General features: G+C 43.3%; 3 protein-coding genes across 6 annotated transcripts; 2 read left to right on the top strand and 1 right to left on the bottom strand.

The window, feature by feature from the left end:
- Positions 1 to 37,302: 37,302 nt before the first annotated feature.
- Positions 37,303 to 144,555, bottom strand: LOC138750008 (CAP-Gly domain-containing linker protein 2-like). Its single transcript, XM_069912159.1, has 6 exons — positions 144,132 to 144,555; positions 143,774 to 143,988; positions 77,287 to 77,834; positions 45,411 to 45,535; positions 44,210 to 44,423; positions 37,303 to 37,865 (listed from the first exon to the last, which is right to left on the bottom strand). Exons 2-6 carry the CDS (start codon positions 143,874 to 143,876, stop codon positions 37,611 to 37,613), a joined length of 1,245 nt encoding a protein of 414 aa, XP_069768260.1. The 5' UTR covers positions 143,877 to 143,988; positions 144,132 to 144,555; the 3' UTR covers positions 37,303 to 37,610.
- A 13,449-nt stretch (positions 144,556 to 158,004) lies between these two features.
- rad51d (RAD51 paralog D) lies at positions 158,005 to 196,275 on the top strand. Of its 3 annotated transcripts, none has more exons than XR_011348937.1 (11): positions 158,005 to 158,185; positions 170,497 to 170,558; positions 171,620 to 171,738; positions 180,492 to 180,573; positions 182,338 to 182,472; positions 184,567 to 184,662; positions 185,403 to 185,493; positions 187,859 to 187,929; positions 189,655 to 189,813; positions 190,477 to 190,591; positions 191,472 to 196,275. XR_011348937.1 is itself a non-coding variant. In XM_069911946.1 (10 exons), the coding sequence occupies exons 1-10, from the start codon at positions 158,020 to 158,022 to the stop codon at positions 190,531 to 190,533; spliced, it is 1,038 nt and encodes a 345-aa protein (XP_069768047.1). In that variant the 5' UTR covers positions 158,005 to 158,019; the 3' UTR covers positions 190,534 to 196,275. The 3 variants fall into 3 exon arrangements, 1 of the variants encoding a protein (XP_069768047.1); XR_011348938.1 differs by having other exon boundaries at positions 190,477 to 190,747; XM_069911946.1 differs by having other exon boundaries at positions 190,477 to 196,275.
- A 7,143-nt stretch (positions 196,276 to 203,418) lies between these two features.
- Positions 203,419 to 282,973, top strand: LOC138749681 (complement factor B-like). 2 transcript variants are annotated; one of them, XM_069911413.1, is made up of 18 exons: positions 203,432 to 203,691; positions 205,196 to 205,405; positions 208,809 to 208,994; positions 212,297 to 212,467; positions 219,799 to 219,873; positions 224,439 to 224,563; positions 229,512 to 229,644; positions 230,187 to 230,321; positions 237,147 to 237,227; positions 239,776 to 239,928; positions 247,036 to 247,166; positions 247,839 to 247,941; positions 265,948 to 266,092; positions 267,197 to 267,282; positions 268,534 to 268,664; positions 274,035 to 274,116; positions 278,493 to 278,542; positions 280,086 to 282,973. In XM_069911413.1, the coding sequence occupies exons 1-18, from the start codon at positions 203,589 to 203,591 to the stop codon at positions 280,206 to 280,208; spliced, it is 2,223 nt and encodes a 740-aa protein (XP_069767514.1). In that variant the 5' UTR covers positions 203,432 to 203,588; the 3' UTR covers positions 280,209 to 282,973. The 2 variants fall into 2 exon arrangements, with proteins under 2 accessions (XP_069767515.1, XP_069767514.1); XM_069911414.1 differs by lacking the exon at positions 278,493 to 278,542 and having other exon boundaries at positions 203,419 to 203,691.
- The last annotated feature ends 5,385 nt before the right edge of the window (positions 282,974 to 288,358 follow it).

Below are 288,358 nucleotides of genomic sequence, written 5' to 3'. Positions count from 1 at the left end.
ACATATGAATGCGGATACCACATGAGCAGTTTCACTGGAGATCTACATGTAAATGTGGATACCACATGAGCAGTTTCAGTGGAGATCTGTATATAAATGTGGATTTCAAATGAGTAGTTTCACGGGAGATCTACATATAAATGCGGATTCCACTTGAGCTGTTTCACTGGAGATCTACATGTAAATGCGAATTCCATGTGAGCAGTTTCACTGGAGATGTACATATAAATGTGTATTCCACATGAACAGTTTAACTGGACATCTATATATAAATGTTGATTCCACGTGAGCAGTTTCACTGGAGATCTTCATATAAATGCGGATTCCACATGAGCAGTTCCACTGGAGATCTACATATAAATGAGGATTCCACATGTGCAGTTCCACTGGAGATTGCATATAAATGTGGATTCCACATGAGCAGTTTCACTGGAGATCTACATATAAATGCGGATTCCACATGAGCAAATTCACTGGCGATCTACATATAAATGTGGATTCCCCACGAGAAGTATCACTGGAGATACTTCATATAAATGCAGATTCCACATGAGCAGTTTCACTGGAGATCTATATATAAATGCCGATTCCACATGAGCAGTTTCACTGGAGATCCACATATAAATGTGGATTATACATGAGCAGTTTCACTGGAGATTGCATATAAATGTAGATTCCACGTGAGCAGTTTCACTGGAGATCTATCTAAATGTGGATTCCTCAAGAGCAGTGTCACTGGAGATCTACATATAAATGAGGATTCCACATGAGCAGTTTCACGAGATATCGACATATAAATGAGGATTCCACATGAGCAGTTTCACTGGAGATTGCATATAAATGTGGATAGCACATGAGCAGTTTCACTGGAGATCGATAAAAATCTTGATTCCACATGAGCAGTTTCACTGGAGATCTACATATAAATGCGGATTTCACATGAGCAATTTCACTGGAGATCTATATAAATGTGGAATCCTCATGAGCAGTATCAATGGAGATTTACATATAAGTGCGGATTCCTCATGAGCAGTTTAACTGGAGATCTACATATAAATGCGGATTCCGCATGAGCAGTTTCACTGGAGACCTACATATAAATGCGGATTCCGCATGAGCAGTTTCTCTGGAGAGCTACATATAAATGAGGATTCCACATGAGCAGTTTCACAAGATATCGACATATAAATGAGGATTCCACATGAGCAGTTTCACTGGAGATTGCATATAAATGTGGATTCCACATGAGCAGTTTCACTGGAGATCTACAAATTAATGTGGATTCCACATGAGCAATTTCACTGGAGATCTACAAATAAATGTGGATTAGATATGAGCAGTTTCACTGGAGATCTACATATAAATGCGGATTTCACATGAGCAATTTCACTGGAGATCTATATAAATGTGGAATCCTCATGAGCAGTATCAATGGAAATTTACATATAAATGAGGATTCCACATGAGCAGTTTCACTGGAGATTGCATATAAATGTGGATTCCACATGAACAGTTTCACTGGAGATCTACATATAAATGCGGATTCCACATGAGCAATTTCACTGCCGATCTACATATAAATGTGGATTCCCCATGAGCAGTATCACTGGATATTCTTCATATAAATGCAGATTCCACGTGAGCAGTTTCACTGGAGATCTATATATAAATGCGGATTCCGCATGAGCAGTTTCACTGGAGATCTACATATAAATGAGGATTCCACATGCACAGTTTCACGAGATATCGACATATAAATGAGGATTCCACATGAGCAGTTTCACTGGAGATTGCATATAAATGTGGATTCCACATGAGCAGTTTCAATGGAGATCTACAAATTAATGTGGATTCCACATGAGCAATTTCACTGGAGACGTACATATAAATGTTTATTCCACATGAACAGTTTCACTGGACATCTATATATAAATGTGGATTCCACGTGAGCAGTTTCACTGGAGATCTACAAGTAAATGCGGATTCCACGAGAGCAGTTTCATTGGAGATCTTCATATAAATGCGGATTCCACATGAGCAGTTCCACTTGAGATCTACATATAAATGAGGATTCCACATGAGCAGTTTCACTGGAGAACTACAAAAAAATGTCGATTCCACATGATCAGTTTCACTGCAGATTGCATACAAATGTGGATTCCATATGATCAGTTTAACTGGAGACCTAAATAAATGTGGATTCCACATGTGTAGTTTCACTGGAGATCTACATGTAAATTTGGATTCCACATGAGAAGTTTCACTGGAGACCTACATATAAATGCGACTTCCACATAGCAGTTTCACTGGAGATCAACATAAAAATGCGGATTCCACATTAGCAGTTTCACTGGAGATCTATATATAAATGTGGATTCCACATGGGCACTTTCACTGGAGAAGAACATTAGAATGCGGATTCAACATGAGCAGTTTCACTGGAGATCTACATGTAAATGTGGATACCACATGAGCAGTTTCAGTGGAGATTGCATATAAATGTGGATTCCACATGAGCAGTTTCACTGGAGATCTACAAATTAATGTGGATTCCACATGAGCAATTTCACTGGAGATCTACAAATAAATGTGGATTAGATATGAGCAGTTTCACTGGAGATCTACATATAAATGCGGATTTCACATGAGCAATTTCACTGGAGATCTATATAAATGTGGAATCCTCATGAGCAGTATCAATGGAAATTTACATATAAATGAGGATTCCACATGAGCAGTTTCACTGGAGATTGCATATAAATGTGGATTCCACATGAACAGTTTCACTGGAGATCTACATATAAATGCGGATTCCACATGAGCAATTTCACTGCCGATCTACATATAAATGTGGATTCCCCATGAGCAGTATCACTGGATATTCTTCATATAAATGCAGATTCCACGTGAGCAGTTTCACTGGAGATCTATATATAAATGCGGATTCCGCATGAGCAGTTTCACTGGAGATCTACATATAAATGAGGATTCCACATGCACAGTTTCACGAGATATCGACATATAAATGAGGATTCCACATGAGCAGTTTCACTGGAGATTGCATATAAATGTGGATTCCACATGAGCAGTTTCAATGGAGATCTACAAATTAATGTGGATTCCACATGAGCAATTTCACTGGAGACGTACATATAAATGTTTATTCCACATCAACAGTTTCACTGGACATCTATATATAAATGTGGATTCCACGTGAGCAGTTTCACTGGAGATCTACAAGTAAATGCGGATTCCACGAGAGCAGTTTCATTGGAGATCTTCATATAAATGCGGATTCCACATGAGCAGTTCCACTTGAGATCTACATATAAATGAGGATTCCACATGAGCAGTTTCACTGGAGAACTACAAAAAAATGTCGATTCCACATGATCAGTTTCACTGCAGATTGCATACAAATGTGGATTCCATATGATCAGTTTAACTGGAGACCTAAATAAATGTGGATTCCACATGTGTAGTTTCACTGGAGATCTACATGTAAATTTGGATTCCACATGAGAAGTTTCACTGGAGACCTACATATAAATGCGACTTCCACATAGCAGTTTCACTGGAGATCAACATAAAAATGCGGATTCCACATTAGCAGTTTCACTGGAGATCTATATATAAATGTGGATTCCACATGGGCACTTTCACTGGAGAAGAACATTAGAATGCGGATTCGACATGAGCAGTTTCACTGGAGATCTACATGTAAATGTGGATACCACATGAGCAGTTTCAGTGGAGATCTGTATATAAATGTGGATTTCAAATGAGTAGTTTCACGGGAGATCTACATATAAATGCGGATTCCACTTGAGCTGTTTCACTGGAGATCTATATATAAATGCCGATTCCACATGAGCAGTTTCACTGGAGATCCACATATAAATGTGGATTACACATGAGCAGTATCACTGGAGATTGCATATAAATGTAGATTCCACGTGAGCAGTTTCACTGGAGATCTATCTAAATGTGGATTCCTCAAGAGCAGTGTCACTGGAGATCTACATATAAATGAGGATTCCACATGAGCAGTTTCACGAGATATCGACATATAAATGAGGATTCCACATGAGCAGTTTCACTGGAGATTGCATATAAATGTGGATAGCACATGAGCAGTTTCACTGGAGATCTACAAATTAATGTGGATTCCACATGAGCAAATTCACTGGAGATCTACAAATAAATGTTGATTACACATGAGCAGTTTCACTGGAGATCTGCAGATAAATGCGGATTCCACATGCGCAGTTTCACAGGAGATCTACATAAAAATGCGGATTCCACATGAGCAGTTTCACTGGAGATCTATATATAAAAGCGGATTCCACATGAGCAGTTTCACTGGAGATCTGTACATAAATGTGGATTCCAAATTAGTAGTTTCACGGGTGATCTACATATAAATGCGGATTCCACATGAGCTATTTCACTGGAGATCTACACATAAATGTTGTTTCCACATGAGCACTTTCACTGGAGATCTTCATATAAATGCGGATTCCACATGAGCATTTTCACTGGAGATCTATATATAAATGCAGAATCCACATGAGCAGTTTAACTGGAGATCTACATATAAATGTGGATTCCACGTGAACAGTTTCACTTCAGATCTACAAGTAAATGCGGATTCCACGTGAGCAGTTTCACTGGAGATCTTCATATAAATGCAGATTCCACATGAGCAGTTCCACTGGAGATCTACATATAAATGCGGATTCCACATGAGATATTTCACTGGAGATCTACACATAAATGTTGTTTCCACATGAGTATTTTCACTGGAGATCTTCATATAAATGCGGATTCCACATGAGCAGTTTCACTGGAGATCTACATATAAATGCGGATTCCGCATGAGCAGTTTCACTGGAGATCTACATATAAATGAGGATTCCACATGCGCAGTTTCACGAGATATCGACATATAATTGAGGATTCCACATGAGCAGTTTCACTGGAGATTGCATATAAATGTGGATTCCACATGAGCAGTTTCAATGGAGATCTACAAATTAATGTGGATTCCACATGAGCAATTTCACTGGAGACGTACATATAAATGTGTATTCCACATGAACAGTTTCACTGGACATCTATATATAAATGTGGATTCCACGTGAGCAGTTTCACTGGAGATCTACAAGTAAAAGCGGATTCCACGTGAGCAGTTTCATTGGAGATCTTCATATAAATGCGGATTCAACATGAGCAGTTCCACTGGAGATCTACATATAAATGAGGATTCCACATGAGCAGTTTCACTGGAGAACTACAAAAAATTTCAATTCCACATGATCAGTTTCACTGCATATTGCATATAAATGTGGATTCCACATGATCAGTTTAACTGGAGACCTAAATAAATGTGGATTCCACATGTGTAGTTTCACTGGAGATCTACATGTAAATTTGGATTCCACATGAGAAGTTTCACTGGAGACCTACATATAAATGCGACTTCCACATAGCAGTTTCACTGGCGATCTACATAAATATGTGGATTCCACATGAGCAGTTCCACTGGAGATCTACATATAAATGAGGATTCCACATGAGCAGTTTCACTGGAGAACTACAAAAAAATGTCGATTCCACTTGATCAGTTTCACTGGAGATTGCATATAAATGAGGATTCCACATGAACAGTTTAACGGGAGTTCTACAAAGAAATGTGGATTCTACATGAGCAGTTTCACTGTAGATTGCATATAAATGTGGATTCCACATGAGGAGTTTCACTGGAGATCGATAAAAATCTTGATTCCACATGAGCAGTTCCACTGGAGATCTACATATAAATGAGGATTCCACATGAGCAGTTTCACTGGAGATTGCATATAAATGTGGATTCCACATGAGCAGTTTCACTGGAGATCGAAATATAAATGTGGATTCCACATGAGCAATTTCACTGCCGATCTACATATAAATGTCGATTCCCCATGAGCAGTATCACTGGATATTCTTCATATAAATGCAGATTCCACATGAGCAGTTTCACTGGAGATCTATATATAAATGCGGATTCCGCATGAGCAGTTTCACTGGAGATCTACATATAAATGAGGATTCCACATGCGCAGTTTCACGAGATATCGACATATAAATGAGGATTCCACATGAGCAGTTTCACTGGAGATTGCATATAAATGTGGATTCTACATGAGCAGTTTCAATGGAGATCTACAAATTAATGTGGATTCCACATGAGCAATTTCACTGGAGACGTACATATAAATGTGTATTCCACATGAACAGTTTCACTGGACATCTATATATAAATGTGGATTCCACGTGAGCAGTTTCACTGGAGATCTACAAGTAAATGCGGATTCCACGAGAGCAGTTTCACTGGAGATCTTCATATAAATGCGGATTCCACATGAGCAGTTCCACTGGAGATCTACATATAAATGAGGATTCCACATGAGCAGTTTCACTGGAGATTGCATATAAATGTGGATTCCACATGAGCAGTTTCACTGGAGATCTACATATAAATGTGGATTCCACATGAGCAATTTCACTGCCGATCTACATATAAATGTCGATTCCCCATGAGCAGTATCACTGTATATTCTTCATATAAATGCAGATTCCACATGAGCAGTTTCACTGGAGATCTATATATAAATGCGGATTCCGCATGAGCAGTTTCACTGGAGATCTACATATAAATGTGGATTCCACATGAGCAGTTTCACTGGACTTTCTACATATAATTGTGGATTCCACATGAGCAGTTCCACTGGAGATTGCATATAAATGTGGATTCCACATGAGCAGTTTCACTGGAGATCTACATATAAATGCGGATTCCACATGAGCAAATTCACTGGCGATCTACATATAAATGTGGATTCCCCACGAGCAGTATCACTGGAGATACTTCATATAAATGCAGATTCCACATGAGCAGTTTCACTGGAGATCTATATATAAATGCCGTTTCCACATGAGCAGTTTCACTGGAGATCCACATATAAATGTGGATTACACATGAGCAGTATCACTGGAGATTGCATATAAATGTAGATTCCACGTGAGCAGTTTCACTGGAGATCTATCTAAATGTGGATTCCTCAAGAGCAGTGTCACTGGAGATCTACATATAAATGAGGATTCCACATGAGCAGTTTCACGAGATATCGACATATAAATGAGGATTCCACATGAGCAGTTTCACTGGAGATTGCATATAAATGTGGATAGCACATGAGCAGTTTCACTGGAGATCTACAAATTAATGTGGATTCCACATGAGCAAATTCACTGGAGATCTACAAATAAATCTTGATTACACATGAGCAGTTTCACTGGAGATCTGCAGATAAATGCGGATTCCACATGCGCAGTTTCACAGGAGATCTACATAAAAATGCGGATTCCACATGAGCAGTTTCACTGGAGATCTATATATAAAAGCGGATTCCACATGAGCAGTTTCACTGGAGATCTGTACATAAATGTGGATTCCAAATTAGTAGTTTCACGGGTGATCTACATATAAATGCGGATTCCACATGAGCTATTTCACTGGAGATCTACACATAAATGTTGTTTCCACATGAGCATTTTCACTGGAGATCTCCATATAAATGCGGATTCCACATGAGCATTTTCACTGGAGATCTATATATAAATGCAGAATCCACATGAGCAGTTTAACTGGAGATCTACATATAAATGTGGATTCCACGTGAACAGTTTCACTTCAGATCTACAAGTAAATGCGGATTCCACGTGAGCAGTTTCACTGGAGATCTTCATATAAATGCGGATTCCACATGAGCAGTTCCACTGGAGATCTACATATAAATGCGGATTCCTCATGAGATATTTCAATGGAGATCTACACATAAATGTTGTTTCCACATGAGTATTTTCACTGGAGATCTTCATATAAATGCGGATTCCACATGAGCAGTTTCACTGGAGATCTACATATAAATGCGGATTCTGCATGAGCAGTTTCACTGGAGATCTACATATAAATGAGGATTCCACATGCGCAGTTTCACGAGATATCGACATATAATTGAGGAATCCACATGAGCAGTTTCACTGGAGATTGCATATAAATGTGGATTCCACATGAGCAGTTTCAATGGAGATCTACAAATTAATGTGGATTCCACATGAACAGTTTCACTGGACATCTATATATAAATGAGGATTCCACGTGAGCAGTTTCACTGGAGATCTACAAGTAAAAGCGGATTCCACGTGAGCAGTTTGATTGGAGATCTTCATATAAATGCGGATTCAACATGAGCAGTTCCACTGGAGATCTACATATAAATGAGGATTCCACATGAGCAGTTTCACTGGAGAACTACAAAAAAATGTCGATTCCACATGATCAGTTTCACTGGAGATTGCATATAAATGAGGATTCCACATGAACAGTTTAACGGGAGTTCTACAAAGAAATGTGGATTCTACATGAGCAGTTTCACTGTAGATTGCATATAAATGTGGATTCCACATGAGGAGTTTCACTGGAGATCGATAAAAATCTTGATTCCACATGAGCAGTTTCACTGGAGATCTACATATAAATGCGGATTTCACATGAGCAATTTCACTGGAGATCTATATAAATGTGGAATCCTCATGAGCAGTATCAATGGAGATTTACATATAAGTGCGGATTCCTCATGAGCAGTTTAACTGGAGATCTACATATAAATGCGGATTCCACATGAGCAGTTTCACTGGAGAGCTACATATAAATGAGGATTCCACATGAGCAGTTTCACAAGATATCGACATATAAATGAGGATACCACATGAGCAGTTTCACTGGAGATTGCATATAAATGTGGATTCCACATGAGCAGTTTCACTGGAGATCTACAAATTAATGTGCATTCCACATGAGCAATTTCACTGGAGATCTACAAATAAATGTGGATTACATATGAGCAGTTTCACTGGAGATCTACATATAAATGCGGATTCCACATGAGCTATTTCACTGGAGATCTACACATAAATGTTGTTTCCACATGAGCATTTTCACTGGAGATCTTCATATAAATGCGGATTCCACATGAGCATTTTCACTGGAGATCTATATATAAATGCAGAATCCACATGAGCAGTTTAACTGGAGATCTACATATAAATGTGGATTCCACGTGAACAGTTTCACTTCAGATCTACAAGTAAATGCGGATTCCACGTGAGCAGTTTCACTGGAGATCTTCATATAAATGCGGATTCCACATGAGCAGTTCCACTGGAGATCTACATATAAATGCGGATTCCACATGAGATATTTCACTGGAGATCTACACATAAATGTTGTTTCCACATGAGTATTTTCACTGGAGATCTTCATATAAATGCGGATTCCACATGAGCAGTTTCACTGGAGATCTACATATAAATGCAGATTCCGCATGAGCAGTTTCACTGGAGATCTACATATAAATGAGGATTCCACATGCGCAGTTTCACGAGATATCGACATATAATTGAGGATTCCACATGAGCAGTTTCACTGGAGATTGCATATAAATGTGGATTCCACATGAGCAGTTTCAATGGAGATATACAAATTAATGTGGATTCCACATGAGCAATTTCACTGGAGACGTACATATAAATGTGTATTCCACATGAACAGTTTCACTGGACATCTATATATAAATGTGGATTCCACGTGAGCAGTTTCACTGGAGATCTACAAGTAAAAGCGGATTCCACGTGAGCAGTTTCATTGGAGATCTTCATATAAATGCGGATTCAACATGAGCAGTTCCACTGGAGATCTACATATAAATGAGGATTCCACATGAGCAGTTTCACTGGAGAACTACAAAAAATGTCGATTCCACATGATCAGTTTCACTGCAGATTGCATATAAATGTGGATTCCACATGATCAGTTTAACTGGAGACCTAAATAAATGTGGATTCCACATGTGTAGTTTCACTGGAGATCTACATGTAAATTTGGATTCCACATGAGAAGTTTCACTGGAGACCTACATATAAATGCGACTTCCACATAGCAGTTTCACTGGCGATCTACATAAATATGTGGATTCCACATGAGCAGTTCCACTGGAGATCTACATATAAATGAGGATTCCACATGAGCAGTTTCACTGGAGAACTACAAAAAAATGTCGATTCCACTTGATCAGTTTCACTGGAGATTGCATATAAATGAGGATTCCACATGAACAGTTTAACGGGAATTCTACAAAGAAATGTGGATTCTACATGAGCAGTTTCATTGTAGATTGCATATAAATGTGGATTCCACATGAGGAGTTTCACTGGAGATCGATAAAAATCTTGATTCCACATGAGCAGTTTCACTGGAGATCTACATATAAATGCGGATTTCACATGAGCAATTTCACTGGAGATCTATATAAATGTGGAATCCTCATGAGCAGTATCAATGGAGATTTACATATAAGTGCGGATTCCTCATGAGCAGTTTAACTGGAGATCTACATATAAATGCGGATTCCACATGAGCAGTTTCACTGGAGATCTACATATAAATGCGGATTCCGCATGAGCAGTTTCTCTGGAGAGCTACATATAAATGAGGATTCCACATGAGCAGTTTCACAAGATGTCGACATATAAATGAGGATACCACATGAGCAGTTTCACTGGACATTGCATATAAATGTGGATTCCACATGAGCAGTTTCACTGGAGATCTACAAATTAATGTGGATACCACATGAGCAATTTCACTGGAGATCTACAAATAAATGTGGATTACATATGAGCAGTTTCACTGGAGATCTACATATAAATGCGGATTCCACATGAGCTATTTCACTGGAGATCTACACATAAATGTTGTTTCCACATGAGCATTTTTACTGGAGATCTTCATATAAATGCGGATTCCACATGAGCATTTTCACTGGAGATCTATATATAAATGCAGAATCCACATGAGCAGTTTAACTGGAGATCTACATATAAATGTGGATTCCACGTGAACAGTTTCACTTCAGATCTACAAGTAAATGCGGATTCCACGTGAGCGGTATCACTGGAGATCTTCATATAAATGCGGATTCCACATGAGCAGTTCCACTGGAGATCTACATATAAATGCGGATTCCACATGAGATATTTCACTGGAGATCTACACATAAATGTTGTTTCCACATGAGTATTTTCACTGGAGATCTTCATATAAATGCGGATTCCACATGAGCAGTTTCACTGGAGATCTACATATAAATGCGGATTCCGCATGAGCAGTTTCACTGCAGATCTACATATAAATGAGGATTCCACATGCGCAGTTTCACGAGATATCGACATATAATTGAGGATTCCACATGAGCAGTTCCACTGGAGATTGCATATAAATGTGGATTCCACATGAGCAGTTTCAATGGAGATCTACAAATTAATGTGGATTCCACATGAGCAATTTCACTGGAGATCTACAAGTAAAAGCGGATTCCACGTGAGCAGTTTCATTGGAGATCTTCATATAAATGCGGATTCAACATGAGCAGTTCCACTGGAGATCTACATATAAATGAGGATTCCACATGAGCAGTTTCACTGGAGAACTACAAAAAATGTTGATTCCACATGATCAGTTTCACTGCAGATTGCATATAAATGTGGATTCCACATGATCAGTTTAACTGGAGACCTAAATAAATGTGGATTCCACATGTGTAGTTTCACTGGAGATCTACATGTAAATTTGGATTCCACATGAGAAGTTTCACTGGAGACCTACATATAAATGCGACTTCCACATAGCAGTTTCACTGGCGATCTACATAAATATGTGGATTCCACATGAGCAGTTCCACTGGAGATCTACATATAAATGAGGATTCCACATGAGCAGTTTCACTGGAGAACTACAAAAAAATGTCGATTCCACATGATCAGTTTCACTGGAGATCTATATATAAATGTGGATTCCACATGAGCACTTACACTGGAGAAGTACATATGAATGCGGATTCCACATGAGCAGTTTCACTGAAGATCTACAGGTAAATGTGGATACCACATGAGCAGTTTCAGTGGAGATCTGTATATAAATGTGGATTTCAAATGAGTAGTTTAACGGGAGATCTACATATAAATGCGGATTCCACTTGAGCTGTTTCACTGGAGATCTACATGTAAATGCGAATTCCACGTGAGCAGTTATACTGGAGACGTACATATAATTGTGTATTCCACATGAACAGTTTAACTGGACATCTATATGTAAATAAAGATTCCACGTAAACAGTTTCACTGGAGATCGACAAGAGAATGCGGATTCCACGTCAGCAGTTTCACTGGAGATCTTCATATAAATGCGGATTCCACATGAGCAGTTCCACTGGAGATCTACATATAAATGAGGATTCCACATGAGCAGTTTCACTGGAGATTGCATATAAATGTGGATTCCACATGAGCAGTTTCACAGGAGATCTACATAAAAATGCGGATTCCACATGAGCAGTTTCACTGGAGAAATATATATTAATGTGGATCCACATGAGCAGTTTTATTGGAGATGTAGATATAAATGTGTATCACACATGATCAGTTTCACTGGAGATCTACATATAAATGTGGATTCCACATCAGCAGTTTCAGTGGAGATCTGTATATAACTGCACATTCCACATGAGCAATTTCACTGGAGATCTACATATAAATGCAGATTACACATAGCAGATTCACTGGAGATCTACATATAAATGTGGATTCCACATGAGCAGTTTCACTGGACATCTATATATAAATGTGGAGTCCACATGAGCAGTTTCACTGGAGATCTACATATAAATGTGGATTCCACATGAGCACTTTCACTGGACTTTCTACATATAATTGTGGATTCCACATTAGCAGTTTCACTTGAGATATACATATAAATGCTGATTCCACATGAGCAGTTTCACGAGAGATCTACATATAAATGTGGATTCCACATCAGCAGTTTCAGTGGAGATATACATATAAATGCTGATTCCACATGAGCAGTTTCACTGGAGATCTACATATCAATGCAGATTCCACATGAGCAATTTCACTGGCGATCTACATATAAATGTGGATTCCCCATGAGCAGTATCACTGGAGATTCTTCATATAAATGCAGATTCCACATGAGCAGTTTCACTGGAGATCTATATATAAATGCGGATTCCGCATGAGCAGTTTCACTGGAGATCTACATATAAATGAGGATTCCACATGCGCAGTTTCACGAGATATCGACATATAAATGAGGATTCCACATGAGCAGTTTCACTGGAGATTGCATATAAATGTGGATTCCACATGAGCAGTTTCACTGGAGATCTACAAATAAATGTTGATTACACAAAAGCAGTTTCACTGGAGATCTGCAGATAAATGCGGATTCCACATGAGCAGTTTCACAGGAGATCTACATAAAAATGCGGATTCCACATGAGCAGTTTCACTGGAGATCTGCACATAAATGTGGATTCCAAATTAGTAGTTTCACGGGTGATCTACATATAAATGCGGATTCCACATGAGCAGTTTGACTGGAGATCTACATATAAATGTGGATTCCACATGATCACTTTCACTGGAGAAGTAGATATGAATGCGGATTCAACATGAGCAGTTTCACTGGACATCTATATATAAATGTGGACTCCACGTGAGCAGTTTCACTAGAGATCTACATGTAAATGCGGATTCCACATGAGCAGTTTCACTTGAGATATACATATAAATGCGGATTCCACATAGCAGATTCACTGGAGATCTACATAAATATGGGGATTCCACATGAACAGTTTCACTGGAGATCTATATATAAATGTGGAGTCCACGTGAGCAGATTCATGCGGATTCCACATGATCAGTTTCACTGGAGATCTATATAAATGTGGATTCCACGTGAGGAGTTTCACTGGAGATTTATATTAATGTGGATTCCTCATGAGCAGTGTCACTCGAGATGTACATATAAGTGCGGATTCCTCATGAGCAGTTTCAATGCAGCTCTACATATAAATGTGGAGTTCACATGAGCAGTTTCACAGGAATTCTACATATAAATTTGGATTCCACATGAGCAATTTCACTGGAAATCTACATATAAATGTGGAGTCCACGTGAGCAGTTTCACTAGAGATCTACATATAAATGTGGATTCCACATGAGCAGATTCACTGGAGATCTACATATAAATGTGGATACCACATGAGCAGTTTCAGTGGAGTTCTGTATATAAATGTGGATTTCAAATGAGTAGTTTCACGGGAGATCTACATATAAATGCGGATTCCACTTGAGCAGTTTCACTGGAGATCTACATGTAAATGCAGATTCCATGTGAGCAGTTTCACTGGAGATGTACATATAAATGTGTATTCCACATGATCAGTTTAACTGGAGGCCTAAATAAATGTGGATTCCACATGAGTAGTTTCACTGGAGATCTAAATGTAAATTTGGATTCCACATGAGCAGTTTTACTGGAGATCTACATATAAATGCGGATTACACATGAGCAGAATCACGGGAGATCTACATATAAATGTGGATTCGCCATGAGCATTTTAGCTGGACATTCCACAAATAAATGTGGATTCCACATGAGCAGTTTCACAGGAGATCTACATAAAAATGCGGATTCCACATGAGCAGTTTCACTGGAGAAATATATATTAATGTGGATCCACATGCACAGTTTTATTGGAGATGTAGATATAAATGTGTATCACACATGATCAGTTTCACTGGAGATCTACATATAAATGTGGATTCCACATCAGCAGTTTCAGTGGAGATCTGTATATAACTGCAGATTCCACATAAGCAATTTCACTGGAGATCTACATATAAATGCAGATTACACATAGCAGATTCACTGGAGATCAACATATAAATGTGGATTCCTCAAGAGCAGTGTCACTGGAGATCTACATATAAATGTGGAGTCCACGTGAGCAGTTTCACTAGAGATCTACATGTAAATGCGGATTCCAAATGAGCAGTTTCACTTGAGATCTACATATAAATGCGGATTCCACATAGCAGATTCACTGGAGATCTACATAAATATGGGGATTCCACATGAAAAGTTTCACTGGATATCTATATATAAATGTGGAGTCCACGTGAGCAGATTCACTGGAGATCTACATGTAAATGCGGATTCCACGTGAGCAGTTTCACTGGAGATCTAGAGATAAATGGAGATTCCACATGAGCAGTTTCACTGGAGATCTATAGATAAATGCGGATTCCACATGAACAATTTCACTGGAGAAGTACATATAAATGCAGATTCCACATGAGCAGTTTCACTGGAGATCTACATAAAAATGCGGATTCGACATTAGCAGTTTCACTGGAGATCTATATATAAATGTGGATTCCACATGAGCACTTTCACTGGAGAAGTACATATGAATGCGGATTCCACATGAGCAGTTTCACTGAAGATCTACAGGTAAATGTGGATACCACATGAGCAGTTTCAGTGGAGATCTGTATATAAATGTGGATTTCAAATGAGTAGTTTCACGGGAGATCTACATATAAATGCGGATTCCACTTGAGCTGTTTCACTGGAGATCTATATGTAAATGCGAATTCCACAGAGCAGTTACACTGGAGAAGTACATATAATTGTGTATTCCACATGAACAGTTTAACTGGACATCTATATATAAATGTGGATTCCACGTGAACAGTTTCACTGGAGATCGACAAGAAAATGCGGATTCCACGTGAGCAGTTTCACTGGAGATCTTCATATAAATGCGGATTCCACATGAGCAGTTTCACTGGAGATTGCCTATAAATGTGGATTCCACATGAGCAGTTTCACTGGCGATCTACATATAAATGTGGATTCCCCATGAGCAGTATCACTGGAGATTCTTCATATAAATGCAGATTCCACATGAGCAGTTTCACTGGAGATCTATATATAAATGCGGATTCCGCATGAGCAGTTTCACTGGAGATCTACATATAAATGAGGATTCCACATGCGCAGTTTCACGAGATATCGACATATAAATGAGGATTCCACATGAGCAGTTTCACTGGAGATTGCATATAAATGTGGATTCCACATGAGCAGTTTCACTGGAGATCTACAAATAAATGTTGATTACACAAAAGCAGTTTCACTGGAGATCTGCAGATAAATGCGGATTCCACATGAGCAGTTTCACAGGAGATCTACATAAAAATGCGGATTCCACATGAGCAGTTTCACTGGAGATCTGTACATGAATGTGGATTCCAAATTAGTAGTTTCACGGGTGATCTACATATAAATGCGGATTCCACATGAGCAGTTTGACTGGAGATCTACATATAAATGTGGATTCCACATGAGCACTTTCACTGGAGAAGTAGATATGAATGCGGATTCAACATGAGCAGTTTCACTGGACATCTATATATAAATGTGGACTCCACGTGAGCAGTTTCACTAGAGATCTACATGTAAATGCGGATTCCACATGAGCAGTTTCACTTGAGATATACATATAAATGCGGATTCCACATAGCAGATTCACTGGAGATCTACATAAATATGGGGATTCCACATGAACAGTTTCACTGGAGATCTATATATAAATGTGGAGTCCACGTGAGCAGATTCATGCGGATTCCACATGATCAGTTTCACTGGAGATCTATATAAATGTGGATTCCACGTGAGGAGTTTCACTGGAGATTTATATTAATGTGGATTCCTCATGAGCAGTGTCACTCGAGATGTACATATAAGTGCGGATTCCTCATGAGCAGTTTCACTGCAGCTCTACATATAAATGTGGAGTCCACATGAGCAGTTTCACAGGAATTCTACTTATAAATTTGGATTCCACATGAGCAATTTCACTGGAAATCTACATATAAATGTGGATTCCACATGAGCAGATTCACTGGAGATCTACATATAAATGTGGAGTCCACGTGAGCAGTTTCACTAGAGATCTACATGTAAATGCGCATTCCACATGAGCAGTTTCACTTGAGATCTACATATAAATGCAGATTCCACATAGCAGATTCACTGGAGATCTACATAAATATGGGGATTCCACATGAAAAGTTTCACTGGATATCTATATATAAATGTGGAGTCCACGTGAGCAGATTCACCGGAGATCTACATGTAAATGCGGATTCCACGTGAGCAGTTTCACTGGAGATCTAGAGATAAATGCAGATTCCACATGAGCAGTTTCACTGGAGATCTATAGATAAATGCGGATTCCACATGAACAATTTCACTGGAGAAGTACATATAAATGCAGATTCCACATGAGCAGTTTCACTGGAGATCTACATAAAAATGCGGATTCCACATTAGCAGTTTCACTGGAGATCTATATATAAATGTGGATTCCACATGAGCACTTTCACTGGAGAAGTACATATGAATGCGGATTCCACATGAGCAGTTTCACTGAAGATCTACAGGTAAATGTGGATACCACATGAGCAGTTTCAGTGGAGATCTGTATATAAATGTGGATTTCAAATGAGTAGTTTAACGGGAGATCTACATATAAATGCGGATTTAACTTGAGCTGTTTCACTGGAGATCTACATGTAAATGCGAATTCCACGTGAGCAGTTATACTGGAGACGTACATATAATTGTGTATTCCACATGAACAGTTTAACTGGACATCTATATGTAAATAAAGATTCCACGTGAACAGTTTCACTGGAGATCGACAAGAAAATGCGGATTCCACGTGAGAAGTTTCACTGGAGATCTTCATATAAATGCGGATTCCACATGAGCAGTTCCACTGGAGATCTACATATAAATGAGGATTCCACATGAGCAGTTTCACTGGAGATTGCATATAAATGTGGATTCCACATGAGCAGTTTCACAGGAGATCTACATAAAAATGCGGATTCCACATGAGCAGTTTCACTGGAGAAATATATATTAATGTGGATCCACATGAGCAGTTTTATTGGAGATGTAGATATAAATGTGTATCACACATGATCAGTTTCACTGGAGATCTACATATAAATGTGGATTCCACATCAGCAGTTTCAGTGGAGATCTGTATATAACTGCACATTCCACATGAGCAATTTCACTGGAGATCTACATATAAATGCAGATTACACATAGCAGATTCACTGGAGATCTACATATAAATGTGGATTCCACATGAGCAGTTTCACTGGACATCTATATATAAATGTGGAGTCCACGTGAGCAGTTTCACTAGAGATCCACATGTAAATGCGGATTCCACATGAGCAGTTTCACTGGAGATCTACATATAAATGTGGATTCCACATGAGCAGTTTCACTGGACTTTCTACATATAATTGTGAATTCCACATTAGCAGTTTCACTTGAGATATACATATAAATGCTGATTCCACATGAGCAGTTTCACTAGAGATCTACATGTAAATGCGGATTCCACATGAGCAGTTTCACTGGAGATCTACATATAAATGTGGATTCCCCATGAGCAGTATCACTGGAGATTCTTCATATAAATGCAGATTCCACATGAGCAGTTTCACTGGAGATCTATATATAAATGCGGATTCCGCATGAGCAGTTTCACTGGAGATCTACATATAAATGAGGATTCCACATGCGCAGTTTCAGTGGAGATCTGTATATAACTGCAGATTCCACATGAGCAGTTTCACTGGAGATTGCATATAAATGTGGATTCCACATGAGCAGTTTCACTGGAGATCTACAAATAAATGTTGATTACACAAAAGCAGTTTCACTGGAGATCTGCAGATAAATGCGGATTCCACATGAGCAGTTTCACAGGAGATCTACATAAAAATGCGGATTCCACATGAGCAGTTTCACTGGAGATCTGTACATAAATGTGGATTCCAAATTAGTAGTTTCACGGGTGATCTACATATAAATGCGGATTCCACATGAGCAGTTTGACTGGAGATCTACATATAAATGTGGATTCCACATGAGCACTTTCACTGGAGAAGTAGATATGAATGCGGATTCAACATGAGCAGTTTCACTGGACATCTATATATAAATGTGGACTCCACGTGAGCAGTTTCACTAGAGATCTACATGTAAATGCGGATTCCACATGAGCAGTTTCACTTGTGATATACATATAAATGCGGATTCCACATAGCAGATTCACTGGAGATCTACATAAATATGGGGATTCCACATGAACAGTTTCACTGGAGATCGACAAGAAAATGCGGATTCCACGTGAGCAGTTTCACTGGAGATCTGTACATAAATGTGGATTCCAAATTAGTAGTTTCACGGGTGATCTACATATAAATGCGGATTCCACATGAGCAGTTTGACTGGAGATCTACATATAAATGTGGATTCCACATGAGCACTTTCACTGGAGAAGTAGATATGAATGCGGATTCAACATGAGCAGTTTCACTGGACATCTATATATAAATGTGGACTCCACGTGAGCAGTTTCACTAGAGATCTACATGTAAATGCGGATTCCACATGAGCAGTTTCACTTGAGATATACATATAAATGCGGATTCCACATAGCAGATTCACTGGAGATCTACATAAATATGGGGATTCCACATGAACAGTTTCACTGGAGATCTATATATAAATGTGGAGTCCACGTGAGCAGATTCATGCGGATTCCACATGATCAGTTTCACTGGAGATCTATATAAATGTGGATTCCACGTGAGGAGTTTCACTGGAGATTTATATTAATGTGGATTCCTCATGAGCAGTGTCACTCGAGATGTACATATAAGTGCGGATTCCTCATGAGCAGTTTCACTGCAGCTCTACATATAAATGTGGAGTCCACATGAGCAGTTTCACAGGAATTCTACTTATAAATTTGGATTCCACATGAGCAATTTCACTGGAAATCTACATATAAATGTGGAGTCCACGTGAGCAGTTTCACTAGAGATCTACATATAAATGTGGATTCCACATGAGCAGATTCACTGGAGATCTACATATAAATGTGGAGTCCACGTGAGCAGTTTCACTAGAGATCTACATGTAAATGCGCATTCCACATGAGCAGTTTCACTTGAGATCTACATATAAATGCAGATTCCACATAGCAGATTCACTGGAGATCTACATAAATATGGGGATTCCACATGAAAAGTTTCACTGGATATCTATATATAAATGTGGAGTCCACGTGAGCAGATTCACCGGAGATCTACATGTAAATGCGGATTCCACGTGAGCAGTTTCACTGGAGATCTAGAGATAAATGCAGATTCCACATGAGCAGTTTCACTGGAGATCTATAGATAAATGCGGATTCCACATGAACAATTTCACTGGAGAAGTACATATAAATGCAGATTCCACATGAGCAGTTTCACTGGAGATCTACATAAAAATGCGGATTCCACATTAGCAGTTTCACTGGAGATCTATATATAAATGTGGATTCCACATGAGCACTTTCACTGGAGAAGTACATATGAATGCGGATTCCACATGAGCAGTTTCACTGAAGATCTACAGGTAAATGTGGATACCACATGAGCAGTTTCAGTGGAGATCTGTATATAAATGTGGATTTCAAATGAGTAGTTTAACGGGAGATCTACATATAAATGCGGATTTAACTTGAGCTGTTTCACTGGAGATCTACATGTAAATGCGAATTCCACGTGAGCAGTTATACTGGAGACGTACATATAATTGTGTATTCCACATGAACAGTTTAACTGGACATCTATATGTAAATAAAGATTCCACGTGAACAGTTCCACTGGAGATCGACAAGAAAATGCGGATTCCACGTGAGAAGTTTCACTGGAGATCTTCATATAAATGCTGATTCCACATGAGCAGTTCCACTGGAGATCTACATATAAATGAGGATTCCACATGAGCAGTTTCACTGGAGATTGCATATAAATGTGGATTCCACATGAGCAGTTTCACAGGAGATCTACATAAAAATGCGGATTCCACATGAGCAGTTTCACTGGGGAAATATATATTAATGTGGATCCACATGAGCAGTTTTATTGGAGATGTAGATATAAATGTGTATCACACATGATCAGTTTCACTGGAGATCTACATATAAATGTGGATTCCACATCAGCAGTTTCAGTGGAGATCTGTATATAACTGCACATTCCACATGAGCAATTTCACTGGAGATCTACATATAAATGCAGATTACACATAGCAGATTCACTGGAGATCTACATATAAATGTGGATTCCACATGAGCAGTTTCACTGGACATCTATATATAAATGTGGAGTCCACGTGAGCAGTTTCACTAGAGATCTACATGTAAATGCGGATTCCACATGAGCAGTTTCACTGGAGATCTACATATAAATGTGGATTCCACATGAGCAGTTTCACTGGACTTTCTACATATAATTGTGGATTCCACATTAGCAGTTTCACTTGAGATATACATATAAATGCTGATTCCACATGAGCAGTTTCACTAGAGATCTACATGTAAATGCGGATTCCACATGAGCAGTTTCACTGGAGATCTACATATAAATGTGGATTCCCCATGAGCAGTATCACTGGAGATTCTTCATATAAATGCAGATTCCACATGAGCAGTTTCACTGGAGATCTATATATAAATGCGGATTCCGCATGAGCAGTTTCACTGGAGATCTACATATAAATGAGGATTCCACATGCGCAGTTTCAGTGGAGATCTGTATATAACTGCAGATTCCACATGAGCAGTTTCACTGGAGATTGCATATAAATGTGGATTCCACATGAGCAGTTTCACTGGAGATCTACAAATAAATGTTGATTACACAAAAGCAGTTTCACTGGAGATCTGCAGATAAATGCGGATTCCACATGAGCAGTTTCACAGGAGATCTACATAAAAATGCGGATTCCACATGAGCAGTTTCACTGGAGATCTGTACATAAATGTGGATTCCAAATTAGTAGTTTCACGGGTGATCTACATATAAATGCGGATTCCACATGAGCAGTTTGACTGGAGATCTACATATAAATGTGGATTCCACATGAGCACTTTCACTGGAGAAGTAGATATGAATGCGGATTCAACATGAGCAGTTTCACTGGACATCTATATATAAATGTGGACTCCACGTGAGCAGTTTCACTAGAGATCTACATGTAAATGCGGATTCCACATGAGCAGTTTCACTTGAGATATACATATAAATGCGGATTCCACATAGCAGATTCACTGGAGATCTACATAAATATGGGGATTCCACATGAACAGTTTCACTGGAGATCTACATATAAATGTGGAGTCCACGTGAGCAGATTCATGCGGATTCCACATGATCAGTTTCACTGGAGATCTATATAAATGTGGATTCCACGTGAGGAGTTTCACTGGAGATTTATATTAATGTGGATTCCTCATGAGCAGTGTCACTCGAGATGTACATATAAGTGCGGATTCCACATGAGCAGTTTCACTGCAGCTCTACATATAAATGTGGAGTCCACATGAGCAGTTTCACAGGAATTCTACATATAAATTTGGATTCCACATGAGCAATTTCACTGGAAATCTACATATAAATGTGGAGTCCACGTGAGCAGTTTCACTAGAGATCTACATATAAATGTGGATTCCACATGAGCTGATTCACTGGAGATCTACATATAAATGTGGAGTCCCCGTGAGCAGTTTCACTAGAGATCTACATGTAAATGCGCATTCCACATGAGCAGTTTCACTTGAGATCTACATATAAATGCAGATTCCACATAGCAGATTCACTGGAGATCTACATAAATATGGGGATTCCACATGAAAAGTTTCACTGGATATCTATATATAAATGTGGAGTCCACGTGAGCAGTTTCACTAGAGATCTACATATAAATGTGGATTCCACATGAGCAGATTCACTGGAGATCTACATATAAATGTGGATACCACATGAGCAGTTTCAGTGGAGTTCTGTATATAAATGTGGATTTCAAATGAGTAGTTTCACGGGAGATCTACATATAAATGCGGATTCCACTTGAGCAGTTTCACTGGAGATCTACATGTAAATGCAGATTCCATGTGAGCAGTTTCACTGGAGATGTACATATAAATGTGTATTCCACATGATCAGTTTAACTGGAGGCCTAAATAAATGTGGATTCCACATGAGTAGTTTCACTGGAGATCTAAATGTAAATTTGGATTCCACATGAGCAGTTTTACTGGAGATCTACATATAAATGCGGATTACACATGAGCAGAATCACGGGAGATCTACATATAAATGTGGATTCGCCATGAGCATTTTAGCTGGACATTCCACAAATAAATGTGGATTCCACATGAGCAGTTTCACAGGAGATCTACATAAAAATGCGGATTCCACATGAGCAGTTTCACTGGAGAAATATATATTAATGTGGATCCACATGCACAGTTTTATTGGAGATGTAGATATAAATGTGTATCACACATGATCAGTTTCACTGGAGATCTACATATAAATGTGGATTCCACATCAGCAGTTTCAGTGGAGATCTGTATATAACTGCAGATTCCACATAAGCAATTTCACTGGAGATCTACATATAAATGCAGATTACACATAGCAGATTCACTGGAGATCAACATATAAATGTGGATTCCTCAAGAGCAGTGTCACTGGAGATCTACATATAAATGTGGAGTCCACGTGAGCAGTTTCACTAGAGATCTACATGTAAATGCGGATTCCAAATGAGCAGTTTCACTTGAGATCTACATATAAATGCGGATTCCACATAGCAGATTCACTGGAGATCTACATAAATATGGGGATTCCACATGAAAAGTTTCACTGGATATCTATATATAAATGTGGAGTCCACGTGAGCAGATTCACTGGAGATCTACATGTAAATGCGGATTCCACGTGAGCAGTTTCACTGGAGATCTAGAGATAAATGGAGATTCCACATGAGCAGTTTCACTGGAGATCTATAGATAAATGCGGATTCCACATGAACAATTTTACTGGAGAAGTACATATAAATGCAGATTCCACATGAGCAGTTTCACTGGAGATCTACATAAAAATGCGGATTCGACATTAGCAGTTTCACTGGAGATCTATATATAAATGTGGATTCCACATGAGCACTTTCACTGGAGAAGTACATATGAATGCGGATTCCACATGAGCAGTTTCACTGAAGATCTACAGGTAAATGTGGATACCACATGAGCAGTTTCAGTGGAGATCTGTATATAAATGTGGATTTCAAATGAGTAGTTTCACGGGAGATCTACATATAAATGCGGATTCCACTTGAGCTGTTTCACTGGAGATCTACATGTAAATGCGAATTCCACAGAGCAGTTACACTGGAGAAGTACATATAATTGTGTATTCCACATGAACAGTTTAACTGGACATCTATATATAAATGTGGATTCCACGTGAACAGTTTCACTGGAGATCGACAAGAAAATGCGGATTCCACGTGAGCAGTTTCACTGGAGATCTTCATATAAATGCGGATTCCACATGAGCAGTTTCACTGGAGATTGCCTATAAATGTGGATTCCACATGAGCAGTTTCACTGGCGATCTACATATAAATGTGGATTCCCCATGAGCAGTATCACTGGAGATTCTTCATATAAATGCAGATTCCACATGAGCAGTTTCACTGGAGATCTATATATAAATGCGGATTCCGCATGAGCAGTTTCACTGGAGATCTACATATAAATGAGGATTCCACATGCGCAGTTTCACGAGATATCGACATATAAATGAGGATTCCACATGAGCAGTTTCACTGGAGATTGCATATAAATGTGGATTCCACATGAGCAGTTTCACTGGAGATCTACAAATAAATGTTGATTACACAAAAGCAGTTTCACTGGAGATCTGCAGATAAATGCGGATTCCACATGAGCAGTTTCACAGGAGATCTACATAAAAATGCGGATTCCACATGAGCAGTTTCACTGGAGATCTGTACATAAATGTGGATTCCAAATTAGTAGTTTCACGGGTGATCTACATATAAATGCGGATTCCACATGAGCAGTTTGACTGGAGATCTACATATAAATGTGGATTCCACATGAGCACTTTCACTGGAGAAGTAGATATGAATGCGGATTCAACATGAGCAGTTTCACTGGACATCTATATATAAATGTGGACTCCACGTGAGCAGTTTCACTAGAGATCTACATGTAAATGCGGATTCCACATGAGCAGTTTCACTTGAGATATACATATAAATGCGGATTCCACATAGCAGATTCACTGGAGATCTACATAAATATGGGGATTCCACATGAACAGTTTCACTGGAGATCTATATATAAATGTGGAGTCCACGTGAGCAGATTCATGCGGATTCCACATGATCAGTTTCACTGGAGATCTATATAAATGTGGATTCCACGTGAGGAGTTTCACTGGAGATTTATATTAATGTGGATTCCTCATGAGCAGTGTCACTCGAGATGTACATATAAGTGCGGATTCCTCATGAGCAGTTTCACTGCAGCTCTACATATAAATGTGGAGTCCACATGAGCAGTTTCACAGGAATTCTACATATAAATTTGGATTCCACATGAGCAATTTCACTGGAAATCTACATATAAATGTGGAGTCCACGTGAGCAGTTTCACTAGAGATCTACATATAAATGTGGATTCCACATGAGCAGATTCACTGGAGATCTACATATAAATGTGGAGTCCACGTGAGCAGTTTCACTAGAGATCTACATGTAAATGCGCATTCCACATGAGCAGTTTCACTGGAGATCTGTACATAAATGTGGATTCCAAATTAGTAGTTTCACGGGTGATCTACATATAAATGCGGATTCCACATGAGCAGTTTGACTGGAGATCTACATATAAATGTGGATTCCACATGAGCACTTTCACTGGAGAAGTAGATATGAATGCGGATTCAACATGAGCAGTTTCACTGGACATCTATATATAAATGTAGATTCCCCATGAGCAGTATCACTGGAGATTCTTCATATAAATGCAGATTCCACATGAGCAGTTTCACTGGAGATCTATATATAAATGCGGATTCCGCATGAGCAGTTTCACTGGAGATCTACATATAAATGAGGATTCCACATGCGCAGTTTGACGAGATATCGACATATAAATGTGGATTCCACATGAGCAGTTTCACTGGAGATTGCATATAAATGTGGATTCCACATGAGCAGTTTCACTGGAGATCTACAAATAAATGTTGATTACACAAAAGCAGTTTCACTGGAGATCTGCAGATAAATGCAGATTCCACATAGCAGATTCACTGGAGATCTACATAAATATGGGGATTCCACATGAAAAGTTTCACTGGATATCTATATATAAATGTGGAGTCCACGTGAGCAGATTCACCGGAGATCTACATGTAAATGCGGATTCCACGTGAGCAGTTTCACTGGAGTTCTAGAGATAAATGCAGATTCCACATGAGCAGTTTCACTGGAGATCTATAGATAAATGTGGATTCCACATGAACAATTTCACTGGAGAAGTACATATAAATGCAGATTCCACATGAACAGTTTCACTGGAGATCTACATAAAAATGCGGATTCCACATTAGCAGTTTCACTGGAGATCTATATATAAATGTGGATTCCACATGAGCACTTTCACTGGAGAAGTACATATGAATGCGGATTCCACATGAGCAGTTTCACTGAAGATCTACAGGTAAATGTGGATACCACATGAGCAGTTTCAGTGGAGATCTGTATATAAATGTGGATTTCAAATGAGTAGTTTAACGGGAGATCTACATATAAATGCGGATTTAACTTGAGCTGTTTCACTGGAGATCTACATGTAAATGCGAATTCCACGTGAGCAGTTATACTGGAGACGTACATATAATTGTGTATTCCACATGAACAGTTTAACTGGACATCTATATGTAAATAAAGATTCCACGTGAACAGTTTCACTGGAGATCGACAAGAAAATGCGGATTCCACGTGAGAAGTTTCACTGGAGATCTTCATATAAATGCAGATTCCACATGAGCAGTTCCACTGGAGATCTACATATAAATGAGGATTCCACATGAGCAGTTTCACTGGAGATTGCATATAAATGTGGATTCCACATGAGCAGTTTCACAGGAGATCTACATAAAAATGCGGATTCCACATGAGCAGTTTCACTGGAGAAATATATATTAATGTGGATCCACATGAGCAGTTTTATTGGAGATGTAGATATAAATGTGTATCACACATGATCAGTTTCACTGGAGATCTACATATAAATGTGGATTCCACATCAGCAGTTTCAGTGGAGATCTGTATATAACTGCACATTCCACATGAGCAATTTCACTGGAGATCTACATATAAATGCAGATTACACATAGCAGATTCACTGGAGATCTACATATAAATGTGGATTCCACATGAGCAGTTTCACTGGACATCTATATATAAATGTGGAGTCCACGTGAGCAGTTTCACTAGAGATCTACATGTAAATGCGGATTCCACATGAGCAGTTTCACTGGAGATCTACATATAAATGTGGATTCCACATGAGCAGTTTCACTGGACTTTCTACATATAATTGTGGATTCCACATTAGCAGTTTCACTTGAGATATACATATAAATGCTGATTCCACATGAGCAGTTTCACTAGAGATCTACATGTAAATGCGGATTCCACATGAGCAGTTTCACTGGAGATCTACATATAAATGTGGATTCCCCATGAGCAGTATCACTGGAGATTCTTCATATAAATGCAGATTCCACATGAGCAGTTTCACTGGAGATCTATATATAAATGCGGATTCCGCATGAGCAGTTTCACTGGAGATCTACATATAAATGAGGATTCCACATGCGCAGTTTCAGTGGAGATCTGTATATAACTGCAGATTCCACATGAGCAGTTTCACTGGAGATTGCATATAAATGTGGATTCCACATGAGCAGTTTCACTGGAGATCTACAAATAAATGTTGATTACACAAAAGCAGTTTCACTGGAGATCTGCAGATAAATGCGGATTCCACATGAGCAGTTTCACAGGAGATCTACATAAAAATGCGGATTCCACATGAGCAGTTTCACTGGAGATCTGTACATAAATGTGGATTCCAAATTAGTAGTTTCACGGGTGATCTACATATAAATGCGGATTCCACATGAGCAGTTTGACTGGAGATCTACATATAAATGTGGATTCCACATGAGCACTTTCACTGGAGAAGTAGATATGAATGCGGATTCAACATGAGCAGTTTCACTGGACATCTATATATAAATGTGGACTCCACGTGAGCAGTTTCACTAGAGATCTACATGTAAATGCGGATTCCACATGAGCAGTTTCACTTGAGATATACATATAAATGCGGATTCCACATAGCAGATTCACTGGAGATCTACATAAATATGGGGATTCCACATGAACAGTTTCACTGGAGATCTATATATAAATGTGGAGTCCACGTGAGCAGATTCATGCGGATTCCACATGATCAGTTTCACTGGAGATCTATATAAATGTGGATTCCACGTGAGGAGTTTCACTGGAGATTTATATTAATGTGGATTCCTCATGAGCAGTGTCACTCGAGATGTACATATAAGTGCGGATTCCTCATGAGCGGTTTCACTGCAGCTCTACATATAAATGTGGAGTCCACATGAGCAGTTTCACAGGAATTCTACATATAAATTTGGATTCCACATGAGCAATTTCACTGGAAATCTACATATAAATGTGGAGTCCACGTGAGCAGTTTCACTAGAGATCTACATATAAATGTGGATTCCACATGAGCAGATTCACTGGAGATCTACATATAAATGTGGAGTCCACGTGAGCAGTTTCACTAGAGATCTACATGTAAATGCGCATTCCACATGAGCAGTTTCACTTGAGATCTACATATAAATGCAGATTCCACATAGCAGATTCACTGGAGATCTACATAAATATGGGGATTCCACATGAAAAGTTTCACTGGATATCTATATATAAATGTGGAGTCCACGTGAGCAGATTCACCGGAGATCTACATGTAAATGCGGATTCCACATGAGCAGTTTCACTGGAGATCTATATATAAATGCGGATTCCGCATGAGCAGTTTCACTGGAGATCTACATATAAATGAGGATTCCACATGCGCAGTTTCAGTGGAGATCTGTATATAACTGCAGATTCCACATGAGCAGTTTCACTGGAGATTGCATATAAATGTGGATTCCACATGAGCAGTTTCACTGGAGATCTACAAATAAATGTTGATTACACAAAAGCAGTTTCACTGGAGATCTGCAGATAAATGCGGATTCCACATGAGCAGTTTCACAGGAGATCTACATAAAAATGCGGATTCCACATGAGCAGTTTCACTGGAGATCTGTACATAAATGTGGATTCCAAATTAGTAGTTTCACGGGTGATCTACATATAAATGCGGATTCCACATGAGCAGTTTGACTGGAGATCTACATATAAATGTGGATTCCACATGAGCACTTTCACTGGAGAAGTAGATATGAATGCGGATTCAACATGAGCAGTTTCACTGGACATCTATATATAAATGTGGACTCCACGTGAGCAGTTTCACTAGAGATCTACATGTAAATGCGGATTCCACATGAGCAGTTTCACTTGAGATATACATATAAATGCGGATTCCACATAGCAGATTCACTGGATATCTACATAAATATGGGGATTCCACATGAACAGTTTCACTGGAGATCTATATATAAATGTGGAGTCCACGTGAGCAGATTCATGCGGATTCCACATGATCAGTTTCACTGGAGATCTATATAAATGTGGATTCCACGTGAGGAGTTTCACTGGAGATTTATATTAATGTGGATTCCTCATGAGCAGTGTCACTCGAGATGTACATATAAGTGCGGATTCCTCATGAGCAGTTTCACTACAGCTCTACATATAAATGTGGAGTCCACATGAGCAGTTTCACAGGAATTCTACATATAAATTTGGATTCCACATGAGCAATTTCACTGGAAATCTACATATAAATGTGGAGTCCACGTGAGCAGTTTCACTAGAGATCTACATATAAATGTGGATTCCACATGAGCAGATTCACTGGAGATCTACATATAAATGTGGATACCACATGAGCAGTTTCAGTGGAGTTCTGTATATAAATGTGGATTTCAAATGACTAGTTTCACGGGAGATCTACATATAAATGCGGATTCCACTTGAGCAGTTTCACTGGAGATCTACATGTAAATGCAGATTCCATGTGAGCAGTTTCACTGGAGATGTACATATAAATGTGTATTCCACATGATCAGTTTAACTGGAGGCCTAAATAAATGTGGATTCCACATGAGTAGTTTCACTGGAGATCTAAATGTAAATTTGGATTCCACATGAGCAGTTTTACTGGAGATCTACATATAAATGCGGATTACACATGAGCAGAATCACGGGAGATCTACATATAAATGTGGATTCGCCATGAGCATTTTCACTGGACATTCCACAAATAAATGTGGATTCCACATGAGCAGTTTCACAGGAGATCTACATAAAAATGCGGATTCCACATGAGCAGTTTCACTGGAGAAATATATATTAATGTGGATCCACATGCGCAGTTTTATTGGAGATGTAGATATAAATGTGTATCACACATGATCAGTTTCACTGGAGATCTACATATAAATGTGGATTCCACATCAGCAGTTTCAGTGGAGATCTGTATATAACTGCAGAATCCACATGAGCAATTTCACTGGAGATCTACATATAAATGCAGATTACACATAGCAGATTCACTGGAGATCAACATATAAATGTGGATTCCTCAAGAGCAGTGTCACTGGAGATCTACATATAAATGTGGAGTCCACGTGAGCAGTTTCACTAGAGATCTACATGTAAATGCAGATTCCAAATGAGCAGTTTCACTTGAGATCTACATATAAATGCGGATTCCACATAGTAGATTCACTGGAGATCTACATAAATATGGGGATTCCACATGAAAAGTTTCACTGGATATCTATATATAACTGTGGAGTCCACGTGAGCAGATTCACTGGAGATCTACATGTAAATGCGGATTCCACGTGAGCAGTTTCACTGGAGATCTATAGATAAATGGAGATTCCACATGAGCAGTTTCACTGGAGATCTATAGATAAATGCGGATTCCACATGAACAATTTTACTGGAGAAGTACATATAAATGCAGATTCCACATGAGCAGTTTCACTGGAGATCTACATAAAAATGCGGATTCGACATTAGCAGTTTCACTGGAGATCTATATATAAATGTGGATTCCACATGAGCACTTTCACTGGAGAAGTACATATGAATGCGGATTCCACATGAGCAGTTTCACTGAAGATCTACAGGTAAATGTGGATACCACATGAGCAGTTTCAGTGGAGATCTGTATATAAATGTGGATTTCAAATGAGTAGTTTCACGGGAGATCTACATATAAATGCAGATTCCACTTGAGCTGTTTCACTGGAGATCTACATGTAAATGCGAATTCCACAGAGCAGTTACACTGGAGAAGTACATATAATTGTGCATTCCACATGAACAGTTTAACTGGACATCTATATATAAATGTGGATTCCACGTGAACAGTTTCACTGGAGATCGACAAGAAAATGCGGATTCCACGTGAGCAGTTTCACTGGAGATCTTCATATAAATGCGGATTCCACATGAGCAGTTTCACTGGAGATTGCCTATAAATGTGGATTCCACATGAGCAGTTTCACAGGAGATCTACATAAAAATGCGGATTCCACATGAGAAGTTTCACTGGAGAAATATATATTAATGTGGATCCACATGAGCAGTTTTATTGGAGATGTAGATATAAATGTGTATCACACATGATCAGTTTCACTGGAGATCTACATATAAATGTGGATTCCACATCAGCAGTTTCAGTGGAGATCTGTATATAACTGCAGATTCCACATGAGCAATTTCACTGGAGATCTACATATAAATGCAGATTACACATAGCAGATTCACTGGAGATCTACATATAAATGTGGAGTCCACGTGAGCAGTTTCACTAGAGATCTACATGTAAATGCGGATTCCACATGAGCAGCTTCACTTGAGATCTACATATAAATGCAGATTCCACATAGCAGATTCACTGGAGATCTACATAAATATGGGGATTCCACATGAAAAGTTTCACTGGATATCTATATATAAATGTGGAGTCCACGTGAGCAGATTCACTGGAGATCTACATGTAAATGCGGATTCCACGTGAGCAGTTTCACTGGAGATCTAGAGATAAATGCAGATTCCACATGAGCAGTTTCACTGGAGATCTATAGATAAATGCGGATTCCACATGAACAATTTCACTGGAGAAGTACATATAAATGCAGATTCCACATGAGCAGTTTCACTGGAGATCTGTACATAAATGTGGATTCCCAATTAGTAGTTTGACGGGTGATCTACATATAAATGCGGATTCCACATGAGCAATTTCACTGGAGATCTTCATATAAATGCGGATTCCACATGAGCAGTTTGACTGGAGATCTACATATAAATGTGGATTCCACATGAGCACTTTCACTGGAGATGTAGATATGAATGCGGATTCAACATGAGCAGTTTCACTGGAGATCTACATATAAATGTGGATTCCACATCAGCAGTTTCAGTGGAGATCTGTATTTAACTGCAGATTCCACATGAGCAATTTCACTGGAGATCTACATATAAATGCAGATTACATATAGCAGATTCACTGGAGATCTACATATAACTGTGGATTCCACATGAGCAGTTTCACTGGACATCTATATATAAATGTGGACTCCACGTGAGCAGTTTAACTAGAGATCTACATGTAAATGCGGATTCCACATGAGCAGTTTCACTTGAGATATACATATTATTGCGGATTCCACATTGCAGATTCACTGGAGATCTACATAAATATGGGGATTCCACATGAACAGTTTCACTGGATATCTATATATAAATGTGGAGTCCACGTGAGCAGATTCTTGCGGATTCCACATGATCAGTTTCACTGTAGATCTATATAAATGTGGATTCGACGTGAGGAGTTTCACTGGAGATCTATATTAATGTGGATTCCTCATGAGCAGTGTCACTCGAGATGTACATATAAGTGCGGATTCCTCATGAGCAGTTTCACTGCAGCTCTACATATAAATGTGGAGTCCACATGAGCAGTTTCACAGGAATTCTACATATAAATTTGGATTCCACATGAGCAATTTCACTGGAAATCTACATATAAATGTGGAGTCCACGTGAGCAGTTTCACTAGAGATCTACATATAAATGTGGATTCCACATGAGCACATTCACTGGAGATCTACATATAAATGTGGATACCACATGAGCAGTTTCAGTGGAGTTCTGTATATAAATGTGGATTTCAAATGAGTAGTTTCACGGGAGATCTACATATAAATGCGGATTCCACTTGAGCAGTTTCACTGGAGATCTACATGTAAATGCAGATTCCATGTGAGCAGTTTCACTGGAGATGTACATATAAATGTGTATTCCACATGATCAGTTTAACTGGAGGCCTAAATAAATGTGGATTCCACATCAGTAGTTTCACTGGAGATCTACATATAAATGCGGATTACACATGAGCAGAATCACGGGAGATCTACATATAAATGTGGATTCGCAATGAGCATTTTCACTGGACATTCCACAAATAAATGTGGATTCCACATGAGCAGTTTCACAGAAGATCTACATAAAAATGCGGATTCCACATGAGCAGTTTTACTGGAGAAATATATATTAATGTGGATCCACATGAGCAGTTTTATTGGAGATGTAGATATAAATGTGTATCACACATGATCAGTTTCACTGGAGATCTACATATAAATGTGTATTCCACATCAGCAGTTTCAGTGGAGATCTGTATATAACTGCAGATTCCACATGAGCAATTTCACTGGAGATCTACATATAAATGCAGATTACACATAGCAGATTCACTGGAGATCTACATATAAATGTGGAGTCCACGTGAGCAGTTTCACTAGAGATCTACATGTAAATGCGGATTCCACATGAGCAGCTTCACTTGAGATCTACATATAAATGCAGATTCCACATAGCAGATTCACTGGAGATCTACATAAATATGGGGATTCCACATGAAAAGTTTCACTGGATATCTATATATAAATGTGGAGTCCACGTGAGCAGATTCACTGGAGATCTACATGTAAATGCGGATTCCACGTGAGCAGTTTCACTGGAGATCTAGAGATAAATGCAGATTCCACATGAGCAGTTTCACTGGAGATCTATAGATAAATGCGGATTCCACATGAACAATTTCACTGGAGAAGTACATATAAATGCAGATTCCACATGAGCAGTTTCACTGGAGATCTACATAAAAATGCGGATTTCACATTAGCAGTTTCACTGGAGATCTATATATAAATGTGGATTCCACATGAGCAGTTTCACTGGAGAAGTACATATGAATGCGGATTCCACATGAGCAGTTTCACTGAAGATCTACAGGTAAATGTGGATACCACATGAGCAGTTTCAGTGGAGATCTGTATATAAATGTGGATTTCAAATGAGTAGTTTAATGGGCGATCTACATATAAATGCGGATTCCACTTGAGCTGTTTCACTGGAGATCTACATGTAAATGCGAATTCCACGTGAGCAGTTACACTGGAGACGTACATATAATTGTGTATTCCACATGAACAGTTTAACTGGACATCTATATGTAAATATAGATTCCACGTGAACAGTTTCACTGGAGATCGACAAGAAAATGCGGATTCCACGTGAGCAGTTTCACTGGAGATCTTCATATAAATGCGGATTCCACATGAGCAGTTCCACTGGAGATCTACATATAAATGAGGATTCCACATGAGCAGTTTCACTGGAGATTGCATATAAATGTGGATTCCACATGAGCAGTTTCACAGGAGATCTACATAAAAATGCGGATTCCACATGAGAAGTTTCACTGGAGAAATATATATTAATGTGGATCCACATGAGCAGTTTTATTGGAGATGTAGATATAAATGTGTATCACACATGATCAGTTTCACTGGAGATCTACATATAAATGTGGATTCCACATCAGCAGTTTCAGTGGAGATCTGTATATAACTGCACATTCCACATGAGCAATTTCACTGGAGATCTACATATAAATGCAGATTACACATAGCAGATTCACTGGAGATCTACATATAAATGTGGATTCCACATGAGCAGTTTCACTGGACATCTATATATAAATGTGGAGTCCACGTGAGCAGTTTCACTAGAGATCTACATGTAAATGCGGATTCCACATGAGCAGTTTCACTGGAGATCTACATATAAATGCGGATTCCACATAGCAGATTCACTGGAGATCTACATAAATATGTGGATTCCACATGAACAGTTTCACAGGATATCTATATATAAATGTGGAGTCCACGTGAGCAGATTCACTAGAGATCTATATGTAAATGCGGATTCCACGTGAGCAGTTTCACTGGAGATCTAGAGATAAATGCAGATTCCACATGAGCAGTTTCACTGGAGATCTATAGATAAATGCGTATTCCACATGAACAATTTCACTGGAGAAGTACATATAAATGCAGATTCCACATGAGCAGTTTTACTGGAGATCAACATAAAAATGCGGATTCCACATTAGCAGTTTCACTGGAGATCTATATATAAATGTGGATTCCACATGAGCACTTTCACTGGAGATCTACATGTAAATGCGAATTCCACGTGAGCAGTTACACTGGAGACGTACATATAAATGTGTATTCCACATGAACATTTTAACTGGACATCTATATATAAATGTGGATTCCACGTGAACAGTTTCACTGGAGATCTTCATATAAATGCGGATTCCACATGAGCAGTTCCACTGGAGATCTACATATAAATGAGGATTCCACATGAGCAGTTTCACTGGAGATTGCATATAAATGTGGATTCCACATGAGCAGTTTCACTGGAGATCTACATATAAATGCGGATTCCACATGAGCAATTTCACTGGCGATCCACATATAAATGTGGATTCCCCATGAGCAGTATCGCTGGAAATTCTTCATATAAATGCAAATTCCACATGAGCAGTTTCACTGGAGATCTACATATAAATGCCGATTCCACATGAGCAGTTTCACTGCAGATCTACATATAAATGCGAATTCCACATGAGCAGATTCACTGCAAATGTACATATAAATGTGTATTCCACATGAGCAGTTTCACTGGACATCTATATATAAATGTGAATTCCACATGAGCAGTTTCACTGGAGATCTACATATAAATGCGGATTCCACATGAGCAGTTGCACTGGAGATCTATTTAAATGTGGATTCCTCATGAGCAGTGTCACCTGAGATGTATATGTAAATGCGGATTCCACATGAGCAGTTTCACAGATCTACATATAAATGCGGATTCCACATGAGCAGTTTCACTGGAGATCTACATATAAATGCGGATTCCACATGAGCAGTTTCACTGGAGATCTACATATAAATGTGGATTCCACATCAGCAGTTTCGCTGAAGATCTACATATAAATGTGCATTCCACATGAGCATTTTCACTGGAGATCTACATATAAATGTGGATTCCACATGAGCAGTTTCACTGGAGGTCTATTTAAATGTGGATTCCACGAGCAGTTTCACTGGAGATCTACATATAAATGCAGATTCCACATGAGCAGTTTCACTGGAGATCTACGTATAAATGCGCATTCCACATGAGCAGTTTCACTTGAGATTCTACATATAAATTGGAAGTAAATCTCAAGGTCGAAACTAATTCTCTTCACGTTTGGCGACACAGAAAAAAAAAGTACTTCTAAACATAACTTTGAAGAACCTCAATGTTTAATTCACGAAAGGATGGTTCCCTACACGTTGAGGGCTTATTTAGCTAAATTTTCCTCATTAATTGCACGTTGAGAACCAATTTAACATAAAAAGTTCAACTCCATTAAAAAACCATGGAACAGAATTTCTGAGGGACAACTCAATCAAATGGTCAGACCCAGAATATTTAATTTCAATATAATTTTATTAAAAAAAGGAAATGTTACCTGAAATAAAAAATTGCTCCAAAATTAATTGTAATTCAACGAAAAACTATGCCGCTTTCAGGTGGCCAAAATACCCTGACTGTAAAGCCGCCTATTCTACCCCAATGCGGCTGTTGGGTGGCCACCTGAAAGTGGAGAACCCGGCCAAGAGGAGCACTTACCTAACCCTCTTCCTGTAAGTATATTCTCTGGCTTGGAGAATCCCCCATTTCTCCTGAAAGCAGCAGTGGGACTACGGCCACAGACCACAAGATCCGGTGTTCGCTTGGACGCGGCTCTCCTTCAGCCAGCAGGTGACAGAAGGGAGTCTTCTCAGCGGCCCCTGAACATCCCAGCTGCACTCCCCCAGCCGCGCCTGCCGGCACATTATCTACATCCGAGCACCTGAAAGTGGCGACTTATTCCACCTTTGCTTTCTGCCACTGACTGTCATTTCTCTAAACCCACACCACAATTTAATCGAGGGCTTGGAAACCAGTTTTGTACCTGTGCATGAGTAGCCTTCAGGATTGCCAGCTCCTTCTCCACTTCACAAATGTGGCTGGTTGCCTTGGCAACCTCAGCTCGCTCCAGGTCCCGTTCTGCCAGCAGCTGCTCGATGTGCTGCTGTTTCTCCTTGAGAGCTTCCTGCAAGGCTGTCGTCCCAGAGATCTTGCGGGCGTAACGAGAGGACGTCTCAGTCAGCTGAAGACAAAGAGAGATGGGTGGTGAGAGTAGCGGGAGGGAAGAGGATATTCGACAACATGTTGTCCATTCCTAGCCCTAGTTATTAACCAAGTCCACAACCAGCCTTGCATGGTGAATCAACTCTGATTCAGTGTCGATTCATGAACACAAGATGCCAAAGGACAACATTTTCACCATTATTATCACCACAAATTCTGGACCTGAGGAACAAAGAGTGAACTTGGCTGAGATGACTGTGTTGTCACAAATCAATGGCCATTATGATTGCATGACAGCGAGAGTGCTGTCCTGGAGCAAAGTTTATTGTTTAAACTACTGATGAAATGGGATCAATCTGTCTATTCACAGTGTTGGGAAGACTGCCCACATCTGCCTGAAGGGCCAGGAGATCTTCTAATGTTCCGGACAACACTGCCAAAAAAAACCCCTCGATTAGCTGCTGTTTCCAGTATGGCTAACTGCGTATTTTCCTGCTTCCTTACTGCACAGGAGACCATTTGGCCCATCAAGTCATGCTGGCTCCCAGTAATTCTCCCTGTGGCTTAGTCAAGTCATAAATTCAAAGAGGGATACAGGAAGGAAAGGCCCTTCAGCCCATCGAGTCTGCACCAACATCAACCACCCATTTATTCTAATCCTGTAGTCATCCAATTTTTTTTCATTGCACATTCTTGTCACCTCTCCCCGACTCTATCTCTCACCTAACATACAAGGATCAATGCCAATGAACGCACCACCATGCCACACTCCCGTGGGGTACAGGAGCACATGGAGAATGTGAAAAGTCCACAGAGTCAGCACCAGAGATCAGGCTTGAACCCTGGTCCCTGAAGTCATCAAGGGTTATTGTGCCCGCACGCAATTACAGCAAAACAAAAAAGGACAACAACTCAAACCACCTCGATAATAGCAAATACCTAAGGATATTGGATTTAGGTGACTGAAGGAAAGTTTAATGGAGATGTCACAGTTAAGTATTTTAACACCGAAGGGCCTTACTGTGTCCTGTAATTTTATGAAACACAAGTGCTGGGATCTTGAACCAAAAAAAAGTCATGTTCTGGATGAGGTTCTTTACGAAGGCCAAGGGAAGGGGAGCTGGCAAGCGTGACAGGCAAGGGAGAGGCTGGAAAGGACAAGAGGTATTAGGGTACCGGACGAGAGAAGAGAACACGGGAGAATGTGGGTAGGGGATTGAGAGAACTTTGGGATCTTTCTCAGTGAGTGGAATTTTGATAGCGTGAACCCATCCCAGAGAATTATGAGGATAAGATTACAGTAGACCTGTTATGTTGTGAAGTGCAGTGCACCAAAGTGTTGGAGAAAGCCACACAGTGTCCATGGAAAGCAATAGGTAGTCAACATTTCAGGCCTAGGGGTTCCTCAGGGTGAGCCGAAAATTAGGCAGATGCTCCAATAAGAAGGTGAGAGGGTGATGTCGGAGCACAAGCTAGCAGGTGATAGATGGATACTATTTGGAAGGAGAAGGAGGAGGAGCACAAGCTAGGAGGTGATAGGTGAATACCGTTGGGAGGGGGAAGGAGGAGGAGCAAGATAGCATGTGATAGGTGGGAGGGGGAAGGAGGAGGGGCACAAGCTAGCAGGTGATAGATGGATACCATTTGGAAGGAGAAGGAGGAGGAGCACAAGCTAGTAGGTGATAGGTGGATACTGTTGGGAGGGGGAAGGAGGAAGAGCACAAGATAGCAGGTGATAGGTGGGAGGGAGAAGGAGGAGGGGCACAAGCTAGCAGGTGATAGGTGGATACTGTTGGGAGGGGGAAAGAGGAGGAGCACAAACTATCAGGTGATAGGTGGATACCGTTGGGAGGGGGAAGGAAGAGGAGCACAAACTATCAGGTGATAGGTGGATACCGTTGGGAGGGGGAAGGAAGAGGAGCACAAACTAGCAGGTGATAGGTGGGAGGGAGAAGGAGAAGGGGCACAAGCTAGCAGGTGATAGGTGGATACTGTTGGGAGGGAGAAGGAGGTGGAGCACAAGCTAGCAGGTGATAGGTGGATACTGTTGGGAGGGAGAAGGAGGAGGAGCACAAGCTAGGAGGTGATAGGTGAATACCGTGGGGAGGGGAAAGGAGGAGGAGCAAGATAGCAGGTGATAGGTGGATACCCGTTGGGAGGGAGAAGGAGGAGGAACACAAGCTAGCAAGTGATAGGTGGGTACCCGTTGGGAGGGGGAAGGAGGAGGAGCACAAGCTAGCAAGTGATAGGTGGATACCCATTGGGAGGGGGAAGGAGGAGGAACACAAGCTAGCAAGTGATAGGTGGATACTGTTGGGAGGGGGAAGGAGGAGGAGCACAAGCTAGCAAGTGATAGGTGGATACCCGTTGGGAGGGAGAAGGAGGAGGAGCACAAGCTAGCAGGTGATAGGTGGATACTGTTGGGAGGGGGAAGGAGGAAGAGCACAAGATAGCAGGTGATAGGTGGGAGGGAGAAGGAGGAGGGGCACAAGCTAGCAGGTGATAGGTGGATACTGTTGGGAGGGGGAAAGAGGAGGAGCACAAACTATCAGGTGATAGGTGGATACCGTTGGGAGGGGGAAGGAAGAGGAGCACAAGCTAGCAAATGATAGGTGGATACCCGTTGGGAGGGAGAAGGAGGAGGAACACAAGCTAGCAAGTGATAGGTGGATACCCGTTGGGAGGGAGAAGGAGGAGGAGCACAAGCTAGCAAGTGATAGGTGGATACCCGATGGGAGGGAGAAGGAGGTGGAGCACAAGCTAGTAGGTGATAGGTGGATACTGTTGGGAGGGGGAAGGAGGAAGAGCACAAGATAGCAGGTGATAGGTGGGAGGGAGAAGGAGGAGGGGCACAAGCTAGCAGGTGATAGGTGGATACTGTTGGGAGGGGGAAAGAGGAGGAGCACAAACTATCAGGTGATAGGTGGATACCGTTGGGAGGGGAAGGAAGAGGAGCACAAACTAGCAGGTGATAGGTGGGAGGGAGAAGGAGAAGGGGCACAAGCTAGCAGGTGATAGGTGGATACTGTTGGGAGGGAGAAGGAGGTGGAGCACAAGCTAGCAGGTGATAGGTGGATACTGTTGGGAGGGAGAAGGAGGAGGAGCACAAGCTAGGAGGTGATAGGTGAATACCGTTGGGAGGGGAAAGGAGGAGGAGCAAGATAGCAGGTGATAGGTGGATACCCGTTGGGAGGGAATAGGAGGAGGAGCACAAGCTAGCAAGTGATAGGTGGATACCCGTTGGGAGGGAGAAGGAGGAGGAGCACAAGCTAGCAGGTGATAGGTGGATACTGTTGGGAGGGGGAAGGAGGAGGAGCACAAGCTAGCAAGTGATAGGTGGATACCCGTTGGGAGGGAGAAGGAGGAGGAGCACAAGCTAGCAGGTGATAGGTGGATACTGTTGGGAGGGGGAAGGAGGAGGAGCACAAGCTAGCAAATGATAGGTGGATACCCGTTGGGAGGGAGAAGGAGGAGGAACACAAGCTAGCAAGTGATAGGTGGATACCCGTTGGGAGGGGGAAGGAGGAGGAGCACAAGCTAGCAAGTGATAGGTGGATACCCGTTGGGAGGGGGAAGGAGGAGGAACACAAGCTAGCAAGTGATAGGTGGGAGGGGGAAGGAGGAGGAACACAAGCTAGCAGGTGATAGGTGGATACTGTTGGGAGGGGGAAGGAGTTGGAGCACAAGCTAGCAAGTGATAGGTGGGAGGGGGAAGGAGGAGGAACACAAGCTAGCAGGTGATAGGTGGATACTGTTGGGAGGGGGAAGGAGGAGGAGCACAAGCTAGCAAGTGATAGGTGGATACTGTTGGGAGGGGGAAGGAGGAGGAGCACAAGCTAGCAAGTGATAGGTGGATACCCGTTGGGAGGGGGAAGGAGGAGGAGCACAAGCTAGCAGGTGATAGGTGGATACCCGTTGGGAGGGGGAAGGAGGAGGAGCACAAGCTAGCAGGTGATAGGTGGATACTGTTGGGAGGGGGAAAGAGGAGGAGCACAAACTATCAGGTGATAGGTGGATACCGTTGGGAGGGGGAAGGAAGAGGAGCACAAGCTAGCAGGTGATAGGTGAATACCGTGGGGAGGGGAAAGGAGGAGGAGCAAGATAGCAGGTGATAGGTGGATACCCGTTGGCAGGGAATAGGAGGAGGAGCACAAGCTAGCAAGTGATAGGTGGATACCCGTTGGGAGGGAGAAGGAGGAGGAGCACAAGCTAGCAGGTGATAGGTGGATACTGTTGGGAGGGGGAAGGAGGAGGAGCACAAGCTAGCAAGTGATAGGTGGATACCCATTGGGAGGGAGAAGGAGGAGGAGCACAAGCTAGCAGGTGATAGGTGGATACTGTTGGGAGGGGGAAGGAGGAGGAGCACAAGCTAGCAAATGATAGGTGGATACCCATTGGGAGGGAGAAGGAGGAGGAACACAAGCTAGCAAGTGATAGGTGGGTACCCGTTGGGAGGGGGAAGGAGGAGGAGCACAAGCTAGCAAGTGATAGGTGGATACCCATTGGGAGGGGGAAGGAGGAGGAACACAAGCTAGCAGGTGATAGGTGAATACCGTTGGGAGGGGAAAGGAGGAGGAGCAAGCTAGCAGGTGATAGGTGGATACTGTTGGGAGGGGGAAGGACGAGGAGAACAAGCTAGCAAGTGATAGGTGGATATCCGTTGGGAGGGAGAAGGAGGAGGAGCACAAGCTAGCAGGTGATAGGTGGATACTGTTGGGAGGGGGAAGGAGGAGGAGCACAAGCTAGCAAATGATAGGTGGATACCTGTTGGGAGGGAGAAGGAGGAGGAACACAAGCTAGCAAGTGATAGGTGGATACCCGTTGGGAGGGGGAAGGAGGAAGAGCACAAGCTAGCAAGTGATAGGTGGATACCCGTTGGGAGGGGGAAGGAGGAGGAACACAAGCTAGCAGGTGATAGGTGGATACTGTTGGGAGGGGGAAGGAGTTGGAGCACAAGCTAGCAAGTGATAGGTGGGAGGGAGAAGGAGGAGGAGCACAAGCTAGCAAGTGATAGGTGGATACCCGTTGGGAGGGAGAAGGAGGAGGAGCACAAGCTTGCAAGTGATAGGTGGATACTGTTGGGAGGGGGAAGGAGGAGGAGCACAAGCTAGCAAGTGATAGGTGAATACCCATTGGGAGGGGGAAGGAGGAGGAGCACAAGCTAGCAAGTGATGGGTGGATACCCGTTGGGAGGGGGAAGGAGGAGGAGCACAAGCTAGCAGGTGATAGGTGGATACCCGTTGGGAGGGGGAAGGAGGAGGAGCACAAGCTAGCAGGTGATAGGTGGATACCTGTTGGGAGGAGGAAGGAGGAGGAGCACAAGCTAGCAGGTGATAGGTGGATACCCATTGGGAGGGGGAAGGAGGAGGAGCACAAGCTAGCAGGTGATAGGTGGATACCCATTGGGAGGGGGAAGGAGGAGGAGCACAAGCTAGCAGGTGATAGGTGGATACCTGTTGGGAGGAGGAAGGACGAGGAGCACAAGATAGCAAGTGATAGGTTGATACCCGTTGGGAGGGGGAACTAGCTGAGAGGTGATAGGAGGAAAAGGCAGAGGGCTGAGAGAGATGCTCTGATAGAAGAAAGGAACAAAGGGGGTAGGGAGCTGGGAGTTAGGGGCAATGAGGGAAAGCAAGAAAACAGTGGGGGGGGCTACTGGAGAAGTAAATATTGAGGCAGTCTGGTTAGAGATGGAATACAATGTGTTGTTCTTTCAAAACACACGCAGTCTCAGCCTGGCAGTACAGACAGACCCCGACTTACAATGTTCTGACTTGTGATATTTTGAAGTTATGATCACAATCTGGTACTTTTGGTTTCAAGTTACGATGTTTCCCTGCACTTGCAATACGCTGTGCAGTTACGAGTGCATTATACAGTAATTTACAGCAAACCAGCCATCATGGAAAATTTATGACACATCAGAGTCACGTTGCGTAAAAATTCATGTCGTATTGCATCAAATTTGCGTTGCATCAAATTGTGTTATTATAAAGGTTTTTAGCTTCTAAATAACATTTAAATAAAAAATGGTAGAATGCAGTACTGTTTCAACTTATGATGCGAGTCCCAACAGTACCCTATTGTAAGTTGGGGTCTATCTGTACATGAGGCTGTGGGTGGACAGGTCAATGAGGCAATTAGGTTGTGCCCTTTTGTGTACTGCCCTAGACTCCAACACCTGCAGACCTCTTTACCTCCAAGTTGTGAAGGTGCACGAAGACACAGACTTGCATAAAAAGGACGCTGGAAACAAAAGGAGTCATTTTATATTAGAGAGCTTCAACGTTGACACTAGATCATGGGCACTTGCAGACCAAATGGCTCTGCGTCTGGAGATGAGAGATGCTAGTAGATACGTACCAGTCCCGTCCTACTGGGTCTGCCTCCAACCGAAGATGCTACAGAGCTGACAGAACTGATCGAGGAGCTGCTGGGGCTCTGTGTCAAGGATGAGACTCCCATGGCCATCCTCTTACTCTTCTTGGTCTTGGCAGGAGTAGTGGAAGGGAATCCAATCCGCATTACCTTGTGAATGGGAGCAAATAGTCCAAACTTGGGTGGGCATTGGAAGTACCTGTGGGGCACAGAAGGAAAACATCAGATCCAAGAGGGCAGAATTATCCACACCTGAATAATGAAAAGGTAATGAAATCTCCACAATGAAACACATGGTTGCATGGGTCAGTGGGTGGGGTTTATGAAGTTTCCATTTGGGATGTTATTACAATCGGAGAACAAACATAGTTCAAAATGGAACAAATCTCAAAATTCAGCTCTTTTGAGTTGTCCCATTGAATGCCAGATTCACGGTTAGCGTGACATTGTTATAGTGCCAGCGATCAGGACTGGGGTTTGAATCTACCCTGTCTATAAGGAGTTTGTACGTTCTTCCCATGCCTGTGTGGGTTTTACTCAGGGGCTCTCCCACCCTTCTAAAATGCACCAGGGGTGTAGGTCAATTGGGTGTAATTGGATGGGACAGGCTCATGGACCAAAAGGGTCTGTCACCATGCTGCATGCCTAAATTCCACAGGCAGAGTGGGGCTTGGGGAGAACTCTATCAGCTCTGATTGGATCAATAGAGTGTGGGAAGTCAGTCAGGTCACTCTCAGTGGAAGCAATGTTTGTGTTTCCAACTAAATAGAACAATGAGCCTTTTACACAATCAAACCCACAGTTAGCCCAATTTAATAGCTGGGGACAAGGCCCCAGGGTGAATGCAGCGGTACTTTTTAAATGTATCGATTTGGAACATGATAGAACAGGGTATAGAAATGAGCAGTACTTCCCTTCCCCCCAGCCCAGGCTGACATGTAACTTCAGTGTTGGTAGACTTCTGTGAATCTGCAATTCCTGAATGGAGAGTCTGAGAATTCATGAGTGCGTACTGGATAAATCAAAGGGCCATCTCACCCTATGGTGTATGACAGGTAACTGCCTGGCAAGGGCATTCCAAGGTTGATCATTTTATTATGAAACCTCTACACACACATTGCGATGGATGGATCGGTGAGCGAGGAAACTAAGCCAACTGAGTGTGGACTCGGCAAGTGCCCTTTACCTTGTGCCCGCAACAGCGCCATCATTTTTTCCCAGAGGTTCATCCAGCTCAACTCCACACCACTCGCCCTTTGCGAAGTCCGTCTCTCCCACATACTTCACCACTCCTGTTTTGGTGCCCCCCACCTGCAAAAATGATGAAAAGAGTCAATATCGCCTCTTGATGACCAAATCTAACCAGTTCAATTCGGAAACTGAGCCGTCACGTTGTGATATCATGATCCATGAAGCAAGACACTATCCCATCAAAAGTTGTTGAATTTGATAACTGCTGGACTGCATTGCACATCCAGAGTTGAGTCCCAGAATCCAATACCCCACCTCAACTTGGGTGCAATGCATAGTCACACAGCACGGAACTAGGTCCTTTGGTTCAACCATCCACAGCGATCAAGTTGCCCATCTAAGTTAGTCCTATTTGCCTGTTCTCACCCTTTCCTTTACACATATTGGTCCAAATGCCTCCTCCTTTGGCAGCTCTTTCCATCCATGCCCCACCACCATCACTTAAAACAACTTCGAGTTCCATTTATAACCCTCTTGGAAAGGGAGGAGAGAGAAGTAAAGGAGTGAGAAAGAAACTTCAGATTAAATCTGCTGGCAATGCAGCTTCATACCCCTTATCCTAATTTAAGGGTTAGAGGATGTGTCTCTACACCAAAAACATACCTAATGTAAAAGCTAGTAAAGATCTCTGAACACTTGACTGCTTCTTGGATGCCATCCAGTTCATTTACCTTTTATGACAAAGTTTACCTCATTAATACTGCACGCTGCAGTCTCACCAAAGACCAGTTGTTCTCAACCTTTTCCACTCACATACCACCTTAAGCAATTTATTACTAACCATAGAGCGTAGGATGTTGTGGTTACTAACCTCTGTGGTTAGTAAGAAATTACTTAAGGTGGCATGTGAGTGGAAAGAAAAAGGTTGAGGATCTTCTGCATTAAGCTAGCACCTCTGCTGCTGCTCAATATGGGTTACTCCCAACTAGCTCAACAAGAAGACAAGACCATGGGGTTCAGGACCACTGACAATAATATGCAGCAGATCTCATGCCAAACTCCATCCTCTAAAACAAATTTAAATGCTGCCTTTGAGCAATGAAGCTGGATTTTTTGAATATTTTATTGAAAAAAAGTTAAACCACAATTACATCTCAATTAATGATGAATTATATATTTAAAAAAAACAATATATGTGGTGTTTATAACCCTAATCCCTCCTCCCTCCTATACTATCTCTAACCCCTAAAAGAAAGGAAGAAAAAGAGATTATCAAAAATACATACACAAGTTTAAGTCGACTGCCGTGAAGCCGAAAATCACTACCAGGACGAGTTCTAATTCTTATTGAGAGTTTTAAATCTTCAAACCAACATTTTGTAAATATGGGTTCCATATTTTCAAAAAGAAATTATAGTTATCACATAAACTATAGTTATTTTTTTCAAGAGGAATACAAGATCTCAATTCAGTATGCCATTTTTGCATTCCTAAATCTACATCCAATTTTCAAGTAATAGCTACACATTTCCTAGAAATAGCTAAAACAATAGCAAGATTACTAGGCTGAACCTTGGCTGGAACAGCCTTTGACATTCACTTTCCTACAATGGGTCAGTTAAACATTGCAGAATGCAGAGGTACGATTTGTGAATGCATCAGCGAGCCAGTCGGCACCCTCTTGTGAAACTCTGCAGAAGCTTGCAACTTAAATAACTCTGTCCTTCAAAAAGAGCAATAAAGCAACAGTAATCCAGAAATGACTTGGGAAAATACATGGGAAAATGTGCTTTAACCCCCATCGTGAACATAAACATTATAAATGGGAATTCTCACGATTCCAAATTTCAGTTCTCTGCACTGCAGTGCTAATGGAGATGAGCATTGATTTTCTGATCTAGAATTACACCACATCACAGAGGCAGCTGGGTCATGGGAGATGGTACAGACATTTGTGCTGGCACTGACCTTCATCAGGAGTAACATCAGAATGGCACCGTCTACTTGGGAAGAAGACGGCTCCCACCAGCATGATTTATCAAGAGCAAAAACAAACAGAGGGGGAAAGCGGCTTGAACCATCACCAACACACCATAAATAGATCAAAAGTAGCAAGCACATCTCATTGGTGCTATGTTGTTCCCATTCTACTGCCAAGAGTCAAAACCAAAACTTTGGAAAGTTTCTCGTGCCTTTTTATTTTCATTTCTACATCAATTGCTCAGTAGTCGAGAATTACCAGAGAATAAAAGTGACATGAGGTTAAGACCAAGAAATTATTACAGCACACATCACAAATTCAATGATTTTGCAAAATATACACCGTCAACATGCTTTTACATATTTCTACCACAAAGAATGCAGCAGGTAGCTATTTCTGGCACTGGAGTAGCAACAGGGAACTTGTAAATTCTAAGTGCACTCAAGCAAATTGTGAAACCGCATTTAATAAATGTATGGAACGAGTAACTGCACTGATTGTGGTGACAACCCAGGGTCCACCCGTCCTTTAGCGACCCACACTTCTTCTGGTGGAGGCATGTCCTCAGAATCTCATTCTGGATCAGGATTCCTGGCAGTGTGGCACCCATCAAATTCCACTTTTATTTCTACTTTCAATTGCACCCTCCGATTTCAAACATGCTTGCTCAACAAAGTACTGAAAGTATGAGCTTAAACGGCATTCTGAAGACAACACAGTATGGAGGGCCTTAAGTGATCAGAATAACCAATCTCCTCGACCAATGAGATCCAAAATGGAGGACTATCTGAGGAAACAGGTGCATGATGGGAATTGATGATATCACTTCTCTCCTTATTCAGTTTATACCGGGGTGCTCATAACCCACAAGCGGCTCTTCAGCGTGTAATGCGCAGCTTGCGGAAATACATTGGTTGAGACAGGAATCGTACGAGCTGGTGCTCACATCAGTTTTAATTGCGATCGCGTGATTGTGGCTCTCAAACATCTGAAGTTTATTGTGCGTGGCTTTACATTAAGCACGTTTGGCCACTCCTGTTCTTTCAGGTTGGAAAAAGTGGATGGATAAAAAAGGAAATGCAAGGAAAAAGTTGCAAATTCCTCCTGAAAATCTAAACAATGCAAACTTAATTTTGGGACCAAAAAGTTTGTTTTATACCATTCAAAAGGGTTATTGGCTTGTAATGACTAAATATAACTCTGGTAAATAAAACAATTTCATGGGACAAATCAGAAAATGACAGTTTCCCGAATTAACTCTGCATCTGTTCTTTATCCAAATTGTTCTGTCATTCGTGCTATGGACCTATCATTATTTTTGAGAGTGGATGTTGCTCCAAAGTAACTGACTTCAAACCCTCAACCAATAGGCAAAGAAATGCTACACCCCAAGAAGATTTTTTAAAAATGATCTGAAATTTATTCAGGCCACAAAACAAAGTTGGACAGCTGGATAACCTAGAGGTCAGAGCCTTTGCCCTCTACTCTGGGAACCAAATGGCTATTGGGAAATTCAACCTTTCAATATTGTCAACATGAGTTTCAGTCTCCCTAACATTACTATTCAAACCCCACCCCTACCCTATCTGAGGTAAATTCCTCCAAATGATATGAACAATAGTTTAAAGCAGGGGTGTCAAACTCAAATTCACAGAGGGCCAAAATTAAAAACTTGGACCAAGTCGAGGGCCGAACTAAATATTTATTGAAAATTTTCAACAACATCTGCATGTTTTCTCTTCTTTCAACATATGTAATGTTAAACTTTTTCTTATTAAAATAAATGTTTAATAATAGTTTTGGATAAACTCTTTCCAGAAGCATTAACAAATGAGAAATAAAATATTCAATAAATAATATTTCTCTATAGAGGATTTGTCAAATGTTGCTAGTGTGCTGTCGAATAGTAAAATCTGAGGGCTATTGAGAATGTGGGAGAATAACATGATTCCTGAAACAATCCAATGGGTGACTGATTGTGGGCATGAACTCTAGCAGGGTTATTTGCCATGCCCTTTTTCCATTGGTACAGATATCCTTTGATTTACACACTTTTCAAGTTTTATGCCTAATGAGCTTGTATCCAGGTGCAGGACCATTTTTAACCAGGAATATATTCATCACTGTGACATGAAACGATTGGAAGATCGTTTTATCCTGAGATTAAAGTTCATAATCCTTACTCAGGCCTGTGTGCGGGAGGGCGGGGTTTGCGGGCGATCGGGTTGAACGACGACAGTGCGGGGGCATCGGCTCTCGCTGCAGGGCGGCATCTCGGCGGATCAGCGGCCCCGTCACCGTGAGTCGCGGGTCGGCCTGCGGCAGGGGGGGAAGTGGGCAACGGTCCTGGCGAGGTCAGACCCGAGGCCTCCGGTTCCGGGTGCTGGGAAGCGGCCTTGGCTTCCTCTGACACCGGACAGGCCCAAAAATCAGAGTCCACGGTGAGACCCTGCAACGTAAACAGAGGACGTGGGGGCGATTAGCAGGCTGACGCCGATGCATTCTGGGATTTGTTGTATTACTGTGCATGCGCTATACTGGCGCGGCAGCCAGCGGGCCACCTCTAATACATTTTTGAAATGATCTTGCGGGCCAAATATAATTATATCGCGGGCCAAATTTGGCCCGGGGGCCAGAGTTTGACATGTGTGGTTTAAAGTGTCCATGATGCTGGTCGGAAATTAACAGTTCCTATCCAATCAAAAAGTATACTTCTGACTTCCTATCCAATCACAGAAATACTGATTTACTAAACCAGTTTCTTCAGAATTTTCTTTTAAACCAAAATCTCTCGAGACCTATGACCTCAAATACAGCCTTGCATCAGTCTTGAGGTCAGGACTGGGATCTTTTTCAGCTTGCTGGCTTCAGGTCCACTCCTGGCTGCTGCAGCTGAGGCCTGGCATCAGTCAGTTCGCTGCTCAGTGTAGCATTAGGGAGGTCATCAACTCCATACTTAAGGAGACGATATCTTGTATCCATCAGCTCACAAGAGTAGACACAGTGCATTTATGGGCTGCTGGCTGATCCAAGGAACAGGCCTCAACAGTCTGCACCTTAATTTCTGCAGTGATCTCCCCGCCAGGAGTACCTGCCTGTACCAATGAAAATAAAAATCACAGGGACCTACTTCACAAGAACCTTCCTCCAACAGGCTTTGTCCCTGACCAGCCTCTCCTCCCTAGAGCATTCATACATCCATTAATGACACTCCTTTCACAAATTTCCTTGTAGTATAGTGTACACCTTTAAGAGCCAACTCAAAAGTCTTAGTTGCAGTGTTATTATTACACTGTTAATATTGCAATTAAACTGTCACACAAGACAACTTTATCCTGTGAACCTCCCAAATGAAGCTTGTCTTTAAGTGATATCCACAAATATCACGAAACACTTTGGCCTAGAAATGGCTGTACCGAGTCTTTAACATGACCACTGTGTGGTGGGAATTAGGCCGGCCCACCATGTTAAAGACCTGGCAATTTCTAGGCCAATGTGTTTCGTGATAAAAGTAAAAACACACAATGCTGGAGAAACTCAGCAGGTTCAAGAGTGTTCTTTGCGTAGCAAAGGTAAAAATACATCACCGACATTTCAGGCTTGAGCCCTTCATCAAGGTGTGGAAAAATGTCAGTAGGTGTCCAAGCAAAGGGTGGGGGGGGGGGGTGGTGGGTGTAGTCACAAAGGCAGGGGGAGATAAGTGGAGAAGAAAGGGAGGGGATACCAGTGGAACTATCCCTCGCCCTGCCACTTCTCCGGACCTCACTGGCCATGGCCTGCAGCAGACCCCTCCTCTGCTACATCCACACATTCAACCGTCAACTCTACACCCATCTGGCGTCCATCAAGGATCGCAAGCTCGCCTCCCTCGAGACTCCAGCCTCTGCAACCCTCAATGTGGGTCCCCATCTCGGCCCTGGCAGCCTGCCCTCCAGAGCTCCCAACACTTCCCCCGCTGACACCAGCTGGTGCCCCGTTTGCCTGCCAGTCAGATCCTCAGCATCGATCGCCAACTCCAGCCCTGACCACTGGAATTCCCAGAGCCATGGCCACCGACCCAACCCTGGCCCTACTGGAGCTCCTGATGCCTTGGCCTCAAACTCCCAGACTCCAACCACACCACCAGAGCTCCTGACAGTTTGACTGCCGACTCCGGCATTGACGCAGTCTGCCTACCTGCAGGAGGTCCCAATGCTGATGCCTCTGACTCTCACCCGAGCACCAACTACCCTCAGGCCAGAGCTTCCCTCACTGACTTCAACCACATGGCTCCCGACTTAGACTTCAACTGTAGTCCTTATCTCGCTGCTGGATGCCACTTGCTCATCCCCTTACTAGTATAACTACCCTTCCCTATCCCCTACACCTCCCTATCCCCTACACCTCCCTATTCCACTCCCATCGCCCACTCTCTTCTCCCCAAACCCATAGACCTCATCTCCCCGCTCTCTCTGGTTCCCTAACCTTCCTCTCCCCACTGACCTCTCCATTCTGACCTCCCCAAACTTCCCCCTCCCCCAACCCCCTTCCTCCTCATCCTTCCAACCTCCCCCACCTTCCATCTCCACCCTCTGCCTCCCCAACCCTCCAAATCCCCCAACACTGATCCCCTCTCTAACCCCTGCTTGGAGTTTTCTATCCCCGCTGACCTTCCCCTCATCTTTGTCCCCCTCCACCCATATCTCAATAAGCTCCACGCACGCCGCAATACCGAGCTCTTCTTTGGTCGTCTCTGGCTCTGGGCCCACTTCCATGACTTTGACTCTCAACCTGCCCCCACCCAAGATCCTTTCTCCCACTTCAAACTTTCTTCCTCCCCTGGACTCCTCGTCCTGGCCAGTTGCCCACTCTGGACCTTTTTATTTCCAACTACTGCCAAGACATCAACCTCCTCAACTTCACCGCCCCCCTCTCGTATTCCATTCTTACTTCCTCCGAACACTCTGCCCTCCACCCTCTCTGCAATAATCCCAACCTCACCATCAAACCCGCAGACAAGGGTGGTGCTGTTTTGGTCTGGCACACTGACCTCTACCTTGCTGAGGCTAGGCAACAGATCTCAGACACCTCCTCCTATCAACCCCTCCCACAGGACCCCACCTCAGCACATCAAGCCACACCATCTCCAACCTCATCACCTCTGGTGATTTCCCCTCCATTCTCTTCCACCCCTGCACCATTTCTACCACTGCCCAAGATACACAAACCCAACCATCTGGGTAGACCCATTGTTTCTGCCTGCTCCTGCCCCACCAAACTAGTTTCATCCTACCTAAACTCTATCCTTTCTCCCTTGGTCCAATCCCTACCCACCTATATCCATGACACCTCACATGCCCTCCATCTTCTCAATGACTTCAGATTCCCTGAACTGGACCACTTCATTTTAATGATGGGTGTCCAATCCCTTTATACCTCCATTCCCCACAACAAAGGTCTGAAATCACTGCTTCTTTCTGGACCAGAGACCCGACCAGTCACCATCTACCACCATCTGGCAGAAATTGTCCTAACTTTAAACAACTTTTCCTTTAACTCATTCCACTTCGTCCAAATCAAAGGATGTAGCCATGGGTACCTGCATGGGTCCCAGCTAAGCCTGTCTGTTTGTGGGCTTTGTGGAGCAATCCATGCTGCAAGCTACACAGGCAAGAACCCTCAACTCTTCCTCTAGTATATCGATGACTACATCGGGGCTGCCTCGTATATCCATGTCAGCTTGTCAACTTCATCCACCACATCCAACATCCATCCAGATCTCAAACTCACCTGGTCCATCTCTGATTACACTCTCCCCTTCCTGGATGTCTCTGTCTCCATTTTGGGAGACCAGCTTTCCACTGACATATATTACAAACCCTCCAACTCTCCCATAACTACCTTGACTACACTTTCTCACATCATGTCCCCTGCAAGGATTCTATCCCTTTCTCTCAATTTCTTTGTCTCCGCCACATCTGTTCCCAAGATTAGGTCTTCCAGTCAAGATCTTCCGAAATGTCTGTCTTTTTCCACAAATGTGCCTTCCTCTCCACCACTATCAACTCAGCCCTTATCTCCTCCATTTCCCACTTATCTGCCCTGCCCTCCTCTGCCCCCAGATGCAACAAACAGAGCCTCCCTTATCCCCACCAGCTTCTGCATCATGTAAGTTATCCTCGGGAATTTCGGGCACTTACAACAGGATCTCACCACCAGAAACATCTTCCCCTCTCCTCCCCTCTCCGTTCCCTCCGTGACTCCCTCATGTACTCATCCCTCCTCACGCATCTCCCCCACAGCACCTTCCCCTGTGTCTGCAGGAGGTGTCACACTTGCACCCACACCTCCCTCCTCACCACTGTCTGGGGCCCCACAGGAGTGATTTACTGCATCTGGTGCTCACTTTGTGGCCTTCTCTACATCAGAGATACTGAGCGCTGATTGGGAGATTGCATCTCTGAGTACCTCCACTCCTCCAGTGACAGAGACCTCCCTGTAATAAACCATTTCAGTTCTGTGTCACACTCCCACACTCACATGTCTGTCCATGACCTGATGTACTATCCCACCAAGGTCACCCGCAAATTGGAAGAACAACTCCTCATTTTCTGTCCAGACACCCTCCAGCCAGATGGACTTTTCTGGTTTTGGATAACCTGCTCTCTTCCCCTCCCTCCTTCCCTGTTCTCTTCCTTCCCCCTCCCTTCATCTATTCATCCCTCCTCCTCTTGATCACTGCTGTCCCCTCCCTCCTTCTCACCTCCTGCCTTTGCAACCACATCCCCTCACCTTTACTCTTTTGTTCGAACGCCTGCCAACATTTTTCATACCTTGATGAAGGGCTCAAGCCTGAAACGTTGCTTATGTATTTTTAACCTTTACTGTTGCGGTGATATGTTTCCTCCATTGTATATAGTTATTATCAGTTGTATATATGGAGCTGGCCCGCCCACGGATGACTCATATCCTATGACTCCTCCCCCGTGGTCCTGGGCCATAAAGGTTGAGCCATCTTTCCCTTGCCACCATTCCTATGCTGGGATTTGGGCCAGCAAGGTTCTTCTGTGTATTAAAGCCTATCATTCCCTCAGCTAGTCTCTGTGGTTACTGGTAGTGCCCTACAGCTATGAAGGACACTTTCTGACCTGCTGAGTTTCTCCAACATTGTGTGTTTTTACTCCAACCACAATGTCTATAGATTTTCATGTTTTACTCTTGTTCAGCCCATGGGTGGAAAACAGGTTAAAAAAAAGAAAGTTAGAATCGATTGTCAAGAGCATGTCACGAAATTTGTTATGCACCAGCATCACAGTCCAAACATTTATATAACAAAACAAAAATAGTGCAAGAAAAAGGCAAAGTCAGGCAGTGCCTGTGGTTCATTGATTATTCAGGAATCTGATGGCAGAGGGGAAGAGGCTGTCCTTGTGCTGCTGAGTGCATGTCTTCAGACTGCAGACACTGTGATTATACTAAAAGCAGAGATGCTGGAAGAACTCAGCCAGTCTCACAGCTGCCATAGGAAGTAAATATATATTACTGACTAATTACAGGCTAAACACATGTAGGCAGATAATGTCAAACTCAGAACAGTCCATTCAAGGAGCAGAACCAGGAGTTCAGCTAACAGCCCCAGGTAAAAAAACAAAGGAATTTCTCTCCCCCAAAAAAATGAAGTAGAGGATTGTTATGTGCATAAAATCAATCGCTGTCACGGGAATGGGCTCAGCAAGATGGGTTAACATTGGAATGCCTGTCTCGGAGCTTTAAAATTATAGGACACTTAAAACTAAAGAGGCGGCCATTTGGCTCATCTTGCAGATGCCAATTTTTTTAAAAATTCATTTAATTCCCACCCATCACTAGGTCTGTGACCAAGCAGGGCACGTTATACAAAACAGTTCCACTCCCAATTAAAGGAGGTTATTTCTCCAAGACAGAACGAGGATAATTATGTGCAAGTTTTGTGGATGAAGCCATTTTCAGTCACATAGGCTCAGATGTGGTGAAGGGTAACTGCTTCCATCTCCATTTGTGGTTTGGGTGAGGAACGATTTATTACGTCCCTTTGTAAGCTCTGAAGAAATTAATTTATATCCTTCTTGAAATCAGTCTTTACTTTTGACTCCTAGGCACAAACCTCTCCCATGATTTTATACACCTCAATAAATCTGATATTTATCAAGAAAAACAATTCTTATTTACCCATTTTCCCTCCATGCTGCAATTCCCCATTTCCAGCCATGTCTTTGTAAATCTCTGCACCGTCTCCAGTGCAGTCAAATCCTTCCCATAATGTCGTAACCATACTGTATGCAGTTCTCAAGCTGTGGCCCCATTGTGTATAGTCCCAGCATAATCTCCTGCTGGTGCCCTATGCCTTGGCAAAAGCTTCCTGTGTGGATTTTAACCACCTTATTGATCTCATTAAGATTTGTGGAATTAAATTCCATTGCCATTTTCTGCTTAACTGACCATAATCACCAACATCTTCCTGCAGACTGAAGTTTTTCTCTCCATTGTGACAACACATGGCAAATTCAAACCACCCCATTTTTTATTTTTTTTTTATTTTTCACACTATGAACCATACTGACCAAAATACACACAAACATTTCCCTCTTGAATATACACAGTGTCATTTTCTTCCCTTTTCCCCCCCTCCCTTCCCTCCCTCCTTCACCCCCCCTCCCCACTCACTCAACGATCAATACATCAAACCCATTAAACAATGACATCACACAATGAAAATAAACAAGAAATTTGTGTCTTCTACTTTTACACACTGGGTCAGTTCATTTCGTCTTCTTGATGCCAAAGGTATTGATAAGGGATGGGAAGGTGAAGGGTTGCCACAGAGGGTCAGGAATGCAGAATTCATGCTATTTTATTACACAGAGAATCGTGTATGGGGACCAAGTAGCTGAATCTTGCTACCAGTTCATGTTTAATGTGGAAAAACGGGCAGTTACAAAGTTAAAGACAACTCTTTAAACATTGCTGACAAAGGGCTCAGGCCCAAAATGTCGACTGCCTTTTTTCTCCTACAGATGCTGTGTGACCTACTAAGTTTCTCCAGTGCTTTTGTATGTTGCCGCTGCAGATTTTCATACCACTTCATTAGGAAGCAGTTTTGCTCTGGTACTTGGTGTTCACATGCACGATAGCTCCTTGGGGAATTCACAGAATGGGTAACAGTTTACCCCCATAACAGATACATTCAATTGATGGAATTAGACATGCAGCCTAATGATCACAAGCTCAAGGTTCATTGTTGTAAAGTGCATCCAATTACAAGGTAATGGAAAGTGAGAAAGGCGAAGCTGAAGGGGACTCAGTGGTTCAGACAGTATTCATGGGGAGAAATGGTTTCAGGTCAGAATCTTTTACTGAGAGTCAGGTTATCCAATTTTTTTAAAAAGTAGGCAATTGGAACATCACCAATCACCCTCACTGAGGAGCAATTCCAGATCTGTGCAGACACCCAAAGCCCATTTTTAGCATGAAAGAGGGTGGCCAGTGTGGTCTGCTGGCTCTAGGCCTGCCTGTCCCAGGCTGCAGGCGTACCTTCCTACAGATGTCACACACCACCACTTAAGCAGGTGTCCTGACTCTCAAGCAGCCAGCAGTCATGATGCTTCAATGCACTGGATAAGTTAGGCCATTAGCTCGTGGGGAATCCAAACAGAATGACTACAGCTGCTGACCAGCTGTGCATTTACAGAGTGAAATAGCTCTGCGGTGACATGGGGCAGCTACGTGTTATCAGTCAATGATTTTTCTTTCTTTTTAAAATATTTTTATTGCATTTAACACACAAATCCTACACACAGTCTTCTAATAAAACAAATAACAGGTCATACATATCATGTACATATCATAAATTAACAAATTCTGTCAATATAGTAATTAACCATCTATCTCTTTCTCCTAATAGATTCCAAAATAATTCTGGATAGAAAAATAAGTAAAACTACTTTGATCAAAACAAAGGGCAAGTTCTGTCTAATGTAATGATGTGATCTATAACAACCATAATTAAACCCATATTTAACAGGTTAATATAAAAAAAATTTAAAAAGGAAGAAAACAGAAAAACCTAAAACTAGATCTAATCGCCCCCCCCCCCCCTCTAATCAAGGTTACCGTGTAGAAAAGGATGTAAAGATATGGATCAAATAGCGACCTTCAGCCACCGGACAGAGAATCATCGGAACATCCAATCACAATAGAAATCTAGGAATCTTGTCAAATTGAAACTTTCTATCTTTAATTTGTATCTAATTTTCTCCAAGCTTAAATCGGACATTACATCAGGTAGCCACTGTGTACAAGTAGGTGAAGAGTCATCTTTCCATTTCATTAAAATTGCTCATCTGGCTATCAACATGATAAAAGCTAAAACTGTCAATTACTTTTCACACCTGCTGTAAACACACCAGGATTGTAAACCTGACTAACTGCCTGAGTGGCCTCACCCATGCCTTCATTGTTAGAACTAGCAACCCTGGCAGCCACCTGCCCCTGTACATGGATTTTCCCAACTATAGCTCCCAAAACAACTCAGGCAAAACCCTCCCCACTATTGAGAACATCTACAAGGAATGCTGCAGCAATTATCGAGGACCCACACCACACAGCATATGCTCTGTTTTCACTGATATCATCAGGAAAGAGGAAGACTCGTACCACCATGTTCAGGAACAGCTGCTCCCCCTCCACCATCAGAATCCTCAACGAGAAACTCAGTTCAAGACTCTTACTTGTGCACTTTGTTGATTTTCCTTTTTATTCTCTGTGTGGCAGTTTGTTTACATTTGTTATTTGTTAACAGTTCTTTACATATATATGCTATGTACAGTTTATTTTTTGCACGACCAATTAGTGGTAATTTGGGCGTGCTCGCAGGACAAAGGAATCTCAGGGTTGTATGTGATGTCATGTATGTACAGAAAGATCATGAGGCAACTCTGAGAGCAAAGCCTTTTTTAAAAAAAAAACTGCTGTGGTGGAAGTGCTGGCTCCTTCAAGTTGCAATGGTCTAGTGTTTACAGTGTCATGCGATGCAGAAACTGGCCTGTACACAAAAGTGTACGTGGGAGTCATCAGTTCACAGTGTTCTCAGGATGTGTAGTCACTGTTGCACCTTCCTGATAAGTGAGGAGATGTTGCATGTCCACGATAGGTCACTATCTAATGAACTTGGTGCTCTCCACTACAGCATTTAAACACCTCATTTAACCACCCCACCTGCTCTGAGATCACAACTTCCCCCTTAATTAGAATGTCAGCATATGAGAGGATGCCTTGTTCTTCATTGTGGTAAATGAGTTGAATTCCCAGGAAATGGGGATGCTGATCCTCTTTTAAGAACTATGACACCAGAAGACACTTCTGGGATATCTCCTCAGTCCAAACTTCCAATGCAGCTCAAGGACAGCTGGGGAGGGCTGGGTGGGTGGATGCGTTTCCTCAATAGAAGCCGAGACATCAAATTCTGCCTCACTATTTAGATTCACACGCCTTTACCCCTGCAGCGACTCACCACTCCCACCTTGGACAGGATGAGCTCCCAAGTCTTTTTGTTTAGTGTACCTGAAAGGTTGGTGCTGGACTCGTCCACAGTCACTGTGGCCGCTGACAAATTTTCTGTCATGATTGTTATACCAGCGAGTGTCAATGTGTCTTCCCATCAAAATCCTCATCCTGTCTCTTCCCTGCAGCAGATGACGTAAAGCCTCACCCACCTGGGAGCTGGCAGCCAATTATGTCCCCTTTCCTGGCCACTCATAGCTCATCCTCTGGAGACCCCAACTTTAACATAACCTCCAGACAAGAGTGTCAGTACACAGGCTTGAAGTGTGGAAATGAGCAAGACTGTGGGCACATCTTCATGCTCTTCCTCAGGCTGGGCCTTTGGTGACCTAAAATGTGATAGAACCCTGCGAGAGGGGCAATGAGTAGAATAAGTGCACATACTATTGGGAAGGGAATAATTATCTCTGGTTTCAACCCAGTTCTGAGTCAGTCATTCTAATGATAGGACATTGCTCCTTTGAGGCAGAGATGAGGTGATGTGCCTGTTCCAGTGTGAGCTGCTGTTGCCTCTGGTTGAGGTCCATTTGTCCCGCAAGAGGGAGGGTGGTTGTTGTGCATGTGTGGATGTCATGCTGTTTGTGGTAGCATCGTGCATGCAAATCGTGAGGTGTGGGATTGAAGTTTGCAGCAGACCAAAGTCAGAGTTCTACAGCATGAAAGCAGGTCCTTTGGCCCAGCACATCCATGCTGACTGAGCTGCCTCCTTGAGCTTTTGCCAGTTTTTGGTCCCATATCTTGCTGAGTGCTCGTCTTCAGGCACCTGTACCTTTTCACCAATGATAGCTGAGTGAAAAGAGTATGGCCTGGGCAGTGCGGGTGCTTTCTTCAGATACTGTCTCTTGAAGATGTCCTTGAAGGAGTGCCTGTGATGTTGCAGGGAAAGTTAACAACCCTCTGGATTTGCTTCCTGTCCTGAGTGTTGGCGGCTCTGTACCAGACAGAATGTTCTCCACTGTAGAAGTAGATGCTGATTCGAATGGAAATCTCCCAATTTACCATCTGTGTAGCTCAATCCCCGGGCACCACTTTTACCATTATCTCTCAGACAGTCGAGCTGGTGAAGTATTCCATTATTTCACACTCCCAACTTTTCTATTTCCCTGCAAATTTGCGCTTGTTTGATTCTCAGTACCTGACCATTTCCAACAAGACTGTTGCTTTCTGATGATCTTAATCTGTCCTGGCAAAGTGGAACAAAACCAAGTTAGCAAACTACACCGTGAAGGATGCACTTACATTTTGAATGCATTCCAAGTCATTCAAAATGGAAAGAAACTTTAATGGAGTCTAAGAGAATGGTCTTCCTCACTATGAGAAAGTAAATGGAATGGTTTGAGACCAATTAAAATATTAAAGGTCCAATAAAGGATAACTAGCATAAGCTGAAACTGATAAGGTAGAACTATCTAAGCTCTAAGCAGAGGATACCAAAGTTATTCAACACACAAAAGTGCTGGTCATGCAACATTCTTTGTGGCAAAGATACAAACCCACCATTTTGGGCCTGAGACCTTCCTCAAGAAATGAGCGAAAAGCAGGCGGGTGCCTGAGTAAAATGGTGGGGGCATGGGAGTTGCAAGAGGTCAATGGTGGATATGGGTAGGAAAGCAGAAGAGAGAAAAAAGCTAGGAAGTGATAGGGGAGGGATGGCTCTCCGAATGGAGAGAGAAGGGGGTTGTGGGCTGGAGGAAAGGAGGCAGAGGGGTAAAGAAAGATGAAGGGCCAACAGAAACCAGATAAGTCAATATTAATTGCTGTCTGGTTGGAGAATGCCCAGAGGGAATATCAGGTGTTGCCCCTCCGATTTGTAGGTGACCTCGGTTTGGCAGTGCATGAGGCCACGGACAGACATGCAGGGGTGGATGGGGTGTGGCAGGTCACTGCTAGCAGCAGACAGAGCAAGAGGTTCTAAACAAAATGATTACCCAGTCTGTGTGCCGTCCCTCTGATGTAGAGGGGTCCACACAGGAGCACTGGATGCAGTAGCTGACCCCTGCAGATTCACTAGTGGAACATTGCTTCGCTTGGAAGGGCAGTTTGGAGCCCTGAAGAATGGTGAGGGAGGAGGTGTGGATGCAAGTGTAGCATCTCCTGCAATAATAGGTAACAAGTGGGTGATTAGTGGGAAGGGAGGAGTGAATTAGTGAGTCATTGATGGAGCATTCTCTGTGGAGGGCAGAAAGGGGAGGAGAGGAGAAGATTTATCTGGTGGTGGGATCATGTTGATGGTGGCAGAAATTACAGAGGGTAATGTGTTGGATGCAGGAGCTGGTGCAGTGGTAGGTGAGGACAAGGGTAATCTTATCCTTGTTGCATCTTGGGGAGGAGATGTGTGGGAAATAGGAGATGTAGGTAAGAGCGGAGTTGATGGCAGTAGAACGTAAACCACGTTTTTTTGAAGGAGGATGAGGATATCCTGGATAATCTGGCATGGTAGACCTCATTCAGGGTGCAGATGCAATGGAAATGGAGGAATTGAAAGAAAGGAATAAAACCTGCTCGGGGCACACGGTGTGAAGAGATGTAGTCGAGGCAACAGTGGAAGTTGGAGGGGTTAGTAGATAATATCTGTAGAGAGTTTTTCTCCTAAGATGGAGACAGAGATCAAGATAGACAGCACTCGTTGCCAGAGATGGATCAAGTGAATTTGAGGTCAGTGTGAAAGTCAACAACAAAGTGGATGAAGTTGACGAGCACCATTGCAGTCACCACTTTGGCAAAGGACAAGTTGAATAGTCATGTAAATAAAGAATGTCCAGTGATAATGAAGTTTTGTAATGAGACATTCTGAGTTGAGATATTTTTTTTTTAAATCACCCTTGACTTAATTGCAGAAAAATCTCTTCTTGTGCAATGTGCTGCGAAAGCTGGGATTGATGGCTCCAACCATGTAAGATGACAAGGCTAGTTGCAGAATCAGCCCTGTTATTACTGGCCTCTTACCATCTGTACCCCCACTGGAAAAATAGTCCCAAACCATTTTCCTTTTTCCTTGCAGTATGGCCATCTGTGAATATTTAATCTATCTTTTGCATTAGCTCTTTTAATTTAATATATACTAGAGTAAGAAAGATTCCAGTGCATTTGCATAATGTGTTTGACAATAAACTCATCATCTGTGGATTGTGCAGAAATCAGAGAAAGGATGGATTCGCTGGGCTGTCTGATTTTTGAGTTTTCAGGTCCTCGAAGCAGCAGGGCAATGTCTTAAGGAAGAGCTTTTTAAATAAGAGGATTCAATGCAGGAAAGGAGGATTATAATGTTTGAGCATGGGATGTTTACTGCACACTGACTGACAAGCGGGCAAATTCTTCATTCATGGACAAGGAAATCCAAGAGGATTGGAGACAGAGTTCTGCTGTGTAGATTTAACACCAGCATGACTCAACATGACCATGGGATAACTTGGCTTTTGAAGATGCTGAGCAAGGAATGAAATAGAAAATAATTTATTTCAAGGAGAATAGAAGGTAGTAACATAGCTCCATGCTTCAGTGCCTGTAAAACCAGGGTTAGACTACTGAAAATTTTCTAAAAAGCTCAGATATTAGAAACACAGAATATGTTGGAAGCACTCAGGTAGTCTGCCAGCATCTGTGGAGAGGGAACAACAGTTAACATTTCAGATTAAAGATCCTTTGTCTTCCACCTGTATCATTAACACTGCATCTTTCCACAGATGTTGCTGAACCTGATGTGCATTTCCAATATTTAGGGTTTTATTATTAATATTATGGTAAAGGGATCATAATTATGGTAGAGACCATAATCTCAGATTAGATTTAATGCACCAACTGGTACTCGGAGCTCGAGATGCAGCCTTAGGACAGGGGACAAGATGGCACTAAAATCAGCTGGGGGTGAACTCTCCCGCGCAATCCAGAAGGCAATGCATGGATACGCATAGAAGATCCATCAACACCGGTGACGTGAGGAGCATGTGGCAAGGGTTATAAACAATAACAGACCACAAGAGGGCCTTGCGAGTCAATGACAATGACACCTGCCATCTAAATTATAAACTGAACATCTGCTCTGAAGAACAGGTTGACATCAAAGAAAGCTCCTTGTCCCCTGATGAACATACCCATTGTGTAGCTGCAGCTAAGGTGAAGAGAATCCTAAGCAAGTCGAACCCAAAAAAAGTGGCTGGATCAGGCAACACATGTGGTTGGGTTCCGAAGGACGGTGCAGACTAACTGACGGAGGTCCTTACGGACATCTTCAACACCTCGCTGCAGCAGTCCATCATCCTCACAGGTTTCAAGTCAACCACCATCATCTGAGTACAAAAGAGGGCGACAGTAACAGGCCTCAATGATTACCACTCTGTGGCACTGACCTCCACCATCATGAAATGCTTCAAGTGTCTGGTGATGGAATGTATCAAAGTGAACATTGATTGGGATACCCATACGGTTAGAGGGCTGGATGGGCTGGAGTTCGTTAAATGTGTTCAGGATTGTTTTCTAAATCAGTTAGTAGAAGAACCGACTCGGGATGGTGTAATACTGGATCTCCTGTTAGGGAACGAGCTAGGTCAGGTAGCGCACATTAATGTTGGAGAACCAATTGGGACTAGTGATCATAATTCTGTTAGTTTTAGGGTAGTTTTAAGGAAGAGCAAGGAGAGGCCTAAAGTTGAGGTTCTGGATTGGAAAAGAGCAAATTTCGTAGGAATAAGAAGGGATTTGGGGAGTATTGAGTGGGACAGGATATTTTCAGGTAAGGATGTTAATGAAAAATGGAGGATATTCAAAAAAGAAATTTTGAGGGTAGAGAGTAGTTATGTCCCAGTCTGGATCAAAGGAAAGGCTGGAAGTCATAAAGAGGCTTGGTTTTCGAGGAATATTGGAAATTTGGTTAGGAGAAAAAGAGAGGTGTACAAGAGGTATAAAGAGCAGGGAGCTGAGAAATTGAAGGAGGACTACAAGGAGTGTAGAAGGAATCTTAAGAAAGAAATTAGAAAGGCCAAAAAAAGGCATGAAGAAGCTTTGGCTGACAGAGTAGAAATAAATCCAAAGGGTTTCTATAAGTACATTAAAAGTAAAAGATTAGTGAGAGATAAAATTGGACCCCTTGTAGATAGCGAGGGTAGGCTGAGTGAGAAGTCTGAGGAAATGGGGGAAATTTTGAATGATTTCTTTGCCTCGGTATTCACTAGGGAAAAAAATGTTGAACCAGTTGAAGTAAAGAAAAATAGTGGGGAAGTCATGAAGCATATAAGGATAACCGAGGAGGTAGTGATGGCTGTGTTAAAAAAGATAAAGGTGGATAAATCTCCTGGACCGGACAAAATATTCCCTAGGACACTCAGGGAGGCTAGTGGACAGTTAGTGGGGCCATTAACAGAGATATTTAGGATGTCACTGGTCACGGGGATGGTATCAAAGGATTGGAGGGTGGCGCATGTGGTTCCTCTGTTTAAGAAAGGGTCCAAATGCAAACCTGGGAATTATAGGCCTGTAAGTCTGACGTCTGTGGTGGGCAAGTTGATGGAAAGTGTTCTGAGGGATGCTATTTACAAATTTTTGGAGGTACAAGGATTGATAGGGAGTAATCAGCATGGTTTTGTCAGGGGTAGATCATGCTTGACAAACCTGATTGAGTTCTTCGAGGGGGTTACAAAAAAGGTTGATGAAGGGAAAGCTGTGGATGTTGTCTATTTGGACTTTAGTAAAGCTTTTGACAAAGCTTAGGAGGTTAGGAAAAAAGGTGGAGGCATTAGGTATAAATAAGGAGGTAGTGAAATGGATTCAGCAGTGGTTGGATGGAAGGTGTCAGAGAGTAGTGGTAGAAAATTGTTTGTCCAATTGGAGGCCGATGACTAGTGGAGTTCCTCAGGGTTCGGTCCTGGGTCCACTATTATTTGTTATATATATTAACGATCTGGATGTAGGGGTAGAGAATTGGATAAGCAAGTTTGCGGATGACACAAAGATTGGTGGTGTTGTGGACAGTGAGGTAGATTACCGTAGATTAAAAGGTGATTTAGGAAGGCTGGAGGTGTGGGCTGAGAAATGGCTGATGGAATTTAATACAGATAAATGTGAGGTGCTGCATTTTGGAAAGGCAAATTTAAATAGGTCATATACATTGAATGGTAGACAATTGAGGAGTGCAGAGCAACAAAAGGATTTAGGAGTGAAGGTAAATAGTACCCTCAAGGCTGATACTCAGGTAGATGGTGTGGTGAAGAAGGCATTTGGAATGTTGGCCTTCATAAATCGGAGAATTCAAGAGTAGGGAGGTTATGATGAAATTGTACAAGGCATTGGTGAGGCCAAATTTGGAGTACTGTGTACAGTTTTGGTCACCAAATTATAGGAAAGATATCAACAAAATAGAGAGAGTGCAGAGAAGGTTCACGAGAATGTTGACAGGATTTAAGGGTCTGAGTTACAGGGAAAGGTTGTGCAGACTGGGGCTTTTTTCTCTGGAGTGTAGAAGATTGAGAGGGGACTTGATAGAGGTGTTTAAGATTTTAAAAGGGACAGACAGTAAATGTGGATAGGCTTTTTCAATTAAGAAAGGGGGAGATTCAAACTAGAGGACATGGTTTAAGATTGAAGGGGGAAAATTATAAGGGGAACATGAGGGGAAATTTCTTTACGCAGAGGGTGGTGGGGATGTGGAATGAGCTTCCGGCAGACATGGTCGAGGCGGGATCATTGGTTACATTTAAGGAAAGACTGGATCGTTACATGGATAGGAGGGGACTAGAGGAGTATGGACCGGGTGCTGGTCAGTGGGACTAGGAGGGTGGGGATTTGCTACGGCATGGACTAGTAGGGCTGAACTGGCCTGTTCAGTGCTGTAAGTGGTTATATGGTTATATGGTTATATGAACCTCCCAGACACCGGACTAATTTCAATTTGCCTACTGATGTAACCATTCCAATGACAATACCATAGCCTTGTCCCCCTACTCTGTTCTGACCCACCTGGAGAACACCACCTCATACGACAGGCTGCTGTTCATTGACATCAGCTGGTGGAGAATCTGTCCTCACTGGGACTCGACATCCCTCTGTAACTGGATTCTGGACTTTCTCATGGATAAGAGATCGGTAGCAGAATGTCGAGCACAATCACGCTGAGCACCTGCGCACCTCAGGGCTGTTTGCTCAGTGCACTCCTGTTCGCGCTACTGACCCACGATTGCAATGCCATATTCAGCTCCAACAGTGTCATCAAGCTTGTATATGACATGACAGTAATTGGACTTAGCAACGATGATGAGTCGCACTGCAAACAGGAGGTGGAAAAAGCTCATGAATTAGGTGAGAATAACAACTTGAGTCTCAACGTGGACAAGATAAAGTAAAGGATTGTGGACTTCAGGAGGACCATAGTAGTGGAGAGAGTGGAGTGACCGAGTTCCTCTGGCCGGTCAGGGTACTGCTACCACTTTCTACTGGAGCTCTATCAAGAGTGTCCTGGCCGGCTGCATCACAGTACGGTACAGTTGCTGTGGAGCATCAGATCAGAGGTCAATCCACAGGACCATAAAATTGGCAGAGATGATCACTGGGGTTACCATCCCCTTCCCCCACCCCTCCCACCAATGGGTTTTACCGGAATTATTGTTTAAAAAGGGCTTGGAAAATTAGGGAGGACTCCTACCATCCCAAATGCAGCATCTCCCAGCTACTCCCTCCGGGAAAAAGATACAGATGTATCAGAGCCAAAACCACCAGGCTGAGGAACAGCTTCTTCCCATGGGCAGTGAGATAGCTGAAATAACTGCTAAAACAACTCTCTGTGACTCTACTATTGTATTGTTTGTATGTGTGTTATGTCTGTACTGGAGTATTGCACTGTTCTGCACGGTTGTAAATGTTAAATGAACTTGCACTTGAGTACATAACATCATTGAGTTGTGGAGTAGTAAAACAGGCCCTTCATCCAGTTGCATCATGCTGGTTTCTATCAATTCCACTGGTCTGCATTCATTTCTTAACCCTCTGTATCTTGCTTATTCAAATACCTGTCATGTTTCCGGTTGTTCCTCTTCCTACCTCCATCAACTCCCCTGGGAGGTCACTCCAGACACCAACTACTTTGTGTGAAAGGCTCTCCCTCAGATCTCCTCTATCTCACCTGAGACCTTTGCCATCTGGACACCCCTTAATTTCCCATTGACACTAGCCATCTATGCCCCTCAGAGTCTGATGAAACATCTTTGATCTGAAATATATACTCCATTTCTCTGCCCAGTGATACAGCCTAACCTGCTCAGTTCTTCCAGTATTTTAGGCTTATATTTCAGATTTCCAACATCTGCAGTCTTTTCGATTTTCACGCAACAAATTTGCCGTCTGTACTGGAACATGCCCAATGATCCCTGTTTGATTCAGAAGAGCAATATCATATTGTACAACACAGGATATATTCTGCACAGATGGACTTTACCAGCAGACATGAGAGTTAGAGGCCAATTTTCCTTAGAGGAGTTTGAATATAGAGAATAGAACGATTCATGCAGATCTCACATAACCTTGTGTCCATTCATTGCGATAACTATTTTATGCTGGCTTCTCAATAACAATTTTGAGTAGTGCTGGTCACAGAAAGTGTTCTTATTCCTCTCTTAATCAGAAAAGGATTTAAGAGAGCAAAATAACGAGGGATGTTGCAAAGCAATTTTCACAGGAACTTTCTACAAATTCATTTTTTTTAAAATAAAACAAGCTGCTGGCATTAAAAACAAACAGTGAAACACACAGGAGGAACTCAGCTGGTCACGTAGTGTCACGATATATCACTGATGTTTCGGACCTGAGCCCTTCTTCAAGGTATGAGCAAAAAGCAGGCAGGTGTCTCAATAAAGACAGAGAAAGATGGAAGAATGGGATGGTCCCAGAACAACAGACAAAAAGTGTTAGATATAAAACATGAACATATGTAAACTCAGTGGTTGAAGTAAAAACGCAATGCTGGTAAACTCAGCAAGTCAAACAATGTCCTTTATATAGCAAAGGTAAAAATACAGATAAAAGGTTCAAGCCCAAAACTTCCATTATGTATTTATGCTACAGATGGACCAAGTGAATTTGAGGTCAGGATGGGAATTGGTAGCAAAGTGGATAAAGTCAAAAAGCTTCTCATGGGTGCATGAGATAGCACCAAAGTAGTCGACGATGTAGCAGAGGACGAGTTGAGGCGTATTTCCTGAGTAGGCCTGTAGCATGGATTGCTCCACACAGCCAACAAAAAGACAGGCATAGCAGGTACCCATGGCAATCCCTTTGATTTGAAGTGGGATGAGTCAAAGGAGAAGTTACTGAGGGCGAGGACAAGTTTTGCCAGACAAAGTAGGGTAGTGGTGGAGCGGGACTTATTGGGTCTATTGTCGAGAAAGAAACAAAGGGCTTTGAGGCCTTCATTATGGGAGATGGAGGTACACAACGACTGGATGTCCATGGTGGTCGAGTTCAGGGAACAGGAAGTTGTTGAAGAAGAGATGGAGGGAAGGTGGGGGGGATGAGGAGGACTGTATCGGGGGTCAAGGCAAGCAGATACCAGTTTGGTGGAGCAGAAGGACGTGGAAACGATCGGTCTGCCTGGACAATTGGGCATGAGGGTCATAAAAAGGAGGTAGAAACAGGCAATGTGGGATAGGAAACAATGAGGTTGGAGGCCATGCTAGGGAAAGGACCAGAACTGATGACTTCAGAGGTGGTGCCCTGTTGGAGGGGAAAGTAAGAGGTGTCTGAGAGTTATCGTCTGGTTTGGCCAGATAGAGGCCAGTGCGCCAGACATAACTGCACCACTCTTGTGGAGAGGGCAAGATTGGAATGAGAGAGGAAAGTAGTGAAGACGATACAGTTGACGTCTCAGTGGCAGTTGGAAAAATAAAGGTCCAAAACAGGCAGAAGACAGCAACAAGGTGTCCAGAAGGAAGAAGAAGGCTTAAAGCGGGAGAGGGATCTGTAGTGGGGGTGAGGGTGGAGCCATCGGAGGAAGAGTTCATGGTGTGGCAAGCACTCTAAGGTGTGGGCAAAGGTGAAGGCCTCTACTGAGGACAGAGAATTTGGTCTCTGAGAGGGAGGGGAAGTCAGAGGGAGAGAGGATGATGGAGGCTTAGTTACGTGGGCTGCGGGGGCCAGGGTGAGACTCTCAGCTATGGTAAATCCACATTATATAATAAACCCAAAAGGAAATTAAGATGTATATTTGGACAGCACGGCTGGCATAGCATTTAGCATAACGCTATGTTACAGTACCAGTGACAGAATTTAAATCCTACACTGTCTGTAAGGAGTTTATATATTCTCCTCATGTCTGCATGGGTTTTCCCCGGGAGCTCCGGTCTCCTCCCACCATTCAAAATATGCCGGGGGTGTAGGTTAATTGGTGTAAATTGGGTGGCAGACTCGTGGGCCGGAAAGGCCTGTTACCGTGCTGAATGTCTAAAATGTAATCTTGTGAGAGGAGAGCAGCAAAATATTCACATAGCAGGGCCAAACAGAAATAAATCAATCAATCTGCTAACCGCCCCACTTGATGAAAGGAAAATGTAGTGCAACCTTGCTATAATGCAGGTGTCGGTGGTGTCTTTTCTGTAGCTACCTGCACTATAAGTGAAGCCAATATTGAACTAACTTTTGTCTTGAGGGACATAATAATATCCACAGTGCATCTGAATCCCTGATGTTACAGTTGTGTTATATTGAGTTTGCTTGTAATTAACCTTTCTGGGAGCTTGTGAAAAATTCATTTAACCCTCCTATATTTTGCAACCGGCACAAAAAAACAAACTTGCAGATTAACAACTTGTAGACATGGTTAATGAATGAACCTCCCAAAGGTGAGAACATGCACAATGACAATTATTTTCATGGTGATCCAAACCATGCAATAACACAAACTGTTTTAAATGGAACCGATCTCAGTGAGAACTGCTGTCAGACAAAACTGCTTCATTGCCCCAATACTTTTCTTGCTACAATGGTGCACCTCTCCTTCCGAATAGAAAACTGTTCAACCTACAGTGACTCGAGTCCATACCAAGGACACCCAAACCTCAGATATTAAGCTGTAAAATGAAGACTGTGTTTGAGTACAATTGGAAGTTGAGCTCAAAGACTCAATTCATTCAGTAGTTTTCAAGAAGGTAGGCCATACAAACAACATCCACTGGGCCTTACAGACAAGTCTGTAAGACCAAGGTCTACTCATCCATCTCTCCTGTGCCACAGTGCTCCACAACAATAAAAGTTCACAATGAAATCTCAGAAAACATGGACCACTTCCCTCATCCTGGCGAAGGCAGACATTAATGGCAAGGGTAAATTTTACCATCAATTGTCCAGAAGAGCCCTTCATCGAGATCAACACAATATTCAGGTTGCAGCAGAACTCCAGGAGCAGGACTAGTCGAGGATTTGTGCCTGACAATGTCTAAAAGCGTATCATTATATAAATATATGCATGTAAAGAGAGTAAAAGTCCAAAATTCCAGGGGCCGTCTGAGAATCTGGGGGCAGGGGGGGGTGAAAAAGAGTGAGAGAGTGAGAGCATGTCAGATGCAGAGGTAATTTCATTGCAAAGAAATTCATTTGTAAACTATTTTTCTTTTACAATATTCATTTTAAAACAAATTTCAAGTATTATATGTTCTATTTTTTGTCGTAAAAATGTTTACATTTTTTCAAGTGTTGAATTTATTTTTATTTAAAACTACTCACTTTGATAAATGAAGCTATATTTGCTAATGAATAAAACTGTCAAAATTTACCTGTTCATCTCTTCTTTATTCCTGCTTTGAATTTGAATTTTAAAAGTACTACCTGAAAATTTGGAAAATCCGGACTGAACAATCCCCAGCAGTCCAGATTTTAAGATTTTTACTGTATAGTCACAAGAAACTATCCCCTAACAGAGAAGCCAAACCTCATGATGCTGGTCACTCACGTCAATTATCAATGTCAAGGTGCCCAGATACAAGATGGCAAAGTTATTGCAGTGGTTCATGTAATGATGGTGATCATGGTTGCATTTGTTAATAGCAAGGTCTTAAGGATATAGTTCCTGTTTGATTATACTTGGCTGCCAGCAGGGTCTGACACAGAGCCTCATGGCATGTCTCATGGGCTGCTTACAACAACTTTAAAGTAAAGAACCTTTTCCTTCATCCATGTGTTGTCTAAGAACTCACACATACAAACACAAGATGTCAGAAATGGGATGAAGAAAATTAAAATGTTTTAAAAGGAAAATCTAAAGTCAGCAATTGATCAATGAAGAGAAGCTAACGAAGTGAAAAATGGAAAGGATAACACCCCCAGTGAAACTTCAGCTGACAGGTAATGTGGCTGAAAATTGGAATAGATTCAAATAATGTTTTGGATTGTATTTAGTGGCAGTCTGAGCTGACAAGAAAAGTGATAAAGTGAAAGTGTAGTTTTCTTACATGTCGTGGGTGATGAAGCCCTGGTGGTGCAAACTTCACGTTTGCTGCTGAAGGAGACAAAATGAAATTGGAAAAAAAATAATGGAACAGTTTGAGGCATACTGCATACCTAAAAGTAATGTGACGTTTGAGAGGCACAGATTTTTCACATGTGTACAGAAAACAGAATAAAGTATTGATGAGTATATGACTAAATTGAGAAACAGAAGCAAAACGTGTAAATTTGGTGGACTGACCGACTTGCTGATAGAAGACAGACTTGTGTGTGATATTCCAGGTAATAGTCTAAGGAAATAACTGCTAAAAGAGCAAAATCTAGTCCTGGAAAAAGCCATAGCACTCTGTAGGGCTACAGAAACTGTAAAAACTCAGGCAAAAGATCTGTTCAGTGAAACTAGCGGCAACATGGATGCAGTGAGCAAGAATGGACAAAAACCATTTAACAAAAAGAGTGGCAAAGTGGAAAGAGAGGCGTGGCCAGCGAACAGAAATTAAAGGGACAATCGAAAGCCATGTTGTCGATGTGGTGCACAACAACTACCAAAAAAAGTGTCCAGCATATGGTAAAACATGCTAAATGTGCAACAAAAGCAACCATTATGCCTGTTGCTGTAGGAACCAAGTGCATCAAAGCAAGGTTCATGCAGTAGATGAAAGGGAGATATAGGAATTCTATGTAGAAGTTGTGACTGAAAACAAGAAGGAAAAAAAGACTGGATGTTGAGATTAAAAGTGAATGACATATACATTTCAGTTAAATTGGATACTGGAGCACAAATTAACGTAATATCAGAGATTAAGAAGATTAGACCCAGACCAAAGATGTATGGAACAAAAGTGAAGGTGACAGGAATATTCATGTACCAATATAGCAGTGCAAGGAGAATGCATGGTCAAAGTGAAACACTAGGAAAAACAGCACATGTTAACATTCATCATGGTACCAAAGGATATACAGGCCATACTAGGTTTAACAGCCTGCGAGAAACTGAACCTGGTAAAAAGAGTCCTCATTGTGGAAAGCGAAGGAGAGACAGTCTACGATGAACTCATGAAAGAGTACAATGACTTATTTCAGGGTCTAGGCTGCCTTCCAGGAGAACGGACGATCAGAGTGGATAAACATGTGCCACCGATAATACATGCAGAAAAGTTTCATTTGCGCTTCAAAAGCAACTAATGGCAGAGTTGGACAGGATGAAAAGCCTGAACGGATTCAGAAGATAGATAAGCCAACGAAGTGGGTGAGTTCACTCATTGTTGTGGACAAAAAGAATGGAAAACTTAGAATTTGCCTGGATCCCAAAGATCTAAATAGAGCAATAGAGAGAACACTTTAAGCTTCCGACATATGAAGAAAACATGTCGCATTGGATGAAGTTCAAGACTGTGCACATTCAACAGTCCATTTGGTAGATACAGATTCTTAAGGTGACCATTCAGGATTGTTTCTGCTCCTGAAGTGGATCACAAGACTATCCATGTGGTCTATGAGCACCTGGAAGGAGTTGATACCTCAATGGATGACATCATAGTCTGGGGAACCACAAGAATGGAGCATCTACAGTGGTGGTGTTCAGTTTACACATCTCTGGATACAGGGAGTAATAGTCTGTGACGACAGGATAGTTCTTCCCTTGACATTTGAATAGGTCAGCACCTAGCTTCTGGTAAGATCTGTGGGGTGCTGAGTGTGGCTTTAGAGGTTCTGCAGGATTGCTTGCTTGACATTTCCAGCATATTGCACAGTTTGACACTTCATTTGTTATTGTTGATTCTTGGCCAGTGCATCACCTCTCGTGCTCTTACACATTTTGATTCTGAGATGTCCTCGACTAAGGAAAGTGCTGGAAGCAACAAGGAAACTAAACCTGGACCTGAATAGAGAGAAATGCCAGCTTGGGGTGACAGAACTAACATTTGTAGGAGATATTATTGGCAGTGAAGCCAATCTCAGCCAATTCTGACCAGATCTCAGAAAGGTGTCCATCATTGGAAACATGCCAAGGCCACGATACAAAAAGGATGTATAGAGGTTTAATGGAATGGTCAGCTATATGGGTAAATTCATATCCAACCTCTCAGAAAAGATGGTTCCAACAGAAAAGAACATTGAATGGGAGTGGAATTATGAGCATGAAAAGTCATGGAGCGAACTACAGAAACTGTTCACAGAGGAACCAGTTCTGAGTTTTACGACCCAGTGAGACCCATCAAGATATAATTAGATGCATCAAATAGTGGGCTCGGTGCAGTTCTTCATCAAAAATATGATGACTGGCAACACAATGAGTATGCATCAAGCTTAATGACAGACACGGAGACGCGATACGCTCAAATTGAAAAGGAGCTGCTCAGCATCACATACGTCTGTGAAAGATTTAATCAGTTTGTGTCAGGACAAGTGATCAGTGGAGAGACTGACCATAAGCCCTTGATTGTGTTGTTCCAAAAGCCATTAAATGAATGTCCACTGAGAATACAAAGAATGATTAGGCTGCAACACTATACACTGAATGTAACGTACACTCCAGGTAAGCTAATTTACACAGCAGACACTTTGTCTGGAGCTGTTGATACAAGAGAGCCCGCAAACACCAAAATGGATGAAGACGTGAACACCTTCGTGGACATAAGTGCACTGTCCATATCAGATGCAAAAATGTAGATCATAAAGTCAGAGACAAACAAAGATGAAACACTGAGACACTGAGAAAACTTGGATGGATAGCCCAACGTGAAGCAGGACTGCTCACCTGACGATGCAGAGTACAGGAACTGCAGGGCGGAACTATCAGTGGTTGAAGACATCATCTACAAAGGAAGTATAATCCTTATCCCAAAGTGTCTGAGAAAAGAGATGCTAAAAAGGATTCATAGAGGACATCTCAGAATCAAAATATGTAAGAACACGAGAGGTGATGCACTGGCCAAGAATCAACAACAACAAATGAAGTGTCAAACTGTGCAATATGCTGGAAATGTCAAGTAAGCAATCCTGCAGAACCTCTAAAGCCACACTCAGCACCCCACAGATCTTACCAGAAGCTAGGTGCTGACCTATTCAAATGTCAAGGGAAGAACTATCCTGTCGTCACAGACTATTACTCCCTGTATCCAGAGATGTGTAAACTGAACACCACCACTGTAGATGCTGTAATAACAGTTATGAAAGCCATATTCTCCAGACATGGCGTGGCAAGCAAGGTCTTCACAAATAATGGACCCCAGTTTTGCAATTCAAAGTTCCAACAGTTTTCCAAAGAGTGAGACTTTGTACACACCACATCAATTCTCATTTTTCACAGTCCAATGGTCTAATGGAAATATTGGTACAGACAGTGAAAAGACTAATGTTAAATGCAAAAGACAGTGGAACAGAGTTCTACCAGAGCATGCTAATATACCGCACAATGCCACTTGAGTGTGGTATGTCACCAGCCCAACTCCTTATGGGACATAGGTGAAGATCAAACCTACTCATTCAAGAGAACCTCCTAAAAACAAAAGAGGGGGAGAAGTGAGGAAATTCAAAGAAAAGCAAAAGTACTACTTTGACAGAGGAACAAAAAACCTACTGGAACTCAACACTGAGTAAGGCTAAAAGGGAAGTCTAGCCAAGATCATACACCATTCAGACAGAGGAAGGTGCTGTTCTGCGCAGAAATCGTCGAGATCTTCAATGGGACCAGCCACAGTAGATGGAAAGACAGATACAGTTGAACAACCTGAATATACAGCTGAGAAGTCATTGTCTGAGGCAACAACTCAGATTCAAGGACAATCAATCAGGACATCATCAAGACACGTGAATCCTCCTAAGAGACTCATTGAGCAAATTTCAAGACTCCTGTTATAGAATGAAGTAATGCTATCTTATTCACTCTTCAAGTTTGAGTGTATGTAAATGTGAACACACAAAAGTTTAGAAATGTTAACAATGTTGATAATAATGAAAATGTAAGTTCCTGGTGTTAAAGTTAAAATTTCAGAGTTATACAACAAAAAACATGTTAGCTAAAATAAGCTACGTTTGTTTTAAGAAAGGGAGATGTAATGATAGTGATCATGTTTGCATTTGCTACTTGCAATGTCTTAAGGATCATAGTTCCTGTTTGATTATACTTGGCTGCCAGTAGAGGCTGACAGAGTAAGAGACTGCTGCATGAGAGATCTGCAATGGAGGCCTGCAGCCTCATGGCATGCCTCATGGGCTGTTCACATCAACTTCAAAGTAAAGAACAGTTTCCTTCATCCATGTGTTGTCTAAGAACTCAAACATACAAATAGAAGATGAAACAGTTCGCACAATGCTCTTACTCTGGATTCAAGTCCGTAACGAGTTTGTACATTCTTGCCTCTGCATGGGTTTCCTCTGGGGGACCCAATTTCCTCCCACGTTCCAAAGATGTACAGGGATGGTAGATTAATTAGTCATGGGTGCATTTGGGTGGGGTGGGCTGGTGGGCTGGAAGAGGCTGTTACCATGCTAAATTACAAAAAAAATCTTGATGGGTGTCAAGAATCCTACAGAGTGCTGCCAGATACTAAACAATTATTGATGGTGTCTTCATAGAGATACAGCATGGAAACAGGCCTTTTGGACCCAATTAACGTACAGCCGAATTGCACCCATGTGACCAATCAGCTGACTCAGCCTCTGTCTTTGGAGTCAATTAAAGCTGGCTCAGAGAACAGCCATGTAGAGATCTTGTCTGAAACAGGGAGACTTTTGGCTCAACCCATAACACTGAAACAAGACTCCCAACAGGAGGGGCACCTGTGAAACAAGACAGCATTGTTTTATGACTAAATCGTGTCCTGCAGCATCTCTCGCTGAAGTGACTTGGTGACCACCACATGATGTTGCCACAGGATTTAGTAAAGGAGGATAATTTTTTTTAAAATTTTGTTTAAAGCGTGTTAGAAGTCGATTCTGGTCATTTAAACCCACATTTCCCAATTACACCCAAATTAATCTACAACCCTCCACATTTTGGAGAATGGGAAGAAACTGGGGCACTTGGGGGAAAATCCAGGCAGATCACGGGGAGAATGTACAAACTCCTTACGGACAATGCCGGACTTGAACCCTGGTCGCTGGCACAGTAACAGCCTCGTACTAACAGTAATGCTCTCCACAGCTATCGTGTCCAGGTTGGACATTGACAATGATTCGGACCCCAGATGCAACAAAAATATTCAACTTCCCCTGCAACAGGTGATGAAAATTAAACAGTACTTGTGGGAAAGTAACAGAAAGTTAAGGGGATGGCTTGTTGGTCTGGGTAGACATCAGCCTGCATAATGCCCACAGAAATGCTCAATTCAAAGTCAATGAATAATAAACAATTCCCAGCCAAGATTACTGCCAAAGAGAGCCCAGAAATTAAAACAAGACAAACGAAGTGAACCGGTACGGACTTGAAGGGTTGACATGGCCTGTTTCCGTGCTGTAAACGGTTATATGGTTATATGGAATCTCTGCGCTGCACCACAGAACAAGCAAAGGGATCCTTCTGCTGGGGTCTTGGTGGGGGGGGGGGGGGGGTGGTGGTGGTGGGGGAAAGTAAACTGCCAGACTATGATGAAGAGAAGCACAAAAACAGCAGCTGCTGGAGGAGCTCAGCAGTTCAGAACCACCCACGTTGGGTAGAAATGGCCAGTCAACATTTCAGGCCAGGAGCCTTTATCGAGACTGACCGTCTCTATCCACGGAGGCTGCTTGACCTGTTAAGTTGACCCAGCCATTCATTGCTAAACCATGATGTAGTACCATACTACATTAGTCTAAATCTCTCTGATGGTGAGCCCACTGGCTGAAGGTGTTACCCAAAATTCTGCCAATTTACCCTTTCAAAGATTGAACATGGAATTACAAAAAAACTTACCAGAACTCTGTCTCCACACCTTAACTCTTTATCCCCTTTCTTTACAGATCCGCTGTCGGAGAGGTTCGATCCCGACTCATTCCCAGTCTTCATGGAGCTGTTCAAAATACTTTCCCTCAGAGGAATCGTACAGTTGATGCGCTGAGTGGACAGTGGAGGGGTGGAAGTGCCATGATGAGAGGCTGGAATTGGAAATGTTATGGATTCTCCAGAATGAGCATCACTTCCAGCCCCATCAGTTGAAGGGTGCAGGGCCAGCTTCGAGGGTCTTGTGAAAATACCTTGCAAAGGTTCGCATTCGAAGTACCTCACACCGCCAACTGATCCATCGTTCTTTCCTACAGGTTCGTCAAGGACCACACCAGCCCATTTACCTGGGGCAAATTGGGTTTCCCCAAGGAACTGTATGATTCCAGGCTTCACACCATTCACCCAGATACGGTCTCCAATGGCAAAATCCCCAATGCAGTCATCTCCCATTTCAGTGCTCTTTGATGCAAATCTGTCAATTGATGTGGGGGCAGAAACCTGCTTATGCAAAGGCGAACCTAGAAAGAAACGGAGAAAATAAGATAAATCAACAGTTTTCAAGAGACTAAACCAATCAGCACATAAGCCAACATTTCATAGGCTTGATTAGCAGGAATGAAGAGCCAACAGAAGGAGCTTGGGGTGGGCATACACAAGAAAATCGCCACACGTACAAAGCAACAACGTGCAATTATTTATCGTTTTAATTTAGAAGGTCATTCTAGTCCATGAAATTTGTGCACTCAATTAACCTACTAACTCTAGACAGGTTGGGAGGAACCGGAGCATCCGGAGGAAACCCATGCAGACAGGAGGAGAACGTCCAAACTCCTTGCAGATAGGGTGGGATTCGAACCCTGGTCACCTGCACAGTAATAGCATTATGCTAACCGGTAGCCCAAACTGTGCCACCCCATTTGTAGCTGTCTGTCAAACATGGTGGATTGCAGGTATGGAGGACTAGATCCCCAGGGGCTCCCTCATACAATGGAAAGGCGAAGAATCACACGCAGATTTAGAAACTTTCATTTTTAAATTTCTCAATGTTTCAGATCTATTTTAGAACTTATTGTTTGCATTTAAAAATATCCTTTCTATATTCAGGAACAACAAAAAGGTGGAGTTTTTTTATTATTACTGAAAATATATATCTAATAAAAATAGATAGGGCTATCATCTGTGAGTATATTTAAATTGTAAAATGATCAAAAGCTTTAAAGAACATCATGATGACATTCTGAGGGGAGTCTGCTAACTTTTGACGGTGTCAATTAATGAGAATAATTGCCAGAGGTAAAATGCAGTGCATGAGCAAGAGCTAATATTTACAAGTTACTGGAATATAAAGAAGTATATATCTCAGCATTATTGGGCATTGCTAATTTGTAGCTGAATATACTTTAATGAATCTAATGTATTTAATAATGTGATCTTATCTTTTAGAATTAGAGAACTGCGTGTTAAAATTATTTGCAGAAGGAATTCTGACTTCGAAGCCACATCACAAAACAAGCAAAGGGAAAAGCTTGTGCTGAAACTTTAAAAAGCAGATAAGGAATCCCAAAGTTCCTGTTAATCGAAGGGCTTCTAGTGCCAACATCTAGGAGTGTCCACAGCTCCAGTTTTTATGATGCAATGTTGAGACATTCTTGGTAAAGTGATAACCAGAACATGAGAGAGTGCTTAATCATTGCCTTGCACATCCTGAACTTATCCACACACACTGATTTTCACTAACATCCTCTCCCACGTCCAATGATAAGCTGCCGAACTACTGATCTGTCATTGCCACCCACCCCAAAGCTCCAATCAACTTTCCCTGTCCAGCAATGCTATTGATCTCCTCACTCTAACCCATCCTTGTTGCCATGTTGGCACGACTTTTCACCTCTTGCACCTGATGGTTATCCCTCCATGACTCAAACCATCCATCCACGTCTTGATCCAGTTCTCAATGGAGAGAGTCAAGAACTTCACATTCCATTATTGAACATAATACATTTGGCACAGTCTAGAGAGGATCTTAGTGTGACAATATATCTGGATGCAGAGAAGGCCTTTCATAGATTGGAATGGCCAAACTTGTTTAAAATAATGGAAAAATTTGGACTGGGACAAATATATATTAAGTGGGTGAAAACATTATACTCTAAACCACAGGCAAGGATTAATACAAATGGCTAAATTTCGTCTACGTTCCCCTTAAGTAGATCTAGCAGACAGGATTGCCCGCTGTCTCCAGAGTTGTTTGTACTGGCTGTTGAATTATTAGTGGAATATTTTAGAAAAGACCCAAATATAAAGAGATTCAGGGTGGGCCAAGTCAAGCATGAAATAAACTTATTTATCGACAATGTGTTATATATGTGACAGGTCACAAATTACAGGCCACCCTGGAAGAATATAGCACAATCTCCAGATACAAAATAAATTGGGGAAAAAAGTGAGATTATGCCCTTAGCTAATGTGGATTATAAGAAATATAAACAGGGGGACAGTTTTAAGTGGCAGCCAGGTAGTAGTAAATACCTAGGGATAGCAACAGATAGAGATCTGGGGAATTATTATAAATTTAATTATTATATCTTTGAAAAAAATTGAAGATCATTTAAATAGATGGAAAAATGAAGGTGTTGCCAAGACTACTGTATCTTTTTCAGTCCATTCCTATTTATTTGCTACCAAACATTTTTAAAGCATTGACTGGAACCATAAGAAACTTTCTTTGGAATAGTAAAGTCTCCAGGATCTCCATGGAAAAATTGATGTGGGATTATAAATCAGGGGAGCTACGATTGCCAAATGTCAAGAAATATTACTTGGCAGCCCAGTCGAAATTCCCCACATCTCTATTTGAAGAAGATGAACCACCAAAATGGGTCAACATGGGATGACATAGTATTGGGGGAGGGAAAGTTGAAAGAATTCATTTACAAAACAAATAAGAAAACAGACAACCCCATCCTAAAACATCTTATAAGAATAGGAAGGAAAGGTATTGGTAAAGAGATTGTAATATCGCCAAAAGCACCATTGATATGCATCAAGTTGATGCCTATGAATTCAGGTAACAAAATTCTGGATAGTTGGCATCGAAAGGGGATCTGTATCATTGAGGACTGCTATGAAAATAAGAAGCTCATGTCCTTTTAACAACTGAAAGATAAATACGATTTGCCTAATCGAACCTTTCACTATTTTCTCCAGTTAAGATCCTTCCTTTTTTTTAAAACTTTATTTAAAATTTTATGACATGAATAAAATAAAAATTACATTTAAAGAAATAATAAAAAATAAGATAATAAAAATTAGAATACTATATTAAACTACACAAATTAACCCCCCCCAATAATTATAACACAACTTTAATCATCTAATTTAAAATTAGTCCAACCCTCCCCCCCAAAATAAAGAGTGAAGAATTAATTAACAATATTGTAAATAAAATAGAAAAAACCCCACTTACAAAAAAAGGATAAAACTTAACAACAAAAAAAATTACTAACAACAAAAAAAATATCAATACTAAAATAATACCCTTAAACATATATTTAAATCAAACATAATACATGTATTTAACAAATGAAATCCACTTTAAAACTAAGTTCAAATATTAAAATCATATATCAACCACATATCTGTTATTCAAAAAAATCATAATTAATAAAACAAATACAGAATTTCCATTCATACCAAGTTTCCTTTATAATTCATCGAGAGAACAAAAACATCCCTTAGAAAAACAATCAGATAAACTTTTTATTCCCTTCCCCTCCCCTTATATAAAAAAAGAAAAAAAAGAAAAAAAGTTCAAACTCTTATAAAATTCTCCATATTCTTCATTTATAACATCTTCAAAATTCTCTATCGAAATTAACTTAATTTTATTAAACTCTTCTCCCTCAATGTATTTGTACTTAATTTTCTTCTTTTTCTTCTTATCACCTTTCCCCTCATCTTCCTCTTCATCTAATTCAACATCCTCAATTTTTGACTTATTATCTTCTGTGACATCATCCTCTTAAAAAAGAAAGAAAAAAGAGAAAAAAAACCCCAAAAAAGAGAAAAAAAGGAGAGAAAAAAACCTCCTAATTCCCTCTCAATTACAATCAGAAAACAAAAAGAGTTTAAAAAAAATTATTTATTTTTAAAAAAAATAATAATAAAAAAACCTTCACTTCTTAACCCAAAAATTAAAAAGAAAAAAAAACAGGTCGGAGGTCACAACTACCTCCACCTGTTTAAACCGCCCAAAGCGGTAACTCCCCCAAAATATTGGGTGTGAGATAACTCACAGGTAGCTGATGACTTCTGGAAACTAGTGCCCACCCAGTTCCCTCTCCCAACTCCCATTTCATTAAACTATCATCATTATTTAAACTATTTAAACTCTTCTCAAAAAAAAATAAAAGATTTATTTTTTTTAAATCAACGTTACCACTTCGGTCACCATTGCTTCCATTTCTTTTAAAAAACTGGATCCCACCTTATATCTCAACTCTCTTTGGAGACCTTGAAGGACTACATCGTTCCTGAAACTGCATGATTGGTAGAGACTGAGCAAAGTCCATAACCTCTTTAGGATTGTCAAAGAACTTTGGCTAATTTCCATCCTAAAAAATCTTCAGTACTGCAGAATACCTGAATATTCCCTTATGTCTTTTTTTCCACAACCGTTCTTTCACAGAATTAAATTCGCATCGTTGAAACATAATTTCTTGACTCAAATCTTGATAGAAGAAAACAGGATTATTCTGAACCATCAAAGGAAATCTATTTTGCTGGGCATTTCTAATAGCCGTACGTAAAATTGTCTCTCTGTCACAATAGTTTAAACAACAGATCAAAACAGATCTTGGATTCTGTCCTGAAAAAGATTTTCTTCTTAAAACTCTATAAGCACGTTCCAGTATTAAACCTTCAGGGAATTTATCCTGTCCTAACACTCGTGGAATCCATTCAGTAAAAAATTTTCTTGGATCTGGTCCTTCTATGCCTTCTGGCAAACCAACAATTTTCACGTTGTTCCGTCTAGATTGATTCTCCAAATAATCAACCTTTTTTGCTAAATTTTTATTTTGGATCTGCAATGTTTCAATTATTCTATTTTCATCTTGCAGTTGATCCTGTGCATCGACTAAACCTTGATCACACATTTCAAATCTTTCAATCATTTCAAGCTTAAAAGCTCCATTAATGACTTCCGCCATCGCATTAATCTTGGAAATAAACAGGTTCACAAAATTAGCTAAGTGACTCGATACAGAATATATCTTATCTTCAAGATCCTTAACAGACATTTCAACAGAAGTAGATTCAGGCATAATGGGGTCTTGCTGTTCCTTAGAGACCACGGGATCTTCTGTCCCTTCCTTTAATTTAGTATCTTTTCTAGCAGTTTGACTTCGTATAAAAATCCCTCTCAAAGTCCCCCCAGCCATGCCAGGAGACTGAAGATCAGGATTATCTTTAAGCCAAATCTCTTTAATCATCTTCTCTGAATCGATGTCTGGAAAAACCGTTGTAATTGAAGATGCATTTTGCAGCGCCACCACTATAGCAGTCGAATGACAACTCTTTAACTCTCCAGCTGGTGGCGCCCCAGCTGATTCAACTGTCAAAGCCTCAGCAACAACACCTGCAGTGGCCACCATGCGAAACACTGGCACCCGTCCAGCCCCTTGTTCTGAAAGCTGTTGAGTGCGACCTTCAGAGAGCCTCACCGGCTTAAAACGAAGCTTCAATGCCGAACTCTGCACGTCCTCCTCTGGATCCATTCTACGTTGAGACCTGGCTTCTTGTAAACAAGTAGGCTCAGACAATTTCGGAAAATGTAGTTTTTTAACAGTCTGTTGATATTTTCTTTTACCTTTTTTTTTGCATATAAACCATTAGGCACTAATCCAATACCTCTTATTATTTATAAACTTTTAAAAGAACTTTAACGGGCACTTAAAGACAAAACAATAAATCAGAGTCAGGAGAGGTCTGGAAGGCACGTCTGTTCCCTACGCCATCTTGCCACGCCCCCCAGTTAAGAACCTCCTTCGTGAGGAATTTGAGGAGATTCGGTGTGTCACACTAGACTCTGGAAAATTTCTACAGGTGCATATGATGAGCATTCTGTCTGGTTGCATTACTGCCTGGTATGGAGGTGTCAATGCACAGGACAGTAAAAAATACTCTTCAGAGTTGTTAACCTGGCCAGCGACATCACGGACACCAGTCTTCACTCCATCGAGGACATCTACAAGAGTCAGTGCATTATGAAAGCAGCCTCGATTCTCAAGGACCCCCACCACCTAGGCCATGTCCTCTTCACACTGCTACCTTCAGGAAAGAGGTACAGGAACCTAAAAATGAGCATTCAATGGCACAAGGACAGCTTCTTCCCCTCTGCCATCAGATTTCTGAATGGATAATGAACTACAGACACTAACTCTCTTTCTCCTTGTTTTTTTATGTACAATTTATAGCAGGTATTTTGCACTGTGATTCCACAGCAGAACAATGAATTTTGTGACATGTTCATGACAATCAATTCTGATTTTCCATTGTCCCAACTAATAACCTCCAACATTCCCATATCCCAGTAAGGTCCCTCCTTCACCTCACTGCAATCCTCTGTGCACCTTCAATCCTGGTGGGTGCAAAGGGACAACACATCTCTGTGGAAGGCCTGGTGGCTGTCAATCAAAACACTTGTTGCACAACTACATTTACCTTTGCTGTGCCAATCAATTCCTAGCTGTACATCGCAGGTAACTAAGGTAGAATTAAATCTTTAATGCCCCAATGTGCAATTGTTCTCCTTTACTTGAACAACTTCAAGCTAGGTGTTTGCTAGACGTTCAATGAACCAAAGAAACATACCGTTGTTTTTCTTCAGAAGGTCCTGAGAAAGTGACTCCTCCCCATGGATTATTTATTAACTAACAGTAGGGGGTTTCTTGCTGTAAAGCTACGTGGACCTCTGCATCCAACCAAACCAACAGTTAACAGATGTGTCTCTTTACATCTCTTCACCCTATACCAACCAGTCTCCAGAGCTGCAAGCTAGTGACTGAAACAAATGCTTTCAGGCCCAGGGGAACTATTTCATATATCATTAACTACAATCACCGTTCTGCTTTAACATTGGAGAATTTACTGCTTCTGAAATGTGTTGATTAAATGAAAAGTGCAAAAAAAAATTCAAACAGAAAAATTTAAAGGACACTTGAGGAAGGAAAATCTACCAACATTCTTATCATAGCCTGACCAAGAAGTCCAACGACATTTGACATATTTTGAATTTCATTTGTACATGCGCACAGGTTGTCCGGGAGGTAGGACAATCACTTTCTGGCCCATTACACCAACCATTCGCTGTAACACTTGGTCTGTAACTCCCCAGTTTACTGGTTACTTTCTGGAAACAGGTAATGCAAACCGAACTGTAAAAGGAACTGCTGTTTGAGGAAACAGATATTTGAGAGCGAGGGAGATTGAACACTGGCAGTTCCTCGTGGTGCTTTGCGGGAAATTCCAGAGCTGCGCCAGTGTGCCTTCAACGACAGTAGGATGGGAAGCACCACTTCACATACTACGTCTCTGCAGAAGGAACACTAGTGGAGCTGGAGTAGATCAGAGTCACTTCATCGGCCAAAACTAAAGCAGCACAGCGTACGACACAGTCCACTGGGTTTCCCCAAGCAGTGAAATGCCATAGAAACAGGTACAACAGCCCACCACATCCAGACCAACTTCTCTGCTATTTAAATCAACCCCATTTACCTGCATTAGGTCCATATCATTCTAAGCTTGTTTAAATGGCTGTCTAAATATAGTGATTGTACCTGGTTCCACCATCCCTGTGGCAGCGCATTTCAGATGTCAACATATGGGGTTCAAAGTTCAGATTTATTGTCAGAGTACATACATGACATCACATACAACCCAGAGTCTTTTACCTGCAGGTGAGACAGAATTACCACTCATCACTAGTGCAAAACAAAACTGTACTCAAGATATGTATACCAAAGAGAAATGTAAACAACAAGGAGGTGCAAACCAACTGTGCATTAAATAATAAACAATGTGTAAAGTAAGGAGTCTGATGGTGGACGGGTAGCAACTGTTGCTGAGTCTTGTGACACCTATATGTCTTACTTGATGGCAGCAGCAAGAACACAGCATGTCCTGGATGGAGTAGATCTTTGACGATTGGTGCTGTTCTCATATAGATTTTCTTGAAGGTGGGAGATATTTGCTTGTGATATATGGGACTGTGTCCACTGCCTTTTGCAAGGTTTTCCATTGATGGCCCCATACCAGGCTGTGATGCAGCCAGTCAGCACACTTTCTGTAAAAGTTTGCCAAGGTTTTTAATGTCATACCAAACTTCTGCAAACTTCCGAGGAAGTAGAGGCACTTACGTACTTTCTTTGTGACGGCATTCATGTGTTGGATTTATGAAATGTTCTCCAATAGAGTGACTCCCAGGAATTTAAGTTAGCTCACCCTCTCCACCTCTGATTCCCCAATGATCACTGGATCGTACACCTTTGGTTTTTCCCTCCGAAAGCCCACAATCAGCTCCCTGGTTTGATGACATTGAATGAGGGGTTGTTGTTGGTACACCATTCAGCCAGGCTTTGAATCCTCCTCCTGCATGCTGACTTATCACCCCCTTTTATACAGCCCATTACCTATTATTGTCGTAGCGAGCCACACAGTTGTAGGTGTAAAGCTGGTAGACCAGCGGGCCAAGTACACAGCTCTGTGGTGCTCCAGTGCTGGTGGAGATTGTGGAGGAGATGCTCTTGTCAATCCACACTGATCAGAGTCTGGAATTTGACGATCAATTTTGAGAAGATGATGGTGTTGAATGCCAGGGAAAATAAGCCAGATCAATCCAATCTCTTGTCATCAGGATGCTCTTTATCAACTACAGTTCGGCATTCAACACCATCATCCCCTCAAAACTGAATAGCAAACTCCCAATTGTATGATTGGATCCTAGATTTCTTCACATCCAGACCACAATTAGTCAGCATTGGGAAGAACATTTCCCCCCCAATCTCCATCAGTACCGGAGCACCACAGGGCCGCATACTTATCCTTTGCTGTACTCGCTTTACACCTACAGCTGCGCGGCTCTGTATGACAATAACACCATTTATAAATTTGCTGACGATGCCACACTAGTGGGTTGTATAAAATGGGACAATGAGTCAGCATACAGGAGGAAGGCTGAAAACTTGGCTGAATGGGGCACTAACAACAACCTCTCGTTGAATGTCACCAAAACCAAGGAGCTGATTGTGGACTTTTAAAGGGGAAAACCAGAGGTGTGTGATCTAGTTATCATTGGGAGATCAGACGTGGAGAGATTTAAATTTCTGGGAGTCACTATCTGGGACAACCTTTCCTGGACCCAACACACTAATGTCACCATGAAGAAAGCACGTCAGCGCCTCTACTTCCTTGGGAGTTTGTGGAGGTTCTGTAGATCATCAAAAACCTTGGCAAACGTGTACAGATGTGTAGTGGAAAGTATGCTGACCAATTGCTTCACGGTCTGGTATAGGGGCACCAATACTTCTGAGCAGAAAGTCCTGCAAAAAGCAGTTGGCACAACCCAGTATATCACAGACAAAATTCTCCCCACTATCGAGGAAATCTACGTGGAACTCTGCCATCAGAGAGAAGCAGCGATCATCAAGTACTACCCAGGTATTGCTCTGTTCTTGCTACTACCATGAGAAAGAGGTATAGGAGCCACAAGACTCATACCACCAGGCTCAGGAACAATGTGTTCATGGATATCTTCAACACCTCACTCCAGTAGGGTGTGGTACCCACCTTCTTCAAATAGGTGTCAATCGTACCAGTGCCCAAGAAGATCATGGTAACTGCCTTAATAACTATTGGGCAGAGGCACTTACATCAATAGTGATGAAGTGCATTGAAAGATTGGTGATGAAGCACATCAGCTCCTGTCTGAGCGGTGAAGTGGATCTGTTCCATTCAACGATCGTAGAAACAGGTCTTTGACGGATGCCATCTCTCTGGCTCGACACAAAGCCCTGGAACACCTGGACAGCAAAGTGCATTCATCAAGATGCTCTTTAATCATCTACAGTTCAGCATTTAACACCATCATCCCCTCAAAACTGATCAGCAAACTAAGTCCTGGAACCCAACACCCTACTGTGTAATTGGATCATGGATATCCTCCCCTCCAGGCCACAATCAATGAAGATTGGGAAGAAAATCTCCTCCACAATTTCCATCAGTACTGGAGCACCACAGGGCTGTGTTCTTAGCCCCCTGCTCTACTCACTTTACACCTAGTGACTGTGTGGCTCAGTACAACAGTAACACCACTTACAAATTTGCCAGTAGTGGGCTGTATGAAGGATGGGGATGCGTCAGCATACAGGATGGAGTGTGAAAACTTGGCTGAATGGTCACCAACAACAACCTTGCACTCAATGTCACCAAAACTATGAATCTGATTGTTGACTTCAGGGAGGGAAAGCCAGATGCAGTCCAGTGATCATTGGGGGATCAGAGGTGGAGAGGTTGAGAAAATTCAAGTTCTTGGGAGTCACTATCTCGGAGGATCTTTCCTGGACCCAACACACCTCGTGAAAAAGCACGTCATCGCCCCTACTTCCTCAGGAGTTTGTGGAGGTTTGGTATGACACCAGAAACCCTAGAAAATTTCTACAGAGGTGTGGTAGAAAGCATGCTGATGAGCTGCATAACGATCTGGTGTGGAGACACCCTTGAGCATAAAGCCCTCCAAAAGGTAGTAGACACAGCCCAAGATATGATAGCAAAACCCTCCCCATTATCTACAGGCTGCAGCAGCAATCATTCAGGACCCACACCACCCAGCACACACACTGTTCTCGCTGTCACAAGACTCGCACCCCCAGGTTCAGGAATGGCTGTTCCCCCTCCACCATCAGACTCTTCAACAACAAACTCAATCAGGGACACTTGTGCACTTTGTTGATTTTTAAAAATTCTCTCTGTGCTGCAGTTTGTTTACATTCATTACCTATTTACAGTTCTTTACTTGTTCACATGTATATGCTGTTTATAGTTTTTTTTTGCACTACCAATAAGTGGTAATTCTGCTGTGCCGGCAGAAAAAAGAATCTCAGAGTTGTATGTGTTGTCATGTGTGTACTCTGACAAAAGAAAATGAACTTGAATCTAATCCGGCCAACACCCAGGTGAATCTCTTCTGCACTCTCCAGTGCAATACATCCTTCCTATAGTGTGGTAACCAGAAGTGAACCAGCCAATATTTGGTGTATTTGCAAGATAACTTCCCAAGATTTATATATCAAGTCCTGATCCAGGATCACTTGCCTTCTTCAGCTCTATTAACCAGTGATGCACCTTTCAGAGAAACATGGATCTCTCAGTTTATCAAAATTCCTTAGTGCCCTATCACTTATTGTACATGTCCAACTCCTGACTTTCCAAAATACATCACCTCATGCAATTAAATTCAATCTTTCCTTCTGATCTATTTTCTCCTGCAGCTTTAGACAACCCTCCTTGCTATCCACAATACACCTGATTTCTGTGCCATCTGCAGATTTACTAATCATTCATATCCAATTGTTCAAGTTAATATCTGCCTTCTATCACCAGCTGATTTTGGATTCAATTAGCTACTCACTTTGGATACCATGTGGCTTGACTTTCTGGGCTAGCCAACTCTGTGGGACCTTGTCAAATGCCATATAGTCAACATCTACCACCTTGCCTACAACAATCACCCTAGATACCTCCTCAAAACATTTTAATCAAATTAGACAGAATTCCCCTCACATAAATACCATCATGATGATCCCCTGCCTTTCCAGAAGTACATAAATACTGTGGCGGCTCACCACTAGGCAGGCGAACCGGCCCCGCTTGGAAGCCATGTGGCGGGGCAGCTGGCCAAAATGGCGCTGTCGGGGGTTTTTCCTTCTTCCCAGCACGAGGCTCAGAAGCCCATGCTGGGGGAACCACGTGACGCCTGGATGACGTAAGCGCCCTCCAGCGCGGTTCTCAGTCAGGTCTGGGCTGGGAGTATAAGTGCAGCCCAGCAGCCTGCAATAAACTAGTCTGCTCACTGAGCTCAACCCGTCTAGTTGTGTGTGTGTGTTCTTTCTGGAGCAGAGTAGCTGCCGCTACAATACTACCAAAGAAATTAACTCTAAGACGGAAACTTCAAGGTTTGCTCCAAGAGTTTATTTATTTGACATCACGGAGAGCCTGCAGTAGTCCAAACCACCATCAGAACACGACATTTCACCAATTACAATATTTAGACAACAGAAAGCAGACAAGGTGGCCTGATTGTCTTTACATTTCTCATAAAGTATCTGACGAATAGTTTAATAGGAAATTTCTGATGAATCTTTCAACAGGAGGTGTCCGATGAATTTTTCAATAAGCTAACTCAGGGGTGTCAAACTCAAATTCACGGAGGACCAAAATTAAAAACTTGGACTAAGTCGAGGGCCGAACTAAATATTTATTGAAAATTTTCAACAACATCTGCATGTTTTCTCTTCTTTCAACATATGTAATGTTAAACTTTAGGATATAACTTTAGGAGGATAATGTTACAGGTCAGGAGTAGGTAGCTCAAGTTCACCCTTTGCTTGACCTGAGGGAAACCTATTTGGTCCCTGTGGAGATGTAGTCAGCATTCACAGGCTGTGTCCATTTTGGCCTGCATCAGGACTCAGCATTTCCTGCTCACTGCTCATGCTCTAGGCCTCTATTCACCCTCGACCCACCATCCCTCTACCTGACCAGTCCTTTACCCAACCTCTACTCACCCCTCACTCCACTCGCTCTGCCTCTACCCACCCCATCCTATACACGCCCCTCTACTGCCTCTCCCCTCAACCTGTTCCTCCCTCTACCCGTCTCTCACCCTCTAATCACCCCTCCCCTACTCGCCCTGCCCCTCCCCTTTTACCTCTTTCCTATCCACCCCTCCTTCTACTCATCCCTCCCTCTAACTGCCCCTCGCACCACCATAACTTCCCCTGCCCATTACTCCTCACCTACACCCTCTGCCCACCCCTGCTTACCCACCCACTCAGGCCCAGCGCGCTGCCGATCAGCCTTTGCGGACAGCCACCATCTCTCTCTTCACGTGCTGGGCCGAACCAGCTGTCCCTGGGGTCCGCGCGGGTGCAAGCGCTGAAGGCCGTGGCGACCGGGAGAAGTGTGCTCGCGCTGTGGAAGGGCCATCTGGTGCCAGTCGCGCGGGGCTCGCGCTGCCCGGGGGCCGTGCGCAGCCTGCCATGCGCGCCGACAGGAAATCACAGGTGCTCGCCAATCCGCCGCACCGCTCGACAGGTGGGAGAAGTGACTGGTTGTGCGGGGAGCCTTCCAACTGGCTTGCCGGCTGATGACATCGACAGACTTCTCGTGTTACAATTTCTCGTGTTACAATGGGGAAGGATGTGCAATGAAGTGGGAGGATGGTGGGGGTGACATTACCAAAAAACAGCATTGGCTCTCGCTGCAGGACGGGTCACCTCTAATACATTTTTGAAATGATCTTGCTTGGCCCGCGGGCCAGAGTTTGACATGTGTGAGTTAACTCAATACGTCTTTTACCGTACTTAGTGTTTTAAAAAGTTTAACTCAATCAGTCTTATCAGGACCCAGGATCAATCAGTTGTTTAATATGCTGAACAGTCTTTTGAAGTTACTGCAGACACTTCCTCCTCAAAGACTTTGTGCCTTGTTTATTGGAAGCTCTCGGCACCTTGCTTATTCTGGAGGTTGCTCTCAGCAAACATCAGCAGTTTCAAATTTAGCTTGGTTGTAAAAGTCAAGGATCTCATCCTGCACCAGGCAGCTTTAAACCTTTCTACCATATATACCGTACGATTTTCTCCAACAAGTTCCCTTCCACTGGGACAAGGTTCACCAGCCTAAAGTTACCTCATGTATCCTTGTCGCCCTTTAAGAATTGGTTACATGAGGTTACTCAACCTATGCCTTCCAAGACATACAGCTCCAACTTAAAGCTGACATGCCCCAGATCACCAATTCAACTCCCCTCCTCTTGCACTCATTATTTTCTCCATCCCTTCCCTTGATAAAATACAGATGAAAAGTTATCATATAGAAATTTCACCACATCCCCCGACTCCACACATGGATTTCCCCCTTGGTGCATAAAAAAAACCTACATTATCACTACTACCCCTTGCTCCCAACGAACACATGGGATGCATTGGGATTCTCACTGGAAGTTTTCACTAGCAGTCAATACGGATCATCAATCCAATCCCACACTACCCCTGTCCAAAGCTTCCAAACAATTAGTATATACTATTCATGAAAAAGAACACAACTCAAGGAAATAGGAGCAGGAGGAGGCCTCGAGACCTTGAAAACCTGACTCAGCATTCCATGTAATCCTGGCTGATCGGCACTGATCTTGATTTAATTTCTGTGCCTTGACAGCTAATTCCCTTGTCTTTCAAAATTTGATCTGCCTCCACCTTAAATAATACCCCCAATGATCGAGCCTCCACCGTCCTCTGTGATAAAGAATTTCAGAGATTCGCCACCCTCTACAAAAGAGCAAATTCTGTGCAACATTTAAATGTCCAGTCTGAAACGACACCCCTTGTTCAAACTTCTCCCAGTGAAAACTTTCAGTCAGTGAGTGCATTCACAAATTTCCTCCTTGTTCCTCAGGATATCACTGTCTTGATCCACTCAAGAATTTCATAGCCTCCCCCTTTGTCCTATCCAACCTTCCCAACCTTCTCTGCAACTCAAAACGAACTTCTCTACCAAAATGTCAACTCTGCTTCTCTTTCTACAGAGGTTTCCAATGTTTTCTGACTTCCGCATTCCAAAGTCTGCTTATCACTACCAGTAGAGATAAAACAGACATTGGGATGCAGAATAACTCATTCGAGTTTCTCTCCCCTCAGATGCTGCCCGTACTGGTGAGAAATTCCAGATGTTCAGGATTCTACAAAGCTATTTGTTCAGCTATTTTTAAACAGATGACTGCTAATTTAAATGAGAGATGAGGAGTCTGGGTTTTATTGTGGAATGAGGAGGTGCTGCAGGGGAACTCACAAGCAATGAAGTATTAGCCTCAACCAAGAGTGGATCACTTGTTCACCAACATTTTAATTTAGACATACAGCACAGTCACAGGCCATTTTTGCCCACGTCCCCATGCCGCCCATAAACCTACACCCCTGGTATATACTCATGGGCTGAAATGGCCTGTAACCATGCTGAATTACTAAATAAAAGATTAAAAGTTAGCTTCCCCTGCCTAGAGTCTAGACAATTTCACCCAATAAAAAAAATGGCAGTGCTGTCCAAGTTGCTGTAACAGCAGCAGTCCTGATTCAGGAGAACAGAGAGCAGAGACATAGCCCTGCTCCAAAGGATTCAACTGCCCGGTCCTAATGCTGGAGGCTCCATACAGGCATTAAGTGGCCAGTCAGAGGAACCGGCGGTACTTTTAAACTAAAATCCTGCAGCCACTGGTCTGTTCCAAGATGGTGGAGCCTGTGCTCGGCAGCGGACATGAGGGGGCTGCAGGCTCCAGGGAATAGGGCACCAGAAATGGGGAGGATGCCCACCCCACCCCCACCCCACCCCCCCACTGAGAAGCAGAAGGAGAGATGGCTCTGAAGGATGATGACCACAGCAGCAGACCAGTGAGGGGCTCAGCAGCGGAGGGACCCATTAGAGCTGCAGGCAACTTGCGGTTGGGAGGGTCCCGCACACGCTACTGGCTCACGGGAACCAGGTGTTGAAGTCTGGATTTAAAAGGGTGCTAATGTCAAGAAGGGTTACTGAAGGGCCTCGGACACTGAAGGCTTCCAGATTGTATCAGAAGATTGGATCTGGAGCTTGGGTTGCCAACGGTTTGAACAGGAATCTGTGAGGCCACAGAGGCTGTGAGATACTCCGTGACTCTGAAGGGACTCCCTTTTGCTTCTTTCTTTTATACTGTAAGGGGCGCCGAGTGACACTAATAGCGATGCTTTGCCTTATGGCAGGTAGAAGGCAATTTCGTGTAACGTTACGTTCTGTACAGGACAATAAAGAAATCTTGAAACTCAGCATTTCCACTGTTATTATATCAGCTGAGATTTATTCTCAAGAATGTGTCAGCACATCCGGAAGTCCCAGAGCATGTCCTGGTGTCGAACCACTGTGAAGTATTGATTTTCAGCTCAGCCAGGCATGTCAGCGCACACCACATGGCCATTCCCCATCTTCTCCTTCCTCTTGCAAGCAAAGTCTGAAAACTTGCACTAGTTGACACATACTGTTTACGTCGAGACCAGATGCCTGGTAACAATTCCTCAACTGCAGCAGCAGTGCTGTGAACATGGGTAGCTTCAGAAAATACAAGTCCAGCTGTGCTTAAAAACAAACAAACGAACAGAGCACACCCAGCGCATCAGCCAAGCTGTCCGGGACGCTGAACGAGCCTCTAAAAATAACATCGTATGGCAAGAAGCTCCAGCTTAGATCTAAACTACCCCATTCAGTAACCAAGGCAACCTTGTGCAGATCATCAGAATCACTGAACTGGTTCTTATTTTGGGACTGAGTAACGCAAGAGAACCAGTGCATTCAGTAAACACTTCTACTGCCATGCGAGATCTGACTCAAATCTTCCAAAGGCTAGGCCATGCCTCACTAATTCTAAATAGCTCAGCCATTTCCTGCATCGTAACACATGGTGACAATAAAAATGGCATATGCCAGTCAACTCCCCCACTTGGTACTTCAATGGAAAATATCCCATTAAAACCAAGCAACAGAGACCAAGGCAAACTCAAGAAATGACTACTCAGAAACAAAGGTTCTGTTCCACAAGAGCTCAAGGTAACGATAAAAGGCAGCCTCCATCCCATCAATTCCGATTATAATCCCATTTCATTTAACAGCAGCATTTCTGCATGCTCTGCTGCGCCATTCAGGAAGGAACGTAGGCTCAAATACAGAGCTTTTACACATCTTTTATTGTCAATCACTGGAAAACAATCAGTGGGTGAATTCACGTGGATCTCCTGCTTAGGAATGTCAGAATTCTCATCGCAGGCCCAATCAGCACGTGCAGAAGACTCCGAGCCACTGTGTATTTATCCATTTCCACACATCTGACTCTTCAATCTCTTGCCCCCCTCTCCAAACCCGCTGCCTGCTCTCACTGAATAAGCCCAATGGGCAGAGCCAAGACCAACAACTTACCTTTCAGAAAGTGCATGTTGATAAATCTTTGCATCGTGCGCCAAGATTACGGTTTCCGATGTTTTCAACAATTCCAAAAAGGATGCATTTAGGGGCAAGAGTTAATTTCAACACCCACACTCAAGCTCCACGTGCAGCCCATTCAATGCTCTGCCGTAATTTTATATCAGAGCTCAAAATTCCATAAGAGTAAACCATTTCCTTTTTAGATTCTTCTGCCTTGCGTCATTTTGGAACTAGTTCAATATTTACTCACAAAGTATGTGGGGGAAGGGAGCAATCAGACAATCACTTCCTTTTGCTTGCCTGACAAATAGTACAATGCCAACACACAACCTTAAACCAGGAATGAAGATTCACGTCATGCTCCTACACTGCCATCTCCCCAAACCATACCTACATAACCTCCGCAGTTCCTTCGGTCCCATCAGTACCTCACCTGTTTACACATTTCAGCCAACTGCACCTCATCTCCTTCCTCCCCTGCCTCATTCCTTCCGTTCCTTCCACCACCAACCACCTCATTTCATCCTCCACCCCTTTAGATCTTGACTCCCTTTCCTCTGCCATCACCTTCCCTCAACCCCTTCCTACTTTCCACTCTCTCCCCACCATTCCTTCCACGTCATCTCTCTCACCTCATCACCCCTCACCCTATTCTCTCCCTTCCTACCCCTATGCTCCATCTCCCCAACATCCCCTCCCGCCTCGTCTCCCCAATGTCTCCGCTCCCACCTCATCCACACCCTCTCCCCAATGCCGCCTCCTGCCTCGTCCCCCAAAGCCACCCGCCTCACCCCCACCCTCTCATCAATGACCCCTCCCTCTCCCCCAAAGCCACCCACCTCACCCCCACCCTCTCACCAACAACCCCTCCCTCTCCCCAATGCACCCCCTCCCCAACACCCCCACTCGCCTCGTCCCCCTCTCCCCAATCCCCCAGCCTCATCCCACCACCTCACCTCCTCCCTCTCACCTCCTTACTCAATATCCCCTTCCCCATATATCTTCCCTTTCACCATCCTCCCCTCCTACTTCATTCCTCCGCTTACATACTCTTTCCACCTCACCCACTATCTCTCAGTCACCTCAATCTTTTTCTCTCACCCTCTCAACTCCTCCTGTCCCACCACCCCATTCCTCCCTCTCCTCCACTCAAATCCTTCTGCCAATACCACCGCATCCCCTCCCTCTTTCTCACCTCAACCCTGCTCCTCCTTCTCCCCTCCCCATCTCCCTTTCCCCAACTTCCCTCCCCTATTTTTCTCTCTCCCACCTTCACAAACACAGTTCATCTCTTTCCTAACTCACACACAGACATCCCTAGCCCTCATCCATGCACACACCATTCATTTATCCTCTCTCCTCATTCCAGTCCTTAACTCACTAACAGGGGGCTGATTGGCCAAACTGAGAGTGGAATGTTGGACTAATTCAGCACAGCTCTAAAATTTTTCAGCCTCATTACCCACCAATCTTTACCGTTGGTTGAATCTGCAGCATTTATCATTTCAAACTTAGATGGAATCAGTTGCATTTGTCTGAGAAAGTAATTTAATTGCTTTCACTCATGATCTTACCCTGACCACTCTCTGAGCCTATGGAACTGAACAATGTATAATTGCCCTTAACTGGGTAATTTAAGGTTGTTTTATAAAATTCATTAGCTGGTTGTGGGAATCGTGAATTCATAGCAACGATCAGCTCATTGAATTCAGTAACAGCTGTGCTCCTCACACAGTGGAAAGATCAGGATAATCTAAACTTATGTTTGCTCTCTCCTCTAGGGAAAACTTTAACCTTCCATCAATCACACTGTTTATTGTAGAGTTAGGCAAAGGTATGAGGACTGGGGGAAGGGAAATATTTTAAATTTAGACATATGGCCCGGTAACAGGTCCTTCCAGCACACAAGCCTGTGCCGCTCAAATACTCCAATTAACCGACAACCCCCCTTAGGTTAATTGTAGGGTTGGAGGAAACCAGAGCACCCGGAGGAAACCCACGCTGACACGGGGAGAATGTACTGGTGCTGTGGTAGCGTGGCGCTAATTTGCTACATTAACCATGCTGCCTGTATACGTATATATGTTAAACCTTCACACTGATTCATCAGGAATGGTCCTTTGTGGATAAGAAAGAGTAAATCAAATTATTGAGTACAGGAGTTTGGATGTTGTATTAAAGTTGTATAAGACATTGGTGAAGCCAAATTTAGAGTATTGTGTGTAGTTTTGGTCAACTAATTACAGGAAAGATATCAATAAGACAGAAAGAGTGCAGAGAAGATTTACTAAGATGTTGCCTGGACTTCAGGAACTGAGTTAGAGGGAAAGGTTAAACAAGTTAGGACTGGAGCGTAAAAGAATGAGGGGAGATTTGATAGAGGTATTTAAAATTATGAGGGGGATAGACAGAGTAAAGGTAGGTCGCCTTTTTCCACTGAGGGTAGGTGAGATACAAACCAGAGGACATGAGTTAAGAGTGAAAGGGGAAAAGTTTAGGGGGAACATGAGGGTGGGAGTGTGGAACGAGCTGCCAGCTGAAGTGGTAAATGCAAACTCAATTTTAACATAGAGGAAGAAGTTGGACATGTACATGGATGGGAGAGGTATGGAGGGCTATGGACCAGATGCAGGTCTGTGGGTCGAGTCAAAAAATATGGTTTGGCCTGGGCTAGAGGGGCCGAAGAGGCCTGTTTCTGTGCTGTAATATTCTGTTATTCTAATGTCAAATTAGCCTGGACACCACCCTGGAAAAGGGGTCCTAAATTGTGGGCAAGACATTTATTTTAGTGCTGCTGCACGGTTGGCGTAGCAGATAGCGCAATGCCTTTACAGCGCCAATGGTTGGGACGGACCGGGGTTCGAGTCCTGCGCTCTCTGTAAGGAGTTTGTACATTCTCCCCTGTCTGCATGGGTTTTCACCGGGGGTTCCAGTTTCATCCACCTTTCAAAATGAACCAGGGGTGTAAATTGAGCGGCACGGACTCGTGGGCCGAAATGGCCTGTTATTGTGCTGTATGTCTAAAAAAAATGGCACCACCAATAAAGGTCAGAAACATCACAAAGTATAAGCAAGGTAAATTATGTAAATACTCTGACCATAAATCTGAAATCTGAGATGAGATGGATGGCATTTAGAAACACAATAGGGGCAGGAATAATGGTGGAAGTTGCATGTACTGCTATTTGGAGGGATACAACTAAACAGGAAATTAGAGATGTGAGGGTCCAACTATCATCACAGGTCTCCTTAATCAGCATAGAGATTGGTCAAACTAAAGTAGCAAAAATACAGTGAAACCTCGTTAGAACGTGATTTGTTAATCTGCGGAATCGCTTATAGCCCGGGTGTCTATGGACCCCAAACTTTGCAAATAAGTTGATTAAAATTCAGAATCCCAATATTAAAAGAATTCTTTCATTGAAATTGTTAGTTATTGTTAGCGGATCCTTCGAAAACTGGTAATATTTGGGTTTGATTATCCGTGGGCACTCTGACATATATGCATCTGTTCCACGACTCGGCTACAAAGCAGTATGAAGTCTTGGACCCCAACTACCGCGTTCTAACGAGGTTTTACTGTACTTTGCAGAAGAGTTTCCTGGAATGTGTTTTTACACCAATATCAAGAGGAACAGGCTGGTTAGTGGATGCTACCCTAGAATGAGCATCGTGCAATAAGAAAGGAACATTGAACTATCTTGTTGTGTGCGTTCCCTTATGATATGATTCTTCATTAAGATTGACTGAAGTAGTTGAGTCGAGGGTCGAGAATCTGAATAAGAGAAACTACAAAGGCATAAGCTGTGAGGTGGCTATGATGGACAGGGTAATTTATTTAACGAGTTCAATGATGGATCAGCAGGTGAAGAATATTTGAATAATGCATACAGGAATAACCTCAATGATTCCTTCCTATATTGCACACAAATAAGTCAAAAAAGGGGTCTCACCCATGGCTTATGAAGGAAATGAAAGACAATATTAGATCCAGAAATGACCATAAAAAGGCAGTAGCCTCAATGATTGGGAGCAAAGGAGGGGAAAAGATCAATGGAGAGAGAGGATGGGTTGGTCTGAGAAGATCGTAGGTTTGCAGGAAACATAAAAACTGAGTGTAAAAGCTTCTATAAATATAGAGAGGAAAAAGTATATGAAGACAAATTAGCTCCCCAACAGCTTGAAACGAGAAATTAATAGTAGACTGCTGTAAATTACCCTTTAGATATGGGGCAAAAGGATCAAAAGAGAAGTTGGGTATGTGAGCAAGACTATTTGTAATGTGACAGGAAGAGACAAATCAATGGGATTACTCAATTGGGAGCTAGTATCAACCCTGTGGGCCAAATAGTTCCCATCTACAGTATGCTGCAAAGAGTTTAAGCACATAAAACCTTTGTTCTATATACTCAATGGATTCTGTTAGAGGTTAAAACCCCAATGAGCACACTGACATTACACTGGAGACGAGGTTGGGTGAGAAAGAATCAGAGCCATCAAAATTGCTGAGGTCATCGAGTATATATAAGAGAGAGAGAGAGAGAGACCATGTAACTGAAAAGCTCGTGATCAAGACGAGACAGAGTTGCGGATGTGGACATGAGGAGATGCAAATAGAAAGCACGCCTGGGGCCACGTGACAGTACAAAATGGCTGCAGTCTGAGGCCAGGGTTCCCATGTGAATTAAGATTTAGAAATAGAGCAGTTCGGGTAAGATTAGCCAGAATGAAGCCAAATGGATTTGTCAAAAAGTGACCCTCCTAAGAGAAATAGAGCAGGATATTGCGCGAGGTTTGCAAAACTTACTTTCGAGTGCAACTGATGTCCATTTAACAAAATAAAAGCAAAACCTCAAAATGATTTCAACCAATACTACAGGAGATTGCAGAGAGTTCTAAGTTTGGAACCTGTAATCAGAAGGGCAGGAGAGACAATTAGCGAGTCCTGCAGCTGTCCTAAATATCTGTGGCAGCTGTGCAGGTTTACTGTGTGCTTGGATCACATGCAGTGAGACATATCTGTGTGCTGGTGTCCAGTCCACGTCACTGTGATTGTATGGGATTCTATCACCTCTGTATAATTTTGTGTATAGCGCTAATGATTGGCTGAGAGCTGTAGCCACACCTACTGGCCAGATCATAAGGTGCTGCACCTAACCAGACCCAGGTCAGTCTGGACTGCTCGACCTTGACGTACTACGTTCCAGTCTTTTGGTAATAAAAGCCTTGATTTGAATTTACAAGTCTTTGAGTCATTCGACGCACTACAGTCACAAAAGACCCTCAATTGGACATTCAAAAGAAGTACAGGATGACTAGATCCACAGGACAGCAACAGAACTTCGGTGTGTGCTAGGGTAAATGCTTCATGCAGACCATCAGCAGGGGCTCCTTTATCAAATCGTGTGTAAAGGTTTAGCAAGAATCCCTGCTATTGTTGCATTGGGAAGTAGTCAGTTCAAGTGTATTTGTTCAGAACAGTAAGATGTTTGCAGTATTGGAAACAAAACACAGAGCCTGTGCAAGCAGGGATGAACAGTGTACAGGAACGCAAAAGTATTCAAATACAGTAAAATCCCCAGAATTTAATAACCGGCAACCCAACCAACCTGCCAAAAAATCTAGGAAATAAATACATTTTTAAAAATTTAAATAAATAAGAATACATAAAAATTTACATAAAAGTTTAAAATTTTAAATGTTCTCTGAAGCCACACATAACCCCTTGGTGAAGATGGGAGCAAACACTCAGCCAGCATAGAGACTGGTCAAACTAATTGGTCGTGCCCCTACGGCAACAGCAGCTGTTTGAATTAAGTTTCAATAAAGTTGCGTTTGAATCCAATGGCGGCGCCTAGCCGATCGAAGCTGCTGGGGTGATTCTCCTAAATTGTCTCCCTATCTCTGTCTCGTAAGAGTTTTTATTAGTATTAAGCATCTTAATAAGGCTCTATCTGTAAACTTGCAGGAGGGAGGGTTAATTATGATGGCGGCGGGGTTAACATAGTCATCAGCGCAATGCTGTCACAGCACCAGCGACAGGGGTTCTAACTTTAATTTACATTTTGTAAATTACAGGAATGACCTGATTAAAATGAACTTTACATAGTTAAGGACTGGAATACTGATTTTTTCTAAAATTACTTTGCATTTTGCTCTGTTTTTTGACTTACCAACTGTTTATTCTTAATTGTAGTTAGGCATTGTATGAGTGTGTCTCAGTCAACTGGAAAATTCACATATCTGGCAACTGCAATCCCCATAGGTGCTGGATACCGGGGATTTTACTGTATTACAGAAACAATTAAAAACGTCAGAAGGACAGTTTACCCAACATTGAGGATGAACGCTGCAAGGAGTGCATTTTCAATGGAACACAAGCTACTAGTGATGCTTTTTTTTCAAAACTGTGGTTTAAAAATTAAACATTAATAATGAAGACGAATTTAAATGCAGACACAATCCCTGACTGCTACATAGTAGGAGGGAACAACCTAATCAGAAGATTAGTCCGGCGGGTTTGGCAAGAATCACAGTCAATTTGGGAACATGTTCTGATTAGACCCTGAGCAGTGAAGGGCTTCAACCACTTAAATATCAATTCGATGTGACTGACATTAAATTTGTAAATATCATAAAAGTTGTCAGACATCTCACGCTTGTCGGTGAATAAACTGGAGTGGGAAAGGACAACACATCATGGTGGTACCAAGACCATCAAACTCTGTGGCGATCATAAAGCGGCACTTAACAGATCTATGGATGAGGAAACAATATCTTCTAACTCTATCTCAAGATATATACACCAAACTGGCAGGGAAGAAGGTCTTCAGGTTAGAGCCGTCTCTCACCCATGTCCAGCTTAACAATGATGAAGAAGGCTAACAAGACACTCAAAAGGGCTGTCCACCATTGTGCTACAGCGTGGAGTCACTAAGAACATACCAGGCAACTCTGCATCAGGTGTTGCATTGTCTCTGTAATCAGGATGCAAATGTTACAGAGAAGGTAAACGTTTACATTCTTGATGTCTTCATCTATCTAATATCAAACTTTTAAAAAACTGTTCTCTCACACACATGCTGTGATTTATTTAGGACTACGTGTGGGTGGAAATGTACAGCCAGTAGTTTAAAAGAAAGTGGAGCCTGTCATCGTACAGTAAACCCCAGGACACGATTGAGCTCCTGAGGTCCTTAGGTGTGATCCAGGCTTGTATGGAGTTCCACTAAATTTCCTCCCCAAACCCATTGTTGATTCCACTTCATCAGTTATTAAAGGCAGAGAGGGTGTGGAAGAGATCAATAAGGGAGACATATTTGGCATAGCGGTTAGCGCAGCGCCTTTACAGCACCAGCGATCGGGAACAGACCTGGGTTTGAATCCCATGCTGTTTTTAAGTTTGTACATTCTCCCGTGACTGCGTGGGATTTCTCTGGGAGCTTTGGTTTCTTCCTACCCTTCAAAAATGTACCAGGGAGTAGGTTAATGGGGTATAAATTGGGCGGACGGACTTGTAAGGCCTGTTACACTGCTTTATGTCTAAATTTTTTTTTAAAGGCAGATGATCTATGTATGAAAAGCCCAAATTGTGAATCCTTTTTAATGAATTACAACACCACCCACAGTGAAACCTTTTTCCAATACTTTTAACTCCAGGACTGGGGCACTGATTAGCCATGTCACAGAGAAGCCTGTGCCTACATCACACATTCTGTCCAAAAGCACACTCAGATAGGGGCATTGATAGTTGTACTTGGAGAAACATTTCACTAACTTGTGCAGGGAAGATGGTTCACAATAGTTCAAAAGCACAAGCCTCTGTGGCACATTTCAAGGCCGAAGTATGAAATTCCCACAACCAAAGCATCAAAGACACAGAGATGGGCCATCTTACTGTCTCAGTACAACATTTTGCTTTTCTTATAAAGAAGCCACAACAAACACAGAAACTGAAATTCACACTAGGAGGCAAATTTCCTGTTGCACCTATGAACATATGGGCTGATGGACTGATTGAGGTGCCAATCTCAAAGCAGTTCAAAACCTACATTGAAGCGGTTGCCCTGAACTGTTTCCGAATCAAGGTTACAATAAACAGGGGGGTGTCACCGAAAATTTGCAAAGCAACAGTATGGAGGATCTCCAATTCCAGTTCTGACATAGATAACTTGAAGGAGGTGGCTAGAAGGTCTGCATAGATCCTGCATTAGGTGCATAGACAAAGAACTGGCAAACTAAGTTAGTAGACGTACAGTATAAACAGCTTTGTTAAAGCTGTGTATGTTACCTGTGAGACCATTCTAGTTGTTTCAGATGGATTATGATGAAGACACATGGTTTGTCTTAATCAACAGCCATTCAAAAAGATTAGAGTCAAGAATTAAAATCCTTCATTTGCACACCTAATCTTCCAGGAACAACCATTTCAGTTAATGGTCCACAGTTCAGGTCTTTTCACTTTGGGCAGCACAGTTGGTATAGCGGTTAGTGCCACACTGTTACAGGGTCAGTGCTTGGGACCGGGTTTAAATCCCACGCTGTCTGTAAGGAGTTTGTATGATCTCCCCGTGTCTGTGTGGGTTTTCCCCGGAGGCTCTAGTTTCCTCCCACTATTCAAAATGTAGGTTAACTGGGTATAATTGGGTTGCACAGGCTCGTGGGCCAAATGCCTGTTACCGTGCTGTATGCCTAAAAATATATTTGAATTGCTTTGGATCAACAATGCAATCGCTCACCTAATGGACAGGAGAGTGTGCACAGTCAAGGAAGAAATTAAGAAAAGATTGTTTGAACATTCAATGAAACTCCAACCGGCAGCATTTTGCCTCAGCTATGGAGTAACCCATGACAGATTGCATTCCTGTGAAAATACTCATGTCCAGGGGACCAGGATATGGTTGAGTCTCTGTCAGTCCAAATAAACAGAAATGGAGGTGAGGCAGCTGAAGCAGTGAAGGCATCAAAGTATAAATTGCATGAAGTAGTTTCGTCTGCACAAGAGACTTTCTGCTCTGAGAACTCCCGATGATTTGGAACTGAGAGGATCAGATTTTAGGGAATTAGAGGTTGTTCAGAAATCTACGAAACATTCTGAAAGTTGGTGGGAAATTCATCAAAGTCAAAACGGACCAATTTCTCTCAGCACAAGAAATCAATGAAGAATCTGTAATTGAAGATGGTCCTGGAGTGCATTTTACCATTGTTCCTTGACAAATGCAGAGTGTTTGTAATATGAGATAACATCAACGATGGCTAGATGGTCCCATAAACAACTGATCAAACTATGAAGTTGACCAGAGTAGCACCAGCGACACTGCAAAGAGAGTCACAATAGTTCACAGAGAGTCTGACAGCTCAGGGCTGCAGGTTAAATCTGCAACATTTGTAAATTTGTCAAATAACCACATAACCATATAACCACTTACAGCACAGAACAGGCCAGTTCAGCCCTACTAGTCCATGCCGTAACAAATCCCCACCCTCCTAGTCCCAGTGACCAGCACCCGGTCCATACCCCTCCAGTCCTCTCCTCTCCATGTAACGATCCAGTCTTTCCTTAAATGTAACCAATGATCCCGCCTCAACCACGTCTGCCGGAAGCTCATTCCACATCCCTACCACCCTTTGCGTAAAGAAATTTCCCCTCATGTTCCCCTTATAATTTTCCCCCTTCAATCTTAAACCATGCCCTCTAGTTTGAATCTCCCCCACTCTTAATTGAAAAAGCCTATGCACATTTACTCTGTCTGTCCCTTTTAAAATCTTAAACACCTCTATCAAGTCCCCCCTCAATCTTCTACGCTCCAGAGAAAAAAGCCCCAGTCTGCACAACCTTTCCCTGTAACTCAAACCTTGAAATCCTGTCAACATTCTCGTGAACCTTCTCTGCACTCTCTCTATTTTGTTTACATCTTTCCTATAATTTGGTGACCAAAAAACTGTACACAGTACTCCAAATTTGGCCTCACCAATGCCTTGTACAATTTCATCATAACCTCCCTACTCTTGAATTCAATACTCCGATTTATGAAGGCCAACATTCCAAATGCCTTCTTCACCACACCATCTACCTGAGTATCAGCCTTGAGGGTACTATTTACCATCACTCCTAAATCCCTTTGTTGCTCTGCACATCTCAATAGCCTACCATTTAATGCATATGACCTATTTAAATTTGCCTTTTCAAAATGTAATACCTCACACTTATCTGTATTAAATTCCATCAGCCATTTCTCAGCCCACACCTCCAGCCTTCCTAAATCACCTTTTAATCTACGGTAATCTTCCTCACTGTCCACAACACCACCAATCTTTGTATCATCCGCAAACTTGCTTATCCAATTCTCCACCCCTACTTCCAGATCGTTAATAAATATAACAAACAATAGTGGACCCAGGACCGATCCCTGAGGAACTCCTCTAGTCACCGGCCTACAATTGGACAAACAATTTTCTACCACTACTCTCTGACACCTCCCATCCAACCATTGCTGAATCCATTTCACTACCTCCTTATTTATACCTAATGCCTCCACCTTTTTTCCTAACCTCCTGTGGGGAACTTTGTCAAAAGTTCATTTATTCTAATTTTATTTTAAAGAGAGAAACAGTTGTTTCTATAATATTGGCTTTGAACAATAATTGTTGATTTAAGATTAACATCACCATCCCTAAAGGACAGCTGTTGACCGTGAAATCGACTAATGTGACTTGAGCACTGGTTGCTAACGAAATCAAATTAAGCAGGAAAGTCTTGTATAGCTGTTCACTGTTCACGGGGCACCAAAATAGCTTCAATTTTACTTTGGGTTAGAGTACAGTGAGAGGACACCATTTAAGGCTTTGGGACACCAAGGCAACAGAGTACACACAATGAAAGCTCAGTACCTTTGAATTAAAAAGGGGCAATACAAAAAAAAAGTTGAAAATAAACATTCGCAGCGCAAAACACAATTGCAGACATTCCTTTTGTGGCATCAGAGCAGTCCATGATGAATGTTACAAGGGGAGGTTCAAGAGCCTGGAAAGAAATAGTTGGAAAGTTTATTGCTCCTAGAGTGTACATGAATGGTAAGATGTGGTGGGGGGAGGGGGGGTGCTGATGGGAGTATGTGGAGGATATGGATTAGTGCAGGATTAGTGAAGAATGCAAATGTATTAATCAGCCCAGAATCACTGAGCCAAAGGGTCCTTGTCTGCCTGTCCCGCATCGGACTTGTCAGCCACAATCGAGCCTGCAGCTGACGTGGACCTTTTACCCCCTCCATAAATCTTCGTCCGCGAAGCCAAGCCAAAGAAGCTCTGACTCGTCAAGAGTTAATGCAAATTTCCTTCAGTGCTCCACTGATGTACTGGGCAAAGCTCTGCTGCTTTTAAAGCTTCCACTGGAACTACAACTGAACAGCCACGTGTTCGAAGCTGATTATTCAGATAGCTTTATAATGGAGATGTAGACTTCTGATTTATTGTCAGAGTACAGACATGACATTGCATACAACCCTGAAATTCCTTTTTCCTGCGGGTGTGGTAGAATTACCACTAATTGGTAGTGCAAAAATGAAATTGTACACAGCAAGAAACATGTAAGCAAACAAAGAATTGTAAACAGATAATGAATATAAACAAAATGACTGCAATACAAAAAGAAAATCAATAAAATGCACAAGTCCAAGTCCTTAAATGAGTCCCTGATTGAGTTTGTTGTTGAGGAATCTGATGGTGGAGGGGGAGAAGCTGTTCCTGAACCTGGTGGTGCCAGAATGGTACAAACAAGGGGGCTTACAGCTAGCAAACTTTAAGAATTATTATAGAGCAGCACAATTAAGATATCTATCAGATTTTTATCAAACAAGGGAAAAACCAAATTGGACCAGATTAGAGCTAGATAAAATAGGGGAGAAGGTACCAGAACATATACTATATAAATGGGATGAAAAGCTGGAGCAACATAGGAATTCACCAGTACTGCACCATCTGCTCAACATTTGGAAGAAGATTCATGTAGAAAGGAAAAAAACAAATTACCAACTACCAAAATTATTATTGACACAAAATCAGCTAATCCCTTTCACAATAGATAACCTTTCCTTTAGAGAATGGGAGAGAAAAGGGATCAAAAGAATAGAAAATTGTTTTTTGGGAAATAATTTATTATCTTTTGAACAAATGAAGTACAAATATTGCATAACTCACGGTACAATGTTTGCATACCACCAACTGTAAACCTACTTGAAGGACAAATTGGGAAGCAGGCTGAGGTTACCAGAAAGAAGCAGCTTTGAATATGTGATTACAGAAACAACGATAATAAAAAGATTTATAACAAACATATACATCAAACTGCAAGAGAAAGAGAACGATGAAATAAGCTGTAAACACAAACAAAAGTGGGAATAAGATCTAAACATAAAAAAATGAAAAATGGGAAAAGCAGTGCTCCAGAACTATGAGAAATACAATAAACACGAGGTTACGCATGATACAATATAATTGGTTTACACAGGTTATATATCACGCCCCAAAAGTTAAATAAATGGGACCCAAAAGTATCAGATAGATGTTTTCGCTGTAAGAAGGAAACGGGAACAACAGTACATGCAATTTGGGCATGTGAGAAAGTGGAAAAGTTTTGGGAAGATCTAAATCAGGTATTAAATAAAATCACAAAAAGCAACATACCAAAAAATCCAGAGATCTTTCTTCTAAGTAATATAAGAAGTAAAAAAACTAGGCCTCAATTTGGATGAAGCACAAAAAAGATTTATTATGATAGCCTTAGCTGTACCAAAAAAATGTATAAAGTCAACCTGGAAATCAGAAGAGAGCCTGAGAATACAGCAATGGTACATAGAAATGAATAAATATATTCCATTGGAAAAAATAACATATAATTTAAGAAATAACATCACAGTATTCGAACAAATTTGGGAACCGTACATGGAAAAAAACAGAGAGGGCCTACCGCGGACCTCCATCCCCTAAAATGACAATGAGAAGACGACAAAATGAACTGACCCAGTGTGTAAAAGCAGATGACACAATTTTCTTGTTTATTTTCATTGTGTGATGACATTGTTTAATGTATTGTATATGTTGTATATGTATGAGTGGGTGGGGAGGGGGGTGGGAAGGAGGGAGGGAAGGACAATAGACAATAGACAATAGGAGCTGGAGTAGGCCATTTGGCCCGTCGGGCCAGCACCGCCATTTTAGATCATGGCTGATCATTACCATCAGTACCCCTTTCCAGCCTTATCCCCATAACCCTTAACTCCGTTACCCACAAGAGTCTTATCTAACTCTCTTTTGAACATAGTCAGCGAATCCGCCTCTACCACCCTCTGTGGCAGAGCATTCCAGATTCACACTTCTCTGGGTAAAAAAATGCTTTCTCATCTCCGTCCTAAAGGGCCTACCCTGTATTCTTAAACTATGCCCTCTAGTCCTCGTCTCCCCCATCATTGGGAACAAGTAATCAGACTTCACCTTGTCTATCCCCCTGATGATTTTATATACCTCAATCATGTCCCCCCTCATCCTTCTAAACTCCAATGGATACGTCCAGTTTTTCTAGCCTTGCTGCATATGACAACCCTGCCATCCCTGGAACTAACCTTGTAACTCTGCGCTGCACACCCTCTATAGCTAGTATGTCCTTCCTCAAGTTTGGAGACCAGAACTGGACGCAATACTCCAGGTGGGGTCTCACCAGGGCCCTGTATAACTGCAGAAGGGCGTCTCTGTTCCTATACTCCAATCCCCTCTTTATGAAAGCCAACATTCCATTTGCCTTCTTCACAGCTTTCTGAACCTGCATGCTAGCCTTCAGTGACCGGTGAAGGGAGAGGGAAAAAGGGGATATTGTAATATCAGTATAATAATATAATAATGTAACAGTATAATAATATATTGTGTATATTCAAGAGGGAAATTGTGTGTATTTTGGTTAATATGGTTCATAGTGTGAAAAATAAAAAAAATTTAAAAAACCTGGTGGTGTGAGTCTTGTGGCACCAAGATCTCTTTCCTGATGGCAGCAGCGAGAACAGAGCGTGTGCTGGGTGATGTGGATCTTTGATGATTACTGCTGCTGCTTTCCTGTAGATGTACTCAATAGAGGGGAGGGTTTTGCCTGTGATGTCCTGGGCTGTGTCCACTACATTTTGGAGGGCTTTACACTCAGGGGTATTGGTGTCTCCAAACCAGATCATGATACAGCCAGTCAACACACTTTCCATTACACCTCTGTGGAAATTTGCCAGGGTTTCTGATGTCATACCAAACCACTGCAAACTCCTGAGGAAGTAGAGGCGATGATGTGCTTTCTTCACGATGCCATTGGTGTGTTGGGTCCAGGAAAGATTCTCCGAAATAGTGTCTCCCAAGAACTTAAATGTGCTCACCCTCTCCACCTCTGATCCCCAATGATCACTGGATTGTAAACCTCTGGCTTTCCTTTCCTGAAGTCAGCAATCAGCTCCTTGGTTTTGGTGACATTGAGTGGAAGGTTGTTTTTGGTGCATCATTCAGCCAAGTTTTCAATCTCCCTCCTGTATGCTCACTCATCCCCTCCCTTTAACAACCCACTACCATAGTATTGTCAGCGAATTGTAGATGGTGTTAAAAGACTAAAGGAATAACGATGCTGCCTAATCATAGAAGAGGAATATAATGCAGATGGGTTATATGGGTTCAATCCTGTTGTTAAATTATTTTGGGGAATTTAAGCTTCATTCACGATGTTATCATTTGCCAGGCCAACAAACTGGCTGCATTAGCTTGATGAATTGTTAACAATAGACTGCAATCATTTGTAACACTGAATTGATAAAGCAAGCCACTGGCCAAATGAGAGTTTTTGTTTCTGGAAAATACACTGCAATCTTTTCTGTGGAAGCCTGAGTGGCCACTGATTGGCAGGACAAGAATACAACCACAGCTGAAAGCACTTTTACTGTCAATGCTCCTGCCAAGTTGCCATGGCGACGGAACAAGGAGGTGTCGAACTCCACACACACAATCTCCATTCAGCAAATGCATGGATTCAGTGCAAAAGACTGGAGTCAGCAAAACAGCGACTGTTTAAATCCAGACACAGAGCTCGGTTCCTCAGCAACCCCCAGCCAATTACATCTTTGGGCCTATTCTCTGAGTTTAATCCTTCAAATGCACCCAACACCATAAATACGTTGTTTCCTGTCCCGAAAGAACTCCTGTCAACTTGGGGAAGAAACCTGCCCTGCAAGTGATGATTAATGGGCCTGGTTGAGTGGCGATCCCCAAGGTTTCATTGCTGAGCTAGTGCAGTCTGTCTCACTCAGAACATCTGCTCATACACGCTTCACGTTCAAGGAGAGAGCTCCCATGGTCCTGGGGGCAAAGCCACCTACACTTTCCTGTCATTGCACATTTAAACTCTCGCTACAAGTGATCCATCCATCGAGGCAGCCTCATCCATTAGAGCTGGGGGGACAGATGAAGTGGTCGAAAATCTGTCAGGAAAAAAGGAGGGAAACAGAACCTATTTGAGCTCCTCTGATAAAATAAATTTGGATCCATCCCATCAATGCCTAAATCAGTGAAACTGTTCGACGAAAGATTTGCGTCAATGTGTTATCGGGGCAGTCAAATAGCCCACAAGGACAGTTGGGTGCTTTATGTTCTAATCCACTCAACCAACCGTGATGTTACGTCTCAGACAGCAGCAATAGAAAATCGCCAAGACAGTGTTATTTTTAAATAATTCTTTTATTATTAATTACCAATTGCATAACACCTTATCTAACTTATCTAAACTTAACCCCCACTATGCACAAATCTACTTATAGGTGTGTGTGTGTGTGTGTGTGTGTGTGTGTGTGTGTGTGTGTGTGTGTGTGTGTGTGTGTGTGTGTGTGTGTGTGTGTGTGTGTGTGTGTGTGTGAATACCTAAACCCATTACAGTTTAGGCACAATTCTGCGAAGCTATTCCAAAGCCAGTCTTAGAAACTCCAGTATTGACATGAAGACTTTTAAACTGATGCAAAGAAGTGATTACGAATGAGGTGGGAGAGGCTAAGAGACAAGCCGCCGCAAACTTACTTCCAGAGCGAATGTCCTTTCAAACGAGTGGTATCACAACTCCCCTTTTCCTTTTCCAGGGGAACCAAAACAAGTGACTTTCACAACACTTCCAGACCCAGATGTGGGTCAGTCCCAAGTGGCCCTTCTTTTGGTCACAGTGTAGTATTCTAATTTCCCTACAAAATGACCCTTCCTTTGGATAGGGTGGGTATTAAAACTTCACCCGACAGGGAGAAACAAACAAATTGGTTATTACCACACAAAGCCACTCCAGCACAATGTTCCTTCAAACAACTACTGTTCAAAGTGCTGATCACAAAATATGCTGTTCCTTTCAGCCTATCTCTCACATGAATCTCCACACCTGTGCCCGGATAAAAGCAACACATTTCCTCTCTTGTCTTCAAAAGTAGCGAAGTGGGTACACGCTGTCCTAGTTTCTGCCAAACATAGTTCTCTCTACATTGTGAATGGTCACAGCTCATACTAGCCCTCAATTTCTTATCCCTTAAAGTCACAGGCCCACTTAAGTGAAATGCCTCATAATAGTGACAAGTATTTCAGATTGAAGGTTGGGTTTTGAGACAGATTTAAGACACAATGTTAGCTGGTCCTTTCCCATTGATCATCAGTGTCAGACACAGAGGCTTTTGGGAAAGGGAACAAGCAGTAGCATCATGTAATGTCCACAATCTGCTGCAGGAACTCGAGCAGCGTTGGCAGGAGAAGAGTTATGGCCATGTTTTGGGCCGAAACCCTTCATCGTCTCAATGAAGGGCTCCAGCCTGAAATTTTGGCCATTCCTCTTCTCAACTGATGGTGTTTGACCTGCTGAGTTCCTCTGGCAGACTGCATTGAGCTTCAGATTCCAGCACCTGTGGTCTCCTGTGTGTCTACAATTTAATGGGCACTGGTGCTTGACCGTGAGTATCTTAAGTTGGTAGATAAAGAACCTTCAAAGGGAATAGAGGCAGGTTAAACAACAGGGAGGCAGAGGGAATATAATGGAGGAAATGAATAAAATGGCGGCACTGTCAGAGCTGCTGTAATGGCAGTGCTGCCGCTGGTGTAGACCCGCACAAAGCAGGGACCGGAGACCAGAGACACAGCGCTGCCCCGCAGGGTCCAACTGCTCAGTCTGACTGTCATTGGCCCTGTACAGGCTTTAAAGAGCTTGTTAAAGGAGCTGACAGTGGCTTTATTTAAAATCCTGCAACTGTTGGGGCTGGACCCAAGGTGGTGGCGCCTATGATCAGTGGCAGCCACAAGACATTGCAGACTCCAGGGAAGCAGATGGCTGGCGCAGGACACCAGAAAACAGGGAGACACCCCCCCTCCCCCACCATCTCCCTGTTTGAGAAGGATAAACAGAGGAGACAACCCACAGGGCAGTGACCACGGCAGGTGGGGGGAGGGTTGGTGGCTGAGGAGCACACAGGCGGTGGGGTGTTGGTGTCTCAAGGTGAGGAACCCAAGCAGGCTGCGGGCTGCTGGAGACTGGCTGAAGTGGTATCAGGTATTGAAATGGAGATGAGAGAGGCTTCCTCATCGTGTCGGAGGTTGGGATCTAGAGCTTGAGGACTCTGTGTGGCTGTGGGGGCTGCGGAAGCACTGGAGGCGAATCCACAGACACTCGGTGACTCTTTTGCTTCTTTCTCTGATTGTAAGAGGCGCTTCAGGCAATTTCTACCGATGGTGAATTGTCTGCCTCATGGCAGGCAAAAGGCAATATTACATTGTTTTTGTTAAATGACAATAAAGGAATCTTGAATATTGGAAAATGTGAGGTTACTGGCATTGTTAGGAAGAATAAACGAGTACTTTTAAAATTTTGGGAAATAAATATCTGTTGGTTAACAGAGGAATTTTGGTAAAGCAAAACGTCATTAAAGATGAAATAGTGAAACTTTTGGAACGTAAGGGTTCAATCAGGCAGACGCAGCATGGTTTTAGAAAGGGAAGATCTTGTTTGACAAACTTGTTAGGATTCTTTGAGGATATAATGGGTGCGGTGGATAGAGGGGAACAGGTTGATGTTGTATATTTGGATTTCCAGAAAGCATTTAATAAGGTGCCGCACAAGAGACTTATCAGTAAGTTACAGGGAAGTGGAGTCCGGGGAAGTATATTGGCCTGGATTGAAAATTGGTTGTCTGACAGGAGGCAGAGAGTCGGGATAAATGGAGTTTTTCAGGCTGGCAGAGAGTGGTAAGTGGGGTGCCGCAGGGGTCAGTGTTAGGCCCATAACTGTTCATCATTTACATTGATGACTTGGAGGAGGGAACAAAATGTGGTGTAGCCAAGTTTGCGGATGATACCAAATTCAGTGGAAGAGCAAATTGTAATGAGGATGTGGAGAGTCTGCAGAGGGATATAGTTAAGGTGGATGAGTGGGCAAAGGTCTGGCAGATGGAGTACAATGTTAGTAAGTGTGAGGTTATCCACTTTGGCAAGAAAAATAAAAGAGCTGAATATTATTTAAAGGGTGAAAAACTACAGCATGCTGTTGTTCAGAGGGACTTGGGAGGGTTTGTGCATGAATCGCAAAAAGTTAGGTTGCAGGTGCAGCAGGTTATTAAGAAGGCAAATGGAATGTTGCCCTTCATCGCTAGAAGAATTGAATTCAGGAGTATTCGCTCAAGTTCAGAAGAATGAGAGGAGATCTTATAGAAACATATAGGATTATGAAGGGTATGGATAGGATAGATGTAGGAAGGTTTTTTGAGCTGGCTGGGGAAACTAAAACGAGAGGACACAGTCTCAAGATTCGGGGGATGAGGAAAAATAGTTTTTCCCAGAGAGTAGTGAATGTTTGGAATTCTCTAACCAGGGAAGTGGTTGAGGCTGCCTCATTAAACATATTTAAAATTCGGTTAGATACATTTTTACATGATAGAGGAATTAGGGGATAAGGCAGGTAGGTGGAGTTAGGTCATAAATTAGATCAGCCATGATCGTATTGAATGGCGGAGCAGGCTCAATGGGCCATTTTTGGCCTACTCCTGTTCCTACTTCCTATGTTCCTATGTAAACACTGAGACATGACTACAAATTAGGAAGGCGAATGTGTAGGCATCTATTATCAGTGGGAGTGCAAGTATTGGAGTGCACAAGTAAGAAACTCTGGCAGAGAATGTTTACAGCGTTGGAAGCTAGTGAGCAACGTTGGACACGTGACACAAGGAAAGAATCTCAAACAATTTACAACTCGGGGCCGTTCAGTCCATCACTTTGATGCCAACCCACAATGAGCTTATCAGCCTAATCCCACCTTCCAGCAGGAGGATATGGAGCCCTGCAAGTAACGTTTCTTCAAGTACATATTTAAGTACTGTTTCAATGTGATGACAGTTTTTACCCTCACCATTCCTCCAGGCAGTGAGTTCCACCATCTTCCATCCAATACTTCTTACAGTCTATGCTTGGATTGGCTGGAGATTTGAATGCATTCAAGTGGATGCACGAGATGCTTGCAGCCACAGTGGCTGATGTGACTGGAGACTGTTTTGAGTACTTATTCCACTATTGCCAATTTCAGGCATGTCAAAGGCCTAAGCTTCTCTGAAAACCTGCTGTCTGGGTCACCAAGTTCAGGGAGGTGGGCTGGGAGTAGGAGGGATCAGGGAAGAAAGGGCCAGTGGCAACAAGTTACAGGCCAAGGCCTGGAATCAGAGAGCAAGGTCAATGATGGCAGTAAGGTGGAGGAGGTACAGCAGTATCCTGCAGATACATTGAAGCTAAAAGTGGATCAGAGAGTGGGGTCTGTCATGAAGATCAGGCTTAGGAGGTGGGGTTTATAGGCTGGTCACATAGATTGCTAAATTACGGAAGATCAGGGTCGAGGTCTAGTGTTATGTTGTAGATTAGCATCAATAGAAATTCACCAAGACAATGCTATATTTAAACATTTTTTATTAATAATTACTAATAATAACAGATTACTAAATCTAAACTTACCCTCAACTCTGCGCAAATATGTGTGTGTGTGTGTGTGTAATCACGTGAGTGTTTGTGGATTACCCAAACCATTACAGCTTTGGCACAAATTCTGGAAAGTCAATTCAAAGTTCAATCTTAGAAATCCTGTGTTGAAACCCAACATTTTTAAACTGATATTCAGAAGTAATTATTTGGTAGATGAAACACTGAGTGATCAGACTCCTCAAACTTACAAATTCTTGTTGAGTTGCTTCCAGAAAATGTTCTTTCATATAAATGATTTTCACAACTCCCCTCTTCCTTGCTTAGGGGAATCAAAACTTCTAACTTCCATGATGCTTCCAAGAATCCAGGCACGGGTCAGATGGAATGGCCATCAGAATGCTCATGATGCAATTAAGCAATTCTCCTGCTTCTTTTACCCAGATATGGGTCAATCAAAAATGACCATTACAATGGTCACAGTAGATCACTGTTTTCCCCTGACAAGGAGAAACAGCAGAAGTGTCCATTTCACACAAAGTAACTTCATTTCCGTCTCTTGCAGATCTCCAGCTACTTATTAATCAATCTTACTTCTTCAAGTCTAAACCACATGACTTACTTGATCAATACTAAAATCTGTTTGTTTCAATTTCCCAAAAACATGACTCATAAGCATATGACTTCTTTCTCACCAGACATCTTTCTTTGAATAAACATCCATTGTGTTGGCTTTTTCGTTGAAAGCATTAACTCTGTTTATGGTTTTGGAATCATGGTCACTTAAAGGTGCCAGGCTATCTGGAAATGTTATGAACTCTGTATGCATTTTGCACCCTGTTCCAACCCTCTAAGTAACACTCACTAAAAAAATAACAGAAGTTTGCAACAGCTAGATACAAGTGTGGGTTGATGACACTGAGGGAATCAAGAAGCAAGGATTTAGTCTCTCAAGGAATTCCAGAGCCTATCCTCAGTGGACTTTGGAGCAAGATCGGTTTGGGACATCTGGGAGAAGAGACTGGTTCTGCATCGGCATCCACCATGAAGGTAGTACAACACAACTCTCCTGAGAGTGGTCAACTATTGTGCCATTTGGCCCATCCTGTCTATGATGGGCAAAAATGAGTTCACCAACTTAATTCTATCTTACAGCAATGGATCTATAGACCTTTGTGAAACAGTGACTTATGTACACTATAGTTTAAACATGATGAGGTGTTCAGCCTTGACCACATTCTAAGTGAGTTCCAGACCTCAATCATCCTTTGGTAAAAAAAATTTTCATTCCCTTCTCATCTGGGCCTTTTTCTGTGCTGTCATGTTCTATGGTTCTAATCATTTTTCCAGGTACTTTGGAATTATTTTCTTCAGTTTCCCCCCCACCCCAAACATTTTAAGGACAAGAGATCCTTCCTATTTACTTCATCTGGGCCCTCATGCACTACAGTCAGGTCTCAATTCGGTTTCCTCTGTTCCAAAGAAAACAATCTTAGCTACAATTTTCAAATCCTGGCAAAATTTGCACAAACCCCAATATCAGGATGATGCACTGAGAATAAAGCTTTCCTTGCGTGGTTGGCACAGAAATCTCTCCAGACATGCTCAACAAATCTCTTGAGGAACGTCAAGTCGAATTTCCAGAATGACATGAAACAGTCTGGAAACATTTCACAGCCAATTTCTCAATCACATTGATGCTGGAAACATAAATTAGGGTTACATAATTGAATAATAGATTGGCCCTGGATTCAAGGCAGTGCAGGATAATTGGATAAGTCTTCACTGAATGGAGTTTATAAAAATAAGAGCCTGTCTCCTCAGCTTGTGCAGGGGTATGATCTCAGGATAAGGGGTCAGATATTTAGATCTGAGATAGGGGGGGAGTGGGGAGTTATTTGTACCAGAAGGCTGTTTAGAATTATCTCTATTATGAAATTATGCAAAGCATAGATTAGATAAAGAGGTAGACACTGATGGGGGAGACCAGAACTAAGGGGCATAACGTCAAGATTCTTAGAAAATTAGATAAAACATTAAAGATAGAAAGTTTCAATTTGACAAGATGTGGGGCCCATTCATAGAATCCTATCATGATTGGAAGATTTAAGAAGTTTGGATTCTCCAGTAATTCTTTGTCTGGTGTCTGAAGGTCGCTATTTGATCCATATCTTTACATCCTTTTCTATAAGGTAACCTTGATTAGGGGGGGGGGGGGGGTGCGATTAGATCTAGTTTTAGGTTTTTTTGTTTTCTTCTTTTTTATTTTTTTTAGATTAATAGGTTAAAAATGGGTTTAAATATGGTTGTCTTAGATCATATTGTAACGGATTTGTGTTAACCTTTAATTTAAAGTTAAACTATATTTCTTTTATAAAAATGTTTTAGTAAAGTAAATTATAGTTAAAATATTGAATCTGTATTCTTAGCAAGTTAGCTGTGGGTTGGAACAGCATCACACACAGATCACAGCACATTTATAGAGAATTATTGTTTTCAGAGAGTGTTCATTCTCATAGTCAGAGTGTCTTGGACAGATAAAGTTAATGGATTTCAAGTGGGTCTTAATTATTCAAGAACTGCTGAAGGAATCCATCTGTTTTTAATTAAAACCACTTAAGCCTCTTGAACAGAGATGAGGTCAAAGGTTGTTATGAACATGGAATGGTTGTGAGAAAGGAATAGAATTTTGGTAGAAATAAAATTGATGGTCATATGATTTCCAAGAATTGGGACTCACCTTGGTGATGATGTGACGGTCACGTGATTTGGAGAAATATATTACCAAATTCAGGCATTATGAGTCTCAGTTTTGGAAGACTTCAGCTTGGAGAGTACAGAAATCAAAACCCCTGTAACACAGGGTTGAAACCTTAAAAGATAGGGTAGAGTTTCAGTAACCAGAATTGGTGCTGCTGTTGTGTATTACTCCTGGGGGAAAGGGAACACAGAATCAGTGGCTTTTGAAATAAGGAAGGCCATTTCGTTGTCTCTTTGGAAAAGAGGAGAGATTTCTACTGGTTCTATTTTTGTATGCCCACTTCATTTAACCCTTGTCTGGATACGTGGCTTCTTCATTGAAGAGGATAACCACATTAGTTTAACTCTTGTCTGGGTTTTTGAATTCACCATGGAAGAAAATAGCCACATTGTAAGTAAAAAGAGCCTGAAGATATGATGTTTAAAAGTACTTTATAATTATTTCTGAACTGAAAATGTAAGATCTTTACATAAGACTAAAATGATGCTGAACTTTTAAAGATTGACTTTTCAGTGTGGACTTTAATTATAGACACACACATACATTTACATTTGCGCATAGTGGGGTGAAATTTAGAGTTAAGTTTAGATAAATGTTACAAGCTTTCGTTTTAGTAAAATGAGATTATCACTGTAAGGGACAGTATAGAAAGGAAAGACTGAATGATCTCAGTTAACACTTAACATTTCACGCAAGCACAACACGTCACAGCCCAAAGATAATTCGATATATTTGAAAAACTGAGGGAAGGTTTGTCACAATCTGTTCCAGATTTGATACATTTGCAAAAACATTGTGACTTTGCAAAGAGGAACCATTCTGACTGCTGGAGAGAAAACAGCTTTTTTAAAAATTTTTTATTTTTCACACTATGAACCATACTAACCAAAATACACACAAACATTTCCCTCTTGAATATACACAGTGTCATTTTCTCCCCTTTTTTCCCCCTCCCTTCCCTCCCTCCTGAGGCAGCTCTTGTACCCAGCCATTTTTGTGGAATTCAGAGCAAAGCATGCTCTGTGAATGACTGGGCCTTTTCGGTGGATTGACCTCTGCCAGGAAGGTCTTTTTGGTAAGCGAAGTGCTTCATTTTGATTGTGACTAACAGTGAAGGTCACTTCATTTTAAGTGTGACTAGCAGTGAAGTTACTTGGAGAGACCAGTGCCAGGGTCCTGGAAACTTCGTGGAGGCTGCCCAGTTTGAGTCTTGCCTACAAAGGACCAGGAGTGCTGTGACTACAGGTCATGTTGATGGACATTTCTTCAAAGGCCACGCAAAGAGAATTAGTGAGCCACAACTCCAGTCTACCCATCAGTTCAACATTAATTCTGGGCATCAAATTTCAAAGGCCTATGCTTCAACACTGAATTTAAAAGGATGAACTTTGAAGTAACTTTCTGCAAGGATAGTTTAAAAGTTAAGACTATAGTTTAAGAGTTAGAAATAAAATTAGTGTTTTAAAATTAAACACTGGTTCATTGTCTATTGCTGCTCGTTAAGTGCAGTAACAGAAATGTTATATTATTGATAGTTTAACTTTAAAAAACTATCATTTTGAATTTACCATTGTCTGGTGTATTTTCCATTGCTGTGCCTGTCTTAATGCTAACAAAGTCCCTTTAGTCCCAAAAATAATTAAAAGGGTTGTTAGTTTGTAACAATATCATTAGACAAAATTTACCCTTCGTTTAGACCAAGAGATTTTTTTAATATAGTTTACTTGGTTTCTAACCAGAATTATTTTTAAGAAATATCGTTAAATAAACAAATATGGATAGGTTTTCAATTTACATTTATATTTAATTAGTGGTATGTATACGATATGACCTGTATCTGTTTTATTAGAGAACTCAATAAAAATATTTTTAAAAGAAAAGGATTCAAGGTAGTAAATTTAGGACAGAGATGAGGAGGAACTGCTTTTTCCAGATGCTGGTGAATCCATGGAATTGGCTGCCCATTGAGGCAGTGGAGGTGACTCAGTAAATATGTTTAAGACAAGGTGGGAAAAATTTTTACATAGCAGAGGAATTAGGGATATGGGGAAAAGGCAGGTAGGTGGAGATCACCCATGATTTCATTTAATGGCAAAGAAGGATCGATGGGGTGAATGACCTACCCCTGCTCCTATTTATGTTCTTAAGCTCTTAAGGTGTTGTGTTTGATTTTTGAACATTTTTTTTTAAATCAGAAAAATTAGGACCAGACAAGAAAGTGAACAGGACTCATGTCAGGACTCCTATATGTGTACTCTATTGATTTTCTGTTTGTTCTCTCTGTATTGCACAGTCAGTTTGTTTACATTTCTTTATTTGTTTATACATTCACACTGTGTTCAGTTGCACAGTCAGTTTGTTTACATTTCTTTATTTATTTATACATTCACACTGTGTTCAGTTTATATTTTGCACTACCTTTCTCACAACCATTCCATATTCATAACAACCTCTGACCTCATCTCTGTTCAAGAGGCTTAAGTGGCTTTGATTAAAAACAGATGGATTCCTTCAGCAGTTCTTGAATAATTAATTCTGCTGCGCCCGCAGGAAAAACGAATCTCAGGGTTGTATGTGATGTCATATACGTACTCCGACAATAATCTGAAATCTGAATCTGAGGATCAACCAGGACTGTACCAAATGGCTCAAAGTACCCAATTGCCCTCTCTTGCTACTACTATTTGCTGGAGTTGGATCCTTGGTTTGAGTTAACTGGTAATTAGCGAGAGAGCAGAAATGACAGAATTGGTTTCCCCAACACCACCCATCCCAATCAACCAAAACCTTGACCCAAGCAGGAAATTTAGAACAAAATCAGGCTCAATCTTATTGCTTTAGTTGCTTAATTCCTGGATTTATGGATATACTGTATGTGAAGATCTGGTGAAGCAGAGAGGGGAACATGACAATATTTCTGTAGAAGTATTCCCACACCATTCAAAAACATTATCATGAATGGATTGAGGGAAAAACGAGAAAAGAGTAACATCCAGAAACATTTGGCACGGCTGGCATAGCGGTTAGCGCCACACTGATCCAGCACCAGCAATCAGGTCGTGGTTCGGATCCCGTAAGGAGTTCGAACGTTCTCCCCGTGGGTTTTGCCTGGGGGCTCCAGTTTCCTCCCACCATTCAAAATGTACCAGGGATACTTTGGGCACCACGGACTCATGGGCCAAAAGGACCCGTTACCGTGCTGAATGTCTAAATTTAAATATATAATTAATTAATACGTTTTAAAGGCTCAGTGAATAGAGGCTTCAACCACAATTAGGCAAGCTGATGAAAGGTTGTGCCACATGATGAGAATTAACTCAATTCTCCTCTCTGCAGTGTTGGTGAAAGCAGCTGCAGAAAATACGAGTTAGGCTGTATTATGGTAGAATTTGACAATGCACACGAGAAGTTTTTATTTATGATTGGATAGGTAGGTTTATTCTCACAGGAACGTAGAAGGGTGAGGAGTGACCTTGTGGATTTTTCTTAAAATCACAAGTCTTTCTTCAAGGGTGTAAGAACTTCGAAAACTAGGGGCCATGGAGGTGAGAGAGGGAAGGAATACAAAGAAGATCTGAGGGGTACGTAGTTCACACCGAATGTGTGGAGTAGATGGAACATGCTACCAAAAGATGTGGTAGAGGCAGAAATAACATTCAAAAGGTATTTGGACAGGTGTATAGATGGAAAAGTACAGAGTGGATATGGGCCTAATGCAGGCAAATGGGAAGAGAGGCCTCACAGACAGCAAGCACGAGTTGGGCCAAATGGCCTGTTTCTATGCTCTACAGCTCAATGACAATGACATTTCAAATCTTGACAAACATTTCAGAAGCTCTCTACACATTTTCCTGCAGTGGAATTCCTGAAAGTCTTGAGGATAACAGGGCCCATTGACACCCTGATTTATTACGATTGTGTGTGATCACCATGCTCTGTCAACGGTAACTGGAGTGGAAAATTTATGAATTCCAGCATATCCTTCATTGAGGACCCAAGTCAGGGGAACATAAAAAGTGGGAAATCAGTCCAAGATGTAGAAAATACAGATGCAGCATTTTAAAAACAAAAGTACACTGACAGTCTCGGGCTGGGACACTATCACGAGGTAATCAGCGGAGAAAATTGCTGCAAGGGCCTTTTTTGAACAGTAAGCACTCAAATGCACTGCAAGTGGAGGTGGCTGAAGCAGACGGGAGAGCAGCATCCAAGAGGCATTATGACTCATGGTCAGACAGGGATCAAGAGGGGTCCAGACCAGGTGCAGGCAGGGATCAGAGGGGTAGAGACCAGGTGCAGGTAGATGGGAAGAGGTTAGATTGCCTTACAATCATGCGGGCACGATTCCCGTGCCTTACAATTCCCTCTCTGACGGAACAACTTCCTTTTCATTTTCCATCTTTTTATCTGGTCTTATTCACATTTTCATACTCCATTTCCTGCTTTTTCTTTCTCCCTTCACATCCCTCTTTCATTTTCTTCTCCTCACCGTTTTGCAATAATTTCCACCTCTCCCCTGGAGGGGAGTTCTGGTGCATATGCTGTGCTGGCCCTACTAACTGATGCTTGCAAAGAGCAGACAGAACAGGCAGCTGCACCCGTGGTAAAATTTCTTGCCTTTCAATAAATACTGACTGAATGAGGCAGACCCTTTACAACAACAACCTTGATGCATGCCTCAGACAAGTACCTTCCCAAACAGGCCTTTCGGGGAAGAGAGTGGTAGATCTAGAGTTGTTCCAATCATATAGTACCATCTAAATGGACTATTTTAAGTGACAGTCAACTCTAAAATTGTACAAGATATTTGATCTTGGAGACACAAGCTGGAATCTGGAACAAAAAAACTAACTCCTGCAGACATGTAGCCAGTCAGGTGTCATCTGTGGTGATGGAGAGAAGGTCAACGTTCCAGGTCACGACTGTGAATTTGATCTTGGGGTAAGGTGGGGATGTAGGGTGGTGGGGCTGGGGAATGTGGGTGAAGGCAGGTATCACAGGCAAGTCTGAATCTGTGGGGCTTCGACTCACAGCACCAAATCTGGACACACAGAGTGTGATGACCAACTGTTTCCCTCAGCTACTGTGAGCTTTTTCTCAGAAAGAAGAACAGGGCAGCAAGGCACAAACTACTGCCTCATGATGCAGAATGTGGGAACGTTCTGAGAGTTGATCAGGGCCACTCTGTTGTTTTGGACAACAGATTTGGAGGAGTTATGATTCATTAGAGCTTCTTGGCTGAAATTATGAATAGAAAGTGCATGTTCCAGCTTACTTCAGCCACTGTTGGTATGTTGTAAGATTGGGTAAAAGTCAATATCTACAATGCCAGGTTGGTATGACAATCAATTAAGGTAGAAAGGGAAGAGGTCATGAACACCAGCATCATCCTGTTAAGCCAAATGGCCTGAGGTGTGTTATAAACTACATTGCTCCAAGGTAACTCATCTGTCAAGGGCCAGTACATTTCAGAAGAGTTTTAATCACTGGTCTGCAGGTACTCTGAAGAAGACATACAGAAACTGCAGATGGGTTAAGTGATGGGCAAATGTCTGCCAAATGAAGTATCGTCTGGGATAATGGTGTCTGTTCTGGCAGGAAAAATGTGGCACAGATAGCATTGTGGTTCGGGCAACGCTGTTACAGCACCAGCCATCCGGGTCTGAATTTCGCGCTGTCTGTAAAAGAGTTTGTACGTTCTCCCAGTCTCTGTGTGGATTTCCTCCGGGAACTCCAGTTTCCTCCAATGGCTCAAAACGTACCGGGGATTCTAGATCAATTGGGTGTAATTGGGTGGGAAGGGCTCATGGCCCAATATGTCTAATCTTTTTTAAAATTAAAAAAATGAAAAAGAAGCATTTTATGTGAGAGATTGTAGAGCTGAGAGGTATACACAGTTCCAGGAATCCTGATGCATGAGTCGCAAAAGGCTAATTAGCAAGGTTAATAAAAATGTTATTGTTTATTGCAAGGAGAATTGAATAAAAAACTAAAGAGACAATGGTTCAACAATATAAAGTCTTGGTGAGAAGTCAGTTTTGTGTTCACCACTGATTGCTTCATTAAAGGAAAGTTGTCAATATTTTCAAACTAGATGTGAAAATGTCTGTTAGACATACAGGGAACAGTAGAAAGATCAGGGAAACGTTTGTAAGACGATGATTATTTCCACTTGAGGTTAGAAGAGTGAGAATTGAAACAAATAAGATTGAAAGGGGGATGTGGAGAGAATGCTTCCTCATCTGATGGAATTTAAAACTGGGCTCACTGCTACAAATATGGATCACCTGTTTTAAAACAGTGAAGGGACCATTTTTTTTCTCTCCGATCATCATGAATCTTTGCAACTTGCTTCAGAAGTGCAGCAGAAGTATTTTTAAGGCTCGTGAGGACAAGGGTTGGAGACCAACAGTAGCACTGCCAGAGCTGCTCCTCAGGGTCCTACTGCCCACTTCATCAGATTTTTAAATGGCCTGTTCAGCATTTTATTTCAAATGCTGCAAGCTTAGAGATCTATGCCCAAGATGGTGGTGCCTGTGCAGGACAGCGTACCAGGGGAGCAGTGGATTGGAGCAGGGCACTGGAATCAGGGAGAATACCTCTCGTTGAGAAGGATAAGACCCTACAGGGAAAGTGACCACAGCTACAGACCAGCGAAAGGCTAAGGGAACCACACAGGCTGTGGGCAACTTGCAATTGTGGGGTGTCCCACACAGGCTGTGGGCAACTTGTGGTTGGGGTAACCCACACAGGCTGCGGTCTGCTGGAGACTGGCTCATGGGAACCAGGATTTGAGATGGTACTGAGGGCAAGAAGGGTTCCTGAAGAGCCATGGCCTGATGGCGAAGGAAGAAAAAGTGTAATTCCATCTTCCCCCAGTTGGATTAATAAATACCCAAATTAAAATACTTTAAAAAGTCTTAAAAGTTTGCTCTGAAGTGGTCTGAATATTAAAAGACTTTTCTTCTTTGGCTTGGCTTCACGGACGAAGATTTATGGAGGGGTATGTCCACGTCTGCTGCAGGCTCGTTGGTGACTGACAAGTCCAATGAGGGACAGGCAGGCACGGTTGCAGCGGTTGCAAGGGAAAATTGGTTGGTTGGGCTTGGGTGTTGGGTTTTTCTTCCTTTGTCTTTTGTCAGTGAGGTGGGCTCTGCGGTCTTCTTCAAAGGAGGTTGCTGCCCGCCGAACTGTGAGGCACCAAGATGCACGGTTGGAGGCGATATCAGCCCACTGGCAGTGGTCAATGTGGCAGGCACCAAGAGATTTCTTTAGGCAGTCCTTGTACCTCTTCTTTGGTGCACCTCTGTCTCGGTGGCCAGTGGAGAGATCGCCATATAACACGATCTTGGGGAGGCGATGGTCCTCCATTCTGGAGACGTGACCCACCCAGTGCAGTTGGGTCTTCAGCAGCATGGATTCAATGCTTGCAGACTCTGCCAGCTCGAGTACTTCGACCTTGGTGATTAAGTCATTCCAATGAATGTTGAGGATGGAGCAGAGACAGCGCTGATGGAAGTGTTCTAGGAGCCGTAGGTAATGCCGGTAGAGGACCCATGATTCGGAGCCGAAAAGGTTCGTGGGTATGACAATGGCTCTGCACACGCTGATCTTTGTGTGTTTCTTCAGGTGGTTGCTTTTCCAGACTCTTTTGTGTAGTCTTCCAAAGGCGCTATTTGCCTTGGGGAGTCTGTTGCCTATCTCTTTGTCAATCCTTGCATCAGATGAAATGGTGCAGCCGAGGTAGGTAAACTGGTTGACCGTTTTGAGTTCTATGTGCCCGATGGAGATGTGGGGGGGGGGGGGGAGAATGGTAGTCATGGTGAGGAGCTGGCTGATGGAGGACCTCAGTTTTCTTCAGGCTGACTTCCAGGCCAAACATTTTGGCAGTTTCCGCAAAACAGGACGTCATGCGCTGAAGAGCTGGCTCTGAATGGGCAACTAAAGCGGCATCATCTGCAAAGAGTAGTTCACGTACAAGTTGCTCTTGTGTCTTGGTGTGAGCTTGCAGGCGCCTCAGATTGAAGAGACTGCCATCCGTGCGGTACCGGATGTAAACAGCGTCTTCATTGTTGAGGTCTTTCAAGACTACAATGGCTGCTAATACCAAAAAATCAAAAGCACAGATTCAGTAGAAACTTCCTTTTAAAAGTACAGAAGAAATGAGGCCTACTTACCAAGTGAAATCCACGGAATCGATTGGACAACCACCTAGGCAGCAATGCACCCCAGCTGCTAAAGTATTACCTTGCGAGGGTGCCGGACTTCCATTTTCTTCTTCTTATCTTGATCAGCGTGCCTGCGATGTTGGGTGCGCTGTAGAATTGCCAGAGTCACCGCTACGGGTCCCGGCAGCCCGATGCAGCACGATGGAAGGCGCGCATACGCAGGCCCCGGCACTGTTGGGCATGTGTGGTGCGTCGCGAGTACGCGATCTTTTGGACAGGGTCTGGGCTGTCTGTAAAGTCGGCCGGCAGTGGCCAGAACATGTCGGGTCTGGGTCTGTAGGCTTGCAGACCAGAAGGTGATGAAATCGATGGCAGAATCAAAGGAACAACATGGAAAAGATTTTTGCCAAACTGAAGAAATGGAAGAGTCATTGACTGTTACTGAAGGGAAAGAAGGTAGGCCTCAAAGAGAGACTAGTGATACTACTTTTGATGCAGTTTTTACAATTTTGAAATCTATAGCTCATCAAATGGGTAATATGTCAACACAAATGTCTACTCAGATTGATCATGGATTTATGAATATGACTGAAAAAATGAATAATATTTGTGAAAAGAAGTTTCTTCTGTTAAGAAAGATATTTCTGACATTAAAGCGGATGTCAATAGATGCATGAATATGGTGGATACATTTCAAGAAAATTTTAAGAAGATGGAAGGTGCCTTTCAAGTTTGTAAAGAACAAGTGGATCGTAATAAGGAAAAAATAGAAAAAGTGGAAGATTTTTTTTGTTGGATGGGAAATTCAGAAGAAAGACATTGAAGAAAATAGACTCTTTGGAAAATCAAAGCTGTCAGAATAATGTTAAAATAGTAGGAATTCCTGAAGGAATTGAGGGTTTGAATTCAATAAAAATATTTTAAAAGTGGATTCCTGAAGCACTGGGATTGGAATTTTTTCCAGAAGGTTTGGAATTAGATAGAGCACATGGAGCTTTATGAAGTAAACCATATCCGGGTCAACCTCCACGAGCTGTTTTGATTTGTTGTTTACGGTACCAAGATAGGGAAACTATTTTGAGAGTAGCAGTCCAAAATGCATGTAGATATCAGTCCCCATTGATGGTACAAGGAAATAAGGTTTTTTTCTATCCGAATTTAAGTCAAGAAATTATTAAAAGGCGTAAAGAATTTAATTCTCCTAAAGCGGTGCTTTGGAGGAAGGGTTATAAATTTTCTTTTCGATACCTTGCAGTTTTGAAGATCTTTTATGGGAACTTCCCGAATGATCATGATGCTCTAATTTCTGCCAATTCTTTGCCAGACAGGGCTACTGAAAGGCACTCTTCACCTAAGAGGAAGACGTTAGATAAGAAGAATGGAAATTAGAAAGGGAAGACAAATATGTCAAAGAGCTTGATTGATATTGAAGAACAAGCCTTGGGATTGAATTCATTGGGGTTGTGAGCTGATTTAGACATAATTTTATAAGTCCGGTTGGGAGGATGGAGGTCACTGAAGCTTTCAGAAGTCATCCGCCCCCTGTGGGAGGGAGTTTATTTCTTTCCACAACCAGTTAAGTGGGGAGTTACTACTTTTGCAAGAAGGGTTCCTGAAGAGCCACGGGTACTGAAGGATTCCTGATTATACCAGAGGCTTGGGCCTGGAGCTTGGGCTGCCAATGGTTTGAAGAAGACTCTGTGCAGCTACTGGAGGCAAATTCACAGACACTGTGTCTCTGAAGGGACTCTCTTTCTTTTATTGTTTGGGCAATGCTCCTGGCAACTCTTTTTTTGGTGTTAGGGCAGGAAAAGATTGAAGTACATCACATTTTTAATGTGTTAGGTGCAGAGTAGCCTACTCCTATATCTTCATACAAGGTAGATGAAAATACTCTCAGTGAGATGGAAGGGATGAGAATGAAATAAAACTAGGACCCTGGAAGGTGCAAGTTCAGGGCAGAATAACCTCACTTCCCTTTCAATCCATTAAAATAGAGTGCAAAATCTTGAGATGTTACAGGAACGAGGTTGGATACGGTCTTCTGGATTCCTGATAAAATGTATTATTTTGGCACATGATGCCTGCTAAGGTGGCAGTAATTGGCACCGACTTTAAAAGGTTAAGACCCAGTGAGCACAACTGGCTGGCCACATCAGCCTCTGTAGGTCACTGGAAAGTATACCGTTCACTGGCTCACAAAGAAAAAAACGCTCCCGATGAAGCATGCTGTTTGGAAATGTCATGAAAACCAGCAGTAAATAACACTTTTGTTTTTAGCTTGCCACAAGCAGTGAGAATGCTGAATGATCAAAGGAACTGCTCACACTGACCATCCAAGACTCTCATATGTACGAAACAAAATTTACTTATTTATTTACAAAATCTATTTACATCAAATACTTGTCCTGCATATATATTGTCGGTCTGGTTGTCTGTGATGCAACCTTCACCCCAATGCGCCCATCTCACTGCAACCTCCATCCCCAATGTGCCCATCTCACTGCAACCTCCATCCCCAATGAGCCCATCTCACTGCAACCTCCATCCCCAATGAGCCCATCTCACTGCAACCACCATCACAAATGTGTCCAGCTCCCTGCAACCTCCAACCCCAATAAGCCCACCTCACTGCAACCAACATCCCCAATGAGTCCACCTCACTGCTACATCCATCCCCAATGAGCCCACCTCACTTCAAGCTCCATCTCTAACGAGACCACCTCACTACAACAGCCATCCCCAATGAGCCCAACTCACTGCAACCTTCAACTCCAATATGTCCATCTCATTGCAGCCTCCATCCGCAATGAGCCCATGTTTTTCATTGAGGATGGGAGAACGCTGTTTCCTCAGGTGGTACATGTGCAATCAGATGAAAACGAACTTGACTCTTCTTTGGATTAATCCCGAAATGAGCAAACCTCACTGCAAACTCAATCCCGAATTAGACCACCGCACCGCAAACTTATTCCCCAATAACCCGACCTCACTGCAACCTCCATCCCCAATGAGTCCACCTCACTACAACCTCCATCACAAATGTGCACACCTCACTGCAAGTTCCATGAACAATAAGCACATTTCACTCTGAACTCCATCCCCAATGAGTCCACCTCACTGCAATCTCCATCCTGAATGAGTCCACCTCACTGTAACCTCCATCCCCAATAGGTCAAACTCACTGCAATTTCCTTCCCCTATGAATCCACCTCACGGCAACTTCTTTCCCCAATGAGTCCAACTCACTTCAAACATCATCCCCAATGAGGCACCTCACTGCAAACTCCATCTCGAAAGAGCTGTCCTCACTGCATTCTCCACCCCAAATAAGCCCACCTCACTGAAACTCCATCCCCAATGAGCCCACTTCTCTGCAACCTCCATACCCAATAAGCCCAACTCTCTAAAACCTCCATCCACAATGAAACCACCTTACAGCAATCTCCATCACGAATGAGCCCACCTCACTGCAACCTCCATCCCTAATGAGCCCACCTCACTGAAACTCCATCCCCAATGAGCCCACCTCACTGCAACCTCCATCCCCAATGAATCAACCTCAAAGCAAACTGCTTCCCCAATGAGCCCACCTCACTTAACTCCATCCCCAATGAACCCACCTCACTGCATCCTCCATCCCAAATGAGCCCTCCTCACTGCAACCTCCATCCCTAATAAGTCACACTCACTGCAACCTCCTTGCCCAATGAATCCACCTCATGGTAAACTCCTTCCCCAATGAGTCCAACTCACTTCAAACTTCATCCCCATTGAGCCACTTCACTGCAAACTCCATCTCAAAAGAGCTGACCTCACTGTATTCTCCACCCCCAATGAGATCACCTCACTGAAACTCTATCCCCAATGAGCCGACTTCTCTGCAACTTCCATCCCCAATAAGCTCAGCACACTACAACTTCAATTCACAAAGAGCCCACCTCACTGCAACCTCCATCCCCAATAAGCCCACATCACTGCAACCTATATTCCCCATGAGCCCACCTCATTGCAACCTCCATTCCCAATGAGCCCACATCACTGAAACACCCATCCCCCATGAGCCCACCTGAATTCAACCTCCATCCTGAATGAACAGACCTCAATGCAACCTCCATGCGCAATAAGTCCACCTCACTGCAAACTCCATCCCCAATCAGCCTACCTCTGTGCAACCTCCATCACCAATGAGCCCATCTCACTGCAAAGTCCATCCCCAATAAGTCAACCTCATTGCAACCTCCACTGCCAATGAGACCACTTCACTGCAACCACCAACCCTAATGAGCACACATCAGAGCAACCTTCATTCCCAATGAGTCGACAAGACAACAAGCTCCATCCCCAAAGAGCCTACCTCACTGTAACCTCCATCACTAATGAGCCCACCAAATGGCAACCTCCATCCCCAATGAGTCCTCCTCACTGTAACCTCTATCCCAAATAATCCATTTCAGTGTAATCTCTATCCCCAAAGAGCACACCTCACTGCATCCTGCGTCTCCAATGAATCTACCTCACTGCTACCTCCTTCCCCAATGAGTCCAACTCACTGCAAACTACATCCGCAATGAGCATACTCATTGCAAACTGCATCAAAAATCGCTGACCTCAGTGAATCCTCCATCCCCAATGAGCCCACCTCATTGAAACTTCCATCCCCAATGAACCCACCTCACTGCAAACTCCATCCCCAATGAGTCCACCTCACTGCAACCTCCATCCCCAATGATCCCACCTCATTGCAACTTCCTTCCCCAATGAACCCACCTCACTGCAAACTCCATCCCCAATGAGTCCACCTCACTGCAACCTCCATCCCAAATGAGACCACCTCACTGTAATCTCCATCCCCAATAAATCCAACTCACTGCAACCTCCTTCCCCAATGAGTACAACTCACTTCAAACTTCATCCCCAATAGGCCAGCTCACTGCAAACACCATATCAAAAGAGCTGAATTCACTGCATTCTCCATCCCCAATGAGCCCACTTCACTGAAACTCCATTCCCAATGAGCCCATCTCACTGCAACCTTCACCAATAAGTCCACCTCACTGCAACCTCCATCTGAAATAAGCCCACCTCATTGCAACCTTCATCCCCAATGAGCCCACCTCACTAAAACCTCTATCCCCAATGACCCAACCTCACTACAACCTTCATTTTCAATGAGCCTACCCCACAGCAAGCCCCAATCTCAATTAGCCTACCTCACTGCAAACTCCATCCCCAATGAGTCCACCTCACTGCAAACTTCATCCCAAATGTGACCACCTCACATCAAACTCCATCCCCAATGAGCCCTCCACGCTGCAACCTCCATCACCAATGAGCCCACCTCACTGAAACCTGCATCCCCAATAAATCCACCTCACTGCAACCTCCAACCACAATGAGTCCAGCTCACCGCAACCTCCAAACCAAAAACGCCACCTCACTGCAAACTCAATCACAAATCGGCTGACCTCACTGCATCCTCCATCCACAAAGAGCCCACCTCACTGAAACTCCATCCCCAATGAGCCCATCTCAATGCAACATCCATCCACAATGATCCCACCTCACTGCATCCTGCATCCCCAATGAATCTACATCACTGCAACCTGCTTCCCCAATGAGTCCAATTCACTGCAAACTAGGTCCCCAATGAGTCACGTCACTGCAAACTCCATCCACAATGAGCCCACCTCACTACAACATCCATTCCCAGTGAGTCCTCCTCACTGTAACCTCCATCCCAAATAGTCCACTTCACTGCAACCTCAATCCCCAATGAGCGCATCTCATTGCAACCTCCATCCAAAAATGAGCCCACCTCACTGCATCCTCCATCCTCAATGAGCCTACCTCACTGAAACTCCTTCCCCAATGAGCCCATCTCACTACAAACTCCATCACCAATGAGCCAACCTCACGGCAACATCCATCCTCAATGAGCCTACCTCACTGCAACCAACATCCCAAATGAGCCCATCTCAGTACAAACTCCATCCCCAATTAGCCCACCTCATGGCAACATCCTACCCCAATGAGCTCACCTCACTGCAACCAACATCCCCAATGAGCACACCTCACTGCAAACTCCATCCCAAATGAGCCCACCTCACTGAAACGTTCATTCCCAAAGAGCCCACCTCAGTGCTACCTCCATTCCCAATGAGCATACCTCACTGCAACCTCCTTCCCCAATGAGCCCACCTCAATGCAACCTCATTCCCCAATCAGCCACCATCACTGCAACCTCCATTCCCAATGAGCCTAGCTCACTGTATCCTCCATCCCCAATGAGCCCACCTCACTCCAAACTTCATCCCAAAAGAGCTCACCTCACTCCAACCTCCATCCTCAATGAGCACACGTAACCTCCATCCCCAATGACCCAATTCACTGCAGGCTCCATTCCGAAGGAGCCCACCTCACTGCAACTTCCATCCCCAATGAGCCCACCTCACTGCAAATTCCATCCCAAATGAGCCCACCTCATTAAAACCTTCATTCCCAATGAGCCCACCTTAGTGATACCTGCATTCCCAATGAGCTTAGCTCACTGCAAACTCAATCCCCAATGAGCCCACCTCAGACCTACCTCCATTCCCAATGAGCCCACCTCACTGCAACCCCCATCCACAATGAGCACACTCACTGTAACCACCATCCCCAATTAGCCCACCTCATTGCAACCTCCATCCCCAATGAGTCCATCACACTCCAAACTCCATCGCCAATGAACCTACCTCACTGAAACCTCCATCACCAATGAGTCCACCTCGCTGCAACCTCCATCCCCAATGAGCCCACCTCACTGCAACTTCCATCCCCAATGAGCCCACCTCACTGCAACCTCCATCCCCAATGAGCCCACCTCACTGGAACATCCATCCCAAATGAGCCCACCTTACTGCAAGTTCGATCCCTAAAGAGCCCTCCATATTGCTTTCATCCCCAATGTGCCATCTCACTACAACCTCCATCCCGAATGAGCCCACCTCACTGCAACCTCCATCCCCAATGAGCCCACCTCACTGCATCTCTATCCCCAATGAGTCCACCTAACTTCAACCTCCTTCCCCAATGAATCCACCTCACTGCAACCTTCATCCCCAATGAGCCACCTCACTGCAAACACCATCCCAAATGAGCCCACCTCACTGCAACCTACATACTGAATGAGTCCACCATACTGCAACGTCCATCCCAAATGAGTCCACCTCACTCCACCTTCCATCCCCAATGAGCCACCATCACTACAACCTCAATTTCCAATGAGCCCAGCTCACTGCAACCTCCATTACCAATGAGCACACCTCACTGCAACGTCCATCCCCAATGAGCCCACCTCACTGCAAACGACACCCTAAATAAGCCCACCTCACTGAAACATTCATTTCAAATGAGCCCACCTCAGTGCTACCTCCTTTCCCAATGAGCTTAACTCACTGCAACCTCCATCCCCAATGAGCCCACCTCAATGCAACTTCCATCGCTAATGAGCCCACCTCACTGCAACCCCAATCCACAATGAGCCCACTTCACTGTAACCCATCCCCAGTGAGCCCACATCACGGCAACCTCCATCCCCAATGAGCACACCTCACTGCAACGTCCATCCCCAATGAGCCCACCTCACTGCAAACGACACCCTAAATAAGCCCACCTCACAGAAACATTCATTTCAAATGAGCCCACCTCAGTGCTACCTCCTTTCCCAATGAGCTTAACTCACTGCAACCTCCATCCCCAATGAGCCCACCTCAATGCAACTTCCATCGCTAATGAGCCCACCTCACTGCAACCCCAATCCACAATGAGCCCACTTCACTGTAACCCATCCCCAGTGAGCCCACATCACGGCAACCTCCATCCCCAATGAGCACACCTCACTGCAACGTCCATCCCCAATGAGCCCACCTCACTGCAAACGACACCCTAAATAAGCCCACCTCACTGAAACATTCATTTCAAATGAGCCCACCTCAGTGCTACCTCCTTTCCCAATGAGCTTACCTCACTGCAACCTCCATCCCAAATGAGCCCAGTTCACTGCCACCTCCAACCCCAATGAGCCCACCTCACTGCAACATGATTCCCTATTTAGCCCTCCTCACTGCAACCTCCATCGCTAATAAGCCCACCTCACTGCAACCTCCATCCACAATGAGCCCACCTCACTGTAACCTCCATCCCCAGTGAGCCCACATCACGGCAACCTCCATCCCCAATGAGCCCACCTAACTGCAACCTCCAGCCTCAATGAGCCCGTCACTACAAGCTCCACCCCCATTGCGCCCATGTCACTGCAACTTCCATCCCCAAAGAGCCCACCTAAATGCAAACACCATCGCAAATGAGCCCAGTTTACTGCCACCTCCAACCCCAATGAGCCCACCTCACTGCAACATCCATCGCCAATGAGCCTACCTCACTGCAACCTCCATCCCCAATGAGCCCACCTCACTGGAACATCCATCCCAAATGAGCCAACCTCACTGCAACTTCCATTCCTAAAAATCCCTCCACACTGCAACTTTCATCCCCAATGAGCTCACCTCACTCCAACCTCCGTCCTCAATGAGCACACGTCAATGTAACCTTCATCTCCAATGAGCCAATTCAATGTAGGCTCAATCCCGAAAGAGCCCACCTCACTCCAACCTTCATCCCCAATGAGCTCACCTCACTCCAACCTCCGTCCTCAATGAGCACATGTCAATGTAACCTCCATCTCCAATGAGCCAATTCACTGCAGGCTCCATTCCGAAAGAGCCCACCTCACTGCAACTTCCAACCCTAATGAGTCCATCTCACTGCAAACTCCATCCCAAATGAGCCCACCTCACTGAAACCTTCATTTCCGATGAGCCCACCTCAGTCCTACCTCCATTCCCAATGAGCTTACCTCACTTCAACCTCCATCCCCAATGAGCCCACTTCACTGCAACTTCCATAGCTAATGAGCCCACCTCACTGCAACCCCCATCAACAATGAGCCCACCTCACTGCAACCTCCATCCCCAATAAGCCCACCTCACTGTAACCTCCATCCCCAATTATCCCAGCTGACTGCATCCTCCATCTGCAATTAGTCCACGTCACTGGCACGTTCATCCCCAATTACACCACCTCACTGCAACCTCCATCCCCAATGAGCCCACCTCACTGGCACATCCATCCCCAATGAGCCCACCTCACTGCAACCTCCATCGCCAATGAGCCTACCTCACTGCAACCTCCATCCCCAATGAGCCCACCTCACTGTAACTTCCATCCCCAATGAGCCCACCTCACTGCAACCTCCATACCTAATGTCCTCCTCACTGCAACTTTTCACAATGAGTCCACCTCCCTGCAACCTCCATCCCCAATGAGACCACCAGACTACTACCTCCATCCCCAATGAGCCCACCTGACTGCAACCTTCATCCCCAATGAGCCCACCTGACTGCAACCTTCATCCCCAATGAGCCACCTCACTGCAAACTCCACCCCGAATATGTCTACCTCACTGCAACCTCCATCCCCAATGAGTCCACCTCACTGCAACCTTGAAGCCATACCAGTTTCTCTAGTTTGAATTTTTGAAGATTTCTTATTTCATTCCTGCTCCTTTTGCAGCTGTCCAGCTGAGAAGACTCTTTCAAAAATTTTTGTCTCTAAATCACTCTACCTCTCTGATCACCTTAATTTAGCCAAAGTTTTAGTTCTCTGCCCCAAATGTTCCTCTTGTCACTATGTGAAAACACAAAAGTGCAAGAGTAAGAACTCAGCCTCTTTTTTATAACATTCCTCTGAAGCACCCTCGGACATTACATATTAAAGATGCTACATAAAGTCAAGTTGTTGTTTCTCTCAACACTAAATTATGGTGTTTCTCTTAATAACCTATTTGAGACAAGTCATGTAAATGACAGTGCATTTCCATTCCCCAGACTTCTTCACTGCAATGTCATTCTGTGCTCTTGAGCATAATGAAGTATTTTAGAAGGACAAAGGATCATATTTGTGTTCTTCCTTTCCAAAAGTGTTAGGATTTTTTTGTACTCCACCAAATCATAGAGTATATTGAAATCTACTTTTCTTTTCCTTTTGGTGAAATATGGCTTGATATCCACAAGATGATTGTCTTTTGTTTTGACTATTTCAATGCATCATAGGTTATTTGTAGCCACATGTATATCTACATTGTTGAAAATTTATTCTTATTATTATTATCACCTATTTACGTATAAAACTAAAAAAAAATTGAAAAAGCAAGATTTGTGTTTGGTTGATTATTTGTCCAAGACATGGACGAAGGGCTCCGATTCACTGATTCATTCAGAGTCTTCGAAACCCATAATGGAACAGACAACATGAATCAAAAAACAAGTGTAGCAGAAATTGCTGTTGCCCTTCCTGACTCTGAATAATGGGAGCAGTCATCTCAAAGCCCTTCCTCCATCAATTTGCTGGAGGTCATAACCCTCTTACTTCCAGAATGACAAATTTTTAAAAAAATAAACTGGAAGAATTACTCCCTTCACTCGATCCTGGAATTCTGATGCTCTACCAAATACTTTTGACATAGAAAAAATAATCTCCAGGACCTCAGATTCTGTATTTGTTCATTGGTCTGTGTTAATTTAGTTACAAACTTATTTGTTCTCCATTTCAACAGCTGCACATTCAATCCCAAACCAGAACTAACAGCTGCTTACTAGATAAGATATCACAAGGATCTCGCCAATATTGTTCATGGTTAAGCCTACAAGTGTAAGTCTACAAGCCTACAACTCAGCCTGCTAAAGGGGCAACTATTTTGAAAAGTTGAAATCTAACTCTTGAAAGGACTGTTTGCTCCAAGTTTTACTTAATGTTCATTAAATTACACAACCAAATCAATCAACTCTGGACAAAGGTACAGCAAAATGTTTGTAGGGTATTTCCTATCAAAATGGCAATAATTGAAAAAAAAATTAAATGTAGATATACAGCACGGTAACGGGCCCTTTCGACCCACAAGCCCATGTCATCCAATTACACCCTAGTATGTTTTGAACAGTGGGAGGAAACCAGAGCCCCCAGACACAGGAAGAACGTACAAACTCCTTACAGACAGAGCGGGATTCGAACCCCAGTCCTGATCACTGGCACTGTAAAGGCATTCCGCTAACCGCTACGTCTACTGTGCCACTTTAAAAAGTGATCACGCCTAAATTGCATGCAAATATTAAATCATAAAACAAAAGATTTGCAGAATGTTGAACATTAAAACAGTGCTTTTCAACGTTGATGTGAAACTTCCATAATTTATACACCCGGTTGAAACATGTAATAATGTCACCAGATTAAATAAGAGGATTGAGAAAGAGGGAGGATTAGATTGAGGATATGACTGCTCTCAAATTGCTGTGATCCTGGGTAACAGGCCAAGAGTTTCTGATCTTGGAGATTCCCCAAGATTATGAAGCAATCCTTCCTAAAATAGGTGGATGACCCAGCGAGACCTGGTGGTGTGCTGGAAATTTGTATTACTTTTGTGTCAAAATACAGTTTCCAAGACAAAAAGGCAGTATCAGCCGCTTCGCAAAATTCACTGTAACTCAATTCTATTTATCTGCTGCATCTCCATTTCCCTTGATACTTGTGACATAACTGACCTATTGATGTTGGCCTTATCGAACAACCTTCACTTTTTAGAGGAAGAATTTAATCGTTTAAAATCTACTTTTCCACTTCCCTTCTGAATGGCCTATATAAAATTTAAGATTGTATCCTTTTGATTTCCCCCATCAGAAAAGATTATTTCTTGGTATTTATCCTTCAAAATGCTTTGAGCATTTTAACATCTTGTTCAGACCAGTTTTCAATATTATTATTATTCACTATGGTTTTGTCCGATTGTGACAACATGAAACACACCAGTACATTCAATGATTGGCCTAATTTTAATTTTAAATTTAGACATACAGCACGATAACAGGTAATTTTGGCCCACGTATCCATGCCGCCCAATTTACACCCATTAACCTTCATCCCCAGTACGGTGGGAGGAAACCAGAGCCCCCAGAGAAATTCCATGCAGACATGCGGAGAACGTACAAACCCCTTAATGACAGCACGGACTCAAACCCCGTCCAGTCCCAACTGGTGTCGCTGTAAAGGCATTGCAGTAACTGCTGTGCCAAACGTGCTGCCCCTTTTATTATTGTAACACACGAGGGAGAAAGGAACCAAAAGATTCATTGAAAAATGTTTAATTACGTTTAAAAAGAGAGGAGAGAAAATAAATAATAAATACTTTATAATAAATTTTACAATGAAAAGGTTTATGATAATATTTTTGAAATAAAACACACCACATGTGGTTCTCAGGATTTCATACAGCCATTGCACCTCTAAAAAGAGTTGTTATTCTGCTCCGAAAGATGGGGAGGGAGGTGATGTGGGTGCAGGTGTGGCACTTACTGCAGCCACAGGGGAAAGTGCTGGGGGGAGTGGGGGTGGGCAGTGCTGCGGAGAGATGAGTGGACGAGGGACTCACTAAGGGAACAGTCCCTACAGAAGGTGGAGAGGTGGAGGAGAGGGAAGATGTGTCTTGTGGTGGGATCCTGTTGTCGGTGGCAGAAATTATGGAGGATAATGTGTTGGATAACAACGACCAGGTTCTTCTGGGAAGAGTGGAGGCAGCAGATCAGAGCTGCAAGTCGGGAGATTGTGGAGCTAGGGGAGCAGGCTGGAGAAACTCTGCAGATCAAACAGCGTACTTTGCTTTTTTTAAATTTAGACATACAGCACGTTAACAGGTCTTTGTGTCCAATTATACCCAATTGACCTACAACTTCCAGCACATTTTTGAATGATGGGAGGAAACCAGAGCCCCCCCGGGGAAAACTCATGGCAAGAGTTCCAGTCGGGTCCAGAATTGGCAAAACCACTGACACAGGATGCCTATGACATCCAGTCCAAGAAATGCATGGTCCAAGAGAACTCAGAACACTTGAATGGGAACGTATCACTGGGAAGTCATCAATCTGTGCCCCAACCTGGAAACCAAGTCCGGCCGAAATGGTGATTCATGGTCACAGGAGTGATGTGGAAAAGATTATCACATCTTAATGCAGAGATTTTTTAAAATCTTCAGTCGCATATCAGGGAAAAAGGGAATTTTACAATTGAATTTCTTGGCAAGGTTCATTCAAGATTCATTAAAACTGATTTTATATTCCTGGAGAGCTCCTTTGTTATTTATGTGGGGCTGAGAATCAGGAGTGCAAAGGACAGGGAAGGGGGAGGCAGATTTAATCTACTTAAAATATTATATAAACTGATGAATGTTAAAGTGTGATTGCATTGGCCCCTTTTTTTCTCACAACTCTCGTGCTCAACTTGCAATTGTGCCAACTTTGCTTCAGGAATTATAGTAACTCTATAACATCTCCTTCTCACTGACTATCAACACAGGTGCACCTCAAGGATGCTGCTTAGCCAACTGCTCTACTCTACACCCATGACTGCATGGCTCGGCACACTTACAATGCTATCTACAAATTTGTTGATGACACCACGGTTGTTGGCAGGATCACAGTTGGCAATGAGAAAGCGTACAGGAGGGAGATAGATCAGCTGGTTGAGTGGTGTCACACCAACAATCTTGCACTCAACGTTAGCAAAACCAAGGAGATGATCGTTGACTTCAGGCGGAAATCAGGAGAATACGAGTCAGTCCTCATCGAGGGGTCAGCAGTGGAAAGGGTCAAGAACTTCAAATTCCTGGGTATCAACATCTCTGAGGACCTGTCCTGGAGCCTCCATGTTGATGCAATCTTGAAGAAGGCTCGCCAGCAGCTACACTTTGTGAGGAGTTTGAGGAGATGTCACCAAAGACTCTCGGCAACTTCTACAGGTGGGCTGTGGAGAGCATTCCGGCTGGTTGCATCACTGCCTGGTATGGAGTCACCAATTCTCAGCACAAGAAAAAACTCCAGAGGCTTGTTAACGTGGCCTGTGACATCACCAGACTTCACCCCATCGAGGACAGCTAATAGGGGCTTTCTTCCGAAAGCAGTCTTTATCCTCAAGGACCCCCACCACTCAGGCCATGCCCTCTTCACTCTGCTACCATCAGGAAAAGGCGCAGGAGCCTGAAGGCGAGCATTTAGTGGCATAAAGAAAGCTTGTTCCCCTCTGCCATCAGATTTCTGAAATGAACAATGAACCACAGACACTGCCTTACTTGGTCTTTTTCTTTTTCTTGCACTATTTTTTTGGTTATTTGTTGCAAAACAAATTTTGTGGTATGTTCATGACAATAAATTCTGAGTTTCCACTGGGGAAACTCACTTTATGATATTATACTGTTCAAGTTCACGCCGTTGAATTTCAGAAGTGTTAACATTGTCAGATCCAATCATGGAACAATCTCCCACTCATCATTCATAAAAATAAGAAAATTTCTGGAGACTTCCGCACTGAAACGGACAAGAAAGGCAACAGCAGATGGTGGGCATTAAGCAAAAGAAGGAACCTGCTGGAGGAACTCAGCGCATCAGTGGAGGGGAAAGGATCCCCAACACTCCACCAGAGACCACTGGAATCTGGAGCAAACTGGAAAGGCGTTCCATCTTGTGCTTCACAGACACTACAGTTGTGGTCTGAGATACCAGTAGGATGGCACCCCTCTTTCCTCTCTTAACACATCTTAATTCTCATACTCTCCATTGGAACCCCAATTGATCAGCTTCCAAAACCACCCAATGCTTGCGGTACAATGGTGGGCAAAGAAGTCTCTCCCTTCAATATGCCACCCATCACCTTCTATGTTATTCTGAGTATAACCTGAAATATAGGCACAGTGCATATGGTAATGGTATCTGGTTCCTAACCCCAGGCAGATGTTAAGTGACAGCACTGGCAATAGAGAAATATCAGGGAATCAGAGAAAACTACTGCACAGGTTTCCATGCTGATTAAAGGAGATCTATTTGGGATACTACTATCTCCTAACTTGTGACACTGTAACTTACAAAGAAACAGGGTCTTTTTAATGAAGGCGGCTGCCTCAGTCGCCCTCTCTGACAGCAAGTTCCAAATTCCAAATACTTTCTTAAAAAAGTCCCTCAGCTGCCCTCTAATCCTTCCACTCATTCCCAGAAGTCGATATCCATTCAATATTAATCCTCCTGCTGAGGGGAACAGGTTTCCTGTAATTTTACACTGCACAATTAAATTTCTCTCGCCCTCCAGTGTAAAGAGAACAAGATTAACCTAGCTAATTTTTCTTCAAAGCCATAATAATCCAACTCTGGTAACACCCCATAAATTTGCCCTGGCCTCGCTCTTGTTCTGCCACATCTTTCATATCCCAAACCAATTTATGGTCAGAATGTACTTTTATTACAATCATTGTTGTCAAATGGCAACCAATTTCCACCAAGAAAGTTCCCAAAATCTGCCTTAATGACAGGAGTTGAAGGATACATACTGACTGGAACACAAGGGACAAATCTCCTCCTTCGCCATCTCTCTGAATAATCACATCTCTTTGTGGGAACAGATAGAGCCTCAATTTGAGGTGTCACTAAATGACATCAATTCTATCTGGTCAGCACCTCTCTAAGATTGGACCTTGTGCTAAGATAGCTGGAATGGGATTTGAACTCAGTTTTCTGCCTGTGAAACCAGTGAAGTCCAGATTACAGACCACTGTTAACCAGCACTCTGTCCAAGACACCTGCCATCTGCTCCTGAAGTTCCCTCTTACCTGGAGCACTCTCCTCAGCAGTGAACTCCTGCTGGGAAGACGGCTGATTGGTGAGGCCCAGAGAGGTACATGCTCTGTTCTTACCTCAGTTGATGAGTCTGTTGAGAGGGAGACCAGAACAATGCAGTATCTCAAAGTGCAATCTGGAGTTACATTTGAGGTGCAAGGTACAAAGAGGGCAGGTGAGGTTTTAAAAAGGAAAGGGGAGTAAGAGGGATGAAGAGATCAAGGGAGGGAATTTCAAACCAACTAAAGGCATGACTGCTGATGGGATCACTTTATTTTTTAATTTAGACATACAGCATGATTACAGGCCATTTTGGCCCACGAGGCTGTGCCACCCAATTTATACCCAATTAACCTACATTTCCAGTATGTTTCAAATGGTGGGAGGAAACCAGAACCCTGGGGAAAATCCATGTAGACACAGGGAGAATGTACAAACTCCTTAAAGACAGCACCTTGGCGCTGTAACACCACTGCACTAACCGCTATGCCAACCATGCCGCCCCACGGGTGAAGTTGTGGGATACCTTTGAGGGGTTGTGGAGATAAAGATGTTTTCAGTAATAAGGAGGAGTGAGTCCATGGAGGGTTAGCAAGGATAAGAGTTTGGAGCTCCTGTAGACCAGTAAGAAGTGTTGGGTGAGATGGGTTTGGGTAGAGTTTGATCAGAAGATGGCTGAGGAGGTCACGAATGATCAAGTCTCCAGTAACAAAGGTAAGGGAGAGGGTTTCAGCAGCAGATGAGCAAGGACAGGTGAGTGGAAGAAGGCAGTCGTAATGATGACGTACAGGGTCATCAACACTTGCCATTGAGTGGGCGACAAAAACAGAGTTTGTAATGGAATCCAAAACGATGACTTGGTGTGATTGGAGGACGTTTCTGCTCACTCACTCCATCCTGATTGACAATGGCAATGCTGAGAGAGGTGATGATAAGGTAGAGCTGGGTGCTCTCAGTGGAACCCCCTGTACCAGGTTCTTGCCTGGTTTAGAGGTTATGAGTTTGAGGGAGAAACTGGGCATATCTAGGTTGCTTGTAAATTTTTAAAATTTAGACATACAGCACAGGCTATTTTGGCCCATGAGTCCAAGCTGCCCAATTTACACCCCATTAACCTACACCCCCGGTACGTGTTGAATGGTGGAAAGAAACAGGAGCCCCCAGAGAAAACCCACGCAGACACGGGGAGAATGTACAAACTCCTTATAGACAGCATGGGATCGAACCCAAGTTCGGTCCCGGTCACTGGCGCTGTAAAGACATTGCACTAACTGCTACACCTACTGTGCCCATCGTGTTCTCTGGAGCGTAGGAGGTTGAGGGGAGACCTAATAGAGACTTACATAATCATGAGAGGCATTAATAGGGCGGACAGTCAGAATCTTTTCCACAGGGTAAAAGCGTCACCCACTACATGACATGCATTTAAGGTGGGCGGGAGAAAGCTTAAGGGAGATGCACAGGAAAAATATTTTACACAGAGTGCCGAGGGTGTCTGGAATGGATTGCCAGGAGTAGAAGCAGATACAATGGTAGCATTTAAAGGGCTTCTCAACACATAAAGGCAGGGGTCCAGTGCAGCGGGAGCTCACCGGAGTGCCACTCCAGCACTTCAGGGGGCCAATCCAGCACCTCAAGGGGTCTCTCCGGCACCTCAGGGGGCCACTCCAGGCATCTCAGGGGGCCACTCCAGGCATCTCAGGGGGCCGCTCCAGGCACATCCTTATCATAGTTTTTGGTGAGTTTCAGCACCTGAAATATGAGCACTGCACCCCTGCAAAAGGTCCATACAGCAGCTTTAGTTTAATATGGACATGGTGTTTGGCACAGTCATGTGCTCCAAAGGGCATGCTCCCGTGCTGGAATGTTCTATGTAACTTGTATCATCCACTAATTTTCCATATCACAATTAATCCTGGTCCAGAATCCTAATTTCAAGCAGTAAGAGTAAAATCGTACAAACATCTACCAAGTCCTGAATGAAATTCACCTGTCACCTTGTATGACAGTGGCAGGGCTTCTTTAGGGTCAAGACCTTTTGCCTTGTATTTTCAAAGGAACACGTGAACAAAAAAATGTGACGAGGAATTTACACAATAGTCACCGCGTGTTCAAATGGGAGTAAATCCCACTAATCAATTATTGATATAAACAGTAACTCAGATTCAAAGAGCACCTTTAACATGGGAAAATCTCTAAAGACAGCATCATTAAACAAAACGTAATACTGAGCCACATCATGATATGGCAACTTAATAATAGCTCGATGCTCCAGTGACATGCAGTTCCATCCCTGTGTAAATCTACCTCACAATGGGGCTTAATGTGAATTGTACGTTTGGAGGCGTGAGATTCGATGTCATCTCCTAGGACGGGTGTGAAGGGGGGAAGAAAATCAAACCAAGAATTTGTATGAAGACGCCCTGCAGAAATCCTAGCCCGCCATAATCACCATATTGTGCTCTAAAGGCAGCCATTCGTTTCTATCAAAGGGAACAAATTCTCCAGAAGATGCTCACCTTCTTTGGGTCCGGCCACTGCTGCAGCGCCTCGGCCCATTGGGCTGGAATGCTTGTTGACCCGTCCAGGGGCTTTCAGCCCACTTGGCTTCAGCAGGCTCATTTCAACAACGTCTGGCTCTCTCTCCTGCAGACAATGATTGTTCTCTAAGAGGACTGGCTGCTGGCTGCTTCACAAATCTCTCCAGTTTGTCACTCCCTCATCAGGACAGGACCTAATCGTTAACGAGAAACAGAGAGAGAGAAAATCTGCATCACATCTGTAATCAACCAATTGGTTCTGCTGCAGAAGACAGCGGGAACCCACCCAGCCTCCATGGCGTGATCAGGAGAGGTGCCTTTTATTCGGCATCCTTACCGTTTCCTTGCCTCCAGCACAGCGTGCTCCACTGGCTCTTGCTGCCCCTGGGCTGTTGTTCCGCTGCAGCTGCCTAGCTTCTCCCTTTGGCTGCTTGTGCAGGATGCAGAGAAACAGAGAAAAGCTGACAGCACCCAGTCACATGGAGCTGCACAGACCCAGTGGGGATTGGAGGAATGAAGCGCGGCACGTTTGCCAGTCATTTAGAACAAGGAATCCAGGAGCTGTCCAATCCCTAGCTTCGGCAAAAATAAAACCAGCATTCTGACAGGCAGAGAGAAGCCTCAGTCTCCACCAGCCTCCAGACTGAAATACCCTTTAATTTGGACAACTAGCACGGGCTCGCATCTATCCAGTGTTCACTGGGCACTGGAAAGCTGTGATTTGACTCCCAGCTCTGCTGAATAAATGAACAAAAGGAAAAGTGATGGGGGGGATGGGGGGATGGGAGGGGGTGGGGAGGGCGCTGCCTCCTGCAGCCGCCTGTTGTTCCTTCGCCAGCCTGCCTTATGGATTATTCATTGGGGAAGCAGCTGGGACAGGAAATGAATGTCAAACAAAGGCGGAAGCTCAAAATTCTGCTTCAAGTGTTGCTTCCTGCTCTCAATCTGCCACAGAAAATCCTGCTGGAGGAAAAGTTGCTGTTAGAGTATGAAGTTAAATCATGTGCTTCTGACAGCAGCACTCAGCTACCTTGATACTGTAATCACTCTCAAAAAATATGTTTAAAACCAAGCTTTTTAAAAAACTGCATTGTTACAACATGATATTCATGGAGAGAGAGGCAAGGCATCTGCTCCTGACCTCTGCTTCTACCACCAGTGTGATATAGAAAATTTAGGTTAAAAAGACTTAAGTTAAAATGTGATGATTAATCATAAACAGGGAAGCCAGAACGGACAGAGAGTTTACTAGCAGTCAAGGACAGAAGGAGCTGCTGAATATGTTTTTTTAAACCTATCTTTTCATGGTCATAGTGAGAGACATGCAGGAGACAAAGGATTGATAAGAAGTGTGAGAAACAGAATTCAGTGAATGTAGAGTTCACAGCGTACGTAACGAACGTGATAATTAATAATGCAGTTATACTTAGAATGTTTTTGTAATACTAACCAATTAAAACAGTATTAATAAGAAGGGGAAGGGCAAATAATAAAGGTATAAAAATCAATGCACTGTATGTATCGGGGCTTAACTGGTGAGAAACCAGTTGAGTCCAACTCTGCAGACTTGTAAATAAAGCTTGTCGTGTCATCAGTTTTAAAGAGACTCATGTGTGAGAAGTTTTATTTCTGACAAATGGGGGCTCGTCCGGGATCTACACTCCGGCCGTGAGGGGAGGCGAGAAGAGGGACATCGGAGGCGGTGCACCCCGCTGAGTTCAGCGGCTCCTAGTCCCTTGCTCGTCGCTTCGGGCGGCTTGAGCGAGTGGTATCCGGACAGGGTGACACGACAAGACGGAGAGGAGAAGGGTGACGGTTCAATCCCCGGGAAGACACCGGTAAGTGACGACTTACGATTGTGGTGTGGGGATTGGGTAACAGGTGTAACGGGATAAACCTGTTTGGATAAAAACCTAACGGAATAGATTAAGTATAGATCTTTTGTCGTTGTGTGAGGACCCTGTCGTGGGACTCTAGGATAGACCCCAGGGAAACCTCGGCGGTAACCGAAGGAGGGACAGCACCTCCGACGAAGTGCCGAGAAGAGAGGGGTCAACCCCAGGAAAACCTCAGCGGTAACCGAAGGAGGGACAGCACCTCCGACGAGGCGTCTGAGAGGAAGGGAGTAGGGTCCAGAACGAGAGGGTCCTCAGCAACGATAAACAGATCTAGGTGGGAAAATGGGAGGATCAAAATCTAAGGGCTCGTCTGAAAATTCAGGACAATTCCTGGGAGTACCCCTTGACAGCCCTTTGGGGAGAATGTTTGAAAATTGGGATAGTAAAAGATATCGGGACAAAAACAAGAAAAAGATGGTCCAATATTGTCTCCTTTGGTCAAAACAACCTATTAAAGGTTCCTCGGTCTGGTGGCCGAAATTTGGATCTGATGAGGATTGGGTTAGACAAGCATTAAACATATATGTAAATTCGAGACCAAAGGTGAATCAAGAAGAGTCAGCATATGCATTTTGTTGGGTTCCCTGGCCAGGATCCTTAACAGAATGTTTTAAATTGAGAGTGGCAGGAGAAAAGAAATGGGAACCTCTGGACAACCTTCCCCCTCCTTATATTCCCCCGGTGCCTACTGCGCCCGAGGAAAGCTTATTACCGGAGGGGAAAGGTGATGAATCTGATTGCCCCGAAGGGGGCCGGGATAAAAAGGATGAATTAAGGGAGTCGGACCCTAAACTTCCACCGGTAAACCGACCCTGGACAAGATCCCAGACTGGTCCAGGACCATCAAAGTTTTCAATAAACCTAAATCCCCTGAGAGAAGTTCCTATGGGAGGACCGGGAGGGGGAACGGGATATGTGAATGTTCCCCTAACTAGTACAGAGGTGCGGGGATTTAAGAAAGAAATGAAAAAGTTATTGGAAGATCCTATAGGACTGGCTGAACAGCTTGACCAATTCTTGGGACCAAACACATATACATGGGAAGAGATGCAGGCAATAATGGGAACATTATTTTCACCCCAGGAGAGGCAGATGATTCGACGGGCTGCCCTCCTCATGTGGGAATATGAACAACCTGGGGACCCTAGACCCCATGAACAAAAATATCCCTTAAATGAACCCAGGTGGGACAAACGAACACCCGAGGGATTGGCAAGTATGAGACAATATAGAGAGTGGACAATTAAAGGGATACGGGAGGCTGTGCCAAAGGGTCACAATTTTACCAAGGCATTTGGGAACCACCAGGGGAAAGACGAGTCCCCTACTGATTTTTTGGAGAGGGTGAGAAAGAATGTCCAACAGTATGCTGGTGTGGACCCTAGTACACCAATGGGTGAACAGCTTATTCGAATTGAATTTGTTTCCAAATCATGGCAAGACATTAGAAAGAAACTAGAAAAGGAGGAGGACTGGAGTGAAAAACCCCTAAGTGAACTGTTAAAAAAGGCACAAAAAGTATATGTGCAGAGAGAAGAAGAAGATCAAAAGAAGGCGACAAAGGTTATGGTACAGACTATCCGACAGATGAATGCTGAATCCAGAGGGGAAAGAAAACAAAACCTTCCTCTAAACAATCCAAAATATCCAAGAGAGGGAAGACCCCGGAGGTTCGTTAAATGCTATTACTGCAATGAGGAAGGACACTTTAAGAGGGAATGCCCCCGATACAAGAGGGAATTGCGTGCCCTCGAACTTATGGAAGAAGATTAGGGGTGTCAGGGGTTCCAAATGTTAGGGACCAAATATAAGAGGGAACCCCTGGTAAAACTAAAAATTGGTCCCAAGGGAGAAGAGGTGGTGTTTATGGTGGACACAGGAGCGGAACGAAGTAGTGTAATAACTGTGCCAATCGGAACTGAGCCTATAAAAAGTAATTTGACAATTTCTGGGATAGAAGGGGCTCCCAGAATGGTATCAATAATTCCCCAAGTAACAGTAAAACTGGAAGAAAGAGAAGGGGTACAAGACCTCTTGTTATTACCTTCGGCTGGATTTAACCTCCTAGGAAGGGACTTACAGGCTCTCCTAGGTTTGGGTGCCCTCCCTGTGGACGGAGAAGTGCGAGTCCACCTCTGCGCTTTAAAGGAAGAGGATGAACGGCAGATTGACGAGAGAGTCTGGTATAAGGAGGGAAATCGAGGAGGTCTGGACATCCCACCTTTACATGTCACATTAATACCAGGTCATCAGCCGGTAAGGAAACGTCAGTATCCTATTTCTTTGGAAGGGAGAAAAGGGCTACAGCCGGTAATTGAGACTTTAATACGAGACGGACTATTAGAAGAATGCATGTCACCTTATAACACCCCTATACTCCCAGTAAAAAAGTCAGATGGATCCTATCGCCTAGTTCAGGATCTAAGAAGTTTGAATGCTATTGTTCAGACCCGCCACCCAGTGGTGCCTAATCCCTATACTATTATGAGTCGGATTCCCCCAGACCATGAGTGGTTTAGTGTTATCGACTTAAAGGATGCCTTCTGGACTTGTCCGTTAGAAGAGGAAAGTAGAGATATGTTTGCGTTTGAATGGGAAAATCCATGGACAGGTAGACGGAGACAGTTTCGGTGGACTGTATTGCCCCAAGGGTTCACTGAATCTCCAAACCTGTTTGGACAAATGCTAGAACAAATCCTGATGGACTATCCACAATCTGATGATTCCCAACTAATGCAGTATGTGGATGATTTACTATTATCAGGACCCAAGGAACAAGAAATGAGGAGAGAGACCATTAGACTCTTGAATTATCTGGGGAAAAAGGGTCTACGAGTGTCCAGAAACAAGTTACAGTTTGTTGAGAAAACTGTGATATATCTGGGACACCAGATAAGTAAAGGACAGAAACGGATTACCCCTGAACGAATTGCGGGAATCACTAGAATGCCTTTACCCCGTAATAAGAAGGAAATAAGACAATTCCTGGGACTCTTAGGATACTGTAGGTTATGGATAGAGGACTACTCAGCTTTGGTGAAGTTTATGTATGATAAACTGACAAATGAAAATGACTATCCATTGAAATGGACCCAGGAGGAGGAGGGATGGTTCGAGGACTTGAAACATCGCTTAACACGAGCCCCAGTGCTCACTCTGCCCTCTTTAAAACAGCCCTTCCAGCTATTTGTCACTCATAACCAAGGAACAGCTGTGGGAGTTTTAACACAGGAAAAAGGCAGTCAGCGACACCCAGTAGCTTTCCTTTCCAAAATGATGGACCCAGTGTCTCGCGGATGGCCGACGTGTATCCAAGGAGTAGCGGCTGCTGCTCTGTTGGTAGAGGAAGCACGTAAACTTACTTTTGGAGGAAAGATGACTGTGTACACCTCCCATTCTGTGAGTGTTTTATTAACACAAACTGCCCATCGATGGCTGACTGATTCTCGCATATTAAAGTATGAAACCATTTTAATGGTTGGAGAAGATTTACAGTTTGCAAAAATTAATAGCTGCAACCCAGCTCAATTTTTATACGGCAGTGAAACAGAGAAAGAGGTGGAGCATGACTGTGTCGAGTTGACAGATCTTCAGACCAAGACCCGAGAAGACCTTTGCGATACTCCGCTGGGAGAAGGATATGAATTCTACATTGATGGCTCCGCCAGATGTGTTGACGGAATGAGAAGAAATGGGTATGCTATAATAGAAGGAAATACTTGGAAAGTAGTAGAATCCACGAGACTACCCGGAAGCTGGTCAGCACAATCCTGTGAACTATATGCCTTGCAGAGAGCCCTCAAAATACTGGCAAAGAAAATTGGAACGATTTACACAGATTCCAAATACGCATACGGAGTAGTGCATACCTTTGGTAAGATCTGGAAGGAGCGTGGTCTAATTACATCAAGAGGAAAGGAATTGGCACACGAACAGATGATTACTCTGACTCTAGAAGCCTTAACATTACCCCAAGAAATAGCAGTGGTCTACATACCAAGCCATCAAAGGGGAGATAACCCGACAGCAATTGGAAACAGACTGGCTGATGAAGAAGCCAAAAGAGCAGCCATGCAACAAGAAGTCCGTTTGCTGACTTTAATCCCAATAAGGCAAGGCATAAAGACAGCTCCCATTTTCACTGCTAAGGAAGAAAAGAACATGGATCAGCTGGGCGCAAGCCAGTTACCTGATGGAACATGGAAAACACCAGATGGAAGAATTGTTCTAAATAAAGAAATAACTCGCAATATTTTAAAACACCTGCATCAACAGAGCCACTGGGGCACCCAAGCCTTATGTGACACAGTGCTTCGAGAATATGTGTGTAAAGGAATCTACACCTTGGCCCAACAAGAGGTGCAAAATTGTTACCTATGCACAAAAATTAATAAGAAGATAATGAGGACAGGGACCATGGGAGGTCAACCATTAGCCATACGCCCTTTTCAACGTATCCAGATCGACTTCACAGAGTTACCTCAAGTTCAAAGATGGAAATATCTGTTGGTGATAATAGATCACTTTACCCGATGGGTAGAAGCCTTCCCAACAATAAATACTACAGCCTCTACAGTAGCTCGCCTCCTCCTAGAGCAGATAATCCCCAGATATGGTATAATGGATTCTATAGACTCAGACAGGGGTCCACATTTTTCTTCAAAAATCCAGCAATTGATTTGTGATGCATTACAGGTCTCTTGGAAATTACATACCCCTTGGCATCCACAAAGCTCAGGGAAGGTCGAACGTATGAATGGAACACTAAAAATCCAATTGACAAAGTTAATGGTGGAAACTAAAATGCCTTGGATAAAGTGTCTGCCCCTAGCCTTATTGAGAATTCGTACTGCCCCACGAAAAGATGTAGGGTTGTCCCCTTATGAAATGATGTTTGGGCTTCCCTTCTGGAGTACAGTTGAGGGGTGTCCCACCTTGGGGGAAGGGGATATATTTGTTAGGAACTATTTACAGGCACTGTCACGCTCTCTTACAGATTTACGAAAGAGAGGACTATTGGCACAAACACCGCCTCTAGACTTTTCTTTACACAAAGTGGAACCAGGAGACTGGATTCTTATCAAGACCTGGAAGACTGAAAAACTCCAGCCCCAGTGGGAAGGTCCATACCAAGTTCTCTTAACTACAGAAGCTGCAGCACGAACAAGAGAGAAGGGGTGGACACACGCATCCAGATTTAAGGGACCTGTAGAGGCGCCACAGGACCCTGATACGAACTCAGATTGGACTTGTATTCCTGGAGAAAAACCTCTTACCTTACGATTTCGCAAAAAGACTTAATTCACAATGTTATTGTTATGTTCTTTGATTTTTCTTAGTTTGCCTATGTCTTTATCAGGTGTGAAATGTAAGAAATGCAGAGATACAGTGGTCCTGTTTCAGGACCACATTTGGGGAAGAAAGGAAGGTAATTTCATTTCCCATACCTCAGTTCCTGAGAAATGCTGGGCAGAAAATACCACCCAACATCCATATACCCCTTGTGTGGAAAAAGAAGGAAATAATATGGGTCATTATATACAGATTCCTAATACCACTCCTTTCCCTCTTAACGGTTGGAAAGGTGACTCAAGCCCACCATGCCCTGATGGACTCTGGTTTTGCATACACCAACGTACTGTTCCAATGAGAAGTTACACTCCACACTCGAGATTGCCTGTCCCTTTAAGACAGCCGGACTTAGTTCGAGTCCATCCAAATAACCATGTAAGTTTCGGTAATGCAATTGGGGGAGATAACCTTTTTGTAGATCTGGCAACTAAAATTGCAGGAACTTTTAATGTAACCAATTGTTGGGTCTGCGGGGGTCCACGGATGTCAGAACAATGGCCTTGGTGGGGAGAACCTCTCAATTCATTGACCATGATTTCCCGCATTTGGACAACTAACCGAACGAGATCAAGAGAAACCTGGTCTCTCTCTAACGTCCCCTCTGGTTTTTATTGTCTCTCACGAGCCGGCAAATACCCAGTAGGAGAAAGTCCCTGCAAGGCTGTATGGATTCGCATTTCGCCTGGTGTTTTCACTTGGTTTCCTAAACCTCAGACTTGGTTCTTATCCACTGTTTTTAAAACTAATTGCCTACCCCTGTCTAATAGCAGTATTCAGTTTTGGAATTGTACCACTTCCACCATCACAGGACCATACCAATCAAATCCTGTTCTTAAAAGAGTTTGGGAAAGGGGGTATGGAGTATCCCCAAATGGATTATTCTGGGTATGTGGTAATAAAGCTTATACTCGTCTTCCCTCACAGTGGAGTGGAACTTGTTTCCTAGGAATAATCCGCCCAGAATTTTTCCTTCTACCCCACGATCACGGTCATAAATTAGGCGCGAAGGTCTTTGATACATTACATCGTGAACATTTCTCTTCCCTAGCTTAGAATCCCCATTCATATCTATACATATATTGAACACATTTTAAAGAGAGAAAGGGGTGGATTGTGATATAGAAAATTTAGGTTAAAAAGACTTAAGTTAAAATGTGATGATTAATCATAAACAGGGAAGCCAGAACGGACAGAGAGTTTACTAGCAGTCAAGGACAGAAGGAGCTGCTGAATATGTTTTTTTAAACCTATCTTTTCATGGTCATAGTGAGAGACATGCAGGAGACAAAGGATTGATAAGAAGTGTGAGAAACAGAATTCAGTGAATGTAGAGTTCACAGCGTACGTAACGAACGTGATAATTAATAATGCAGTTATACTTAGAATGTTTTTGTAATACTAACCAATTAAAACAGTATTAATAAGAAGGGGAAGGGCAAATAATAAAGGTATAAAAATCAATGCACTGTATGTATCGGGGCTTAACTGGTGAGAAACCAGTTGAGTCCAACTCTGCAGACTTGTAAATAAAGCTTGTCGTGTTATCAGTTTTAAAGAGACTCATGTGTGAGAAGTTTTATTTCTGACAACCAGCACCTGGGGAGCCAAGGCTTGGAAGTGTCGTCAGCCCTGTTAATGGCTGCAGCGGCTGGCCAAAGACACACCCTTCTCTATCTGCGGGACTCAGTCAGCGGCCGACGCTTTCTCGTCGACACTGGGGCCCAGATTAGCGTCATTCCAGCCATGGCCTTAGAGCCAGGAACTGGCCCTGAGGACCTCCCCTCCGTGCAGCCAATGCAACGGAGATCCGGACGTATGGAGACAAGACCGTCCACTTCCAGATCGGACGGCAAAAGTTCTCGTGGAGGTTCACCATCTCGTCCCTTCCAACCGCCATCCTGGGTGTCGACTTCCTCCTCGCCCACGGGCTCCTGGTTGACATTCGAGGTAGGCGGCCATACCTACCAGGCCATTCGCCTAAACGCCTCCCACACAGAGCAGCCTCAGATGGCCACGATCAGCACGCCCAAGGATGAGTTCCAGCGTATCCTGGACCAATTTCTGGCCCTCCTCTAGCCACAGTTCTCTGCTGCCTCACCACGCCATGTGGTGTTCCAACACATCCCCACCCAAGGCCCACCGGTCCACGCCAAGGCACGCCAACTCCCGCCGGATAAGCTCCAGGTGGTGAAGGAGGTGTTTTCTCATCTGCTAGAGCTGGGGATTATTTGGCGCTCCGACAGCCCTTGAGACTCACCGCTCCACCTGGTCCCGAAAGTCTCCGGCAGCTGGCGCCCCTGTGGAGACTACTGATGGTTCAACGAGGCGACAGTCCCTGACTGTTACCCGATCCTTCACATCCAGGATTTTACGGCCAACCTGCATGGCGTGAGGGTATTCTCCAATGTCGACCAAATCATGGTGCACCCTGAGGACATACCCAAGATGGCCATCATCACCCACTTCGGTTTGTTTGAATTCCTTCGTATGCCATTCGGGCTCAAGAACGCCACCCAGACCTTCCAGTGCCTATGGACTCAGTGGCCAGGGACTTGGATTTCGTCTTCATTTACTTGGACGACATCTTTGTTGCCAGCAGGGATCAGGCGCAACAAAAGGCACCCTCTTCTCCCGACTGGCCGACTTCAGCCTTATGATCAACCCAGCCAAGTGCCAGTTCAGGAAAGAGTCCATGCAGTTCCTGGGTCATACCATCACTGCCGAAGGAGCCACGCCCGCCACTACGAAGGTCACCGCAATCAAGGAATTCACACGTCCGGACAACCTCAAGGGGGTGCAGGAGTTTGCGGGTATGGTCAACTTCTATAACTGTTTCATCCCAGGCGCTGCGCGCATCATGCAGCCGTTCTTTGCCCTCATTGCAGCCAAACACAAAACGCTTGCCTGGACTCCAGAGGCCTGCAGGGCATTCGAGGCCATGAAAGATGCCCTCGCGAAGGCCATGCTTGCCCACCCACACACCGACCTGCATATGGCATTCTCCATCGATGCCTCTGCCATAGCCGTTGGCGCCATCCTGGAGCAGCAAGTGAATGGACAGTGGAAGCCACTGGCGTTCTTCAGCCGGCTTCTTCGCCCACCAGAGTGCAAGTATAGCGCCTTCGACCGTGAGTTACTGGGCATGTAGCTGGCGGTGCGGCATTTCCGCTATTTCTTGGAGGGAAGGACTTTTACCATCTTTACCGACCACAAACCCCTCACTCAGGTGCTCGCCATGCTAAACGATCCCTCGTCGGTCTGCCAGCAGCATCACCTCTCCTTCATGTCGGAGTTTACCACCGACATTTGGCACAAGGCGGGGAAGGACATCGTGGTCACCGATACACTCTGCGCGCTGACACCCGGCCTCGACTTCGACCAGCTCGCCTGGGACCAGAAGTCCAGAGAGGAGACACGAGCATTCAGGACTGCCATCACGGGCCTGCGGTTCCGGGACGTCCCAGCTCCTAGCAGTGAGGGCACCACCCTGTGTGATGTCTCCCTGGGCACCCCACGACCAGTGGTTTCCCAGCAGTGGCACACCATATCCATGACCTTTCGCACCCTTCCATCAGGTCCACAATCCGTATGGTGACAGAGCGTTTCATCTGGCACGGGCTGCGGAAGCAGATCACGGGCTGGGCCAGAACCTGCACCCATTGCCAGCTTTCCAAGGTGCACAGACACATCAGAGCGCCTGTACAGGAGTTTGAGCACGTCCGGGAACGGTTCAGCCACATTCACGTGGATGTCGTCGGGTCCTTACCTATTTCCCAGGGTAACCGTTACCTTTTCACGGTGGTGGACCACACCACTCGTTGGCCTGAGGCGATCCCGATGCCAGACGCCTCCATGGACTTGCTCCCGAGCACTGATGCACAGTTGGGTCGCCCAGCCCCGAATCACCTCACCAGCAATCGGGGCGCCCAGTTCACCTCTGCGCTCTGGGCACAGCATGCCAGCAGGCTGGGGATTGAGCTACACCACACCATGGCCTAACACCCGCAGGTCAATGGGCTGGTCAAGCGACTACACTGCCACCTTAAGTCGGCACTTATGGCCCGCCTCACCGGTCCCGACTGGGTGGACGAACTGCCTTGGGTGCTCCTGGGCATCCGCTCGATGCCCAAAAAAGATCTACAGGCATCATCTGCCAAGCTGGTCTATGGCGCACCGCTAGCACTACCCGGTGAGTTCATCAACGCACCTCACAACCCCCAGCGGTCACCGCATGACCTACTCTCCCACCTCTGGGCCCAATTGGGCTCCTTCGCACCCCCATTGCCACCAGACATGGCACACGGGTCTCTTATGTCCCCAGCGAGCTGTACTCTGCGGAGTATGTTTTTATTTGCAGAGGCCTTATAAAGGGCCGTACAAAGTCGTCCAGTGTTCAGAGTCCATGTTCACGCTGGACATCGGCAGTAGGAGGGAACTGTTTACGGTAGACAGGCTGAAGCCAGCACACCTCGACCCCACTGAACCAGTAGTTGTGGCCCAGCCCAAGAAGCTAGGCCGCCTGACTAAAAAGGACATTGGCGCCGGTTCTGGAGGGGGGGGGATATGCCCTGGTGACATCAGCACCCCCAGCGCGGTTTTAAGCCAGGTCCGGGGTGGGAGTATAAGGCCAGCCAGGCATCCTGCAGTAAATCAGTTCTGCTCACTGAACTCAACTGTCTAGTTGTGTGTTATTTCAGTTTAGGGTATGTTAAATCTGCATAAGAGTGATCTCTTCCCTTTAAATTCTCCTGTACTAACATATTCTAATTTTCCTTTTAAGATTGTAAAAGATCAATTTACTTATCTTGGCATTACAATTATAAAGAATCACAAGCAAAACTTCTCTATTTTACTTAAGCACATAAAACTGTCTTTAACAACATGGTCTCCTTTATCTATCTCTTTGATTGGTCGCATTCATTCATTCTAAAATGAACATGAACTCTGGGCCTTTGCACCTCCCTCTGCAACTGGATCCTTGACTTTATCATCGGAAAACCAAAGACAGTATGAATTGATCCTCACTGATCATCAACATAGGATGTGTGCTTAGCCCACTGCTCCACTCATTATACACCCATGACTGTGTGGCCAGGCACATTTCCAATGCTATCTACAAATTTGCTGATGACACCACAGTTGTCAGTTGAATCACAAATGGCAATGAGGAAGCATACAGGAGGGAGAGAGATCAGCTCGTTGAATGATGTAACGACAACAACCTTGCGTTCAATGTCAGCAAAACCAAGGAGATGACTGTGGACTTCAGGAGGAAGTTAGAGGAACACAATACAGACCTCATCGAGGGCTCAGTAGTGGAGAGGGTCAAGAACTTCAAATTCCTGAGTGTCAACATCTCCAAGGATCTGACCTGGAGCCTCTATGTTGATTCAATCACAAAGAAAGCTAGCCAGTGGCTATACTTTGTGAGGTGTCTGAAGAGATCCAGTTTGTCACTAAAGACTCTTGTAAACATCTACAGGTGTACTGTGGAGAGCAGTCTGGCTGGTGCATCACTGCCTGGTATGGAGGTGCCATCTCTCAGGACAAGAATAAACTCCAGAGGGTTGTTAACTCAGCCTGTGACATTACAGGCACCGGACTTCACTCCATCAAGGACATCTACATGAGGCGGTGTCTTAAAAACGCAGCCTCTATTCTCAAAGACCCCCCCCCCCCCACCCATCACCTCGGCCACACCCTCATCACTGTGAAAAGGGAAAAGGTACAGGAGCCTAAAGACGAACACCCAGTGGCACAAGGACAGCTTCTTCCCCACTGCCACCAGATTCCTGAATAATCAATAAACCAAAGACACTGCCTGACTTTTCATGGACATTTTTTTATAGTGATGTTGTAAGATGTTTATAATATGAGTATTTGCTCTATGACGCTGCTGCCATACAACGAATTCCATGACAATAAATTCTGATCCTGATTCTACCTAAATTTTTGTATGCCTTTCAGTCGATACCAATTTTTATTCCTAATTTTTTTTTACTCATTCGATTTGCATATATCATCTTATATTTGGCAAGGAAAGCACCCCGTTTAAATAAAGCTCATCTTCAAAAATCTAAAAGGAATGTTGGTTTGGCACTTCCTAATTTCAGATGTTATTATTGGGGGGGGTCAATACATGTAACCTTATGTTCTTGTTAATCGAGTTGACTGTCCTGCTTGGGTACAAATGGAATTAAATTCCACCAAAAATGTTTCTATCTTGACACTTCTTGGGTCCCTCTCTTTCTTTTGTTTCTTATAAATTAATTGATAATCCAGTTTTTTTATTATTTTTTTAAAAATTGGTCCATAAAATTTGACTATTATGCAAATATATGTTGTTTTGATTGTGACTGTAAAAATTACATACATGAATAAATATTATTAAATACATGAATTTCTTCATAATCCGCTCAAATTTTGGATCAAAATTTGCACACAAGAGTTAAACCATGCATGTAATATATTTTCAAGCCTTGTGGCTGTCAAACATCTGAAGTTTATGGTATGTGGCTCTTACCATAATTTAGTTTGGACGCCCAGGGATAGACAATAAATGCTGGCATTGCCACTGATGTCCAATTCCAAGAGAAAAATAAATAAATTTTAAAGTAAACAGTGGTGCCAACCGAAGATGAAGCAATAATTTAAAAGAAATGTTGAATGCAGCTTTGGCAAAATATTAAAAGGGACAAAGGGAGGTAGAAACACAGCAATTATTTCCTGCAACTTTTAGGAACAAAATTCCACTCAGAGGATAGCAAAGTGTGCAGAGAGTGCAATGCACAAACAACCTCGCGGGTGAAAATCTGCAACATCCTGAGGTCGTTGTGGGCCTGGATGGACCTGTACGATGGGCTGAGTCACTGCACGGCCTGGGTGAATTACGGGAGGAGCTGCCCGGATGCACGAGTAATTACGGGAGGCTGTGATGACGTCATGGAGAGCTGGAACCGACCCCCGTGATAGCCAATGGGATGGCGGGAGTTTCTGGCGGAAAGGAACGGGAGGTCAGGGCCGGCCCCGCCCCCTCTTCAGTGCCAGAAGGTTCTGGTGATGGTGATCCTCAGGGAGGGCCTCTGTCCCGGAGCCACCGCCCAGCTCATCCAGGCTCTGAGGCAGAAGAATGTGTACACAGGTAGGGGGTTCGGGTGGGCTCGTCCTCACCCGGACACCGCGCACAGGGCACGGAGGGATGGACTGGGAACGGGCGCAGTCACACTCACTCACTCCCTCTCAGACACTGGCTCACTCACACAGAAACACACCCACACAGTCACACACACGGACACCCTCACACTCAGTCACACTCACTCACTCCCTCTCAGACACTGGCTCACTCACACAGAAACACACCCACACAGTCACACACACGGACACCCTCACACTCAGTCACACTCACTCACTCCCACTCAGACACTTGCTCACTCACACAGAAACACACCCTCACAGACACACACACGGACACCCTCACACTCAGTCACACTCACTCACTCCCACTCAGACACTGGCTCACTCACACAGAAACACACCCACACAGTCACACACACGGACACCCTCACACTCAGTCACACTCACTCACTCCCACTCAGACACTTGCTCACTCACACAGAAACACACCCTCACAGACACACACACGGACACCCTCACACTCAGTCACACTCACTCACTCCCACTCAGACACTTGCTCACTCACACAGAAACACACCCTCACAGACACACACACGGACACCCTCACACTCAGTCACACTCACTCCCACTCAGACACTTGCTCACTCACACAGAAACACACCCTCACAGACACACACACGGACACCCTCACACTCAGTCACACTCACTCACTCCCACTCAGACACTGGCTCACTCACACAGAAACACACCCACACAGTCACACACACGGACACCCTCACACTCAGTCACACTCACTCACTCCCACTCAGACACTTGCTCACTCACACAGAAACACACCCACACAGTCACACACACGGACACCCTCACACTCAGTCACACTCACTCACTCCCTCTCAGACACTTGCTCACTCACACAGAAACACACCCACACAGTCACACACACGGACACCCTCACACTCAGTCACACTCACTCACTCCCACTCAGACACTTGCTCACTCACACAGAAACACACCCACACAGTCACACACACGGACACCCTCACACTCAGTCACACTCACTCACTCCCTCTCAGACACTGGCTCACTCACACAGAAACACACCCACACAGTCACACACACGGACACCCTCACACTCAGTCACACTCACTCACTCCCACTCAGACACTTGCTCACTCACACAGAAACACACCCACACAGTCACACACACGGACACCCTCACACTCAGTCACACTCACTCACTTGCTCACTCACACAGAAACACACCCACACAGTCACACACACGGACACCCTCACACTCAGTCACACTCACTCACTCCCTCTCAGACACTGGCTCACTCACACAGAAACACACCCACACAGTCACACACACGGACACCCTCACACTCAGTCACACTCACTCACTCCCTCCCAGAAATTTGCTCACTCACACAGAAACACACCCTCACAGACACACACACGGACACCCTCACACTCAGTCACACTCACTCACTCCCACTCAGACACTTGCTCACTCACACAGAAACACACCCTCACAGACACACACACGGACACCCTCACACTCAGTCACACTCACTCACTCCCACTCAGACACTTGCTCACTCACACAGAAACACACCCTCACAGTCACACACACGGACACCCTCACACTCAGTCACACTCACTCACTCCCACTCAGACACTTGCTCACTCACACAGAAACACACCCTCACAGACACACACACGGACACCCTCACACTCAGTCACACTCACTCACTCCCACTCAGACACTTGCTCACTCACACAGAAACACACCCTCACAGACACACACACGGACACCCTCACACTCAGTCACACTCACTCACTCCCACTCAGACACTTGCTCACTCACACAGAAACACACCCTCACAGACACACACACGGACACCCTCACACTCAGTCACACTCACTCCCACTCAGACACTTGCTCACTCACACAGAAACACACCCTCACAGACACACACACGGACACCCTCACACTCAGTCACACTCACTCACTCCCACTCAGACACTGGCTCACTCACACAGAAACACACCCACACAGTCACACACACGGACACCCTCACACTCAGTCACACTCACTCACTCCCACTCAGACACTTGCTCACTCACACAGAAACACACCCACACAGTCACACACACGGACACCCTCACACTCAGTCACACTCACTCACTCCCACTCAGACACTTGCTCACTCACACAGAAACACACCCACACAGTCACACACACGGACACCCTCACACTCAGTCACACTCACTCACTCCCTCTCAGACACTGGCTCACTCACACAGAAACACACCCACACAGTCACACACACGGACACCCTCACACTCAGTCACACTCACTCACTCCCACTCAGACACTTGCTCACTCACACAGAAACACACCCACACAGTCACACACACGGACACCCTCACACTCAGTCACACTCACTCACTCCCACTCAGACACTTGCTCACTCACACAGAAACACACCCACACAGTCACACACACAGACACCCTCACACTCAGTCACACTCACTCACTCCCTCTCAGACACTGGCTCACTCACACAGAAACACACCCACACAGTCACACACACGGACACCCTCACACTCAGTCACACTCACTCACTCCCACTCAGACACTTGCTCACTCACACAGAAACACACCCTCACAGACACACACACGGACACCCTCACACTCAGTCACACTCACTCACTCCCACTCAGACACTTGCTCACTCACACAGAAACACACCCTCACAGACACACACACGGACACCCTCACACTCAGTCACACTCACTCACTCCCACTCAGACACTGGCTCACTCACACAGAAACACACCCACACAGTCACACACACGGACACCCTCACACTCAGTCACACTCACTCACTCCCACTCAGACACTTGCTCACTCACACAGAAACACACCCACACAGTCACACACACGGACACCCTCACACTCAGTCACACTCACTCACTCCCACTCAGACACTTGCTCACTCACACAGAAACACACCCACACAGTCACACACACGGACACCCTCACACTCAGTCACACTCACTCACTCCCTCTCAGACACTGGCTCACTCACACAGAAACACACCCACACAGTCACACACACGGACACCCTCACACTCAGTCACACTCACTCACTCCCACTCAGACACTTGCTCACTCACACAGAAACACACCCACACAGTCACACACACGGACACCCTCACACTCAGTCACACTCACTCACTCCCACTCAGACACTTGCTCACTCACACAGAAACACACCCACACAGTCACACACACGGACACCCTCACACTCAGTCACACTCACTCACTCCCACTCAGACACTTGCTCACTCACACAGAAACACACCCACACAGTCACACACACGGACACCCTCACACTCAGTCACACTCACTCACTCCCTCTCAGACACTGGCTCACTCACACAGAAACACACCCACACAGTCACACACACGGACACCCTCACACTCAGTCACACTCACTCACTCCCACTCAGACACTTGCTCACTCACACAGAAACACACCCACACAGTCACACACACGGACACCCTCACACTCAGTCACACTCACTCACTCCCACTCAGACACTTGCTCACTCACACAGAAACACACCCTCACAGACACACACACGGACACTCTCACACTCAGTCACACTCACTCACTCACTCCCACTCAGACACTTGCTCACTCACACAGAAACACACCCTCACAGACACACACACGGACACCCTCACACTCAGTCACACTCACTCACTCCCTCTCAGACACTGGCTCACTCACACAGAAACACACACGGACACCCTCACACTCAGTCACACTCACTCACTCCCTCTCAGACACTGGCTCACTCACACAGAAACACACCCTCACAGACACACACACGGACACCCTCACACTCAGTCACACTCACTCACTCCCTCTCAGACACTGGCTCACTCACACAGAAACACACCCACACAGTCACACACACGGACACCCTCACACTCAGTCACACTCACTCACTCCCTCTCAGACACTTGCTCACTCACACAGAAACACACCCACACAGTCACACACACGGACACCCTCACACTCAGTCACACTCACTCACTCCCTCTCAGACACTTGCTCACTCACACAGAAACACCCTCACAGACACACACACGGACACCCTCACACTCAGTCACACTCACTCACTCCCTCTCAGACACTGGCTCACTCACACAGAAACACACCCACACAGTCACACACACGGACACCCTCACACTCAGTCACACTCACTCACTCCCTCTCAGACACTGGCTCACTCACACAGAAACACACCCACACAGTCACACACACGGACACCCTCACACTCAGTCACACTCACTCACTCCCACTCAGACACTTGCTCACTCACACAGAAACACACCCACACAGTCACACACACGGACACCCTCACACTCAGTCACACTCAGACACTTGCTCACTCACACAGAAACACACCCTCACAGACACACACACGGACACCCTCACACTCAGTCACACTCACTCACTCCCACTCAGACACTTGCTCACTCACACAGAAACACACCCACACAGTCACACACACGGACACCCTCACTCTCAGTCACACTCACTCACTCCCACTCAGACACTTGCTCACTCACACAGAAACACACCCACACAGTCACACACACGGACACCCTCACACTCAGTCACACTCACTCACTCCCACTCAGACACTTGCTCACTCACACAGAAACACACCCACACAGACACACACACGGACACCCTCACACTCAGTCACACTCACTCACTCCCTCTCAGACACTGGCTCACTCACACAGAAACACACCCACACAGTCACACACACGGACACCCTCACACTCAGTCACACTCACTCACTCCCACTCAGACACTTGCTCACTCACACAGAAACACCCTCACAGACACACACACGGACACCCTCACACTCAGTCACACTCACTCACTCCCTCTCAGACACTGGCTCACTCACACAGAAACACACCCTCACAGACACACACACGGACACCCTCACACTCAGTCACACTCACTCACTCCCTCTCAGACACTGGCTCACTCACACAGAAACACACCCACACAGTCACACACACGGACACCCTCACACTCAGTCACACTCACTCACTCCCTCTCAGACACTTGCTCACTCACACAGAAACACACCCACACAGTCACACACACGGACACCCTCACACTCAGTCACACTCACTCACTCCCTCTCAGACACTTGCTCACTCACACAGAAACACCCTCACAGACACACACACGGACACCCTCACACTCAGTCACACTCACTCACTCCCACTCAGACACTTGCTCACTCACACAGAAACACACCCTCACAGACACACACACGGACACCCTCACACTCAGTCACACTCACTCACTCCCACTCAGACACTTGCTCACTCACACAGAAACACACCCTCACAGACACACACACGGACACCCTCACACTCAGTCACACTCACTCACTCCCACTCAGACACTGGCTCACTCACACAGAAACACACCCACACAGTCACACACACGGACACCCTCACACTCAGTCACACTCACTCACTCCCACTCAGACACTTGCTCACTCACACAGAAACACACCCACACAGTCACACACACGGACACCCTCACACTCAGTCACACTCACTCACTCCCACTCAGACACTTGCTCACTCACACAGAAACACACCCACACAGTCACACACACGGACACCCTCACACTCAGTCACACTCACTCACTCCCTCTCAGACACTGGCTCACTCACACAGAAACACACCCACACAGTCACACACACGGACACCCTCACACTCAGTCACACTCACTCACTCCCACTCAGACACTTGCTCACTCACACAGAAACACACCCACACAGTCACACACACGGACACCCTCACACTCAGTCACACTCACTCACTCCCACTCAGACACTTGCTCACTCACACAGAAACACACCCACACAGTCACACACACGGACGCCCTCACACTCAGTCACACTCACTCACTCCCTCTCAGACACTGGCTCACTCACACAGAAACACACCCACACAGTCACACACACGGACACCCTCACACTCAGTCACACTCACTCACTCCCACTCAGACACTTGCTCACTCACACAGAAACACACCCTCACAGACACACACACGGACACCCTCACACTCAGTCACACTCACTCCCACTCAGACACTTGCTCACTCACACAGAAACACACCCACACAGTCACACACACGGACACCCTCACACTCAGTCACACTCACTCACTCCCACTCAGACACTGGCTCACTCACACAGAAACACACCCACACAGTCACACACACGGACACCCTCACACTCAGTCACACTCACTCACTCCCACTCAGACACTTGCTCACTCACACAGAAACACACCCACACAGTCACACACACGGACACCCTCACACTCAGTCACACTCACTCACTCCCACTCAGACACTTGCTCACTCACACAGAAACACACCCACACAGTCACACACACGGACACCCTCACACTCAGTCACACTCACTCACTCCCTCTCAGACACTGGCTCACTCACACAGAAACACACCCACACAGTCACACACACGGACACCCTCACACTCAGTCACACTCACTCACTCCCACTCAGACACTTGCTCACTCACACAGAAACACACCCACACAGTCACACACACGGACACCCTCACACTCAGTCACACTCACTCACTCCCTCTCAGACACTGGCTCACTCACACAGAAACACACCCACACAGTCACACACACGGACACCCTCACACTCAGTCACACTCACTCACTCCCACTCAGACACTTGCTCACTCACACAGAAACACACCCACACAGTCACACACACGGACACCCTCACACTCAGTCACACTCACTCACTCCCACTCAGACACTTGCTCACTCACACAGAAACACACCCACACAGTCACACACACAGACACCCTCACACTCAGTCACACTCACTCACTCCCTCTCAGACACTGGCTCACTCACACAGAAACACACCCACACAGTCACACACACGGACACCCTCACACTCAGTCACACTCACTCACTCCCACTCAGACACTTGCTCACTCACACAGAAACACACCCTCACAGACACACACACGGACACCCTCACACTCAGTCACACTCACTCACTCCCACTCAGACACTTGCTCACTCACACAGAAACACACCCTCACAGACACACACACGGACACCCTCACACTCAGTCACACTCACTCACTCCCACTCAGACACTGGCTCACTCACACAGAAACACACCCACACAGTCACACACACGGACACCCTCACACTCAGTCACACTCACTCACTCCCACTCAGACACTTGCTCACTCACACAGAAACACACCCACACAGTCACACACACGGACACCCTCACACTCAGTTACACTCACTCACTCCCACTCAGACACTTGCTCACTCACACAGAAACACACCCACACAGTCACACACACGGACACCCTCACACTCAGTCACACTCACTCACTCCCTCTCAGACACTGGCTCACTCACACAGAAACACACCCACACAGTCACACACACGGACACCCTCACACTTAGTCACACTCACTCACTCCCACTCAGACACTTGCTCACTCACACAGAAACACACCCACACAGTCACACACACGGACACCCTCACACTCAGTCACACTCACTCACTCCCACTCAGACACTTGCTCACTCACACAGAAACACACCCTCACAGACACACACACGGACACCCTCACACTCAGTCACACTCACTCACTCCCACTCAGACACTTGCTCACTCACACAGAAACACACCCTCACAGACACACACACGGACACCCTCACACTCAGTCACACTCACTCACTCCCACTCAGACACTTGCTCACTCACACAGAAACACACCCACACAGTCACACACACGGACACCCTCACACAGTCACACTCACTCACTCCCACTCAGACACTTGCTCACTCACACAGAAACACACCCTCACAGACACACACACGGACACCCTCACACTCAGTCACACTCACTCACTCCCTCTCAGACACTGGCTCACTCACACAGAAACACACACGGACACCCTCACACTCAGTCACACTCACTCACTCCCTCTCAGACACTGGCTCACTCACACAGAAACACACCCTCACAGACACACACACGGACACCCTCACACTCAGTCACACTCACTCACTCCCTCTCAGACACTGGCTCACTCACACAGAAACACACCCACACAGTCACACACACGGACACCCTCACACTCAGTCACACTCACTCACTCCCTCTCAGACACTTGCTCACTCACACAGAAACACACCCACACAGTCACACACACGGACACCCTCACACTCAGTCACACTCACTCACTCCCTCTCAGACACTTGCTCACTCACACAGAAACACCCTCACAGACACACACACGGACACCCTCACACTCAGTCACACTCACTCACTCCCTCTCAGACACTGGCTCACTCACACAGAAACACACCCACACAGTCACACACACGGACACCCTCACACTCAGTCACACTCACTCACTCCCTCTCAGACACTGGCTCACTCACACAGAAACACACCCACACAGTCACACACACGGACACCCTCACACTCAGTCACACTCACTCACTCCCACTCAGACACTTGCTCACTCACACAGAAACACACCCACACAGTCACACACACGGACACCCTCACACTCAGTCACACTCACTCACTCCCACTCAGACACTTGCTCACTCACACAGAAACACACCCTCACAGACACACACACGGACACCCTCACACTCAGTCACACTCACTCACTCCCACTCAGACACTTGCTCACTCACACAGAAACACACCCACACAGTCACACACACGGACACCCTCACACTCAGTCACACTCACTCACTCCCACTCAGACACTTGCTCACTCACACAGAAACACACCCACACAGTCACACACACGGACACCCTCACACTCAGTCACACTCACTCACTCCCACTCAGACACTTGCTCACTCACACAGAAACACACCCACACAGACACACACACGGACACCCTCACACTCAGTCACACTCACTCACTCCCTCTCAGACACTGGCTCACTCACACAGAAACACACCCACACAGTCACACACACGGACACCCTCACACTCAGTCACACTCACTCACTCCCACTCAGACACTTGCTCACTCACACAGAAACACCCTCACAGACACACACACGGACACCCTCACACTCAGTCACACTCACTCACTCCCTCTCAGACACTGGCTCACTCACACAGAAACACACCCTCACAGACACACACACGGACACCCTCACACTCAGTCACACTCACTCACTCCCTCTCAGACACTGGCTCACTCACACAGAAACACACCCACACAGTCACACACACGGACACCCTCACACTCAGTCACACTCACTCACTCCCTCTCAGACACTTGCTCACTCACACAGAAACACCCTCACAGACACACACACGGACACCCTCACACTCAGTCACACTCACTCACTCCCTCTCAGACACTGGCTCACTCACACAGAAACACACCCACACAGTCACACACACGGACACCCTCACACTCAGTCACACTCACTCACTCCCTCTCAGACACTGGCTCACTCACACAGAAACACACCCACACAGTCACACACACGGACACCCTCACACTCAGTCACACTCACTCACTCCCACTCAGACACTTGCTCACTCACACAGAAACACACCCACACAGTCACACACACGGACACCCTCACACTCAGTCACACTCACTCACTCCCACTCAGACACTTGCTCACTCACACAGAAACACACCCTCACAGACACACACACGGACACCCTCACACTCAGTCACACTCACTCACTCCCACTCAGACACTTGCTCACTCACACAGAAACACACCCACACAGTCACACACACGGACACCCTCACACTCAGTCACACTCACTCACTCCCACTCAGACACTTGCTCACTCACACAGAAACACACCCACACAGTCACACACACGGACACCCTCACACTCAGTCACACTCACTCACTCCCACTCAGACACTTGCTCACTCACACAGAAACACACCCACACAGTCACACACACGGACACCCTCACACTCAGTCACACTCACTCACTCCCTCTCAGACACTGGCTCACTCACACAGAAACACACCCACACAGTCACACACACGGACACCCTCACACTCAGTCACACTCACTCACTCCCACTCAGACACTTGCTCACTCACACAGAAACACACCCACACAGTCACACACACGGACACCCTCACACTCAGTCACACTCACTCACTCCCACTCAGACACTTGCTCACTCACACAGAAACACACCCTCACAGACACACACACGGACACTCTCACACTCAGTCACACTCACTCACTCACTCCCTCCCAGACACTTGCTCACTCACTCAGAAACACACCCTCACAGACACTCACACATTCAGTCACACTCACTCACTCACAACCAACCAACCAGAATGCTCTCCACGGTACACCTGTAACATGCCACATCTCCTCAAGACACCTCACAAAGTGCTGGCAAGTCCTCTTTGTGATTGCATCAACATTGAGGCTCCAGGACAGATCCTCGGAGAGTTGACACCCAAGAATTTGAAGTTCTTGATTCTTTCCATTACTTATACCTCAATGAGGACTGGGTCATGTTTCCCTGATTTCTTTCTGAAGAACTCAAAGAAACAACTTGCTCCAGAACTCGATGCAAAACATGCGCAATATAGAACAATACATTTGCAGGACAAGTATTTTATCTATACAAGCATATTAAATAAATATTATTTTGTATATATGAGAGTGTTGGCTGGTTAGTGTGAGCAAATCTTTTGGTCGTTCAGCGTTCTCACTGCCAGTGGGAAGAGGTTGTTACTCAGCCTGGTGGTGCTGGCTCTGATACTCCTGTATCTCTCACTGGATGGGAGTAGCTGAAAGATGCTGTGGAAGAGGTCCTCAATGATATTGGCCTCTTTAGACATCGATCCCAGTTGATCACGTCGCTGGGGGGGTGAGGGTGCTGATCCTTCTTGCCACACATAGACTGTGGATTGACCTCCAATCCATTTTATTTTGGCCTTAACCAACTTCTTTTACCTCTCCTGTGTGTGCAACCTGTGTCATCAGATGTTGGGGAGGTAATTTGCCATCCTTGTATGTGAGTGAAGACCCTTTGAGGGTTAACTCTTAAATACACTTTGAAATGACCTTGCCAACTACTTAGTTCAAAGATGGGCAATAAATGTTGGACCAGATCTCAAAACATTAATTAATGAAAAATTATTGATCACTCCTTGTTTCCACCCAGTCACTGACTTCATTTTGTACCTTTCCACTTTCCACTTTTGTTCTGCATCTTCAAATGTGTTTCTAGCTCTGTTTTGATAAAAAGATCATTGAAGTGTTCACTATTTCTCTCTTTGTGAATACTTACTGACCTACTGAGTATTTCCAGCATATTTTATTTATTTCAGCACTTAGATTTTTTTGCGTTTATACATTGGGAATTTTAGATCTCGGCAAGGTCGCCAAGCCATCAGGAGGCCTGGTGATCTTCAGGGAGTAAATATGGCTGAGCAACACAATTGAGTTTGTCTATAATATTGCTGGGGAAATGCTCTTTGGGGAACAGGGATGGTTGATAATACATAATGAAAACTCAGAAATGTACGAAGCACAGTTAGGAACCCTAATGGTAATTACAGACCCCATTACATTAATGAGCAATGCAAGGATAATCCTTTTCTGACCTAACAACCCCAAGGACTGAGTTTCTTGGGATGTTATTTTGCAGTAAATCTGCTGTATGAATGCCAGCACTATTTACATGCTTGGTTCTGAATGATAGTATAAACTCCAGCAACTGCAAGGATCTGATCTGTATTGGGAATTTTAAAATTTAGACATAAAGCACGATAACAGATCCTTTTGACCCTTGAGCCCATGCTGCCCAATTGACCTTCACCCCCCAGTTTTTTTTTGAAGGGTGGGAAGAATCCAGAGCACCCGAAGAAAATTTATGGAGACATATGGAACATAGAAACTCCTTTCAGCACTGAATTTGAACCTGGGATGCTGATACTGTAACAGCTTTGTATTAACTGCTACTCTAACCATGCTGCCCTGTATTGTGATCTAATTTTTGCAGAACGTGGGATTGTCAGAGTTCAGTAATATGTCACAAATGAAGACGCAGGTTGAAAATCATTCCAACAAAATGAAAGGTTGGGCCTCTGTCCTCAGAGTTAAGTAAAATCCTGTCTTATATATTCTTCGTTCTTTTTCAGTGGTGAACTTGGTCTCTGCAAACATTGAAGAACTGGCACAGAAATGTTCCATTTCCTACAAGGTAATGAAGAAATGCCTTGAGTGTTGGATCTACTTTCTCAGGTTCTGAGAGCACGCGGTGTATTAAGCTGTTACTGTTTAATGATAGTTTAAAGGGAATTACGACTTAACTAACGAATGATGCTGCAGTCTTGAACAGGGCCCTTTTTTTAGTCCTGAGTTGCTACTTTACATTTTTTTTAGGTGCTCTGGGCAGTGTTGGTAGAACTGGCATTTATTGCTCATCTTGATTCCATTTCATTTTAATTTTGTCCATCTTGCAAGGACTTTTCATAATGTAGCCAGGAATCCACCACGTTAACATGGAAGTAGAGATGCAAAAGGACTATAGGCTTCCTTCTCTAAAGGACTAGTTAGCTTATTGTTTACAGTCCATGTTTTCCACCATGTACAGAAATGAGCTGTTCCATTTGGTGAATTAAAGTTCTCAAACTGCTTCTTGGATTTGAGTCTATGCTGACTGGAATAGTTATGCTTTCTCTCTGGGATGAAGCAGCTAAATTCTTGCATTTGTAACAGTTGTGTACCATCAACAACTTGTGCTATTTTATTCTTTCTCCATCTTCCATGACCCATCTCCTTAGGCTTTGGTTCATTGCAGTGTATTAGGCGCAACCCCAAGGCCTATTCTTCACCCACCAATCTAGTATTTGGTGGTGGAAGGCTGTACCACTTGTACAGGGCACCACAGCCAGATCTGATCTTGTCCATTTGCAGGAGTCAAGGTGAGTCAGATCCTCCCATCTCATTCCCCATCCAACACAGAATGTCTGTGGTAATCTGCTCACACTTATTTCCAAAGATCAGATAACTAGCCATGAATCAGGGAGCAATATACACTGGTTACCCTTCTTATGGACGCTGCATGACCTGAGTTTCTACAATATTTTTGAGTAGTCTACTCACCCCACATCTGCAGACTTTCTAGATCAGGGATACAACTCAGTGCAGTGGCATCTACCTTCACCTATCCATCCAGAGGTTGTCATTTATATTTTCCAATGCTAGATTTAAAGGTTATTTCTTGCCTTTGGTTACACTTGGTTTCTTTCCTGTTTTCAGACGTTAATGGCTATGAGGCGAGTATTACTAGCTCAGTATTCTCCATTCCCTTCCAACGGTGCTGACCTCTACAAGGAACTGCTGGGTTCCACAGCCATCCTCTCCACGGGAAACCAAAAGTAGGTTCTGCACAATTCACCTGTACCTTAAAGGAAAATTGAATTATGCAGGTCACATCAGGGAATAGAACAAGGAGTCCTGTCCTCTCAGGCCTGCTCTGCCATTCAACTCAACTGTAATCCAGTTCTCATCTCCTCTTCTGTTCCAAATCTACTTCTCCTTCAATTATCTTCCCCAATAATGTGGCCTTCACTTCTTTCTGTGGTAAAGCATTCCAGAAATTCACCATTAAATGCTTGAAGCCATCATTAAAGATGAAATAGTGAAACTTTTGGAATCAGGCAGACGCAGCATGGTTTTAGAAAGGGAAGATCTTGTTTGACAAACTTGTTAGGATTCTTTGAGGATATAATGGGAGCAGTGGATAGAGGGGAACAGGTTGATGTATATTTGGATTTCCAGAAAGCATTTAATAAGGTGCCGCACAAGAGACTTATCAGTAAGTTACAGGAAAGTGGAGTCCGGGGAAGTATATTGGCCTGGATTGAAAATTGGTTGTCTGACAGGAGGCAGAGAGTCGGGATAAATGGGAGTTTTTCAGGTTGGCAGAGAGTGGTAAATGGGGTGCCGCAGGGGTCAGTGTTAGGCCCACAACTGTTCATCATTTACATTGATGACTTGGAGGAGGGAACAAAATGTGGTGTAGCCAAGTTTGCAGATGACACCAAATTCAGTGGAAGAGCAAATTGTAATGAGGATGTGGAGAGTCTGCAGAGGGATAGAGTTAAGCTGGATGAATGGGCAAAGGTCTGGCAGATGGAGTACAATGTTAGTAAGTGTGAGGTTATCCACTTTGGCAAGAAAAATAAAAGAGCTGAATATTATTTAAAGGGTGAAAAACTACAGCATGTTGTTGTGCAGAGGGCCTTGGGAGGGCTTGTGCATGAATCGCAAAAAGTTAGGTTGCAGGGGCAGCAGGTTATTAAGAAAGCAAATGGAATGTTGGCCTTCATCGCTAGAAGAATTGAATTCAGGAGTAGGGAGGTAATGTGGCAACTGTATAAGGTACTGGTGAGACCGCACCTGGAGTAGTGTGTCCAGTTCTGGTCTCCATATTTGAGGAAGGATATACTGGCTTTGGAGACGGTCCAGAGGAGGTTTACTCGGTTGATCCCTGGGATGAAGGGGTTGACTTGTGATGAAAGATTAAATCGTCTAGGATTGTATTCGCTCGAGTTCAGAAGAATGAGAGGAGATCTCATAGAAACATATAGGATTATGAAGGATGTGGATAGGATAGATGTAGGAAGGTTTTTTGAGCTGGCCGGGGAAACTAAAATGAGAGGACACAGTCTCAAGATTCGGGGGAGTAGATTTAGGACAGAGATGAGGAAAAAATAGTTTTTCCCAGAGAGTAGTGAATGTTTGGAATTCTCTAACCAGGGAAGTGGTTGAGGCTGCCTCATTAAACATACTTAAAATTCGGTTAGATAAATTTTTACATGATAGAGGAATTAGGGGATATGGGGAGAAGGAAGGTAGGTAGAGTTAGGTCATAAATTAGATCAGCCATGATCGTATTGAATGGCAGAGCAGGCTCGATGGGCCATTTTTGACCTCTCCTGTTCCTACTTCCTATGTTCCTATCCTCTGGGCGAAGATATTCCTGTACACCTATTTTATTTGACCACTCCTTTATATCATTGCCTTGAGTAGAGGTTCTCAACTTTCTTTCACTCATAGACCACCGGAAGTACTCATTTACTTACTGAAGACTACCTATAAGAAACCTATAGTCTGCTGGAAGGGTAAACATGGCTGGTGAGCTCAAGCCTCTTCCTAGGCCCATCAGCAGGATTTTTGTTATATTTTGGTGGAAAAGATTTTTTTGAGAGTTTCCATCAAATTTACAATCTTGTTTTAAATTTTTCTTACTTATTATCACAGTAATATTGTGCTATTTCGCCCTGGACCACCTATAACAAAGCCATGGAGCATGTGGGGGTGCAGTCACGTACTTAGCTTAATCAAGAGTGGTGTCGTCCACCGCTAATGATGTAAGCGATTTGACATGTGTGTAAAAGCGACAGTACAGGTACACCATCCTTTAAAATCTAAAATCCAGAAAGCTTCAAAAACCAGCATTTTTTTTCTGCGTGGTGCTGGTACAGCAGTGGGAGAGAGACAGCAGTGTGACCTGGATGGGCGGGGGGTGGGGAGAGACAACAGCGCGACTCAGGTGGGCAGGGGAGTGAGACGGCATCGCGACTCAGATGGGCGGGGGGAGAGATGGCAGCGCGACTCGGGCGGGGAGGAGAAGAGAGAGACGACAGCGCGACTCAGGCGGGCGGGGAGGAGGAGAGAGAGACGGCAGCAAGACTCGACTGGAAGGGGGTGGATATGGCATCACAATTCGGGTAGGCTTAAATCTGGGGCAGCTAGCTTTTGTTCTGAAATCCGGAAAAATCCGAAATTCGGAACACTGTCCCCCAAGGGCTCCGGATAAAGGATTGTGTACCTGCATATGGGTGATGGATCTCAGATGCAGGAGAAGGAGAGTGCAAATGTCAGTATCAACTATGTGGCAGTGAGCCGATGAGAAGATCAGAGGAGTTTGGCTGGGTGGTGTTGGGTGAGTTGAAGAATGCAATGTTGTGTCTAGTGAATAATAAAGAAAGCCGACTTCATGGTATGCTGAAAGAAATTCTTATTTGTTTGTAAGCTGTGGTTAATCAATGCTGTTATATGTTGAGATTTCACTGAATCTTGAAGGGAAGGTGCGTATTGGAACAGTGATTGTTCTGGCCATTGTCCCATCTCATGAAGCCTTGCTTGTGGTTAAAGCGGGGTAATTGGCAGCGGATGACGAGGCAGCTGGCCAGGGCATTCCAATGCCCTGTTCTGAATGGCTGCAGGCCTGGCAGTATTTTGGCTCGGGATATATGGATTGGAGGACAGTAGTTGAGAGATCTAAGCGAGAGAAATTGGAGTCTCTAAAATCTGAAGACTGGGTGGCAGCATCAAAGGAGGGAAACCAGGGAGCACTGCCATCACCCAAGGAGGGAATGCAATTGGCAGTCGCACTGGATTTGGGGAGGGGGACATTAGAGTGATCGGGGTACGGATTGGGAAGATGTCTGGGACTGACTAGTGTGGTAATGGAAGCCAAGCAACTTAGGAAAGGCTTCCACCTTCCTGCTGGTGTTGATATGCTGGATTTAAGACGTGTTCCTCTTGGACTGCCCACAGTAGTCCATGGCACAGCACAAGGTCCATGTCACTCTGTATCCCTCATACTGAAATCACATCAGAGTCTCAAGGGTGACTTGCATTCCAATATACCTCACTTCATTTCACCATTTAGCCACATTTTTAATTTTTTTAAGAAAATTAACAATTATAACATTTCAATATGTGTGTGTGTACAACTCTGAATATCAAAAATAGGATTATCTGAAATCTTCGGTTTTTTAAAAATTTCAGATAAATGAGGATATCCGAAACAAATCAGAAATCCTCATTTATCCAAAATAATTTTGGAGCCGAACTGATCAGGTACGTTGGTGGTGGCAGCGCCTCCAGCAGACCTTGGGCTCCCGGAGGCAGCAGACCTCAGGCGCTGGAACAGGTCTCTCGGGCTCCTGGCCCAAGCTGGCCTCGGTGGGGAGGTGTCAGTGATCGGTGGTGGCCAGCTTTTTTTTTTGATGAGAATTAAACATTCTTTTAAAGCTTAAAAGGCCTTACCATTTTGGATAATCGGAGTTGTACTGAGAGTATATATATATATATATATATAATTTTGTATAAAGAAAAACACATACGGAAAAAAAAGCCCTAACTCTACCCACCCCTCTGGTTCTTCCCCCCCCCCCCCCCCTTTATTAAATTCCTTTTTGTACACATCAGAGCTCACAGTTTAGATTAATCTCCAGATTCAGGGAGAGATTACATGAATTTAGCAGCATTATTAGAGCTGGCACCAACATAGTTCAAATATAGTCACCGTATTTTAAGAAATATATCATACTTATTCCTTCAATTGTTAAGTTAATTTTTTCCATTGGTATACAGCTATCCATCTCTGCTATCCACCTTGCTAAGATAATTGGAGAGTCTGACTTCCACGTAATTGCAATACACTTTTAGGCTAGTGCAATTTTAACAAACAAAATTTGAAACGGTAAGATCATTACTTATAGCTATAAAATTCCCTAACAAATAAAGTTCTGTATCACCTGAGACAGTCACCCTTGTAATTCTTGTTAATACTTTAGAAATTTCTTGCCAAAAAGGCACACGTGACCAAATTGAATGAAAAAAATGTTCCTTCCTCTATTTCACACCTAAAACACAATTCTGATATTTCTGGCTTAGATTTGTGCAACTTCTTTGGAATGAGATATAGTTGATGTAGAAAATTATATTGAACCAGCCCACATCTCGCATTAATAGTTGAAATTACACTATCCACCCCCCTCATGCAGAACAGGATTGTTCTGATATTGCAATACTGAAGTCGGGCTGCAGGCCAGGTTTAGCACTTTCTAACTGAAGAGCCAAATACATTCTGGTAATGTCTTTGGGCATATTACCCATCCAAAGCATTTGTTCCATTTCACTAACTCCCAGAGGAGTCAATGCCTGTCCTCATCGTTCCCTTAAGAAAGCTCTCAGTTGAAGAAAACAGCAATGCTCCATTAGGTACATTATAGGTCTGTCTCAATTGTTCAAATGACATCAAAACACTATCTTTATAACAGTCTGCAATACAGCATATACTCTTTTGTAACCATATGTTTAGAATTCTGTTACCCATATTCATAAACAATATATTGTTACTAACGGAGCTCTTAGCAAAATACCCACTTATTTTTCCTGATGCAGTCATTAATTTCTTGCCATATTTTCACCATATGTGGGTTGGTTGTCTTCCTTTTTATTGATTTAGTGCCTCATTTATAAATAACTTATTTAGCTCTTACTTCATTCATAGGATGTAGCCCCATACAAACTCAGTTTGGTGAATTCCCTTCAAAATAAGATGCTAAAAATCTTGCTTGTACAGCCAGATAATTTTTTTTAAATCTGCAAGTCTCAGCCCTCCTAATTGACAATCCACATTTGACACATAAATAGGGTGCATGGTTGGTGTAGCGGTTAGCGCAACACCTTTACAGCGTCAGCAATCGGCACCGGACCTGGGTTAAAATCCTGCGCAGTCTGTAAGGAGTTTGTATGTTCTTCCCGTGTCTGCATGAGTTTTCTCCAGGGGCTCTGGTTTCCTCCCACCGTTCAAAAACGCTCCAGGGTGTAGGTTAATGGGGTGTTAATTGGGCGGCACAGACTCGTAGGCCAAAATGGCCTATAACAGTGCTGTGTCTAAATTTTAAAAAAATTAAAATGGTCATAAATGTTATTTGCTGGGCGTTACATCAATTTTCAGTCCATTATAAAGTGTCTTGTGACGACGCACAAATCTGCCGTGACGAACTGGCCCCGCTTGTTATGTGCGGTCGGCGGGGCAGATGCGGTAGGGATGGCGATGTGTTCCCATCTCTTCTGCTCTACGACGGAAGTTGGCCTGCGAGCTTGTGTCAGCGTGACGCAAGCGGCAAGGCGTACGCATGGTCTGACTGCACTGCCGAAAAGCAAACGTGCAAAGTTTTAAAAAAAATCCTGCTGCGATCTCAGAGCCCACATTCTGTCTCTCCAGTCTGTTCACTCACTCGCGTCCAGCACACTACAAGTCTTGCCATTAACAGAACACACTTCTGTTATATATTTACTTCCACATGTGCCCTGTATTTACTGCCCATTTTAGAATCAGCTGCTGTATGTGTGTAGTTTTCCCTGTGACTGTGCATTTTCTCTGGGTGCTCTGGTTCCTTTCTATATCCAAGGCATGGAGCGTATGAGGCTCATTATCCACATGACTGCCCTCGGTGTGTGGATGAGTGGTTGAGTCTGGGGGTAATTGTTAAGAATATGGAGAGAATTAAAAGAATGGAATTAGTGTAGATGAATGCAAATGGGTTGTTGATGATTTCTGTAGATCCATACAGTCAAAGAGTTGTACAGCACAGACCTCGTTCCTTCAGCTCAGCGTGCTCATGCTACCCCTTTTCCCCTTCTACGTTATCCCATTTGCCCACATTTAGACTGTATCTTTTCATGCATTGCCTATTCAAATGCCAGTCTGAATGCATCTTTTTTTAAATTTATTAGAAAGCAAAGTAATAACCACAATTACAAAATTTAAATATTAACAAATTATCAAAGATTTCATGATTACATAGAAAAAATATCTAACAAGAACTATAAAGAATCCTTAAAAAAAACCTAATCTCATCACCCCCACCCATCTACACCTCCCCTAAACCAAATCCTTACCCCCTCCCCCCCACTCCTATAAGAAAAAGAAAAGATGTGGAGATTAAGCTGCATCCACGACCAGTCTCAGATTTTCAAATTTGAATAATCCAAATGTGGACTCCAAATCTTTTTAAATAGATATGTATCCCATAAATTATGTTAGCTTCTCCATTGGTGTAACAAAAAAGAGTATTATTAGGGATTTGATATTTTTCCTTCAACCTATCAAATGTTTAAAAAAACGACTCACCTCAAAACAGTCATTTATTGTTCAAATTCCTTTCTGGTTCCAAATTTTAAGGGGGTTATTATCCATCATAAAAGGTAAACTCTTATTCTGAAGCAAGGGAGTACGTCTAGATAATGCACCTGACATTCCTATTGTTTTACTAACTTCCTCCCACATACTTATCAAATGAAACAAAACTAGCGATTTATAACTATTAATAGTTTTACTCGTCCACTTATAAATGAAATGAACCCTTCTAACCTCTCCAATTCTCTTCAATTCAATATCTAACCAAGTAACAGAACTATCTAAATCAAACATTCTATTAATAATTTTCAATTGAGCTGCCTTATAGTAATTCACAAAATTTGGTAACTGTATGCCACCTAACTCATATTTCCAAGTTAATTTATGCATAGAAACCCACATCAACTTCCCCTTCCATAAAACTTTCCTCACCAAAACATTTAAATCCTTAAAAAAAATTATTCGGTATATTACAAGGTATATTCTGAAAGAAATATTGTAATCTGGGAAATATCTTCATTTTTATTCAATTCACTCTTCCTACCAACATTAATGGAAAATCCTTCCGTCTACCTATATACTTAATACAATTTGACCATTTAAATTCTGCTACGCATTTACGTTCAGAAAAATCTGCTTCCAACAACTGCATAAGTTCACTCTTATTCCAATTCACTTTATAACCAGATACCTCCCTATTCTGTAAGTCGCTCCTGGAAGACTCTTTTGGATCAGTCAAATATACTAATACATCATCTGCAAATAAACTAATCTTGTACTCCTTTAAATCTGACATAATTCCCTTTATTTTATTTTCTTGCCTTATTACTTGCGTTAATGCAATCACTAATGCAAGCAAAGCTGGGAACAAAGGACACCCTTGTCTAGTAGATCATTCTAAATCAAAAGAATCTGATAAAACTCCATTTGTCATTACTCTTGCCTTAGGCTGTTTATATATTGCCTTAATCCAATTAATAGACTGTTCTAAACCAAAATTTTTCCAACATCTTAAATATAAAACCCCATTCTACCCTATCAAAAGCTTTTTCTGCATCCAACGTTAAGACCAAAGGTAAAGGGAGTCTTCCTTAGAAACATTTAACCACATTATCCGCTGAATATTTCCCTTTAATAAAACTAGTTTGATCAACATGAATCAAATTCGGTAAATACTGCGCTAATCTATTTGCCAAAACCTTAGTCAGAATCTTATAATCAACATTCAATAATGAAATTGGCCTATAAGATCCCAGGTTTAACGGATCTTTGTCTTTTTTAAGAATCACTGTAATAATTGCTTGCGAAAATGATACTGGAACCGATTGTGTATCTGATATCTGTTGAAGAACTACCCCAAATACCGTAAAAACTAAACTTTGAAATTTTTTATAAAATTCTACTGTAAATCCATCCTCCCCTTGAGATTTACCATTCGGCATTGAATTCAAAGCTAATCTAATTTCACTCAAACCATTTGGTTTTTCCAACTAGTCCCTAGTCCAGTCATTCAATTTTGGCAGCTGCAATCCACCTAAAAACTCCTCTATTTTACTCTCGTCCTGTTATATCAGAGGTATACAATTTCCTATAAAATTCCTTGAACTGTCATTAATATCTTGCAATCTATGAGATACCCCTGAATTCTTCCTCACTGCCTTTATTCTTCTTGACATTTGTTCAGATTTCAAAATCTAAATGTCTCTTAAATGTTGTATCTGATTCCACTACTTCCCCTGACAACACACTCCAGATATCAACCACAGTATTAAAAAAAATCTTCAGATCTATCTCTCATCTTAAATCTATTTAAAATCACAAAAATGCTGGAACTTCTTCAAGGTCTCAGTCCCGAAACATTGGTTAATCATATATCTTGTATGACCTGAGGAGTTTCTCCAGTATTTTTGTTTTTACTAAAATTGCACCGACTGCAATTTTTTTGTTTTATACCTTGAATCTATTCCTACTCAGGGAAAGGTCACTTTGGTTCTCCAGTTTACTGGCAGACTGCCTAATATTTGACTAAACTTATGTCAATATCAAGACACAACAGCAAAGTTAGTAACAAAGGAGAAGGTTATTCAGGTCTGAACTGAATAAGATGCTGCGGCTGCACTGGGGATTTGGGTCATGCCCTCACTAGTTACCCACTGATTACATGCAGTTTCTGTCTCCTTGTAGCCTAGACAAGTTGCTGGATTCAGGCCTGTACACAGGAGAGCTCACAGAGTTTGTCGGAGCGCCAGGCAGCGGAAAGACACAGGTGAGAATGCTCTAGCCTTTTGCCAACTACCAGTTTGTTACTCCTCACTTTCTCTGGATCTCCAACTGCTTCCTCGCTAAACCCAAGAGATTTACATTCAACTGAGGATTATTGGCTTTGGCACTTTTGGAAATCGTTACACAATAAACGGGTCTTTTTTCCCCATCTGTCCCTTCTTCCTAAATGTTGAGGATTTTTACACACAAACTTGGGACCATTAAACCAAGGGATGGACCACATTATGGTGCGCACATGTCTGGGCAAATGCAAAACACCTGTGGGATATACAAGAGAGAAATGGTGTCATACATTAAATTTTCATCATAATCGAAACCTCTGAGTTCACCTTTAAAAGGAATGATTAAGTTAGGCAACTCCAGTAGTGAAGAAATTATTTTTTTTTTGGAAATATGTAATAATAAACTGTGGCCTGCATGAGGAAATAAAGAATAAATACATTTTTGAAGAACAAACTCCAAACTGCTTCTTCTCCATGATATTATCATGGACGTATGGAGTATTTGTTGGAAGAAGAAATGCCTATAGACTATTTTAATGATTATAAATGAAAAATATTATTGACAAGGACAAAATATGTGGAGATTATACTGCAGTACTTGTTTAATGCAATCACAGAACGTTTGTGTGGAAATGGAAGCTATTTTCTCCTCATTGTATTGTATAAGAACAGACCAGCTAGTCTCACTTTCCCACCTTCTTTCCCCATAGCCTGCCGATCCAGCTTCAAGCTCCCCGTCGAATGCTCAAGTTGATTTTTCCACCTGCTCCATCCTTAATCCCAAAAGCTCATAACATAAAAGAAAGTTTTCTTAATGCTTTTTGTTTTGGCCAATCAAAATTATTTCATGTTTTACGATTCTTGACCCTTCCACCTTCGTGAACACTTTCTCCCTTAAAATAATCCTAGCTTCATGAGTTCATCCACACGAACACCTGGTATCATTCCAATAAATCTTGTCTGTATCCTCTCTAAGGCCTTCGCAGTACATTTATTAATGTAATTATTGTCATCATGCAAATCCTGATTTTCAGTGACTTTATTGGAGTCTTCTAAGGTTCTCCTTAAACCTCAGTGAGGATGATGCAATATCCTTGGTATGGGTATTGCACCAGGAAAGTGCTAAGACCAGGAGTTAAATTGTGAAGAATTGGGCTCAGTGTCTTTCAGTGAAGATGATGAAGAATTATTTGGTCAAGAAGCATAAAATAGGGTGAATTTGAGGGAACTGAGTTCTTCAATTTTACTCAATGACATGCGATTGGTGTTCAAGGAGTTCTTCACACAAGAGGGGTAGATAAAACATGAACTACTTTTCCTTCAGAATGTTTGGATTATTAGAGCTTCCAATCTTCAGACCTTTGGGTCTTTGTTTGGTACTAAAATAGATTGATGATCCCAAACTCTGGCGGATTGGGTATCAAGAAGTGGAGCTGAGAAATAGTGCCTCACAGCACCAGAAATCCAAGTTCAATCCCAATCTTGGGTGCAGTCTGTGTGGAGTTTGCACCTTTGATAGTGTGGATTTCCTCCGGGTGCTCTGGTTTTGTCCTTTGTCACAAGGACATACAGGTTGATGAGATAATCACCAGATGGATGTGTGAAACTAACAGCGTTGGGATGATTTGTATTGGCTGTCTGCCATTCCTCCATTCTGTGACAATGATTCTGCCACCTCTCCTCGGTAACTATGATTCTGGTGTGTCTCAGTGTGGTTTCAACTCTCCTGTACCTTGTGTTTAAAGGTGTGCCTCAGCTTGGCAGTGAACATTGCATGTGAGCTGAAGAAGAAGGTCCTGTACATTGATTCGATGGGGGGACTGTGCAGCTCCCGCCTCCTGCAACTAATCCAGAGCCAGGTTGAGAACGTGGCGGAGCAGGTAGGGACCAGAACAGCTCCAAATCTGAAATAGCCTTTTGCTTCTCGACACTTTTTCATCTTTAAAAACAATAATTATGACTAAGAAGCATCTGATTGCATCTTAAGAATTTTGGGATATCCAGGCACTTTGTGAACACTATTTTTGCTGCCTTTTAGAACCTTTGAACTTTATTACAAGAAATGGCAGCAGGAATAGGCAATCCAGCCCATCAAGCCTGCTCCACTATTCAATGGCTGATGATAGGCTCATCTCCACTTTTCCCCATGTCCCTTAATTACCTTACTATGTAGAAATCTATCTAACCTTGTCTTAAAAACATTTAGTGAGGTCACCTCTACTGCTTTATGGGCAGCAAATTCCACAGATCCACCACCCTCTAGGAAAAGCACTTCCTCCTCATAGAACCTCAGAAAACTACAGCACAGAAAATGGGCCATTTGGCCCTTTTAGTCTGTGCCGAAACATCATTCCTCTAGATCAGGCAGTGATTCTCAACTTTTTTCTTTCTACTCACATACCACTTTGCTTAAGGTGGTCTGTGGGTAGAAAGCAAAAGTTTGAAAACCACTGTTTTAATCATACCTAATGGACTCGTTATGTGCATGGTTTCATAACTCCAAAGGAAATGGGCCAATGGTAATTTTTATCAAGTAAAATATTTCAGTATCAATTGGGTCTAGAGCAGTGATTCTCAACCTTCCCTTCTCACTCACATACCACCTTAAACAATCCCTTACTAATCAGAGAACCGATGACATAGGGATTACTTAAAGTAGTATGTGAGTGGAAGACCCAGCAACATCCTAGTAAATCTTCTCTGCACTATTTCAATCTTACTGATTGGTGACCAGAACTGCACGCAATACTCCAAAAGCTTTGTTTACAATCCTGTCTGCATGTGACACCACTTTCAAGGAATTATTTATCTGTATTCCCAGATTCCTTTGTTCTTCCACACTCCTCAGTCCCCTACCATTTACTACATATGTCCTTGGTTAGTCCTTCCAAAATTGTTTTAGACCCAACTATTATACCCTCCATTTGTATGATAACTCAATCATACTTATGATCACTCTTTCCAAGAGGATCCTTAACGAGAAGATTATTAATCTTACTTGACTCATTGCAAAGGGCCAGATCCAATATAGTATGTTCCCTTGTAGGAACATTCTGTTCAAGAAAGCCATCGTGTATGCATTCTTTGAAGTTCTCAAAAGGTTGCCTCGACCAACCTGATTCACCCAATCTATGTGCAGGTTAAAGTCTCCCCACGATGACTGCTGTTCCATTCTTACGTACTTCTGTAGTGTGGAGTAAGAACGATGCACACATTCGAGTTGATGTCAAAGACCGATTTATTGCTCTGCTTATATTCTCTCCCTGCTTCTGTAGACAGGACTGATGTTAATCGCAGTGGCATCTTTCAACTGGCCGGCATTACCGCCGTAGCTTGCTGTTTCCCGCCATGCGGGAGGTCATATGGGACGACGGCCGTTGGTCCATGTAGGGCCCTTGCGATCCCAGCTATTTTGTGAGCTAGATCGCGACTTGGTTCTTGGGCCACTACTCCTCCAATATTTCTTGGTTGCCTTCCTGTCTGTCCTTCCTTATTACCTGATGTCCTAGGATATTTAATTCCCAATCCTTTCCACCCTCCAACCATGTTCCTGCAATGGCCACTAAATTATACCCCTTTGCACAGATTTGTGCCACAAGTTCACTGACCTTATTTCAAATACTATGGGCATTCAAATAAAATGCCCTTATACCCATTGTGCTCTTTGCTTCTTTTACACTTGACTTTTATCGCCTCTACTCTTACTTTTCTCTTTTTTAACTTTTGCTTTTACTTTTTCATCCCTCTCCAATCTGTTGAGCCCAACACCCCCCCCAACAACAATTTAGTTTAAAACTCTGTCCATAGTCCCAGTTATACGATTCTCTAGGATCCAGGTTGCAGAATAGAAATAGGCCCTTTGGCCATCAAGTCTGTGCCAAACAATTATTCTACCTCATCCCTTTGACTTGCACCTGGATTCCATTTCTGTGGCTTCATCCTACTTTCACTTTTGCCATTGCTTCATTTTGCAGAGTGAGGCACTCCAGAGGATTGAGGTGGCACGTGCATTTGAAGCCTACTGCTTGCTTAATGTGCTGCAGGACCTCCAGGCAAGCTGCACGAGCCAGGTAAGAACTGGGAATGGGCGAGATGGGGAAGGGTTGGCCACCAACCACATTGTCCACATCCCTGCTCCTTCCCCCATTCCTACCCCATTCTTTTGCTAGGAAGAGATGGGAGGGTTATGTCCTGGATTTCTACAAAGACAGTGACAGTTTCACACTTGTCCCTGCAGGTGTGGGCACTCCCGGATCAGTGACAGGGACGCTCTGCAGGTGAGGGCACTCCCAGATCAGTGATAGGGTTGCTCTGCAGGTGTAGGCACTCCCAGATCAGTGACAGGGATGTTCTGCAGGTGTGGGCACTCCCAGATCAATGATGGTGTCGCTCTGCAGATGTGGGCACTCTCAGATCAGTGATGGTGTTGCTCTGCAGGTTTGGGCACTCCCAGATCAGTGATAGGATTGCTCTGCTGGTGTGAGCACTCCCAGATCAGTGATAGGCCCGCTCTGCAGGTCTGGGCACTCCCAGATCAATGACAGGATCGTTCTGCAGGTCTGGCTCTCCCAGATCAGTAACAGGGACACTCTGCAGGTGTGGGCACTACCAGATCAGTGAAAGGGTCGCTGTTGTCCCTGCAGGTGTGAGCACTCCTAGATCAGTGACAGGGACACTCTGCAGGTCTGGGCACTCCCAGATCAGTAATAGGGACACTCTGCAGATATGGGCACTCCCAGACCAGTGACAGGGTTGCTCTGCAGGTGTGGGCACTCCTAGATCAGTAATGGGGTCACTCTTGTCCCTGCAGGCCTCCAGCACTCACAGAGTAGTGACGGCTGTCGTGGTCGACTCCATTACGGCTGTGCTTTCTCCCATTTTGGGCAGCAATCAGGTGGAAGGTGAGATATTGTGTGAGATCTTCCATTTGGGGTGTCATGGTTAGTGACAAGGTTGTTCCCGCCCCAGCAACCTGGGTTTGAATTCTCCAGTGTCTGTAAGAGCATGTGCAATCTCCCTGTTTCTGCCATGTTACAAAGTCGTTCGAGATTCATCGGTTAATTGGTCATGTAGACACCTTTGGGCAGCGCCAGCTTGTGAGCTGAAATGGTCTGTTACTGTGCTGTATCTCTAGAATTAAAGAAATGTTTCAAATAATTAAGCGCTGTGGCTCTCTGCAGCTTCGGGTAAGTAATAGAGTGAATCCAACCTGTGTGTCTGGGGCACTGGGCTCAGGTTTGTCCCTACACCTACTCACAACTACCACTGGGGCAGAGTGGAGGGCGAGGCCAACCTCTACCTGCTCCTTGTTTATAAGGCCCAAAAAGGGTGAAATGGGGAGGATCAGATTCATAGACTCGGTTTTTACTCAACTGAGTCTACAAAATGAAGTGAAAGTGATGTGGATGTAAAGAAAAAGTGAAGTTAAAAACAGAATAGTGTGCCGGTGCTCAAATAATTGTGGGGGTTGGGTCACTGACTTAAAAGGCTCCCTCTGATTCTCACCAAATGTTGGGGAACTCAGCTGATGCAGCTGCATCCAAGGAAGGCAGTAGATAGTCAATGTCTCGGGCCATAACCCCACCCCATTCATCATGAAAGATTACGGCTGAAGCTTTGTCTATTGCCTTCCGTGGATGCTGCCTGATCCATTAAAAGTTCCTCCAACAGATTGTGGCTTGCTCCAGTTCTCCAGCATCTCTGATTCTCTCTGTTGCCTGACCTTTGAGAATTTCTTCTATTCTCTATGTTTCTCTGTAAATTGCTCTATTTTTATGGATAGAGAGGATCAAGACTGGAGAGTCCAGAATAAGGCAGCACAAGTTTTGCAATAAAGCTGAGTGTATCGAGAACCACATCAAAGCAAACCCCTTCCCGCACAGGAAGGGGGACATTAGAGGTTGTCTATGAGCTGCCACCAGGCTGAGCAATCTTCCATGTCATAAGGAAATGTAGAAAATAGGAAGACTTCTTCCCCTCCACTTAAAAACTGTTTGCACTAAGTCTGTTGAACCTACAAATCAGTGATATACTAATTTGTATTAGTTGAGGCAATTAAGTTTATTATTAAGCACAATGCCAAGTGGAGTTAGGACCACTGACCAATAGAACGGGCTGCAGATCCACTCAGCTGAGCTGCCAATCCAACAGTAGACATCCCTGTTTTATTTGCCCATACAGAGTTCCTGTAGTTGACTATTCCGCCTCTTCTGACAACTAGTTTACATATGTACAAGCACTGTTTCCTTTCCTGAGTCCTCTGGTCCCTATCTATTCCTGTTCCTATGCACAGATCGAAAAAAGTACATAAACTGCCACGGCGTGTCGAGCTGTGAGAAGCCGGTTAAGGTTTAGACCAAAGGTTTCTGCACAGACAAGTTCCCACCAAGGTGCAGCATGAAGGGAGGTGGTGCAGTAAGGAGCTGCACGAGGGCAGGAGCTAGAAACTTGCAGTGGTTGATCATGAAAGGCGATCTTCCGCTTTAGCTTGTGGGCTCCTGAGGACCAAGGACTGCCAGCCCAGCTTGGAAACTCTGAGAGTGGAGTGGAGGGGTGGGGGGAGGTGCTGCCCAGCAGCTTTTTCCCACCGCCTACTGTATGAAGTAGTTAGGGAAGCGAGCAAAGGTGCTGAGCTAACCGTCCATCAGATGAGACGGATGGTCCTGAATTGGCAATAACTTGGGATGATCCAATCTAATGATTTACATTATTGGATTAGTAGCTCAGCTACTGTTCACACTCTGTGGCAGGGTTCAGAGGTCTGACAATTCATGGCAGCCACGGGAAAATGATTGATGCCAACAGAATATGCTGGAGACCCCCCAGCAGGTCAGGCACCATACGCGGAGAGCAAAACCAAGGTAACATTGGGATCAAAGACCCTTTATCAGAAGTGGAAAAAAGAGCAAATTAATAGCAGAGAAAGTAGGGGAGGGATTGGCATGGAGAAAAGGTTCAACAGCTGAATGTGGCGATAATTAGTAGGTTTCTGTGAGGGGCGCTGGACAAAGAGAAAAGTTAAAGAATTTCATGGATGCTACATGTAGCATAAGGTCCAACATGTGACAATAATGGAACCTTTAATTGTGTTGCCAACACCAGGGCTGTGGGGCCTGCCCTGCATGTCTGGTTGTACTAATAGAGCAGGAATATTTGAACCTAATCACACGGCACTGACCTTTCCCTTTTTTTCTAGCTGCCAGCACTGAAACAGTCTCCTGAATTCAGAAATTTGTGAGTTCTACCCCTTTGGATTTTATTTTATAGGTATGTCCCTCATGATGCAGCTCGCAAGAGAACTAAAGACATTAGCCCGAGAGCTGGGCGTGGCAGTGATTGTGAGTATAGGGACAGTCCCACACAGGGCTACAGTGATGTGTTCTCTTCCAAATATTGATTGACTAAATCTTTGATTATTACTGTTAATGGCACAGTGGATATTTTACAGAATGATTGTAGAAGTTAGCATAGTATTTAGCATAATACTCTTACAGACACCTTGTTCCAAACCAGTTGTGTCTGTAAGGAGTTTGTAAGTTCTCACCATGTTTGCATGGATTTCCTCTGGGTGCTGTGGTTTCCTCCTGCTGTTCCAATGGCATATGGGGTTAGAAGGTTGAATATTCACACAGGTGTAATTGGGTAGTGCAGGCACCATCTCTTAAAACTTTTTTAAAAATTTAAATGGGCAGGTGAAGGTTTAGAGAAAATTTACAATGACGTTTAACAGAGAATTATTTTTCCAATTGTGGGTGAATTGAAAATAAAGGAAATAGTTTTGAATTGATTTTTAAAAGGCAAAATGGGTACTAGCAAGTATTTTTTAATATCATCAGTTATTATAGCCCAGATGTACTCCCTGAAAGAATTTCAAAGCAGCTTCAAAAGAGAAAATAGGATTCCCACTTGTAAAAGGGAAGTAAATGTCAAACTAGTAGCTGGGACTAATTGGGAAGCTTTATGATTAGACATGATGGGCCAAGTGTCCCGTGGACATTCAGTGATTATCACACCCTATTGTTCCTGCCCTTTTCTATTTGTTGTTCAACTTTGTTCTGTTTTGCCAGGTGCAACTCCCAGGCCACATTGGCAGTGGCGTGCCCCCCCAACCCTGCACACATACAGCGATCACACACCTCCTTCTTGGTATTAGGTCTACCACAAATTTCAAACAACAACCAATCTATGTATTTCACAAATAAATTTTTTTGTAAACTGATTTATTTAACAATATGAAAGGGAAAATTTATATCTCAACTGTATCTTTTGTCTTTGGGCCATCAGGAGCTCGACGGGCGGGTGGCTGGGTGGCTGGGTTGAGGATCAGCTATCGGGAGCTCTATGGGCGGGCATTCGGGGCCGAAAATGGGGTGGGGGGGGTCAGTGCATTTATATATAACTTAATTGTAAATTGCAACCTGAAGATAATTTGAAATTCTTACAAACCTGGAGCTTTGGTCCTTGCCGACGTGAATGTGGCACGTGTCCTGTCCAGAGCACATAATTAAGAAACAAGCAAGCAAACATTCACCGCCCCCTTTCTCCTCACTGCACCCCCCCCCCTTCCCCGCCGGATCTATCCACCGCCCCCAGAGGGAGGAAATGCCCATTTTGGGAATCACTATTTTAAAGTACATCAATGAAATACATTTGAAATGCCACCTGAAATTGACCAGCCTTCTGTTCTCCTACCACAAAACAATCTATATTGACTGTAAAATGCTGTACATGCCCACAGGTTGTAAAATGTCTGAATTTTCTGATGTACTTTGTATTGAGCAAGCATCAGCTGTCTGCTAGTAGTTGCCAGAAAATAGCAAGTGATGAAATTCCAGCTAATTGTTTAATGCTGCCCTCTGACCCCACTGCTTCCTCACAGGAGTTGGTCAGGGATTAGATGGGACTGGCATGTCAGACATAATTCAGTATAAACCAGCACAGATCGTGTGCCCTCCATTTTGAAAGAGTTGGTCATCTGATCTTTGGTTGTGCCCATTTACAAACTGCAGAGTGAAGACAGAGTTAAAAACTAGCTGATTCCAGTGACCATTCTCATTGATTAGGTGACCAACAGTGTAGTCAGCGATGATGGCAGAGGTGTGAAGCCGGCTCTGGGTCGCTCATGGAGTCATGTCCCCAACATCCGTGTCTTCCTCCAACGCAGACCTGATCCAGCTGGCCCTGCCAGACGCCAGGCAACAATACTGAAATCATCCAGGCAGGTGGGTGACAGTGCTTCATGTCTCCAGATCACACTTCATGCCTATTGGACCACCCAACGTCCCCTGCTGTCTCTGTGCCAGCAGCCCAAATTCTCCCTTCCCTCCCACTCTCTCGCTTTAAAATTGGGCATGTCACCAATATATAATGTCGTTTTAAGAATCTTCATGTAGGAAATGTTCTGCTGGGATATTTTGAAAGGCAAGAGGAGGATTCCAATAATTTTGTCATGGTTTCTATAGTGACAACCTTACCAACATTTTACCCCCATCTCATTTTCCCCTTTTTTCCAAGTTTCCTTGGATGTGGATAGAGTATCCATGGGCAGAGTGGTTGTAGCACATTGTTAGGCAGTGTCACATTTCTGACTGATGCAGTGGAGTGTGGCGGGGGGGAAGGGGGGTGGTGTTCTTGTGTGAATGACTGCCCTGGGGATACAGCATAGCCTGGATAGCTCGTGGACCATCGCCCCACCCAACAACTACCCAGCTCTCCCATTGCTAGTGAGTCTTCTAGGGCTGTCTTCCGGCCTTCTATTTGGTGAAAGATCAGCCTTTCAAAGGCAGTGTGTGGCACAATTGGCAATGCTCCAGCTGTGGCCCCAACAGGTACCTGCTCCAGAATTCTGTCCCTTCTTCATCACTTCAAACCATTTTTGCTTTCAGCCTACCAGAATTAGCGTGGAATTTGACATCACTTCCTGTGGAACATTGGGCTGCTGAGATGCTCCTGAATCTTCTTTCGGTGACCTTGACAACGTGTAACGCGATCTGATTGGAGGTCTGGAACGAGAGAACTGCATATTCATACTTCAATTTCCAAGATAAGAGCCATTTGATAAGGATTGGGTCTTTACCTTCTCTCATCTGAAGATATAGTGAAGTTGAATTGGTGGTGATGGCCCTTGGCTCTGGTCCATCTTCATAGTCCTATAAGGTCATTAGCTCCCTCCTTGTCATTTTGGCTTTTACAGTGAAATGCTCAAGATTTCCAGAGCACCCGATGATACCCAGCTGGCACTCCTGGGATCCAGAGAACAGGGCTAATAGAGAATGTAGCCTGCAGCTGGATTTTGTGAAGACAATTGTCCTCGGATTTTGGTTTGCAGACTTGGAGCTCAGGTTTGGTCTGGGGCCACCAAGAATGCTGTGGTGTACCGAATTAAGCAATACATGTGATTTTTTTTAACTTTGTATTGCTACAAGAGTGTGGCAGAAACTGGGAGGAAAGATTTTATAGTCAGCACACTTTATCCATGGTGTTAACTGGGAGGGAAATTGTTTAGGTAGCCATATTCCTGTGTAATAGTAAAATATCCTTCAGCTTGTGAAGCTTTCTCCCACGAGGGGAGGTTGGCCAGGTATTCTCAGCAGCACAGTTCCTCATTGGATCAACTGCTGTAACGGAAGTGTAGGCCATGATGATGATACAGAGTGTACGATGGTCACAGGGCTGTGGGGGGGGAGGGGGACTGTACTGGGTAATATATTCTGCTCAGAAACTCTTCCTTTTTAAGACAAAAGTATCTAAAAATTGTGTATAGATATAAAAATCTATTTTCAATGCCTAAAATTACTGCATCCGTGGAACTGAATTGTAAATAAATATTACCGTATTGTTAATATTAACGTCTGCTAACAGGAACTTAATTTGTTTTCAGCTTTTAATGGAAAGGAAAACCCATGTAAACCACAAGACTAGCCCGTTACCGAACTGGACACTTGTACCCCAAACCATGGTTATAAATCCCCAAAACTTTTAAAATCTGCCTGCTTGAACAAAACTGTTCTTCCTGATTAAACCATTTATAAAAGGGACAGAATTCTGGATTCATTTTATGGACATGTTGAGAACAGGTAATGGGAGGTGAGAGGAAATCATTAGGCCACTCGACAAGGAACAGACTCCTGGGGCCAATTCCTATGTGCCAAGCCAAGTTTACTCCCTGCATGTAAGTGTGGAGTTCTCTTTCTTGGAAGGTTTTTTGAAAATTGTTAACTCAGCACAGAGCAGTGCAATTCAGTTCTGATCCGTGATTCCACTGGGTACATGGCTGTTCACTACAATTGCAGACACTCATTTAATATCTTTGATGTTGTGGGAATTTGAGGCATATTTTATCTAATCCGATGTCACAGCAACTCTCCTTGAATAGTAGCCCTGAATGTTAGGGCTGATATTCCTCCTTGTGATTTTGTAGATTAACTCAGGTTATGAACCAGAGGATGTCAGTTCTATTTTCGTTTATTATCATCTGATAGTTCAAGTCCAACCCAACAAAACAGCGTTCTCCGGTCTTCAGTGCAAAAGCCTGCAAACACACATCCAGACAATACTCATACATGCAAATGATACATATACAGTACATATATACATATATAAAAAGAAATAAATATTGTTTAATAAATAGTAGTCTTGAAGGGGCAGTCTTTCAGCTCGAGAAGAAGCTGTTTCTCAGTCTGGTAGTTCTAGTTCTTATACCTCTTTATCTCTTTCCTGACAGTGTAGCTGTCAGTCCTCAATGATTTTGCGAGCCCTCTTCAAATAATAATCTCAGGAGGGAGACCCCAGTGATCCTTTCACCCACCAGCAACTGTACCACGCTGTGATGCAGCCATTCAGGATGCTCTCAATAGAACTATAGATATTTGATATCATGGACCTAGCTGGCTTCTTCTCAGTAAGTTCAGCCACAGTTGCACCTTCCTGACAATTGAGGAGATGTGGACTCCAAGGAATTTGGAGCATTTCACCCTCTCTACTATCAAACTATTAATGGACTGGATAAGAACAAGTTCCTTTTGTCCACACGGACTGGGTACAGTCAAGTTCTTTTTATCCACATGGACTGGGTACAGACGGGTTCCTTTTAACTACAAGGACTAGGTACAGATAGGCTCCTTTTACCTACACTGAGTACAGACAAGTTCTTTTTATCCACATGGACTGGGTTAGAACGGGTTCCTTTTATCCTCACGGACTAAGGACGGGTTCCTTTATCCATACGGACTGGGTAAGGACAGGTTCCTTTATCCACACGGACTGTAATGATGGGTTTCTTTATCCACATGGACTGTGCAAGGATGGGTTCCTTTCATCCACATGGACAGGTTTCTTTTATCCTCATGGACTAGGTACAGACACGTTTCTTTTATCCTTATGGATTGTAATGACTGGTTCCTTTATCCACACGGACTGGGTAAGGACAAGTTCCTTATATCCTCACAGACTAGGTACAGACAGGTTTTTTTTATCCACACGAACTGTAAGGATGAGTTCCTTTATCCACATGGACTGTGCAAGGACGGGTTCCTTATATCCTCTCGGACTGTAAGGGTGAGTTCCTTTATCCTCACAGACTGGGTAAGGACGAGTTCCTTTATCCTCACAGACTAAGGACGGGTTCCTTATATCCTCACGGACTGGGTAAGGACGGTTTCCTTTTATCCTCACGGACTGGGTAAGGATGAGTTCCTTTATCCTCACAGACTGGGTAAGGACGAGTTCCTTTATCCTCACAGACTGCAAGGACGAGTTCCTTTATCCTCACAGACTGGGTAAGGACGAGTTCCTTTATCCTCACAGACTCGGTAATGACGGGTTCCTTATATCCTCACGGACTGTAAGGATGGGTTCCTTTATCCACACGGACTGTAAGGATGAGTTCCTTTCATCCACATGGACTGGGTAAGGAAGGGTTCCTTATATCCTCACGGACTGGGTAAGGACAGGTTCCTTTATCCACACGGACTCCAACCAGTCATCCTTAACACTGTTACGCCTCACCAACAGCAATTGAGAGACGCATAAACAGATGGGTTGTTTAACTAAAAATTTATTAACAATTGCCAATAATATAATTATCTCAACTCAACACCCAAACATAGGCCTTTATGACAACTATATACTAACAATTTAAAGTGTGTATGTGGGGAAAAAATACTCACACATTGCAGTCTAAGCCCAAATAAACTCCCAAAACAAAAACCCAAGTCAGTCTCATCATGTAAGTCAGTCAAAAGAACAGGACACAGAATCTGGTCTCCAGGCTTTAATGTCTTAGTTCAGTTGTGCACAGGCCTTTGAGTTGAACATGGAGAGAGAACACTTGTGACTGAGCAGACTTACAGTCGTGGCAGGTGAATACAGGAGACTTGCCTTTGTAAGGTGGTAATGACCACCTTCAGTTTTCTTACAAGTGAGTTTCTCACAGTGACCTATTCACTAGCACGAAGTCAGCACCTCTGAAGCTCTCTTTGGGGTTACACTAGGTGACCCTCTGTCACACGAAGTCTTCTTCACCAAGACCCTGCCTTGGGTTATACCAAGTGACTTTTGTCACACAAAGTCCTCTTCTCGAAAGGACTGGAGAAGCCCACACTCTGGGAATCAGAGTGTAAAATCTGCTGTCAGAACAGCAGTGCTGGCACCTGTGAATAGAGAGGCTCAGCCTCCTACCTTTTAGCTGGAGCTGCCAGGTGAACACACTGACAATTTGTTCCTCAGCACGCTGGGCGGTTTAACTGCTGCAGCACGTCTTCAACACTCCTGATTGGAGGAGACGGGTGACAGCAGTGGGCATGCTCTCAGTGAGCCCACTGGCTTCAGCGGGCAGCTCTCGCGCTCTACACAGCTGTTCACTCTCCCAGCTCACTTCTCTGGTCCACACGGTGCGCGTGCCTCGCTCCTGCTGTACAGTCAGTCACTGTCCCTGGTCCATAACAACATTGACTTCCCCAATTTCATTTTAATCCCCTCCTCCATGTCTCGTGCTTTCCCGCTGTCTACTTTCCTCCAGCTCGCTGCCTTCATCCCTCTCCATTCAGAGAGCTACTCTCTTCCCCATCACTTCTCAGGTTTTTTTCTTCTACCTTTCCCACCCATATCCACCTCTAGCCCTTGTTGGCTTGTTCTCCTCCCCCATCCCTTCTTCCCCATTCTTCTCTCCCCTTACCTTGTTATTCAGGCATCTGCCTGCTCTTTGGTCATCTCTTGGGAAAGGCCTCAGGACCATTACTTTCTATAAATGCTGTGTGACCTGAGTTCTCCAGCACTTTGGTGTACTCTACTACCATCAGTGTCTGCAGACTTTCCTGTTTAACTCAATACAAAGGCTGTGAGCATGTGAAGTCCTATGCTGGAACTGTCCATCCCTGTGTCTGCATGCAGCACTTCCTGGTTTCCTGTTCCCCCAGTTAGAAGTATCGAGGCGAACCGAAATCCCAGCTCTGCACTTTATCATTGATCATCTTTCATAGTCTTCTTTGGCTTGGCTTCGCGGACGAAGATTTATGGAGGGGGTAAAAAGTCCACGTCAGCTGCAGGCTCGTTTGTGGCTGACAAGTCCGATGCGGGACAGGCAGACACGATTGCAGCGGTTGCAGGGGAAAATTGGTGGGTTGGGGTTGGGTGTTGGGTTTTTCCTCCTTTGCCTTTTGTCAGTGAGGTAGGCTCTGCGGTCTTCTTCAAAGGAGGTTGCTGCCCGCCAAACTGTGAGGCGCCAAGATGCATGGTTTGAGGCGATATCAGCCCACTGGCGGTGGTCAATGTGGCAGGCACCAAGAGATTTCTTTAGGCAGTCCTTGTACCTTTTCTTTGGTGCACCTCTGTCACGGTGGCCAGTGGAGAGCTCGCCATATAACACGATCTTGGGAAGGCGATGGTCCTCCATTCTGGAGACGTGATGTACCTAAATACCAACAGAGTGGGAACCAAGGGCTTGGGCTTACAACACGAACAGGCCCCTTGGACTGATCACTTTTTGCTGCTTTTCCTAGCTTTAGGAAAGGCAGGAAGTCAAACAATCTTGCCAAGAGGCAGGCACCAGTGCTCCACCTCGGTTGTGCATTGAAGAAAAAAGGCCTCCAACTGAAATGCTGCTTTCTGCTTCAGTTCCAAGCAAAGCTACTAGGTGGAGCACTTGGACTGGCAAAGTCAATGAGGCATCAGGGTGCTTCCCACAAAATGCCTTGAGTAGAGACATCTGGCCTCCATAAATAAGTCTACCTTTGTTGCGTCCTTACCTTGCTGAGTTTTGGTGGCGCACTGACTTCCAATACCTGTTGAAATGGCCAATTAAATAGACTGTTCATTAGAGAGCTACTGTCCCTAGGTGCAAACCTTTCAATAGCCTACATTAGGCTGGAAGGGCCTTATACCATGCTGTATTATTAAAAAAAGTTAAAACATGCAAGGGCTGTAAGGGTTGCTGGGCAGATGATCACAGAAATCCAACCTGATCATTATGTTGTTTGAAAGTTTTTAACCTCTTTCCCACTGTTACCAAACTCCTGAATGAACCTAACACGAGTAAAATAATGTTGCCCTTGCTCTGTTTAACTGATCTCTTAGTAACTCCACTGTTTTTTAACTACCGTATTATGTATTGGTTGACTGGCTTAACTCGCAAAACACTTTCTCACTGTATCTCAATACATGTGACAATAAAGTTGAATTTGAACAAAGTTGAATGCAGAGTACAAACTGATAGACATGAGATGCAAAGAGCTCAGAAGAAATGGGTGCGCTTTACACAGTGAGAGAAAAGGCACACTCCCAGGGTCAACTTTCCAAAATCGGACTAATTTGTAGACTCCTACAATGAAATCCCTTTTGCAATTCCCCTTGACCACGATATACCTCATTTCTGACAGTGTTTGAAGGGTGTAGGCATAATGGGAATTTATTTATTAATGTCTGGGTTTCTTGTCTTCTGCTGAAGAGACTACAAAGCCATGCCCATTTAGTTTACTGCAAGCTGAGAACTCATCAGTCTCTTCTCAACATCTGTGAAACTAAATCCTCAATATCATTGCTTCCTTCAATGGGAGTTGGTGTACAGTACCCCTCCAGACTTCTGGATGGACTCATCCTTGCTCTGAAACTACTGTAGACTGCAATTCTTTGCCAACCACAAACTGGTGGCTGATATAAACCAGTTAGCAGATGTTCAGCTTTATCTCAGTTAATGCAGAGGACTGCTTTAAATAGGCAGATGGAGTCTCGTGTCTGCGGTTTTCCTGTCCCAGGTTCCTCTGGTTGGCTGTTTCCTGGCAAAATTGTCCTCTGCACCTCTATGACCAAGTTCTGATAAAGGTGACACAACTCATGTTGTCATTACTACTCCTGCAGTTTGGCCAATAAACCCACATGCACCTTGAGCTGACTAAATCTCCCTCACTTTTCTCTGCCAATTTCACAAGTCACCTCTTGCAAAATAAGGTCTTATGTGTTGAAGTATTTGGCCTCTGTTCATTTATAATTTTACCGTACATAGACCTGGCCATCAGTGTCTGGACTATGTTACAAAATTGCACTGTCTTAAGCTTGACAGTGGGATCCACAGTTGCCTCGACTCATGCCTGGTTACCAATCCCACACACATAATTGAAATACTTCAGATAGTCCTGGATTGGTGTGCTCTTAGCTTCCAAGAGAATCTTCTCAAGGTGGGTGCCCCGCCACTCCATGATGTTTCCAACTTTGTTAGTGTTGTGTGTCAGTGTCTTCTGCTAGTGTTGTTTCCCACTCAGAGTTACTGCTCTTTGTTATTCTTCTTGTCTGTAGCCCTGAAAATAGGGTTAGACTGAGAAAGAAACATATTGTATATACTTGTGTAAAAGTCAAAATTTGTAAACTATTTTTTAATGTTATTTATGGTGTTGACTAATACTTTTGAGGGCCTGAAATGCACACCAGAATCCAAAATAGCAGAAGTCCAAATGATCTCTAAATGAATAAAGAGCAAAAAGGAGGTTGGTTAATATCTGTGTTGTCAGAGGCATTAAGAGCTCTGATGGCTGGGCGGCTGGGACCAAGACAAGAGTCTGCGTTCAAAGTGATGGAAGCTCAGATGGATGGGCATCCAGTGCCGAGACAAGACTCTGCATTCGAAGTGCCGGTAGATCTGATGGCCGGGCAGCCAGGGCCAAGACAAAAGTTCACGTTCGAGGGATTGAGAGCTCCAATGGTTGAGCAGCCAGGGCTAAGATGAAAGTTCGCGTTTGAGGCACCGGAAGCTCTGATGGTTGGATGGCTGGGGCTGAGATGAGAGCTGAATTGGCAAATGCAGGCTCAACATTGACATTTAAGAAAAATTTGGACAGGTACAAGAATGGGAGGGTTATGGAGGGAAATGGTGCAGGTCAGTGGAAGTAGGCAATGTGATAGTACAGATTCTATCACCAATGTTTATATGTACAGATTGTGGTGTAGGATGACTGTGATTGGCTGAGGGCGTAGCCACACCTACTGGCAAGTCTTGGAGGATTGCTTCTGGCCAGACCAGGTCATTCTGGGCTGGTCAACCCTCATGTGATATGCTCCAGCCTTTTAGTTGGTAAAAGCCTTGGTTTTGATCAACAAGTCCTTGGTTCTTTCGATGCGCTCAACAGGCACAAAATAGTTTGGAACAGGCTAGGAGGGCAAAAGAGCCTGTTTCTGTGCTTTCATGTTCTATGGCTCCACAGTCCATTAACATTTCAGGTTGGTGCTATATGGGTGGAGCTGAGGAACGGGAAAGATATGACCACACTCATGGGATTGTATTATAGAGTGCCCAATTGTCAATGAGAATCTGAGGAGAAAATCTGTAGAGAGATATCAGACAGCTGGAGGAAACATAAGGTTGTGTGAGTAGGGAATTTAATTTTACACATATTGACTGGGACTCCCATAATGTAAAAGGGCTGAATGGCTTGGAGTTTGTCAAATGAGTTCAGAAAAGTTTTCTAAATCAACATATAAAGATACCAACTGGAGAGAATGCAATGCTGGATCTCCTATTAGGGAACGAGACAGCACAGGTGACAGAAGTATGTGTAGGGGAACATTTTGGGTCCAGTAATCATAAAGCCATTAGTTTCAAGTTAATTATGGAAAAGGATAGGTCTGGGCCTTGGGTTCAGATTTTCAATTGGAGAAAAGCCAATTTTGAAGAAATGTAAAAGGATCTAGAATGTGTAGATTGGGAAAATTTGTTTTCAGGCAAGGGTGTGCAAAGTAAGTGGAGGACCTTCACAGGTGAAATTGTAAGAGTATGGAGTTTGTATGTTCATGTCAGGATTAAAGGCAAATATTAGCAGGCATTGGGAACCTTGGTTTTTGAAGGATATTGGAGATCTGGTTCGGAAGAAGGGAGGTGTTTAGCAGGTATAAGCAACATGGAGCAAATGAGATCCTTGAGTATAAAACATGCAAGACAAACCTCAAGAAAGATTTATTATGATAGCCTTAGCTGTAGCAAAAAAATGTATAATGTCAACCTGGAAATCAGAAGAGAGTCTGAGAGTACAGCAATGGTACATAGAAATGAATAAATGTATTCCATTGGAAAAAATAACATAAAATTTAAAAAATAAAGTCACAGTATTCAAACAAATTTGGGATCCGTACATGGAACACAACAGAGAGGGCCTACTGCGGACCTCCACCCCCTAAAATGATAGAATGAGAAAAAGACGAAATGAACTGACCCAGTGTTTAAAAGTAGATGATATAATTTTCTTGTTTATTTTCATTGTGTGATGACATTGTTTAATGGGTTTATTGTAAGGTATATGTTGAACGTTTAGTGGGTAGGGAGGGGGGTGGGAAGGAGGTGGGGGGAAAGGGAGAAAATGACACTGTGTATATTCAAGAGGGAAATGTTTGTGTATTTTGGTTAATAAGTATCATAGTGTAAAAATTTTTAAAAAGAAAGAAATCAGGAAGGCTTATCGAAGACATGAGGTTGCTTTGGCATACAATGTGAGGGAAAATCCTAAGGGTTTCTACAGGAAAATTGAGAGGAAAAGGTTAGTAAAGGACAAAATTTGTCCTCTTGAAGATCAGAATGGTCAGTTTGTATGGAGCCAGAAGAGAAGGGGGAGATCTTAATTTTTGTTTTCATCAGTATTCACTCAGGAAAAAGGCACAGAGTAGATAAAACAAACAGTGAGTTCATGGAACCTATACAGATTAGAAGGAAATGCTGTCTTAAAGCAAATAAGGGTGGATAAATCACCAGGATCTGGCAAGATTTTCCCTCTAGCCTTAAGGGGGGGCTAGTGTAGAAATTGCAGGGGCTCTGGCAGAAATATTTAAAATGTCCTTAGCCAGAGGATTGGAGGGTTGCTCACGTTGTGCCATTGTTTAAATAAGGCTTCAAAACTAACTCTGAAAATTATAGGCCGGTGAGCCTGAGGTAAGTAGTAGGTAAATTATTGGAAGGTGTTCTAAGAGATCAGATATACAATTATTTAGATAGTCAGAAACGGCTTTGTGCGAGGTAAGTCGTGTTTAACTAATCCTGTTTTTCGAGGAAGTTACCAGGAAAGTTTACGAAGGAAAGACTGTGGATGTTGTCTACAGGAGATTAGTCAGGAAGGTTCAGATGCTCGGTATCCATGGTGAAGTAGTGAACTGGATTCAACAACGACTGGACAGGAGAAACCAGAAAGTAGAGATGGATGATTACTTCTCATACTGGAGGACTGTGTCTAGTGGTTGCCTCAAGGTTTGGTGCTGGGACCATTGTTGTTTGTCCACGATCTGGATGATAATATGGTAAATTGGAACAGCAAGTTTACAGATGACACTAAGATTGGAGCTGTTGTGGACAGCAAAGAAAGTTTTCAAATCTTGCAGAGGGATCTGGACCAGTTGGGAAAATGAGCTGAAAGATGGCAGATGGAATTTAATGCAGACAAGTGTGAGATGTTGCATTTTGGAAGGACAAATCAAGAAAAGGCATACTCGGTGAATGGTCGGGCACTGAGGAGTGCAGTAAAACAGAGGGATCTGTGAATAGAGATTCATAATTCCCTGAAAGTGGCAACACAGGTGGATAGGGTTGTGAAGAGAGCTTTTGGCATATTGGCCTTCATAAATCATTGAGTATAGGATTTGGAATGTTATGGTAAAGTTGTCTTAAGACATTGCTGAGGCCAAATGTGGATATTGTGTGCAGTTTTGGACACCTATCAATAGGATAGAAAGAGTGCAGAGAAGATTTACTAGGATGTTGCCCTGGCTTCAGGAACTGAGCTACAGGGGAAGGCTAAACAGTTAGGCCTTAATTCCCTGAAGCATAGAAAAATGATTTGATAGATTATTTAAAATTATGAGGGGGATAGACAGATTAAATGTAGGTAGGCTTTTTCCACTGAGGGAAGGTGAGAAGCAAACCAGAGGACATGGGTTAAGGGTGAAAGGGGAACAGTTTAGGGGGAACACGAGGGGGAACTTATTCACATCGCGAGTGGTGGGAATGTGGAAAGAGCTTCTAGCTGAAATAATGAATACAGGCTCAATTTTAACATTTCAGAAGAATTTGGACAGGTCCATGGATGGGAAAGGTATGGAGGGCTATGGACTGGGTGCAGATCAGTGGGACTAGGCAAAAAAAAAGATCCGATACAGACTAGAAGGGCCAAAGGGGTCTGTTTCTGTGCTGTAATGTTTTATGGTTCTATGGTCCTAACCAATGTAAAAAAAAATGCACTGTGCAATACAGAGAGAATTTTTAAAAATTGATATAGTGCACAAATAAGAGTCCTTAAATGAGTCCTTGATTGAATTTGTTGTTGAGGAGTCTGATGGTGAACGGGTAGCAGCTGTTCCTGAACCTGGTGGTGAGAGTCTTGTGGCACCGATACCTCTTTCCTGATGGCAGCAGCGAGAACAGTGCATGCTGAGTGGCGTGGTCTACGGCAGTATTCTCTGTAGATGTTCTCGATGGTGGGAGAGTTTTGCCCGTGATGTCCTGGCTGTGTCCACTACCTTTTGGAGGGTTTTTAGTTCGTGGGTATTGATGTCCCCATACTAGACCGTGGTGCTGCTGGTCAGCAAACTTTACGCCACCTATCAGTAGAAATTTGCCAGGGTTTCTGATGTCATATCAAACCTTCACAAACTCCTGAGCAAGTAGAAACATTGACTTGCTTTCTCAATACTATTGGTGTGTTCAGTCCAGGAAAGATACTCTGAATAATTCAGTACCTGATTTTTCTGAAATCCCCAGAGTAAAACAGAACATTTAAAATACTCAGCTGATCAAACAGTAAATGTGGAGGCTAATGCGTGGACATGTCATATTATAACCTGCAACTGGCTCAACAAGGTGTTTCCCACATGCCCTTCTGACTCAGAAGGACTGTAGTTCCTTCACTCCCCACACCAGGATCCCAGTTCCCACACTCCCTTCCACACCAGCATCCCAGTTCCCACTCTCCCGTCCACACCAAGATCCTAGTTCCCACATTCCCTTTCACACCAGGATCCGGTGACAACACTTCCATCCACTCCACGATCTTGATGAACATGCTCCCACTCACCAAATCTTAATTCCCAAGCTCTGTTAAGCTCTCCAGGATCCTAGATCCCGTTTCTTCAAACTGACTAGCATACCTTTCCATTGCTCTTGTTACAAGCCCAGAGGACCCCAAAACCCAGCAACAATAGAAATTCACCAAGACAATGGTTACTTAAACAAAAGTTGCTTTTAATTTTCCTTAAACATAATAACAGGATCAATCTTTAACTTATTACTATTAACCTAACTTAACCTCCTTCTAATTCTAAGCGCACGTGTATGTAATGTGTATATGTTCACTGTCTAATCATTCACTTTTCACTTCTCCAAGTTCACTGATACAGAATCAGGCAATTCTCATACTGTGCACAGAATTAACATTTATAATTTCCACCAGGCTCTGGTGCTTAAAGTTAAATGGTTACTGCTCAGGAAGGTTCTTGTCGATTTTTGAGATAAATTTGTTGCTCGTTGGACACACACAAACTGATTTCCTCCAATCAGTCACTTCATTGTCTTGCCAAAGAAACTTGCCCCATCATGGGTTTATAAATGATAAAATCTTCTTCCAGGACACCACAGAGTTCTTCTTGCCAGCCATTTCTTCTTGTAAGGACTACAAAGGTTTTGAACAGGCTGAACTCAGAACTCACAACCCGTCTTCAAAATGGGATTTTTCAATAAGCCTGCCAGCTGTCCATTTTGCAGCCTCAACTGAAATCACCTCTTTGTTTTTCCGCTCTCTGCTTGTAAAAACCACATGATTTCTTACAGGGCTCCAAACCCAATCTTTGAAGGATCTTATCAGTATTTCGAGCCTGGACTTTAGTGCCCATACACAATAGATCAGCATCTTCATTGCTTCTGCAAAGTTAACCAGAGCCTCATCGTCTAGCTTCAGCAAAGCCCTTGCATTTTAAATGAGTTGTCTTTTGTGAAGTGTTACTCTGTTTGTGAAGTATAACCTACACTAAACTCCCACAATCTATCTCTTTTAAAGACATAATTTACCCATAACTATTCTAACATGTCCCCAACACTCTCTTTAAACTTACTGAACTGACTGAGAAATCTTACGATACAACGTAACCTGAGAAAAGTGAATTAAAATTCTGTGTTCATGTTGTGTTTTAATAGTCCAGACAATCTGATAGTTTGGTATCACAGTAAATGTAGAATGTCAGGTGGCCCAGACCTGTCACAGCCTGTTTGGGAAGCTGTGGACTTGGAGCAATTCAGGTGGTTTGTTGCAATATTTACTTAATGTGGAGCATACCAGAAATGGTGAAATCAAACTGTAATTGCTGGTCACTTTCCTGAGCTATCCGTGTACACAGATCCATTAATGATTAGTGTTTTAACAGAAAAACAAACATTACAGTCAGAAAATAAATTTCCAACCTGGTTGGACTAAGGCAACCAACCAAAAGAATTACAGTGCTTTGATTTCTCTGTTGGATTGTCAATTCATTTTTTTTTCTGCTGATGGGTGTACAATTAAAAATGACATTTCATTGGAACAGACAACCCAGATTGGATGTGGTATTTATGGTTTGGATAATCGGACGCTGGTCTCTTATGATGTGTGGTAATGATGCTTCTTTATACCCTGAATTATTTCATAATGTTCTTTCGTTGTCCAGCATTATAATTTGCATGTTTAATACATTGAATGTAAGGGAGTGTACGTTGAGCAGAATGTTCATGTTACACTGTTCTGAACTGAGAGTGTTTATTGACGATGATCAGTAAATTCAGTAAACGAACTCAAAGTTTATTGTTGCTTTATACCTGGTACAGTGAGAAAACAGACTCTCAACAAACATATTCTAAACCCACCAACTCACACAGCTACCTCAACTACACCTCTTCCCACCCTGTCCCCTGTAAGGATTCCATTCCATTCTCTCAATTCCTCCATCTCCATCGCATCAACGCCCAGGATGAGGACCTCCACGTCAGATCAACAGAAATGTCTTCCTTCTTTCAACATGATGGTGGCTTTCCCTCTACCACCATCAACGCGGCAATTCCTCCTTTACCCGTACATCTGCCTTGGCCCCCTCCGCCCACACGGGCAACAAGGACAGGATTCCTCTTGTCCTCACCTACCACCCCACCAGCTTCTGCCATTTCTGTAACCTACAACATGATCCCACCATTAGACACATATTCCCCTCTCTGCCTCCCTCCGAGGCTTCCTTGATATTCAGTCGAAATACCCTAGATTTTCTTGCCATATCCAAGCCTTTTTCTATGGAGCCAGCCTTGATAAAGCAATTCACTTTTCTCTCCTTTCAGCCAGAAATTTAGGAAGTAAATAAGCCTGGATCCCATTCCTAATTAATACGCTCTGACCTCTACTGCTGGAAAGTGTAGGTTGTTTGTTATTTGTATGATGTCAGTAGGTAAGATGACTCCTTGAACCTTTGGTCATTGCACTGAAACGTTGGAAAGGTGGCAAACCTTACATACGAAAATGTGTTGCTACTCCAAGAAACAGATGGATTAGAGCAGCCATTCTCAGTGGAGGGCATACAACCCCCTCTGGAGGCCACAGCACATTTATTGGGGGCCACAGACTGAAATCCTAAAATATTTTTTATGTTTTGTGCAGTCGGTAGGAGCAAAGTACAGAAGAAACCAACTAAACTTGACTGCCTCACGGGAATGGGGCCCATAAAATTTGAGCAGTCCTAAATGGGCCATGGCCAAAAAAAGGTTTTTTAATTAAAAAAAAATTAAACATACAGCACTTCAGCCCACGAGTCCGTGCCGCCCAATTACACCCAATTGACCTAGTACATTTTGATTGAAGGGAGGAAACCAAAGCCTCCTGCGAAAAATCCACACAGACATGAGGAGAACATACAAACCTATTACAGAGAGCGGGGGACTTGAAGCCTGGTCCCAATTGCAGGCGCTGTAACGGCGTTGTGATAACCACTACACCATCTGTACTGCCCGATTGAGAATGGCTGGATTAGAGGAACAAACATGCATTGTAGAGAAGAACACATTTATTGAAGAACAAATGCATTTATTCACAAGGACAAGTATTATCTGTAATAGTTTTATACTTAATGTTATAGAAGAAGCCATATTGTGTGATAAAGAAGAAATAATTAAGGGAGGATGGATCAAATGGCCAGAGAATCTTGTGGAAAGAAGTGTGATGACTTATATCTGTCCTGTTGGGTTCCGCCCCTATCCTGTCAGCTGGAGGTACTGTGCTGCGGGCAGTCAGTGGAGTCTTCTGAGAAATATTTATGGCGAAACAGCAAAAGAGGCATCATGCAAAGGTTTGTCTTTATCTACATTATTAATCTCCTTGCAGTGACCTGAAATATTCTGGAAATTACTTTAAAGTGAGAGGAAGGTCAACATATTGCATTCAGACATGGAAGCTGCTGCATTTGGCAGCACCTTCTTTACATATCGGTTTTAATTTTAAACATTTTGTCTCATTAAGCCAGGGGTGGAGGCATAATTTACAGTGAGAATACCTCTGCTCTCGTGCTCACTGACCATGCCACCAGCCACTGCATCCTTTTCCATTTTCGCCACCTACTTTGTGATCCCACCACCAGAACCCTCTTCGCCTTCAGCAGGTACGACTCCCTTTGTGACTCCATTGTCCACTCCTCCCTCCCCACCAATCATCCCTTGGCACTCTCCCCTGTGACCACAGGAAATCTTCCACTTGAGCCCACTCCTCCTCCCTCACTACCATTCAGGGCCCCAAACGGTCCTTCCAAGTGAAACAACACCTCACGTGTGAATCTGGTGCTCCCGTTGGTGGTCTCGACATTAGAGAGTCTGGATGTGGACTAGGAGATCACTTCTCTGAGTACCTTGGGTCTATCCACTGCAATAGTGTGGAACTCCCAGTGGCCACCTACTTCAATTCTCTGCCCTATTCCTTTGCTGGCATGTCTGTCCATGATCTCATGCACTGTCAGACTGAGAACACCTGCAAATTGGAGGAACACCACCTCATATTCTATCTGGGCACCCTCCAACCAGATAGCATTAACATCAATTTCTCCTCTTTCTGCTAGAACCCATGTCTCATTTCCACTAGCTCTGTCTTTCTCTTTTCTCTCTGTCTCCTTTTTTACAGATCCAAAATCAATTCTCAACTTGCCTCTCCTACCCTTTTATCATATCTAATTAACACCTTTTGTTGGTCTGGATTCCTGCCCCAGCCAGCATTGTCTGTGTTTCTTAGACAGTAACCATTTCCTGTTATGTCTGAAGCTGCATCCAGCTGTCCATCAGCATTGAGGCACCGCTCAGCCTCTCCGGCCTGCCAATCAGGTGTGAACCCACCAGACAGAACACACACTCCCATTGGCCAGCCCTGTCCCTCACAGCCCCTGCTGACCAGGGCAGGTTATAAAGCTGCAGCACCTCAGTTTCACTTCCTCTTTGCTATGTGGTCACAGGTAAGGGACTAGCAACCTCTTAAGACAGTGGTTCCCAACCTTTTTCTTTCCACTCACATAGCACTTTAAGTATTCCTTATGCCATAGGTGCTCTGTGATTAGTAAGGGATTGCTTAAGGTGGTATGTGGGTGGAAAGAAAAAAGTTGAAAATCACTGTTGTAATCGTACCTCATTGACTCATTATGTGCACGGTTTCATAACTTCAAAGGAAATGGACCAATTACAATTTTCCTCAAGCAAAATATTTCAGTAACATTTGGATCTAGAGCAGTAATTCTTAACCTTTCCTTCCCACTCACATCCCACCTTAAGCAATCCTTTACTAATCACAGAGCACTGATGGTATAGGGATTACTTAAAGTGGTATGTGAGTGGAAAGAAAAAGGTTGGGAACCACTGCCTTAAGCTAAACAGGATATCACTGTAGACACAGCTGATAATGGTATTGTAGCCATGCTCCCAATTATCAGGGGTACAGTAGCATGTATACCCTTGTAGGTAGCCTATGGGGCGGGATGCCTTTATCAGGTGCACTTTGTCGGGGCAGTAGAAGTGTGGTTTGGACTCAGGCTAGACCTGGCATGACCTGGTCATCTTCCTGATGTCTTTGTGAGAAACAGAAGGACCTTCACGGAATTTGCTAGAGACAAAAATTGAGAACAAAGAACTTTTATTCTACTATTACAACAATGCAAAGTTGGGGGCTTCCCCTTACCCTGGGAATACACACAGATACTGAGGCTGACCCAACTTTTATACATTTCATTTCTGTACAGAGATACCTTCCCCCTAACATTCTTCTGCCTCCTGGATTGGTTTAGCATTCTAACTTCCTATCAGTTTATGTGCCTTCCTGCAAACTTGTTAGCCAGGAAATATCATGTCTTTGTTCTTTACTCATTAATCAATCCCCAAGACTTGCTATCCTGTTTTGAAGATCCTTATTTTATTATACTTTTATAACCCTTCCTAACCCTTTCTCCCATTCCAGCATCCCTTCACCCTGATTTAACCCATAATACTTCATTTCTAATGAGCACTTGCTTGACTCCTCACATTCCAGTATCCCTTCACCTTAAGTTAACCCATTATTCTTAATTGGCACTTGCTTGACTCCTCACATTCCAGTATCCCTTCACCTTAAGTTAACCCATAATACTTCATTCTTAATTAGCACTTGCTTGACTCCTCACATTCCAGTATCCCTTACATCTTCAATAGAGAAGGGCAGGTTGCGTATCTTTACGAATGGGCCATGTGGGTGATGCCTGGGTGGCAAAGCTCGTCATGAAGTGACCACAACTGGTTGGTGTGTGTGGCAGCACAGCTTCCTCAGGATAGGGCATCTGGAGGTTCATTTAGTGTACCTGGCCTATAGATTATAGATGGAGAGTTCAATCTTAATTGTCTCCTAGAAATTGCTTGGAAAAACCAACATTCAAGTCAACAATTGCCTCTGCATTTATTGCTCTCTGATCTGTTGCAGTGTGTGGTACTGACAAAATTCCCATCATCTATCATCCTCGACATGTTATATTGTAGTGCAGGCCCTCATTTTGAAAGAACACCTGCAAAATTTTCCTTCTACTCTCATAAGCACCATTTACCACAACTCATGACTGAACCACATGCAGCTTAGCATTTGTTTCATTACATCCCTTAATTATTGCCTAGAACACAGCACATTTTTTGAAACTTGAAATGAATCTTTAACTCATGGATTTCCTCCTCAATATGTATCCCTAGATACCTATTTCAAAGTTATCTCAAGCAGGCAATGATGTGATTTCAGATATAGAAGAGAGAAAGCCTCCAGCCCACAAAATTGTGCTGAACATGTCCCTACCTTAGAAATTACTAGTCTTTCCCATAGCCCTCTATTTTTCTAAGCTCCATGTGCCTATCTAAAAGTCCCTTAAAGGACCCTACTGTTGCTGGTAGCCCATTCCATGCACCCACCACTCTCAGTGTAGAAAATGTACCCCCGGCATCTCCTCTGTACCTACTTCCCAGCATCTTAAGCCCATGTTCACTTATGGCAACCATTACAGTTTCTTCTCACTGAATCCACACATTGCTATATCTTTAAAGCTGAGTCAGCAATTTTATTCTGTACACATTTTAAATTACAACTCATCCATTGATCAGCTTTGCACAAAATATACTGGTTTATTTTCCCCCAGAAAGGGATTTATTTTTTCCAAAAGATTTGTACATTCTTAAAAGAGTCTTATTCTCTCCTGTCCTATTTTTCAGAAATAACTTGCCTTACTCCTAAAAAATTTGAATTTGGATACTTTGAACCTCATCAAACCATCTTCAAAGTCAATGAAACCATCTTATTTCATTGCTTTGATGGATTCCAACTGATCGGTTCTGTTTCAAGGACCTGCTTGCCAAATGGTAAATGGAGTGGGAACGTTCCCAGATGTAACACCGGAGGTATATATTTATTTTTTATAACTTTTACACTTTAATTTAGTAAGAATGTTACTTTAAGATTTAGGTCAACTTCTTAAGATTTGTTAGGAGTGTACTACATAAACCAATGTACACAAGTCAGAGAACAGAACACTCTGCATCAAAACTTACTGTTTGGTTATCTGACTCCTTGTATACAAGTTGGAAAATTAAAAAAAAAAATTAATTTAGACATACAGCTTAATAACAGGCCATTTCAGCCCATGTGTCTGTTCTGCGCCCCCCCCCCCCCCCTCGCCCAGTACATTTCAAACAGTGGGAGGAAACAGAAGCCTCCGAGGAAACCCACACAGGCACAGGGAGAACGTACGATGTGGACTTTGCAGGCTGAGCCAACATTTAATTGCGCTTCCCTCATTATCCTTGAGAAGATGGTGGTGGGATGCCTTGCTGAACCGCTGCAGTCCTTGAGGTGCTTAAGGGAGGGAGTTCCAGGTTTTTGACACAAAGCAGCATGTTGGGTGTCCTGGAGAGCGACTTCCATGTGGTGTTGCACCCATGGCTTTTGCTGCCCTTGTCCTTCTAGTTAGTAGAGGTGGAAACCTGAGCTGTTGAGGTAAAGAGTTGAAGTAAAAGCACAATGCTGGAGAAACTCAGCAGGTCAAACAGTGTCCTTTATATATAACTGCTTTGTTCGGACACCTGCGGACATTTTTCCATACCTTGATGAAAGGTATGCATCTTTATCTTTTAAAAGTTATGCATCTTTATCTTTGCTATATAAAGGGCATTGTTTGACCTGTTGATTTTATCCAGCTTTGTGTTTTTACTTTAATCATGGCGTCCACAGACTTTTGTGTTTTACTTCTGAGGTAAAGGGTTGCACTCTATTGAGGCCTCTTACAGACACAGCGGTGAAGTCTGCACTCATGGAACATCAATGATGATGGATTATCCCCGAAAAAGAGGAAGCAGCTGAAAAAGTTCAAAGAAAGGTCTGGTATAGGTGAGAATGCAGGTGGAAAGGGCTGTTAATAATCAAACATTGGAATAGAGGAGAAGTAAGAAGGTGATCAATTCAAGTCTGAAATTATAAGAACAAAAAAATTTGGCCTCGAAATTCATTTACATGACTCCAAACAAAAGGACAGTGTATTGTTGAAAATTTAAGTTGACCAGTGGAAGAGCGATTTGGCACTTACTTTGGGATTCATATTTGCTTGTTGGAATATTTTTCTCTTCATTTTTGGGAAAACTTTCATTCTCTCTAGCAATTTTTTCCAGCTTAACACTCCCCCAAATGGCATACCAGTGATACCCGAACACACGTCTACACGAACATGCACACAAACAGGCGTGCACACACGCACGCACAGACACACACACACAAATAGGTGCACACACGCATAGATGCACATTCACGCACACAAACATAACACACACTCATGCACACAAACACACGCACATAGATACATGTACACAAGCACACATGAAATTTTTAAAAGGACCAGTGCAAAAACTACACTTTTTTTTTCCTCAACGAACTCCACAACCTCGAACACAATCTTCACACATGTGGCCTGTGGAGGGAAGTCAAGGTCACTCTCAAATTCCTGGGCCCTGCTTCATTCCCCATCCCTGCTGATCTCATTCCTTGAGTCTTGCTGCATATTGCTGCCTTAGGGAGGGCAACTTTTTTCTCCTTCATCCCAGAGCCACAGCCAGAGCAGGCATAGGTATTTAGTTACAGAGATAGGCAGTACTGTAAGCTCAGTGGTTAGCACAACACTTTCGCAATGCCAGCGACCCAGGTTCCAATCCGGTGTGCTGTCTGTAAGGAGCTTGTACATTCTCCCTGTGACCGTGTGGCTTCACTCTGGGTGTTCCAGTTTCCTCAAACCCTCCAAAAATGTTTAATTGGAGGTTAATTGACTATTTGAGTGCGACAGGCCCATGAGCCGGATGGCCTGCTGTGTGTTTAAATTTTAAAAAATAGAAAAAAATCTGAAATGTCCCTGCCAGGAACATCATATACCCTGGAGGGTCCTTGTGCCCATCCCTACCTGCTTGCATAAGGAGCATTCCTTCTATAGGCACCCATCTCCACTGAGACCTTCTGATGATCACCACCTCACCCTAACCTTTCATGAACACTGTGTCAACCCCTCCCCGTCACTGCAAGTCAGCTCATTCAATGGAATACACCCCATTGACTGGAAGAGTGTCAGTGGCATATTATGATATAGGAGTTTGGTTATGATGTTGCATCCTGCTAAATTAAAAGAGTCATGACTTTGAGGGCTTGCATCAAGTTAATAAAGAATACGTTGAAACCTACCACAGGAGTGTCACCTCACAACTCACAGGATTTTGTTCCTATTTATGTGTCTTCTGCAAGTGGTAGCATGACGAACAATATTGTCTTAACGCCAAAAAAAATGGAGTGGGGCCATTTGTAGACTGAGGAATTTTGGAAGTGTGGTTTGTTGATGCTTGAAATTGCTAAATTCCAATGAACTAAGTAACTTAGCAAATTTCTCCCCATTTCAAATCCACAAAACATGCAATGAAATCTGTGTAAAGTGGCTCTAAAGAGCTAAGCTGAAGCTAGCTAAGGAATGTTAAAACCAGGTTCCAAATCATTGAAGATGCAGGAGAGACACTGGAATCTGGAGCAGGAGCTCAGGGGTTCGAGGCACATCAGTGGAAGAAAGAGAATGGTCGATATTTTTGACCCCTCAGTTCTTTCTCTCCCAGTGATGTGGTTGGGATGTGCTGAATTTCCAGAGAGTTGTTTTTGCTCCAAATGAATTCTCAATTTATTTTTTACATTTAGACATACAGCACGGTAGCAGGCCATCTCGGTCCATGAGCCTGTGCCACCCAATGACATCTAATTGACCTACCACCCCAGTACGTTTTGGAGGATAGGAGGAAACCAGAGACCCTGGGGAAAATCAATGCAGAAATGGGGATAACGTACAAACTTCTTACAGATGGCACGGGGTTCAGTCACTGGCACTGTAAAGTCATTGTCCCACCTGCTACACAATCTGTGCCGTCCCTAATCTGGCACAAACTCACATTAGCCCTGAGCATAGCACTGTAGAAATCTGCATTTGGGATTCACTGTCAGTGTGCAGTGGGAAGCCATGCCAAGGACTTGCGAAGCTGTAGAGGGGATTTACTCTGCTTCTTGCTTGACTTTGGCTAAAAATCAAAAGTGAGAGGTATTCCAATTTCTGATTGACGTAGGATATTCACAAACAGCAGAACTAGTTTTCATTTAAAAAGGTTTCTAATGGTCTACATTCTCTCCTTAGGCAGTTGGTGTCCCAACCCTGGAATCCCCTTGGGTTCGATGAGAATAGGCCACAGATTTGATTTATATTCGATTGTGCGCTACCACTGTGGGACAAATATCTTACGGGGTTCGTCAACCCGCCAATGCTTGGTATCAGGCCAGTGGTCAGGAGTGGAACCTCATTGTGAAAGTAAACCTTTTTATGTTTAGTTAGTTCCTTTAAATATCATTGTCATGTTGGGAAGATTATCAGGTTTGATGGGTTCGCAGAGAGATGAGTCTGGACACAACTGTTACAATCACATGTAGCTTTAATTAACATATGGGAGACAAACAGGGGAGAACGTTAACAATACTTGATCACTATTTCACTTAAGTAATGATATAGACATTTACCTCAGACCTAGGTTGAACTCTTACAATAGTCAACCTATATTCAACATGCTCATGCACTTGAGCACTACAAACAGGGACTTTTATGCACACCCAGTTCCCTGACCAATGGGGTATGATTCTCTGTATGTATTGATCTATCACAGTACCAAGCTCTGCTTCAGTATAGTATGCACCTTACCCATTAAGGTGTCCACAGTAGTGACCTGCTGTGAAGCCATGTCCGGGGCTTGGACCATGAGGCAGAGAAAAAGAATATGCTGTGCGTTGGTGTATATATAGTGTTAATCTGTGCTTCAAGCCAATATTGTCCCTAGGCAAGGTGTGCACTAATGGGTAACTGAAGTCCAACCTTGACTGACAAGTGATGTGACTTCCAAATAAGTTTCAGACAGAGGGGACATGTGGTCACATTCCAGACAGGCAGGGAGGCCACGTTTCCTCCACACACAAAAATCATATGACCAGAAATTCATCCCTAGCATTGCACTATGGAAGTTAGGAGATGGATTTTTCATGATGTTGAAGCCTCCCTAAATTCTATTCTACCAATGGAGTACTTTGTAAATGTAATGTAGGAAACACAGCAATTAAGTTTATGTGCAGGAATGGACTTAACACTTAAATGTATCAATATCCAGATCATCTACTTTAGTGGGGGACACAGATGTTAACTTCCCTGCTCTTTTACATCTACCACATAACAAACAATTTAACACCTCACCTAGTAATAATTTGTGGCTCTGCAGAATTTCCTTGGTATTGCATCAGAGTGTCACATTTTGCATGTGTTTAAGACTCTGGAACAGGACCAGACCAATAATATTCTGCCCCAAGGTGAATGCTCCCAATGAATCTCAACTTGAGAGGGTTTGGGAGAAGTGGAAATGATTTCACACATATACTGTATGTAACAGCAAATCAACAGAGGTACTTTGTATAGGAAAGAACATGCTTAATTTTACAACAGGAAATTTGAAGTAAATAACAATGGATAGAGAGGGAGTTCTAAATGGATTGGCACCACTTAAAGTAAAGGGAAGCCAGGATAGAGTCACAGCGTTCCACAGCATGGAAAATCCTTTGGGTCCAACTCATCCACACCAAACAAGATGCCAATCTAAGTCAGTCCCATTTGCCTGCATGTGGCCCCAGTCTTTCCAAACGTTCCTATCCACGCACCTGTCCAAACATCCTCAACTACTTCTACTGGCAGCACTGCCCACCACACACTTTGTGAAAACTTTTGCCTCTCAAATCCCCTCTAAATTGTTCCCCTTAAACATAGTTTTAGGCTCTCCTACCCTGAGAAAAAGACTGTGACTGTCCACCTTATGATTTAATAAACCTCTTTATAGACCCCCTTCAGTCTCCTTCATTCCAAAGTAGACACTGTTAGCATATCCTGCCCCTCCTTGCAACTTAAGTCCTCCAGTCCAGGAAACATCCTTGGGAGAATTTTCCATTCCATCTCTAGCTCAATCACATCCTTCCTCTCACCTGGGAACCTGGGGACAAAATACTTTGTGAGATGAAACTAACATTTTGTACAACTATGACATGAAATCTTGTAGTAATGCTATTTTCTCCTGAAGACTAATACTGATCCTACTTTGAAGCAAGGAATTGGCATCAAAATATATAAGGACAGCAGAAATAGCCAGATCAGATGTGTCACACTCTACCTCAAAGGGTAATTTTTCATCCACTGAGTGCAGGGTGGCTTCCTTCAACTCATATATTTTTATGATAGGAGCACCTTTTTTTAATTTATATTTGAGCCCTTATATAGTCCAAATATAGTTTCCATATTTTTGTAAACATACTTGTTCTTTAGATTGTATGTGATTTTCTCCGTAGTTATAAAACTATTCATCTCTGCCATCCATCATGCAGGGGAGTCGGATTTCCAGTAATTGCAATACATTTCTCAGCCACAGCTAAAGCTATTTTAACAAATGGAGTTTGGAATTTAGTTAGTTTATTGCTTATTTCAGTAAAATTGCCCAAAAGATAAAGCTCTGGGTCATCCTAAGGCCACCCCTGTTATCCTTGTTAGTATTTCAGTCATCTCCTGCCAGAAGTTCTCACCTTCACACATGACCATGTAGGATGTACAAATGTTCCTATTTCTGTTCTACACCTCCAATATTTCCGATTTTGATTTACGTAATTTCTGTGGTGTGAGGTATAATTGGTGTAGAAAATTAAATTGTACTAATCCGTATCTTGCATTTATAATTGACGTCATGTTATTCAAACACCAATCACACCAGCATCTTTCCATTGTTGCAACTCCCGTCTCTCTCTCTCTCTCTCACTCTCGATCTCTGGTTTTGCACTTACATTTTGGAGAGAAAACTACATTTTAGATATAAATTTAGGTGTGTTCAAATTTGTTCCATCTCACTAATTTCAGGTGGGGCCAAGTTTGATCCAATTCTGTGTATTGATTGTGAATAATCCACACACGCTTGCTTCTTGTGTTGGTGGGTAGGATCCTTCACCACAACCACTTGGGCTCGCCTTGTGGTTACGTTCATCTCAATTATACCTTCTGAAAGTATGAAGTCCTGATTATCTTTGTGAAAGTGTCTTGATTTGGCAGCAATTGGTCTTACAGCTTGGTGATAAGTTTGGAAAAAGGGATGGCTCTTCTATTTTTGCTGCTGACAGCGACTGTAATGATCAGCTCAGACAAGGGGCCTCCATATTCAAATTTCACACTCAGATACTGACACTGGAAATCCTGGCCAAGTATTGTCAGAACATAGGTCCTTCAATACACCTTGTCTTGTGGCAGTGTTCGACTGCCTATTAAGACTGAGCGTTAGATCGACAACAACATGTCCTTGGGAATTAGTGATTAAAGTTTTCTGGGTCTTTACTGGATGGGTGAACCTTTAGTTTTATTTCCTGCCTGACTTTCTCGGTAATCTAACTATCAGCTACATGAATCCAAGAAAAAGTTTAATAAATTGTGTAGCGACACATCAACCAAGTAAAGTGTGAGATTGAAGTGGAACTTTAATCAGCCAAGAAACCTAAAACAGCCTTGCCTCCCGCTGGGAAGGTCAGAAGTATTCAATAGGTGATCGTCTCACCTTTATATAGTGAGTGGCCACAGGTGACACCCTGTGGCCAAGTGATGAAATGGCAGGTATCCATTATCATCCGATACCGCACGGATGGCAGTCTCTTCAATCTGAGGCGCTTGCAAGCTCACACCAAGACACAAGAGCAACTTGTCCGTGAACGACTCTTTGCAGACGATGCCGCTTTAGTTGCCCATTCAGAGCCAGCTCTTCAGCGCTTGACGTCCTGTTTTGCGGAAACTGCCAAAATGTTTGGGCTGGAAGTCAGCCTGAAGAAAACTGAAGTCCTCCATCAGCCAGCTCCCCACCATGACTACCAGCCCCCCCACATCTCCATCGGGCACACAAAACTCAAAACGGTCAACCAGTTTACCTATCTCGGCTGCACCAATTCACCGGATGCAAGAATCGACAACGAGATAGACAACAGACTCACCAAGGCAAATAGCGCCTTTGGAAGACTACACAAAAGAGTCTGGAAAAACAACCAACAGAAAAACCTCACAAAGATTAGCGTATACAGAGCCGTTGTCATACCCACACTCCTGTTCGGCTCCGAATCATGGGTCCTCTACCGGCATCACCTACGGCTCCTAGAATGCTTTCACCAGCATTGTCTCCGCTCCATCCTCAACATTAATTGGAGCGACCTCATCCCTAACATCGAAGTACTCGAGATGGCAGAGGCCGACAGCATCGAATCCACGCTGCTGAAGATCCAACTGCGCTGGGTAGGTCATGTCTCCAGAATGGAGGACCATTGCCTTCCCAAGATCGTGTTATATGGCGAGCTCTCCACTGGCCACCATGACAGAGGTGCACCAAAGAAGAGGTACAAGGACTGCCTAAAGAAATATCTTGGTGCCTGCCATATTGACCACCGCCAGTGGGCTGATATTGCCTCAAACCGTGCATCTTGGTGCCTCAGTTTGGCGGGCAGCAACCTCCTTTGAAGAAGACCGCAGAGCCCACCTCACTGACAAAAGACAAAGGAGGAAAAACCCAACACCCAACCCCAACCAACCAATTTTCCCTTGCAACCGCTGCAACTGTGTCTGCCTGTCCCGCATCGGACTTGTCAGCCACAAACGAGCCTGCAGCTGACGTGGACATTACCCCCTCCATAAATCTTTGTCCGCGAAGCCAAACCAAAGAAGAAGAAGATTATCTTCACATATTGTCTATTTAAAATGTTACTATGTATATTTTTGGGGAAAAAATTAAAAATAAAATATTCAAAACAGACAGTGCTGGATTCAAACCCGCGTCATTGATGCTGTAACAAGGTGGCGCTAATCGCTACACTAACTGTCTCCTGGACAAAGGTCATACTCTGGTAGTAATTCAGCCATGATCTTGATGACTGATGGAGAAAGGTTGAAGGGTCAAATTAACTCTCCTTGCTCTTAGATCCAAAATTCTCACCTTGACCTATACAGTACGTTTCCTCTTATCCAAACTTGAGACCACAGACGTTTTTCGGTTGTTGGGTTTTTTTGGTTGTTGGAACAATGGCTTTAAGTAGCTCAGTAGATCCAGCCGAATACTTGTATCAGCGGTTAAACAACAACAAAAAACAACAGCAGGCTTTTTGACCATGAAATAATGTTTAATACATACCAAAAAACAGCTTACAGAATAAGATAAGCACTAGAAATTCTCCTCCAACACCATACTCTTCTGTCAGGTGTCTCACACTTATACTACTGTTTCACCAACAGCTTGACTTTCTGTCCAATAGACAAACATAAATGCTCTTTTCTTTTCACTGACATCTATAGTGCAATCTGCAGACCTTTTTGCCATTTGCAACTAGATCTTTGTACAGTACGTGAGAGCTCTATTGTAATTAAAATGGCGCCAACAGAGCGTCAGATCCCCACATGGTCAAGTCAGGCGATAATTTTTTTTCAACTTGTGATGTTGTGTCAACGTCGCAATAAAGTTGAGTTTTTGGATCTTTTCAGTATTCAGAATTTTGGATACGGGGCAACGTACTGCATTAGGCACACACAAGCATAGAAAGATCCAAATTGTGTTTGATAGGATTGAATTGTCGATCAATACAGCACAATATCCAAAGTGCATTTCTCTCCAGGCTCTTCCTATGTGCAAGCCTGGTGTGAAATTATATTGTGAGTGTCAGAAACACAAATTCTCACAAATGAGTCTCTTTAAGATCGGTGACACGACAAGCTTTATTCTCAAGTCTGCAGAGTTGGACTCAACCGGCTTCTTGCCAAGTCGAGCCCCGATACATACAGTGCATTGTTTTTTATACAATTTGCTTGTCCTTCGGCATCTCCACTACACTGTTTTAATTGGTTAGTTTTTGCAGAATCATCCTGATTACGCTTGTACTTGTTTAGTATCTTGTTAGTTACGCACACCACGATCATTCATGACCTCTGCTCACACCAAATTCTGTTTTTCACTCTTTATCAATCTTTGGCTCCTGCATGTCTCTCTGTAGTTAAATCTGTTGCAAGTCTGTTGTAACATTTTCCAGCTAAACTCTAGTGGTTAGCCCCCTTTTATGACTAATCATCACATTTTAACTTGAACCCTTTTTAACCCAAATTCTCTATCTATAACAGTGAGGCTATCTTTTATTCTCTGTTAGTCAGAATTTATTGCATGAAATACAATTTAACAATGGAAGTCCCACAAATTCTTTAACACTAAAGCAAAATAAGGCAGCTATTAAAAATCTGGAATACAAACAGAAAGTTCAGGAGATCGTCAGCAAGTCAGAGAGGTCATAGGTCACACAGCACAGAAACAGTTCTTTAAGGAATACAGTAAAAACCTGATATCTGATGCCCAGGGGATTGGTAGATGCCGGATAAGTGAGTTTTCTGGTTGCTTGAGACTCGCTCTTACAGGTTAACTAATACACCTGCATTAAGAATAAATAAAAATTCAAACTTCATGAATTAATATATAAACCTTAAAGCATTTTATTTTATTTTCAGTCACATTCTTTGAAAACATTTAACTGTCGCTGCATCTGCAGGTTCCTCCCCTCCACAGAGCCGCTCAAAAGACAAACAATAACATCATAATTAACCCCCCCTCCCCCAAGTTAACGGATAAAGCCTTACTATTATTGTTAATAATATACTAATAAAGATAAAGCAGGGATAAGAAAGCACTTTAACAAAGTCACCCCAACAGTGAGCGGAATCATCCTGGGCGATGACATTAAACTCAACTTTATTCAAACTCTTACGAGCAAAGCACAACCAAGGCACTCTACTGGCTGAATATTTACTCACATCTTCACAAAGCTTTATGTGTTACTTCAGAGGTCATTTGCTTGTACAATTTTATTTAAAATTTTATTTATTCTTATTTATTTTAATTATTAAAATTTATTTTACGTTTTTTTTTTTTGCTGGTTGCTTAAATTCCGGATAACAGGAGTTGTTCAACTTACACAGTGTTTACATTAAAACAGTCCTCTGGTGGATATATATTGAAAAGTTAGTATTATAATGTTGTGTAATTAGCAGATTTTCATTTTGTCTCTGATTTCTTCAGATAAAAGGGTTGCATTTATGTCGAACCTTTCATAATCTCCCAACAAGAACTTTATAGCTGAGGGTACTTGTTTAAAGTATAGTCATAGCTCTAATGCAGGAAATGTGGCAAGCAAGCTGACTGACAAAAGTAAAATTTGCAGCTTATCTGATGTTTTACTGACTTTAGACAAGACATCATGCTGTTAAGTTATTTTTGGTGTCCTGTGGCATCTGGGGCCTGATTCAAAAGTGACATTCCTTCCAACGCTTCCTTAGGAATGCATTGAAAAGACAACTGTATCCACACAGCTTGCTCTTGAGGAAGCCACATGCATAGAAATGACAGCTATAATTATGCAAGTGCAAACCGTTTGCCTGTGCTCCAGGGTTCTTGCAGTGTGAGGTGACAAAAATTGATGTGAAATTAAGGCATGCCGCCTATTATAGACACAAGAAAGCAACCCCTCTCACCTCCTGGATATTAACTACCATATTCCATTGTTGAACAGACAGATATGCTTTTGATAACGTGAAAGACCTGGCAAAACAACTGGACATCTTGGAGTTAGCAGTACACAGTCATGGTAAGACTGACACATTTCTGATATTCATCTGTTACTGGATGATATTGTGGCCTGAAACTCATGGGCAGATGGGATTCTGGATAAGAAAGTCAGCTGCAAACCATTTAGGACTTTGCGGAATGAATTGATCTATAGATATTCTTTCAAATTTGATTTCTTTCTTTGGGGTCTTGTTATGTGAAAATTCAGGGGGAAAAATCTGTCTGGTGTTTTTATTACAAAAATGATTTTAGAAAGTTGTCCAGTTTTGACGTGTGGGTATTTAATGTGGGAGTGTAAAACTCAATCATAATTTTTTTATGCATGTTCATTATGTACCTAATTAAAATGAAACCAAATCAATGTAGTAACTGGTCAAATATAAGGTGAATCCACTAAAAGGGAAATGTATGGAAAGCTTAGACCTGAGAAGTTTATTGTCATATGCAATTTACGTATGTACCAAAATTCTAATGTGATGTAGCTGAATGAGTATCTGCAATACAACTACAATGCTATAAATTGAATTTAAAAAAATAACAAAGGATGATGGTCATCACAATTACCCTAGTGCAAATTTTATTTTTTAATTGAATTTTTAAAAAATTTAGACCCACAGTACAGTAACAGGGCATTTCATCCCACGAGTCCGTGCCGCCCAATTAACCTGCACCCTCAGTGGAATGGTGGAAGGAAACCTGAGCCCTGGGGAAAACCCACACAGACACGAAGAGAACATACAAGCTCCTTGCACATAGCGCAGGATTTGAAGCCCAGTCCAAGTTGCTGGAGCTGTAAAGGCATTGCGCTAACCTCTACATTGACCGTGCCCCCCACTAACAATAGCGACAACAATAAGGCACCTTTCGTGGTGGAGCAGACCCTGATTTGAGCAACAAGAGGTTCAACAGCTATCGGAATGAAACTGTTCTTGAACCAAGAGATACTAGTCTCAGGCTTCTGTCTGAATGTAGCAGTGAGACTAGGGTGATGAAGTCCTGTGTGACGTTGGTTCTTTGTGTAAAGTTTCTCAATCAAATGAAGAAGGTAGAGACCAGCTGGAAGGGATCAGGGCTTTCTGAGTATTCAAGCATTGTCAAGTCACCTTTATTTATCGTTCATGCCATTCATTGCGTGGTAAAGACAAGTTAGCATTTCTCCAGGACCATGCAGCGTATTTACATAAATATCTTGGAATAGAAGTTAAACACATTAAAATATTAAGACGTATACAGTAAAAGTCCACGGTACCCTATCCACATATGTTCTGGGGATTCAGGAGCCTGATAAGACTGTTGCCCAATCTGGACATAAGGACCTGGTGCTACGGTACCTCCTACCAGATAGCAGAATGGAGAAAAGTTAACATGAGGGGTGTGTGGAGACCTTCACAATGGTTATTGCCTTTCGCCTGCATCGTGCTGTAGATGTCATTCATGGGAGGAAGAAGCCCCCAATGATCTTTTCCACTGACTTCACTATCCTCTGCAGGATCTTGTGGTCCAAAGTGGTACAGGTTCCAAACCAGACGGGGATGCAGTTGCACAGGATGCTCTCGATATATCCTCTGAAGAATGTAATGAGGATGGAGGGTGGGAGATGAACTTTCCTCAGCCTACGCAGGAAGTAGAGATGCTGCTGGTGATGTTCTCTGCTAAGTGCACTCTGAGGGACTTGATACTCTTGACGATCTCAACGGTCAAGCTGTGTGGTTCCGCCCCCCCCCCCCAATAGGCCCTCCTGTATTGGTGTAATAGTCAGTACCATGTAAAAATCGACGACCCCCCCCCCATTTCTTACCCTGACTGCCCACCCATCCGAGCTTCCAAAGCCTCAAATATAGACTTACCACCCTATCCCGGCTGCCCAGCCGCCCGTCCAAGCTGCCGACACCCTGAACACAGACTTACAACCCTGTCCTGCTACCCACCCTCCCATCTGAGCTCCCAACATCCTGAACACTGACTTACCACCCGGTCCCGGTTGCCCACCTGCCCATCAAGCTCCTGGTGCCCACAACGCAGAATTACCTGCCCATCCATCTGAGCTCCTGATGCCCCGAATGATGCAGGGGTTCTTACTGCAGCAATATCTGTAAAATGTCGAGCCCCTAAACTGCACCCTAAAAATAGGACCACAATATCCAACTATTACATGTGTATATATACGGTACTCAATATTTCAGGCTTGTTGCATCTCAGACAAGGTTATCATTAATTGCTTTATTATTCATTCCAGGGACGTGGGCTTCACAGGCTGAGCTATAGCTCTTAATTAATTCCTAATTGCCTCTGCTTCAGGTGTGGTGTAACCACAATGCTGTTATGTAACAGAAATGTAATGTGACCAGGAAAGAACAGCGATATATTATAACTGGTAAAGATTGTGGGTTTGGATCACGCTGTCTCATGAGTCTCGGTGAGTGGAGTGGCATTTACCACTAGGTGTGGCAGGATCTGACATTGGGCATGGGCTGGGAGGAGGATTCCAGGACTCTGCCTGTTGCATGCTGTAATTGTTGTTTGTAAGTAGTCCTGCCTTGTGGATTCACTCCGAGGTGTTCCCAGTGCTGCTCCTACACTCTCTGAACCAGGGCTGATCCCCTTGGTTTGATGGTGATGGAAGAGTGAGGAATGTGTTGGGCCCTGAGGTCACACATAGTGGTTGCCCAGTCCTGAGGTGCCTGATCCGATCTCCCCCATTCAGTATGCTGGAGGTGCCACACAACACGATGGTGCATTTCCATGAGATTTCATCTCCACGTGGACACTGCGCTGGTCACTCCTATCAATACATCAATATCAATAGATAATTGATAGTGTGACAGAGTATTTTGAGGTGACTTGGGAGGAATTCCTAGAGCAGCTTGCGAAGAATTTTTGCAGGACTTTTGCAGAGTGCTTTTTGCAAATGAGCAATAAAGTATCAACATACAGCTTGCCTGGGAGAGCATGTGATATTTGCAGGGGGTCAGAACAGTTTTGCTCTCAGAGAGAGAGGAGACTGAAATCAGTTTCAAAAGCACAAAGCTGGTAAACTTTGGGAAGACTGCCTGGTCAAAGGAGAAGGCTGGCTGTCTGAAACGTGACTTGAAAGAAGGAGGATCATCTGGAGAACCCTGAAGGGGGCAAGTTTCGTCAGGCAAGACTGATTGAGAAGGAATCAGTTGCGGATGGTGAACTTTGTTAATGCTAATTTCTGTGCACAGTACAAGAATTATGTGCAACCAGTGAGATTGGACTGTGATCCAAAAACTTTTCTAATCTTAAATGCACATTACACACACCTGTGCTTCGTTTTGGGGGCGGGTGGGGGGGGGGTTAAGTAGGTTAAGTAAGTTGATAGTAATAAATTAAAGTCTAATTCTATTTTCTCATTCAATTATAATTAAAAACTTTTGTTTAACTATCCCTTTGTTGTGGTGCATATCTATTGCTGCAGGTTTTTGGGGTCCTCTGGACTCCGTAACAATATCCATCTATCAATTGATAGATGTATCTGCAACAGGTGGATTGGTGAAGACGAAGATCAAACCAGTTTCTTCCTTCTTGCTGGTTCCCCCAACATTTGCTGCAGACCCAGTTAAGCAACAATGTCTTTCAGTGCTCGGCCATGATGCTGTACCTCTTAGTGATGGATGTTAAAGACCCCACCCAGAGTATATTCTGACATTGTAGGTGGTGGTCTCGATCATTTAACTCCCTTGTCCTTCTCTGCAGGGGAAGTTGAATTTGGGAGGAGCTGCCAGAATGTGTACAGATCTCATGCACTGAGCAGACAGTATACACTGCATCCACGGTGCAGTACTGGGGAAGGGAGTGAATACTTAGTGTCGCTTTGTCCTGGATCGGGTCAAGTTGTTTATTGCCATTGGCGCAGGCAAGTGGATGGTATTCCATCACAATCCTGACTCATGTTTCACTGGAGCTGGACAGGACTTGGGGTATTAGGTGAGTCACTCACTACAAGATACCTTGCCTAAGATATGCTCTGTGGCCGTGTTGGGTGGATCCATTTGTGTTTCTCTTCAATAACAGTGGGTGATGCAGGAATAGTAATGGTACTGAATATCAAGGATAAGGTATTGGACTCATTGTGGCCTGGCATTTCGGTGGCATTAATGTTATTATTGGTTTATCAGTTCATGCCTCTGTCTTACTGGTGAAAAGCAAGGACTGTTTATTTTGCTGAGAAGTTCTGAGAGTGGAACTGAACCTTGTGTCATCATCTGCGAACTATCCCCAGGTCAGAACGATTGGCATAGCAGTTAGCACAATGTCTTTATAGTACCAGCGATCGGGTGCGGGGTTCAAATCCTGTGCTGTCTGTAAGGAGTTTATACATTCTCCCTGTGTCTGTGTGGGGCTCTGATTTTCTCCCAACCTTCAAAATGTACTGGGGATGTAATTGGGCAGAATGGGCTGAAATGGCCTGTTACTGTGTTGTATGTCTAAATTTAAAAAAGAACATAACAAACTCTAAATCCTCGTATGATACACCCTTCTATTAAATGTTCCCTGGAACAAAACCGGAGTTTGCAGATTATAACGCAATTAATCTGAAGAGATGTTCTTTTATTTTGGCAGGTGTTGGTTCTCACAAAAAAGGCAGGGGTCAAGTCGACTTTTTCTTCGTCATCGATGTAACAAGAAGTCTTGGGAAAGAAAACTTCAACAAAACATTTGACTTTGTTACAACATTTATCAGTAGAGTAAGTGTGATTGTTGGAACTCACAATTCAAAAATTAGTACAGAAGGAATTACAATGAAGACTTTATTACTTACAGTCAATATGGCCTGACCTTTGCCTTGTTTTTTGTGGAGGGAATGCATCTTGCTATTTTAAATAAATTTTAATGTTTGATTTTAACAGAACAACCATTACACAAGAACAACTTACAGACTGGTTTTAATTGATGGAATTATATTCACGAATAATGGAAAATGTTATTTGTAGTGCGCGCTACTGCAAAGTGTGGAAAGAATGACACACACCCAAGAAATCAAAGACTTTTTTTTTGGTAGTTCAGCTTATATTCCCTCCCCACTGCTGATGACAGGAATGATGTCACAGCAGCGCTGGCCTCGGATTAATTGGCGTTCCCACTGTTGCTTCTTGTTTCTCACTGTGCAGGTTGTCGCCTGGGACAAAGATCGCTGGCCCCTGCGGGGTCGGTGTGATCACCATATTCATCGGCCATCTTGTGTACGGGGTTGCGTCTTCGTTAGCGGGCTGCTACACAACCCCCCCCCCCGACCCAGAACTGGTGATCTGAGCACTGTTCGCAATCACCATTTTGACAGATGTTCTGATAGTTGAGTGCACCAGGTTGTGCACTGCGTCGAAAACCTGCCATCTCCATGTTGCCAGCACGATGGGGCAGTGTTTGCCGGTGGAGACGTCACAGAGGAGCATCTGGTTACCAGGGCCAATGGCAACATCCTCCAGCCTGAGCTCGGAAACTGTTGCTCTGTATGCCTGGTTTCAGATTCTTTCTTCTGTGCCTGGCTAGGGTTGAATAGTCTATTTCCTGGGACAGGGCCTGCATGGACTCTATCGTGGGGTAGGACAGTGTGTTGGCCACCATGTTGGCCTTACCCGTGATGTGTTGGCTGTAGGTGGTGAACTCACACATATGAGACGTGTTGCTGTTACCTGCCCCAACCACAGGTCTGACACTTTATGGAAGGCAAAGGTTAACAGTTGCTTATAATGTCCATGAAGACATTGAATTGTCTACCTTCCAAAATATACCGAAGGGGCCTGACTGCCAGGTACAGCACCAATAGCTCCCGGTCAAAGGCTCTGTATTTGAATTCAGGTGGCCAGAGGTGCCTGCTAAAGAAGGCCAGGGGCTGCCATTGCCCTTTGATAAATTGCTCCAGTATCTCCCCTACCCCTGTGCTGGAGGCGCCTACAGTGAGAGCAGTAGACCCTGATCAGGTTGACTTTGAAAATAGCCACGCCCCTTATAAGCAGTGAAGTCTTGGATATGGGTCACATGGTATCTGTCAGGTGTGGTGGCCTTATTGAGGCAGCGATAGTCACCACATGGCCTCCACCCTCCTCCTGCCTTCGGTACCATGTGCAGGGAGGAGGCCCAGGGGCTGTCAGAACGCATTTTCCCCAGCTCTTCCATTTTTTAAAACTCTTCCTTGGCGAGGGTGAGCTTCTCAGGGGGAAGGAGGCGCGCCCTGGCATGGAGTTGTGGGGGGGGGGGGGATCTCGGTGTGAATGTGGTGCCTTACTCTGTGCTTTGGTTCGGTGGAGGAAAACTGTGATACTACAATCGAAGGGAACTCCGTTAGGATCCATATAAATGTGTTGTCGGTCAGAGTAATGGAGTCAGGGTGGGGGGCAGGTGACTTGGCTTCCCCCAGGGTCATTGTTAGAAAAGTCCTGGCGTGCACCAAACTCCGCCCTTTATGGTCCACCAGCAGGCAGAGGGCTCACAGGAAGTCGGCTCTCAGGATCGGTTGCACTACTGCCCCAAACGTGAATGACCACGTGAACCAGTTGTTGCTGAAGTGCGGGTGCCGAATGTTCGTACAGTGATGCATTTTGCTGCCCTCGGTGCCAGGCCCGGTTTGCCGTTCCGGGTGTCCTAGGTTGAGGAGGGGAGGACACTTATTTCGACGCTGGTGTTGATGAGGAAGCACCTTCCAGATAGATAGTCCCACATTGGGAGAAGACTGTCACGTTGGCCAACCAACACAGCCATTAACAACGGTTGGCCGTGGCGCTTCCCTGAAAGGAGAAGGGTGGGCAGCATTGATGGACCCTGCACCCCATCATTGGTGATAGTAACAATACTGTTGGGTCAGGGGATCCACTTGCCTCTCCGTTTGCTGTGGCCTTGTTGCCGGCTGTGTGTGGAGCCTAGCGACCTGCTCCACCGAGGCGGCATTTTCTTTCTTCACTCTCCAGAGCACGTCCGCCTGGGCTGAGACTTTCCTGGGGTCGTTGGAGTCCTCATTGGTGAGCAAGAGGTAGATATTCCTCGGGCAGCTGCTCCAGGAAAATCTGCTCAAAGAGCAGGCAAGGCCTGTGTCCCACAGCAAGGGCGAGCATTTCGCTCATGAGGGACATGGCACCCAAACTCTGCATATGCAACAATTGGGCAGCACACTCAAGCTGTGAGAGCCTGAAGGTGCGGGATAATAGCTCCTTTTTTTTTTAAATTTTTTATTTTTCACACCATAAATCACAATAGCCATGATATACACTTTTTCTTTTTCACACATTTACAGTGACTTTTTCTCCCCCCCCCCCCCCCCTCCTCCCAAGCCACCCCCCACCCCCCCCCTCTCATCCATTTTAGGTATACAATCTAGGTTGCATTAATTCAGTCAGACAATGTTGTCATTCAACAAAAATACACAAGAAATTCTACAGAGTCCATTCTTTTCTTTCCTTCTCCTTCCATCAACTTAGGTAATGTTTGTCCCCGGTAGGTTTTCGCTATTGTATTTAATGTAAGGCTCCCATACTTGTTCGAATATTTCAATATTATTTCTTAAACTATATGTTATTTTTTCTAATGGAATACATTTATTCATTTCTATATACCATTGTTGTATTTTCAAATTATCTTCCAATTTCCAGGTTGACATAATACATTTTTTTGCTACGGCTAGGGCTATCTTAACAAATCTTTTTTGTGCATCCTCCAAATCAATTCCAAATTCTTTGTTTTTTATGTTACTTAGGAGAAAGATCTCTGGATTCTTTGGTATATTGTTTTCTGTTATTTTATTTAATGTCTGATTGAGATCATATCCCAAAATTTTTCTACTCTCTCACATGTCCAGATTGCATGAATTGTTGTTCCCATTTCTTTTTTACATCGAAAACATCTATCAGATACTGTTGGGTCCCATTTATTTAACTTTTGCGGTGTAATGTATAGTCTGTGTAACCAATTATATTGTATCATACGTAGCCTCGTATTTGGATAATAGCTCCTTGAGGGCATTGTATTTGCCTTGCTCTGGAGGCTGCCACAGGTAGTTAACGACTCTTGCTGCTGTGTCCTGGTCAAGTGAGCTCACCACATAGTAGTAATGTGTGTCGTCAGCAGTGATCTGTCAGAGGTGGAACTGGGCCTTGGCCTGTTTGAGCCACATGTGTGGTTGTGATACCCAGAACGTCAGCAGCTTCAATGAAACCATGTGAAGAGCCGTTTGGTCCATCATCTTCGGTCCAACTGCCGTTTGGACCTGCCAGGGTCACCAATGTAGCGTGTGCACTACTGCGAAGTGTGGAAAGAATGACACACATCCAAAGAGTCGAAGTCGAAGACTAGTTTATTGCACTGGCAGCTCTGTTTATATTCTCTCCCCACTGCTGACAACAGGAGTGATGTCACAGCAGCACCGGCCTCGGATTGGTTCATTGTTTCCCGCCGTGCAGGTGGTCACCTGGGACGAAGACCCCCACAGGGTCTGCACGGTCACCACATTCATTGCATACTGACCCGCATCCCAGTTCGCGAGCCGCTACACATTGCAGTTCTGTGATAGAAATAATTACAGATATTTGGGTTTGATGCCTAAAATTGAGCTGATGAAACCATTTAATTGTTTTTTTGTTAATTTTATGCAATGCAATCACAACCTGTTTGTGTTGTCCAGGAATTCAGACAGAGGGCATTGTTGAAGTTGGAGTTGAGAATGAGTCACAAGGTAGAATCTAACCAAATAACAGTCAACCCAGGTCCTGATGGTGAGTTGCAGGAGCCTTGGTAGGCCCAGTTTCTTGCCATCATCACATGACAAAGGGTACTGTCCATTGCCTCCAATATGAAATTTTTGCTGTTAGTTTTTTTTTTAAAGGAGCTCTGTTCCTCTCGAAAGAAGTGCATTACCTAATAAACTTTGCAATGATCTTACAGCAATGAGTCTGGGTGACTGTCCTCAGGAATGCTACCCAACCTAGCTCACTGTACGCCATCTGGAATTGACAGAAGTGAAGGCCTATCTGTTCCCTTTCCACTTTTAGTTTACCGCATGCAGACACACAACTGTCTTCCTAACACAGCTGGCCACACCAATATTATAGGAAGCAGTGGCTTGAAGCCTTATCATGGACATCAGTGTTTCATCTGTTCTGACCCTTTAGTGTATAATAAGGAATGTATGTCATTAGACAAAGTGTTTAATAGAGGTCTGGTTTGAAGAACAAGGAGAAATGCTTGTGTTCAACACTTGTATCTCGATCTTTGTTATCGGGTTCCTGCAAAATGCCAAATGGCATGAAATATGGAAGCAATGTTCAATGATTTAAACTCTTGCACTTGTGTTCAAATTGAAAGCATAGGACAGAGGCACATTATAACCAGAAATGGATAAACATTCGATCCAAACCTCCAGTGCGAATGTTCTCCCTGGGTGTCTCTCAGGCTTCCCCAAGAAGCTCTGGTGTTGTTGATTAGTTACTGTCAATCACCTCTGTGCATGTTGCTGGTAGAACAATGCAGGGTGAATTTGATGACCATGGGAAAGTGAACAGAATATAGGAAATACGTGGAGGAATGGGGTTGATTTAGCATGGACTTGCTGAGCTGACCATCTCCTCTCATATTACCAGGAAATTTGAACGTGAAATGACAAAAATAAACTACTTTATTTGTGAGATTCTCTTTCCCTCATTCTTTTAGATGTCAGGTACTACAGCTGTGGTTCGATTTGAAGTTATTGCATTTGGAACTTACCCTTCAAAAATCACAGCTATCAATGAAGAGCTTACTTCTGAGATGGTGATAGAAAGGATTAAAGGTATTGGGTACAGAGGTGAGTTGGACCAGTTCTGTGGTGGCTGGGGCATAGAGACGGTAGAAATGGATATGTGCTGTTTTTAAGACAGTTGAGGGGGACAAGGATGATAGATCAAATGTATGCAAGAGAGAGGAAAAGCAAACACATACATCTGTCACATGAATGGCTTGCAGACTGTGGCAGAAGCACTTGATTAATAAAAGACCTCATCATAGGTCTGCAGATGAGAGAACAGGGACCTGGAGGGGATAAATGATCAGGGTATTTTGTGAAACTGTGTCAACCAGGAGTATTTTGGTATAAATTGTAATATAATGAAGTATCGTAAGTTATGATTAAGGCCCAGATGCTGCTGATATTCTAGTGTCACAGGTCAGCAAACAAAGGTGTTTCTTAATGTATGCTTTTATATTATGTTACTCTCTCATTTATTGGTATGTGTCACTGAATAGATTTGGATGAGAGAATTAAATAAGTTAGAAATTTGTTTGATTTTTGGATGTCTTTGTCAATTTTATGTGACTTAAAATAAATAAGTTTTCCTTCTTTTGCCGTAGACTATTATGAGTGCAGAGGAAGGAGAACAGGACTAGCCCTGAATGTAGTCTACTCCTCCATTAATGAAACTCTAAATCTTCAGAAAAAGAGCGGGTCACCAATGCCAAAACAAGTCATTATAATCATCACTCACGGTGAGCCTCTGTGAGATTGATATTTAAATAAGCATGTATACATTGGACAGGGAATCTGAGTGAATGTGATGTGAGAATCAAGTTCGGCAGGTCTGAGAATCAATGAGTCCAACCATAAGTTAGTTTTAACAAAAGACCTTTATTTGTCTATGTGGGAAAGTTGCAAGAGGGTTCGAGCTCGCGCGCACACAGACAAGCGTGCGCACACACACACACAGGCAAGACATATACAATGCATTTGCATTGGACACAGCAACAGTACTGGCAATCACTACACACTGCCGAAAGACACAACAACAGTACCTGCTACCCCTTGATGTGGTGCAGGTACAGCACCCCGATTAGTTATGAGAGAAAGAAAGAAGTTAAAATTGATTCGTATGTGTCCACCACAATAACCCCCAACCCATTACTGGCACACACCACGTAATTGACTCCAAGCATCGTCTATGGCTCACGACCTAGAGTGGAGCTTGGGTTTGTCCTTAGGGAGGATAAAAGAGACCCAGCTGTTCCATGTGATGAGTTTTATACCCCCAGCTGGCCAGTGGTGCCAGTTCATTTGTACCCAAAATAGGGCAGGTGAGTGAAGGAGCCAGAAGCGAGGTGTGTATTCCTGCAAAGGAGCCAAGGGCAAGGTGTGTGCTCGCTGTGGGTGGTCTTGAGCTTGATTAACAGATGCAGAGGCTTCTGATCACATGACACTGTAGAGGAATTGTGCAGTCAAAGTTGTGATAATACTACCCATGAGAGACTGGGGGACTCAGCAGATCAGGCGGCATCCATGGAGAGAAATGGATAGACAAAACCTACGGATCTTTTCCTGTCCATTTCTTACCACCAATGTTGTCTGACCCACTGCAGCACCTCAGTGTACACTCAGGGTTATAGCTCTTGCAGGTGACTGTGTTTTTCTGAGGAAGTCTCTCGAGGAAAGCTCTTCAAAGAACTTGAGCACTGACTAAAGACCCCAACTGCCCCTCAGTCCCCACATGAGAAAATGGAACCATTGATCTATCAATTCAGTACCAACTCTGGCCTTCAGTTTCCTTTCAGTAACCTGATCAACCACCCCCAAATTTAGACTATCAGGGAACTCATTTGTCAGGAAATTCTATTGGGTGCAAGCCTATTGGTTTCTCTACAACAGTCTTTCAAGTAATTGATGATGCATCACCTACTCACTGGCGTCTAGGGTATGGAAACTAGGGCACATACCCTGGACGCCACTTACAGAAGGACGCCACTGTCCTCACCTTGCCCGCCCAATATGCAAGCTGGAGACAGAATTAAACATCAATGACAATCCGAACCCCTCATTATAGCCTATGTTATATTTCCTTATGATGGAGGAGGCCATTCAGCTCTCTGAGAAATCCCTTCTGCCCTCTTCTCATTTGCCTATAATCTGTACTCTCACACATATCCGCAGATTTGTCATAGCCAGTGGGTGTGTTTTACTGTAGCCATAGAGGGAAACAGTCACAAGGAGTATTTGCAAAGTCCATGCACACAGCACCGATGGTTGAATCTGGATCACTGGAGTTATGGGCACCAGCGATGCCATCTACAGCACCATGCCACTGGTGTCAGCTCCATGTGATCAGGCACTCCACATTCCAGATCCTTCAGAAGGTAGGGTCTGCGATCACCAGTCATAGGCTGGAAAGTGCGTGTGCTGTAGCTAAGGAAAGGTGAGGGCTTGAGCCCCTCATTTCGGATGCTTGGTTGGGGGTGACTTTCAGTGACCATAGCCTGCTTTGGGCCATTGGGGTTGGGGGGGGCAGTGGCATATCTAGGTAAAGTGGTGCCCCCCATTAAAAACTGCACAAAAACCGCTGCACACCAACCGTGCTGCCCGACATCTGCTATGAGCAGCTGATCGGTTACTGTCACAGGGCGCCCAGCGAGCTGTCAGCCCGTGACCGAAGCAGGCTGTGACAGCCCCGCCGGCCGCCCAGCCTCCAGCACCTCACTGGGCCATTTTGGCCTTCATGCCCGGTCGTTGGTACCAGCGCCTCAATGCAGGATCAATGGGAAATTGGCCGTCTGCCTGACCCATAATCCTCCACACAGCTGGAACCCACTCTGTGTTTCCCTGACTGGTGCTGGCACTGGCAAAGTGGTTCCAGTTGCATGGGGGATTATGGGTAGGGAAGACTGCCGTTTTGCCCATTGAGCCGCTGCCAGGTGCTGGAAAGGCCCTGAAGTGGCCTGATGTGATGCTGGCCCAGAGCAGAGCTCCAGGGTGCTGAAGTAAATGGGATAGAATCTGTTTTGGGCTAGCCCAGCTGAGAACTTGGATATTGGGCTGACGAGCTTGCATATTGGGCGGGCAAGGTGAGGACAGTGGCGTCCTTCTGCAAGTGACCCTAGATCCCAGTGAGTAAGTAGGAGATGCATCATCAATTACTTGAAAGACTGTTGTAGAGAAACCAATAGGCTTTTATTCACAAGAATGATGGCACATCCATACTGTTCAACTGTCCTGCACTGAGGAGGGGGCTGTGGGATAGCCACCTTTATACAGGAGCCTGTGGGGAGGAGCCACGGGTACAACCAGCCAATAGATGTGCCCGACCAGACAATTATACATAACAGTGGTTTACCACATTCACCCCTTGTTTTTAAAAAGAGTCGAGCAGGGGGAAGTGGAACTTACAAAGTCGCAAGTTCAGTCTTTCAGATGATCTGGTCGCTGGGACCGGTTTAACACCAGTTGCGGCTGCGGTGCAGCGGTGGGGTCCTGGACAGTCTCGGGCGCCTGTATGTTTTCATCAGTGTTGTGTTGGTGGATTAATGCCAGTGTATCCTTGCTTGGAACAGAGGCAGGGTACATCGCGTGTGTTCAACAGTGAGGAGTGTGTGGGGTGATCAGCAGCATTTTCCAGGGACCCTGAGGGAACCAAGTCACTGACAGAGACGGTGCCTTTGTGTCCATCAGGGTATGCCATATCGGCATATTGGGGGTTGGCATGGAGGAGGTGGCCCCTTTTGACCAGGGTCAGACATGGTTCCACGCATGCTGTCACAGATTTCCTGGGAAAGGAAAATATACGTTCATGTGGTGTGGCATTTGTGGCCGTACATAGCAGGGACCTGATGGAGTGGAATGCCTCCGGAAGGACCTCCTGCCAGTGGCAGACTGGGAGGCCCTTAGACCGCAAGGCTAAGAGAACTACCTTCCAAAGCATAGAATTCTCCCTCTCCACTTGCCCGTTACCCCTGGGCTTGTAACTAGCGGTCCTGCTCATAGCAATGCCCCTGATCAACAGGTACTGGTGCAGCTCACCACTCATAAAGGAAGGTCCCCGGTCACTGTGAATATAACTGGGGAAGCCAAACAGAGTGAAGAGGCCGTGGCAGCAGTCATGTCCAAGCAGGGGATGGGAAATGGAAAACAAAAGTATTCGTTAATGATGTTAAGAAAATACACATTGCCGTCAGTGGAGGGCAGGGGTCCTTTAAATTCAACACTAAATCACTCAAAGGGGCAGGTGGTTTTAATTAATTGTGCCTTGTTTGGCTGGTAGAAGTGCGGCTTGGACTCACCCTGGCAGTTCTTTGTCAAGGACCTGATCTCGTTGTTGTACGGCAAGTTGTGTTCTTTGACAAAATGAAAAGTCCTGGTAACTCCAGGGTGACAGAGATCACTATGGAGGTTTTGCAGGACAGTGCCTCTTGCAAATCATTAAGTTTCCGTGGCTGGTAAAAGATATCGTAATTATAGGTGGACAGTCCAATCCTCCACCTCAATATTTTGTCATTTTTAATTTTAGCCCACTGTGATTGTTAAATATGAATGCAACAGCACGCTGATTGGTCAGCAGGGTGAATCTCTTACCGGCCAGGTAATGGCCCCAGTGCCACACTGCCTCAACAATGGCTTGGGCTTCTTTTTCAACCGAGGAATGTCAAATCTCAGGGCCCAGCAGGGTATGTGAAAAAAATGAGACTGGCCTGTCTGCCTGGTTAAGGGTGGCCACCAGGGTGAAGTCTGATGTATTGTTTTACACCTGAAACAGGGTAAATTTGTCTACACCATGCATTGTGGTCTTGACAATATCTTCCTTAATGTGATTGAAGGCTGCATGAGCCTCCACTGCCAAAGAGAAGGATGTGGATTTGCCTGCATAATTGGGGACCCATTGAGCTTAATAGGAAAATAACCCAAGGCACCTTTTCAGAGCCTTGAGGCTGTGTGGAAGGGGAAGCTCCAGGAGTGGCTGCATGCAGTCAGGGTCTGGGCTGATACTCCATTTATAACCTGATAATTCACTCTATTCTCTCAATCTCATACATAATGAACACTAAGAATTCATAGGATCTGTTATATAAATCGAAACATCAGCAGCAAATAAATTAATCATAAATTCCTCACTGCTACCTTTAATTCCTTTAATATTAATATTTTGTCTTATTAATTGTACAAAACATTCAATTGCTAAAACAAATAAAACTGGAGATAACGGACATCCTTGTCTAGTCGATCTAGTCAACAGAAAAGCTGAAGAAATTTGTCCATTAGTCACAACTTTGCCAGAAGGATTTTTATATAAAATTTTAATCCAATTAACAAACATTGATTCAAATCCAAATTTTTTTAACATCTTAAAAGTAGCTCCATTTGAATCTATCAAAAGCCTTTTCAGCATTTAAAGCTAAAACCAATGCCAATTCCGATTTCTTCCGAGACATAAGTATTAAACTAATTAATTTAACAATATTATCTGCAGAATGTCATTTTTTAATAAAACAAGATTGATCCATATGAATTAAATCTATTTATTAAATTAAATTCATTCAATCTATTTGCTAAAACTTTAGCTATAATTTTATAATCAGCATTTAATAATGATATTGGTCTATAAGATTCAGTTTTCAAGAAGTCTCTATCTTTCTTAGATATACCAGTTATAATTGCATTTGAGAAAGACTCTGGTAAAGAATGGGTTTTCATTGCTTGTTTCAATACCTCCATAAAAGGAGGTAATCTTTAAATTTCATAAAATTCCAGTGCAAAACCCTCCTCCATTGAGATTTATTTCTTATTTTTAAATTTCTCTTTTTTTCCTTCAGATATGTACTGCAAATATTTTTCTAAAATCGCTATTTCTTTTTCCAATTCATCTACTTCTTTACAATAATCCTTTTTAATTTTAGTGCATTAATAATTTATTTAGCTATAAACAGGGCATCTAAATCTTTCCAATCTTGTCAACTTAAAGAAAGATGAATTTCAAATAAAAAAAATTATTAATTTTAACGTCATCATTATTGGACTGAGATGTATATAAACTACAATAGAAATCTTTAAAAGAATCATTTATATCTTGAGGATTTTAAGTAAATTATGAATTTCTTTTAATAGCATTAATGGTCCTTGAAGTTTGTTCCATCTTCAATTGCCAAGCTAAACCCTTATGTGCTCTTTCCCCCAACTCATAATACTTTGGTCTCATTTTCTCAATTTTTCTGTTCTATAAGCTTATATCGAATTATAATATAATTTCTTATTTTTAAATTTCTCTTTTTTTCCTTCAGATATGTACTGCAAATATTTTTCTAAAATCGCTATTTCTTTTTCCAATTCATCTACTTATTTACAATAATCCTTTTTAATTTTAGTTGAAAAAATTATTTGACCTCTTAAGGCATCAATTGTACTAACCTCTTTAATAGTTGTTTTCTTTGCAGTTTGTCTTTGATTTCTTTGTAGCCATTGTAGTTTGGTTTAGAACAAGTCACAATGTTGTAATTTTTTTTAAAGTTTTTTTTTTAAAGTTTTTTAAAAAATTCTGGTTTTAATTAATTCTGCCGGGAGAGGCGTATTTCCACGACTCCAATCTACGCCATCATGCCATGCCTACCATAACCAATGTTGAAGTCAAGTTTATTGTCATCTGATTGTACAAGTACAACCTGACAAAACAGCGCTCTCCGGTCCTCGATGCAAAACACACAGACACGCAACCAGACATAACACATATACAGACAAATAATATATATGCAGGATAAATAGTCATATAAACAAATAAATCAATATTGTTTCATGAATATGAGAGTGCTTAGTGTGAGCAGTTCCTTTGGTTGTTCAGCAATCTCACTGCCTGTGGTAAGAAGCTGTTCCTCAGCCTGGTGGTGCTGGCTCTGATACTCCTGTATCTCTTACCTGATGGGAGCGGTTGGAAGATGCTGCGTACAGGGTGGAAAAGATCCTCAATGATTTTGTGTACCCTCGTATCAATCATGGGTGGGGAGAGGGAAACTCTAGTGATCCTCTCTGCCACTCTTCTGGTCCTGTGAATTTACCTCTGACCTATTTCTCTGCAGCAACCATAGCATCAGCCAACCAGAAGGTTCATGATAGAGCTCCTGTAGAAGGTGGCCGGTAGACTTATCTGCGTCAGTCTTCTGAGGAAATGCAATCGCAGTTGAGCCTTCCTGACGTGAGGAAATGTATGTGCACAATCGGTCACTCGTTAAGTGGACTCCAAGGAACTGGTGCTTTCCACTCTATTGCAGTCATTGATGTGTAGTGGAGGGTGGTCATTCCTGGTCCTCCTGAAGTCCACGATATCTCATTTGTCTTGTCTTTGTTGAGACTCAAGTTATTCTGACACTATCACGAGATTTTCCACAGGATTTGTACCTTAAGGTTAAAACAAAATTGTTGTTGTTTCAATTTGCAGAAACTGTTTTCTTGCATGCTCCTGTGGAGGTAAAGATTGTGCCTAACATAGGCATTTTTACATGAAATTTATTTCACTTTGAATTATTCTTCACTACGGCAGGACTCAGATTACTTTTCTTTTCATTCAACAGGAAATTACAACGGAGCACCTTCACCTTTTACAGTCAAAAAGAAAATTACAAATCTCCTCTCCAATTTCACAAACACCCTAGGTATGTCAAACCCTCCATTTAGGGTACACAAATAATGTGGTCCACAAAGCTGCTTCTGTCAAAGCTGATCTTAACTTGTTAAAATTGGAGCCATAAAGTGGGGCCCCATTATTTAAATGAGTTGAACTGAATTGTTTACTGTACTGAGCCACATTGGAAAAGAAACCTTGTTCTGTTTGCTACTGTGCATGGTAGAATGTGTCAACTGTGCATTGTAGAACAAGAATCAAGAGCAAAGGTGCAGAGGAGAGTGCTACAATAAAACAACAGCACAGGCTGCAGAGTTTCTGATAATGTTTGAGTGGAGATATAGAAAAGCAGAATGGCTATAATGAATCGAAGGATTTGTGATGAAAAGCTCTAGTCCCATGGTAAATGATTGTCAGGATTTTACTCATTTTTACAGATCACTCTGTTTTCCATTTTACACAATGGATTCTTAGCCTGTATGTAGGAACCAATATTGATTGTGAGTAGGACAAGTGAAGCAATCTTCAGTCGAGTGATACAGCATGAAAACAGCCCCTTCGAACCCTGGCTTCATGCCAACTATCAAGCACCCACTTTCTCACTAAGATGATAGTCCTATGTGAAGGAAGTGCTAGAGGCAGGTACAGTTGTAATAGTGAAAAGCTATACAGACGGGAACATGGATAGGAAGGGTTTAGACCAGCGGTTCTAAACCTTTTTCTTTCCACACATGTACCACTTTAAGTCATCCCTATGCCATCGGTGCTCTGTGATGAGTAAGGGATTGCTTAAGGTGGGGTGTGACTGGGAAGGGAAGATTGAGAATCACTGCTCTTGACCCAATTGTTACTGAAATATTTTGCTTGAGGAAAAATTGTCATTGGCCCATTTCCTTTGGAGTTATGAAACTGTGCACATAACAAGTCAATGAGGTATAATTAAAACAGTGGTTTTCAAACTTTTTCTTTCCACCCACATCCCACCTTAAGCAAATTTCTGTTAAACCGCTCTTCCAAATCTCTCTATTTCCCCATCCCTCTGTCTCCTTTCCTCCAGCTTCTACTCTCTTTCCTTCTCCTTTCAGAGAGCGACATGTCAGCTTGTTTTTCTTCCATCTGCCCCACCCTTGTCCATCTCTGACCTCTTGCCTGTGCTCCTTCCTCTCTCCTCTCCTCCCCGCATGTTTTTTGCTCATACCTTGGCAAAGCACTCAGTCCCAAATCGTTGGTTACCATTTACTTCCTATAGACGCTTCATGAGTTTCTTCAGCACTTTTATGTATGTCACTACAACCACAGGATCTGCAGACTTTCCTGTTTAACTTGGTGAGATATCTTGGTCAGCTTAGACTAGATGTGCTAAAGGGCCTACTTAAATATTAATTTATACATACAGGCCCTTTTGGCCCACGAGTCCATGCTGCCCAATTACACTCAATTGATCTACAATCCCCGGTACGTTTTGAATGGTGGGAGGAAACTGGAGCCCCCAGGGAAAGCCAGTGTAAACATGGGAAGAAGGTACATACTCCTTACAGACAGCATGGGTTTGAATTCATAGTCCTAATTGCTGGCGCTGTTACAGCGTTGTGCAAACCACTACACTAACCACAGGCTGTGAAACTTCCATTAGATTCTATCACTCATCTTTACAACAGGGGCTTTTGACAATGGCCAGTTAACCTCCCAACTTATTGGAAGCTGGAACAGAAGGAGGAACCCCACACACCGACAGAAGAGGGGCACATGAAGCGAAGGCTGGGCCCAGGTGGCTTTGTCTCAAAAACGAGAATGTCTCCATGGGATAAATGTAGCTGATATCGCCTCAAACCGTGCATCTTGGCGCCTCACAGTTTGGCGGGCAGCAACCTCCTTTGAAGAAGACCGCAGAGCCCACCTCACTGACAAAAGGCAAAGGAGGAAAAACCCAACACCCAACCCCAACCAACCAATTTTCCCCTGCAACCGCTGCAACCGTGTCTGCCTGTCCCGCATCGGACTTGTCAGCCACAAACGAGCCTGCAGCTGACGTGGACATTTACCCCCTCCATAAATCTTCGTCCGCGAAGCCAAGCCAAAGAAGAATAAGCCTATTCCCACTCCTGTCTTCCTCCAGCCATCTCTCCTGATCATCAGCCCCCAATGGCAATTTCACTTGCTTTGGACAGGATCCATGAGTATTGACAGGCTGTTGATACACAGGCAACTGAGTCCTAACTTGCCTCACCCGACAGGGCAATCATTAGATAATGAGGGAGAGGACAGTCAGCTCTTCCTGACCTCCCTCCTTTCTGCCTGCACCTATTACCTCATCAAATTGTCAGCCTTGTTTGACAAACTGGCTCCTAAAAACCTGTGGGTCTGGATCACCTACTAAAAGATTATGGGCTCACCGACGCCATCACACAATTAGTTTATGTTTTGCCAGCATGTGAAAATCAGGTTTTAAACATACGGGCTTTCTTCTTCATCCCCCTGAAGAATCCTGATATTGTATGTCAGAAGGCAGCTTGTTTGATCACCAACAGTGAATTTCACCATGTATTCTCCCATTTAAGGGTTCTTCTCTTTCTCTGCAGAAATCTATGCCATCGGAATTGGGGAAGTACCGAAAGACTATCTTGAACGCTTAGTACTAAAAAAGGAAACAATAGTGCAAGGTCAGCGGTATGCCTTCTACTTACCTAGCTTTGATTATCTGCATGAAGCACAGGAGAAGCCCAGAAAGAGTGGTAAGTAAATTATTGCCATTGGATCCAGGAGCTTCCTCTGTGGTCAATGGGGAAGTAAGAGAAGTTGCCTCACCAATGTTGGACCAACCTATCTCAACCTGCTCCACAACAATCCAATTTTATTCATACCTCACATCCATAACTTGTACCAACCACCACCACCCTGGCCATGTATTCCAGGAACCCACCTCTCTGTGGAAAAGACCGACCTCTAACATCTCTCTGAAACTTTCCTTCAATCTTGAACAGATGTCCTCTGGCATTTTGTATTGTCACCTCAAGAAAAAAAGGTGCTGACTGGTCACCCTATCGAAGTCAATCATAATCTTGTATGCCTCCATTAAGTCACCTCTTATACTTCATTGTTCCAAGAGAAAAACTCTAGCTCTGTCAACCTTGCATCAAATGACACATTCTCTAATCCAGGTAAATCTCCCTGTACCTTCTCCAAAGCTTCTACCTCCTTCCTGTAATGTGGCGATCAGAACTGAATGCAATGTGTGACCTCTTGACAAATGTCCTCAATTCTACACCTAGCAAGATAACATCTATTAATGTCCGACGATAAATTGCATGCGTGCTTTCTTAAGAAACAAAGACTCGCCAGACATTTCTTTCTGTTGGCCATGAAGGCCTCAAGGAAAAACAAGCCAGCATATCTCCCTCCCACTACAGTTAACTTTTAAAAAATTTTTTTTATTTTTCACACTATGAACCATACTGACCAAAATACACACAAACATTTCCCTCTTGAATATACACAGTGTCATTTTCTCCCCTTTTCCACCCCTCCCTCCCTTCCCTCCCTCCTTCACCCCCCTTTCCCCACCCATTCATCATTCAACATATATGATACATTAAACCCATTAAACAATGTCATCTCACAATGAAAATAAACAAGAAAATTGTGTCAACTACTTTTACATACTGGGTCAGTTCATTTCGTCGTCTTCTCCTGTCATTTTAGGTGGTGGAGGTCCGCGGTAGGACTTCTCTGTTGTGTTCCATGTACGGTTCCCAAATTTGTTCGAATACTGTGATGTAATTTCTTAAATTATGTTATTTTTTCCAATGGAATACATTTATTCATTTCTATGTACCATTGCTGTATTCTCAGGTTATCTTCTAATTTCCAGGTTGACATAATACATTTTTTTGCTATAGCGAAGGCTATCATAATAAATCTTTTTTGTGCTCCATCCAAATCAAGTCCAAGTTCTTTACTTCTTATATTACTTAGAAGAAAGATCTTTGGATTTTTTGGTATGTTGCTTTTTGTGATTTTATTTAATATCTGATTTAGATCTTCCCAAAACTTTTCCACTTTGTCACATGCCCAAATTGCATGTACTGTTGTTCCTGTTTCCTTCTTACAGCGAAAACATCTGTCTGATACTGTTGGGTCCCATTTATTTAACTTTTGGGGTGTGGTGTATAGCCTGTGTAACCAATTATATTGTATCATGTGTAACCTCATGTTTATTGTATTTCTCATAGTTCCGGAGCATAGCTTTTCCCATGTTTCATTCTTTATCTTTGTTTAGATCTTGTTCCCTTTTTTTGGGTTTACAGCTTGTTTTCTCGTTCTCTTTCTCTTGCAGTTTGATGTACATGTTTGTTTTAAATCTTTTAATTATCATTGTGTCTGTAATCACATATTCAAAATTGCTTCCTTCTGGTAACCTCGGCCTGCTTTCCAATTTGTCTTTCATGTAGGTTTTCAATTGGTGGTATGCAAACATTGTATCGTGAGTTATACCATATTTGCACTTCATTTGTTCAAAAGATAATTTATTTCCCGAAAAACAATTTTCTATTCTTTTATCCCTTTTCTCTCCCATTCTCTAAAGGAAAGGTTATCCATTGTGAAGGGGATTAGTTGATTTTGCGTCAATATTAATTTTGGTAGTTGATAATTTGTTTTTTTTCCTTTCTACGTGAATCTTCTTCCAAATGTTGAGCAGATGCTGCAGTACTGGTGAATTCCCATGTTGCACCAGCTTTTCAACCCACTTATATAGTATATGTTCAGGTACCTTCTCCCCTATTTTTATCTAGCTCTAATCTGGTCTAATCTGTTTTTTCCCTTGTTTGATAAAAATCTGATGTTAATTGTGCTGCTCTATAATAATTCTTAAAGTTTGGTAGCTGTAAGCCCCCTTGTTTGTACCGTTCTGTTAATTTATCTAGTGCTATCCTCAGTTTCCCCTCTTTCCATAAGAATTTCCTTATTATTTTCTTTAGCTCCTTGAAGAATTTCTCTGTTAGGTGAATTGGTAATGATTGGAATAGGTATTGTATCCTTGGGAAGATATTCATTTTAATGCAACTTACCCTTCCTATCAGTGTTAGTGGTAAATCTTCCCAATGTTCTAAGTCATCTTGTAATTTCTTCATTAATGGCTGATAATTTAGTTTGTATAGATGGCCTAGATTATTATCTAGTTGAATACCTAGGTATCGGATTGCTTGTGTTTGCCATCTAAATGGTGATTATTTCTTAAACTTTGTGAAATCCGCATTATTCATTGCCATCGCTTCACTTTTATTTGTGTTGATCTTCTCCATATTCCTTCAATTTCTTATGTAGTTCTTTTATTGATATTTCTGGTTCTGTTAAGTATACTACAATGTCATCTGCAAATAGACTGATTTTATATTCCTTCTCTTTTATTTTTATCCCTCTTATTTTATTTTCTGTTCTTATCAGTTCTGCCAGTAGTTCTATAGCTAACGCGAACAGTGAGGGAGATAGTGGACATCCCTGCCGTTGACCGGCTTAATTTAAATTGGTTTGATATATATCCATTTACTGTCATCTTCGCCAATGGTACCTTATATAATGCTTTAATCCAATTAATATATTTCTCTGGTAGGTTGAACCTCTGTAGAACTTTGAATAAATAATTCCATTCTACTCTGTCAAAGGCTTTCTCTGTGTCTTAGGCAACCGCTACTGTTGGCGTCTTGTTTCCTTGTACTGCATGGATTAAGTTAATGAACTTACAGATATTGTCCGTAGTTCGTCTTTTCTAAATAAATCCAGTTTGATCTAGTTTTACTATTTTTGGTACACAGTCGGCCAATCTGTTTGCTAATAGTTTAGCTATTATCTTATAATCTGTGTTAAATAGAGATATTGGTCTATACAGTGCTGGTGTTAGTGGATCTTTCCCCGTCTTTGGTATTACTGTAATTATTGCTGTTTTGTATGAATCTGGCATGTTTTGTGTTTCTTCAATCTGGTTCATTACTTCCAGGAGAGGAGGAATTAATAAGTCTTTAAATGTTTCTTTAAATTCTATTGGGAGTCCGTCCTCTCCCGGCTTTTTATTGTTCGGTAGTTTTTTTAATATATCCTGCATTTCCTCTATTTCAGATGATTTTATTAATTTATTTTGCTCCTCTTCTTGCAATTTCGTTGGTTCAATTTTAGCTAGAAACTCATCTATTTTGTCTTCTTTCCCTTCGTTCTCAGTTCGATATAATTGCTGGTAGAATTCCTTGAAATTTTCATTGATCTCCGTTGGGTTATATGTAATTTGTTTGTCCTTTTTCCTTGATGCCAATACTGTTCTTTTAGTTTGTTCTTAAGCTGCCAAGCTAGTATTTTGTGCTTTTTTTCTCCTAGCTCATAATACTTCCGTTTTGTCTTCATTATGTTCTTCTCCACCTTGTATGTTTATAGTGTTTCATAATATTTTCTTTTTTTTTCAAAGAAAAAGAAAATATTTTATTTGTTTTGTCCGTCAATTCTCTTCTTTTTGTTGTATCTTCCCTTGTTGCTAATTCTTTTTCTGTACTTGCTATTTCCCTTTCCAGCTGTTCTATTTCCCAATTGTAATCCTTCTTCATCTTAGTTACATAACTTATTATCTGCCCTCTGATGAACGTTTTCATTGCATCCCATAGTATAAATTTATCTTTCACTGATTCCATATTTATTTCAAAGTACATTTTAATTTGTCGCTCAATGAATTCTCTAAAATCCTGTCTTTTAAGTAGCATGAAGTTTAATCTCCATCTATACGTTCTCGGTGGGATGTCCTCCAGCTCTATTGTTAATAACAGGGGTGAGTGATCCAATAACAATCTAGCTTTATATTCCGTTTTTCTAACTCTCCCTTGGATGTGGGCTGACAACAGGAACAGGTCTATCCTTGAGTATGTTTTGTGTCTACCCAAATAATGTGAGTATTCCTTTTCCTTTGGGTGTTGTCTTCTCCATATATCCAAAGTTGCATTTCCTGCATCAATTTAACCATAACTTTGGTTACTTTGTTCTTTCTGCTAGTGTTTTGTCCAGCCACTACAGTTAACTTGAAGCAAAAGTGCAGGATATTAATGACATCCTTCTTCACAAAGTTTGCCTTATTTGATATCTTATTTACAACATTTGCAGACAGCAATATCCTTCAGAGCCATTCATTGCTGATTATTATATTTCTCAGTTATATTTCTATCCAGACAAGTACCAAACTGAATAATTCCCTGAAAATATTTGCCCTCTCTTCATTTTCCAGGAACTAACTGGGATCATCAAGGATTCACAGCACCCACCACACGCTGTGTTCTCTCTGCTACCATCAGGTTTCAGAACAGTTACTATCCCTCCTACCCTCCTCCCCTCCTCCATCAGACTCCTCAACAACAAATTACATCAGGAACTCATTTGATTTTTAAAAATTCTCTCCTTATTGCACAGTTTGTTTACATACAATATGTACATTGTGTACAGTTTTTTTTAACCCTACAAATAAGTGGTAATTCTGCCTCGTCTGCAGTAAAAAGAATTTCAGGGGTGCACGTGATGTCGTATATGTACTCTGACAATAAATCTGATCTGAATCTGAATTGTTGGCATCACAGCAACAATCTATCCCAGAGATGCCAGTTATTCCATGTTTAACTAGGCACTATTGTGTGTGCCGTTGTCATACCCACACTCCTGTTCGGCTCCGAATCATGGGTCCTCTACTGGCACCACCTACGGCTCCTAGAACGCTTCCACCAGCGTTGTCTCCGCTCCATCCTCAACATCCATTGGAGCGCTTACATCCCTAACGTCGAAGTACTCGAGATGGCAGAGGTCGACAGCATCGAGTCCACGCTGCTGAAGATCCAGCTGCGCTGGATGGGTCACGTCTCCAGAATGGAGGACCATCGCCTTCCCAAGATCGTGTTATATGGCGAGCTCTCCACTGGCCACCGTGACAGAGGTGCACCAAAGAAAAGGTACAAGGACTGCCTAAAGAAATCTCTTGGTGCCTGCCACATTGACCACCGCCAGTGGGCTGATATCGCCTCAAACCGTGCATCTTGGCGCCTCACAGTTTGGCGGGCAGCAACCTCCTTTGAAGAAGACCGCAGAGCCCACCTCACTGACAAAAGGCAAAGGAGGAAAAACCCAACACCCAACCCCAACCAACCAATTTTCCCCTGCAACCGCTGCAATCGTGTCTGCCTGTCCCACATCAGACTTGTCAGCCACAAACGAGCCTGCAGCTGACGTGGACTTTTTACCCCCTCCATAAATCTTCGTCCGCGAAGCCAAGCCAAAAAAAAAGAATTGTGTGTGCCAGTGACAAGGTGTGGTGACAGCAGGGAGTGCTGCCATGTTCTTCCACATGAGATGACACACACATATGTATTCATGCACACTGACACACATTTATCAGACATGCACGCAAACAGGTTTATATACCTATACACACATGCATGCACACATCATATGTACTGTTATGAGCCCAGAGGACCCCAAAATCCAGCAGCAATAGATATTCACCAAGACAAATGGTTACTTAAACAAAAGTTGCTTTTAATTATCTTTAAACATAAAAATAGAATCACACTTTAACTTATCACTATTGACTTAACCCCCTTCTAATTCTATGTGCACATGTATGTAATGTGTGTGTAAATTCAGAAAAGTTCTTTAATTCACGATCAATCTCACTTCTCATTCCTGCAAGTTCACTGGTTGCAGGAAATTCTTATACTGTGCACAGAATTTAACATTTATAAAATTCACCAGGCTTTGGTGCTTGAAAGGTAAATGGTCACCACTCAGGAAAGTTCTTGTTGGTTTTCAGAGAGAGATTTGTATACCCACAATTGATTCCTTTTCAATCAGCCACTTCAGTGTCTTGCTGAAGAAACTTCCCCCATCAGGGTTTTTCAGATGATAACCTCTTTCTTTTAGGTCACCACAGAATTCCTGTTTGTTTCTCTTATTTCAAGTGAAACATTAGATAGCCAGTCCTCTCCTCATGCATGAACCACAAGGGCTTTGACCAGGCTGAACTAAGCACTCACAACCCGTCTTCCTAAATGAGGTTTTCCACAAGCTTGCCAGATTGTCCTGTTCCAGTCTCAGTTGCTGCTGCTAACTGTAGAACTGATCTCTCTCTCTCTCTCTCTCTCTCTCTCTCTCTCTCCCTCTCTCCCTCTCTCTCTCAGAGAGAAAGCCTGTTTGACTCTCTCTGCTTGCAAAACCACATGACACTCTTAGAACAGCAAATTCCCCTCCAGACTCTCTGCGGATCTGACAGGTTCTTTCAACTGTTGCCTTTTTGTAAACAACAATCCATTAGTGAAGTCTCTTTGGCCCTCTCTAAAGCTTTTGCAAAGGCTGTTGGCCCCAACATGTCTAGTATTAGCGCAGCTCCAGTATTTTAAATAAGATCTGTTTTAAAGTGTTTGTATGTGACCTACACTTACAAACATTCCCCAATTTATCTCCCAAAAACCTATCTATATTCTGTCACAGTACACATGCACACAGTACACATCACAAATACATACGCACAGTACACACATACACATGTACTCAGACACACAAAAATATCACACATACAAATGCACACATACGAAATGCATATTCACAGACACACAAATGCACACACAAATACATACAGTATATACACAGAACAAACACACACATACAGTGCACATTCACACACACAAAATTGTGGGGTTTTTTTTACAATTACTTGTATTCCAAGTTGAAGTCATTTTTTTTAGCTCAATTACTTTAATTTTTGGTTGTGCAAAGATGCGATCCAACAGTGTAAATAATTCCACATTGGGATTTATTATTGTTCTCAGATAACACACAGACCTTTGAATGTGGCATCCAAGGGAATATAACACAAAGACCAGTTGGCAGAGTATTTGGTGGTATACTATCGGCAGAGTTTGATTGGCCATGGCAGGTCAACATAGAGTTCCCAACAAAAGTAAGTTGATGTTTTTAAAACCTCCCATAACACCATAAAAGATTTTTTTTTTAATTTAGACATAAATTGGCACGGTACCAGACCATTTTGCCCCAATTACACCCAATTGACCTACAACCCCTGGAACATTTCAAACAGTGGGAGGAAACCAGATCCCCTGGGGAAAATCCACGCAGACACAGGGAGAACATATAAACTCCTTACAGACAGTGCGGGATTCGAACCCCGGTTGCGATCATTAGTGTTGTCACAGTATTGCATTAACCACTAAGTCAACTGTGTCACCCTAGTAGCAGAGATAGGCTATTCTGCCCATCGAATCTGCCCCACTGTTTAATCATGAGCTGGTCAATTTTTCCCATTCAGCCCCACTCTCCGGCCATCTCCCCATAACCTTCGATGTCTTGTTGGATTACTGAACCAAAAGCACTGGGCTGAGAACCTGCTGGGTTTGAGGTGTTTCTCTTGATCCTTTAATTGGGAAAGCCACTGTTTAAATATCTCCTTTAAATATCAACGTGCTCTGCTCAGTGCATTTAGTCTGTGCTGACAGCTGGATGTTTACATTATGGCAACCCTGGTAATATATTTATACTTGTCAGCCCAAAGGGCCTGAATTTTATGTTCAAGTTACTCCTCCAATAATTTCCTTTTTTTTGTTTCTTTGCACAGGTGCCTTGTGGAGGTTCAATCATATCAACACGTTGGATTCTCACTGCTGCACATTGTTTTAATGAAACAATAGGAGAGACGGATAACATAACCATTTGGGCGGGTAAGAATTGGGCTTCTCAGCTCTGCAAGGAACACACTGCAATTGCTTTGCCTAGTTTTGTAGCATTCTCAGGACAGGAGGGGGAGGGCTAATACACCAATCTGTGACTTGAGTCATATTCCCGTCAGATAAGTCATTGCAGCACCGAGGGTTGAATATATTTCAGAAACATTAATCTGAGCTTTAAACTATCAAGGAATGTAATGGATCCATAGCACTGTAGAGTCCCCACCCCCCCCCCAAAACCTTCGCCATGATATCCACTGCACCTTCCCACACCAATCCCATTTATCTGCCTCAGGTCCATCACCATCATTGCCTCTGTGATGTAGTATTTGTCTACTTAACTGTGGTGAGGGTATCTCAACACTGTGTGTTCCAGATTCCAACCAACCTCGACGTGAAAAAAATTTCCTTTAAATCTCCTATCTCACATCTTAAACCCATGCCAACTTGTCTTAGCCACCCCACCATGGAGAAAAAGATTCTTGCTATCTCCCCTTTCTATCCCCCTTATAATTTCTACATCTTTTAAATCAGTGGTTTTCAAACTCCCCCCCCCCACTCCCCCATGCTCACATTCCACCTTAAGCGATCCCTATGCTCTGCAATTGGTAAGGGATTGCTTAAGGTGAGATGTGAGTGGGACAGAAAGGTTGAGAATCATGACTCTAGACCCAATTGTTATTGAAATATTTTGCTTGAGAAAATTTGTCACTGGCCCATTTCCTTTGGAGTTATGAAACCGTGCACATAATGAGTCCATTAGGTACGATTTAAACAGTGGTTTTCATACTTTTTCTTTCCACTCACATACCACCTTACATAATCTCTCACTAATCACAGTGCATTTCTGGCCTAGGGATTGCTTATGGTGGAATGTAAGTTTAGGGAGGCACTTTGAAAACTACTGTATTTTTTTAAAATTTTTATTTTTCACACTATAAACCATATAGATCAAGATACATACATTTTCCTTCTTAAATATATACAGTGTCGTTTTCTCCCCCCCTTCCCTCCTCCCTCCCTCCCTACCTCCCCTCCCATTTATTTAAAGTTCAGAAAATAAGATACATTAAACCCGTCAAACAATGTTGTCACTCAATAAAAATAAACAAGAAATTCCACTGAGTCAGTTCTTTTCATTCTCTTCTTCTTCTGTCATTTTAGGTGGTAGATGTCCATGGTAGGTTTCCTCTATTATGTTTCATGTATGGCTCCCATATTTGTTCAAATATTGTAATGTTATTTCTTAAATTATATGTTATTTTTTCTAATGGAATACATTTATTCATTTCTATATACCATTGTTGTATTCTCAAGTTATCTTCTAATTTCCAGGCTGACATAATACATTTTTTTGATACAGGTAGGGCTATCATAACAAATCTTTTTTGTGCACCATCCAAATCGAGTCCAAATTCTTTGTTTTTTATGTTACTTAGGAAGATCTCTGGGTTTTTTGGTATATTGCTTTTTGTGATTTTATTTAATATCTGGTTTAGATCTTCCCAAATTTTTTTCACTTTCTCACATGTCCAAATTGCATGAATTGTTGTTCCCATTTCCATTTTACAGCGAAAACATCTGTCAGATACTGCTGGGTCCCATTTATTTAACTTTTGAGGTGTAATGTATAGCCTGTGTATCCAGTTATATTGTATCATACGTAACCTCATATTTATTGTATTTCTCATAGTTCCTGAACATAACTTCTCCCATGTTTCATTCTTTATGTTTAGATCTTGTTCCCATTTTTGTTTAGTTTTACCATTTGTTTTCTCATTCTCCTTTTCTTGTAGTTTAATATGCATGTTTGTAACAAATGTTTTGATTATCATTGTGTCTGTAATCACATATTCAAAATTACTTCCCTCTGGTAACCTCAGACTGCTTCCCAATTTGTCCTTCAAGTAGGATTTCAGTTGGTAGTATGCCAACACTGTATCGTGAGTTATATTATATTTATCCTTCATTTGTTCAAAGGATAATAATTTATTTCCCGAAAAACAAGTTTCTATTCTTTTGATCCCTTTTTTCTCCCATTCTCTAAAGCACACATGTCAAACTCTGGCCCGCGGGCCAAATTTGGCCCGCGATATAATTATATTTGGCCCGCAAGATCATATCAAAAACGTATTAGAGGTGGCCCGCTGGCCGCCGCACCAGTATAGTGTATGCACAGTAACCGCTGTGTCCCAGGGTGAGAGAGAGAGAGAGAAAAATCCTGGTCCTTGAAAAGTAGTGGTGGGTGGTTTTATAAACACGCTGTCATGTCCCCCCGCCCACCCCCCCACCGCAGCACGGCCTGGCTGGTGTCAGGGGAAGCCAAGGCCGCTTCCCAGCGCCCGGAACCCCAGTGGCACAGCGTTTCTTGGAGCTGCAGATGGAGTCGGGATGCCGGAGGGAAGTTTGGGGCTCCCCGCCGGGCGATGGGGGCGCCGGCCGCCGGCCGCCCTGCGCCTTCCCAGCGGCAGGTGCCCGGAGTACACGTGGAGAGCAAGGCTGGTCGGGCAGGTAGGGTGGAACCCCCCGCCAATCTCAGGAGTGACGTGGGCTGGATCGGGATTAGCCGCGCTCACCTGCTCCTCCACCACTGACTGGGATCCCAGCGCGGTCCTGAGCGTGGAGACTGCCCTGGAAAGGTCCTGGGACACCGGCACGGAAAGAAAAGGGGGTCCGGGAGAAACTCAGCAGGTCAAAGGGGGATCCAGGAGAAACTCAGCAGCTCAAAGGGGGGTCCGAGAGAAACTCAGCAGGTGAAGGGGGAGGTGTCCGGGAGAAACTCAGCAGGTCAAGGGAGGTCCGGGAGAAACTCAGCAGGTCAAGGGGGGTCCGGGAGAAACTCAGCAGGTCAAAGGGGGATCCGGGAGAAATTCAGCAGGTCAAGGGAGGTCGGGGAGAAACTCAGCAGGACAAGGGGGGTCCGGGAGAAACTCAGCAGGTCAAGGGGGGTCCGGCAGAAACTCAGCAGGTCAAGGGGGGTCCGGCAGAAACTCAGCAGGTCAAGGGGGGTCCGGCAGAAACTCAGCAGGTCAAGGGGGGTCCGGCAGAAACTCAGGGGGGGCCTGACCTCGCCAGGACCGTTGCCCACTCCCCCTCCCTGCCGCAGGCCAACCCGCGACTCACGGTGACAGGGCCACTGATCCGCTGAGATGCCGCCCTGCAGCGAGAGCCGATGCCCCCGCACTGTCGTTGTCCAACCCGATCGCCCGCAAACCCCACTCTCACGCACACAGGCCTGAGTAAGGATTATGAACTTTAATCTCAGGATAAAACGATCTTCCAATAGTTTCATGTCACAGTGATAAATATATTCCTGGTTAAAAATGGTCCTGCACCTGGATACAAGCTCATTAGGCATAAAACTTGAAAAGTGTGTAAATCAAAGGATATCTGTACCAATGGAAAAAGGGCATGGCAAATAACCCTGCTAGAGTTCATGCCCACAATCAGTCACCCATTTGATTGTTTCGGGAATCATGTTATTCTCCCACATTCTCAATAGCCCTCAGATTTTACTATTCGACAGCACACGAGCAACATTTGACAAATCCTCTATAGAGAAATATTATTTATTGAATATTTTATTTCTCATTTGTTAATGCTTCTGGAAAGAGTTTATCCAAAACTATTATTAAACATTTATTTTAATAAGAAAAAGTTTAACATTACATATGTTGAAAGAAGAGAAAACATGCAGATGTTGTTGAAAATTTTCAATAAATATTTAGTTCGGCCCTCGACTTAGTCCAAGTTTTAAATTTTGGCCCTCCGTGAATTTGAGTTTGACACCCCTGCTCTAAAGGAAAGGTTATCTATTATAAAAGGGATTAGCTGATTTTGCGTCAGTATTAGTTTTGGTAGTTGGTAATTTGTTTTATTCCTTTCTACATGAATCTTCTTCCAAATATTGAGCAGATGATGTAATACTGGAGAATTTCTATGCTGTACCAATTTTTCATCCCATTTACATAATATATGTTGAGGTATCTTCTCCCCTATTTTATCTAGTTCTAATCTAGTCCAATCTGGCTTTTCCCTTGTTTGATAAAAATCTGATAGGTATCTTAATTGTGCGGCTCTATAATAATTTTTAAAGTTTGGCAGTTGTAAGCCTCCTTGTTTATACCATTCTGTTAATTTACCTAGTGCTATCCTCGGTTTCCCCCCTTTCCATAAAAATTTCCTTATTATTTTCTTTAACTCCTTGAAGAATTTCTCTGTCAAGTGTATTGGCAATGCCTGAAATAGGTTTTGTATCCTTGGGAAAATGTTCATTTTAATACAGTTTATCCTTCCTATTAGTGTTAGTGGTAAGTCTTTCCAATGCTCTAAGTCGTCTTGTAATTTTTTCATTAGTGGATAATAATTGAGTTTATATAGATGGCTGAGGTTTTTATTTATTTGTATACCTAGGTATCGCATTGCTTGCGTTTGCCATCTGAATGGTGATTCTTTCTTAAATTTTGAGAAATCTGCATTATTCATTGGCATTGCTTCACTTTTATTTGCGTTAATCTTGTACCCCGACACTTCTCCATATTCCTTCAATTTCTTAAGTAATTCTTTTATTGATATTTCTGGTTCTGCTAAGTATACTATAACGTCATCTGCAAATAAACTGATTTTATATTCCTTGTCTTTTATTTTTATCCCTTTTATTTTATTTTCTGTTCTTATCAGTTCTGCTAATGGTTCTATGGCTAATGCGAACAATAAGGGCGATAGTGGGCATCCATACCTTGTTGATCTGCTTAAGTTAAATTGTTTTGATATAGATCCATTTACTGTCACTTTCGCCAATGGCCCCTTATATAATGCTTTAATCCAATTAATATATTTCTCTGGTAAGCTGAATTTTTGTAGTACTTTGAATAAATAATTCCATTCTACTCTGTCAAAGGCCTTCTCTGCGTCTAAAGCAACCGCTTCTGTTGGAGCTTTATTTCCTTCTACTGCATGAATTAAGTTAATAAATTTACAAATATTGTCTGTTGTTCATCTTTTTTTAATAAATCCAGTTTAGTCTTGATTTACTATTTTTGGTACATAGTCGGCTAATCTGTTTGCTAATAGTTTAGCTATTATCTTATAATCTGTGTTAAGTAAAGATATTGGTCTATATGACGCTGGTGCGAGTGGTTCTTTCCCTGTCTTTGGTATTACAGTAATTATTGCTGTTTTGCATGAATCTGGTAAGCTTTGTGTTTTATCAATCTGGTTGATTACTTCCAGGAGAGGAGGAATTAATAAATGTTTTATAGAATTCTATTGGGAATCCATCCTCTCCTGGTGTTTTATTATTCGGTATTTTTTTTATTATCTCTTGTATTTCTACTATTTCAAATGGTTCTGTTAATTTATTTTGTTCCTCTGTAATTTCGGTAGTTCAATTTTAGTTAAAAATTCATCTATTTTGTCTTCTTTCCCTTCGTTTTCAGTTTGATATAATTGTTCGTAGAATTCTCTGAAGTTTTCATTAATCTCCGTTGGATTATATGTGATTTGCTTGTCTTTTTTCCTTAATGCCAATACCATTTTCTTAGTTTGTTCTGTCTTAAGCTGCCACGCTAGAATTTTGTGCGTTTTTTCTCCTAGTTCATAATATTTCTGTTTTGTCTTCATTATGTTCTTCTCCACCTTATATGTTTGTAGTGTTTCATATTTTATTTTTTTATCTGCCAATTCTCTTCTTTTAGTTGTGTCTTCCTTCATTGCTAATTCTTTTTCTATATTTGCTATTTCCGTTTCCAACTGCTCTGTTTCCTGATTGTAGTCCTTCTTCATCTTGGTTACATAACTTATTATTTGCCCTCTGATGAACGCTTTCATTGAGTCCCATAGTATAAACTTATCTTTCACTGATTCCGTATTTATTTCAAAGTACATTTTAATTTGTCGTTAAATGAATTCTCTAAAATCCTGCCTTTTAAGTAGCATGGAGTTTAATCTCCATCTATACATTCTTGGTGGGATGTCCTCTAACTCTATTGTCAATATCAGGGTTGAGTGGTCCGATAATATTCTAGCTTTATATTCTGTTTCCCTAACTCTGTCTTGCATGCGAGCTGATAACAGGAATAGGTCTATTCTTGAGTATGTTTTATGTCTACCTGAATAATATGAATATTCCTTTTCCTTTGGATGTTGTTTCCTCCATATATCCAAAAGTTGCATTTTTTGCATCGATTTAATTATAAATTTGGTTACTTTGTTCTTTCTGTTAATTTTTTTCCCCAGTTTTATCCATGTTTGAATCCAAATTAAGGTTGAAATCCCCTCCTATTAGTATGTTCCCTTGCGTGTCTGCTATCTTCAAAAAAATATCTTGCATAAATTTTTGATCTTCTTCGTTAGGTGAATATACATTAAGTAAATTCCAAAACTCCAAATATATCTGACATTTTATCATTACATATCTCCCTGCTGGATCTATTATTTCCTATTCTATTTTGATTGGTACATTTTTACTGATTAATATAGCTACTCCTCTAGCTTTTGAATTATATGACGCTGCTGTTACATGTCCTATCCAATCTCTCTTTAATTTCTTGTGCTCCACTTCAGTTAAGTGTGTTTCTTGTATGAATGCTATATCAATTTTTTTCTTTTTTCAGTAAATTTAGCAGATTCTTCCTTTTGATTTGGTTATGTATTCCATTAATATTTAAAGTCATTTAGTTCAGCATAGCCATTTCATACTTTGTTTATCTTTCCTTCTATCCATTTCTGCTTTCTTGTTTTGAACACTTTATAAGACAACATTTCTAAAACATAATACATTTCCCTTATTCTCCTATCTAAAATTCATTTAACCCCACTATCCCCTCCCCTTCCTGAGTTGCCCTTTGTCCCTTGTCAGGCAACCACATCTCCCCTCTCCATTTGGTTTTGCGAATTCACTCGCAAGCGTCAACTGATTTCGCAGTGACCGTAACTCTTTCCCACCCAGCCCCCTGCCAGAAAAGATTTTAATTTTCATATACAACAAAGGTCACTCTCTTAATTCCCCCCATACTTCCTTTCTTCTCTTTCTTTCCCTTCTTAGTTCTTACCTATATTCTATTTTTTTTATATATACATACACACACACACATATATATATATAGCTAATGCTATATACACACATACCTACATACACACATACATATAGTTTGTGGTCATTTTTGTTCTCGTTACATATCTTCCTCTCTCTGTCTGTTTTGTAGTTGTTCTGTAAATTTTCTTGCTTTCTCCGGATCCAGGAATAGTCTGTTTTGCTGCCCTGGAATAACTATTTTAAGTACCGCTGGATACTTTAGCATAAATTTATATCCTTCTTTAACTTTTTTATCAGATTCTTCTAATTTCTTTTTTAAGTCCTCTACTTCCATTTCTACGGCTGTTTCTCGTTCTTCCACCTTGTCCACTCTTTTTCCTATATCTGACATGATCATCTCTAATCTATTCATTTTTTCGTCTTTACTTTTTACTCTTCTTTTTATTTCACTGAATTCTTGTGATTGCCATTCTTTTACTGATTCCATATATTCTTTAAAAAAAATATATCCATTGTCTTGCCCTTCCCTTCATCTTCCATTTCTCTGTGCTCTTCTTCTTCTGAGTCCATTCCAGGATCTGTGTCCTTTACCTCTGTCTCTTCTGGTTTTCTTGTTGGTTTGTTTGTTTTATTTTGTTGGGTATTTTTGGTCTTCTTATTTTTATTAGAAGCGTCTTGGTGCTGGTCTTCTTCCTCTGGGTTGGTCATCTGTTGTTTCTTTGATTTCTTTTTACTCTTCTTTCTTGCTCTCATTATTTTCTGTGTTTTCCTCTTGCTGCTTTGTTGTGGCTGTCAATTTCAGCTGTGGAGATCGACTCCTCAGCTGGTCCCGCCTCCCGTCAGTGTTACTTTTGTCTTGCGCATCGCGCATGCGCGGTTGCGCACTTTTGTTTGGCTCCGTGAGCCATTTTTGTAGTCCCGAGTTCGGGGCTTCAACTGACCTTAGGGAGCGGGCTTCTCTCTCTGTGGCGGGCCTCCTCGGACAGGTAAGGCCTTCACCTTCTTCTTCCGACGTTCTTTCTTCTTCTCTTCTTCCTGTTGCTTTTGGCTTTTCTTTTTTCGCTGCCATTTTCTCCACACCTTTATTTTCACTTTATTTTGGTTTTTGTGTTTGTGCCTTTGTTTTTTCAGTCTTTTTTTTTACTTTTCTGGACTGGGCTGGAGTTCCCCGACCGGCCACTACTCCATCACGTGACTCCTCGAAAACTACTGTTTTAAAGTTAAATTTAGACACACAGGCCATTTCGGTCCACAAGCCTGTGCCGCCCAATTACACCAAATTGACCTACACCCCCAGTACGTTTCAAGTGGTGGGAGGAAACTGGAGCCCCCAGGGAAAACCCAGACAGAGGAAGAACATACAAACTCCTTACAGACAGCATGGGTATCAAACCCCAGTCCCAATCACTGGCGCTGTAACAGCATTGTGCTTACCGCTAACCTTCATCGACTCACCTTTCAGCCTCCTCGATCCTAGGGTCAACAAGCCCAGCCTTATAACCATAACACTCCAATCCAGGCAATACCTTATCTGATAAAGGTCAAGATGTGCTTAATGATCAATAGTTCTCACTTAATACCAAACGATCAAAAGCATGTAGTGTACGCGCTACGCGAGTGTGGAGAAGAACGACATCCATACCAAAGCCTTGGCAAACGAGACTGATTTTTTTGATCTGGCTGTCATGCTTATATGGGTCCCTGGCGCTGATGTCAGGGCCCTGCGTCATTCAGAGCACCAGTCTCGGATTAGCCGGCGTTCCCACCAGATTTCCACATTTTCCCATTATGTGGGAGGCCACCTGGGACCCCAAGGTCTGCGCGGTCACTGATGAGTTGTTCTAGAACCCCCCCCCCCAACTTACTGCTGTGCTGAAGGGTCGACAGTTAGAGCAGTAAATGCCTTCATATTGGGGTGGACCAGGAGGGTGGCATTGGCTAGCGTGTCTTTGGTTCTCTGGAATGTCCTGGAGTATTCCTTATCACAAGCAATGTCTTTTGCTTTGCTGGTCATCAGCGCAAAGAGGGGACACATGATGCGTGTTGCTGCTGGTATGAACCTGTGGTAAAAGTTTATCATACCGGCAAATTCCTGCAGTCCTTTCACCATGCGTGGATTAGCAAAGTGCTAGACTTCCTCAACCTTCTCGGGGAGGGCTGTGGCCCCGTGCTTGTTAAATCTGTGCCCCAGGAAGTTGATAATGTCCAGACTGAACTGGGTTGATGGTCAGCCTGAACTCGCTCAGCTGGGTGTACAGCTGTTTCAGGTGGGCGTCGATATAGCTGCGGCTGGCGATGAGGATATCACCCAGATAGATGAATGCAAATGGGAGGTCCCGGCCCACTGCATCCATCAGCCACTGGAAAGTTTGTGCCACATTCCTTAGACCGAAGGGCAGGTGGAGAAATTCATACAAACCAAAGAGGGTTATGATTGCAGTCTTGAGGACGTCCTGGGGGTAAACTGGGATTTGGTGGCTCCTCTGGATGAAGTCCACCTTGGAGAACTTTCGTTCCACATGCAGGTTGGTGGCAAAGTCTTGAATGTGGGGCATGAGATATCTCGGGCGTGGTGGCCTCATTGAGGAGGCAGTAGTCCCCGCATGGTCTCCAACCCCCTGCTGATTTGGGCACCTGGGAGAGGCCCAGGGTCTGTTGGATTGCTGTTCAATCCCTAACTCCTCAATTTTTTAAAACTTCTTCGCTAGGCTGAGCCTTTCGGGAGGGAGTTGGCATGCTCTGGCATGGAGTAGGGGGCCTTCGGTCAGAATGTGGTGCTTACCCCATGCTTTAGATTGACTGCAGAGAACTGTGGCACCACTATCGAGGGGAACTCAGCCAGGATAGAGGCGAATTCACTATCAGAGAGTGTTATAGTCCAGGTGGGGGATGGGTAGCTTGGCTTCCCCCAAAGGCAGAGTATGAAAGGTCTTGGCGTGCACCAAACTCCGTCCTTTGAGGTCGACCAGTAAGCAGTAGGCCCGAAGGAACTCGGCCCCCAGGATTGGTTGTGCCACTGCCGTGAGGGTAAAGCTCCACGTAAAGAAGCTGTGGCCAAAATGAAGGAGGATGATGCAGGTCCCAAAAGTTTGAATGGAGGAGCTGTTGGCTTCCCTCAGTGCTGGGCCCTGCTTGCCGCTGTGGGTGTCGAGGCCTGCAGGGAGGAGGATGGTTATCTCGACCCCTGTGTCGATCATGAAACGCCTACCTGTCAGTGAGTCCCAGACATAGAGGAGGATATCACGCAGGCCAACCACCGCAGCCATCAATGACGGCCAGGGCATTTCCCAGAAACCCACATGGTGGGTGGCATCGACAGGGGCTCCGCACCCCATCACTGATGGTCGTAGCATAGCTATATTTGTGTTCACTTGCCTCTACGCTGGCCTTGATTTCACCGGGGATTATTCGTGGTGATTGCTGATGTGGTTTTTGACAGCGCTGGCATTCTTCTTCACTCTCCAGAACATGTCTGCCTGGGCCGTGACCCACTAAGGGTCACTGAAGTCCTCGTCTGTGAGGAAGAGCTGTATATCCTCGAGCAACTGCTCCAGAAAGATCTGCTCAAAGAGCAAGCAAGGCTCATGGCCTTTGGTTAATGCGAGCTGCTCACTTATTAGGGTGAATAGAGTCCTGTCCCGCTGTCCGTCCATATGCAGCAATTCGGCAGCACACTCACGCCAGGAAAGCCCAAAAGTGCGGGTTAGTAGCTCTTTGAGGGCCACCTATTTGCCTTGCTCCAGAGATTGCCATACGAAATCTACAACCTTGCCGTTGTGTCCTGATTGAGGGTGCTTACGACATAAAACTAGCGGGCGAGAGCAGCAGTGATGTGTCGAAGCTGGAACTGAGCCTCGGCCTGCTCGAACCACACATGTAGCTGTGACACCCAGAACTTTTGGAGCCCAAGGGATGACCATCCACGTGGATGGTCGCTGGCTCCACTTGATCCACCATCTTCAGGTCTAACCTGTTGGGGTCACCAATGTAGCGTACATGCTACGCGAGCGTGGAGAAGAACCACACACACACACACACACACACACACACACACACACACACACACACACACACACACACACACACACACACACACCAAAGCCTTGGCAAATGGGACTGATTTATTGCTCTGACTGTCGCACTTATATGGGCCCCATGCACTGTCATCAGGGCCCCGCATCATCAGAGCGTCGGCCTTGGATTAACCGGAGTTCCCACCTGAGTTCCCCATCTTCCCTCCCTATGGGAGGTCACCTGGGCCGATGGCTGTTGTCACCCCCAGGTCCACATGTTCACCACGTTTGTCAGCCATTTTGCGGGCCGGTCCATGACTCCACATGCTTTCTGCTACAAGCAAATGATTTGGCTTGTGATTTCATTGGGCTGTTTCAACGATCCTGCTGTGTATATTTTTGGCTGTGGCATTTACCTACACAATGTCAGTCCTTGCACTTTGAAATAATCCATCAGTGGTGACGTTCTTTATTGAGGAATTGATAACTGCATGGTCTCTCTTGTTAAATGACCTACAATTGATATACAGGGATAAATTTTCCTCTGCAGAGACCCCAATCACAAACAGCATAGCTTTCTTCTGCCCTCCCCCCCCAGGCCCACATTGTAAAGGCTACTTGGCCTTTCGAGCATCTCGATGTGGACTTCAAAGGGCCCCTGCCTTCCACGAACCAAAACATCTACTTCCTCACGGTAGTGGACGAGTGCTCACACTTCCATTTTGCCATCCCTTGTCCGGACACCACCACGGCCACCTTCATCAGGGCTTTGGGGCAGATTATCACCATGTTTGGCTACCCTGCCTTCATCCACAGCAACCGGGGGTCTAGTTTCATAAGCGACGGTGAGGGGTATCGCGACCAGTCACATGATGAGCTATAACCCAAGAGGCAACGGGCAAGTGGAAAGTGAGAGTGGGACCGGTGCTTCTGCGTAAGCATGTATGGACACACAAGGCCGAATACCTGGTGGAGCAGGTTCTCCTCCTTCATGCAAACCATAACTACGCTTAAGTTAGGTTCGGCAGTGGCAGGGAGGACACCGTCTCAACCAGGGACCTGGCACCAGCAGGAGCACCCACCACACCACAGCACCCTCAAACCCAGGATGACGCTGACTGGGCATACATCCCCATCCCCGGGCAGCTATGGGGCACGCAGGGCGTCCTTGACCACCAGGGGCCCGCTTCAACCTTAGGAGACAAACCCACCCCCCCCACCCATCCAATATGACCCACATATGTCGACCATGGCCACCCTTCCACGCGGCACCACACCAGCCACACACACCCCTGCCGCCAGCCCCCCCACTTCCCCTTTGACCAGTGACCAGGAGCCAGTCCTAAGATGGTCACAGAGACCCCAGCGGCTGCCGAATCGTCTCAACCTGTAAATATTGTGTACATAGTGGGTGCGATTCCTTGTTACTGCCCCACCCCCAGGACAATTTTAAAGAGCAGCTGGGTGTGTTAGTAACCATTAAATGTAACAGTACATCAGAAATCACTCACCAACCTGCCAACAGTCTCATTTATGAAATAGAAAATGCTGGAAACACTCATCAGGTCAGGCAGCATCTGAGGAAAGAGAAATTTCCTGAATAGAGCGGCAGTGTTAGTGTAGCATTAGCGCAACACTATTACAGTACTAGTGGTCAGCGTTTCAAACTGGCGCTACCTGCAAAGAGTCTGTATGTTCTCCCAGTGTCTGCATCAGTTTCCTCCCACATTCCAAAAAGAACAGACGAGGTTTGTAGGTTAATTTGTGTGTCACGGGCTCGTGAGCCAGATATACCTGTTATGTATCTCTACATTTTTTTAAAAATTCATTAACAAAATGAATGGAGTTAAAGTTTGGGTTACAGATGAAAACTCCACATATCTAAGTGTATCAGGCCCTATTAACCTCACTATGAAAACAGTGATTGATACATCTCTCTACAAACATTAAATCCTCACAACTGTCTTATTGAGTAACTGAAAAGATTTTGTCATAGAAATTGCGACTGGGAAATGGAGCAAACAGTGGAGAGAGTTTTGTAAGAATCTGAGCAAAGTGTGTGACCCCTACTGTTTGTTTTGGAGGAGACCACATGCGTGTTGGACTTGGTGGCTTTCCAATGTCCTGTCACCTACTTCTGTAGCGTTGACCTGTGACCAGAGGAGGACACAAACGAGCCAAGAGCCGCAGTCTTGGAAAGTGATCAAAGTGGCTGTTAAGGGAATTGCAATTGCACAGAGGAGGGGATTGACTGTCAAGTCAAGCTTATTGTCATCTGATTGCACAAATACAACCCAACAAAACAGCGTTCACCAGTCCTCATGCAAAACACGCAACTAGGCTAACAATACATAGACAAATAAATAAATAAATTGTTTTTTTTTTTCATGTATATGAGTGCCTCGGACGGTTAGTGTGAACAGTTCCTTTGGTCGTTCAGCATTCTCACTGCCTGTGGGAAGAAGCTGTTCCTCAACCTGGTGGCACTGGCTCTGATATTCCCGTATCTCTTTGAAAGGGGTACAACTCAAGTGAGGGGTAGGAGTTGTTCTTTACCCAACAGGCAGCTTTCATACTCTGAGACCACCTTTCCCACACATCTCTGGATTGTTACCCGTGCCACGAGCTAGTCAGAGTAGGAACAACAAGATAGCTAGAATGAATCTGTGGCTTGAAAGGTGGTGTAGGAGGGAAGGTTTCCGATTCTTGGAACATTCGAACCGGTTCTGGGGCAAATGGGACTGGTACAAACAGGATGGTCTGTTGTTGGGGGTTTGTTTGCTAGCGCTGTTGGGGCAGGTTTAAACTAATGTGGCAGGGTAATGGGACCAAGTCCAGAGAGTCAGAGGGGTGTAAAATGAGAATAGAAGCAAAGGGTAGCAAGGTGAAAAGCATTAGTGGCAGGCAAGTAAAAGTGGGAGGGAAATCAAAAAGAGTTATTTATATACATAATGGTAAAAGGGATAAGAGTGTGGCTAAAGAAAGACTGAAGGCTTCGTGTCTCAGTGCAAGGAGCATTTGTAATAAAGTGGAGGAATTGAATGTGGAGATAGCTATTAATAACTATGATATAGTTGGGATCACAGAGGCATAGCTTCAGGGGGAACGTGACTGGGAGCTCAACATTCAGGGTTACTCGACATTCAGAAGGGACAGACAGAATGGAAATGGAGGTGGAGTAGCCTTGTTGGTTAGTGAAGAGGTGAATGCCATAGAAAGGAAGGACATCAGTGTAGAGGATGTGGAATCCATATGGGTAGAGTTGCGAAACACGAAGGGTCAGAAGACACTAGTGGGAGTAGTGTGCAGGCTGCCAAACAGTAGCTGTGAGGTTAGTGAAGGAGTCATGAAGGAAATGGGCAATGCGTGTAACAAAGGGACGGCAGTTGTAAGAGGTGACTTTAATCTACATGTAGATTGGGTGAACTAAATTGGTAAGGGTAAGGTTGAAGAGGATTTCTTGGAATGTAGGCGAGATTGTTTTCTAAATCAGCATGTTGAGGAACCGACGAAGGAACAAGCCATTCTCGACTGGGTATTGAGTAATGGAGAAGGGTCAATTAGCAATCTTGCTGTGAGGAACCCCTTGGAAAAGAGTGACCACAGTAGGGTGGAATTCTTCATTAGGATGGAATGTAACAGAGTTGATATGGATACAAAGGTTTTGAACGTGAAAAGGGGTAACTTTGATGGTATGAGATGTGAATTGGCTAAAATAGATTGGAAAATGGTACTTATTAACAGTAGAAATGTAATGGCAGTCATTTTTGGATAGCTTGGAGCAAGTGCAGAAAATGTACATCCCAGTTTGTACGAAGAATAAATCGAGGAAGGTAGCGCATCCGTGGCTAACAAGGGAGATCCGAGAGAATGTCAAATCCAAAGGAGCTTACAAATTAGCCAAAAAGAATAATATCCCTGATGATTGGGAGAAATTCAGAGTACTGCAGAGGAGGACAAGAGGATTAATTAGGAAAGGTAAAAGGGATTATGAGAGGAAGCTGGCAGGGAACATAAAAAATGACTGTAAAAGCTTTTATAGATACATTAGAGAAAAGTTAGTTAAGACAAATGTGGGTCTGTTGCGGACAGAAACGGGTGAGTTGATCATGGGGAACAAGGGTATGGTAGACTGTTTGAATGATTATTTTAGTTCTGTCTTCACCAAGGAAGACATAACTGATCTACAGGAAATTATTGAGGATCAGGGATCTATTGTGATGGAGGGACTAAAGGGAATAATTGTAAGTCGAGAAGTTGTATTAATTAAATTGGAGGGATTAAAGGTGGATAAATCCCCGGGACCAGATAGACTGCATCCGAGAGTGCTGAAGGAAGTAGCCCAGGAAATAATGGATGCGTTGGTGATAATGTTTCAAACCTCTTTGAATACTGGATTCGTTCCTGAGGATTGGAAGGTAGCCAATGTAATCCCACTCTTTAAGAAGGGAGGGAGAGGGAGAAAAATCGGGAAACTACAGACCAGTTAGCTTGACATCGGTAGTAGTGAAGGTGCTAGAATCGGTTATTAAAGATGCAATTGCAGTACATTTGGAAAGTAGTGGTATCGTCGCACAGAATCAGCATGGTTGTGTGAAGGAGAAATCATGTCTGATGAATCTAATAGAGTTTTTTGAGGATGTAACCAGTAGAGTGGATAAGGGAAAACCAGTGGATATGGTATATCTGGACTTTAGTAAGGCATTTGATAAGGTTCCACACAGAAGACTAGCTTATAAACTTAGAGGTATGGTATTAAGGTGGATAGAGAATTGGTTGAGGGACAGGAACCAAAGTGTAGGACATAGAAACATAGAAGATAGGAGTAGGTCATTCGACCCTTTGAGCCTGCTCCGCCATTCAACGAGATCATGGCTGATCTTTAAGTTCAGTACCCCGTCCCCGCCTTCTCTCCGTAACCTTTAATACCCTTATACTGAAGAAATATATCTAATTCCCTCTTAAATATATTTAATGAACCTGCCTCTACTGCCCTCTGTGGCAATGAATTCCACAGATTCACCACCCTCTGGGTAAAGAAATTCCTCCTCATCTCGGTCCTAAATGGTTTGCCTATTATCCTCAAACCATGGCCCCGGGTTCTGGATTTTCCCATAATTGGAAACATCCCATCTGCATCCATTCTGTCCAGTCCTGCCAGAATTTTATGTCTCTATGAGATCCCCTCTCAATCTTCTAAACTCCAGCGAGTACAATCCCAATTTGCGCAATCTTTCCTCATAAGTCATTCCTGCCATTCCAGGTATCAGCCTGGTGAATCGCCTCTGCACTCCCTCCATTGCAAGAACATCCTTCCTTAGATAAGGTGACCAAAACTGCATACAATACTCCAGGACTAAATGGGTTCTTTTCAGAATGGCAGCCAGTGACTAGTGCGGTACTGCAGGGATCAGTGCTGGGGCCGCACTTGTTTATGATATATATCAACGACTTAGATGTGGGAATAGATAGCAGTAACTCGAAATTTACAGACGATACGAAGTTGGGTGGCAGGTTTAGCTGTGTGTAGGATGCTAGGAGAGTGTAGGGTGATTTGGACAAGTTAGATGAGTGGGCCAGGACATGGCAGATGCAGTATAATGTGGATAAATGCTAGGTTATCCACTTTGGAGGTAAGAACAGGAAAGAGGACTATTATATAAATGGTACCTGTTTAGGAAAAGGGGAGATGTCGAGTGACTCGGGTGTTGCTGTGCATCAGTTGTTGAAAGTGGGCATGCAGGTGCAGTAGGCGGTGAGGAGGGGGAATGGTGTGTTGGCGTTCATAGCGAGAGGATTTGAGTCCAGGAGTAGGGAGATCCTGCTGCAGCTGTACAGGGTCTTGGTGAGACCACACCTGGACTACTGCGTGCAGTTTTGATCACCTTATCTAAGGAAGGATATCCTTGCCTTGGAGAGGGTGCAGAGAATGTTCACTAGGCTGATACCGGGGATGGAGGGACTCGCATATGAAGAAAGGTTGGATAGACTAGGCTTGCATTCTCTGGAATTTAGAAGATTGAGGGGGGATCTTATAGAAACATAAAATTCTTAAGGGTTTAGACAGACTAGATGCAGGAAGATTGTTTCCAATGCTGGGAAAAACCAGAACCAGGGGCCATAGTTTAAGGATAAGGGAGAAGTTTTTTAGGACTGAGATGAGGAAAAATTTCTTCTCTCAGAGAGTGGTAAATGTGTGGAATTCTTTGGCACAGGAAATAGTTGAGGCCAGTTCCCTGTCAATATTTAAGTGTAGGTTAGATTTGACCCTTGTGACCAAGGGGATTAGGCAGTATGGGGAGAAAGCAGGAACTGGGTACTGATCAGCCATGATCATAATGAATGGTGGTGTAGGCTTGAAGGGCTAAATGGCCTCCTCCTACATCTATTTTCTATGTTTCTATGATTTCAATTAAGAAAGGGGGAGATTCAAACTAGAGGACATGGTTTAAGATTGAAGGGGGAAAATTATAAGGGGAACATGAGGGGAAATTTCTTTACGCAGAGGGTGGTGGGGAGGTGGAATGAGCTTCCGGCAGACGTGGTCGAGGCGGGATCATTGGTTACATTTAAGGAAAGACTGGATCGTTACATGGATAGGAGGGGACTAGAGGGGTATGGACCGGGTGCTGGTCAGTGGGACTAGGAGGGTGGGGATTTGCTACGGCATGGACTAGTAGGGCCGAACTGGCCTGTTCTGTGCTGTAAGTGGTTATATGGTTATATGGTGATAGGCTAATATATCGAAGCCATGATTTGCTGGGAACTTCCTGGCTATGTACCTGTATTCTCTCTTCAATACCCTTCTGAACCTTAAATGTAAATCCAGCACTGTTGCCTTCCTCAGAAAATTTATCACAGAAATATTTGCTGGAAGATTTTTATAATGGTTTACAAAAATATCAGCAAAGTCTGGTAGCAGAAAGATAACTGCTGCATCTTTCCTTTCAGGTTCAACCAGAAGGAGGATAGGTTTGCAAAAATTATCTGTGGAAGAGGTGATCCTTCATGAAGACTTCCGTAAACCCACAGAGTTTAACAACGACATTGCCCTTGTGAAGGTTAAAGAAACCATCATTTTCAGTTCTCACGTGAGGTATCTACTTGGCTAAGAGGCTACAACATCACAAATTGAAAAGCGGGAAGAGAGAGAAAATAATTAAGAATATAAGGTGCTTCCGAGGCACTGGCCATAAAAGTTACAGCTTTGAAGGAGGTCAATTAATTCATCATGTTTGTGATTGGTTTTTCCCAAATGTATAAATGGAATGAAACATTCTCTTGCCCATCAATTGACACTCAGTTCATCTTTGGTGGGTTAGATGCATTAGAGAAAATTGTTCAGTTTCATCTGGCCATTGAAACATAGCTTTCGGATCCAAATAACAGCCTTAAACTGGGTGAAGTAACGGCTGATTTCACCCAACAAAAGCAATATCACAAAGTCCATTTTTCTATTTAATTTGTTATCTCATTCTCACTGACTTCAAATTATGAGGATCCAATTTAGCAATCTTTAAATTTACTTAAATTTAGACATTCAGCACAGTAACCAGCCATTTCGCCCATGAGTCCGTGCTGCCCAATTTACACCCAATTACCTACACCCCTAGTACATTTCGAACAGTGGGAGGAAACCGGAGCCCCCGGGGAAAACCCATGCAAACACGAGGAGAGCGTAAAAACTCTTTACAGACAGTGCGGACTTCAAACCCTGGTCCCGCTCGCTGGCATATTGTCTCTGAATTGTGGCCAACCTGTCAGTCGAGCTTCTTACTGCAGTCTCATATGACCTTGGAATCACCACAAGCATTGGATTAAGTAGGGGAGGACCCCTGTAATGATTTTCTCATTGGGGCACTACAAACCTTCCAGGTTGGAGTTGATCTCAACCAGGGTGATATTGGCAATGCTACCGGGTGGGTCTTGCCAAGAATCGGGTGTACCAATAGATTCAGATCTCTTCTACTGTGCCATTTGATTTTACTAATCAGTGTACACACAACCTGGTGGGAGGTTTAAACAATACTGACGATTGGGTGGGGACCAGAAAATGCCTGGGTCACCCAGTGGAAAGGCTCTGCATGAAATAGTGCAGAGCCAGTATGGGGAGCCATATCACAACACTTTAACTTCTCCATGTTTCCAGAGGGAGGAGTGAGTTAATGAATCCGCCTTCCTATGGGCTTTTATCTTTTAGGCCTGTTTGCTTGCCTTGCACAAAGAAGAGCGCACAGCTGCTTGTCTTGCCCACGGGCGATTGGAAGGAAATATGCAATTATGAAGGTAATGCAAGAATTCTGTTTCAATTAAGATTTTAATTTTAATTTAGGCATACAGCACGGTAACAGGCCATTTTGGCCCACGAGTCCGTACCGCCCAATTGGACCCAATTAACCTCCAGCCCCTCTGTTACATTTCAAATGGTGGGAATAAACTGAAGCACCTTTGGAAAAGCCAGGCAGTCACAGGGAGAATGTATAAACTCCTTACAGACAGCGCGGGATTCGAACCCAGATCCCGATCGCTGGTGCTGTACCAGTGTTATGCTAACCACTACGCTAACCATGTCAGATAGATTAATAAATGTCATCAATAATAGTCATAACCCCAGACTCCCTTGCAGAGTTCAGCAGTGGGGCAGAGGCATAAAGCCAAGCTGGGAGCCTGTCAGCCAAAGCCCCATCATGACAGAGACCCTCCTAGTTAACTATAGGGTTTGGGGAAGCCACATATGAACTAGCTAATGTAGGTAAGAAGGCATTTTGATGAGGTGCAGTTGACTGGGTGATTGGCCAGGTGCTGGGAGACCCAGCCCATTAGTGCAGGCCCCATCTCCCTCCCTCACCAGTCACTCAGTTTCAGCCAGTCCATTCACCTACTTGGCACCTTGTTCATCTCCAGAATGGCTCAGCTCCCCATGCCTTCTCCATCTCCATCACCCTGCTGCTGTCTCTTCCAATCCTGAAGCTTCCTGCTGTCTTCCCTTCTCATATCCTCCCTGCCCCATTCCCTCCCTGTCCCATTACCCCCCCCCCCACATCAATCTGGCTCACATTTCCTCCACCTCCTCACTTTGGCTTCCAGTTAATCAGATCAGGCTTTCCTTCAAATATACAGTTATGCTTCAATGGAGATTCATCCAAAATAACAAGGCAGGAAGCCTCAGGTTGACACAAGCAAGGCCCCATTCCCATGGTGAACTGGAAGTGAGGTGAAAGAGTGCACGGAAGTGGATCACAGGAAGAGCTGTGATGGGTGAACGAGCAGCTACAGGAAGAGTTGGCCTCACTGACCCAATGAGCAAGGGGGTCTGCTCAGTGTACCCAGCTCTGCATCCCCCACCCCCCCCCCGCCCTTGCACTCGGGTGGGGGTGGCCCCACAGCAGCCCATATCCCAAATGATAACTCATCCCCTGGGGAGGCCCCTTTGACTAACACAGGTCACAGGTCCCTACATTCCATAGGTTCAGATGCTCTGAACATTAAAACTGTTGAAAGAATGGAGTTGAATATTTTTCCATCATTTCCTCCCAGGTGTTTTGTTGACAAGTGACAATGGAAGAAAGCACACAACAGTATCCGGTTACGTGATTGGGTGGGGCTACTATAAGAAAGGTTCAAAGCTGTCAAGTTTAACCCTCAAGCATGCCCAAGTATACATTCAGGTACGGTTCAGTGTTCTTTTCATTACCTCCTTTTCCCTCATGGACCATAGTTGTTGGGAATACATGGCCTAATTAACGATTATATATATCCCATCGAATCGGATAGTTCGAGCGTGTGGAATGTGCAGATTCAAAGCACCGCTTATGTGGTTTCCCACAAAATGGAGGTGAAACGTTTGGGAGGGTAACCAGTGGAAGCTTTGATGTCCTGCTGTCATGACTGGCAATCACCTTCATAAATCAAAGTATTGAATATCGGAGTTGGGATGTTATAGGGCATTGGTGAGGCCAAATTTGGAGCATTGCAGTTTTGGTCACCCAACTACAGGACATATATCAATGCGATTGAATCTACATGGATCTTGCCAGAACTAGAGGAACTGAGTTACAGGGAAAGGTTACACAGGTTAGGACTTTATTGCCTGGAGCATCAGAGAATGAGAAGAACTTTGATAGAGGTATCCAAAATGATAAGGGTGAGACTGAGGTTAGGTGAGACATGAGGTCATGATGAGATGCTTACAAGAGCTGGGATCGTTGGGAGCCAGCTGGAGGTGAGAGCCTTTAAAAAGGAAATTAAGGGCTAAACAGAAAGGGAGGGGTTGGTGGGAGAAGTAATTAAGATAAGGAGTAATGTTAAATAAAAAGAGGGGTAGCTCAAATGAAACAACCAGTATGTGAGTGGCTCAGGGTAGGAGTGGGACTTAGAGGCTTTGGCTCACAAGGCTTTGTCGAGAAGAGGCTGAGGACAAGTTTGATTCCAATAAGGTAAGATCTTTGAATTTAAATTAGTAAGAGTTAATGGAGACAGGTAGGGCAGTAGATGGGTCCAATTGCAGGATGTGGGAAATCTGGGACAGCGTAATTGTGCCTGATGACGACACCTGCAAGAGGTGCATCCAGCTGTGGTTCCTGAGAGGCTGAGTTAGGGAACTGGAGCTGGATGAACTCCGGATCATTTGGGAGACAGAGGCAGTTCAGGGAGACAGTCACCCCTAAAGGTCAGGATACGGGTGACTGTTGGGAGAGGGAAAGGGAAGAGGCACCCTTGTGGCCATTCCCCTCAACAAGTATATTGCTTTGGATACTGTTGGGGGGGGAATTATCTATCAAGGACAAGCTGTGGTGGTCATGTCTCTGGTACAGAGGCTAGCCCCTTAGCTCAGGAGGGAAGGGATGAGAAGAGGAGAGCTAAGGTAACTGGGGACACATTGGTTAGGAGAGAAGATAGGAGGTTTAGTGAATGAGATTGAGGCTCCCTGATGGTATATTGCCTCCCAGGTACAAGGGTCAGGGACGTCTCTGATTGTTCATAGCATTCTGGAAGGGGAGGGGGAGCAGCTAGATGTCGTGGTCCATGTGAGCACCAATGACCTAGTTAGGAATGGTGATGAGGTTCTGAAGCAGGAATATAGGGAGAGAGGAAAAAAGTTTAAAAAGCAGGACCTCAAGGGTGGTAATCTCAGGATTGTGCCATGCACCAGAGAGGGTAGGAACAGGATGTTGTGGCAGATGGATGTGTGGCTAAAGAATTGGGGCAGGGGTTTAGATTTGTGGATCATTGGAATCTCTTCTGGGGAAGGTCTGACCTGTACAAAAAGGACAGGGTGCACCTGATCTGGAGGAGGACCAATATCCTGGTGGGCAGGTTTGCTAGAGCTGTGGGGAGGATTTAAACTAGTTTGGCAGGGGAGTAGGAATCACAATGTGAGTGTAGAGATTAGGGCAGAAAGGACAAAAGCATGATGCTATGTGAGGAAGCACAGACAGGGGGACTAAACCTAAATGTAGCCAGTTGGAGGGGTTGAAATGTGTCTATTTCAATGGTAGGAGCATTAGGAATAAAGGGGATGGACTTGGAACATGAATCAATATGTGGAACAACAATGTTATTGCCATTACTGAAAATTGGCTGGAGGAAGGGGAAGATTGGCTAATGCAGATACCGGGGTTTAGGTGTTTAAAAGGAATAGGATTTGGGGGGGGGGGTGGGGAGAGGAAACAGAGTAGCATTACTGGTCAGGGAGAGTATCATGGCTATAGAAAGGAAGGATGCTGCAGAGGGAGGTGTCCACTGAGTCAGTGAGGATGGAAGTAAGAAATAGGAAGGGAGCTATCACTGTGCTGGGAGTGGTCTTATAGGCCCTAAATAGCCCTTCGGACACTGAGGGGCAAATAAGCAGACAGATTTTTGGAATGGTGCAGGAAATACAGGGTTGAAGTTACAGGTGACTTCAACTTCCCTAATATTGGCTGGCACCTCCTGACTGCAAGAGGGATAAATGGGGCTGAAGTTGAATATAATATATGATATATGGGGTATATTATATATTATATATAAATATGCCTTTAAAAGCGAGATTGTGGGGGTTTGGAGTGTAGGTCACTTCATAAACAGATAGTAACACCACAAAAGAAATCTCATTTAAAATGCAAGAGCTTTGCTGAAAGTGAGACATTGAGGCGCCAGTGTCTTTGCAAAGACAATGAAATTGCTTTGGAGAGAACTTCAAAAGAAGGTGCAAATGGAACAGAATTTGAACATGTACCAGGCAGAGGCTGATAAGATCTTTCAAAAATGGGTCTGGAGCCTTGGATGAAGGTCTAGTTTTTACAAGGAGAAGGGGAGGGGGAGGGGGAGAGGGAGAAAGAATTCAGTTCTACAGTAGCTTTTAGAGGCTGCAAAATGGCAAGCTGGCAAGCTTGTTGAAAGACCCTATTTTGAAGACTGATTGTGAGTTCTGAGTTCAGCCTGTTCAAAACCCTTGTAGTCCTTACAAGAGGAAATGGCTGGCTAGAGTGTTTCTCCTGAAATAAGGGAAATAAGAGGAACTCTGGTGACCTTGAAGAAGAGGTTATCATTTGGAAAACCCATGATGGGGCATGTTTCTTTGGCAAGACACTGAAGTAACTGATAGGAGGAAATCAGTTTGTGTATGTCCAATGAGCAACAAATATCTCTCTAAAATCAACAAGAACCTTCCTGAGTGGTAACCATTTAACTAGAGCCTGGTGTAGATAGGCCAAAGGTCCTGATATGGTGCTGCAGTGTTCTATGCAGCAATGCAGTGACTATTTATAATGGGATACATTGGCTTTGTTGCAGTTGACAAGAGGTAACCTGATACCGAAGAAGGTCTCAAGCCCAAGAAGTTGACTGCCTATTGCTGTCCATGGGTGATGTGTGACCTGCCGAGTTCCTCTAGCACTTTATGTGAACTGCACTCTGTGATTGCCTGCATTGGTTCTGGGCCAGATATTGGAACTGAAAAACATGCAGAGGGAGCGTTTCCTTGGGAAAAACTTGCAACCTAAAAATGCACCTGTTTGGGCAGGCTCATGTTTTAATGGAACAAACAGTGGACGTTGCTGCTATTTTGGTGTGTGATTATTTACAGTGGCACCTTGGCTATTGTCTTAACCAAGTAGTGAGTCCAACTACTGTTTTAAAGATGAACAGATCCTTAAAGTAGCTGGTAAAGGAACTAGTTTATAGTTAAAGATGGGAATTGCTAGAAATACTTAGTTGTCAAGACAGCATATGGGATCTGGGAGAGAAAACTGGCTGTCCCCACCTTTCACTCCCTGACATATGGCACTTAATCACTCAATCACAGGAGGTGCAAGAGTTGCCCATTCACCCCCTTTCCCACCATCCAGGGACCCAAACAGTCTTTGTGGGTGAAGCAGGGTCTCAGACTGGTGTGTTGCATTCTGGCTAGCTGTGCACCGGAGAAGTGAAAAACAAACGCTAATCGAGGGATCACTCTGCAAGTGTCAGCTCTCAGTCCACAAGACTGGCCTTGACCTTCTGGATGCCTGTCACTTTGCTTCTCATTCTCAACTCTCTGGACTGCCGCAGTCTTTTGTCTGAGCATGCTGTCACCTTCCAAACTGGGTAGTGAATCCTCCAGTTGAGGTGACTCGCTCTTTCTTTGTCCATAGTAGACTCGGCCACTTCTACCTCTTGTGATTTCTCTTTTGTTGCTTTTAACTGACCTGCAGGGCATGACCCACAGCCTTACCATGAGCAACACATTACACAGACCAAAAAGCTTCAACTGATCTTAACAGCCTATTTGCCTCTCGTGAAGTCGTCTGATCTCATCCTACCAGAGATGTTCCTTTTGTTTTACCCATCCCTTTCTCACCCTCTCTGCCACCTGAAGCTAATTTGTTTTCTCACTTTCCCATGATGAAGGGATCCAGAACTGCTTCTCTGTCCACAAATGCTGCCTATCTATTGGATGTTTTCTGTTTTCTTCCCCTTTTATTTCAAACTTGCAACCTCTGCAGTGCTTTGGTTTTCGTTTGGTTGATTGTTCTTCTATTGATACTGTCAGCCTCATTTCAACCTGGCTCTATCCCCATGTCAAAACAAAGCTCAGAAAATCAATTGCTGTGAACTGATGCTTCTTGCAATTGTCAAACATTATGTCAATGACGAGACCTTATAAGCACAGATGTATTGAAATTCTTGTTTGTTCAGCCGCACAAAATGCACTAACAATGAGCGTAAATTAAAGGACCATATGTGAGGGAAAATAATTAATACAAAAGGATAGATAAATATTCAGAGTTGAACTTAGTGCAAAAAAAATGTGATGTTACACTAGTGCACTTTCAGTTTCAGAATCTGTTCTCACATGTCCAATCTGAGTCTGATGAAGTCTTGGAAATGTTTTCAGTGATTAAAAGCCAGGCATTTCACCCCAACAAGAAGGCACTGAATTGAATGAAGGATAGAGAAATTGATTCGGTGCACTCTGAGGTTTCCACTTCATACTATCATTACGAGCTTCAGAAGGCATCTTAGTATTACTGCACTAAGGTTGTTGCAGAATAGGGCTGGGGAGGGGATAAATTTAAAGGAGATGTGTGGGGTATGTTTATTACACACACACACACACACACACACACACACACACACACACACACACACACACACACACACACACACACACACAACAAATTCCTTACAGACAGCGCGGGATTCGAACCCTGGTCCTGATCGCTGACACTGTAATACCGTTGCGCTAACTGTTCTGCCTAAGTATTTAAGGGGCTTTTAGATAGACATGTAAATATGCAGGGAATAGAGGGATATGAATCATGTGCAGCCGGAAAATATTTAGTTTAATTTGGGAATCATATTCAGTGCAGACATTGTGGGCTGAAGGGTCAGTTCCTATGCCACACTGTTCTATGTTCTAATTGTTGCAGGGCCTCTCTGACCAACAGCCCTTTCTCCAGTTGCTTGTTCTTAGAGCAAAATCTTCTCACTATGCAGGCTTAGAGTTGTCATTGTAAATTTTAAATAGTGCGTCACATCTATTCTTGCAGAATGCCAAGTGTTCCATTCTTTTGCAGCCTTATTTGACATGTAATTCTCCCTATCCACTGACTGAAAACATGTTCTGTGCGAAGGGGCCAGAAGCAGATGCCTGCAAAGGTGAGACTTCCCTTCCCCTTGATTCCACCAAGACTTTGGAAGGGATTGACTTGGTGTAGAAATGGGGGATTCATCATTTGTCTGTGCTTTGTGACAACTTGTAATTCGGCTAAAGATTTCCAATCACTGAATCGTGGAGAGGATTTTTTTTTTTAAAAAAACAGCTTCTGTTTTGGTTGGAGCTGCAGCCTCTCAGTTCCCATCCGCACCTCTGCTGCTGTCTGCCTGAAGCGTCCACAATCGCCCTGTGACCTCGTCGGTTTTATCCCACAGACGAGCAGAGTACTCGGGTAATCGGCTGCTGCAAAGCTGCCCTAGTTTATAGGTTAGTTGTAGAATCTGGAAGTATGGGGGGGAGGAGGAATAGAATGCGATCAGTCCAGAATTGGTGGGCAATTATGCAGATGGTCAGTACAGCTATAGTGGTTTAAAAATCAGGTTTGCGTGTGGTATCATTTGTAATTCTGAATATGAACGAATCCTGAGACAGTATAGTTTTAATCAAGTATTAAGGCTCAAATTGATAGACTGCACAGGCCCTCCGGCCCTCGATGTTGTGCTGACCCATATTTTTCTTCAAAAAAGTACTAACCCTACCTAACCTGTAATCTATTTTTATTTCATCCATGTGCCTGTTTAAGAGTCTCTTAAATGCCCCTAATGTTCCAGCCTCCACTACCATTCCCGGCAAGGCATTCTGGACACTCACAACTCTGTGTATATTAAAAAAAACCTTACCCCTAATGTCTTCGCCCCTTCACTTTGTACAGATGTCCTCTGGTGTTTGGTATTCCTGCCCTGGGAAAAAAATGCTGGGTGTCCACTCCATCTATGCCACTGATAATCGTGTAGACCTCTAACAAGTCTCCTCTCGTCCTTCTACTCCAGAGAGAAAAGTCCCAGCTCTGCTCACTTTGCCTCATGACATTTTCCAATCCAGGAACATCCTGGTAAATCTCTGCACCTTCTCTGTAACTTCTATATCCTTCCTATGAGGTGACCAGAACTGACCAAATACATTCTGAAACAAAGTTTCCAAACACTTCCTGGCCACACCAACCACTGCTCTGCTTTGGAGCACATCAGCCTGATTGTCAAGTTGGGGCTCAACTTGCACTCATGTCAACCTGTGGGTCAGAAGAGAAATTGAGAAGTTCAAGAAGGCCATACACCATGGAGACCCTGTGTAAGCTCTTGACAAGTTGCCATCCCATCTATCGTGTACGGCACCATCTGCCTTGTTGGTCAAAGAGGGCATGGTCCCCACATCGGCCTCACATTCCCACATCGCAACCATAAATTCAGAGTGGAAGCGTCATCCTCCATTCTGAGGGGCTGCTCAAGATTAAAAAGAAATGTTTATGTGATTATGTACATGTATGTGATCTGTGTGGAGTTGTGTTTACGTACATGTGTGTAGCCTGTGCAGGAATGTATGTTCATTTACATGTATATGGGTTGTCTGTGGCCATGTGCTTATGTACATGTGTGGGGCCTGGTGTTTTATGTACATACATGTGTGGGGCCTGTGTGGGGTTGTGTGTTTCAGGGCATTTTTTTTTGTCACTTTGCATTACCAGGGATGTTTGAGGGCCACACAAATAAAATGGAGCAAACAGGTAACACCTCAATATTTTTCTTGGCACTGGACCTGTCCACACAACACATTGGTTATGTGGCTACCTTCTTCCCCCCCACACCCCCCCCCCAACACCTGCTCAGTGTGTTTACATAAGGTTTGAAGGGCCTGCTAGAACTCCTGATATAAAGCATCCACTGTCATGGAGAATGGCAACGCTGGTATCTTTAAATCTGGTCAATACCCAGCAGGCGAGCCATGCACCAACAGTGCTCTAATGCAACCTGACACTAGTGGAGATGTTTTCTGGATTCCAATGAGAGAAAAATCAATGCACAGCATATTCCAATCATAAATGCGTTCTTGTATGAGGAAATTAAGAGGTAACTGTGCTCCTGTGGATAGGAAGCCCAGCAGTTACCCTCCGCACCCCATGTAGCCCCACGTAGTTTGAGGAAGGAGACTTCTTTGTCAAGAGTTCTTACACAATCTCATCTTGTGACACTCAACTTGCAGCAATTTAGAAATCAAGAACCATTGTGGTTAGAACAAAAACAAAAGTGATCTTATCATGGGTCCATTGCCAGCTCTCAGGAGAGGAATCCCCTTTGTTCCATACTATAAATAGACCATTCCAATGAATTTTTTTCTCTCCACAGATGCTTTCTGACATGCTGAGTGTTTCAAGCATTTTCTAGTTTTATCTCCGATTTCTGCAGATTTTTTGTTACCCATTGGCCTATTCTACTCCCTCTTCTTATTGTAACTTTAGAATTTGCTCTTCCTCACACATGCCCATAAATTCTTCTTGTTTTTTTTTAACCGTTAACCTACATTGGTGGGGGGGGGGGGGAGATTTACAGTAATACCGCTGCTTTGGGATGTGGGGGGGAAACAAGAGCACCTGAGAAAAAACACAGGGTTACTGAAAAAACATGTAAACTCCACACAGAAGACAGGATCAAACATGGTCCCCAGAGCTGTGAGGAAGCAGCACTAACTGCTGCCCAACTTGCACAGGGTCTTCACAGCTCCTGAATTCAACAACCATATTCAGTAGAGACTGTTGAGGAATAGAGGGAGGTAAACACAGACAATGCAGGTTTTAATTTCATTTAATTTAATTTGAATATGTAGAGATACAACACAGTAACAGTTCTTCTGGCCAACAAGCCCACGCCACCCAAATGCAACCATGTGAACAATTAGCCTACTCACCCTGTCGTGTTGAGAAGAGTGTGAGATTGGGTGGGTTCACAGAGACACAGTCTCTGGCACAGTCACACACACACACACACACACACACACACACACGTTAGCATGATCTTCCACTCCCACATGGTTAAGACTCACATGTGTCCTACTGAAACTTTGACCCCTCTTTGCAGCACCAATTGTGTTGGGAAGAGTGTTGAGTTTGGTGGGTTCACAGAGAGAAGAGTCTGGACTCAGGTGTTACAATCGCACATAATTTGTTAACACATGGGAATCAAACGGGAGAACGTTAAACGGTCCTCGATCACTATTTCAATAAGCAATGATATAGACATTCACCTTGGACTTCAGTTGGACTCTGACAACAGTAAACCTATACTCAACCCGCTCACACACTACAACATGGACTTTTACACACATACCTCCGGTTCCCTGACCAACGGGGTGCAGCTCTCTGTGAGTACTGACCTATTGCAGCACTAACCGCTCAGCTTCATTGCAGTGCACATCTTACCTGCAACATTTCCAGTGATGTCCAAAGTAGTGACCTGGATGGAGCAATGTCCGGGGCTTGGACGATGAGGCCAAGAGAAAGAATGTGCTGTGCATTGGTTGGTGGTGTATACAGTGCTAAACTGTGCTCCGAGCCAATAATGATCTGAGGAAATTTAAATTAGCCAATGGCAAGGTGTGCAGTGATGGGTGGCTGGAGTCCAACCTTGATTGACAGGTGATGTGACCTTTGAATAAGTTTCAAGACAGGGAGGACATGTGATCACCCACAATACACACATTCCAGGCAGGCGGGGGGGGGAAGGGGAGGCTGCATTTCCTCCACACAGAACAACCCATATGACTGGATTGTGAGAGGAAACTGGGGCACCCGGAGGAAACCCACGTGGACATGGGAAGACCTTACAAATTCCTTATAGACAACTCCGGATTCAAACTCGGGTCGCTGGTGTTGCAATAACATTGTGCTAACTGCTATACTAACTGTGCCGACTTGTTTGTTTTGCAAGTTCCCTACAGTCTTTCTTCTTCACTTTACTGTGAGGATTGATCTTTCTATGTGGGTTTCGTGGATGAGAGCTTCGAGTAATTGGATCTGATTCTCAGCAGTTTCTGAGACTCTGAATGGTTAAATCAGTACAAGTGATTTGCAAAGTGTGATGGCCAGCTGTTGTGAACGAAGAAGGAAATGGGCTAGGGACAAAAAGAGGAAAGGAAAGGAGGCTGGAAGCCACAAGGATCCGCAGTCCAGAGTCTCAGTTCCTTTTCTGCAACCCCTATCCCCAATGTCCTTCATCTACACATCACTATGGCACTTCCCAATTTTTCTCCATGGCAACATGTCCTGTCCACACTGGAGATGAAGCACAACTTAAGTCAAATGACCTTCGCTCACATTCAACAAAGACACGGGGAGCAAAAGGGAAGATAGCAGCTCTCCCTTGGTCAAGGATTGGTGCCGGGTTCCTTCAGAGTGGGATTTGGTGCCGGGTTCCTTCAGAGTGGGATTTGGTGAACGTGTAACCACAGCTTGCTGAAGTCTGACCATTTCCCCACTTGGTTTGGACAGGAGACTCCGGGGGACCCCTAGTCATAAAGAGAAGCCACCGGTGGATTCAGGTATTGATCACAATGTCTGTAGATTGTTGAAGCATGAATGGACGATGGAAGATTTCACCCACCAATTGCATCTGATGAGAGTTCATTAAAATGATTTCTGCTCTTAGAATGCTACACCACAGAAAACAGGCCACTCAGCCCTTCTAGTGTGTGCTATTTCTCTCGACCTACTGACCTGCTCCCACTCCATAACCCTCCAGATCTCTCCCGTTCATGTATCCATCCAATCTATTCTTAAAACTCAAGATCGAGCCCACATTCACCACATCAGATGGCAGCCCAGTCCACACTCCCACCACTCTGGGTGAAGAACTTTCCCCTTTCAGCGTAAAACTATGGCCCCTCATATTTATCTCCTCCAATCTAAGCGGAAAATGCCATTCTATCTATACTTCTCATAATCTTGTAAACCTCTATCAAATTTCCCCTCATTCTTCTTCCTAACCTGTTTAATCTTTCCTTGTAGCTCAACTCCTGAAGACCCAGCAACATCCTAGTAAATCTTCTTGCACTCTCAATCTTACTGATATCTTTCTCATAGTTAGGCGACCAGAACTGCACACGACACTTCAAATTTGACCTCACCAATGTCTTAAACAACTTCAACATAACATCCCAACTCCTATACTCAATACTTTGATTTATAAACGCTAAGAAACTTTCCCGTCCATAATTTTAATTCAGTCAATGAATACAAATTCAATTGTGTTCTTTCATTGTGCTGCCAGTTACATTGATCTGCATGAACGATTGAACCTAATTGTGTAAAAATGATTGAATCATTGGGGGAGGGTGACAGAAGTAATGTCACTTTGAGAAAACACTGCCTTTTTTTCTTTCAATTCAGCGTTAGAGCCCCCACCTGATGCAATTTCAGCAGCTGCCAGACAATTGAAGGATAGACCCTTTCTTTTCTGGGAAGGTCCGTCAAAGAAAACTAGCCTCTGAACATGGCAAGATGATGAGAGAAGTTGTAAACTTAGCGACAGAGAAAGAGGAAACTTGTGCAAGTTGCAGGAAGCTGAAAGACGGGGGCCCTCGAAGAGCATAAAGATTGCAGGAAAAGAATCAAACAGGAAGGCTAAAAGGGGATTGGAAGTGCCCACGCCGAGTAGAATTATGGCAAATTCCAAAGCGTTTTATACCTACATTGAAAACAGGAGGGTAACTGACAACTAGGGAGAGGATCACTCAAGGATAAAGGAAGGAATTTATCCTTTGAGATTGGGCAAGGTAGGAAACAAGTACTCCACATCAGTATTCACCAAGGGGAAGGACATGGAGGAGAGTGGATTCAGGGTGATATCTGGGCCATGTTAGCATCAAGTAGGAGGTGTCGGATGTCTTGAAGAATGAGCCAAAGAGTATTCTCATCAAGTTGCTCTCATTGGATATGGAGACAGTGAGGGTGAAAGGGAAAATGGGGAAGAAAAAAAAAAACAGGAAATTGTCCGATCCTCAAGAGGAACTCAGACACAAGTTACCTCTCTGTTAATTACAACGGCACCCACTAACACGCAACCTTTTCTGGCCCATCCATTAGATTGGCATCATCAGTTTTGGAAGAACAGACGTCTGTGGACAGAACCTCATGGGATTTTATACAAGTGTGCCCAAAATGATGAGCTGGATTAAAGAGAGAGTAACAGACCTGGTGTATGAATAAAAAGTCAAGAGCGCGAGATGAACGTACCATGTGCAGTAGAGACTGATCAGCAGCTGAGAAATTTGAGAAAGCATCTCAATCAATCGACCCAATGTATCATTTTCAGTGTGTGGTTAATTTCATTGAAGTCAGTAGGTGGGGGGAGTTGCCCAGTGTCAGGACCAGAGATTGAAGTTCCAAAACAAAAATAAAAGCAGCATAATTGCCTTATTCAGTAAGCAGGCAGAATGTTGAAGCAAGCACATCACACCTTTGGTCAGAAAAGAACTTTAATTGGAAAAAAAGGATATTGCAATCATAACTCAGAGATTCCAATCAGACTGTTGAGACTCATCTAAAGAGATGATTCTGTTGTTCCGATCAATGAATGGAGCCTGTACAAAATGGATGTTACAATTGGGAGAGTCTGCCCCTCACTTCCTCGTTATTACTCTCTAACTCAATATCCACTGTGGAAATCCATTCCCTATTCCAAGAAGCCACTGTATTAAAGTCATTTTTTATCTTTGTTTGAGGGAAGGTGAGTGTTTATTGGAGCAAAATCAGGCTTTCACTCCTGTGTTTACACAAGTGAAGCTTCACTTGGAAAGACTATTTTTGCCCCCCCCCCCCCCAATGGGCCCACTGGGGTCCCAAACAGACCTCACCTCCATTTGGGACCCTAAGCAATCCTCACCACCATTCAGGAAACGTTAAGTGTGTTTCTATCCACAGACATTGTCTACTATTATTTTCTGCTTTATGTCTCCAGGCTCAGGTTGTACCTGAGAAAAAAGGTGGGCAAATTTTAATGTAGTTAAGGCAGAAAAATGAGCATATGTCTGCTTCTATGTTTAAATAGAGCAATTTTGTAAACGGACATTGGATAGAAAACCCCCAGAGCACCCCTGCCTTAGTGATCAAATTCTGCTAATAGTCCATGAATAGCCCATATGGGTCAAATTCAACCTTGATCTCTTTAACATTAGATCTAATTTTCTCCAAATTCAAGCAAGACATTACATCCTGTAACTAGTGCTTACGAGTTGATGCTCTACTGTCTTTCCGTCTTATTAAAAATGCTCGTCTGGCCATCAATGAAGTAAAAGCTACTATTTTTTTTTAGTAGAATTCAAGGAAATCGCTTCTTCTATCTATCCCACAGGATGATGATGGTTCCTTCCAGTCAGTTTGTGAGGTTTGTTATGTGCATCCTGGAGTGGCTGTACAGGCCAATCCTTGACAGGCACTGCTTGCCACCTACTTGGCAGGTGAGCCACGGAGGGGCAGGAACTCTGTTGCAGTGCTTTTCCTCAGTTGCCTCTTTGAGCTTGTTTTCAGCGACATCCACACCCTTTCTGATGGCGACCCTCCACTGTGAATGACCTTCAGCCAGATCCTCCCATGTTCATGGGGCAATGTCAGCTTCCTTGAGGCTCCTGAGCAGAACATCCTTGTACCATAATCACTGGCTTCCTCATTTTTGGGTACCACTGGACAGTTGGCAGTACAAGGTGTCCTTGGCCAGTCGTCCATCAGGAATTCTGACAGCATGTCCTGCACAGCACAGTTGGGCTGACATCACCAGGGTTGAAACTGCTGGCATTCCAGCTCGAGAAAGGACCTCGATATTAGAGACCTTGTCTCAGCAGGTGATCTTCATCAAAGAATGTAGGTGATGCTGCTGTAGTTGGTTAAGCTGATGTAAGTGACTGATATGGGCACCACTTCTCACATCCATATAGCAAGGCTGTCATTGGCAATGGCCCTGTACACCTTGGTGGCCAACCTGATGTTCTGTGACCAAACCCAATCTTTCAGCTGATCAAAGGCAAAGCAGGGCTTTCTGGTTCTTGCTTCAATCTCTACATCTAGAGAAGCTGAGGAAGTTATTGTCCCGCCCAGGGAGCAAAAATTGTTGGCAGCATTGAGACGAGTGTCATCAATGAAGACCATTGGTTCTTCGTAGCTTGAGCCAGGGGCCAGTTGGTACAGAACCTCCATCTTTTTCAGGCTAATTGTCAATTCATAGCTCTTAGCAGCACTTGGAAAGTGACTGGTGACCTCCTGTAAGTCTTTGAGAGAGTGGACAACCAGTGCCCAGTCATTGGCAAACTGTAGCTCATGCACCACAATGTCCTTGGCTTTTATTTTCACTCTCAGTCTTGTGAGGTGAGGAGCCCGCCATCAGCCCTCGTTTGTAGGAAGCCCCCTAACTTCAGGTCTTATGTAGCATCCTGAAGAACAGCAGGATGCCACATCCTCACTTTTAGGGACTCACCAAACAAAGCAATAAAAGGACACGTTTCTAATTTAATCCTAAGAATCTGTGATAGAGTTTTAAAGAATTGTTCCCAATGTTCTTGTGGTTCTGGACACTCCCAAAATATATGAATCAGAGAGGCCTCAAAGATTTTACATTGATTACATAGTGGATCAAGATAAAAATGAGATAATTTAGCTTTGGACCACTTAATTTGCTGGTAACCATGTTTAGTGCGAGATGATAGATTAGTCGGAGGGAGGGGGTTCTTTTTTTCTTATTTTTGGGTTTTTTTTTTCTACAACGAGAAGAGATTTGGTCTATTTAGATAATCACAATGTGTTAGAATATGAGGTGAAATTCTCAGAAGGGTTTTTCACTTTTTTTTGAGAATTATTTAAGGCAATGTATAATGTGACTCAGATTCCGTACTGAATTATATTAAAACTATATAATTAATTAATATCTAAACAATATATATGTAATATTTCTATCAAATTAATAAAAATATTTTAAAAAGAAATAGAGCAATTTTTCATGCTCCTGGAGTGTTTGTCATGTTTCTGGCTTTGTTACCATCAAAATTATTACACAAATGTTCATCACTATCTTGGAGAATGTAGAAAAGTGCTTCTGTACTGTCACAGGAAGCAGGACAAATCCATTCTGGCCAATCTCTGTCCCAGTCTCAGTAGCCAGCAAAGTTATAATGTGCAGCAAATGGCAAATCCCTGCTCGCCAGCACTCACTGACTCTTTTTAACAGCACTTGGCTCCAGAGTTCACGTCAAGTCACAAAGAAAGGAATTTGATGCGGTAAAGGGACAACTACGATCTAAAAACTTCAAATATTCAGAAAGTAATCAATGCAAGTTCAAAAATAAAGAAGTGGAAGAAACTTGAAGAAAGTTATGAAAGGATTAAAGTCACCAGCTGAAAGGATTAAAAAGACCATTTCAAAATGGGTCTAACTGATAGACGGACTTGTCAGCCACAAACGAGCCTGCAGCTGACGTGGACTTTTACCCCCTCCATAAATCTTCGTCCGCGAAGCCAAGCCAAAGAATAGTACTGAGTTGTCTTGTTTTCACTGTTAAAAGCAATAAAACATAGAGGTTTATATGGAGAAATCTGAAAAGTCAGAAAGGTGGTAAGGAAAGGAGCAAGGTGGGAACTCCGACTTTGGGGGTGGGGGGGAGATGGTGCTCGGAGAGGAGTGATTTTAATAGCACCAAAGGGAGGGTTTCTTCTTCAGAAGAAGAACCCACAGGCTTTTCTCACAGGCTTCTGGGGATTATAGTCACCATCAGAGCTGGGGTGTGTGTGTGTGTGTGTGTTTCTTAAAGGGGAAACGCATGCGTTGGAAATGTCTTTCAATAAGGAAATGTTACAACAGAATTTAGAAAATTGGGAAGATATTGTACAATATTTGTGTGAGAAATGGTATGAATAAAACACTAAAGTTTATTAGTCTTAATATTAATGGAATAAATGGAATGATGAAGAGGAAGTGAGTCAGCATACTTAAAGAAATTATAAGCGAATATAATCTTTTTGCAGGAAACCCATCTTATCAAATTGGAACATGATAAATTAAAAAGTGGATGGGTGGGACAAATAATATCGTCTGTAGCCACTGAAAATGCAGTGGTGGCTGATGTACACGAAATAACGACACACACAGTTACAGGTAAATCAGAACTCATTTATTCCAGTCGTGTATATTCTTTTAAAGCACTGAACCATGTCATGGCATTATGACACCCCATGTAAACTCACTACACGACGCCCCCCCCCCACCCCACCCCAGGACCTGCACTATTACCTGGTAGTTTTTTGGGAGGTCAACCCCTGTGCTGGACTGCTGGCTGTTGAATAGGGGCAGTTTTATCAACATGGGCAGGTTTGAGCATGTCAATTGTGAATGACAGAGGCTGCCCAGCAATGTCCAAGATTAAAGTTGACTTTGTTCGTCTTATCATTCTGTATGGACCCTTGTATGGCACTGTCAGGGCTGTCCATGTCTTCCTCTACATAAGAACACATATTCACAGTCCTTCAGTTCAAGTGGTACAAAAGAAGCATGTTTGCCATGTGATGATGGAGGTACAGGGGATAATTTGTCTACAGTATCCCTTAGTCTGGATCTGTGTGCAACAAATTCCTCTGGGACCCCAATGGCATACCATATACAAGCTCCACAGACAAACTGTGAAGATCCTCTTTTGGAGTTGTCCTAATGCTGAACAACACCCATAGTAATTCATCTGCCCAGTTGGGACCATCCAAACCAGCCATTAAGGCTGATTTAAGGTGACAATGGAATTTTTCAACCATTACTTTGGACTGCAGGTGATAGGCACTTACTTGTATGATGAAGCCTAGAGCCAAGATAAGGCCATCCATAATGAAGATGTAAATTGAGGTCCTCTGTCAGAAGTGTCAGAAGTAGGCCAAAGCAAGCTATCCAGGAATTAAGGAATGCTCGTGCACAAGAGTCCATAGCAGCATCCGCCATGGGGACAGCCTCAGGCCATCTCATAAACCTATCGATCACCATGAAGAGATAGCGGTAGCCTCTCAAAACTGGAATTGGTCCCACAATGTCCACGTGTGCATGGTCGAAGTGGTGAGTTACCGGTGGGAAGGATTGTAGTGGCACTTTTGTCTGCCAATGGATTTTTACTTTTTGACAAGCTACGCAATATCTGGCCATTTGCATTATGTCTTTCTTCAGACTGCCAAACAAATCTATCTGAAATCAGATAAATAGTCATTCTGATAAATGGATGAGAAATAATCAAAATTATGACATCTCCACGAAACTGGAACCACTGGCTGTGGATGTCCTGTTGACACGTTGCAAAAGAGCAGCTTGCTTTCGGCATGGATTTGCACATCCTTCCATTGTAGGTTCCTTATTGAGGTGCAATGTGACTCCATCTCACCATCTTTTGCTTGGTCAGTGGCAAGTGTAAAGGTTAAAACCTTGTGTTTTTTTTTATTTTTAGTTAATTTTGTGCCTGTCTTTTTAAGAGAACTATTGTTTGTAGTGTTACCATTATGTTATGATGTTATATGTCATCATATCCACCCAGACGGCTTGCTCATTCTACAAGATGGGAAGGAAGCGTGAGCACGAGAAATTTTTTGTTGAATTTTTGTATCTCTTTAAGATTTTGTTTCTTTATATACTTGTTAAATCTCTACATATCTTGATATCATTATATAGTAAATGCATTGTTATTCATCGTTATGAAAGTCTTGTTGCAAAGCTGTGCAAAATGCTTATCCATTCTACCAATGAATTAAAGCTACATAAAGTAACAACCGCAGAGTTTGATTTGTTGAATTAAAGAGGTTGAAATTCAAGGTAGCGTAGCTCATGCTTTGGGAGATGATACTCTGAAATTGGGATATATTAGAATAAGGAAACTGCTGTCTTTATTTTGATTCAAAGAAAAATTTAATTGTGAACTTTGTTTGGAAGAAAGGCTCATAAAATTTGTCTAAAATAATTAACAACTTGATTTAAATCCAAGACATCCATGATGCAATAATAAAATATTCCAGAAGTGTGAGAATCAGTCTGTAAATTGCACAGTTTGAAATTGAGCCAAAGGACTGGCCAGACACCTGTGTCCTTGAAAAAGATAAGCCATTGCTCTGGGAGCAGAATTGGAAGGAAGCCAAGAAAATTTATTGTAAACATTAAAATAAGAAAGCTGTGTGTAGTACCATAGAGACAATTCAGCCAGCAGCAACTCTCAAAGGGACCAAGTAAGATACAAATTTGTTTATAGTTCCCAGGAACCAGGAGTAGCAAGAGCAGAAGCCAGGTTGCAGTGTGAAGAACCCAGGATGGATAAGAAGTCTCATTAGGCTAAAGACCTTGAGCAGCTCCTCTCAAAGAACTATGTGATCATGAGTTGAGCCAGCAAGACAGACTGACAGCGCTCGGCAGGAGGTTGGAGCCAGTAGACAAAAGAGAAGTGGCTTCTAGCAAGTAAGAAGAAGAAGAAGACTCTGTCAAGGCACTGCAGACCTCATCCACTGGCTTAAAAGTTAGTGGAACTGGAACAGATTAATGTATGTTGCAAAGTCCCATTGGTGCTGAACCAAGCGATATGCACAAGATAGAGACTTAATCAGCGGTATCTGAAAGTTCACATGTGAATCCTGAGCACAGGAAGATCTTCAATGTCTTCAAAGGCATCTAGAGCAAGTACAACTTCACGTGCTTCAAGCAAGCCGCAAGCAGACTTGGCTAATGTCTGTGCACAACAACAGTGGTTGGAGAAAGGTTTTAGGGGATAACGAGGTTCAGGAATCAGCAACTGAGGCAAGAAACTGAAATCAAGAATCAGCAATTGAAGCAAGTGGAGCAACTTAAAAGGTTACAAATGGCTAGTGAAGAATAAAATAGATTATTGATTAGAGAAAAAGAAAAGACTAGAGCGTGAGGAACATGAATATGGCCAAAGTGAAAGCACTAGCTCAGGCTTCTGCAAGATTTGTCATTCAAAATGACATCCCCAAAGGGCTCGCACCTAACCTTCCAGCAGAACCATGGGTAACACAGCCACAAGAAACAAATATACTCGAGGAAGGAACCTCGGGTGTCACTGCTTTTGCTCAAATGACAATGACCAATGCTATGGAAAGAGCTGGCGACATGCAATCTCTCCAGAGTGCACAATATAAAGATCTCCCCTAAAGGAGGGTATTTCAAAAAAATTCAACCATGCGAGTTGATCATATGCAACCATTGATGTCTCTTCATGTTGCTGGAGAACCAGCTACAAGTCAAGGATCTCCACCAATACCATCACTAACAACCCAAGGATTCCCACCAATGCCATCATTTATAAGTCAAGGTCCTACACCTATGGCACCAGTTCAAGATCCATTTTCTCCCCCCACATTAAGACAACCAGTTACAAGCCATGGTGGACAAGACAATATAATATCATTTATAGCAAAACAAAACAAAATCTCTGCTATGTTAGCACAGCAATGAAGTTCATATGGTTTACCTAAGAAGGAAATTCCAGTTTTTAATGGAGATCCATTACAATATCTGACGTTCCTGAAATCTTTTGAACATTGCATTGAAAGTCAAATGACAGTCAAAAACCCCAAAGATCGTCTTTGTTACTTGGAACAGTAAACTGGAGGTCAGTCGAAGGAGTTAGTCAAAAGTTTCCAATAAACGAATCTAGAACAAGGCTTTAAAAGGGAAAAAGAATTATTGTATCATCATTATGGCCATCAACATAAAAATCACAAGGACTCACATAGACAAGAGTCTTTCTTGGTCAGCAATAAAATCAGAGAACACAAAGGCTTTATAAGCATATCCTCTCTTCCTGAGAGGATCTTGTAATGCAATGGGAAGTAGTGTATATTTGCAAGAGCGGAATTTGCTTGCTAATTTGTTGATTATTATCAACAAATTGCCTTATGTTGAAGAATGTATGGAGAACCAAAATTGCAGAGCTTAAGATGGTTCCCGGAAGGGATGCCACTTTTGAGGATGTTGTACAATTTTTGGAATGGCATGTGCATGTTAACACTGAACCAGTATTTAGAAATATTAAGGATACTTCAATAGTTCTTAAAGATGTAAGGAAGTCTAAATCATCGTCTCAACAGAAACCAAAGGGAAGAACCTTTGTTACTGATGTGTCAGATACAAGCACAGGAAAGAACAAGGAAACAAAGGAAAAAGAAGATCAGACTGTTCTAGAAAGCTGTTTGTACTATTACAAGCCCAAAGGACCCCAAAACCCATCAGCAATAGATATTTAACAAAAGTTGCTTTTAATTATCTTTAAACATGAAAACAGAATCACACTTTTAACGTCACTATTGACTTAACTAAGCTAACTTAACCCCCTTCTAATTCT

This window comes from Narcine bancroftii, chromosome 14, assembly GCF_036971445.1.
Source record: "Narcine bancroftii isolate sNarBan1 chromosome 14, sNarBan1.hap1, whole genome shotgun sequence".
NCBI classification, from domain to species: Eukaryota; Metazoa; Chordata; class Chondrichthyes; order Torpediniformes; family Narcinidae; genus Narcine; species Narcine bancroftii.
This window is presented reverse-complemented; position numbering and strand designations above follow the sequence as displayed.

Coding starts and splice junctions, on each gene's coding strand:
- LOC138750008 (XM_069912159.1), bottom strand. CDS start 143,876: ATGAGCCTGCTGAAGCCAAGTGGGCTGAAAGCCCCTGGACGGGTCAAC. Junction 44,424..45,410: donor GGCGCTGTTGCGGGCACAAG/GTAAAGGGCACT, acceptor TGTGCCCCACAG/GTACTTCCAATGCCCACCCA. Junction 37,866..44,209: donor GACCCAGTAGGACGGGACTG/GTACGTATCTAC, acceptor CTTTGTCTTCAG/CTGACTGAGACGTCCTCTCG.
- rad51d (XM_069911946.1), top strand. CDS start 158,020: ATGGGATGGCGGGAGTTTCTGGCGGAAAGGAACGGGAGGTCAGGGCCG. Junction 182,473..184,566: donor TTGAGAACGTGGCGGAGCAG/GTAGGGACCAGA, acceptor TTCATTTTGCAG/AGTGAGGCACTCCAGAGGAT. Junction 185,494..187,858: donor GGGCAGCAATCAGGTGGAAG/GTGAGATATTGT, acceptor TTTATTTTATAG/GTATGTCCCTCATGATGCAG.
- LOC138749681 (XM_069911413.1), top strand. CDS start 203,589: ATGGGTGTACAATTAAAAATGACATTTCATTGGAACAGACAACCCAGA. Junction 203,692..205,195: donor CTGGTCTCTTATGATGTGTG/GTAATGATGCTT, acceptor TTAATGTTATAG/AAGAAGCCATATTGTGTGAT. Junction 230,322..237,146: donor CATTATAATCATCACTCACG/GTGAGCCTCTGT, acceptor TTCATTCAACAG/GAAATTACAACGGAGCACCT.